Raw genomic sequence first — 237,617 nt, 5'->3', positions numbered from 1 at the left:
CTGCCGCTTCCCGCGTAGAGCGGCGCCCCGCGGACGCGTGCCCTGCCCGCAGCCGCGTCCTCTCAGCCTCCATCGCCGCCATGTGACGACCTGGGACTCGCTTTTGCCCCCAGCACGACTCTAAAACGTTCATTCGTTATTGACAAAAAATATAATATATTTTTATAAATGAATATAATCCATTCTATTATGTAAGGCTCACTTTATGTAGAGAAACTTACCCAGATAGGAAAATGAAATCACAGAGCAAAAGTCCTATCTTGTGCTGTCAGTTGACTTTCCCTGTAAACATATTTATCTGTGTTCTTGCCCAGGACACAGGGAGAAGAAAGGTGTTTGGTTTTATCTTGCTCCCAGGGAGCTGAATTCCAGCATCTTGCTGTTTAGCTAGCAAGAGGCTATGCTTTCATTTGCCACTTGTGCAGTGTGTTTCATCTTCACATATTGCTGTTACTTCAGGGACAAAGAAAGCTTTTCAGTAGAAAATTGGCACTTTCTGATACCCAGATAATGATCCATTAGTGTCCAGAATCTGCACTGATTTCTGTGCATTTCATCTTGTGTAACAGAAGAAATTTAGGAACACCCAGGGTTGATCCCTCAACCTGGATTTCCAAGCTCAGGTTTCAGTTTGTTCCTTATACAGCCTAGGAAATGCTTTCTGCCAGAAGCAGGATGCAAACAGTCAAAAGTCTATGTCACTTTCCTGCTTTATCTCTCTGCAGACATAATCTCATTTTAATTGAATGACCTTACCTCAAAACTGAATGAAAATACAAGCCACAGATCATACTCCACATTGAATTTTTCCACAGCTTATTTTCTTAAAATTTCTCTCTCTGCTGTTCAATGTCTTTTAGAAGGAACTCACACACTGTGTGAGCCTTATTTTAAATACTCTAAGGATTAATTGAAGAACACGATGGAAGGAATGAGAGAGTGTGAGTAAAATAGCTGGCTTATATTTGTATCCTCAAATGTCAATTCATTACCAAAGTTAGAAACCAGCTGATCTGGAAAATTCAGTATGTCCTCATTTAGACTACTTATTTCCTGAGAAACAAAAAAGAATTGCCTTGTGTGGCTTATTTTACAGCATGTTTTAGGATGGGAAGTAAAGAGGGTTTTCTTTAGTGTGCAGTATATTTAATAATTGTTTATCTGCATTTATTTAAAATCCAAAGCAGTGAAGACTCCCACTACTATCAGTTATCAGCACTCATATTCAATGCATGCTCAAATTGTATTATTTACATATTTCTGTGAGCTTTGGTTATTCATTTGCCAGCATGTAAGTTTGGCAAAATGAAATAATCGGGGAAGTCTTGTCAACAGTCCCCTTTGCACAAAACTACACTCTTCCTGTGATTTTAGTGCTTGTAACTTAAGAGTTTGAGTTAGGAGCTTGGTGACTTCAATCTCTGTTCACAAGACAGGCAGCAGTCACATAAACTCCTCTATCACCATGCAGCCAGGATGCACTACGCTGCTTCTAGCATGAGACAGATGTGCAGTGGTTGGGACAGTCCTGCGCCGCTTACTCCGCCTGCCCATGCCAGCTGTGGGAGCTGTTTCGTGGAGTCATGGCTCTTCTGCAGAAATGAGGCTGAGGTCACTAGCTCATTTGGTACGAATCCCCAAGTAGGTAGTAATGTCCCTCTGACATGGCTAACCTTGTCTCGCATTGAACAGTAAGGGTGTCATTTTGAGTGGTTTGTCTTAGAAAGCAATTCTGTAAGTAGCACATCCCACCAATTTGTACTCATCCAGGCTATTAAGGGTGCTCAAAAGGTGGTAGCATTACAGTCCCTCTGAGCTGTGGCTGACACACAGAAGGGAAGTTTGCAAAGCATTTGCGCAGAGAAACCAGGATGTGTTGTTACTGTTTAATTTTCCTACTGCTGATGGTGTCACCTACATAATGTTTTTGTACAATTAGAAAATGTCCTAAATCAAGGGAAATTTAGAAGTAGTAATTAAAAAAATGAGTTTAGTACAAAAAAAGGGGTGGCAGGAGAAATTGCTGGGGAGGATTGCCAAAATTTGTTTTAATCCACGTGGGCTAGATTTTATTCTCGGTTGGCCAGGCTTAGTTCTTTGTGGGCGCTGTGAGTTGTATCTCATTGTAAAAGACGACCCATGGATATCCATGAGTCTATTTGTGAAATAAGATACGATGCTTACGTGAGTAAGAGCGGTAACGTGTCCCGGGGAATCGCTGTCTCCATCTCCTCTTTGTGTGGTCCCTGCAGTGGCACAGCTCTGGTGCCCTTACTCAATCCTCCTTTCTACCATCCTGAACCTGAAAGGGTCCTGTTTCAGAGAAAGCCAAGTGTCATTGTAAGTTGATGAACTCATTTCAGAAATTAATTTGATGTGATTTTATCAATTCTTGCAGATGTGGTTGTTCCTATTTCTCACTTTGCTTAAAAGATTCCTCTGATAAGTTACTTTATACTTTGAAAGTGTCTGCCGTTCTTTTTGCCTTTTTTTTTTAACTCTTACTAAATACATCCCATTTGGTAGGAGGAGTAGAAATGTTTACAAGGAGGTCCCAAGAAACTCAGGTCATGAATCTTGCATTGAGCGCTACTCTCTTGCAGCACGATACGGGAGGATTTGCAGCTCTCCTTGCGGGCAGCCTTCCCAACAAAGAAGCGGCGAGCGCTGTGCCCTCCGGAGCTCTTCCCACAGGTAAACACTGCTGCAAGCAGCCCGAGCCTCCGGAGCGGCTTCTCCCTGCTCCCGCCACCCCCCGCCATTCCCAGCCCCAGCGAACTTGCCGGGGTGCCCTTCCCAACGGCTGCAGTGCGGGTGGGGGGACCCTCGCGCCGGGGCCCTGTCAGCGCGCAGGTGGCAAATGGCTCCCGCGCGGCAGCCACCGCGCCGCGGGCACCCGGCGGCAGCGAGGCGGCGCCGCGCTGCGCCTTTAAAACGGCCGCCATGACGCGGGCGGCGGTTGGTGCGGGCCGTGTGTGGCGCCCGCGTCACGCGGGCCGGGAGCCAGGCGGGGCTGCTGCCCGGTGTCAAACTGAGCCGCCTCGGAGCGCCCCGCTGCCGGCGGGGGGGGGGCGGGAGCCGGGGGCTCCGCCGCTCCGGAGCCGCGGGTAGCAATGCTTTGGTTTAGTTGCTCGTAGGTAGGTTTTTCTGTCTTACTTTCCCCCCCTCCAGCCAAAAAATGACAATGTGGTGTAATGCTGCCTGGCGGATGGTTTCCGAGATGCTTGTAAAATGGTGAACGTGTGTCACACAGCCCCCGAGGGAGCCGCTTCCTCGCCCGCTGGGGGAGAGGGGGAGCGCTGGGCGCCGGCACTGCCCCCCGAAGTTGGGGTGGCTGCGAGGGGCTGCGGGCTTTGCCGACAATACCCCGCACGCGAGCTCGGTGTCGCCTTCTCGTTGTGTTTCACTGTGTCGAGGAGAACATTTTGCAAATAGGTTGTGGCAGTTGTCATTTTGCAGTCACCTCAGGTGAACTGAGAAGTGGTTTGGAAGAATGCATTGAGTTATTTGGTCAACAGTGCTGGAAGAAACGCCTTTTTGATTAGTTTGTAACTGTTGGTTTTGGTGTTTTAAATGCTGCTAACTGTATAATAAATGGTCTTTTTTTTTAACAGCGGTATTATTTGGCATCATCTATTTCTGTAAACTTTTAGCTGAAGAGTATGATTGCCCTATTCTGTACTTCCCGGAGCTGTATGACATTTCTGGCGTCCATTAATGCTACAGCAAGAATGTCCTGAGTCCTTGGTCAGTTCCTTAGTGCTCTGTGAAATAGGAATGACTTATTTAAGAACAACAGCAACAAAAAGGCCTTGGTCGCCTCTGCGTGTTCCATGGAGTTGTAGAAAAAGCTGTGTGGTGGAAATACTCCAGCACACTACAAGGAGGGAAACAAATTGAATTCTTTTTTCCATGTGCATTGTACGGGCCTTTCCTCTACTGAATTCAGTATACCTATAGAAGAGGCTGTGCTCGTGCAGGGAGGACGGTCATATGGGTAAGGCACTAATTTAAGCCTCAGGAGTTTGGGGCTCAATTTGTGATTCTGCTTACCAGCTTTGTGTGTGACTTGTGCATAAATCATTTTGCTCATCTGTACCTCAGCTTCCCCATTTATGAAACAGGGATATGGATTTCAAAACCTCACTAGGGGTAAGATCATACATCTGTTTGGGATCCTTAGTATAACAGGGTGACTGGAGGTACAGTAAGCCCACTCTGTCTGTGCCTATATATTTGTAATAGGTCAGTCTTTCTCTTCTTCTCTCTGCCTGTGTAAATGTGAATATGCAATTTAGGTGTTTAAAAAAAAAAGAAAGAAAAATAAAAGAAAAGATTTTAGTTTACCGAAGGATCAAAATTAACTTTACCATCCTTGATTTTCAGGCATGAAGCACTTCTTGTGTTTGAAGCACAGTTCAGCGTTTCCTATTTTATTAGCTATTATTAGCCTTGCCAGGCTTCTGAGGAACGCAGTCTGTGATGGCACTTTTGCTCTCCGGTGGAAACATGCTTGTGTCTCTGTAGAATGCCTGTTTCTGTTACATTATGTTGCTGTTTTCATACTGCTGATAATTAAATGCAGCTTTTTTTTTTCCCTCCTTATTGAATAGTTGCTGAAATAAAAGAAACCTCTGTCCTCCCCATGCTAACTGTTGACATGGAAAACAAGGAAAATGGCTCTCTGGATGTCAAAAAGTAAGTGAATCCATAGTGTTTAGTTTTTGTAAACAGCACATGGAATTGGATTTTAGTTTTCCTTTGACTTAATGTGGTTGGCAAGAGTGGGCGCCTCTGTCTTTGCTTGTTTCAAAGTTTCCCGGTTCTCAATTACTTATATTGTATTTTGACTGTGAAATGGAAGAGTCCTGGACACTGAATTGATTAAAGGGGGGGTATGTGGGAGGGCTGTATAGCAATGGAGAGATGCAGAAGCTAGAAGCTTAAGTTGGAGTGTCTCCTTTGACTTGGCCTTTCAACCAGAGAGTAAAGTAAGTAGTATTGTGAGCAATACTCCACCTCCACTCAGCTGCCTGCTGATATGAGGGAAGCTCCTTTCACTATTCGGTTTGACTGAAGAGGTGAAACCCCTCAGGAAGGGCTTGCAAAGTGGAAACAGCAAAGCAAATAGTGCTGAGGAGTTTAAGGGTCTTTGTACTTCTAGCTAGTGGCTTTTACAGAAGCAGTGCCAGGTGGGAAGAAATATCTTATGTGGAAGTCCCCTTCTCTCTGTCTTTTTCAAAGAGAGACAGTTGCCTTTCCCTGGTGACTGCCCTGGCATCCAGAGCTAAGAAGTAGTAGCAGCAGCAGCGTACGTCTTTGGTGTCAGTTCTTCTCTGAAAGAGGTATTCTAAACAGTTTGCTGAAGAAGCCCTAAACTGCTGGGTTTTTACTTCAGATAGCTGGGGTGGAAATAAGACAAAGCTCCATGTGGTATGCACTGCCCTATGTGCTCATCAGTGTGATGGGCTGCTTGCTAAGGGGTAGAAGCTGTTTTTGGAGGAGTTTCTGTATCCCTGGAGATCTGCAGTTCTTAGATTAGGAGTAACAATCCTAAATTATCCTGAGACCCAAGAAGCAGGGCTCTGGTATTAAAAAAAAAAAAAAAGGTCATTACAGCTCTAAGGGTTATAGATGCTGTGCTGATGTATGACACAAAGAGAGGAACTGGAGAGTTCCTAGTATCTCCTCTTGGACTGCAACACTTCTGCAAAGCTGCATCTTGTTCTTCTCCTTCAGATCTCTTTGCCATGAGCCTTACCAGAAAACTTGGCAGTGCCTAGACCTCTGGGTAGTAGAGTAATATAAACAATAATACAAATAATGGTTGCTTTAGGATGCTGATGAAGCACCTGATTATGATACAGCATCAAAAGGTCTGATGACAGCCATTAAAATCAGTATGTTCCCCCTTCACTTGAGTCATTGGTTACACCACACCAAGATAAAATGCGTTTACCTATTCAGTGAATATATGTAGATTATACCGTATATGTCTCTCAGAAGCCACCTTCAATTAGCAGTCTTGCTTCTACAATGGGAACTCCATGGGAGGGAAGGAGGGAAATAGTCAAAGCAAGGACAGCTTATATTTAATTATTTTCCCCTGAGGCTTAGGTGATAAAGGCTCAATTACTAATTGTGAAGGTGGCTTTTTAAAGCTGATGGGGATTGTAATTAAACTGAACTGAAGCTGTGGTTTCAAAATAAATGCATGCAGTATGTATGTGCACATATCTACAAAGCAAGTATTTGGCACTTTCTTGAAGTGGTTATAAATAGCTTGGATAAAATCTGTTTGTTCACAGCTATATCCTACCAGGCCTTGCTGCTTCTGCCACATGATGGCAATAAAGGCACAGGGACAGTGGTGAAAAGCAGACAAGCCAAATCTATTAATAATCAGTGCATCTGCTATCCGGTTGTACAGTCTAAGATGCCAGCCCTCTTAAGGTTTTACAACATTCAGGATGTCTGGCATAAAGAGGTGCGTGGTTAAGCCATGGCTCTTATAAATTCAGTTTTTTTGTCTAAAGAGTAGAGCCATATGCAGCAACAAGGCAAGGAGGAGACTGTCAAAATCTAGAAGCCAAAAGGGCATCTGTGTGCATAGATGGGTTAAAATCCAGTCAGTTTCCAAAAGTCTGCCACATGTCCTTGAGTCTGCCCTTGCAGCTTTAGCTGTGGAAATTGGCTCCACTTGAGGTTCAGCGTGATGCTATTCCTTGAGGCAGCAACTTGCAGTTATTTCCTGGGATTAGTTTATGGCAGAGTCTGTGAAGTCATTGCAGTTGGGTTTGTGATGGGGCTGGACCAGTCTGTGTATTCCCTTGTACTAGGAGAAGAGCTACATGAAGAACCAATACACTTGAGGTAAAATACAAAATTGTGGAAGGTGGGGTTTGGGACCATAATTAGCTTGAGATTAAAATGCTTTGGGAATTAAGCAAAATAGAGTTTGGAGGGGTATTTTTTTTACAGATTGAGTCTTTTATTTGCTGTTTAGGAGAAATTAAATAAAATTCAACATCTTTAAGATTTATTATGCTTTTTTAATGCTGAGTTGTTGGGGTGTTTTTGTTTGTTTTTAATTTTAAGTAGGAGTTGAGGCATTCAAAGTGATAGTGTGTGTCTTAGGAATGCATATCTTATGCATATCTTATGCAAAGATTTAAACATAGTTCTTCAAACTCTACTGCAATAAGTATGTGTGGATTTTATGTGGTTCATAGCACATTGTACTTTTTAAGCCTCAGAATATGCACAACACCAAAAATTGAAAGGCATTTTTTTTATTTAAAAAGAAAAAAAAAAGAGTGCAGCTCTGATAAGGCCAGAGAGTCAGATATTCAGTTCTTCAGAGTGTTACCTCTTTCTGTAATTGCAATCAGTGAAGCAGTTCATGAAATAATGTATTGCTTGATGAGTAAGAGTAAGAAAACCTGGTCCCTAACTCATTGCTCTTGAATATGCGTGTATTCTAGGGATAAGTGGAAGTAACAGCTTTTAGAAGGCCAATTGCAGCATAAAGTGTGATATCTAGGTTGCCATGTGAGTCTGTAGGGCAAGAGTTTTGTTGCCATATTCAAAGGTACATTCCAAGAGTTAGAGGAGAAGTGAAAATCACTGTGTTCGTAAGTCCTCCATCACAGGCTCAGCTGGTCATAAAAGTTGGGATGTTGTAGAAATGAAGTGACTTGAGGCATCATCTGTGATTCTGTTCCCTTCTCATCATGGCTGGTTGAAAGTGATGGGCCCTTGATTCACTCAGATATTTTGCCGAAAAACGTACTTAATTAGGCTTTTCTAAATCATAGTGACCTGCCATTGTTGCTTTAGGGCAGCCATTTACTAAACCTAACCAACACAGAGGTGATGATAATTGGAAAAAAAAATTCGAAGGGCAGAAAGAAAGGTGCTGTCAGAAGAATATTGCCTGTGTTTGTCCTCCAGCTGTTGCTCCTGAAAATCAAGGTCCTACATCTAAACTTCAGGGCCCGAAATGGGCAGGACCCTGACATCTGCCCTGGTGTACACGTTTGTTATTTCATCATTAGCATTACGGTTAAGCATGCATGACAGTGGAAAATATCCAGGATGAACTTGAAGATGAAATGGGACTTCTAGTTGGAGAAGCATGTTCTAAAAGTTGTTTATTTTGAAAGATGTCTTGCTCTTCATGCCCTTGAATCGCTGCAGGAAAGGCAGTCAAGTTTCACTGAGTGTATTTCTCACCAAGAATTTGCAGAAACACAGAGGTTATCTGAAATAGCAAAATGGCAGGTTGAGGATAAGGAATGCAGGATGAGGATAAAGATAGCAATACAGATATGATTGGTTGTTTCTGCTACTGTGGAAAGCAGTTGCCTGAGGTCAATCACAGAAGGAACTCATTCTGATTGTGTTTAACAGCTGTTTTCTGGGATTAATAGCTGTTTTAAAAGTCCATAGATTTGTCCAAAGATGAGTCCAAAAGCAATTTAGGAAGATGTTTTATTTTGAGCTATTAGTGCAATCACTGGTGGTTCTGCTTTGCAAGGTAAAACTGGTTTCCAGTAGTTCTACCAATGTTATAAAGAAGTACTATGTCATCTGGGAAAAGACTAAGCCACACACTGCTATTCTTTATAAGTATTTGGTGGCTGAAAACAGAGGTCTCGAAAGGCTGGGATTTGGTATCTCAGACGTGGGTAGTCTTTGTTGTCCAGCTGCAAAAGCAGCCCCTCCACAGATAAAGATCATGACTCATTACGTTCGGCTGACGTGAAGATTCCTATGCTTTCCTCTTTTCTAAAGAGAGAGGTATCTCAGTTGTTCCATGTCAGGTCTTTGAAATGGAAGTGAACAGGAGTGACTGTTCTGCCCCTTGGAGGATCTTGAAGGATACTTTTCCTGGGGAAATGGAAAGGGAGAGGATGTACATGGATTGTGCACAAAGAAGCAACTGCACATAGTCTGCACATATTTAGTGATTACTCATCTGGATTTGCATTTTGCAGTTCAGTAGAGAATGGGAGACCTCCAGACCCTGCTGACTGGGCTGTTGTTGATGTTGTGAATTACTTCAGAACAGCAGGATTTGAAGAACAAGCCAACGCTTTTCAAGAACAGGTAAATCTGTTAGGAAACGTGCATTCACCCTTTAACTGCCACCACCTTCTCACACTGCACATTTTTGCAAGGGATCTGATTATTCAGTTAGTGGGTGGCAAGGTGTTGTGAAGGATCCTTGAAAATAACTGTTAGAGGGTGAAAATCCATGGGACTGCTGTGATCTGTTAGTAACGATATTGCTACACAAGACATGGACAGTGGGATGAAAATGGAGTATGTGTTTAAAGCACTCATCTGAAAGCTGAGAAATCTAAGCAAATTTTCTGGCTTGGTCTCAGACTATTCAAGCCATGCAGTTCCACTGTTTTGTTGTTTAAGATGGGGACGGTAATTCCCTTCTTCCTAAGCGCTCAGTGCAAATACGCTCATGAGTTTATAAAATCCTGGGATCCTAAAAAGCAATTTGCTTTTGAGGACCTAGGATGAAAAAGGGCTGCAATGTCCCATTGGCTTGATAGTGCAAGCAAACAGGGAAAGGGGAAGTTGACAATAAGGGAGAAAAATCTTTCCTTGCACAGGAGCAGCATGTTTGCAGGACTCTCAGTCTGAGAAGAAAGTCGGGTCTTCCTTTTTGGGGTTTGTGGAAGGGAGGCAAAAGACACTGTCAGTGCTTTTAAGCCTAAGTAAGATCTGGAGAGTCTGTTTCCTGCAGCATATCTATGAGCTGAGGAGAAATTGTGAACTGGAGAATGCAGCCCTGTCTTCTGTGAAAAATTTCCCCCATCTGCCTTTACATGACAAAGTTAAGTTACCAGAGAAAAGTCAATTAAAGGGGCAGCTGTGGACTACCTTCCGCAGAAAATGATCGCTCATATATAGCCTTTTTTTCACAAGTTGCTGCTTCAAGTGTAGCCTTTGTTGTGCTGACCCCAGGGATAGCTTTAACAGGCCACGTGCATGAGTGTGGTCTCTGTTTGTCTCAGTGTAACAAATGTGGTCTCCAATATAGCTGATGCTAATGAATGGCGTTTTCTGGCAGTTTTGGTCAGCAAGGAGCTTAACAATTGTATGGCTCCTTGTGACTGGCCTACCAGCCCATGGATAAGGTATGTTAGTGGGGCAGGATAGGCAAGTTTGCTTACTTGGCCACAGAGAAGTAGCTTACATCTGCAGCATCTTCTCTGATAAGTCCATAGGTTTGCGTGTGCGAACCAGGAAATTAGTTGCCAACACTTTTATTTTGTTACCAAAATAGGTGGCCTGACCTTTCAAGGTGCTGAGCCCGTGTAAGTTATTGGCAGCTCTGCAGGAAAACGGTGCATCTAAAGTGAAATAAAGTTAGCCCCTTGGTCAGGTTAATCTTGCTGACCTTCAGCACCTGGACAGTGAAACCAGATCTAATTTTAACTGATGAGTGTAACACAGTATCTAAATTTAGCTCTCTGTCTTAGGGGGACAAAAGAAGGGTGAAAAGGGGTGAAAAGCCTGTTGTTGGGTAATTCTCTGAAAGGCAGAGAAGAAGCTCTTCCTGCAGCTGCTGCTAATTTTTCAGAATTTGAAGATGGGTAAACAAACAAAAAATAGTCTAAGTGTATGCATTCCTTAATACCAGCATTCATGTCTCTTCAACAACACCGGAAGAGTGCCTTAAGAAAAACACAGGCCAAAAAACTGGGGACTCTGGGCTTTTTTTCCTTACGCTGACAGATACCTCTGACTTTCATCAAATATCTTAACCTCTCTACACCTCAGCTGGCTTGTCAGTAATACTGCAGTAATTACTACTGATATTGCATCAGAAAGGTGAGGCTAACCCATGAGTTTTGGCAATGCAATGCAACAGCCTGGTGGGAGGCAGCACAGAAGTGGAGTGTACAGGTTTTGTTAGTATTCTGCAGTGAGGGCTAGTGGCTTTGGGAGGGAAGCTGAAGTATGGTTCTTTTTAACAATGTGTTACTGGGGCTCTGCTAGGAAAGGTGGGCAGTAAACTGCCTTGGGCAGAAATGTGGCTGAGCTTCCACTGCCAATGTCACTTGATACAAAAGCTTTGGAGAGAGAGGCTGACAGTTGCCACCAAGATACAGCCAGGAGATGTGGGGCAGACACTCCTCACAGCAGAAGTTATTGTCGCTTCTTTCCCCCTCCATTCCCTCAGCAGCATTGGGAGCCGCTAGTGCCAGGTTCTCCACCCCAGCTCTGCCCAGTCCTTCCCAGTCTGCACCAGAAACAGGCCAAACTGAAACCCTGTCCCTAGTCTCTTACCAATCGTATTCTCTATTTCCTCTACACTGCTTAGAAGCCACTAGCTTTAACTCTGTGTACTTCTGATTGTTGTTATCGGGATCTCACAGAGCATCCGGACATGGCAATGCTGCCTGGTTCACTTTGAACCCCTAGCAACCCCCTGTGTATGGAGTCACAGAGCACGCAGCAGAAGCTGTGGCCCCCTCTGAATTTTCCTACCCTTTCTTCAGCAGCTTGCCTGGGCTTCAGAAACTTAAACTGATTTGATCTGCTACTCCCTCAATGTGCACTGGAAGGTGAATGAGTTTGTAAATAGTGAGGGGAAGTATCCCATTTCATTCACAACATGATGGGAAATTGTTTCCCACTGGACTGCTTCAGCAGGGGTAGCAGAATGGGTTTCTTGTTGTCCAGAATGCAGTCATGAGGTCTATTGTTACATTCAGCATTTGTGTAACAGTAACTAAATCCACACTTTCTTTTAATAAATTCTGAATAAATATGTACTCTTTCCTCCAAAGCAAATAGCTCAATGATCTTGTAAGACCTGAATATCTCTTACTTAGAGGAAACATTTTAAGGACTATAGAATGCTTTTTAAAACTGTATTGTAAATGCTGGTAGGTGATAATGATGATTATATTTCCTTCTTGGAGTTCCACTGATGTCAGCAAGACCAAAGATCTCTGTGATGAAAAAGATTCAGCTAAAAGAAGATGCCGCTCAGTTATGAAAACCAAAACATCAGCAAGCGACTTTTTCCAGCTGAGCCAAGGAGCTGAGGATACAGGACAACTGGAGAGAGAGGCAGGACAGATGAGGGTTGAGGGTGTGAACACCTTCAAAGAACTGTTGCCTGCCAAGTACATTGCCGAGGTTTCTGTAGCAGCCCTGGGAGCACGCAGGGCTGCGGCGCACTCCAAGACTGAAGCAGTTTGCTTTGCCTCGAGACATGCTAGCATTACTGCCGGCACAGCTTCTTAACCAGTAGTATTGCAGTATGCCAGTGAGCCAAAGGAACCCATTAGTGGTTCACTGGCCTCGCTGTCATGTCACAAAAGCTCCCTGCCAATGGTTACCCTCAGCGAACAGGAAAGCTGGGGTTGGACACCGGCTGGTGTCTGCTGCCGCCTTCTAGCAGAGCTGCAGCATAGTGGAGTGCAGGCATTGAGACCATCCTGGCACTATGGGGAATTAGTATAAGGCTTTAGGAGTGCCTTTGCCGATGAAATTGAAATGGCATACTGAAAGCTGTCATTGAAGTTGCTTCATGACAAAAATCTAGAAAACAGAGAAGTAGCAGAGAAGAAATTCACAGAAGTCACCAAAGCATATGAAGCCTTATCTGATGCCAAAAATATGGAATGACCATGATGAATATGTAGAAGCAGATTTAAGTGGAAGAGCAAAAAGATCTGGAAGTAAAGGTGGAAAAAAAAAGGTAGAGCTTATGATAGGCACAAAGATGTAACACACTTGAATTCTGAATTCATATTCAGCCATCCCCACCTAGGCGTGTTTCGAGGATCAGTCTTCTATTCAGTGAAAGCCTTAGATGACGTAGTTCCTAACACTTACAGAATACATGGGGAATCCTGTGGAGGAAGAAGAAAGGAAAGGAATAGATACTCTCTTTCTGGTTTTTGGAGTTTCTCCCATTCCAGGCACTGGATTTACTTTGGTTCCCACCAAGCTGGAGGCTGTTCTTCATCCTTCATTCCATCACTGAACAGCAGCAGAAAAGGCAACTTTAGATCAGTCATAAGAATGAGCAAAATAGTCAATGGTGTCAGAATTCCCACAAAAAGAATTGTGACAAATGGAAGAGAGAGAATAGAAACTGTTTCTAACTATTAACATTCTCAACAGTAATTGGAAGGAGGCACCTGCTCTAATTGGGTAAAACATTATTGAAAATATTTTTTTAGAAATGCTAAGTTATATTGTGCTCCACTTGAGGGATTAACAGTCATATCTGATAAGATTTTAAAGAAATTCCACTTTCAGTTGATCTTTGACTATATGATGTTTTTTTTCATGTACTTTGTATTTATAAATTTTATCAAATGATTGAGATCAGTCTGGGCAAATTAATGCTAAACTGTAATAAGTCTTCCTTGTATTAAGGTGATCTGGGACATTTGCAAGACAACATCTAATATTCATAAGGAAGATACTGCAGTGGGATAAATTGGTGTAGGATGTTTTATATAATGCTTATTAAAATAATGTAATTATAATAATATTATAATACTTATAAAATTACAAAATCTGGCAATATAGTTTGATAGTTAACTATGTTGCAATGGACAACAACCGTATGTGCAAGCAGCTGAACTGGTTGCTGGCTGTTGCCAATCAAATTCAAAATTGTGCTTGCATATTTTATTTTTTTATTAAAAAGTTAAAAAAAGAAAAAAAAGCAACAAGGTGAAGTCCAGTGAAGGAGAACACCATAAGGCTATGTACTTTTTTGGACTATGGTGACCTTGGGAGGTACGGCTGTGCTGTGACACACCAGTCATGCACTGTTCTGTAGGGGTAGCTCATGTTTTCTGGATAGTGTAGTGTGATTGAACTGCAGAACTGTGTAAAGAGAAGGACAGTCCCATGTCTTAAAATAGAGGTGGCAGCTGAGAAATGTGTATTTTTTCTCTTGCTTTTTGACCTTGGAAAAATCACTTACAGTTAATTTGCAACAGCATGACAAGGTTTTGAGGTGGAAAAACCCCCAATGCCGACAGGTTTTCTGATCTAAGTAGGTCAGAAAGACAGGGTCTGAGGAAAAAAAGTGAATTATCACTGATTTAAAGGTGGAAAATTTAAGCACAAACAGGTAGGGGGTGTTGAGACCTACTCTGGGAAGCTGCTTTTCTTATACTCTTTCATTGTCAGTGAAGGAAGAGGTGTTCCTCCAGAGGGTTGTTCCACAGTCAGGCTCTTAAAATTTCTGATTGCAGGAATCTCTTTTTTCCCCAAGGAGACATGTGAAAGGTAGCCTTTTAAAGTAGGCACCTAAAGTTAGCAGATAACGACAAGGCTAGTCCCAACTTTCATGTTGCTGTCAATGGTAATTCTGATATGCGGTGCTCTGCCTTCTCCCTAAGAACATCTTTCCCCTAATGATAGATAATTAGGCAATCTGTACATGTACCTGTTAATTTGAAACAGATTTAAAAGGAGAGAATTTTGAAGTGAAGCAGCTTCGGGTTTTGTGCTTGACTAAATAGTGTTTGTGCCTTAGTCAGCACAGATGAGCACTAGGAAAAGAGACTATTAGCAGAATTTAACAATTAAAACATTAAGTTTCAGAAAAATAAATGCTACTATTTTTTTCATTGTTCTTCTGTAGTAATCTTCCATTTGTTGCATTACTGTTCTCACCTGTTAATTTCTACATTGTCTTCATCAATTCTTTAATTCTTCTTATAGGAAATTGATGGCAAATCATTACTGTTGATGACAAGAAATGATGTACTGACTGGACTTTCATTAAAACTGGGGCCTGCGCTGAAAATCTATGAATATCACGTAAAACCTCTACAGACACAACATCTAAAGAACAACTCTTTATAGCGAATTGTCTAATTGGGGTCATGTTGTGCCTCAAACAATAAATAAGCAATTTGGTTTCATGTGATGGAACTTTGTAAAGAGAGAATTTATCTATTAAGAATTTAAACCAAATTACAATGATATATATCCTATTGGATAGAGTTGGCAATATACTATATACTAAGTCTGAATTGAGAGAGGTGGTGTGTATTTTTTACATGGTGCATAACAATTTTCTCTTTTAGGATTTGTCAGTGAGCGTGTTGAGATAGCTACATCACTGTATCCAGAACAAGAGGGAAGTGTGGTCATTCTCATTTTTGAGCCAGACATATTCTTGTTTTCATGAATTAGAATACCAAAAAGAGTAAAAAAGATAAAGTTTACATGCATCTTTGGAAGAGAGAAACGAATAAAAGTATGTTCTGGTGTGTACATTAAAGACCTACTGAAATTATTACTATTTATAATTTTGGGATGGGACTGAGACTTGCCAACTCACCCTTTTTTGCAGAGGGTCCTATTTTTGACCTTATTAAGGTTTACTTGTGGTATGCTGCAATGTTTAAAGCTGTACATACAACTAACATAACCCCTTCGATAGCAGAAGGTGTTGCTGACAGGTGAAACTGGGTTGTGTATTTTTTGCTGTCCTTTAAATTTTCAGCTTGTTTTCACCTGTTTTTAATAGTAGTTCTATGTAAAGTATAGTTGTTTTTTAAAAGTTTGTGTTGCTTTGCAAAACGAAAAACTTCATTTTATTCTTTTTTAATTTATAATAACTGTTTTCTAACATGCAGAAATTTGTAAAAAGAGTAAAATTCTGCACATTTTTAATATTATTGTCTGTCATGGTGTTGTAATGGTTGATTTTTTTGATGCTTTACTTACGGTTTGAATACTTGTTTTAAAAAACTGAAAGAAGCTGTCTTGTCACCATACATCTCTGTTAAAAGAGAGTCTTGTTCAGTCTGTTTGTACCAGTTCCCTATTTGATAGGTTGCTTGCTATATCCCAATAAAACATTGCTTATGTTTGGATTCGGTTTACTTTACAGCTTTTTTTACTTTCTCTGTTTCTTTGTTGCAGAGTATCAGGGGCTCCTTTTTTTTTTTTTTTTTTTTCTTCCTCCATTTACCCATTAAAAAGGTACCAAAAACTACTTAATATCCTGTGTTCCTGTGGTTACTTCTAATACCCTCTGCCAAGAATTTAAAGGTTCAGTTGTTTTTGCTTTTGCTTAGGCAGTGCTGAAGGTGAGACTCTGAAGCCCTGGTCACAGTTTGCCAGTAACACCTGTGCTTCTCTTATCCCGCTCTAGAGCTCCCAGTGCTGGAGAGGTCCTGTGCTGGCCCTGGTACAGCAGGGTGAATTATCCCGGAGCGCCTGGGAGGTATCCCACAGGTAGTGCTAAGCGCTGTCCAGGCTCACTGTCATCTCTGGCCCAGAGAGCTTTGTGATGACCCCTGAAACTGCGGCGTGGGGTTCCATCAGTGAAGCCGAGCAGAGGAACTGGGAAGTAGCAAACAAGCAGAAGAGTGTGGTGAATGTGGAAATGGGGTGGGAGGAGGCGGTGAGGGGATGTAGCTAAGAAAGGAGAAGAGAAGAGAGTGCAGCACTGTCAGCCAAGCAGGAACAAAGGGACATGATTCAGTGAGAGGAAGCAGAAGCACCTGTGATCCTGCCTGGGTGGTGCCTTCGCTGCTGGCTTGGCCAAGTGCAAGGAGGCTGCGGATGGCTACAGTGCTAGGGGAATTGCCTATGGTTTTTTGTGTTGAGATTTGAGAGGGGATAAAACCACATTAATAGCTGGGCTGTAGTAAAGCTCACAGTGAGCTGTGTAATACATAAACTATACATCAGTGTGCTTTCTTGTATAGTTTCTAAACTTTACACTACTGTATGCTGTTTTCTTGTATAGCTTCTAAACTTTACACTGTACACTGTATTTGGAATCTGAGACACATGGTAGGAGGCAGGGATGTGTTCACCGTTTTTCTCTCTGTCTCTTGTATTCATTTATAGGTATCAGTGTATTGGCTGCAGATTTGTATGTCATAGTCTGTATTCTGCTTACAACTTTTTTATTTCTAGTTCGGTTGTGTCCAGGGATACCTGCTGGGAGCAGGGATCTTCTGGAAGGCTTGATTCAAATAGCATCATCCTTGCCTGGGGAGTTTTCAGGTACAGTCTGTATCTGGCTAGTTACAGGCTGCAATTGAAAAATTGTACATGAAAATCCTAAATACTTTAATATAGAACTAGATCTATTTATGAAAAGGATTATATGAAGCAGCTGCCTGCAGCAGTCAGTAGATTCCTACCAGCCCTGTATTCCTGGCTTTGCTGGAGTAGATTGCTTAGTACTGCGTTACTGAAAGATGAATTGAATAGTTTGTTTTTCTCCGTTTGCGTTTGGGGTGTTAGAGACACATTTTGTAAATCTGTGAATGATACAGAATTATAAGTAAAATATATTTATTCCATCGGGAAGTAAAAACCTCCACTGTATAGCTGTAAGGGCTCGTTTGGTAATTACTGAGCACTGCACTTTCTTTTACCATGTTTTAATGAGCAAATGAATTGGATTCAAAAACGTCCAGATTGTATTCCTCTTTTGATCAACGCCGCTAACTGGTTCGTACAAGTAGAGGCATAACAGAAAGCTCAGTGTAAGCCTGAAAGGGAATTTGGAGGATGTTATGCAGACAGAAGCAATTTTTTTTTTTTTTTTTTTTTTTTGCTGTCTCTGATCTTCATTGTGGTTTCCTACTGTTATCTGAGCTTTCTAATGCTGCCATTCTCTTTGTGCAGGTGACCATCCTGGTTTTGTCTGTTACATTCTCCTTGCTGCTTCTGGGAGGAAAAAAAAAGTCCTTTTAAAACAGATTGAATGTTTTGAAAGACGAAGTCAAAGCCAGGTTATTTTTAGCTACCATTCCTCTTGCAGAAAACACAGCTGCTGTTGAGATGAGGAAGTGACTGATGGGCATTACTGGATACTATGTCAATGCTGCAGTTCTGATACGCACAGAGTCATACAGGACTCCAATTTAAAACATGCCCTTAGCACTGCAGCTGGGATACTGCCTTTTTCTTAAAAGCCATCCCTGTGCTTTAGGTGGTGTTTAAGCTGCCAGCTGTCCAACTGCCCAGCTGATACTGTGTGTGAAAGTGAGGACAGTGTCAGTACTGTAGGTCTTCTCATTTTCACACTGAGGGAGCACTTCAGGGAGTGGCCTCCCTTGTCCCGGAGCAATGTCTAGAGGCAGCTTTATGGAGCAAAGCAGCTATCAACTCTCCTGACCTGCTGCAGGTCAGCACAAGAGCAGAGATGTGCTGCAGCCAAGGTCCTCCTATTCCCCCTCCCCTCTCTTGCCCCTCTCCTAATACCACTCATGCTTGTCTATCTGAATCTGTGTAACATTTTTCAAATTGATTCAAAAGCACTATGGTATTCCTTTTTTGGTACAATAGGTGTGGAATATGCATTGGTGTTGCTCATCAGCTCTGATGGAAGTAGTTCACTGTCCTCTCCAATTGTGGATGCACAATGCGTAGCGTGTTCTCTTTGTGTCCAAATATAGCTCTAAGTACCACAAATTAAGCATATATAAGGCAACTGGCAGCAAGGCATGAAGGCTGTGGTTGTGCCTGTCCAGCAAGGTCACTCTCTCAACCCAGAGAAAACTGTTCTCTGCTTGCTGAACTTTTTCATGCCTGTTTTCGTAGTTGTTTTCTTTAAAACAGTTTACCTTAGCATGCTGCATATTGTTTTGTCAATTCGTAGAAAGTTCTCTGTTGTTATAATTACAGGACAAGACTTGGCAGCTGTAGTGAAGGGATTATCACCCACACATCACTCCTGGTTAGGAAGAGTCCAGGAAAATGTCACATTAGGCCCTCACTGTCAGTGATTGCTTGCTAAATTAACTCTTCTTTTGCTGCTTTTTTCAATATGTTCAGCTTCTACCAAATCCCTCACCTCCTCCTCTTTTTAAAAATCAGCATTTAACTGGGTCTTCAACACACTTTCCCTTTCTCTTAACATGCTCAAATTACAATTGTAGTTATTTGAAAAGCAGAAGGCCCTTTTTTATGTGAGCACGGGAGAAGCTACAAAGCTGGTTAATGTTTCCCATTTTTATGGCGATATTGTCTTATGTAGCCGTAGATGATCAAAAATGTGAAGGCTGCAATTGAGCAGGAACAGAAAAACGTTAGTTTGTGTCCATTCTAGTTCTTGACTTTCAAGTCAGAACAGCAGTTCCATCCCTTCCAGTAGTGGGTTTTGGCCCAAAAGACATGTGGAAAATACAGTGACTCTCACCATGTGAGTGAAAATTGTAGCCATCACTGGCTCAGTAGAAAGCAGGATGACCAGTAGAGCCTGCTCTGCTCTCTCACCTCCAGCTCAGGGGCAATTATTTGGGCAATGGATTGGCATTGCTTCATCTAGCAGAGAACTAGAGGACTCAGTGCTTGGAGATGTTAGTCAGGAGAGTCTATCCATCTCACTCCATCACACCGAAGCTTTCCCCTCTGCATCCGGCCTGTAGTTCAGTTGCAAGAGCAGCTTCCCACAAGGGTTTCAGAGAGCAACGGCTGATTAATCCACTGGCAGTCTACGAGGGCAGTCTCCATTGGAATAACGGGCAGACTGCTTTAGTAAGTAGTTTTCATTTCTGTTGGGAAAAGCTACATTTTGTTTAATATGCTAATATGAAAAGATCATTAAATTTTTTTTTCTTAACCCCTGTAATTAGGAAAATGTTGGACCTAGCGATGTTCCTTTGGATTCCAGCTGTGTGTTCAACTTAGCCCCAGAATAACATTAGCTGGTAGATACTGTAAACTTGGAGGACACGACCATAACATCAAATACCTGGAGAGCCCAGTGGGGCATCATGAAGACTGTAAATGGCCTCTGATCTCTGTGTGAGTGTTTCATCACTACCGAAGGCTGCTGGTGAGTGCTGGAGACTGCTGTTGTATTTATATGCTGCATTCATGAGAGTATTTGCTAAAGGAAAAAACAGCAGTTATAACTGCCTTATCAGCAGGTCAAATGATTTCTTGGTCCTGGCAGGCTTGCACTGATCTCAAGAAGTTTTCTTCCCCTTTACAGACAATTGCTATAAAACAGCTTCCTTTCTATAAACCCTGCACAGTGCATGGTATGTTGAGGCCAGCCCTGACTTTGCAATCGTTAAGGTATATCAGAAGAGGCAGGGAAGGCTCTCCAATCAAGTGCAGTGCTGTATCATCTTCTGCTGGTGGATTGCAGCAGGAGGAAGGGAGTAAAGATGAGGGAATGTGTAGCTGAATTTGCATCCCACTTGGTGGCCAAACCACAGGGAGAAACGTGGAAGTGGGTGTGCACCTAGATGTAGCAACACTGTTTTGTAAGGATACATCTCTTCAACTCCATCCTCCCTTGTGCATAAATGCTATGTGTCAGCTTGCCTAGGCTTCTCTATGCTGGAAATAACTGTAATCTAGAAGATTTCAAAACGTTGCAGGAGCACAAGGTCATTAAAACTTGAGCTCTTGTCTTTTTCCCATTGGGTGTGGATGTTAAAGTGTGGGAATTCATGCCTAATGAATGCCACTGTATGTTAGGTGGCAGAAGCCCGCAGTACTCTGGCACCCTGGGCTCTGCTGTTCAGTTTCCTTCTGCACCAAAAGTTTGTGTACCACCCTCTTTTTCTAGTTTTGAGTCCCTCAAATACTGTTTTGAGTTTGTTTTCAGTTCTGAAGTGCCCAGATACCAGAGAGATTTCTCCTCACTGGTTACTCTAGTTTTCTGTTCTCTTCCTTCCTTGATTTGCCTGATAATTTTTTTTCCTGTCGCTGTATTTCCCTCCCTCCCCCCTCCACCAGTCTTCTTGTTTCCTCCTTATCTGCTAGTCTCTCTTGCCTCTGTCATCTTACATTCCCATTCCAGGCTGGCACCACTGTGTGCCTTCACCCACCAGGGCCTGGACTGTAAATGCTTGTCCCACAGGCAAGCATTTACTTTCAGGAGAACTGCTGTCCTGGTGTGTAGTTTAGGCTGGAGCTCCATGGAGACATGGCAGGCTGTAACTCAACCCAGCAGAGAAAGCAAGCAAATGTTAACTGGCAGATCCAGAAAAACTTACTGGTATCCCAGCAGAGGGAATGCAGTGGCCAACACCAGTGCTGGAAGCTGAAATATGCTTTTACCTTGAGAGCATTTTGCAGCGTAGGCAAAGTCAAGAACAGAGTTGTTATCAGTTCTTGCTGAGATGCATATATATAAGCTTTCCTTTTTTTTTTTTGTCCCCCCCCCCCCCCCCGCTTCCACCCCCCAAAAGCCTGGATAGTGCTCTTGGGTGTATTCCCTACAAAACTGGGCTGTTGCCCTGCCTGCGCCACTATGAGATTATACCAATTTCTGCTCCAGCCTATGCCTTCAAGGTATGCAGGAGTAAACATCTTACCCTCCACCCACCTGCAGTGTCGTAGTGAGAAGTGAGCATACCTGTCCTCCCTGTGATCCCCGAGTTGGCAGTCACCCAGCAGGGGAGGGAAGGAGACCTTTGCTTTTTATTTGCAAAGTTATGTAAAGCAAACCGCAGTCCTGTCACATTCAAATTCAGCCTGTCTTAGAAATGTAGCCCAGCCACAAACGACAGGCTTAACCTTTTACTTTGATAACTGGTGTTAAAGAAGAACAATGGAGTCCTAGCTTGCCAGTCAAAAAGGGTAAATAAAAAGTGGATAACTGGAAAGAAAATTTTGCAAGTCTGCAGTAAATCTACATCACAGCTAACCCCTGTTCATTCTGTTTCTTACCTGATTGCCAAGGTTCAGTCACAGGCCAGCTGATTCAGTCAGTGCCATGAATACATATATGCCATGCATATGTGTGCGCATATGTATATATACACACATATAGATATGGGAGCAGGTATATATGCACACTCCTGAGCATGCATGTGTCCTTTCTAGGTCATCTTTGAATGGTTAGGTTCAGTCTTGCAATCTCAAAACAGTTTATATTCTGATTACAGCCGAGGCATGAGTGACATTTTTGTGCTAGAAATAGTTAATAGGTTTCCTTTCTAGATACAGCTGTGCACTTTCCAGGAAGAAGATGGTTGGCTGTTATATGTGGTAAAATAGCAGGATTCTATCTTCAAAAGCATTTATGTTGAGATATGGAGCCACTAAGGGTTTGGTTTTTTTTTTTTTTTTTTTTTTTTTTTAGTTCACCTTAGATCAGGTCAGTTAAGCTTAGAATCAGGGTTCTGCACTCCTGATAAATGCAAGATTGAAAAAAGCCTTTAAATAAGAAGAAAACAAAGTAGCTGAAATAGCTATTAAAAGCTGAGAGGTTTAAATGTGTTTTAGGAAGTAGGTAGACTGAATATATGTAGAATAATGTGGCAGTGAAGACAGATCACTTGTACCGACTAGTACATTTTGTCTTTACGTGATGTTGCTTGTACATGGAACATGATCAGCAGCAGAGGAGGATTGTGACTGGATTGTCCTGGGCAGCTATCGGAACTGAGCGGAAACAGGATGGGAAAGAATCAGACACTAAAATGGTAGTAAGATGTTTGCGCACATGAAATGCCCTGTTTCTTTTTCTCTGCAGGAGGCTCCAGGCATCATAGAAAAAACTACTGGGATATAGGCCAAGATTAGCAAGGTCCATGTTATCAGCAAGAAAATATATTTTGAATGGCAATTTTACAAACAATCTGGTAACTGCTGTTCATGTTCCCTATGTGTGACTTCATCAGCAAAGCATTACAGCCACCTCTGAGTAAAACACAGTAGGCAACTTCAGCAGCCCCTGAGGGTAAGAATCAAAAAAATTATTCTTCCAATTAAAACAATGCAAAGTCTATTGTGGAGGCAGAATCTAATGAAGCCAATGTGAATTCGGTCAGGGCTGAGGTCCAAGTAAGTTATGTGGCTAAGTCCCGTTCTCAAGAATGATTTATGCCGTCATTATCTGAATCTGATTGCCTTTTGAGAGATGTGGGCTTGTTCCAACTGCCTTAATCCTCTTTTTGGAGGGAATCTGCTCATGTAAGTAGTGACTCAGGCCTTGCAGAGCTGGCTGGAGCTATGCTGAGATGTCTTTAAAGATCTGCCAAATGTCCGCATGGCTGTGGAGGTCTAGAGAAACCACATTGCATGAGTATACATTTGTGCTTGTAGCCACAGGAAAGTCTAAATAAACAACTGGCTACTTCTTTGTGTCCTCATTCTGCCATGAACATTAATCCATTACTACTTTGCAAGCCCACAAATGAAACACAGATAGTAATGATAAGAAACCTTCCATCCATGGCAATACATTTTTCATAAGGTAGGAAGTGGGCAGTGAAGAGCAGAATGATTGATCTACTTTGTTTAGAAAGAGGTAAATATTGAAATGTTTAATAATACTTTTTTTTTCTTACTCCTTTTTTAATAACTGGTAGTGATCCATCTTTTGAAACAAGATCGGTTACTTTTTTAGATAAAATTGTCTGAACTAAAATTTATTTCTATTAATTACAATGTTTGCATCCATATATAGAAAGTAAATGGTTTCATTTCTTATTTGGTAAATAGTCATATACTGGTCTGTTTGTTTTTTGATGTTGCTCTTTATTTGCCCTTAAAAGATCCATTAATAAAATACAAGCTCCTAGAAAAAACAGAAATAGTAAGACATAAACCTGCAAATACAATACAACACAATTCTAACAAGGTAAGAAAGAGTGTCCCCAGACAAAGCAGAAAGTGTTATAAATCAAGCTTTTTGAATCAACACGTGACCAAGGAACAGTGTATCTGGGACAGATCATTTGTCCTTTTGTTTTTAAGGAGATACTTCAGGCTCATGAATAATAGCATCTTGTCTTCATGTTTGTTATGTCCTGCTGACCAAGGCAAGAAGAGTTCCTATCTTGCAAAGTGCAGGATGTGTTACTCATTTTCAGTGCCTGTGAATTTAACGATCATTCCCAGAGGAGTTTTGTAGGCCTGCCTAAACTGAGGAGTCACAAAGGAAACTGAGTTGCTGTTTTCAGAAGTAACTTTGAGCGCTTCCCATTGGATTTACACTCTTGTGTCACAAAGTTCTCCGAAAATGACATGCTCAGAAACTGAAAGTAGCAGTCAGAAGCTGTCAGAAGTTAAGCGGGATTTCTGTTGCAAATGCAGAAGCTACAGTTTGTGAGACAAGAGAATTGCTTGTATATTATAATAATAATTCAATATCTCTGCTCAAAGCTATCACCTGGGGTAACTAAACTCACTGAAAATAAGATAGACATCAACCATCTATCTTCCTGCCCCTCCCAAAAGTAGTGGGATTACTTAGGTTGATTCGTGCCTGCGCAGAAGTCATGACAAGATTATTAGACTAAAGAAAACTACTTCATTAAACTACAGAGATAGCCCAAAACCTCAAACACCTCAGAGGTTAACGTGAGGGTAGTTGTATGGTAACTGGATAATCTGATGAACAGCACCAACAGACATGTAATCAGAACACTTGCAGGAAAATTAGTCAACAGCTGTAACTATTCACACTGCAAAGGAAATATAATAATTTTCTTTATAATTCACAAAGCAAGAAGTGTCTGACTGAATCTCCATTCAGTTATTGCATCAGGACCTCAGCTCTGTAGATCAGCATGGCATCAAGGTATCATGACAGGGTACGTTAATGAAATGTCTGATCTTATGCCTGTATATTAATTTTAGTGAAGGAAGATTAATAAACAGAATACTCAGAATTGATCATTTTGCATGTCAAAAGCATGTTATAGACATTATGAAATTCATTGACTGTTTCATTAATATGGGAATAACTGGTTTAAAAATTAATTGACTAGAATGTTTCCAGCTGGGATTTTCAAAAGAGCCTAAGGGAGTTCCATCTGCAAATCACACTGAGATTCAGGGAGAGACTTTGATATTTGAATTCCTAAGACTTCTTTGGAAATCCCAGCCTCAGGAGTTCATAGAGGCAAAAGGAGTCAGCAGCTAAAGAGGCCAATACTGAGTATACGTTGATAGGAAAACTGTACGGTAAGTTTATCAGGAATATGTAAGTGGAGCCAAGAGATTTAATTTGTTCCCTGGGCAGCTGCCACTCCAAACTGACTTTACTTCTCATCTTCTAGCACTTAGCCTTGTGCTTCCAAGAACTTCTTTCTGCCAAGTGTGCAAGTGCAGGAGCCATAGGGAGTTTCCACTGGAACCAGAACCTGAGAAGAACAAGCAGAAACATGGATGTCATTCCTGAGGCAAGGATGTGCTAGCGCCATCGGAGGAGCGTGGTACTACAGTAGCTGTCCAGCAAAAACTGCAGCTATTCACTTCCTCTGAAAATCATTCACCTTTTCTTCCCTTATGGACATTAATGGTAGGTTTTGCTTTTTTCTCAAGTGAAAGCACATCTGTAATGTCCACCCAAAAGAGAACAAGGAGCATTGCAGGAGAATCACAAGCATTAGGGAGGGAGACTAGAGAATAAACAGACTATAGACAGTTGATCAATCAAAATTGCAATTGCGAAACTGAATAACCCAGTTTCCCTCTCAGATATTCACATGAGGATAACATTTGGACAGATTTTCAGCTGGACCTGGCCATCAGCTCGAGCAGCTGTGGAGGAAGGAGTAAATCTTTATGTCCCCTACATCTCTAACCTTCAATCCAAGGCTCGTGCCTTGTCCACTGTTGGGCCAATCTGCTCTGGCTCCTAATGGCTACAGGAACAGTCCGTCCCTTCACTACTCTAGGAGAGTGCTGCTCTTCTGTCAACTAGAGATTTAGCCTATGGACCTAGTTAACCTAGTTGTTACACTGCTGCAGCCAGGAGAAGTGACAGACCCTCACTGGCCTCGGTGGTACTGCCAAAGAAGAGGTATGTTAGAAAGAACAGCCATAATGGGGTAGCATTTCAAATTGTCTGGCTATGTGATTGGACAATCTGACATGTTCTATTTGAATACAAGTGCACAGGTTGATGTTATCACTAAAAGTCAAATTCAGTAGAGAAAACAGGAACGATTTCTCAGATGGCTTCTGTAACTGTAGTTACAGACCCTTTTGCTCTCCAAAGCGTTCTGCCCTGCTCCTTGAGCTTTTATCAATTACACAAGAAAGCAATTAGCTTTCACCTGAAATCAATGTAAATTTCTGTTAGTGTTCTCTTTGGCTGGGGTGGAAAGATTGCTCCCTTTAACTCTGTTCTATGGAGAACTGCTGCTATGGTTTTAAAGCTGAGTATTTTTTTCTGAAGAGTCCTGGCAAGTTGTGTTTTGAGCATTTACTTACTTCTTTGTCATTGGTCAAGCCTAGATTCTTCATGTCTTGAACATTGTAAAAGACGTTGTTCAAGATGACTTCAATGACTTGTACCTGAAACCATGCAAATAGGTGGGACAATGAATTAGTGCACCTTCTTAGCCAATGCCCTGGCAATATTTGCACTCACTGGAAAGAAAAACAATTGAAATCCCCAAAGGAAAATCTGTAATGTTGATAAAATCCAATCTATTGAACTTTTGAAAGATTTTTTTGTATCACCCCTTTCACTTTTAGTCTGGCCCTGCCAAGCATTGACTTTTTCTCCTGTTTTTTTCACAGCTAGTGTTTGATACCTCTCAGGTCTGAACTTCTGGGTGCATTCATATTTTTTCAGACCATTGAGCTGTACGACCAAACAGTTTCCAATCTGAGAACTGCCAGCAAAACAGGTTCATTCTGGTCTTCTGAGTCTGATTAGTATTCAATATCATTTAAGTAAAATGTTGACAGGAGGAAAGAAGATACCTGTGACACTTTAGAAAGGATGAGCATCTGGATACAGTTGACAGTCCTCTGGTAAGAGGCCGAATACTCCCCACAGTCAGGTGGGCCAGCGAACGCCTCAAGGACACACTCCCGGACTTTGTTCCTAGAGGTAACATAGGCCATTACAAAATCTTTTATCAGCTGTCTGTGTCTATACCCATAATATTTTACTGTGTTGTTTTATTTTTTAAAATTTTCTGTGTCTTTTCATACTAATACATAGCATGTGAAATTTCATGAAAGAACAATTTCTTTGTCCTGTCACCTCCAAATTACTCCCCAACTCCATAATTTGCAAATAAGTGTTTTGTATAAAGTATTTAATAAATCAGGTATAAGTGCATTCTCCTAAAGTGTTGTGTATTGAACTATAAGCTGCCCATTTTAATACTGCCCATTGATGCACCATCAGAGAGAGAAGCTGATTTACCCCCAGAGGTTTACTTTGGGCAGAGGGTTGCCTTACACCCACAAGCATCAGGTGGTTAGAACTTCCTCTGAGATCCATGAAGAGTGGCTGGTGCTCAGCAGATCTAGCTGTTATGCCTGCTGTGTTGTTTAAAGCGTCTTTGGGGTCATAAATTAGATGATAAATATATTCAGTTTGACATATACCATATGCAATCAAAGTCAAAATCTCTGCATTCGCCATATGACCATTTGCAGAAGAGCTCTGCACATAAAATCCTGTCGTTCCTTTCAGGAAGTGTGGTGTGTTCATTCTTATAGAAGCCTTCGAATCCGGACTGTGTTGTCTTCAAAAGTTTCAGATCTTTAATTCCAGCAAAAACAACCAGAGGACCTGTGATCCAAAAATACAAGACAGTATGAGCTCCTTGTCAGTCAGAGTGAAGGGAACTCTCTGGATGTGTGTGTTAACAATAGCAGCTCCAGAACCATTAAGGATCTCTGAGATACACTTGTGCTTCTGGTGCAAGCCTCATTACTTTTTTAAATTATTTTCTGGACTGATGTTAGTGGGAAGGTGAGAAACAAGGTAGAAACCTTTGAAACTAGACCTCAATCTAGAAAGCAGAGAATCCCATCAAATGACCTGTAATGTCAGTCAATGAGAGTGGAGAACATCCTGTATCTCACCTCCTTGGGACTGGGCCGTACAGCAGGGTTGGCTGTCACATCAATTCAGGGACTCCTATTTACACTAAAGGGAAATGAAATAGGCTACTAGTGCCGTGCTGTAGAGGAGTGGTGATGTGAACTTTTCTACAGTGATGTGGAAAAATTGTACAGAGACTTAGAGCTTGAGTCAGAAATTCACTTTATGTATCCATCCTGTTGTGAGTTTTGCATTCGTAAGAGCCAGAAGGTGAGCAGCCAATGCAAATGCTTGCAGTCCAGCTCCCTCACAGGTCCTGGCGCTGGTATTCACAGATGCCACCCACAGGTTTGAACTGACAGTGTTTCTGCTCTTAGCCATGATTTATAAAATGTGCTGTTGCAGATCACTGCTGCAGGGGTGGGTTATTGTTTTCTAAAGACCAACCAGTTGTGTCCTGAACTTTTTCTTCTAACAGACCTGTTAGAACCAGGATGGCTGCTAAAAAATTTCTGATCCTTTTATCACCTAATATAATGGCAAAATAATAAACCTATAATTACTGTTAAGTCTCACACCAAACTGGTAACTGAAAATTTCACTAACCAGAGCTGATAAAAAAACAGATTCAGAAAAGAAAACTTCTATGCCACACATGTCTGTGCGGAGCCTGAGTTAGTGGCTGAAGCCCATGCTGCTGTTTCTGTGCTGCTCTTGGTGCTCACTCTAGCTAGTTCAAAACTGATCCTCAAATATATCTGACACATGGTGATCATGCCTTTGACTTGACAAACTTTGTTATAATAAATTCTGTCTTTACAGGAATGTATACTGGAAATAATTTTACCGTCATGAATATTTTTAAATGATGCAATTGTTTAGAAATTTTTAAATCCTCTGTCACTGGAAATGATCAAAACTACATTTTGCGTAAGTATTTCTCTTCTTGTTTACATTCATTGTTGTTTTTGAATTGGGTCCAAAGAGGTGTATCTCTTTGAACCTAATTCAAAAAACAACAATGCTGTGCTCCCCCCTGTTATTTACTAGAGCTTTACAAAATCTAAAGAAGAGGCTGTCTTTGGACAGGATATTCCGGGTTTTATTCAGATCTTGATGAATTCCTTGCTCAGGTATAAGACAGGAATATGCAGGTATTAATGTAGTGCAGATACTATCAGTGATACTTGAGGTATATTTATCTCATCTTCAAATGCATAGCCTTGATTTAAGGAGTTCCTTGCAGCTAATGACTTACATAAATGCTGGCTGGCTGGCTCGCTGGCTATGTAGTTGTCTACCTGAAACTCACACTAAAGTGTCTAGCACCTAGACAGTCAGCCTTGTGCTTTCATTATGTTTTGTGGTTGTGCTGTCCTTTTGGTCTTCGAATTTTGACTCTGATAAATTACTTACGATGTTTACAGTTCAGAGAAAACTCTGAGCCTTTTATCACCTGATATAATGGCAAACTATTAATTACTGTTAAGTCTCACCAAGTTCCTTTTAATGACAGAATAAAGTGTTAAAACATAGGATTAATTGAGAAATAAATTTCAATGTCTGGTTGATAGATACATAGCAGGATGCTAAAGAGAGAGAAGGTTCTAAGAAAAAAAGAAGGGGGTTGAAAACCTTCTCTTTGATTATTGTTCACCCTAGCAGGGAATCCTCAAGAAACAACAAAAGGGCTACATGAAGGGAAGATTAAAAAGGAAAGGCAATTTCTTCAGTAAGCTTTGTTAAAGGCCTTCTGTTTGCAGAGAACTGAAGTTGCAAAATTTGGTGGTGAATTTTCAGGATGATTGATTTAAATCCTATCTATACCTTAAGAGCAGCAGCTTTTCAAGAAAATGTACAGTCTTGTTTTTCTTCTTCTTTCCTTTTTTTTTTTTTCTTCCATTCAGCTTTCTTTTTTAACATTTTCTAGAAACCAAAGTCAATACTATGGAGGCTGCCAAAAATATGGCAGTAGTTAATATTAGAAGGAACATTAAAAAAGAGTAGGCCAGGAGGAACTGGAAACTTGTACCGGATCTCTTTTTTCTTTCACTAGGAATACAGGGACAATGCTCAAATGAATCTTTCAGAACTGTGTCCTATCTGCAAGTGAAATTGGTCCCACCACAGGCTTAATGTTAGGAAAATAGGGAGAGAGGATAGGATGGGAAATATTTCTAAGTTACATATCTGATTTATCTTAGGTCAGTAATAAATACTGAAGTAACGCCTAAAACACAAAACCCATTGTATGAAACAGTGTAGTGATCTCAGCTCAGTTCCCAGTAGTCTGATACACCAATACAGTGAGACTGAGCTGACACTCTTGTTAAGAGTCATATCAATGAGAGAGAATTTTTACATTCACATTGGAATGGCAGGTCATCTAACTGCCTAATTTACAGACGGACATTTTAGTTTTAAAGCCTATGTCTTTCCAGGATCATGAAACTCTTAGTGAAGTCAAATGGAACTTTGTTTATGCATGGCATGCAAAAATAGTAAGCACACTCTGAAATGCTTATATGTGAAAAATGGTTTGCATGTAGGCTTTAGTGCTCATGATGTTCAAGTTAGCCTGATTTGCAGCAATGAAATTGCATCTTTCTTAGAAATAAAACCAAGGCATGCTGACAGGTAACTGCAAACTAGGCAACTGGCCTATGGCAGTAAGGATTTGTGGTATATTCTCTGTAGGGTAATGTCGATAGTGAAAATACAGGCTATAGTATAATGCAAAAATGTAAGCAAACTGTTTACAGCAGGCTATTAAATCCTGTGACAGTATATAACAATTATGTTGTATGTATAATTGTAACTAGTATGTGTTTAGGATACACATGTAAGGCTAGATTTCTTCTTCAGCCATGTCTAAGGGATCAAGGACTACAAAATTCAACCATAAATGTATTCTTTGTTTTAGACCTCTGGAGAAGCCCTTTAACACCTTTACCTATCTCTAAAGCCATCTTCATCTGTCATCAGTGGAAATATTTATAGAGAAGTAGGGAAAGTTAAAAATTCTCACCATTTCGACACTGCTCAGCTTCACAAAAGCGAATCCCATCAGGAACACATATAAATGAATGGATATGAGGAACGCCATTCTACAAATGTAGAGCAGATATGTAAGTAAAAGTGTGATGAATTGTATCCAAACTTGAAAAGAGGAACTAAAAAAGCAACAAATGGCTCAAGCATAAACAAAATCAGTGTATTAGTATTTTAGATACCTCGTGTAGACGTTGCCATGGTACTTCTTGAACATAGGTTTTGACATATGCCACTTGGGAAAATGTTGTCATGAAGTGTTTGCAGATATCAACAGCAAATTGTTCTATAGTTTGGATCTAAGACAACAAACAATTCAGTTAGAACTCAGCAATTACCTCATGCAGGAGTAGATTGTTCTAATTGTTCTAAATGTTTGGGAAGGATCAGTTTGGTTAAAATACAGATATTTTTCAATTACAGTTTTGCACACTGTGTGCCTAGTCATTTGATCAGCTTGCAGCATAAGCTGCAAATAGCAGCTACAGAATCACATCAAAAATCTCCCATTCCATGGTGTAGTGAGCTGAAATCTTTGGACTGAGAGAAATTGCTACACAAGCCTGATCCTTTGAGGATATAATGTTAAAAAAATCATAGTGATACTCTGGTTAAGCTGTGCAGGCTAAAGATGGGATTTCGTTACTGAGACTGAGAATTTGATCCACAGGTTGTCATTATGATATATGGAACTGAGGGAGTTAACATTGTGCATAATTAACAGAACTAAGAGGAGTCTTATAATGCAGTATTATGTGCTATTACATTAAAAAAAAAAAAAAATTGATCTTATACTAGAAAGCTACCCCAAAATACTTCTAGCTATGTGAGAAAAAAGGCTTTGAAAACTAAGGAGGTGTCCATGTTTCTGTGATCAAATACAGAGCTGGATACACAACATTTTCAAAACTGAGCTTACTCAGATTTGAAAGGTTTGTCTGTTCAAATGCAAAATAAATTATGAGAGGGCAAGTTACCCAACGTTGAAATTGTCAGAATAGGAAAGAGTGCTTCAGTTACCCTCTGTACTCAGGATAATCACTGGGGGGAGAAAAACCTCTTCCAAATCTTTGAAGGTGACTTAATGCCAATCTAACGCACAGATGCAGAGCAGAGAACATTCTTTTGATGCATTTTGGGGAAAAAAAGTATAACAAATGCTTCCAAATAAAGTCATAAGTAACAGTAAGGCTAGTTAAAAAAAAATTAAAAATACCCCATTTTTTTTGGCCAACACAAAGACAATATTCTTTATGGTGTCTGTGGGTATCACAGCAGAGTTGTCTGCCTCCAGGTACTCCCGGGCAGAGGTCAGCCGGAGATGTGTGCACACTTCTACTTCTTTAATGAAGTGCTTCTTCCCTTCTCTTTTAACACGAAGGAACTTAATGGTGTTCTTGCCATACTCACAGTTGAGGACTTCTACATCCTTAATCTGCAATGAAAGCACATGATGGTGATGGATGAACTGAATGGAAGTGTGAGTTATCCTGAATCAATCAAACATAAACGATGTTTATCATTTTATTTCTGTAGTTACCTGTGATAATGGAAATATTTCCATTATAAATCGCGAAGTCCTGATAGGAAGAAAAAATGCTTTAAGAAGATATTATTACTTGAGTAGCAGCTGTGATAGAATTTAAAACTTTGAGGGGGGACAGATGATTCAACATGAGTAAGAGTGAAGAATTCTCTCTGATTTGTCGTCTTTGGGTTAATCCTGACTAAATATACCTTATTAAGTCTTCCCTCTACCATTTCCTTTTGAAGCCAGAGGGCCCCAGCGCCGTCAGTCGCTGCAGTTACCTCCTTGCAGAGGGCAGGCAGTATTTATCCCGGCCCGCTGCGGTCGTTTCATCAGTGCGTGGCGCGGCTGGGCCCGGTGCAATTTCTGATTTTCCTTGGCAACGAGAGCAGACTTTCACCACTTCCTACTCCTCTGGCACCTAGCTGCGACAACGGCTGTAGAGCTTCGCATGTGCCAGGCGCCGAGCGCTCTCCGCGCCCGCTCCGAGGCTGGCCAAGTGCGTTTGCGCCTCCGGAGACGGAGCGCCGGGACGGCGAGTGGTGCTGGGCGAGCCCTGGCACGGCCGCCGGAGCTGCAGCCTCCGCGGGCCCCGGCGCTGCCTCTTCGCGCGCACGGGGCGGGCGCTGGCTTGCTGCTCAGAGGCCCAGGGGAAGCCGTGAGTATCAGAGCGATACTTCAGAAAGGGGCGGGCAGGTTGTTTTGTAAGTGGGCAGAGCTTTCCAACAGAAAATGAAAATAGCTGTTGTGTTCTTGGCAGTTTTTGTGTTTTATTACCCCATTTATGCGTGTTGTGATTCCCAAGGGAGAGAAGAAATTAAAAAAAGACCAAGCTGGACTCGTTGAAAATGTTTTGTCACAGTTTTTTTACAGTGCTGATCTCTCACAAAAGGAATCGAAAGTGAGCCTGAGCAGCAAAATTCAGGTCAGGATTTGCACCTCCAAAATTCTGGCTTTCTGGGATCACTGGTTTGGTTTGCAATAAGCCCTATTTCGTTTTATCCTGCTTCAGTCAAACACAGCCCGATTTATGCATTTGTTATAGCAGTGGGAAAGGAGACAAAAGTACTGTGAAAGTTGTGAGGATTTCTATTATGCTAAAACACCCAGAGCTTATCTCACTAAACTTTCTGTGAGGTTGAAATATCCCATACTTGATATCAACATCTTTTATTTTAAGCATAATGGAGAAGGAGAAAGAATTTTTCAACACTAAAAAATAAACTGAAGCTTTTTGTTTGTATGCTGCTGAAACCATCAGATGTAAAATTGCTCAATTCAGACATGTTTATTCCTAAGAGAAATGCTGCTGCATTTAAAAGAGAATTTTTAGAAATAATTAACTAATTGTAAGTAAATCACTGTGGTCAGAGAGTTTTCTCTTACTGTCTGTAGGCTCAGTCTCTGCAGACAAATTAAGGATCCCCTCACTGAGGAAGTCAGGATCTGGGAGAGTTCAACACTTCACAAGAAACCCTGTTCTCTTGCAGGAACGGCACCAATGCTGTGCTCAGTACAAAGGCTGGATGGAAAAGTAGTGAGATCAAAACAAACTGATTTTGTTTCACTTTTCTGAAAACTGAAGTTTCTTGGATAGTTGTAAAAAAATTCATACTTCATTCATATAGCAGTAAAAAGAAAAACAAGGATTTCAGTATCTACAGCTTCTTTGAAAGCAGAATACATTAAATATTTTAAATATTCAAAATAATAACTTCTAAAATGTAAAAGTACATTTCTCTGAAATATCATTTGTCAAATGTCATTTTGGCATTTCGTTGCCAAAAAGTCATGCAAAGTTTGCAGCCATTCTGCAGAGCACCTCAGCCCCTTTGCCGAGTGATGTCATGCTGACAAGAGTATGTTTTCTCAGATTCGCTCTGCAGTTTCAGGCAGCTGACTGTGGTATGTTTACTACGTCGTGGCAAAAGCTGACAGTTAATGAAACACAAATCAACTTCTCCTTTTAGAATCTGCCCTGTGCGCTCTCTGTGCAGTTGACACACCAAAATGACTGCAGGAGCTGTATGGTGTCACTTTGTTTTGCTATTACTTCTTTGCACCACAGCCCTGTGGACAGCTGAAATTTCCTGCAGAAATGAAGGTGGAGAGACAGTTGACTGGTAAGTAAATAAAAGAAATGTTGGAAGAGTAAAAAAAATGCTTAAGATTAAACTGCGTGAAGTTGGTGGACCACTGAGAAGTAATGCATAATAATCGCTGTTTTAATCCTGCCTGCCTGTGAGTAGTAGTTGAATTTTGCTTTTGGAAAATCTAAGATAAGTTATTGAAAGCTGATTTCATTACACTACAACTAACCACACTACTGCATCATGACTAACTGCAGAATAATCACTGGTTTACAAAGCGTTGATTTCTCATGATCAACTGAGTGTGACCTGTGCTCTAATGCCTAAGCTCCAGATCTCCTATTATAGTTCTCTCAGCACCCGGGTTATGGCAAGGGCAACAGCATGTGGCTTGTCTCGCTGAAGAAACTGATCTGAGTGGGGAAAATTGTCACTGTCTTGGCCATAACCTTGTTGCTCATACCCAAACAGCAGCTTGGGGTGATTTGTCCCTTTCCTGCAGTTGTTGCAGTGGCCAAGAGGTGATAGAAAAATGAAGCTGAACCATCTTCTGGATGGATCAGGGTGAGGCACAAGGAATGCAGACGGATGTGGCAGTGTGGGAAAACACTCTTTGTGGTTTGTGACTAAGAAGCAGATATCATTCTCCAGCCTCTGGAGCTGCCAGCACTTTAGAACTGCCAGCAGTCGCACAGGCAGCAGTGAGCATCAATTTGCGCATTAAAGAACTAATTAGATTAATGCACTTTGAAGACGAAAGATGCAAAGTATAAGTACTATACAAAATATCCACCCCAGGTTTAAAAAGTGAAATGAGTGCTCTTAGAAAAAACAATTGCAGCCTCCCAAAGATAAGCATTGACTAATTTAAAAAGTAAAGAGTTTCTCTCACAGAACAATGATTCATTTGCATACAAGAGATAAAGAAGTAGGCACTGTTCCTGTAATACTTAAACATGTCCCTTTTTTCATGCATAGAGCTAATTCCAGGGGAGACAGAGGACTAGTCACACTGTAGGTAGCATGGTGGGTCAAGCATGGGCCTGCTTTGCTCTGTACTGGCTTAAACGTAATGAGGGTCTGGTCCATCCCTATGACTTGTCACCCGTGCCCATGCACTTTGGGATAATGAAATTTTCAGGATCAGATTCTTGGGTATGCAGCCAGCCAAGAACTTAAAGGAAAGATTAAGTTCCTTTCCCTGCAAACTGCAATTATTACTGTTTATTGCAGAATGAATCTGCATGTGCTTTAGGATCAAGCCAAAAGAAAATACTTCACCATCCATTTCTTCAATAAACATGATTTTTATATCCAAATTCTCTGAGAAATTCTTTGAAAGCTGTAGCTAGGAGTAATTGACCTTTGCCTCTGTGTGAACACCACTGACGTCAGGCCAGTTGCAGGTGGGAAATAGGCTTATTCTGCACGGGGCTGTGGGTGGAACAGTGTTCCCATCTGACAAGTTTGAGGGGGAAGGGAGGAATTGTCTTTTAAATGTGCCATGAGCAAATGAAAGAGAAACTTATCTATTTCTAAGCCAATTATTATGAAATAGTCAACTTTTGCTGGATTCTGGATTCAGTTGCTGTGAAGCTGATAGGAGAAGCAGAAGTGAAACTGCTGAGAAAAGCTTCCTCTTACCCAGATGTTGATGCCCTTTCAAACAAATATAGCATTGCAGTTATTATATTCAGTTAGCAGGAGGTTTACATGCGTCCTTACTGTTCAGTGGTTTCATCCTGCAATATTCCATAATTGCTCATTATTAGTACTCATGCGCCCTTGCATTTGACACTGAACTGAAGGAATCACTTGCCTTATGTGATCTGATAACAGCTGTGTTCCCAAAATTTGCTTGAAAATTCTACCTAATGAAGTGTAGGGACTATCAAAATCCTCCAGGTGTTTTCATGTCATTTAGGAGCTCATCTCACAATCTTTACTGCACCTCATATAGGTATTGTCAGCACAAATGATCATAAGATCAGCTCTGTCTAAGGGGGACAGAGTGTCTTTATTCATCCAAAAGTCATTATATTCAGTGGGAATCTTCTCACACAAGTAAAAGCTAAAAATCTGCTTTCTGAGAAGTGCTGAGTCCATCATTAAAACCAGGGATACATTTTAATTCCACTTAGGGCAATGGAAGTTGTGTCCTTAGTGCACAGCATTTTGCAGTCTGGGAGCAAAATTAGATAACTACCTGATAATTTTGCAATAGAGCCACTGTCTGCATTTCATCTTCACTTCATAAGTTACTGGTTTTTAGTGAGAAAAGTAAAGAGGTGATTAGTTCTGGTAACTTAGTGTTCAGTCACAAGCAATACATGTGACAAGTCTCACCAGGCGTAAGCAGATTTCTTGCCATTTATGCCTTTGCTTTTCCTTGGTTATCAGGATAGTAACTGCTAGTCTGTTCCCGCAAATACTTAAGCTCTTGAGAAACTTCCTGTGCACAAATAGCAGTGAAGATATTTACGCAACTTAAATTGCTTATGCACGCAACTGGCTTTCTGTAAAGGGCCAAAACATGTATCACCTGGGAATTGGCAAGCAATTTATTCACAGCTCAACTACTAACATTTCCAAAGCCTATGTACAAACATTGTCATGCTTGCCTGATGCAAGGCTGTAAACACCAGAACATAAACCCTCCCATATGTTCCAAAGCAGCTTGGAAGGGCTTCATATACTAATTCTTGGATTAACTCTTACTATTATAACTACTACTATTCATCTCCTTTCCAAATCTTAATTTCAAATAAAGGGATTTTCATGACTCCTCATGCATCTAATGCTCTCATCAAGCTTATTATACAAATCACTTCCTTGTTCTTCCTTGTTATCTGTCATCATCAACAATTTCTCCTGAGATATTTAAAGAACATCACTCGGTGGCAATGCAGGTGGATTATCAAGAGCACTGAAATTTGATCAGTCTGTACATGTACGCTTCCCGTGTATTAAATGTTTCTCTATCAAATGCTTTCCCATCACTTTTTATCTGCTTTTCTGTTTCTCTAGGATGTATTTTATACCAACTTTAGACTGTATATTAACTGGGCAAGGCTTACTCCTTCTGATATACTTAAAGCATCAAGCACAGTCAGGATGCATTTTTGTTAGGTTACTCTAGGATTGAAAATAATGCCACTCAGTTCTTATTTTGACATACGTAACAAATTGCTTAAATGAACACTCAAAGAAAGTGGCTCAGTTAATTATGGTGCGATTAATCCCATGGACTTGTGTACTGGCAAAACTTGTTTACTTCATCACATACATTAGTGTGAACTGAGCCATTAACTGACAATACTGAGTGCTCTAAAATTTCAAAAAAAATATATTTATTTCTGGCTAATGGCTTGTAAATATGAAGCTTACAATAGTTCGGAAGAGAGTGGGTTTGTTATGAAGCGTGTAATAACATTATCACATAGTTTCATGTTTATTTACACACATACGTGTATGTATATATATGTATACACATATATAAATTTATTGGTAAAAGGTGTCCTTGTTGACCATGAGAATTTCAGACAGAGTTTGGGACCTGAGGTTCAGGCTCAATCTTTCATTCTCTTCCAGAATTAGGAGTAATAGTGGTTTGGTGGCTAAATGTGATTCCAGAGGATGACCCTGCAACCTCCGTCCCTGGGCAGGTCTGTGGGTGTAACTCTCTGAAGCTTAGCTGGTGATTAGGGTACTGAAGTACAAAGCAGAAGAGATTGAACCTTGTTCTTTCAGTGGTGCTGGTCCTCAAGGTTTGAAAAACATAATCATACAGCATAAAGGTGTGTGGAAAAAGGCACTTATCCACATTTTGACCCCAGCAAGGGCTTCAGTAGTGTGGCAAACCAGGACTAGATCAAAACAAGCTCTTTTGGGCTACCAACAGCAGCCTGGCTGCAGCAACAGGAGTTTGGTGCAGGATCAGCCTCCCTTGCCTGCTAAGAAGCAGAACAAATTTGGCTGCAGCAAGTACCATGGCACTAAACTGCTACTGGTTCCTGAGCTGGGTCATCTGCTCAGAGCTGAGATGTGGATGCCACATGCTGCTGACACTGGTACCCCTCCAACATAGACGTCCTTAGAGTCATCCTTGTCTTTAAATTCTCAGGTGGGAAGGACGTACTGATTCATGCATTGAAACAGGACAGCTTGTAAAAAGTATTGCTCTTTGCCGTTCCAGGTTTCTTCTTTACAAATTACCAAAACATACAGAAAGCGAGAATGCTGGGTTGGGACTGGAATACATGTACATGGACTCCCTGACTCATGCGTGGCAACTCAGTAAATATCTAGTCAATATGACACAGAGTGCTCTGGGGCAAACACTGAAACAACTTTATGAAACTTATGAATCCAAGGCAAGTGACATTTAATTATCATTTTGTTAGTATATTTATTTGATGCTACATGCAAATGAGATGAAATTGGCCAAAATAAGCATGTGGAAGCATGGCCAGACCTGACTGACTAGATCTAAAATTTGCTAATGTTGACAACTAGTCAGTTTCTTTTTTTTGTTTTATAATTTATTTATAATTTTAGTTAATAATAATATTGTTTATTATTTTTGTATTATTTGTTTTAGTTTTGGCTAGAATTAGAAATTATCCTAGAACTTCTGATTTCTAGTCAAGCCTTTCACACACTTAAGGTGTTGCCAATTAAAAGAATGAACATTAATACATAGTCCCTGTGGCTCCTTTTCTGCCGTTAATGCTGAGCAACATCTGTAGCTGTGAACTGACTAGGCACTCAGACCAGGGCCAGTAGTCACCATTACAGAAATTCACCCTAAATCCTCCCATGTGCATGTGTTTCCAGCATCACCTCACATCAACTTTGTGTTTCACTGTTCCCCCTGAAATCACTGTGACTTTTCAGCAATAACACACTGCTTGTTAGGCCTGTTTTCCTCCCCTCCCTGGACTGTCTAGCACCTAATTTATATTCGTGCAAAGTGATTATAAAATACCACAAGATCTACCTGTATTTTTTTTTTACTATCTACATAATATTCTTAGGAGTCTGGGTGTGTCTTTGCACTTTTGCCATAGGTTAGTGGTAGGTTGTCATTAAATTTGCATGTAGGAAAGGTTCTCAGACATCAGTCAAATGCTGGCAATCCAGTCAACTTTCCTGTCCCATGGCACACTGTAACTGTAATAAGGAGTTTACAAACTTGTATTGTTGAGCCTACGCTGGTGCCAATCTTCCTACGTTGTTAGCATTTGCAAACTCTACATCTGGAGAGGAAATATGTCCCAACTCTTTTGAAATGCTCTAATCAGGGAGAATAAGGTGTGACTGTAAGCAAATATTTTGCAAAATAGTATTAATTGCTCATCCTTCATAAAAATAGTTCTCATGTCTACATTTCCTGCACAAACATTTTCAGAGGACCTGGTAGCTAAATCAGAAACAGGCACTAAAAAAGGAGAAATTTATTTGCAAGTAATTGCCCAATAAAACCTTTGTAAGTTGTCTTAGTAAGCATATTTGACCTTGCTAGGGAAGGGCTCTTGAAACGCTCAAGAGAACTTCCACTTTATATTAACTCAGACCCTTGTGCTGAGTTCTCTTCAGGTTTCTTTTTCTGTAACTTCCATAGAGACTGTGCCAGATGAAGTGGGAGAAGAGTTAGGTTTGTGATATTCATATGCTGAAGTTCTGAATTCTTTCTTCTGCTCCCGATGAAAGATGTTCTTTTAGATTCCTTTCTTATTGAATGTTATGTCTCTTAATTACGTGTTTTCTTGCAGAACAACAGCATTGCCTATGCAATATATAATGATGAGATCCCTCATTCAAAGTCCTACAACTGGAAAAAAGGACATACCAAAGGTATGATGCAAAGGACAGGGAGAGTCCTGAGTTACAGTTTTCTCCTTTTTGAAGCTGTGGATAACAACTATTTGTCTGTTTGTAGGTCTGTCTATCTAAAATTCCCGCCCTAAGCAAAACTGGAGAATGATTTGCATGATACATGTTTTGATATAGTTACACATGCTGTAGCTTCTGTTTTGGTTTTGCTGTGCCTGTATTGTGTTGAAGAACTGTAAGGGTTTATGGACCTTTTGTCTTGTATCAGCTGAAACGTATACATCTTTTAGCAAGTACTGACCACATTGTCCTGAGCCTAATGGCAACAGCAATACCAAGTGTGAAGGGAAAAGGCATCCTAAATGACAGAATTAAGCATTAACCTCCAAACTCTCTCTGTCTCTCTCTGGCAAGAAACTGCTGCTAAGATCATGTGCCCTTGAGGAAGCAGACTGGGTTTGCCCAGCCTGACTCTGGAATCAACATATTTTGCAGGCCTGTATTTTCAGGCTGCAGAAATGGGGACAGCTTAGGGGCTGTGCTCCTTGCTGGAGCACTTAGCTGCAGTAGCAGGCATATTCTGTCGCTCTGCTGCTTTCCCCTGGAGAAGAATTTGCTCTGGGGAAAAAAGACACAGTGCTGACAGAGCCCATTTCCTCTTATGCAGTGAATCTAGGAGGGGGGAGGAAAAAGATCAGCAGAGAGACAGTCACAGCCGTTAAATCATCAGATTTTTCAAAGACAGCATTTGAGTACAGAAAGAAAAAAACAGTTTTGGAAAGGAATTTTTTGAAAAGAACAGAGGTGACAGTTTGAGTTAGGTTATGCAGGACAGAATTAATGCAATTTGAATAAAATATTACTGTTTAATATAATCCATTAATACGGTCTAGAACCAATTTACTGTAGAAATTAATGCTTTGAAGTGCGGCATCTGCAGTACTAAAACCAAAGTGAAACACTGCTGTATTGTCTCATAGCCCTTTTCCCCCCTTAATTCATCTACAGTAGCTTTCCTTTGACAGGATTTCTGCTCTTGGACAAATCACAAGGCTTCTGGGGAATTCACAGTGTGCCTCTGTTCCCTCCTTTTCTTGAGGACGGTTATGCGTATCCACCTACTGGGAAGCCATATGGACAGGTAGCCATCTGTATAACCTTCAAGTATGACCAGTTTACAGAAATAGGTATGAAAATCTTTTTCCTAAGAAAGCCTTTGAATCACTGCAACTTCTCTGATCCCTTTTCTTGAGGCTGTGCCTCAAAAATGGCTTGTTCTTGTCCTTAAGTTTCATTGTCAGATTAGTAAACCAAATGGGGCCTGGAAACAGCAGTCTTGGCTTTCAGTTATGTTTATGCAATGATTTCCTGTGTGAATGTGGGAAACTCACTCTCCCACTCTATGTCTCCATCTCCCCATGAGGACTATTGGGATAATAATAGTCGCAAGTGCATTTTGAGGGTAGAGTCAGTCCACGCATACAGAGAGCTTTGGAAATATAAAGTAGGATGATTAATCATTTTTAGCAGTAATAGCTCATTCAGCTGCAGTAGTCTACAGCTCTAAAAATGTAACGTAATCACTGCTTGAGCTGGAGTAGTCACCCTGATACATCAGAACTGAAATATAGAATAAATATTCCTCAGAATTTTCCCAGCTACTTTTTGCCTCATAAAATACCTATACTAGAAAATAAAAAAGTAAACCTATAGCCCTAAGATTCAACTATCTGATGCAGGAAAGGGACCATCAAAAGGTATTGTAACAAGTCATACTCATATATTTGTTAAAAATTTTCATGCTGTATTTGCTCAGTTACAAGACCATAATTATACTAATGAACTATGTAAGACTGTGAAAATGGCCAGGTTGGGCCATACCACAAAGCTATCTAAACAAGTGTCTTGTTTATGGAAGTGCATCCTAGCAGATGCTTAGGGAAAGAGGACAAGAAAATGAGAAGCATACAGTAATACTTCCTTCTCTGTCCTCCCAGCTTCCGGTAATCTGTGGTTTAGGGATTTCCTGAACTGGAAAGACTGGAAAGTTCCTGATGGACTGGTCTTCCATGAATTCATCTAATCACTTTTGAAACCCATTTGTTCTTTTACTCTTTACAGCATCCCATGGCAATGAGTTCCACAGTTAAACCAGCACTGTATAGAAAAGTACTCTTCCCCTCTGAATTCATTCTAGACTCTGAAAGTCAAGCTTTGTTCTTCCTAAAACCAAACGAGACCCTTTGTTAGCTCTGTGGTTTGGATTTGGCTTGACACGTGTAACTGACTGGTTATGGACAGGCTTGAATTTATACGTGCTACCTGAGTGACATGTGACTGTTTAGAAGCTTGAAGATAAGCATGGATGTAAGTGACAGTGGACTGAGACCATGGATTAACAGTTCTGCTAATAATAATAAGGTATAAGTGGAAAAAAATCCAGCATATTCTCCCAGCTAGTCTATATGATGCAGGGCCAATCAGAATACAAAGCAATTATACATATTTTTGGTTGCTAAAATAATCTAATTTGACACTGAACGCCTCCAGGAGACAGGATGTGAAGGTTAAAAAAGATTCAGGTTTCCTTTCCAAGACAGAACTACACTTAACCTTCGCGATTGCTTTGCTTAACTCATTTTAATTTTACATGTATTCATTTATTTGGTTTTGCTCAGACCAACAGTTGCTGAGTTATAATCCAAGCATCTACAACTGTTCCATCCCTAACATCTTCCAAGCTGACCTCCCAAATCTGCAAAAGCTCTGTGCAGGGTCTAAGCTGCCCTCAGCCCCACAGCGTCACCTCTCCAAACTCCAGTCAGCTCGTGGGGAAACCTTTCTTCACTTTGCTAAGTCACACTTGTTTGTGGATGGTAAGAGAAACTGTTGTTGTTTATCAAAAAGCAATTAATAAGCAATTAATATATTATTTGGCAATTAATATTTTCTATTCACAAAAAGAGAAAGTTTAGCTTCAGAAAAAAATGTAACAGGGTAGGGAATGGTATTTCATCATAATATTCTCTCAGCTCACAAAGTGAAAATCTGTCTGGTCCTTCAGATGTCCTAAGGTGTTTGCTAATGGGGTTTTTAGACAATTTCTTTCCTGTTACTCAAAAATGACAGCATGGGATCATGTGCTTTTGTTATGAAAAAGCCCTGAAAATTTTTTTTTCTTTCATTTTTTTCCCTACTGATTATTCGTAACAGGCTTTCCAGGAAGGAAGGATAAGTAGAAATGCACTTCTGAAATAAAAGTCAAAATAAGGGGAGAAATCCCTTTTTCAAACATTTCTGGCCTCCTTGGTGCATTGAGATGAAGCAAGCCCAGTTTATGTAATGCTTTTCAACCCACTCTGAAATGAAGTAAAAGAAGAGACTAATTTCTCACATCTTCTGTTATTCCATAGATATCTATGTGGCATGGGTAGCTCAAGAATTGAAAACAGATTTGTTGGCTGAATCCTGGCAGCATTCCGGTCACAGACTCCCCTCAAATTGCTCTCTCCAGTACCACGTCTACAACATACACTTAATAGGGACACCACTGAATTTAACTTTTTATTCCAGTAATGATCATTCCAAATGGTGTGTTTCAAGGATCTATGAAGATCAGTGGACCTGCATCGGAGACCTTAACCGCGCTGCTGAGCAAGCTTGGAGAAGTGGTGGGTTCATTTGTACGCAGAACCAATACATTTACAAAGCTTTCAGACACTTGGTAATCCACTATGAAAGTTGTAATGATTCTCCCACATGGATATGAATGAACCATTCCTCCCAAATAGCATAGCCCTTCATTACATAAAGGGTGCAGGAGATGTCTGCTTTAAACTAAGTTTTCACTCTGAAAAATGGCCCAGTGAGTTGCCAGATGGATTAGGCCTTTACCTTCTTAGCTACAAAAACAGTTGCATTGCAGGTAAAATATTGTTTCTCCCTCATTGCCAGATCAGCATGCTCTGCCTGAGCTCTGAGTCTCTGCTCTTTCCTTGTCTTCTCTCACCATCAGTAACTAAGATTGTGGTGCACAGACTGGGTCCTCAGTGACACTGTGACAAAGCACATTGCTTTAAATGATTGTGCACAGATGTCCTCAAGTGGAACTTGGTAAATGATGTTGGACATGGGATGTGAGGAAGAACAAAAATCTATCTTGTTAGTTAGGTTGTTTGAGGTTTACAGTTAACAGGAGAAAAATACCCCCCAAATGCCTTCAAAATTGCTACATGGCCCAGGTGCTACTGAGATCAGTCACTGCTTTTCTACTGAGTTTGGGGGGAAACTGGACTGAATCTCTTAAAGAACAGACGTAACTGAATATCAACAGGAAGACAAGCAGGTCTGTGGACAGAAAGGCTTAATTTTCACATGATTAATTTTTAGGGAAGAAATGAGCTTTAAACAATGTGTAACCAATAGCTTGGTGTATTTCTAGTGCTTTTATTCATGTATTGTAACCATATCAACAAATAAATATGTCCAAAATATGAGTGACCAAAATAAATTAAGAGGGAAATGGTCTGGTTTACAGTCTCTCTCTTCTATCTATAGTTATTTACGGTTGGTTAAAATGTCTTATAGCTGCCAAAGGAAAAAATTGGAGAAAATTAGAAAAAAATTAAAAAGAAAAAAGAAGAAAATATTTGAAGGAAGATGTTATTTCACGTACAATTTCACAGTACAACAAATGCAGCTGTTAATTTTCAGTACTTCCAATCTCAGGCTTAGGATTTGAGGTTTGGATGGACTGCCTATAAAGATAAAGCTGCAAAATGCTGATATACTTTTGAATTCAGATTTCAAAAGTGTATCTGTGCTTAAATATGTCCCTAAATATATTTATTTTTTTTCTCCTGTGTTGCTACTATAAATTCCTGTCTGAAGGGTCTGCTGCTCTTGCTAGTATTTCTGTTTTGCTATGTTTGTATTCCATACAACTGATTTTCTACCAGAATGTCTTAAAAGAGAAGTTAGATATAAAGAAATGTCCCCCAACCACAAGAAATTGTCAAAGATTTCCTTCTCTTTTCCTCCTCAAAAATCAACCAAGCAACAAAGCGTATGAAGTATCAAACAAAGCAGTTTCAGAAAAAACATTTGTGTGTACTTCTTGAAGAAATAAAACTAATGTACCTAGCCTGCTTAATGAGGAGAATTGTGAAGGAATGGGTTTTATTTAGTAAAGTGATCTGGATCATAGGTAGACCTTAGGCAAAACTAATTCAGTGGAAATAATATAGATTAGATATTCTGCATGAAATAGACCTTTTTTTTGGCCCTACACATGACTGAATAACCTTTGACAAATAATTTGGTTGATAATGTTTTTCCTCTGACGCTTGTCAAATTATTTTACATATATACTTTCCATTGTTTTACTAGCATGGTCAAGCAACAACTATTTGTGATAGTGAAAACTGCCAGTGATACAGAATGATGAGTAGTGGGATGGTACGACATCGCTCAGATAAGCCAAGATAAAATTCCTTTCTCTTGTCCACCTTTGCAAGGCAGACACTAACCTAACCTGTCTAAACTCTTATGTCTTGCCCACAACTTCGCACGTGCTTGACCTTAATATACAGGAATGGCAAGAAATCCATTCTTAGAGACAGCTTTGCTGAAGTTCATGTTGGTATATCAAAGATCTGGGCTTGTGGACCTACCTACACAACCCGTATTTCTTACATTAGATACTTGTACGTGGCATTTGGGTCACAGAGTTCAATAGCAAAGAAAGTCTCCATCCACAGGTTATCACAACAGTGTTGTCAGACAATCCTGCTCCCCGAGGTAAAAATCAGTTGCCTGTCACTTAACTTTGAAGTGCTGTTATTCTTAATTATTTGATCGTTAGATAATTGTCATAAATCTTCACAAGAAAATTTACAACATTCCTCTTCCATTAAATTGAAGATATATAGCCTCCATTTTAGCTATGTCTGGAGAGGCATAGACAGTAGTGAGAAAGTAGTGAGAAGATGGAGAGACACAGCTGTGTTTTACAGCAATACAGTCACCAAAATAGTCAAGTTGTGCGCACGCTCATTTCAGTGGTGTAGCAATAAAAAGGCTGCAGTTCTGGTTCTTTCTTTTCTTTTTCTTTTTTTTTTTTTTTTGACTGTAAACAGTTTTAATTCAGTTTTGCTTTCATTGTGTAACCTCCATATTTGCATATCCCAATATTTCTATTACGAACACACATGGGCAAGCTCTTTGCTTCCCAAAAGCAACTGATGATCAGCAAGATAAGCTTCTGGATTTTTAAACAGTTTGTAACTCTCGGGCTATCAGTGTAAAGTCAAGACCATATGTCACTTACTCACCTGGACATATGCCCTTATATCATGCACTGTGACCAATCATTGGTGTGAAATATTATTTTTTTACATATATATGTATTTATATATATTCACAGAGTTTTTAATTTTACAGTGTGCTGTTCTTTTGTCAAAATGTCAGACACTTAATAGATTGTACCAATGTGCTCTCTGTGCTCTCTTCGCTGCCCACGGCAACCCTTTTGACTGGACAGAGTTTCTCTTGCTGAAAGGGACAACCAGTGGCTGCCCCCCTCTGCGAGCTCAGGGGTGAAGCTGCTGAACAAAACCGATACTGCAAAAGGACAGGAGTCTTGAGCTGTGCATGGCGAGGGGAAAAAGCTGTTCTCTTTTGGGGAACTCAGGAGTCTTTGCTCCACAGCATGCAGGTATGGCTATTGTGACCCTTGGGCTCTGTTCCAGTTAAACAGAATGAGAACATTATAATAAATGAAAATTGTTTGCCGAGGGAGCAGGAGGGGCCAAAAGTACACATTATTAATCCACTAAACATTATTGTAATGCAGCCAAGTTTGCAACAAACACAACAGGAGAGATTGTTGTTTGGTATAAATTACCCTGTGATAATTTACACAAGCTGAGAATCTCTCCCAGCATGTCTAACAAACTTACAAATGACAGGAAATGCAAATATGGGCCCCTCAAAGCATCTGCTTGCCACTCAGTCACCCATCAGAACAGCCCCTACCCTAACCACAACTAATGTCATCTCAGAGCAAGCAGCATAACTCCATCTCCCTTTGACCTGTCAAAGAGAAACTTCGTTCCTGATGCTTTTTCCATAACACTGGTAATTGTGAATGTTTGGAGCAGTGGTCTGCTGTGTTCAAAAGGGCCATTTTACACAGACTTATATGCAAGAGGCCGTTTACAGGATTAGATACTAGCATCCTTAGGAGAAAAACTACAAAATATTTGAAGGCATGAAAATTTGAACTGTGAGATTTCACTCCAGTTGACCATCTACTATTATGGGAAACAGACACGTATGTTCCAGTCTGAGTCCATTTTACAATGTAGCTTTTCTGGTGGGATTGCTTGAGGTGTCTCCACAATGACTGAAAATATGCTGACATTTAAGTGCGAAAGTGAGGAGCAATATATTGGAGAATTTCTCAAGGACACCTGAGACTCCATGCTAGCATTCTGCTAGGAAGTGAAGGGAAGCTCTGGGAGAAATTTCTTTGCTTTAGCTGTCAGTAATGCCCATTCATCCACCTATCCTTGCAAAACTTTACCCCTCTCTCTCTTCCCCAACTGAATTCACATAAGCTGCTCTACTATCAACACACTTCATGTAGTTTTCAGCCCTCAAAACGAGAAATTACTGGTACGTACATCTAATGCAAGTTTGTCTTCAAACAGTACTTCCTCAGCTTGCCTGTGGTGCGGAGAGAGGGTTATTTTCGAGAAGACATATGGGCCTCTTTTGTCTCTCTTGTCTATTTAAATATATACACCCTGACTCCTGACAGTAATGAAAAGCTAAAGAACAACTTTGTGAGAGTTTTTTTTTTTTTTTAAATGTAGCAAGGCATCCTTTGAGTTATTAGCATAGTCACATAATTATCCCCAGAGAAACTTACTTACACCCATAGGTTAACACCCATAAATTATTGTGTGGATCTCTTTTATACCTTTATTTTCAGCTTCTGGGAAAGATACATCACTGGGTACTCAGTACAGTAATTGTTTTAAAACACGTAAGCTGCCTATGCCCTGGGTAAAATGTCAAGGAGAGAGTATTGCTGGTAGCCTCTTTGAAAAGCTCAGTGTAATCCAAAGCCTAACTGTGCTCAGAATATGATGCAAGAATAGGATGCACCTCTTTCATTTCCCAAGAGATTTCTGAAAAAGACAGGGATATTCAATTTGATAGAAAAGGAAAAGAATGGGAATGAAGAGAAATAGATATAACAAACGAGGCAAAAGATGGAAAAAATTTAGTAGCCGGTAGCAGGGAATAAATTCTTCACAGTACAAGGCACTAACAGCTGATCCATGATTTCAAGCTAGGATATCAATATCAGTGTTTTATGGATATCCTGATACCTTGAGTAGATTAGCTATAGCTGACACTTTTCTATTTAGATTGGAGATACCAGATGAAAGGCCTACTCGGCTGAATTTTCACAGAATCCTTCAGAAATTGGCATGAATACGTTATTAAAACATGCTACATACCAGCTCAGAAATCAGTTATAGCTATTTCAGATTTCGGCCTCAGACAAGAACTACCTTGTGTATATACTTCTTTATATAACTTTTTTTAAAAAAGAAGGTTCATCGTATTCTTATCTTCATGGTTTTTAATTTATTTATCTCAATATAAAGTGTATGCTATCCTATAACTAATTTTAATGTATGTTTGATATGTTAATAATTTTACTCCAACTTAAATACAAAACATAAGGATTTGAAATATAAAACATGAGGTTTTGAAATATACATTTTGAGTCTCATAGACAGCTGTGTTACATTTTTACTCAAGTGATTTTAGTAAATCCTCTTGATTTAATTTGATTTTTTTCAGTTAAGTGCATTTTAGATTTCTACAGAAAGTATCTGGTGACTGCTCTGAATCTCCTTTAAGGTGGCTGGAAGCACAGGTTACTTTTCCATTCCATTAATCACTTTGCAGCTTGGGAACTGCAAACTAGTATTCAAGTATTCAAACTGGCCAGCTTTACCAGAGCAGAGCACAGTATTTAGCATTGCCTGCTAGAGTGCCGGCTGTTGCTGCAAGTGGTTCACTGCAGTACACTCTCGTACCAGCACTGCTGAATTTATTAACCACAGAAATTGTGCATACCAATTAGCCACACAATTCTGCATCATAATACATTAACCCTCAAATCTGTCTTTACAGGTAGTAATGCTCTCTAATAAGTGTGTCACAATATAGCAATACATGTTTTATCCGTTACATTCCAAAAACTGCCAAAAGCTCACTAAAAGCCTTATCATCAAGTTATAAAATTAGTTCCTTTATTTCTGACTCTTCAAAGTTTGGGACTACTTAGCTCCAAGGTCTTTTTGTGTCTACCTCTTTGCAGGATTCCTTTTTGGGCTAAGGTTCTGTCAGCCAGAAGTCAGTTTTAGAAATGTTTCTCTACTGGTCTGATTACGCTTACCATTGCCGACCTCTACTTCATGTCGACGATTAAAAATGCCTAGCTCAGTACACATTTCAAGAACTGCTTCCTTGCTCACTCTGGAACCAGTTCCATTTCTCACAGTAGCCTCGTGAAGTCCAGGTGTTGTGCAAATGAAATCTGCATCTTTTCCTCTCTCACTTTCTAATTACTCCAAATACTTGTCTTGTGAAAGTAAGATCTGCAAGGTAAAAGTGAGGGAACCAACAATTTTGCAACACACATTTTGCAGGGAACGAACATGGAAGAAATGCTGCACAGCAAATGGAGACAATTACTATAGCTGTGTTCCTAGCTGCCCACCAACCTGCCTGCCTCTTCACTGTCAAAAGAAATGAAGGACCAGAGAAACAGGAGTAAAGAGGGATGGCAGGAGAAACAAAGAAGAAAACTCAGAAGAGAGAACAAGAGAACTGGAGGTGAACAGAAGAGAAAAAGCAAGGGAAAGCAGAATGAACGCTAGGATGGAAGACAATAGGTGAGGTCAATGACCGAGAACCATTCACAGTTAATTGTGCAGAAAAGCAGTTAATGGGCTGTTTCATTGACTATCTTGGTTACTTAATATTTATCCATTTTAGAGGTACGGAGGCTATGCCACAGAGAAATAAAAATAGGAGGCATAAACTGAAGTGACTTAGACAATTAAAAAAAAAAAAAAAACAACAAAACCCCACCAGAAAGTCCCTACCTGTCGCCAAACCTACAAGAGCTGGGGCAAACCAAAATCAAAAGTATTAAGTATGGAAAAGTTGGAGGGAGAAATTTATAAAGTAAACTAAAGAGTTTGAACCATATATATTTGAACTGCATGCTAAATCTCACTCGCGCACGCTCTCTCTCTCTCTCAAAAAAAGAAACTACTATTAAGATTAAAAGCCAGTATAAAAATACAATGAAAACAAGACATCTGAAATAAACTTTTACAAGAGTAACTGCAGATGATTCCAATATGGATCATTACACTAAAACTAGCTTCATTCATTTTTGTGGCGTTGAGAGAACTAGGGAAAAAAAAAAAAAGGAAATACAAATTACAAATACAAAAGTGCAAATAGTATTAAGCAAAATTATGCCTTTGCAATTTTGCTCTTGGCATTATTATTAAAGATATCTCTACAACATATGGACTCTTATTCTTGGATAAAAATCAAAGTTAGTTCAGAAAACTCCTCCATTTTATATTTTCATCGCTTTCATCTCCTTCTACATTCTGCTTTATTCTCAGGGACTAAATAAATCACCATCAGTCTGATACAGTTGTTTCTCCCTACACTGAGTCAAAATCAACAAGCATTCCTGGATATTACTTACTGTCACTTGGCTCATGGTGGCCCGTTTTTTTGTAACCTCCCAGTCTTGGATCCCGCAGAGGAATAATGGCAGTGTAGAAACTGTGGCTCTATAAAAACTGTCACCTTAATTTCGGGGAGGAGCTAAGCATAAGGGGTTGGCTTTACAAATGTAAATATTTCACAAATTATTTAGTAACATAGCTTTTTTTTTTTTTTTTTTTGCCTTAGGCAAAAGCTTTAATAAAGGAATAGGTCTATTGCAACAAAGGAAACAGCAGCGAACACTGAGAGAAGAACACATCGTAACCGCATTAATGTCAGTGGGAGTTTACCTTCATCTTCAATGGGAACAGGACTTCAAAGAGAGAGGAGTCACTCGTAAAAGCTGAAGGATAAAATCCGAACCTTCCGCGGTCTATGACACAAACTTTGTTCAGAGAGTGGTAGTGCAGTCCCAACACGGTGGAAATGTCCCCAGCAGCAGTTTCCCATCATGGTTTGACCACAGCCTCATCCACAGCGCTGCTAAGGTGGCTGTTAGGAGCGAGGTCAGAGAGGCCACGTGCACAGGTGGTTTCTTGGGCAGAGAAATCACTAGGCCATGCAGGAGCTTGGCAGAGATGTAACTGCTGCTGGTGAAGCATGTGTCTTTTGCTACTTATCTTTGATGGATTCAGCTACAGTGCTCCAACCTGGAAGCAGTAATACCCCATTTTTAGAGATACTCTTTTTAAACCTTAGTAATTTAAGGGCCTCATTCAAAGACTGTCTGTGACAGAATGAGGACCCAAACCTGTGTCACCTCAGTCCTACCTTCTGCTGTTAGCGCTGAGGAAGATGAGCAGTATGGGTAGAGAGAAGATATCTTTTCTTCTCCAGGGAGATTCAAAAATCTCCCTACAAGACCTAAGAACACATCTTGGATGCACTCTGCATGCCATGTGCTGTGAAAACCACCATGGTATAGCCAAGATGAGGGAACTCACGTTCCCAAGCGTCTCTGTAGGTACTGTTGTGCTACCAGCATTAAACAGCAGAGTAGGTATTAAAAGAACAGAGGTCTCATTCTTCTAACAGCAGAATTAAAGTTTCCCTCTCCTGCCTTTGGACTACTCATTCTTCTTCTTCTTCTTCTTCCTGAATTGCATAAAAAGACACAGCCTCACTTCACTATATGATAATGTGCAAAACGTACAACCTTGAGAGGTTGTTACACACTTGATGGGTGAGTTTCTCCCCACCCTACAAACACACAGTCCCATCTAGTCCAATTTTACTCTAAGAAAAAGTTCCCCTCTGTCCTTCATTGCTGGGCATCAAAATATGCCTGACAACATAGCCATATCCCTTTCAAATAAACCAAACTCCACAAAATGGCAGCTATTTTGGAGAAATGTTTCATAGGAGGATATACCCTAACTAAATCCTCATCACTATATTCAAATTATGTTTCATGCGGGATCTGTGCTACCAGTCCACTGCAGGGCACATCAAAAAAAAAAAAAAATTACAAACATTTTCAGAAAAGACCCTTTTTAAAAAGATACGTTTGCCAAATGCTAAACCTCTGGATATCATCTATTTGGCCATGATTTTCAGTCCCTAGGGGAAGAGAAGTCTATGGACCTTTAAGAAATCCACAAATATGACTACAGATTGCAAGTTCATGCCTGTTTTCTATACATGAAATATCTTAAGGAAGTCTGTACCTCCATTGGAAAATTATAGGGAACTGTGAATTTCAATACATGTGCTTGTTGCAAGTTGGACCTATATTTTATGTCAAAATATCCATTTTTTTTCTTTGAGAGAGAGAGCACTGCTAAAGATCCAGCAAGAACGGAGGGCTTGTTTCAGTATTTTTTCCAAGAGAGTGCAGTATTTCTTTAACGTTAAATTCTATTGGTTTCCAGTGCCCTCATTTTTAATGATCAGCATATATAAAATCATTCTAAATGAAGAATAAAGCATGTGGCTTTGGCTGCTTTAAACAGCATATAATAATACTGTTTGAGTTTGTGGGATTAGTTTGATATTACAGCTAAAATGGTGTCATCTGGATAGATTTTGCAATAAAGGTGAAACACACAGTATTGCTGATAAGGGACTAATCTTTATTTCATGGTCCTAGTCTTCTCTGTGTCACAGATATAGGAGCCCAGCACTTTGCAGGATCAAGTGGCACTCTCAAACATAATGCTACTGAGCACAACCAGTTTGAATAGATTAGTTAAACCAATGTGGTAAAGGCAAAGTGAAACTGAGCTGCTTCATGGCCCTTACCAGATAAAACATAAGCGCTTAATCTTCCCTAAGGAGAGTTTCAAGTGTGTTAGGACTAACAGCATTTGAAGTAAATTAGAAAAAAAACCTGTTGATGCTGTTTAGTTGTTGTGTTTGAAGCAATAATTAAAGTCTGGCGTCAAGTTCAAATGATAACTATTGCTTTCTTCACACGGACTTTCTAGCTTGAGACACCAGTTTTCACAAGCTCTCTAGCAAAGCTATTATGTTACAAGTATTACTCCAGCAGAAGAAACTGTTAAAGGATAATCAGAAATACTGAGGGTGAGGTCTGGTTTTCCAGTATCTTCTCAGGACTGGGCTTCAAAAATGAGAGTCAGCCTTTCTGAAAATAATCTCTTATTGTAAAGGCCAGATTTTTTTGCCAACTCAGATGTTCATAATTACATTACATAATTACATTGGAAAATGATGCAATTGGCAAATGCTCAACAGCCTTGGAAATTGGACCCAGTGCATTCAAAGTGAAAATACAGGCATAAGCTTTTCACATATTTCCTATAGACACACTATAAACACTGCTGAGACTCTCAACTGGAGATCATTTTTGTTCTTAAAAAAACCCACAATATTTCTTTCATCATTAATAGTTTCGTATCTGTTACTGTTTTAAATTTTCTGTTTTGAATATTCTCAGAAGGTGGTTGTCACTTCACAGAGCCTGCACGTGCCCCAGACTCTGCCAAATGATTAACCTCACACGCAGTTCAGCCATTTGCCTCCACTGCGTGTTAGATGCCTCTGCTTACTTTATTTGAACTCCAATGTTTTTTTCCCCCCTCTTTAGGTTTATTAAAAACAGCTTTTGGACTAGAAGAAAAGCACTTATATTGGAACAGATAATTGGATTCCTTTCACCCATAGTACCACATCCCAGATGGCTTAATACTGAAGAGCATTCTAAGAAGTCCTAAATATGGATGTAAGAACGTACCGTATATAAAAAAGAACCTTATATCTGAAGAGCTTTAGTACTGTAAAATAAAGCATTCAAAAGTTAGGAAATAAATAATTAAATTTGCTTGTGCAACTTTGATTTGGCCTGGGTATGGCTATCTTTCACAAAAATCTTTAATCCCACTGAATCCCGTATTATTTAGTGCATAAAAATCTAGAGCTAGCTCAGAGAATGGGTAGCATTTTACTATTTTTTTAATCTTCTTTATTAAGTGTATGGTCTCCTGGTATTTATTGCCCATTAGCCATCTCCTTCCCAGAACCTAATTTTGTCATGGATTTTTACAAGTTTAGCTCTCTGAAGTATTGTGGTGCTCACATTTGGTCTATGATACACAGTAGTGCTACAAGGAGGATGTATGCGTATGGGTGAAGGGATAAAAAAGTATTTACTATTAATGGACTCAAACTTTTCATTTCCTTCCTTTTGTGGGTTCACATCTGGCATGCCAATTCAAGTTCTGTTCCTAAACAGTTTTTCTTAGCTTAATGTATTATTATTCACAGAATTATCCTAGCATCATGCTAAATGTTTATCTACTAACACAGCTTTGCTTAAAGCTTGCTGAGATGCTTTTCACCCTATGTACATAATTTGGTTTCTGCCACATAGTACTCAGCCAGTCCTATATATATGTAATGTCTTTTCCAAATCAGAATAAGTGGAAGCTTGGTTTGAGAACATGCTGAGATGTCTTGTGACATTTAAGCATTAGGTAACAACTATTAAACAATTCTGGAAATGTAAATATAAAAAGTACTTGAAGGCCAGATGGTCAGGAAGCTAACAGGAGATTGATTGACATCACAGACGACAAAAAGAGTGAAGGAAGAGGGTTGCCTGCTGCAGCTTGCTTTTTGAAGACAGAGACAAATGGGAATGATTAATGAATGCAGACATGAAGGACACAGCAGCTTCTGCAGAGTTTTGAACTGCAGAGTTGTGGAGTGCCTACCTCTTCCTGAGGCAGGATCATACCTAGAGAAACAGCTAGTGGGGAAGGGGAAGGGTACCAGGTTGACATCTCGCCCAAAACAACACAATTATCTTGTTTCGTCTCTGCCAACAGCTATAATGGAATGAAAGATCCTGAGCCCAAAGCAAAGTAAATCACTGTCCCTTAAAAAAGACTGCTTCCTCATGAGGTGGTGTTATGGACTGGCTGCTCTCTACGTGCCGCTGGAGGAGCGCTCAGAGAAACAACAGAACAGCCAGTGGATGCAGTGATATTCATCCTTGTCAGGTGGCACTGTTCCCAGGAATACCGAGCAAAATTTTGCTGAATGAAGAAGTGAGAATAGAACTGTAAAACTCAGCCTCAGCCTGGATAAAAGTGCAGACTGGAAAATCATGCATTAAAAAGCATCTAGGAGAATGATGTGATAAAAATACTCAGCAGAGATCTGCAAAGAGACTACAATCAACTGAGCGGTATATTCTAGGCAATTTAAAAAAAGGTAAGCAGAATCTGGTCTTGATGAATAACTTGTGTGCAGGATCAAAGCTGCTTTGTTAGGACCTCCGGCAACATCATCATTCCATCTTTCAACATCTCTTTGGTTGGCATCATACCAACAATATCAGCCCTGCAGGTTGTGTAACAACGTAATGATGCAACCCTTAGGGATGAAGGTGGAGGTACTGGTAGGATGACAAAGTCCCACCACCCACATACAGGTAAGAAATAATTGGGAATAGGTGAGGCTGTAGTCAAGCATGAAACATTAAAAATACTGTTTATTAACAAGCAACAGAACCAATTAAACTAAATTTATATAAACTATTTAATTAACAGATTAGAAGGCCTAAAGCAACCTCTGTGATCTTGTAGTCTGACTTCCTGTATAATGGAGAACAGATTTCCCTGAATTAGTTCCTGTTTGAACTAGATTGTATCATTTTAAGGGGGAAACATCTCATCTTGAGATATACATCCTCATCAGAAAGCTACCATAATTCTTGGTAACATTCTTAATACTTAGTTAGGGTTAACAATAACTTTGTCTGTCTTAAGATTTCAGCTTTTGGATCTTACCCTGATGGTAGAATGAAGTCATCTGTTTTTAAATGGATGTTCCTTGCATAGAAAGATACTGAAAAGTCATTATCTTTCTCTTTGATAAGTTAAATAGATTGAACTCCTTGAGCCCCATATTAGAAGAAGAGTATTCTAATCCTTTAATTGTCTCATGACTCTTCTATTAAACCACTGTAATTTTCCATCATTCTTTCTGAATTTAGAACACAAAACCTGTATACAAGATTTCACTTTGCCAACAGTGCCAGATACAGAGGAAATATAAACCTCTCTATTCTGTCTTAATATTTTCTTGCTTGGGCAAACAAGGGTTAGACTAAAAAGGGGTACTCAAATTCTCTCATTTTAGTTGCTATGTCAGACAAGTAGCTATTGTGATCCACTACAGTTCCCAGCTCCTTTTCAGTGACTGCTTCCCAGAAGAGCACTCTCCATCAGATTTGCTGGACACGTGTTCTTCTTTCTAGAACATATGTTATGCTTATTAATCTGTACAAGGCAAAAATGTTTTCACACCCATTCTGTAGAAGAATAAGGCAAAATGGGATTTATCAGAGGTTACCTTGAAGTATTTGTAAGGAAGGGAACTGAGGACAGGACCAAACTCCTGAATCCCATACTGACACCAGTAATGCACATACACATTTGAAGTCGAACAGCAGAAGCCATGCCCAGATGCACTGTAAGCTGATGGATATAATCCTGGTATCAGACTGAATGCTGTCATTTCTTTTCAGATGCATTTAAAATTAATCTCATTCTGTTGGTGAAACAAAAGAATAAGGATGAACCATTTAGCCTAACCCTCTCCTGTCAAAAGTAACTGTGTCGTATCTTCTCTTTCATAAATAATCACACATTAACTTAGGAAATAAAACTACAGATTTCCAATTTCCCCAAGCAGGAGCTGAGGAAAATACAATAAAATTGGAAATACAGACAAAGGAAAATATTATCTTAGCTAATTCTTGTCAACTTATACAATGACTTTTCCTGTATCGAAATAGTGCTTTTGAGTCCTCTTTCTCTTACTGTAGGGAATACATATGTTCTTCTGAATCATTCTGTGAGTGTTGGGTTGAGCGCCCAACTTGCTGAACCATGTAGACCAAGCAAAAGATCAACTGTAATAAAAGGTCTAACCTAAGACCATGTAACATGATAAGATTAATTTCTTCATTCAGTGCATCCAGTTCATGCAGTGCATCAGACAGCTTTAGATCTGACAAGCTTCTACTGTAAAATGCTATAAAATAGGTGGAAATCTAGGGATAGTTCTTGGGGAGCTGTCTGCATTTCCTGGAGGGCAAGGTGTGGTTCTGTATGTGGGAGGTAAACGCCAATGATTTTCTGTTAGTAGTAATTAGGTGCAGCTTGAATTTCATTAACAAGAACTACATACGCATACTGAAAAAAAAAAAAAAAAAAAGAGAGATTATCTGACACTGGGATTATTACATGTTGCCAGCTAAATATCTTACAGTGTTTATTACCTTTGTTATTTTGTGATTAGCATGTATAAATGTCCAAAAGCGTGTTCACATTTTACCAACACATATGAAAAAAATTCCTGCCACTGAGAGTTTACAATCTAAAAGAGAAGGAAATCTCATGGTAAATCTCCAAATTAATTCACCAGGTTTGCTAGTATTTTGGAACTACTTCTTTTCACATTCTCATTTGTTTTTATTAGCCTTAGTCATTTTGCTTTTGATGGCCACTGTAGATAAACTGATAAGAAAAGGAAACAGAATCTTATCATGGGAAAGGAGCTGGACAGCCTTATATAAAATGTATGCTGCAATTCTAATGAACACTCATCAAAATCAAGTAATAAAAACAGAAAAAAAAATATGGTTAAAAATGACTGCTAACTTGAATTATTTAAAACCCATTCATTGCAGACTCTAACCAGGTACTATTTGAATATTATAGCAGATATTCTAAAATTCCTATAAAACATTTGCTCCCTTTTGAGGTTTCATAGCAGACAGCATTGTGACTCTCCAGCCTGACCTTTTGCACACTACAGGTGGTAGAATTACCTACATAATTTCTGGTGGAACTAGAGGACTTCTTTCAGAAAAAACATCCATCTTCTTGATTTAAAGATATCAGGTGACAATGAATGCCTCACAAGCCTATCTAAGTTGTTCCAAGGTTTAATTTTTCTAACTGTAAATTTTGTATTTTTTAAAATCCTAAAATGTCCCTAACTTCAGCTTTCAAACACTACATTAAAAAAAAAAAGTCTGCTAAGCTAAAGATTTCTATGATCACAACCATTCTTTTTACTTATGTACTTCCAGATAAGTTAGCTCTTACAAGATTCTTTGATGGACTAAAGAGATTAAGCTTTTAAAGTCTCTTCTGTAAGGGGGGTTTCTAGATCCCAAATCAACCATGCAGTTCTGTTTAACCACAGTCAGTTTGTCAATGCCTGTTTTCTTGTGTAGATAACAGAACAAGACATATTATTCCACCAATGGCATCCCTACCTCTACAGTGTGCTCCCCCCATTTATACACCCAAGGATAGCATTTGTCCTCTTTTAGGGTTTTTTTTTCCCCATGTCACTACTTTTCAAAATTTCCTATAAATATTAGCTTGCACTTAACTATATTAAAGTGCACTTTGTTCAAGCTAGCTCATCTTACCTAAGATTCTGGTAATACTGTAGAGTTTGTCATTCCTTATTATGTATCATTTCAGCAATTTCCGTTTCTTATGCAAATATTATCTTATCTTATATTATCTTATAATATTATCTTATAACAGGAAGTACTCCTGTTTTCTGCACTGGGCACTTAAAGCACCAGCAAGCTCCTTCTTTATCTTTTTTAGTTTACAAAAAAATAAAGTGCTATTAAAGTGGTTTTAATCTACTAATTAAGCACAAGTGCTGACAGACTTGTAGGAAATTAAACGCCCACTATTCATCAGGCTGATCTGCCCAGATTAAGGTAATGGCCAGCTCTGCCATCCTGATAGGTCTTGTGGGAAGGAGTTATTGTAATATCAGTTATAACTATGGGTTTAAGGTTGTGTTGAAATCCATACGTAAAGCAGTTTTAAAGTCTTTTTTTTAAACTCTAATGAGCTTTAGCATTGGACACTATCACATATAGCAGGCAATGAAATTTCCATTAAATTTTAAATAATACAATTGCAAGTTATTTGCAAGAATGCCAGTTAAAATGACTTACCTCTGAAATGCTTATTTGTCTCATTTTTCCTTAGATTTTTTAAGTTTTGCAATCTCAGTCCTCCAAATGCTTATTTCTCCTGCAAACATGCATACACATGCTGAGATGCTAGACACAGACCACTTAAATGCATAAGTAATCATTTCTCTTTGCACAGTATAGCAAGAAAATTGCACTAAATGTAATTGCTGCAATTTCAACAAGGGCAAGAATGAAGATCCAGGAAACTACAGGTCTGCCAGCCTAAGGGTGTCAGCCTGAGGGTGTCTGTGGAGCAAATACTCCTGGAAGCCATTTCAAGGTCCTGAGGGACACAACTGATTGAGAACAGCCAATGTGGCTTTACCAAGGGCAAAGAAGAGACAAGAAGACTAGCTTAGCGCATAAGGGGGGGCAATGGATGTTGTTTACTTCAGTTTTAACAAGGCCTTCAACAAAATCTCCCACAGTACCATTAAAGACAAATTGGTGAAATATAGAGTGGATAAATGGGCCATAAGGTGGGTGGATAACTGACTGGGCTGGAGGGCATAAAGGGAGGTGATCAGCCATGCAAAGTCCAACTGGTAGTTGGTTAGTAGTGGCGTTCCTTGGGGACTGATACAGGGGCCAAAATTGTTAATGTGTTTATTAATGACCAAGATGAGGGGACAGAGTGCGCTCTCAGCAAGCTGTTGACTGATACCTTTTGGGGGAGGGGGGGCGGTGTTCAATATTTTGGAAGGAAAACCTGCTATCCAGAGGAATCTTGAGAAAGGGGTTGACAGGAACCTCATGAAGTTCAACAAAGACAAATGCAGAGGCCTTGCACCTGAGCTGGAATAACCTCATGCAATATCACAGGTTGGGCAGAAAGTGGAGAAAAAGCAACTTTACAGAAAAGGGATGCTGCTAGACAACAAGTTGACCATAAGTCAGCTGTGTGCCTTTGCAGTGAAGGAGGCCAATCTCACAGGGCCTGTATTAGCAAGAGGGTAGCCAGCAGGTTAAAGGAAGTGATTATTTACCTCTATTCAGCACCTGTGAGACCACATCTGGAGTACAGCGTCCAGTTTGAGCTCCTCAGTACAAGACATTGACATATTGGACTGAGTCCAGTGGAGGGCCACCAAGATGATTAGGCACACAACGCATGAAGAGCAGCTGAGAGAACCGTGTTGAGCCTTAAGAAGAGGAGCTAAAGGGAGATCTCACTGATATCTTCAGTTACCTAAGGGGAGGGTATAGAGACTCTTCTTAGAGGTGCACATGGTGATAGACAAGAGGCAATAGACCCACTGAAAGACAAGAAATTCTGATTAGTTAGGAGGAGAATTTTTCACTATAAGAGCAGACAAACATGGGAGCAAGTTGTGCAGAGCAGTTGGAGAATTTTGATCCTTGGTGATGTTCAAAACTCAGCTGAACAAGACCCTGGACAACATAATGTAGTTGGACTCATTTTGAACAGCGGTTTGGACTAGACGATCTCTAGAGGTCCCTTCTAACCTAAATTATTCTGACCCTAGGAACTGTTAAGATGCTTGTTTTCCTTTCCTTCCAATGTGCTTATGGAAGGACTGTATATGGAATGTTGCATGGGGCTGTCAGTGACCCCTAAAGCTAAGCCTCTCTAACTTTTCTTCTACAGGAAAAGCAGTAGGTACAGCTAGCTACTGTCTTGAAATCCTGCTCTGCAGAGGCTTCTTTTGAATGGAGCCCATGAGCCTAAATATCTAAAATACACTGACAAAGCAGGTCAACTTTCAACAACTGGCCCTCATTAAGAAGCACCCTGCTATTTTGTTTTTTGGAGAATGTCTACACTGCACAATTGAGGATGAAGGAGATCCCTTAGCTCAGGCATTGTGCCTGAGTTAATTAGCTAAGAAGCAGGATTTACTGGTTCAAGTTCATCCCCACTGTTCTGAAGCAGGCTTGACCAGCCACTGCTTAGTGGTTTCTCCACCACACTCTTTTGTATGGTGACATTCTTAGCTCTGTTAATATCAATTGCAGAGGCTGTAAAGGATATTTGTTCTGGGATAGCCCGTTGAGAGGTTGGTATGTTTTTCCATGAGAATTGGTTTTTTTCCCTTGTTTGCTTTCTTACACTAAGGACTTTTTACACAAAAGCTCCAAAAAACATGAAGCTTGTAAAGAAACTCTCAAAAGCTAGAGCATTACAGAATGAAAACTGACAATGAAAATTTCACTTGGTCTTATGTATCTGCAGTATAAGATAGACTTTAATTTCATTTTTTCTAGGTCCTGTCCTCTTGGAAAGAACCAGGACTGATTTATGTACACAGTGTGTCTCAATAATATCCTTTCTTTTTTGTGAATTCAAAGACATTAGAATGGAAGAGGACTAATTCCACAGAGCGAACAGCTGTAAGTTATCCTTGGAGTTCTCTGCCACAGATGCTGAACATGTCACTAAAGCTTCTCAGCGAGAGAAACTAAGTCTGCATTCCTCATTTGTTGGATGCTTAATTTAATATATCCAGAATCTGATATCTAGAATGGTATTGAGCATGGGGAAGTTAACTGTGAACCTAATTGAACATGGTTGCAGTTTGAACACATGATGCTGAGCATCCTCAAAATATGCAGCTTTGGGTGTCTCACACTGAACTTTCCCAATTTTCCCACCTGTATAATGGAGTTAGTACCTTCTTTCCAATAAACGCCTTAAGACCTTTGGGATACAACCACATTATCCACACAGCACTGTGAAGGGATAGCAGAACTAACTTTGAATGAACCAGAATAAGAAGAGTATCATTGTCCACAGTTGTTCAGTACTCTGTCCATGATAATGAGCCTTCCGGGGTAGCTGAACAAACTATGCCTGTTACTGTAATGCAACTGTACTGTGTCTGGGGCTTGAATTAGTATTTCCACTCAGCATGGCTTTGTGCTGTTTAAATGCATTAGCCTATTTGACTTAGCTTGGGTACCACTTCAACAGTTTAGAAACGTTCTTCACCACCAGGGAAAGTAATGAGGGGCCAAGGATTTTGCAGAAGTGCAGGGGTTTTGAGGGCTGTAACTGTGGACCTCAGAAAAGCTGGCCCTGAAGGAACCTTGAGCCACCCCACTTTTTGGTGTTTTGTTGTGACCTTACATTCCTACTGTTTTCCCCCTCAGAACCAGTGTTAGATCCATGACAATACTCTGTTTCCAACTACATAACCTTAGGGGATTTTTTCCAGAGGAAAATCAATTACTTCTTCCTTATCCTCTACTCTACAAACACATGTCAAGAATCCTTAGAACTGAGACATTACTTTGCAGAAATTGTGCTCACTGAATCTTATGATGTTCAAAATACTATTACCAATTAGTGGTTATCTGCTTTAAGAACAACCACCAAGAATTTTGGTTACTTGATTCCAAGTGGGAATTGTTTTGCCATATTAATGAGGCAATGTAACTACAGTCAGAGTGAAACACTTTTAAAAATATATACAAGAGCTTTCTGCTTTATTTTCCAGGTAAAAATCGTTGTACCGTAGGATGAAACAAAGAAGTCTGTAGGTCATCTGTCTCTTCTCACATAGCCATTGGTTTGTTTGATTTAGAGCACCATGTTTTCTGGGGCACTTTGTTCAATATGGATCTTGAAGGCATGCAGTAAATCCTGTCTACCTTCAGGTAATGAAATTGAGAAAAATAAAAAAGAAAAATAGCAAAATATTGGTTCTTTATTACAATAAAAAAACAGTTATCCTTCCAATAAATTCTTGGAACCAGATACACCTCACCCTCTAGAAATCTTTTTTTTCCTTCTCCTTCCATAAATATTTTCTAACTTAATTTCCTTTCCTCAGCTGAATTGTTGTCCTTTCAACTTAATCATGAAATAGTTTTCAATTGTTTAAAATGATGGCAAAAATCCCAGAGCTCTATCGTACCACAACTTCAAATGATATTTCCATTACTGCAACTCAGTCAGTGGTAGCTTGCAGGATGGTTTTTAGCACTGACATGGAATAAATGTTTTCATTCATTACTGACTCTCTAGTGAAGAACTTACTTGAGAGTTTACACTAATCAAAGTTAGTGGTATTTTTTTGTTTTTTGGGTTTTTTTTGACCAGAGCAGTTTCTCCCAAAAGACAAAGTCAGTTTCCTGGCAATACTACGTTAGTTGTAAAAAAGTTTTAAAAAAGGAATATCCTGGTTAAAGTGTTGTTATTTACACAGCGTTCATAGCTAAGGTAAGCAAAAGACTCTGGGACTCATAGCATTTCTATTAAGAAATTAAATTAATGCTAAGCATGCATTTATTAGTTGGGCCTTCTATTAAAGTTATTTTATAATGTGCCTTATTAGTGATCTTGTTTTTACCAAATCCACAATGTGTTTCTGGTGTCTTTTTATTTCCCACCTGTGCCCTACGAAGTTTTTGTATTATTGTATATCATTATTTTGTTCCTGTGACTCCCTGGAAGAAAAGCCTATGCACAATATTAGGAGGCTGTCTTGCCTTTTGCTAGGGGAGAGAATGTGTTTTTTTCCACATGTAAGCACTGAGCTTCACAAAATCGTGCTGCACATCAGTTTGCAATGACAACAAAAACACTATTGCAAACTGAAAGTAGAAATAGCTCAGAGTTCCCTAATATCTCTGCTAATGGCACTGATCAGAATCTCTATTTTCGGAATCTCTCGACTTTTAGAGACACACTTGCAATCTCTCTATAACATTTGAGTTAGCTGGTTACTCAGTATAAGCATAAGTAGGATTATTGGTATTAGCAGGTCCTGTGGAGAATACAATGTGTACTTCACCCCTTTGTAACAACTTTGTGTAACAAAGAAAAAAGCTACCCTTCCACTAATGATCAGGTGACAACGTTTAAGGCTGAATGTAATTTGTTCTTCTATTATTCTTAATAGACTGCCACATTTCCTCTTTTGGTAGCAAAATTTAGAAATAGTTTTACAGCATCTTCAGGCTTGAATTAAGATCTGAATTAATTAACACTGTGTTGATCTAAGATCCAGTCTAGCGGAGGTGGAAAAAAAGCAAGCTCCATTTAAGATAAATAAAGTTACAGAAAATCTTCAGTCAACATATTCCAAACTAAATCCCCCAAATCTTAATTACCATAGAAACTGCTTATCTTTAAGGCACCAAGGATTGTTGAAATATTTTCTCTTGACAAAAATGGGAGCGGGGCCAGAAAATTATGGGACTGTGCATAATGGGGATTCTGCTTTTTCATTTACATCTCTATTAATTAGAAATAATCTCAATGAAGCAAGCTGAGTTACACAGTTAAATTAGCTTATAGGACAGGAAAGGTGGGTTTGAGATGTCTAGTTCAGCTGGTTTCTATGTCTATTTCCATTACCTTCCTGTGCTTATATTAACACATTTCCTTTTCCCTTTTCTAGTAAGAGAAACCTAGTAACACAAAATATTACTTGTACATAAAATTAGCAGTCATATTCCGGTTTTGAGGTACTTCTTGAGATGGAGAAATGGAACATATCAGTCCCGCTGATACTCAGAACTCTGCAATTTGAGATTAAAAAAACCTCTGATTCATCCCAAGCCTCTAATATCCTCCAATATACAGGGTATTCAAGTTCTGTGTAACAAAGTGTGCTATTTACAGCACACTTGTACATCCTTGAGCTGGAAAACCAGCTCGGGAAATAAATCCTTATTTCTAGCTTTACACAAATTAAAGCTATCTCATTCGTTCCAAGGGTTTTCTATTTCATTTTAATAATAATTGTAGCAATTTTTAGCAGAATAAGAATAGTTTGCAAGGAAGTTACCTTCAAAAAAATCCTATGATTCTTTTATTTAAAGAGACACTCCTCCAAACCTAACTCACTGTTGCTGTGTGAGCAAATACCTAAACGTGAAACATGTGTGTACGGGGCAAAACTAGGAGGTCGTGATGTTAACGTAACTTGTGTGTATCAACCAGCGTGCCACGTTTGTTCAAAGCTTTCCATTTTGATATTGTTAGGCCCAGTCACAAGTTACACTGCAGTCAGAACAGTGCCTTAAACACCTCTCATTTTATCTCAAGGCTTCTCGCATACTGAGCGCCTGGTTTACCCTCTTTGCAGGTATCTAACGTGAAGCCGCAGCCGACGCAGTAGCGTACAGGCGGGCACAAGCTCGCCTCCGCCCAACAGCGCTGCAGCCAAAGCCGGGGGGCCGGGCCGGGCCGGGCCGCCCGGCTGCGCACACCTGCGACTCGCTAGGCGACGGCTGCCGCCGGGGCCCGCCGCCCCCTCCGCGAGGCGCGGAGCCGCCGACCAGGAGCCGCGGCCGTCGTCCTGGCAACGGGCGGCCGTTGGCCCCGCTCCGCTGCCGCAGCGCCAGCCGCGCCCTGTCCAACGGCCGCGCGGAACCGCCCTCCGCGCCTGCGCGCGCCGCGCTGCCTCAGCGCCGGGGCGCCCCCTCTCCCCCCCCGCCCACGACCGCCTTCCGGCCGGCCTGGGCGCAGGCGCAGGCGCAGGCGCGGCCGCCCCGCCGGGGTTGGAGGTCAGGGGTGAGGGGCGGGTTCCTGCGGCGCGGCGGCGGCATGGCGGGCCGTGGCGATGGGCCGGGGGGCGACGCGGCCACGGCGGCCCCCGAGCGGGTGCTCTTCCCGCCCAACTTCAGCGTGTCCGAGATCAAGAACAAGCAGCGGCGGCACTTTATGTTCCTCCGCTGGAAGCAGCAGCAGCGCAAGGTGGGGCAGCGGCGCGGGGCTGCCGTGGCGTGCCCGGGGGCGGGCGGGGGCGGCGGCCGGGCTCGCGGCTAACGGCGCCCGTTGTCCCCGCTAGGCGAAGCTGGCCAGCAGGAAGAAGCGGCGAAAGGAGCGAGAAGCCCTCGGAGACCAGGTGAGGGCTCAGGCGGCGGCGTGCCTCGGGGCGACGGTACCTCGGTGGCCGAGCGGCAGCAGCGCTGCTCCGGTGGTGATCCTTCAGCTTGGTGAGGGAGGGGTTTCCCCACAGGCACCTCCGCGAAGAGCCAGCAGCGATCGCAGTGCTCCCTGCCCGTGGCAGGCTTCACAGACGCTGTGCTGTGTAGAGGATGTGCCGGACAGCTAAACTTGTAAACGGTGTTTGTGCTGTGTTAAGTTATGGTGTGACAAGGAGGGTGACTTCTCACTCGTTTTATCCTAATGCTGGCATAAAAGCAGGGCCTTCCTGAAAAACATTACCCGTCTGATGTAACTGCTACGGCATCGCGTAGATACTGTGTGGGGTTATACTCTCATAAGCCATTCCTATGTAAGCAAAAATAATCGGGTCTGACCAACTCCTGAGCAGACCGGTCATCTCCCAATTTCTCTGCCTAGCCATGAGCAAGGATGAAGTCCCGAACAACTTCAAATGCATATTGGCAATGTGCATTTGACAGTAAGTTGTGAATTCCTGTATTATTATAATATCACGAGGATACGCTGTATCAGTAGGGTGAATGTTATATGGTTTTAGTCATGAAATTGTAGGTGTTATGGTTAAGATGTGTTGCAGCAAGGAGTAGCGCTTTCTTTCTTCCACAGATAACAAAGCTCCACGTTTTGTTTTGGAATGATGTTTCTTTATTAGATTGAGACCAAACAGTTTCACTGTTTTAGCAATGTTTGTCTTTCATATGATGCTCTCTGGTGCCCCACTATCTCTGCATATTCCTAACCAAGGTGAGGTTATTATTGAAGTGTATGTGAGAAGTTGTAACTTCCTTTTTAAAAGCTGTCGTAAAATAATACCTTTAATTACATGCAGAAATAAACATGGTATTGTGATAGTATGAGTTTTTTTCACAATATACTTAAAAATAATGTGCGTGTTGTGTTAAAAAGCTTATATACATTATTCTAGGCACCTCCAAAAGCCGTACCGAAGACAATTGAAAATCAGAGAGTATATGATGAAACAACTGTAGATCCCAATGATGAAGAGGTAACTTTAATTTCTGCATTTTTTCTGCAAGAGGTGATTTAAAATGGATTGATGAAAGTTAATGTTCTTTACTCTCCTATTAAGGTGTTAATGGATTTTTTTTTTTTACATGTGGTGAATTCACTAGCAGGTGATGTCATTCTTTATTGTCTGCCTTAGATAATTGCCTTTTGCATTATTGTTGTTGACAGCAAAACTTGTCTACCATTTTTCATTATACTAGACTTGGATGCCTTGGGATGATTAATTATAGGACAGATTTTGTGAATTGAAATTTTTGCTATTAACTTTAATTTCATCAGAATTTAGATCAGATTGAACAATTGTTTTTTAATTATTCAGTATTAGTATGTGGTGGAGTAACAAGATTTCTGTTCTTCCAGGTTGCTTTTGATGAAGCAACTGATGAATTTGCACCCTATTTCAACAGACAGACGATTCCCAAGATTCTTATTACAACATCAGACAGACCTCGTGGGGTATGTATGCTTTACTTAGGGAGTGGTTATAGGATAGCCAAGATTTGTACTGTAATTAGTAAATTCAGTTTTGCAGTAGGAATGATTTAAAAATACAGCCTTGTGGTAGCCTCTACTCAGAGGCAAAATCAACTGATTTGGGGCGGGGGGGAGGGCTGCTTTTGGAATTTTTCTACGTGAGTATCATTGAGAAGAAAATATTCCTTCAAAAAAAAAAAAAAAAAGTCCCTGGAGTGCTGCAGCCTGGAGGGAGCTGCAGTCTTTACTACAAATATATCCTAAGTAAAAACGAAAAATACAGTTCTAACATGCAGTGCAGCAGAAATCAAAAGAGAAATTTTCCAGCGACTGAATAAAATAATTTGAAAGCTTGTCTTCAAATGATATTTTTTCTCCTAACATCTCTTAAAAAACAACAATAAGGGCAGTCGGAATGAGCAACCACCATCCCTCTTTGAATTTGGCTTTGTATTTAAGAAATTGCAACTTAGCCCACCTATTTTGCAGAGGACAGTAAGATTCTGTGAACAATTGTCTACTGTTATACCTAACTCACATGTCTACTATCGAAGAGGATTGGCTTTGAAAAGAATTATTCCACAGTGTATTGCAAGAGACTTCACAGATTTAATCGTCATTAATGAAGATCGCAAAATACCAAGTATCCTTTGTGTATTTATTAGAATAGATGTACTAGCTCTAGGCATATTAGGAAAAAATATTTTGAGTTTAGTAGGGCATCAAAGATGTATGATGTTGTTCTGGATTTTTTTCTCTTCACTGTGCAGCTTACGTTGTAATTGCAAAGTTAAAAAGTCACTGTGCCAACTTAGGTATGTGGTGGCTAATGGGACTTGAAATTACTAAAGAAACAGTGATTTTCTTCGTTTGCAGGGCATAGATAGATGCCCTGTTTCACTACTGTATTTACTGTTTCACTAAACTTTACAGTTGGATTAATTAACAGGTTTTTCTGACAAGAGAGTTTCGTTTAGTTTTGCTGACTAGATGAACCATTACTAATTAGTAAGATGGAAAGTGCTAGAATATACTTCTGTTCAGCTATTAAAGCAAACTTTCAATAGATACTTTTAATAGATACGCTTCAGAAAACTAGTTAATTAGCTTCTGAGTGTATTTGAGGAAAAATAATAAAACCTCGTAAATGAGGCATAGATCATGGATGTAATATTCTAATGTAACATTACATTTCACAGAATGTGTTCCTCTGTAAATTATATGTTGAATTTCATCGGCTTTTCTTTAACTCGGTGAACAGATGGTCTTGTTTTAAGTCATTTGCCTGATGGCCCAACTGCTCACTTCAGAATGAGCAGTGTCCGTTTGCGTAAAGAAATAAAGGTGAGACTCCACCAACAAAATTATAGAATGTGCAGTCTATTGTTTAATGATAAATACATTCTAACTGTCAAAACTGGTTGCAGTTCTGTGAGATTCAGTTGATCTTGTAAAGGTGGGGTTTTTTTGTATTTATAAACAATGTGTATGTATATGTGCATACATAATATGCATGTGTGTATATAATTATGTGTATGTATATGTGTACATATAATGCACACATATTGTGTGTGTGTGTATAAACCACACACTTAAAAAAAAAAAAAAAAAAAAAAAAAAAAGCCAAGGACCAGTATGTTCCAGTTCCATAAGCAGCATATTTTCAATTTCATAGTTATTGCTGAATTTCTTTGTCTGCCAAGGACTTTTGTAGTCATACCAATAAATACCAGCTGATACCAAAAACACTAGGGAATACATATACACAGTATATACTGTACATACAATAGGGTATATGTACAAAGTCTGGTATACAAGATTTCAATGGATGCAGTTCCTGGCCTTGAATAAAACCTAGCTTTACTTACTCTTACAGCATTGTAGTAAGTATTACTTGCTTAGCCTCAAATAACTTGCAGTAAAATACCTTTTTCCCCCCTCTTTTCTGAATTTGGTAATTCAGAAATTATATCTGTTCTCATTAAAGGCTAGCCCAGATACTCTTAGCTGGAAATAGTTCACAGAGATTTTCAGACTCCTGTGATAGCTAGACTGGTTCTTTGTTGTAATGGGTGTTGCTAGGCCTGGAAATGGGTGTAGGAGACAGGGAATGTAAAATTAATTATTTGCACTTTAAATTTATGTTGTTGAACCAAACATTCTTATATGAATACCTGCCGCATTACCTATATACAAACTTAATCATTTTTTAAAATGTAGCTTAAGGCATGTTATTAGCCTTGTTAAAATAAGTTGGCCCTGGTTGTTTTTGCTCTATTTTACTTCAAAATTCTCTTCGATAACATATTAAAATCATTCTGTATTCATTTCGTTATCCATTAATGACTTTCATTCCAGCGAAAAGGTAAAGAGCCCACAGAACATATACCTGAAGTAATCCTGAATAATTTTACAACACGACTGGGCCATTCTATTGGTCGTATGCTTGCTTCTCTCTTCCCACATGATCCTCAGTTCATTGGAAGACAAGTAGCTACATTTCACAATCAGCGAGACTACATCTTTTTCAGATTCCACAGGTGACTTCCCCCCCCTCCCCAAACTTGTAAATGAGAAATAATTCATAATAATTCTTGTAACTGCTTTCCTAATATTTTTTTCTTTTGAAGGTATATCTTCAAGAGTGAAAAGAAAGTGGGGATTCAAGAACTTGGGCCACGTTTTACCTTAAAGCTGAGGTCCCTTCAGAAAGGAACCTTTGATTCCAAATTTGGAGAATATGAATGGATTCATAAGGTATGTTTTAAAGTAATGATACTAGTTCTGTTTGGGAATGGAGAATAAATCTGACATTATGAAATGTAACCAGAAATCTCATCCTAAATAGCAATATTAAATAAAGTTCTCAGTAGGAAGTGTTCAACTGAAACACCATTTAAAGGTGCTTTTATAGAAATATGTAAAGTAGAAATGTTCTGCTATATTGCAAGTGAAAAATAAAAATAGCAAGGATGATGGATATCAATATACCATGGCTACTTATTTGCAGAACGTAATCTAACATATACAATTATAAGCAAGTGTGAAAAAGGCTCCCCTAGTATGAGCTACTATTGACTGCCTAGTAAGCTTGACTAGAGCTATTTTTGTGCAAAGTGAGTGCAAGAATCAAATGTAAAAATGGTTAGACCATTTGCCTAAATGTGACTTCTTAACAGTGAATGGAAGGTAACACTGACTTAAGCACAACTCCAAGTGAAATGGAAGTATAACTATAGGCAATGATAAATGACTTTTCCAGTCATTTTACCATGAAATTGCATTAGTTGATTGACAAAACTTAGAAGATGACTATCCAAAGCTATACCAGAAAAAAAAATAATACTCCTGATGTAGTTCATGAGGTGGATAATCTTATTTGTTTAAAGATACACTCTTGACTACTGTCTGTACGTATTCTTTAATTCTGAACCACTAATCTCCAATTTATCTTCTCCCTTGTTAATCTTGAAAAGTTGGCTCTAAAGACTTAACTACACTGTGTGACTCACTTCACTGCCTATCCTACAATACACTGGAGTTGTCCCTCTTGTTTGTATCCTCTTACATGAATTTGCCCATTAATAACTTTTCTTTTGAATTTCAGCGCCGAGAAATGGACACAAGTAGAAGAAAATTTCACTTGTAAGTGACAGCTGTCTGCTAACTGCTGATAATGACCATGGATTGTGTCATCTCAGACTCCTAAGCAGGGATGATGTTACTGAACAACTACCTTTCTGCAGAAAGACAAACTGCCAACATGTTCTACAGGAACAATTAGTTAGGATTGCATCTTCTTTCCTATGTTTTCAGCTAAACCAGATGTGACTAAGACAGTGACTTTTGTTCCAGTTTAGCAGAAAAAACTATGGCAATGTGAGAGCAGCCAGTAATTTAGCTATTACTGAAGCTTCACCATGACTGCTTCTGTGCCCTAGAGAGAAATTTCACTTTGAAACACCAAAGACAGTAAAAATTTTGGTTAAAGATATTCTCAAATAAAGTATTTTGCAATTACACGTTTTTTTTCCTTCTGTAAAGCAGCTCATCTCAGCTATCTTCCATTAATCAGGTAAGGTATAAATATTTAAAACCTCTTTTTAACTTACATCATGCTATCCTCTGAGAGGAATGGTGTTAGTTTTCCAAAAACTGTCTTTCAGCTAGAGAATATTAAGGCCATATGCAATTTAGGAAGTTGATGGTATTTGTTTTGCTTAACATTTTGCATAAAATGGCTATGTTCCTGACATTACAAAAGTAATATGCTAAACTCCTACAGGTATCTTTTCTCTAAATGATGTTATATTTAGGAGAGATATGTGCCTGAAACAGTCACTACTCTTGTATGTAAGAAATAATATCAATTGGAAAGAATTCATAAGGCCAGCTTACAGGAAGGATAGAAAGCTACCTCATCTTAAAAAAAAAAAAGCAGATGAACAGGTAAGGTCTCTGAGCAGGCCTTTTCCTATTAAAACTTAATATCAACTCACGTAAGCCAAAAGGCTTAAGAAGTATTTAAGAAGTATTTTTATGTGCAGAATGAACTACTGTTCTGCCTTAAGTTCACACATTCACTGGCACCTAAAAAGCTGAGTGTTCTTAAGTGCAGCCATTATAAGTGCTTTTTACTATTCATCTAAAGAGCTTACAGAGTAAGCCATCTACTCTTGTAGAATTGCTCTTTTCAGAAAAAATAAACTGTTTTATTACCTTTTATTACCTTTGCCTTTATTTAATAACTTTGATATGGGACAGCTGTATAGCTGCGTTGTAAAAACTAAGAGCCAAAGAATTACATTTTTTTTTCTATTCTAAGTATAGGCCTGATGAAGCCTCATTGTTCTGTGACAGCATCAACCCAAGACAAACTTGCAGCAGCATGTGGAGCATTTAAAGAGACAGACTCTGGTATATGTTCTCTTGCTGCTACAGAGTGATACAGTAACTGGTAAGGTATCAACACTTCCAAAAATGAATCAACTTGTTCCAGTAATTCCAAAACCAGACTAAGTCAAAACACTTTTATTTTTTGCTTGGTATATAAAACTGATTCCCTCATGAAACAGAAGTATTAATTAGCATACAGTTCATTTGGAGAGGTAGATGGTAAGAGGTTTGACAATAGTAGCAATTTTACCGTTAGATTTGGCACATTAAAGCTAAGCTTTTGTACAGACTTCAAACCAAGCCACTCCTTGAGGCACTTTGTCCCTACACACATCAGCAGCTAGGAAAAGATGCTAAAAGATCTGAAAGACAAAAACAAAAGAAGGTAGTTAGAGAAGTACCAGTCCTAAATGAAGCAACCCCTGTCTAAAAACATGCACTGTCAAAGTAGGCCATGGAGAGCTAGTTAGAAAAACTGGATCTTTTCCACAGCTGTTTTACAGAGCTATTGGATTGTAAAATAACTTTTTAAAAGCATGAAGCTATCCCCAAGGGTACAGGAAAATAATCAAAGCTGTTACAAGATAACTGAAGCACTTTGTCTACTGGAAGCCAGATCTTCAGAAAAACTTGTTCATGGTCACTTGACACCGACAGAAATATCAGGTATCTCTTCTGCCCTGAAAAGCAGGGGGAGTCTGGGTAGCTAACAATGAGCCCTTTAGACAGAATTTTATTTCCTTTTCACTCTACAGAGGTGGTGCTCACTGTGCAAACATGAACTCTATTGGCTCATAGTCAAAACACCAGGATTACAAATAAGAAATTGCCTATTTTGAGGAAGTGCTCACAAGAGAGAGAGCGAAGGAAAACAATTTCCATATAGGTAGTACGACTAAAATTGCTGTTCCAATGACTTTCACCGGTAACATTAGCAGAAGCAAGTGCTTGATTACAAAATCAGAAATGAAAGATAAGGCCTGTAATTGAGAAATAAAATGCTAAGCCTTTTTAAGCTTTGTATGTGCACACAATTGAGACAGACAGAACAAACGTACTTCCTGACATCCACACCCAGGAAATAGTAGTTATTGGCAAAGCTTAGTGGAGAATCATATGTGGCACTGATTCAACTATAGCTAATTTAACTTTTTACAGATATTTAGGTCATCAGTCTATAATGCTGACAGATTATATAATTTCCTCACTCTTGAACTATTGCTCCCATCTGAAGCCTGAATAATGTGAACATAAGTCAGTGTCCAAAATGTTTATCTTTGAAATAAGAATAGTTAACAAGGCTCACAGTAGAAATAACTTTAAAAACTACAGGAACTCTAAAACACATTTCAGTTACACTACCATAATGCATTGCTCAAGATAGTCTAGGAAGTGGGGGAGGGGGAACATTAATAGAGTTAAGCATCAACCTCTGTACTCTGCATTTTATTAGCATGAACTGCTTGTATTACACACAAACTTTCTGGAAGCTTTCTGCAATCTGCTTGGAGGTAGTGAATGGTTAAATTCTCACATGAGAGAACAATTTTAACAAATCTGATTGTGGTCATCTTTCTTTGAAGCTATATAAATAACGCAACTTACATCCAGCAAACTACAATTCTTTGGGTGATGCAGGTCTGCTACAAAAACAGAATCCCTCCAGGTTAAAACTCAGTATGAGGTTTCTAAGGGTTCTGAACGATTAAAGCACAGCAGGTGATTTGAAATAATGTTGTATACACTGTCACCCCCAACAGATGCAAGGTGAGGGACAGAGTAAAATTTTTATGCATTTGTTATATGCACAACAGCAAGTTACTGAGATTCAAACACTCTTGATTAGAATACTGTGGATTCTAACCAAGACCCCACCCAGCTTTCTATAGAGGTTAGTCTAAAACTTAATTAGCAGAATTTTCAAGCAATATCAGACTAGTAATTTAGCTTCATATAGATAGCAGCAGTGTTAATCGACCTATAAAAGTTTTGGAAAGTAAATCAAAATCAAGAGTGAGCTGTTTCTAGTTATTTGTACTGTCTATCCATGTAGTAGCTTATTTAAGTGGAATACAGGCCTTGATACGCTGTCGGGCAATAATTACAGGTGAGAAAATGGAAACAATACCCTTAAAAGGAGGGAAGATACAGCACAATTAATGTCAAGCCAGGTTAGTCAGAATAACAGCTCACTAGTAGCTGGCCCTGCTACTTCTGCTGTTGCAGCAACAGAAAGTGGTTAAGGCCCTGCAACAGCTAAATGCCACTCACAATGCTTACGAACAGCATCGGTACAGTCCAGTGTGGAGCTACCACCACAGTCTGGGAGGAGGGGCCCAAAATGGGGATCTAGACCAACAACAGCTGCAGAAGTCCGACATCCCTTCTCAACGCTTTTACCACAGACAGCCTCATTTAAAGCTATTTTTAATGACAAAACAAACAAGTTTAAGAATCATAATTCAAGAACTTACCACTGAAAGATACCAAGGTAGTTCACGTTAATTACAAAAATGAACAAACTTTCTGGGGTCTGAATGGATTTGTACTTGAAGATACTCCTGTCAGTAGGGGATCGTGTTGCGCATTTTGCAGGCAGAACTGCTTCAAGTCTGCTGCAGCCTGAGAAACCTAGTCGTAATAAAGTCTGCATTAGTATGCACCAAACATACTCTTTACAGAGGATATAACCTACATCACAAAGGATAAAGACTGCTGTTACATGATTCTGCATTATAGCTAAGTTGAATTTATATAGCAGTTTCATTTCACTTTTTGGTTTGACTAACAAGAAATTGTACAATACTGGAACGAGAATTAAATTTGGAAAAACTTTCGCACTGAAGACTTCCAAGCATGAAACTGTATGACAGATGAGCTACATCTTGAAGACTGCTTTGTTACACACACAAAGATCACTGTTCCAGCATCAATTGTCTTCAGAAGTACAGCCTATAGTTTAAAACACTCTACCCCAATTAACTGGCAGTTTGTTTTCCCTTGGAAAATTATCCTTACGATGAGACAGCGTATGAATTTTATTTTTTGGTAGGCTGTATCTACCTAAGAACAGTGAAATTGAATCTTTGTCTTTCTCTTCCCTGCTGTAACACTGAACTGCTCATAGAAAAGAATTATCAAACTTTAGGAAACCAGCATCTTCATTGATATTTTGTACTCGCGGTTTCCTCGTAGTTTGTCTAGTGTGACACAGGGCCTACTGTACACAGCAAATGCACACACCGAATGGATTTAGTATGTCTTGCAACTAAGTCTCCATTTTACAGGGCGATGTTCAGGCCAGGCGAGGCAACCTGTTGCCCGCCCCGATTCAAGCAGCCCTTTTCGACAGGCCTTTGAAGGAAGGAGACACTCCCTAGAACAAGGAAACGAAAGGGGAGATAAGGCGTGTCCCTCCCATCTAGGGGAGCGCTTCGGCCGCGGAAGGGCTCCCGCCGGCCGCGGGACACCCAAAGGCCGCAGGGAGCGACGGGCGCGGCCCCGACCCCGGCCCGGGGGAGCGGGGAGGGGCGCGCGGCCGCTCCGGGGTCCGGCGCGGCGGGGGAAGCCCGACGGCGTGGGGGAGCCCCGGGGCCGCCGCGGGGGGTCCGCGGGGTCGGCGAGAGCCGGCCTGGCGGCGCCGTTCCGGCCCGGCTCCTCCCCCGCCCCGCGGCCGCCGACGGGGAGCCCGGGGAGCCCGGGGCGCGGGCGGCGCCGCGGGCGGTAATGGCGGCGCGGCGCGGCCGCCCCGTCGCGGCTCGGCGGCTCACCTTCACGCGGCTCACGCTGGCCTCTAGACGCAGCTGCTGCACCACCTTCTTCATGGCCGCCACGTTGGAGGAGCCCGACATGGTGGGCGCGGGCAGGAGCGGCGGGCAGCGGCAGGCGGGCACACCCAGCCCCAACTTTCCGGCGCGTCCCAAACTCTCCCGCCCGGCGGCGCCTGCGCAACCGCCGCGCGCCCGGGGCCGCCAACGGCCGCCGCCGCGGGGGGCGCTGCCGGGAGCCTCAGCGGCAGCCGGCGCCGCGCTGGGGCGGTGCTGCGGGCGCGGAGAGGGGCGCGGAGGCGCGCGGTGCTCGCGGGCGGCCCGGGGGCGCCGGCCCGGCCCTGCCCTGCCCTGCCCCGCCCCCGCGGTTGCGCTGCCGGGCGCTGGCGGAGGCCGAGGCCGAGGCGCCCGTGTGAGACTCGCGCCGCCACACCTGACGAGGGCCCGCTGCGGGGGGTCCTCAGGAGGTTAACGGGCCCTGGCTCTCCCGTGGCCGAGCCCGTACTTCCGGGGAAGGTTGAATTACTGGGAAATGCGGTGCCTGATGCTGGGGCCCTGAATGCTCCCACGGTGCGTCCGATGGCACAATCTTACATTTCTGTGTTAGGTTTCCAATTGCTTCCTGAGAAAAGGCCCCTGAAACTGAGGAAACACAAAAATGGGTTTTTTTTTTTTTTCGTTATCTGTATGGCAGATTAGATGAAGAAACAATATTCAGTCCAAGCGGATGAAGCCTGGAATAATGAAATGGAGTGAAAGTTACTGATACAAAATGCAAGATCTTGCATCTCTATAGGCCTAATAAGAAGAATGTCTTCTACACCCTGGAATGTCTTTGGTTGACACTGAGGAGAAGTGACTGGATGTGCTAGCCAGGTCATTTGTGAATGCTCATTGCAGTGTAGTCATGAAAAGGACATAGACCCTTTTAAGTAGATTTTTCCTACGGACAGGAAGAAATCTTAATTGCACTGTACAGAACGTGGGTGAGACCTCATCTGGAAGGTCTGGTCACTTACATTGAAGGCAACCTGAATTAGAACTAGAAGGGGCGCAAGGAAGAGCCGTTAAGACGATAGGGAGAGCAGAGAGTTTGTTGAAACTAGCAAAATGGAAGTGGAGAGGAGGGGCAACTGCTCTCCAAATACAAGCACGGTAAACCCAAGGAAGAAGAGCTGCTCGTGTGAAAGGACACGTGCGACGGGTGAGTTTTTACCTGTGTAGGACATCCAGCTAGGCTGAAACCCAGCAGGTTTGTAAGTGATGGAATAGTGTGATTCTGGAACAGCCCTCAATGAGAGTGCTGAGAAAAATCCTAAAAACGCTGGGGTGGAGCCAGGGCAGCTTACGGAAGGATTTTTCCAACATGGTTGCCCGATACGGTCGAGCTGCTTTGAAATACTGTATTTGGCCAGTGTAATGTGAAATGTGAGGTATTATATGCATGCCTTGGCTTCGGTTCACTGTAATTGTCCTCTTACTAAAGATAAATCCAGACCTTGCAAGAATCCCATTTTGTGCCTTTAGATACATGATGCAGTTGTATAGAAAATTATATGCAACTGAAGTGTTTTTAGACAAGGACAAAGAATGTTAGAGGAAGTACTCCAGGGCAGATCCCGGCAGAGCTGCGTGGCTGTGATTGTGTTATTCACCGAGTTACTTAGGTGATCCTCGCTTCTGCAGGAGGTGTGGTGAGCCTGTTTGTCCACAGTTAGCTAGAAGCTTTCGGCCTCAGTCCAGAAAAAGCTTTTTTATTCTTAGAAGTGGAAGAGAAAAAAGGTAAATTAAAATAAAAGAAATTAATGGAATAGCCTCTCCCATAACAGATTTATCATGGAACTCATTCTTAAAGAATGCTTAGATCAAAAAGAAAATTAAAAAGTCCATCCGGCATCCACTGTGATCAAATGTGGGGATCAATATGTTGTTCAGTCGAATGAGACCTCCAACATCACAGGTGAGAGTTCTTACACTTTTTCTAAAAGTTTGTTTCTTAAATAAAAATAAAAAATAGAAAATAAGCAACATTTCTAGAAGACTTGAGAGAAAAAAATTTCTTTTAGCATAGTAACCATAAAAATCATTCTTTTCCTGTTTATATTTAGTAATTCAACAACTGCAGAAATATTTAATGTAGCTTATTTGCATGGCTTCTAGTTACAGGGAAACCTTTTCAGAAATTTATCATCCTTGCTAATACAATTTTAGTTTCACCAAAAATATCAAGACCCAGCTATTAATAGTCGCATGACTATCACAGGTTTGGGCACAATCTAAGTGAACCTTCTCAGAGCGGGCTGAATTATTCTTGTCACAGACACGACCGAGAGCACTTCTGTGCTTTCAAGATGGCTAATATTGTTAACAATTGTGAGAAATATTTTGAAAAATTTTTCTTGCTGGCAAGGTCTCATCATGAGGCTTTGTACTACATTTGGATCAGGCTTTTAGGGCTTTGCAGTTTTTATGAGTTGAACAAGGTTGGAATTTTAGCTGAAGTATTCAAGTAACCATGATGTACACTCTAGGGGATCAACTATTTTTGGTAAGCTCTATCCATTGCCGTCACAGTGACATGCAACAGGAGCATAGGCTGTCTTTTCTCTCATTTTTATTGTTGAGCTTGTTCTAATGTGAATTATTTTGATGCTGAGCCTATTGTCATTTGGAATTCAATCAAAATTTGTTCTGGTCATTTTCATCTAGAACACCATTGTCCTAGTCCATGTACTAACAGCAAAGAAACAATTCCTGCCTCCAGAAATTCAAAGTCCAACTAAGGAAAACAAAGCACAAAGGAAGAGGATTTAATAATATATCTGTAGTTAGGATAATCTCTTCTCACTTGATTTAGTTGGTGGAGCTTCATGTTTTTTATGTCCCGGAAGAAGTGTGGAACTTCAAGCTGAATACAGTTTCTGCAGCTCTTTCTAGTAAATTCATCTCAGCTGGATTTATAAGGTGAGTTTAGTCTTAGGCAAGAATCTGACAGCACCTATGAAACGTTTAACTTCACGTGCATGGCAGTTCCTCTACACCGTCCTTCAGTCATTTACTACCACCATTGCTCTACAGAGTAAAATTATATCTGTCAGAAGAGACGTGTTATCTCATCATCTCCAGAGGGTAGGTGGTGCCTATGGCTAGCATTATGCCTATTTGAACTACCTCAGGCTTAGCCCTGTTGCAGCTCATGGTCTAGACCACTGAAATGGGATTGCTGAAGAATAACTTTTCTTGTAAAATCACGGTCTTATGTTCTTACTCTTTCCTTGAGCCTGATTATCGGAATCTTGAATTCGTTTCTGCAGTGGGCCAGCTTCAAGAGGAGAGATGGAAAAGACTTGCTATCAGAGAAGAGCCAGTAGCTTTCCAGGAATAGGTATATGAAGTTTTGAAGGATGAAGAAAGAGCTTAGCTCGTATTTCTAAAAGGGAAGCATTACAGCCCATGCAACCAGCAGCATTTGTCTTTCTTCTTCAGTAATGTTTTTGAGCAGTTGCGTGCAACCACACATACTAACAATGTTTGAATGTTGTTGATAGCACTGTCCAGTCGTGAGCCTGATGAGTCTAGTACTGTGTGAGTCAGCTGAACAAAGGATTCCTAGATCTGAGTAGAGGTCACTTCCATTAATCATGAAATTAGAGGAAAATATTAAGCGTGCAATCACCTATGGCTCCAGTTTGTGCTGAGAATGGCATGTGCCATCCCCCAGACTATGTCTGCTCATTGCTTGGAGAGTGATAGCTGGCCTAGGCCAAAACCATGCTAGACAGTGTGCTAACACTTAAGCAGCATGGATGATAAAAAGTCCCAGGCTGCCTGAATTTTCTCCCTGGTTTATTTTATGTTGCAGCATAGAAGTCACCAGAATTGCTTATGTTCTGATGAAGAACTTGTGCTCTTGCACATTTTGTTTTATTTTGTGGAGATGCTTTTTATTCTATGGTGATTTTCATACTGAGCTCACACTTCAATATTTGCATGGTTTCCAGTAGTACATTAAATGATGTAATTCATATTTGCATCAGCTCTCTCTCATCCTCTAGCTATAGTAGAAATGTTTGCACCGAAGTGTCTGGTTTTGATTTAAAATACATATGCATGTGTACATACATGCACACACCCTGCTATAAATTGCAGAAGATAAAATCAAAGGACTATGTCTGGCATTTAAAGTGGACAGTGATGAAATCTCTTCTACTGCATAGTGCCTGAAAGAGTATGTTCCACAGTCTTGGACCAGCCCCCTCTAACTTTGCCACCTAGATGGAAATGCTTCATTGCGGTTTTAATTACTTTTGTTACTCATCTGCAGATGAGCAAAAGTATTATAAAGGGGGTCTTTTTCAAGTTTCAGCTCTTTCAATATTCTCTTTTTGTATGGGCTCCTAAAACATGAATATTGTCAGCTAATGTTATGACAGCCTTTGTAATACAGTCTGGCATAATTAGATGCAATATTCTGGCTCTACCACACCAAGACTGTCTTATCTGTATGTAATTAGATTCGGTTCCAGGAACATGGTTCCCATTTTTGGTCCTTCTCTTCATGCAAGCCAATATGTATATAGCATTATGTTCCCCCTCTTACTAACTAGCCATCGTTATTTGATCTTACAGATGTATTAATGAATAACAACATTCTAGGGTGTCTCCTCACATCACACTAAGAGTGCTGCGGGAGAAGCTTGGAGAGTACCTGGGTGGAGTTGCAGTTGCAGATAAATTTATATTTTTAAAATGCATTGGGAAAAAACTAGCAGTGGTAAGTTAATACTTTTTTTTTTTTTTCCTCTAGTGCTATTCCACTTTTTAATATAAACAAAGGATTTAGTTCCTGCAGATTCCCCACTGTGGTCATTATTATCAGTACATGGTTAGCAGTATGTTACTTGAAGAATTTTCAGTGAAAATTGAGTATGTCAGAATTCCTGTAAAGGTTCCTGCTGTGACCTTCGCAACGGCCTCTACAATCAGTCTGTAGCTGGACACTCCTCTATGTGTACATTTCTAGTTGGTCCAGTAATACAGCCCAAGATTTATGCTATCAAAAAGCTACATCTCTAAATCATAACTATTCCACACATTGATTCCCTACATAGTTATATTAAAAGTTATAGCTAAAGATTAAATAAACTTGAAAATCAGTCTAAATGTTTATTGTGTAATACTTAATGTCACTTAAATCTTTAAGTACAGAGTACTTCTTTCACCTCTTATTCACTTCTGCCTCTCACAGATCAGGAAATTAATTACAAGCTGTAAATTTGGTGCTGTTCTTTATCTCATTTGTAGTCATCACTAAAATTACCCTCATAGAAGACTAGAATAAATATTAATAATGTGCAAAAATTATTTAGAAAAACCTGAAGACAGACTGAAAGACTGTGACAGGATGTAAATCTAAAAATATGCAAATGTTTTCAAACAATTCAAGAGTTTTTAACTGGGCAATATTAAGTAAGATTGTATACTTGCTCCCCCACTGATAGTTCTGATGTAAATAGAAAAATTTTGCAGCTCCATTGAGAATGTTGGGAATATAATAAAAACTTTCTTTATTAATTAGAGAATTAAAGATATTAGTAGAAACAAGTGAAGATTTTTAGCAACGAATTAAAGATACAGTTTTAATTTGGGAGATTTACTATTGCTTGATATTTAACTTTGTAAGGAAGGATAAAGCAGTAAATCAACAAAGTGATTTATTTGTTGTTTAGGGTCATGGTAACCTCATGCAATTACATCTGCATGATCAAATATTTGTTGAGTTTTTTTTCTAGGCTTCTGTTTCACAACAGTAACAAGGTAAGCAGTACTAAGAGCTGTACCCTACTTGCAGGGTAAGGGCCTTCAAATGAAAAATAAACATAAACGAAAACCTTGTTCATTTTCTCTTCATTTTGTTTCATATAGTCTATGAATGTAACAGTGAATGAGTGGCATTGCCTGGCCATAAGTGAGAACAGAACGTGGCCCCAAACTTAGTTCAGTTTAATTATTTCATTATTTAAATGTAAGCTTAGATTTCTTTTTCTCTAATGGAGTGCATATATTATTTTAGATTTTGTTTTTTAGGAGAACTATTTTGAAATCAGAAAGTTCATATCACACAGTGGAAATTAAGATAAACAATAAATTCAAGAAACATATAGAAGTGTTCAGGAGAGTCGTACATTTTTCTATATACATTAAATATTTTGCAATGTCGTAGAAGATGAGTAGAGCATACAAACTCATCATTTCTATACAGGTTCAACTTGAAGCAACTTCCGGTGAAGACAGTCGAAGACTTTCTTTTGCTGTGATAATTGGATCAGGTCCTCTGAACCATAAGAGAAAGTGCAAGATAAAAATGTTTATTCAGATATCCATGCACTCTTGTGGATCTGATTTAAAGTTTGAAAACTAGACAAAATGTTTCAGTGCCATGTCAGAAAACAAAATAGTATTCTGTGTTGCTTTTCCCCCATCAGGCCATTCCAGAAGACAATATTGATTAAGAAAAATGTAACGTGTAAAGATGATGACAGGATATATAGATTAAGTGATATTCAACATTACTGTTAAAAAAAAAAAAAAGTATTTTATTGGTTACGCTTTCTTCATCTTCCAAGGTGAAAGCAAAGCAGGAAGCAGAACTGGAACTGAAGTCATTTGCTCCTCCTTATGTATGTATTATACGGCTTTTAAACTACCGTTTTCAAAAACTTTTTACACTGCACATTTCTTCTTTCATGTCTGATTAACGTACTGCATATTTTAGGCACTTTATCCTGAATTATATTTATTACCTGGAGTGGAATACTTTGAAGATGTTTATCCATTATCATCATCAACTCAGGAAAGACATCACTTTAATGCAGAAGCTAGTAGGTTTGGTCATGGATCAAGATTATCCTGTCTTCTCCCTCCAAAAAATGTAAAAAGTAAACAATTTTTAGAAAGCAGACGAAGCAGTCATCTGCTAGAAAATCAGGAAGTGCACAGTCCTGTGGAATGGGGTGAGAAAGAGTCTGTTCTGGTTTTGCACACAAACCATGAGCAAGACCAGAACAACAGGATTCAAGAAAAACAGATTCAGCTAAGAGAGAAAGGTAAGTTTATCCAGCATAGCGAAGGAGAAGAAGAGAAGAATAGCTACTATGGTTAACATTTGCAATAAAATAATATTTCTCTTTTTCGATGTCAATTATTATGCAGATCAAAATGGATCCAGTGGAGCTCTGTTTGTGCCAAGTAATTCAAATACTGCAGATGGGGAATCTAGGAAGAACTGTACGTTATTACAGAAATCTCAGCAAAATCGTCTCAGCCAGGATCAAAAAGAGCATAATGCTCCCGAATGGAATGACAAAGCCAAAAGAACTGCTCTTACTCTTCATGTAAACCAAAGTGATGAACAAAGCCAGAATAACCCACCCCCCTCAAATTACATTAAATATCAAAAGGGTACTGTTCTTGTCATCTTTGTGTGAAAGCATGCTTTTTAGAAAGTGGGCACAGCAAATGTAAGATTAAGAAAAATCTTTAGTCATAGCATAATTTGGAAAATTGCTATCAGAACAGTATTTTAATTTTTTTGTTAGAAAAATATCTTCCAAAGAGCTGTAGTTTTTACTTTTGATTAGCTGTTCCTTATCACTTTTACTGATATAGGAAGCACTTTAATATGATTGATGCATTTGTCTAATCTTTTTTATATGAAAACAAATTACTAAACTGCCACTTGTTATTTGTAAAGATAGGAAGATGATTTTGTATTTGTAATTCAAAAGGAATTTTAAATGAATAAATCCTGTTATCAGTATATCAGGGAAAGCAATTTACTCACTTCCACTTTCATTGTCATGTTACCCATGGCTACATTACTACTGGAGGGAAAGTTTTTCCTCCCCTCCCTCTGATATAATGTTGATCTATTTTTATACCATTGAACAGTGTGATTCTTAAGACTGAGGTGAGAGGACTCTTTGACTGGACTGCAGTGGAGAATAGTACAAAAGTATGGGAGGCTTGAAGCACAGATAAAGTAGCTAAGCTAACAGTTCTATGCCAAAACTGAAAATGTTTTTTGAAAGGGATCTATTAGCTACTACTTCTTTTGAGTTGGGGTGTCTTATGGATACTAGAGGCCATTAAGTCTCCGAACAGTTATCTAGTATTCTTAACATTCCTAAATTTTTAGTAATGGTAAAGAAAGAAATGGTAGAAATATTTAAATTGGATTTGAATGATCGTTGTTATAATATTAGCCACAAAATCATAACCTAAGTTGTTTTTGAAGAAATAGTTTTAAGAGACAAGTCTCAATATTTGAGTGAATTTTACTGCTAATGTACAAAGGTGGCCCATGTTCTATTATAAATTTCTAATGAGCAGTTACTGAATGAGGCAATATTCAAATTTTCATAGGTATGGGCACCTTGTAGAGCTTAACTAAAACAATCCTCAGCACTTTGAATTAGAGAACAAAATTTGGATATTGTGATTTTGGGGGTTTTCTGGAGGGCGTATTAGACAAGGCTTTCTCAGATGACTTTTCAGTAATTTTAGTTTCCAATCATAATCTGTCAAAAATAGCTCTGTCCTTCCATCACCATATTAACTGAAGTATGAATTAGGTAAATACACACGCACAGGCACACGCACACATACTTAAATACATATGTGTGTTTATGTGTATACATGTATAAATATGATTGACAAGTGATATATATATATAAGATATATATGATAAGTAAAGGTAAAGTCATTCAGCAATTTTCTTTCGAAATATTTGTTTATTTTGTGGATATTTTTAAGCAGATAACATTTATTCGTTAACATTAAATGCACAGCATTTTGCTGTCCGTTTCTTTGCTGGCTCCAGTTGGTAGGGGATCTTCAGTCGCTTAAAGGTAGAAAGTGTTAGATACGCAATTAATTTAGGGAAGGTGAAATAATTAAGTGGTTTCCTTATCTGTGTTATCGTTCCCTGTACTAGTTGCCAGCATTACTTGGATATAAATTCTCAAAACCAAAAGACCATTTTTCACCTTTGTTTCTTTCCTGTTATTCATACAACATTGCCATACCCCAGAGAAGTTTATTTATTGAATTGATTCACTGAATTGCTAATACAGGTTGGAAAGTCAAGGCATTGGCACTTAAAAGAGCTTGATTTTTTGTTTTTTTTTGAGTGTAATCTAAGCATTTTGATCATTTTCTTGTCACAGAACTAAACCCCAAATTGCTAGTCAGAAACATGGAAAATAACGACCATCAGGAAGATACCAAACTAAGAAGGAACAGAACACAGGATTCTGGAATTCCTAAAACGTGGGAAGACCAAACCATGGAATATATACATAATAACCAAAGGTTCGTAAATAATGATTCTGATAAAATAATGGATAATAGTAATTCATAACTAGGAAGTTATTTTAAAGACTACAAATAAATGAAAGAAAATGGAAAAGAAAAGCATTTGATTACATAAATCTTCACTTGCTTCTTTGTTTTATCTTTAGCTTGCAGCAATATAGAACTGGCAAGTCTGTAGCTGATCCTGGTGAAAAACGGGATAATCAGGTGTGTTTTCCCAGCTAACATGTATTAGTAGTGTGGAGCAATAAACACAATCCTCCACATAGAAATAGTCTAATTTTATGACAGCTAACTCATTAGAAAGACAAAATATTCAAATACAGGCTTGAGAATAAGTCAGAAAAGTTAACACATACTCTGCTACTTTGCAGATTTGCTGATGAAAAACCAACCATTTATGAAATAATGAAATCCTCAAAGGATGTTATTGCTGGGGTTATCATTTAATAGAAACTAGTTATACAATAATTATCTCAGTCTTATTAATGTTAGCTGGATTTTTTTTAGTTGCTTGACAGTAATGTTGTATTGGTTTTATTAGTGACATTTTATTTATAAATTCATATTTGTTATGGGATAAATCTTAAAAGCCTTTACTCAAGCAAAACTTCTGAAAAAAGACCTCTACAATTCTTTAAAACATATGTACAATAGAGCATAATCAGAACATATTTAGAAAGATACAGAGCACCCACATGCAATCATATATACACCATTAAAACACTGGTATTAGGGAATAGATAGATACAAATGTCCCATGTGAGCTCTTGCACAGATGTGATTTTTGTCTGGTAGTTAGAAGAGTGGAATGATAGTGGAGTCTTATGAAAATAATAATGAAATTGAAAGTCTGCTTTTATAAATTTTACTTTAGAAATGGGTAGTCCAGCCTTTGCTAAGCAATGAACCAGATGTCAGTTTTCAGGCCAGTTACTTCCAGTCTCTCATGGGAGTGTCAGTAACTTGTGGGGTTACAGACATGCACAAGAATATTTAGAGATAGTCTACATTTTTCTGGAGGAGAGAAGACAGGGAGAGCAGATGGAATCATCCTGTAGGCTGCCTTTCTGAAAGGAGAGGAGACTGAAAAGAAAGGACAGTTTTCAACTTCTTCACATACTGTTCTGCAAAGCTTTTAAGCAAAGAGGGATTTCAGGCACACTGACCTTTCTTCAGAGATGCCAGATTTGTCTGTTTTGCCTACTTCCATTTGGTCTAGTATTACTTCCCTCACCAAAAGCATATATTCTGCTACTAAGTTTTTCATCTGTGGGTTTGCCTTTGGAATTAATTATTGTTTCAATTTTCACCCTGCTTTGGCTATTGAAAAATACTTTTAAGATATTGTTTGTGCTCAGAAGGAACCTCATACCAATCATGTAAAGTACAGTTTCTAGTAAGAATTCTTTCCTTACCATAGAGAATTGGATATAGCAAGTGTTAATGGATGTATCTGTATAGTTTATGTACTGCTGTAGAATGTAAAAGTTAGCTGTAGATAAATGCCTTAATTTGTGAGTGAAAAGAAATTTACACAATACATGATTATAGAAAATCTTGGAATTTGGTAATTTTTCAGGGGTACTGAAAGATTCACCATTTAGTAAAATGTCTCTCTCAAATATATGCAAAATAGCCCATTGTAGTTATAAAATACTGACATTCTGTTTAACTGATACGTGGCAATGTGGAGGTCTGTATTTAACTATGTTTAACTATTTCTGTATCAGTGTTTATTAGTTGCTAAATAAAATATTCTTTTGTCAGTTCTACAAGCCAATGTGAATCTCAAAAAGAAGGTTTTTCTTCTAAGTTCTTTCTGTCTCATTTACCATCCCCAAGGATTAAAGTACTTTGGGCCAAATTTTGTCCACGTGTTCCCCTCTGCAATTTTGTTTGCAGAGCTCTAGCCGTTTGGCATTTAGTAATCATCTCTACTGATGACAGAATAAAAAAGCTTGCATTCAGAATTCAAATTCAGCTCTCCCATTCATTAAGGTCACTTACAGGCAGGGCATAGCTCTGTGGGATGACTGGTCATGGCCTATAGTTCATACTAACTCAGATAAAGACTTTTCTCATGTGCAATGTAACTATTTAGGATTAACAGTTATGTTCTTATTGTTGTTTCCTTTCACTCTCTAGGCAGATGAGGACAACCAAAATCATCTTACATGTCCAAAAGAATATCTTTCTCCTCCTTGCCCACCTTTTCTGGCACTTTCTGTGAACCCAGCTCAAGTTCCTGCAAGTCAGGCAGAAAGTAAGTATATGCATCCAGAAAATCAAAGAGAAGTGAACTGAATCAAAACTGAACAGTTAATGAAGATGGAAATATTTATTTTATAAAAGAACTTGTACGTATGTATGTACATCTGTTCACAGTCTTGTTACAAAGGTTAATTTGTGGTTGGAAAGTTCCAAGCCATTATCATTGCATAATTATCATTGCATTCATAGAACGTGGCAGAGGTTCCCAGTGCTTGAAAGCTCTCTTGTGGTCTGGTGGATAGAAGGCGGTAATGAGTGAGATTGGATAAAATACCATTGGCTCAAGTGAGAATGTGGGTAAGATGACTGCTACTAGTATGGCTAAGGATTGTCGCCCATGATCTAGAAGGATAGTTAAGAGGGTAGGTGACTGACCCATTGTTGCAGACTAGTGAAAGCTTGAAATACCTTATTCTGCCTATACTAGAGTTTAAGGAAAGATTTTGCTACATTTTATGTCACAAAGTATGTTGAGCAGGAAATAGTCCTCTAGAGGCTTTTCTGGCCTCATGGCAACAGCTTTGAACATATGCAATATATAGCTGAAAATGTTCTGAAAGTAGTTTTAGTGATACATAGTCTAGGCATTTAAAAGGGCATTTAGTTGTTCGTGTCCATATAAATCGCTGGATGCGTGCTGGATTTCTCTAATTTTTTGGGTGCGTTATGAAAATCTTGATTGATCCTTCCCACTCACAGTATCCAAACACTTGCTAAATATAGTTATATTTTTAGAAAACAAGGTGGCAGAACAACTGCAGCAGATGAAGAAAGACAGAAGATGCATGGAAAAAACTAGAGAAGACCTGATCAAAAAAGCCAAGGGGCTACTGGAACAAAATAAGCTGAGGAGATACCATGGTACACTTTTCATTTCTGTTGGAACTTGGAATGATTGAGAAGTGACACTAAAACCAATGTGAAAATGTTTGTCTCTTTGTGAGTGAGCTTAATTATAGATAGAGCAGTTGGCTAAGCAGTAGCTCTGAGAAGGCTCATTTGTATTAACAGTGCGCTAGAAAAATTCAAGGTGGAAATGTCTGCTTCCACTTCTTTGTGGCAGTGTTATAAATCTAAAAAAAAATCCTAGCTGTTATAAACCATTGAAGTTATGTCACATATGGACATAGGGTATCCAGAGAGCTACTTCAGATTGGTTCATTGTTTGAGGCCCAAGGCAATTCACATATTCTAAAACTACCTTTAACAATGGGGCTTACTCAGGTTTTGCTAGGACTTCCATTCAATCCACCAGCATAATACTTTTTATATCTCCTGTCAAATGGTATTCAGCATATGGCATGGAAATTATGAGCTGTCCTGACAAGCTTGACAGACCTCATTTTTTAACAAGGGTGGAATCTCACTGAAATCTTTCCCAAATTTTCTTGTTAAAATTTTCAAGTTTACACTTAAACTACTCTCCCTAAGTCACATTCCAGTTATACACATATGAGGTTTAATAACTTCAGTGTTCTTAGAGCACTGTCTTTGTACTTAAGTACAGCTGACTTGCTAGAAGTCTCAGCTAGATCACCTGTAGCTTTATTGAAAGGACAAGCCATTTCTTCCAGCTGTTCTCTGAGGGCATGGCTACACTGCACTCTGCAGCATGGCGAAGTCATATTTTAAAAAAGCAAGCATGGGTACTAGAAGCAGAGAATCTGTGGTAGCGTGGGGCTGCAGGTAAGCTAATTTACCCTGCTGAGATAAGTCTTGAATTGCATTGTCTTAAATTATGTTATCCAGTTAGGTAAATTAAAGGTTGTTTCACAAGGATTCAAACAGCTTCTGCAGGTTCTTACAGAAGCGCCTCTACCTTCCAATTATTTTAGTCAGATCTGTAGAGTTTCATAAGTAAGTGCTTTCACAAACATGTTTCTTCACAAGGCGCGAAGGGCACATCGTAAGCTGCAATACAGTCTATATTTAATTTCCTCCTAAGATTGCCACAGTGACAGTCACTTTTAAGTTATATGTTCTGTAGTCCTCCAAAACCTGGATTCTTTTTGGTAAGTAGCTGAGAAGTTGTTTCCTGCTTTCCTGAAGTAAGCCTTGGAAGAAAGAAGCGTTTAAGACATGTTGCAGGCTGGCAGATGTATTTTGTCCATAGGACTGCCACATCAAATATGGGGGGTAAATATGTGCCAGTCACTGATAATATAATAACAGTGTAGCCCAAGGAATCATAGTTAAATGTAAAGGTAAATAACTATTTCCCATAAATCATCCGAGTTCTACATAAACTAGCTGTTCAAAATCTCTGGCCCTGCAAAGCTCAAATTCTACATAAAGCTCCTAATTCTGTTACTGTGAAGCTGCGGACTTCAGATGGTGTTGGGCATACCAGTTGTCACAGGTCTGGAGCTCTTTTTCAGCCAAAAAATGCAGAATTGCCAGGCTGAATGAAATTTAGGTTCTGAGCTTCTGTCTGTCTGGAGATCTGGAGCTTCTGTCATGTCTCAGAGGACAGATAGAACCTTTTGTTTAGGTGATTGCTCGTTCAGAAAATTCTGTTGCAACTTGTAACAAATGTCACTTTAGCAAAGGCTTTCACTAATGAAATCTACTGCTGTATTTTAATATGCATATTAGCCAGCTGAATCTTGTAAGATCAGTTGGTTGTTACTGGGTTTTTACTGTCTTCAAAACATCTTATGATAAGGTAAACAAGACTAAATAGTACTATGGTTTTCCTGTGCAGTTCGTGAGGAATGGAAAAAGAAGTACTTCGAAACAAAGAAAGCTACAGTTTCACTGGAGGGTATTTTAAACAAACTACGACAAGATTTAGAGCTTTACTACCAGAAATTACTTTTGCAACTGGAAGCCAGAGATACCCGAAAACGACCAACTAATACAACAAATTCCAAGGTATTTGTGCGTGTTATTTACTCTTTTTTACATAACCTGTTTTTTATATAAAATATAAATGCAAGTAACCGATTCATCATTAGCCAACGACTTACAAACCAGCTCCAGCAACCAAACGTCTTTCAGTGATCTGAGGTGGGGCCAATACAGAGTTACTGCATCCCATTCTTAGTAAGACTAAAGAAATGCTTAAGTCTGACCATTTGAGTGTCTCTGCTTTGTGTTTGTATGACAGCCTCTCATAGCAAAAATCCATTTGTTCAGTGCAATTAATGAATTGTTCAGTTCCACATGGTTCTCATCATCCCCAATTTCAAGTACAGAGGTAATGAATTCTAGTTGTGTTTGGAAGAAAAAAAAAAAGTCCCTGAGGCATTTGGAGTGGTTGCAACTGTGAGTTCTGTGTTAATGGAAATACACTGTTGGTGTCAAATCATGGGAAGCTCAGAGAGGAATAAATAAAAAGATAAAAGAAATGGGGAAAACACCTCTCCCACTAGTTAAATCTGCCAGTTTTCTAAATGTATTCATAGAAGCAAGTCTGCCAGCAAATCTGAAACTAGAGTAGGAAAAATAAACTGTAGGAAGCATATGTAGTGTCTTATGCTTGCATCTAAGAGCTGGGATACAATCTAAAATATACAGAGAATATATATTGTTGGAACTGTCTTAATATAAATATCTAAAATGTAAAAGTATTAATAGCGTTGATACAATGTATTATTAGCTATGTTGGGGTTCAGATATGTTATTGCCTCTTTTTTGGGGGGGTCAGAATGTTGGGGCATCAGTTTTTTGGGACATCTTTAGCTAGGCACAAAGAAGGATATGCACAGCTTAAATGCATAAAGCAATTATTTATGGGCCAACACACACAGAAGCTAGCTAGGATTTAACAAGCTGTTAGGCTAAGCACTAGTCTGCTCTCCACCCCTGGTAAGTCACCTGAGGAGTCTCTGCTGGTGAGGCAGGCATCTGGCGGACGGGGAGGGGATGGCCTCTGGGGCACAGATCCTCAGTACTGCTGAGCTGGCACCTTCCATCAGCTCTTTCAGCATCGGTGACGCTCATGACTCAACCCAATGATCCAGTAATGCCTGAGCAGCCCCCAAGGAGGCTGATTGCCCTCCCTGTTGTTCTCCTTTGCAGTTGTGCATCTTTCATGTTTGCTCAGCCATCTGAGCCAGGGTTACACAGCTGTGCTGTGTCAGAGGTAGGCCTTGGACCCTTGAACACAGACAGCTGAACCCGGGGGGGCTTACAGCAGGGGTTAACAGAGGGCTACAGTTACTACCTAATGACTGTCTGTATGAGCAACCTGATCACATCATTTGCTTCAGCTGACACTTTAATAGTACTTCTTTAAAGGCTTGGAACATCAAGAGAATATTACCACATGCACACCCATTCCTCAGGGTTACAGACTTCCAGGGACCAAGGGTGACATACACTAGCTAAGTATCAGAATGTCCATTTTGAAAATATGAATTTTAGTTTTACAGGTTAATTCAAACAAAGTTAGGACCACCCACAGCTACTGCTGAAAAGATGGGTTTATCATCTGCACTAGACATTCACATGGGTGTAGCAGTCCCATCAATAAAGGTGCCATCTATGGGATAAAGTGATGCTAAGCCTGTAAGGGGGGGAAAAAAAAAAAGACTATTTGAACTTGAAGTGTGCCTCTTTATTATATGTGGGAAGTAGCCATAAAAACTAATGGCAAAATGCTGTGCTATTACTCAAGAGCAATTTGATCTGGATCTTAACTTCCCAAAGCAACAGGGAATGGAAGAACTTTCACACTTAGCTGAAGGACTCACTGTTGAAGAGAGCTCCCTTCTATGGAAGAGCAGAGTGTTTAAGACTAAGGCATTTAAAACAAGCTGGCCACGCATGTATTAGAAACTAGAAGAAGGCAGAAGAGTTGGAAAAAAGAGTTTAGGGGAATTACTTCTGAGAGGGGAATTCATACCCTATGACTGAAAAGATACATTATCTAATAACGCAGAAATACATTAACGCTTTTACGTTGTTGTTTCACACAGAATAACACAATCATCCGGATTATTACAGTACAGCGTGATATTGATCAACTGAGGAGGCAGGTGGATGACACAAAAATGAAACTTGTAATAGAAATCAAGGTACTCTGCCTTTATTCTAGGGAGCCTTTTAATTAAAACAGTGGAAATGTTATTCTGTATAAAAATGCAGATTCTCCCCAGACAGTGGAAGACATAAATATTAGCTGAACAGTTCTTATTTTGAATATTTATAGTATTGGTTGTCATTGTAGCTTTATCACTTGAGCCAAATTACTCCAGAACATCAGGTTATTAGATGATTTTGAATGCACAACACTCAAGCACTTACTTAAATTTTAAAGGTACTGTGTAAGCTGAGCTTCACAGTCTCTCATAAAATTCCTGTTTCATTGTAAAGGTAATTTAATGGAACATATTAGGTCAGGTGCAGATCAGTGGTACACCATGGTTGGGGGAAAAAAAAATCCTGGTACAAGCAACAAAACGGAAATGGCGGTCCAGCCTGAGAGCAGCCTGCTTCACCTTCCATCATGGTGCTGCCTATGGCTTCCTCAGGAAGGTGGAGCACAGTAGAGGCATTTACATGAGATGGTGTTTCAGCTTTGAATTCTTGAAATCTGTCTCTTCTATGTGGCAGAGAATACCCATACAACTTATTTAGTCTGGAGTGGCTGTACTCATCATACTTCCTAAAAGTGGGCCATTGTATAACAAGGAGTGGAATAAGGACTGAATTCCAGGGTTGACTCTTGAAAACACCAAGGCAAACTACAGAAGGCAGCAGTGCTAGAACTAGGCTATCTAGTTAGACATGCAAGAGTTTAAAGATGAAAAGATACAGTCTATATGCAGCCATCCCACATGACATTCAATCTTAAATGCATATGCATGTCAACTCCAAAAACTTCTGTAAATTACAATTCCTTAAATTACTGGTTCTTCTGTAGATGAGAAAACAGGCAGCATCTGATTTACGAGCACTGAGAGCAGAGCTGACGCAGAAGAAGATTCATTCAGCTTTTATTCTCCAGTCTGGAAAATCAGGAATTTAAGGAGATGACATAACTTTGCAGCTGTAAGGTCTACTGAAGCTCTGTAATGTATATAGAAGCTCAAAATTTCAAAGCTTTTGTTTTTATATTCTTAAAGTTCTGTTGTAAAAAAGACATCAAATATGTAAATGCTGTGGAATTTGTATACTAAGCTACTGAGATACTGCAACTCACTTCTCTTTAAATCTCACTCTTATTGTAACACTACCCAGCTAATTAAACATGCAGTTTAACATAGTAATGTGTCTAAAACAAAACCAAATTATTTTAAAAGTGCAAATCAGTGAATTGTGTAATATCACACAAGTATGTTGATAGTCTTTTGTAAACAAAATATTTGCTAAGCAAGTATTCCTATAAACAAAAGTCTCCTGTTCTGATTTTGGGGCATACATATTTAATTCTTGAATAAAATACATTTTCTGTAGGACTAGAACAATAGTAAGTTTTCTTCAGCTGTTGACTAGTATTTTTCTGTCATTGATAATAAATAGATAGATATATTTCTAATATGTTGTGCAGTATGAACAAAATCCCAGATAAGATTATTTCATAGCTAGCCGTTTTTGTTCCTTTTACAGGAAACCTGCATGGAGAATAGTCAATTCTATAATTAGTGGAAGATGCAAGCTTTGTCTTGGACAACAGTAATGATGATCTTGGTCAGATTTACTTGCAGTATTGTATACTATTTTCCTTCAAGTTCAAGTTTGTACATGTGCTCCAAGAACAAATCTCTGAAAGAATAATCAGAAGCCTCCTCTTGCTATTAATTTTTTCCAACCCTCATGTTTGCTTCCCTGCAGTTCAAGACATTAACTTCCAGCATGTTATTGTTCTGCTTAATGTAATAATGTCAGCTAAAAACCTGACTGGACTGTGTTTATTACTGCAAGTGAAACATGATAGGAAATCAGTAATAGAGGAAGAAAATTGTGCAACTCTCGAAAGGAGGAACTTGCAATGTCTTGAGCCAAACCACCCTTTTTCCAATTTTTTTTTAAGAAAAGATTTAACAAAAGTTTTAAGTATTAAAGTATTGAAACAACAAGCACATTTGCGCAATTCAAGATTGAACTGTCTTATTTAAAAAACAGGCAGTTCTTCAGGTTCTTGGTTTTTTAATGTATGAAAAAACAGCTTAAGCCATCCTGATTCTGCTTCTTGAAGTAGGTATTACAAAAACTAATATTATCAGTAGCAGCAGAACTAAACTAGTAAACTAAAAAGCCTAAGCGTAATATTAAAAGCAAAACAGGTCAGTGCGCCTTCAAAAGTTCTCTCTGTCCTCACCTGTATCAACATTCTCCAGGGCCTCTGCTACTCTTTAAAAAGAAAAAAAAAATCAAGTTATGGATATAGGATTTCAAGATGGGCAATGAGCTAGAAACCACAAACTGTGACTGGTTTTTGCCTTAGAGCAGGCAACAGTCTACTGGAAAATCTGACACCCCCCCCCAAAATCAACTCATGTTCCTTGACTGCTACAGGAAGGAGAGTTTTGTAATAGTCATCTTGCATTCAGTCAGCATTTTGTATCCCTGCTCTTGCACTTCAGAAAACATCTTAATTTGATCATAAATATCTCATGTTATTGTAGCATAGGAACATAAATGATTAACATAAAATACTTAAGAATTTATATGTCAAATGAATTAATCTTTTTGTGCAAAGTTCTTGCATTCAGCTTTTAAAGCCAGAAGAAGCAGAGGTCTACTGAAGAGGCCTCCCATCTGCCACCCAGGGGAAAAGTGTTATATGTGAGAGCAGTAGGTTTCACATTCGGTATTCCATTATGTGTAGAATCACAGCAGTCAGATAGTCATATAACAAAATCATCTTCCATAGTCATAGGGCTTTTGGTTCTGTGCTATTCTATGGTGGTCTCCCATTCACTATTTAGCCCCCCTGCCCCTTCCCCCAAAACAAACAACCACCCCCCCCCAACTGACCACACATACCTAATTTAATTGTTTAAGTAACAGAGTCACTTCAGCAGGGCACAGCTGCACTTTAATCCAGTTGTGAAACAGTTCTGAAAAAGTGTGGGATGTAAATCGTGGAGCAAGTAAAGCCTAAACTGAGAATACTATTCATCAACCTTAGCGAAGACAGCATTTTATTTAACAAAAAAAAAATCATGTACGCACCAGTCAACCTCTCCATAACTAGAGATATTTTAACAAGTTATACAGTTACCTTATGAAAAATATTATCTCAAATGAAAATATAATCCCCTATTCTCTTAGAAGCAACACTGGATTAAAAAAAAAAAAAGGGCTACTGCATGAAATTTAGAAAGTGTGGAAAAATATATTCACAGTTCATTAAGTAGGCTCCTGTCTTCTAGTATTCAGTAAATAGAGAAGTTTGAAATGGAAAAAATGCCAAAGTCCTCTTCCTTTTTTAAGATAAATTCCTAGATTTTTGGAATTTGAAACTAAGAAATTCATACATGATGCATAAACACCACAAAACAGAAGTTTACTGCATATTCTTTTCTAACAAAAAGTCTGATAAAACTTCTTAGTGTTACATAATTTAATCAGTCTATAAAAGTGTTTTAATTTCTAGAGCAGTAATCAAGTTCAAGCACAAGTTTCACCAAGTTGCATGTAAGCAGCCATCTGTTTCTCCAATACTCTGCGCTTAATCTTATTCCAGGTTGACTTACCTACAATGTAGACTGGGATGGGATGAACAGAATGAATGAATACCTCCAGCACCAGGCAGTGTTAGTGAAGATCGTCCCCATTATTAGATTGCCCCTGTAAATTCACACCTGGTCCTACTTACTACTGCATACTCACTGGGTTCAGGCTCTGACTGAACTTATGGCAGTTGTGAAAAGTGAGAAAGATAAGTAGTCTTCTAAAAAGCAGTGATAAAGCAATACTGAAACTTTATGAAGTACGAAAATACTGCTTTGCATACAAAAATAACAAAATGACTTTGGCTAGTTCTCAAAGCTTTGACTGCAATCATGGTATATTTACAGAAAGTCAAAAATCTATGGTATTAAATGCCATCATCAAAATTACCAGTTTTCATCATTCTAGATCAAGTGGTTCATGATTTCATATAGTTCTTACGGTGTCAAGGCTTTCCACATTGCTTCAGTTTGTTGTTCTGCTACAGATTCCCTCGAGTAGTCAAGACTATTTCCATTCCACATGCCAATGCCCTTTAAACCTCGATTCTTTGCATATGCTGCTTTTAAAGAGATGCTGCGAGGGTCATCATACCATACCTGGTGGAAGTGACCAAGAGAGTCCTAAACAAAAAACAAAACAAAAAACCCCCCACATTTAAACACTAGTGTCAACATCTAGCTATGCAAGTAATCAAAACTTTATGAACTCTAAAATATCATGTTTGTGCTTTCCATTGAATGAAGTGAAAAGTACAATTAAAAACTCAGATATACAAGCTATCTATATTAAGATACTTTCCTGATTTACAATTATTTCTCACATCTAAAAATTTTAAGAGTCAAATACTTGGCAATTTTTTTATTTTTAAAATCTCAGTTTTTAAGTTATAAACAGTGATACATTTTAACTGAAGTTAGGTAAGAAGACTTAGCTAGATTGTATTTTAGGGTTTTTTTTCCTAATACAGCCTAAGGTATCAGGCATGCTGTCTAATCAACTCGCAAATTTAGTTAGAGATTTAAGTGTTTTTTTCAGCAATAAACAGTTTCAGAAAGAGTTATGAAATTTTGTCAAAGCTCTATTGCTTTGAGATGATCATTGCTTACTAAAGCTTTTAATCATTTACACATGAAACAAAATTATGTCTAAAGAAACAAGAAGTGCATACACTGTGTTGTTTGTGTAAGCATAATCATTCATGGCCTCATTCACTATGTCTACACAGAAAGTGAATGTGCAAGAGTACATGCAGGTAAGCCACTCGTGGCAATTTTGTGGTATTTGTTATCCTCCAGAAAAACTTAAGAAACACTCAGAATTGCTTTAAAAATCAGTTAAAAATCAGTTTAAATCAGTCATTAATATCATAAAAGTAACTATAATGATGAAGGGCAAAATCTAGCATTTCTTTGTACCAAAACATCCTTTCTCACATGGTACATTTCCTCTCAAGAAAACTGAGGAGCAATGGAAAAACCTCATTACTCTTAGTATTACTCTTATTTTTTTATATTTTTTATTTTCATTTTTTAATTTTCATATTTTATGTTCATGTTTTATTTTCATATTTTTTTATTTTCACATTTTTTTACATTTTTAAAAATCTTCATATTTTACTCGTATTACTCCTAGTAGTGTTTAGTCACTGAACCCCCTTTCCAGACTAAAAATTTAAGATATGCGATCCAGCCACCCTTTACTACATGAAAAAGCCAAGTAGAAAACACTATGGAAGAATCTAATCCTGAAAGCTTTATAATCAAAGAACTATTGTTCATGAACGTTTAATCTACAACCTGCATGGTGTCTTATAAAAGAGACATTTACCTTATATTCATAAAATGGAGACTTCTGCACCTTATCCCACAGGATCCCTGAAATAGAACTATTCACCTTCTTCATTATTGCTCCATAGGGGACCTGACGCCCTGCAGCATCACTGCACGGAGCCCCTCGGAAAGGTACTTTGGAAAGGGAACAAACATGATCCTGAAAAACAAAACAAAACAAAAAGTGGGAGAGATGAGTTTCACATTACATAGATTTACTGAACTCCAGAACAGCAGTACAGCCAAGAAGAAAGTCACAAAATGCCACAAAAGGTGGGAGAGGGCACAAAACCACCAAATCTTCAAATATCCATGCCAGACATACTATTTCTACCCAGAACTAAATTAAAACAGACTTTTAAAAAATTCTTCAAGTGAATAGTTCTAATTCCTCACGCTAATTTAATGTTGGGAAAAAATGGCATTGCTACTGAATTTATTTTACCAGTATCACCATAATTAACAGAATACTCAGCCACCACACGAAATTTCAGGGCTTCAAAAACAGTAATGTGCAACTGAGACTAAAACTGAAGTTGAACTAGAATTAAAGTAAAACTGAAACAATAAGGCTTAAAGAATACCTATCTGTGAAAGCTTTTTGGGAACCCTGCTGCCAGGTGTGGGCAGCAAATTACATGCTGGCCACAGTAATCCTGCATATAGCTCAGGCATGTGAAATGAGCCTGGAAGAAACCAAGTGAGAGACAGAGCTGGATATAAGAGAAAGAATAACTAAAAGGAAAACGGCCATCTTGACTCCTACCTGTGGAGGATGTGGGCATCTCCTCCTCTTTCATTCACAAGGGGAGAGACTGACCCTCAAGTTCCCATACCTAGTGACACCGAATACCAGCAGAGCCAGCACAGCTCCCTGACATGGTGAGCTGGGTCTCACATCTGCCGGAGTACTCTATCCCGCTGCGAGTAAGTGATAGGCTTCACAGAAAAGGAAACCAGCCCTTCGGATAATGCCCCAGCTCTGTCACCACTGGAAGGACACTGGGGAAATTTAGGGAATGGGTCTTTCATTTTGTTTACTCTGTGATACTGGAGGATTCAATGGACCTTATTTAACTTACATGATCTCTTATCTCTTCCCCTTCCACTTTTAATTCATGCCTACATTTTTTTGTAAATATAATGATCTTTGAGACTCCATGATTTATCCATAAACTGCAATACTTTAACAGTCATAGGTTTGCTATTTGTTGCACCTTGTCTTTAAGCAGTGAGCCTAATATTGGCAAGACAGATAGAAGTGTTATAGTTGCCGTGGACATCATCTCTTTTCATACAGATAACATCTATATTTCCTTAATCAAATCCTTGATTTGACTAATCCTTGGGTATCGTAGGCTTCACCTTGCCTAGGAATAGATAAAAAACGCTTTGTTTGGTAACACACTCCTATCAATTATCAGTCAAGCAAAGGCTATCTCATATCCCAGTTATTACCCATCAAACCACTGTATTTTGTATTTCCTAATCTAAAAACAAGGTCAGGAAAATCTAGCTGGCTCTTTCCAAGGAAAGAAAGATTAACAATACAATTGCAAATGAACAATCTTTATCTTACCTTATGAACAATCTTTACCTTACCTTATCTAAGTCTAGGCAGACATAATCATAGCCATACCAGGGAACACCCATCACAAGCTTCTTAGGATCAATGCCCATAGTAATGTACTCCTCATATCCTAGTTTTGAAGGAAATAAAAATTAAAATGCGTTATTGTCCTTTCCTATGTTGTATATTCTTACAACTAATCTATAGCCAGAGCCCACGTAAGAATTACACAATCCCTAGATAGAGGATAAGGTATAATCTCCTCTTTCCTCCTAGCTGCACACTCCTGGGCTTGCTCTCTTCAGTAGTAATTGTTCTAATTACTCACAGTTAAAATGAGTTGCCCATAGCAGCTTTCTCAACAGTGCTGATAAGCTGTAACATATTTCTCATTTTATTTGAACTGTCAGCACTAGGTATCTCTCAGCCTTTTTTTTTTTTTTTAAAAAAAAAAAGAAAGTGTGCTGGTTTGAGCAGCCTTCATTCTCATTTGTCTCATTCAGGTCACCTGTGCTGATACAGTCCCTTGTGGGTCTGCGTGAGGAACCAAATCAGAGAACTGACCCAAATTTAAAATAACCACTTTCTCTTGTTGCATTATTTTTAAACCACATCAGTTCCCTAATCCAGTTCACAGTGCACCTGCATGAACACGTGTACCAGCAGAAGTAGAAAAAGATGGGAATACACAAAGGAGTGTGGACACTGTTTAAACCTGCTCTGTTGCCAAAGGAAACATTTCTTAAACTACAACTTCAAAGGAAGCAGCACGTTTCACAAGTTCTAGAGACAAACAGGTCATAGTGTCAGGCTCTTTGCAAGTCCAGGCAGACACCATTGTTTGGCTGCCTGTTGTCGTTCTAGAAGTGTTTTTCACAATAGAGAGAGCTAGATACTTATTTGACAAGTAACAACAAACAACTGCTAAAGGCCTACCTGTAGTGTCTTAAGAATGTGGGATATTATTTTCTCATTAGGACAAAACCTGTTTGAGTCTCCTAAAAAACACTAATACAATCAAAAGTGTATTTAAGAAAAGGCAATCTAACTACTCGTGTGAAAAAATGAAATGCTCCAACTTTTGGGGAGGAGGTCCGTGCTCACCAGCTAAAGTCTGAAGGTAAGGAGCATTGGCTTTCGCAACACATTCTGTCCAGATCTGGCTCTGCTCATCATAAGACATCACAAATAAGAAATCACAGGCATCTGCAATCCCAGTGTAGTTGTAGCACCTTTTATCTATGCATGCTGGAGACCAAGCCACATCGAACGTTACCTGAAGGAAAAATACTCAAATTAATACTGTATATAGTATTTAGGAATTCTTTTGTCTTCTGTTTAAAAAAGCTTAAACTTTTAAGGACGTTTCCAAAATGTTGCAGAGTGTCTAGCACTGCAATACCCATTAACTGTAAGAGAACCTCATCAGCAGATAAAATAAACATCAGATCATGAACAGTTCACACAGGTTAAGAGAGTGGTTCTTATGAAAGAATATCGTAGCTAACGTTCGCAATTAACCATTCATGACAATATCACGCTTTAGATCTGCATAAAGATGTTCATATTCATATGTTAAACAACATTCTCAAAATTTCTTGCATTTCATAAAGTTAAATTTAATGTTTTTATAAAGTACATTTTTATTACCTGTGATCCTGGAATTTCTCTGTGAAAAGCAGCTGCAGTTTCTCTAACAAGCTCTGTTAATGCATAATACTCGGGGGAAGTTTCATTAACTTCCTGCTCTATGTCTATATTAATTCCATCCATATACTGTTTTTTTGCAAGATCCACTTGTTGGGATATCCAGGCTGCTCTTTTAGCAGGGTCAACAATTTCCTTAAGAGACACATCACCTAAACAAGAAGTCTTCAAGAGTTAAAATGCATTTGCATCACAGTAGTAATACCAAGGAAAGGTTTGCCTTTATTAAATCAACTAATATAACCCAAAGAGAAAAAAATCACTATACCTGTACTGACATCTACTTCATCCTTATGCCTACATGGAAAATACACAGAAGCTTCTCCCCCCTCCCCAAACATAATTTTGAGAACCCACATCAGAAGAGAATATTAAGTTTCTCTGAGACAGCGCTGTTTAAAATGAAGATCCTCTGGGAGTTTTTTCCTACAATTTTGTTTCCCCATTTCTGCTTAACGCTCTTTTAGCCGTTGTAAACTCCCTTTCTGGAAGACAATTTACCTCCAATATTTCCACAGAGCCACAGGGACTGTGTCTTGCCACCTTGACAACACACTTTTTCATGTAACCTTTATTGTTTTCCACATTGTGGTCTTTTATTCCTTTTTTGCCTTGACAGACTCAAAACAGCATAGACATGATTACACAGAAATATGATTACAGTGCAGGCAGTCACGATGGACTTTGTCTTTGTAATCAGTATCTGGACCTACACAGAGTTCCCAAGTATTCATGTTTTAAAACTCAATCATTTCCTAGTGTACAAGAATTGATTTAAGTGAAAAATACTCAAAATTGCTTATAATCCCTTTGGTATTTGTCTTTTGGGTACTGTGTGTAACATCCAGAATGCAGAGGCAAATAAGCCTCCTCTACAGGCTTTTGCTCTCCTCACTTCCTCCCTACTCTCCTGCAGCTGGAATATTCCCTGCTAGAGGAGGCCTTTTATTTAGGTGCCAGACATTCTGGTATTACTGTGGCAGACGCCACAGCTGGTATTCTTTTTAATACTCTGCACAGCAGCGTATGTAAAATGTCAAGGTACTACAGTCCTCTGTGCATTGTCCTCTTATTAATCCTCTTACTGATTTTTTAATACTTTGTATACTGTTGAATGTAAAATGTCAAGGTATTAAAGCCCTACATACGTTATGCTCTTCTTAAGTTATCGCATAAATATCCACTTTTTCACAATACAGCCAACCTTTTAGTACTATCCTGGCACCCTTTGAGTGAGCGTGGCACATGAGCTCCGAATCATATCTCCCGAAGGCTGCCACAGTGGTAATTTTTGACCAATCGTAAGATTTCCACGTTTTCTGTCCGACATCAAACACAAAGACCTAGAAAGGCAGTAAAAAGCAAACGTGTTAGTTACAAACACCCCTCCACAGTACAATTTTTAAGGAGTGCTCTTTTTACACGTTCTTCTGGAAACTCATCTGCGACCTTGACCGCCATGACACCCTTCCCCGACATGGGGGCGACGGCCCAGGCCGCGCGTGGCACCCGGCAGCGCTGCTGCACTGCGCCGTCCGCTACCTGGACAAATCAAACCAACCCGCGCACTGGAACAACAGGGTTTCCCAGTAAATCACATCTACCTACTTTTTAAATTTGCTGAACTGTAACGCAGTCAATTTAAATAAGCCTAAAGCCCCTGGTGTGTTTTGACACGTCCTGGGCAAATCAGCGCAGGCACCGACAGCCTCTGCCGGGCACCGAGGGCAGCGCGGTTCCCTCTGAGGAGAGCTCCGAAGCGAGCGACGCGAACCCACAGCACCGGAGAGCTGCTGGCGGACCGCGGCCGTCCCGCGAGCCGCCCCGCTCCGGAGGCTGCGTGAACACGAAAAGCTGCCCCAAACGGCCAAAGCGCCGGGACACGTCGCGGCCACGGCGCATGCCGGCTCCCTCGGCGCGGCCCGGCCCCGCGGGGCGACCGGGCGCCGCCCCGGGGACGGCGCAGCGCAGCACGGCGCAGCGCGGCTCCCAAACGCGGCCGGGGGCGGCGCGGGGGTCGCGGGGCGGCGGACGCGCACCTCGAAGCCGCCGGTGCCCGTGACGGGGTCGCAGAGCCGCGGGTCCCCGCAGGGGCAGGCGCCGCCCAGCAGCGGCAGCAGCTGCAGCGGCAGCAGCCAGCGCCGCGCGCCGCCGCCCAACGGCCGCCTCATGGCGAGGAGCCGCCGCCGCCGCCGCGCCACAGCAGCGCTCGCCGCTTCCGCGCCGCGCCCCTTCCGCGGCCCCGGCAGCGCCCGCGGCCGCCGCTTGCGACAGGCCCCGGGCCGCGCGGGCGCTGGCGGCGCCGCCCTGCCCGCGGTGTCGCGCCTCGCCCGCCGAGGAGGCGGCGGCCGCCTGCTGAGCGCCGCTGCGTCGCCGCCGAGCGGGGGGGGCGAGCGCGGCCGGGCCGGCGGCGGCTGCCCGCGGGCGTGGGCGGGGGCGGCTCGGCGGCCGGGGCAGGCGGCCCCGCGGCCTGGGGTTGCGCCGCCGCCGCGGCCTCGTCACGGCGCGGTGCCAGGTCGGGGCAGAGCTGCGGGCGCGGCCACAAAAAACGGGTCTTACTAACCGCTTTATTAAGCGCTTTATTAAGAGATGGGGCCTCCCGAGGGGACCCAGAATTATTTTCAAGATCTCCAAGTAGCTACAGAGAGAAACAGTCTCCCAAGGCGGCTCGGTGTTACCCTTGCTGTCCACAGCAATTAGCCCCCTATGTCCGCAGTTTCCCAGGAGGGAAGCACTGCTGCGGGAAACGAGACAGACAAATGGATCCCGTGTGAGGGAGCGTCATGCTGGGCAGGACTGCTGTTTGCAAGAACATGCTGTATGGGCGTAAACTGTGCTCACTAAGTCCTCGGATTTCTGGTCTAACTTAGTCTGTTCTTCCACGTTGAGAGCCGAGTCTGTAAATAAGAAGAAAAAAGAAGTTACAGGAGGGGTTTTTTTATACACCGAGGGGCTCATGTTAATACGAGCACCCTCACGGTGTTACGGTTTTTCACATCAGCCTCTGTGTGCCATGGTGTTACCCAAAGCTGTACAAAAATGGGTCATGAAACCAGTATGTATTGTTTTCCCACTGAAAACAGTAGATACTCTGAATGCAGGAGTACACGGATCATGCTTATAGTGTGTACAGCTGCTGAAATTGTCTTGGTTTTATGAGTTAAATTCCAGTTAGATGGTGCTAATATTGGTTATGATAGTTGGTAATGAGACATTTTCTGATGTGCAAAGATTTTAAAATACTTCTTCCCCAAACAGGGGAAGAACAGGGAATACTGCCCTTAATTAGAGCATTTTTCCCCTGCTAAAAATTCCCAACAAACTGAATAACTTAAATAGGAAGATCACATGAGCCCTCAGCTGGACTGTAGCTCTCTTTCTCACCACGGAGAGGATGAGGAATAGGGAACTGTAAGGGAGTAAGAATCACATTCAGATATTCCAGTTGTGCCGTGCGCACATACACATTTTACAGACTTACCAGCTGGTACACAGTGGAAACCAACAGACACAGGAACAATTTTGGTTGCTAAACAGCCTTCTGTGCAGTGTAAAACTGGCTCAACAGAGTAGCATTTTGAGGCCTTGTTTTCAAATCCAACAGGCTTCTCAATTTTCACAAGTTTGCGCTGCAGCTTGCAAGCTATAAAACATGAATTCTTTTAAAGCATCTATAGAATTGTAATAAATGAGTTTTCTGTACTCGGTAAATTAGCAACAACTAAGAACAATGGATAGATATATCAAGTGATAGAAGATATGTGAAATCTGATCTCATTGAAGTGAGAGTTTCCATCAATGACTTAGTTTGTAAGAGAATCAGGGCAAAATCCCAAGGTCAGGGGCATGTACAGTAGGAGTTAGGTAAGACATAGGTGTCCAAATCTGAAAAGACACTTGTGAGAACCGTAGATCAATTGATATGCAACTTCACCTAAACTCTGACGGAATTGCATTTTTGGTCAGTAGTGGCTCTTAGTCATCCACATTTCAACTTCTGCAGTGGGTCTAGCATCACACCTGTCTTGCTAGAGCTGAGCAGCTTCATCTTCAAGCATCCATGATCCAGGTTTTCTTAGACCTACCTCCTCAAAGGAGCTTGATCTAAGAGCATATTCAAAAAAGCCACTGCGTGCCCACGGGGTTGGGTTCCTCACAAAGTGCAGTATGCCCTACTGCTGTCAGCTATGTTCATGTTGTCATTTTTATACAGAAGCCAAGTGGTACAAACAGTCATTCCAGGGCTGAAGCTTTTGGATTAAGTTCATCTTCAGCCTGAAGTAATTATAATAGCTATTTCTCACCTCAGATTTCCTTATATTTTGATAGCTAGATCTAGAATATTTTTTTTCCTGACAAGAAGGGAAAAGCCTGAAAATAACAATGGAAATAAGGAATGAAACTGTAAAGAATTAGATAAGATGTCTTTTGTCATCAGTCAACTACCTACTTTTCATACTAATATATCAGCTTTTACCTGCCTAATATGGCTTAGGGAATTTTGTTTATAATTTTTTCTGGAACACACATACTTCATGTAGTTACATAATACAAAATAAATTGATGTAAGAATGCAACAAAAACAGACCTTGCAGTGAACTACTGACTTCAGGAAAAAACAGACTTTTTAGCCTGTGGACACTAACCACAAGGTAATCACGCTACAATTAATATAAATTGACTATATAAATCTTATGGCTATTCATGTGATTGATTAATTAGTCAAAGGCAATGATATTGATATGTGTTAGAATCTTAATACCTCCAGCACAAGGGTCTTCTGAGACAATCCAAGACTGAGCAAAACTCGCTGCATCTTTAGCTAAATATCCACTAGGCATTTGATATTCCCTTTCCTTCTCACCATCATATTTTCCACAAATACCACATGTTTTTCCAGCCATCCAGAAAGCAATGTGAATCTTTGTGAAAATAAAGGAAATATGCATTTAAATGTCTATCTTATGAAAATAAAAGCATCAAAAATAAATAAAAAAATACCTCAAGTATATGGCCATCATAATATAGCTTATCTATGCCATAGTCGGGGGCTTTTAATGACAGGCCTTTCTTTTCACTGCTGATCAGCAAGCTTGCATCTGCAATAAAAAAGCAGAATGAGATTTCTTTAAAAAGGAAGTTATTGTTTGGAGCCTGGTCTGAACCTCCTGTTAACTTTATGAGGAATGAATGTAGGCTCTGATATATCTCGAAAGAGATGGGGGAAATAAGGTGCGTTCCCCATCCTACCTTCGAATAAACAAGCTCAGTGACTAGGTCAGCTGTGGCTGGAGTAGCTCTTAGTTGCCTGTGCTGTGAGAGCCTTAGTGGACAGCCCAAGATACTAGAGCACTGCTTTAAGTACTTATGCACTGTGCATAAGTACAAAAAATTGACATTCTCTTTCTTTGCTCATCTTTCCTGTCATCCTCCATAAAAGCCAGCATGAAGTTATGATCAAATCACCTAATTTTCATATATTAGGGTGAACTTTATCTTGAGAGAGTGTTGCAGGATCACATTCTTTCCTTCTTCAAGAAAGCAGAAAAGATTAAATGAAAAATAAAACTGTTTTCCTACCAGAATTAGACGTGTATGGAACATCCATTGGAGCTTGAACACCATTTATCTTCAACTGGATAAGTCCATTGGAAACATACATGTCAATCTCACTTTAATTAAAGGAAATGATTATAAACAAATGCTTCTCCTTCGTGCTACTCAACTCACAATTTCTAATCCTGGCAGAACCAATACTCCAACATGTTCATACCATTCTGGCTTGAATACCTGCTACCCTTTGGGATGAAAATAGAGGGAGTCCAGGAAAGCGTGCCGAGAAGAGTGCTCACAAAACACACTTCCCTGATTCTACTCATCTCTGAGCGTCTGCTTGTGGCCACAGTTCGGGAGGGGAGGTACCAGGCTAGACAGATCCTTGGTACCAAACAATATAGCTGCTCTGACGTTCATATAAGCTGAAGGTGCTTTACATTTCAAAGGCAGACTGGATTCCCTACTGCAGTTATGATCTCTTATAGCCCAAATATTCTGTGCATCTTCCTGAGAGCAGTATTTGCTCTTATAAAGAAACATGAAGCACAGGCACTTAAAAAACAGTACGGTTGTATGAAATGATCACAAATGACACAGTGACAAGGAATCTCTTTATCACAAAAGGTACTGTTTATAAAAAAGAGCATCCTTCTGCTTATCCACAGAACAGGTCCAGGGCATACTAGTTTCTCTCTGTTCTCTAACATAATGGCAGAGATAGGCACACAAAAAAATAAATAATTACTTATAATGAAAATGTGCAGATCAAAGCCTATTTATTCCCTTTGAAGAATACTCTCTACAATGATTCTGGTATGCATAATCTCATACAATTTAAGAGTAGCAGACCCTACATTTATAGTAGAGCCTATGATTGCGGAGGTGATTGTTCCAAGATGAAACAATGTGTATCTTAATTTCAAATAGATTTAGAACATTATGCACCAACTGAGGGATAACCTAAGAGAATATCTCTAATATGGGAGAAGTAATTCCCTTTTTAGCTATGTGCACTTCTTACCTGCTCTGCTGAGATGACTGTGTAGGTGCTAATTAGTCTAATTATTAGTTTAGTATAGGAGGTCAGACTGAATTATTACAACAGTCCCTTTTGGCTTTATGTGTCTACCTAATTACTAAGAACTAAAATGAGATGGTTAAATGCTAAGAAATTAATCAAGAATTTCAGGTGGTAAAGACTTCAGGTTCCTATGAACCTCAAATGTATTTCAAAAACAAAGGACTTTTCAAAGACAAAGCAAAGTCCTAAACCCCAGGGACATTACTAGAGCTCTTTCCATTGACATCAGTAATTTTTGCATGAGTCTTGTGCTGGTACCAATCTGCTCTAACAATCTGGTCTTCACATTTATAGCATCATCAGCTGGACATCTATTTGTCATGAAGTCTGCAATTACTTACTGACTGGCAAGTCTGACATTTATTGCTATAAGGTCAGCAGACTCTTCAGGTCTCTTCATCATCACCAGGAATTTCAGTTCTGGACTACAATCCTGAGCCAAGACATGGTAGCAATTTGCAGACATTGAATAGTTAAATTCAACTCCATTGAAGGTTGTGATCATATTTTGGGAAACTGAACAACGAGCTGAAAAAAATCAATTAGAAGTAAGGCTATTATACTTTATATAAAGCAATTATTCTACTTTAGATTTTTGACCATGCTCTGGCCTTACTTATTCCCACATAAAAGTAAAATAATTCCTTCAGATGAAATTATTCTGGATTTGCAGCAATACAAAAGCAAAACTTTGCTAGTCCAGAAACAACAAAGCAACCCATTCACAGTTCAGTCATTGTGTGAGATAAATTCTGCTCACAGTTGTGCTGGTGCAACTCTCTCTGTGTGGCCTTTTGACCTTAGTAACTGTTGTAGTAAACAGAATTTCTTAATTAATATATTACTAACACCAGAGGAAATTCACTGAAAAGGGCTGCTATTTGGCAGTGTATTTGTCAGATAAATGGCTTTAACTGTACTGAGTGATACCAGGATTAGAAATAGTGATAGGGAGGAAAAAAACCTGCACCGTAGTAAAAGTCTCCCATTTTCACTGTAGTACTCTTTTGCTGAAAATCTTACCAGCTCTGATTATTTTACAGCAATTTGAATTAACACAGGCTGGTTTTGGTATCTACTAAAGATGGGTATGATGTGAGCCCACGGATTTCAAGCAAACTGTGATCTCTTATCCTAGAATTATGCAAAGCCTTTTCATTTAAAATTTAACCTGAGTAACACGATTACCTCTTAATAGAGCATTAATGAAATGATAATTCCTTCAAAGTAAAGTACAGGAGGTGAAATTAAGGAGTAATTTTTTTGAAGTTGTTTTGACTTCTATGTAAGAGCACTAATCGAGTGGAGCACCCCAAAACTGATATCACTTGAATGTCCTTGTCATAAATTTTATGGCTTATTTTCCCCAGGAACAATTTCCACAATGAAGTTCAAGCAGACAAGTTTGGGGAAACTGTACTTCTTGATCACTAAAATCATCAATAAATGTCAATAAAATCCCAATTTGAATATTTTATCTTTAATATAATTTTCCTTTTCTTTATATCTTTGTAACCTCACAGATTTTCATTACAAACATGTTTATTTTTATCTGAAGTCCAACTGATTTTTTAAGTGAGCGTAAAATAATTTCAAGTTTCATCAAAAGGTCAGAATCATATTTACAACATCTACAAAGTAAATGCTTTTGTGTATAGTTAATTGCTAACCTTTAAGATTTTCAATGATTGAAAATGCTGCTTGGGAAATGAAGTTCCAGTCAGAGGATGGTAGTGTTGAAGCTAGTGTACTTGGACTTGAAGGGAATGGCAGGGGAAGCCTTATGGCTCTGTCATATATTGTGAGCTGCAAATCAATCAGAAAACAAACATTAATGTAGATTTAAAATATAGTATGGTGATGAAACAACATTTTCCTGTAACATTTAAAGAGAACTGTGTTATGTACTGACTGAAACCTAATTTAGAATCAAGATCTAGGTCAGCACTAAATATAAGTCAGGTCCTCTGTCTACAGCACAAGACAGCTCTGCAGTTTGAAATCTATAGAATAACAGTGTTTTAAATGAAATTTGATGTTCACCAGCACAGCCTTGTGAGGAGTTGCGCATCAAACTTATTCACAGTCTAAGCAGTTTGCTTACCTGAGGTGCATAGTCTTTCCTTACCTATACTTTGGGAGCTACTTTTTGGCCATCAGGACTCTCTAGAGTTTTATTTTATTGTTTTCCAAGACACAACAAAACCTAGCATTTTCCTGAAAATCAGGGGAGGAGTGGTGTTTTAATCAATTATTGTTAATCCATTATTGATTACGATTGTCATGTTATAACAGCTTTCTGTTTTCACATTTCACAATGTCTTTCACATTTGTTGTGTTTGCATGCTACATGACAAAGAGAAATGTGTTATGAGGTTCTTTCATAATAGAACCAACTATCTGAATATAATACCATTGTAATGGGGGAGCTTCTTTATAGTTTAATAAATTTAAAAAAATAAGTGTGTTAAACCAAAGCTATTAACCTTTGATTTCATAAGTACTACATGCTCAGGGATAAAAGACTGTGGAAATAGTTACATCAGGTAGCTTGAGAACCACATCACAGGTTCTTGGAGACGTCAGAGCTATAACCATAGTTGCCTGTCGAGAAGGACTGCGCTGTTGCCTTTGGGAGTACCCAAGCATATATGCAGCTCCTGGAACAAATGTGTAGAACCTAGAAAAGGATGCAAGTGATTTAACTGATCCATCTTTGAAAATTTTGTTTACTATTTATTCAGACTAGAAACACTCATAAAGCAATGTGCATTCTGTGTTAGACATGTCATATAGCAGGGTTTGGTATCACATGGTGTTGTATATGGGAAGAGGGAGAGGCCGATTAGAACAGTGTTAATGGGTAAAACAGTCTTGAAACTGGATGGCAGCTATGAGGAGGAAAGAATAGCCAACCTGTTTTAAAGACATTCAATGTTAAAAAGAAGGCACCAAATACATTCAAATAACTAAAAATTAGATTAGATAGTATCTTTTAGTGAGGATCCTTTGCTTACTAAGGTTGTCAATGAGTAGACAGAGGGATTTATATCATCAGGTTCCCTTACAAGCTTGGGACTCAAATAGAGAAATACAGAAAATATGCCTTTAAAAAGGCTTAGTCTCAAAGCAGAACAAGGATGAGTTCTGTGGCTTTGCTCCAGGATATTCAATTGGATGGTTTCATCCACTGTAGTAAGGGCAGATAACAGCTCATCAAGGTAACCGCTAATATAAAAATTATCCTCTTCAGTATAAATTTGTTAACCAAATCACCCTTGTCTTTTTAACGTTTATGTTGCATGCATGTTTATGTAACTGAAGTTCTTATTTGTATCTATATTTGGCAGCGCTATTAAAAAAAAGATTGGGCTTGGATATGGATCTGTAACAGTGATATTATTGGGAGGAAATACATGTATGAATACAATGAATGAATAGTTTTCTTACACTCAGTGTCATATAACATTTGCTATTTAGTGTGCAGTTAGCCTTATGGGAAATATTTACATCACATTCTTCAGAAACTGGATATAAGGTGCTTAGGTCAAGAAATTACTCTCTTAAGGCTCCCTCTACTGTCGAGACTGGCTCCCTCAAAGAACCAAGGTTCTGCTCTGAGTGGCCCTCTGAAGCTCCACTGATCAGGAAACCAGGTTCTTAATTCAGGCACTTTAAATTAAAAGCCTATGATAGATTATGTAAAGCTCATCATCCCTGTTTGTTTCAAGTGGTTTTACTGCAAACAAAAATGCACTAAGTTTTGAGAGAATGACTACACAAAAAGACAGATGTGTAATCTGATCTTATAAAATCATATTGATTAAGGATATTTTTCTGCTCAGAAATTGCAGAATTGAATCTGTAATTATGTGGAGCATTGTCATACGTGGATTTTTCAAAAATTAAAGTAAAATCTCACCATCTTGCAGCTCTTCGGATTCGTGAAGGTACTTTTGGCCACTTTAGCTTCATCTGCACAGCTGGATGAGAAGCAAATTGCCCTGTTGCAATCTTAGTAGCAATCTTGTACTCCCGGCAATCTTGACCCCATTTCAGAGACCCCTAGTAGAGGTAAATATATATTTTTTGTATAAAACATAGTAAGACCATTATTTTTCATTTACATTTGAGCTGATCAAATTTGAATCTTACCAATGCTTTTTGGGAATTTATTACTGAAGCATCAGCACAGAGTTTCCATCTGCTTGATCCTGCGATGCTTGAAACAAACATCTGTATCCTAGATCTCATGGGCTGTATATCAGTGTATAGCACAAGCTGGAATCCTGCCTGGTGCTCATCTTTTTGGATGGCACGAAGAACTACAGCCAGTGTTGGTGGTTTAATGTCTCCCAAGAATTTAGGCTTAAGTCAGAAGAGAAGAAATAGAGAGCATATAGGTAAACAAAGCATTAAAATGGCTGTATTAAAATCTTAAATACAAACTATTTATAAAGGAAAAGTTTCATTTAGAAAGTCTTTTATGACATCATCATAGATCATTGTTTGATCTATTCAATTCCAGTGTAGTTTTGCCTCAGTCTTTCAAGGGAGAGCTGTCAAGACCTATGTGAGTAAAACAGTAATATCATGAATCTTAGGGTAGAGTAATTTCAGTTTAACAAAAGGAAGTATGGAATAGGAACCTGCTGTATAAAGAATCAAGATTACCTAACTCAGGATTGCCCTTGCATTCTCTTTTCAGCTAAAACTCCTTCTAAAATTACTCTCATACTGACTTGCAGTTTAGCTAATAGCCTTCTTGAATAAAATGCGCTTAGCTATCTGTTTAAAACTGTGATAATTTGTGTTGATAGAGGGATCTGTTCTGCACAGTCCGAACTGTGGTACTTGCACATTTGTGGTATGTGAAGTGATTCGAAGTTGGAGACTTGTGCCAGGTGACAGCAGTTGCTGCCGGCTCTGCCTGTGCCTGACCTGGGCAATGGGGCGGGTGCGCTCCTGGCCCAGTGAGTGCTGGAGATTTGCTGCCATGTGCGGCAGGATTTCCCACACAGGCTAGTGCTAGGACCTGCACTTCCAGGTCCAAGTGACAGGAGACCAAAAAGAAGTAATTTAGGTAACATGGAGCTGGTGAGGGCTTAGATGGAAATGGGAAAAGAGTGAGGCTCTGGCAGTGAGGAAGGTGTACGTGGCAAGAACGTCAGGGCTCGTGACCGTGAGGAGCTCAGGGAAGCAGTAAGTAAGTGTGGTAAAAGGGTGGATGAGGGAGATGAATTCAAGATACATGGAAATGGGTGGGGAGAAGGTAGAACAGGTAGAGTTTTTTCTGCAAGCTGCTTAAACTTACAACAGGGAGCTACTGGTGTGGTACAGAGGGGGTACCTGATCAAAGTAAAACTCAGTATTCTGTAAGTGTGTTCTCATTTTTATAATGAATTGTTTACTGAGCAATACACATTCCAGCATGTACAGCAGTATATTCCAATTTCATTAAAACATATAGCCTGTATTAAGCATATTCTAAAAAATATTCAATGGTTATCCAAGGTTCTCATCTTTATAAAAGCAGGAAATAATTCAACACAGAGGCTTTTAGTTTTCTCTATATATATTATAATATGCTAAATCACCATATTTCTATTCTGTCACTGTGAGTTTACATTAACTGGAAATCCAAAGTAAATGTTTTTACTTCTTGTAGGTTAAGGTGCTCACCTGAGATATGGCTCTAGAGATGCCTTCATCACTAGCTGAAGAAGAAGAGGAGCTGCTGCTGCTGTTTAGGACTTTCCTTTCTGGATCCTGCAACAACAGAAGAATCACTCTGAAGCAAGCTGTTTACCACTGGAAGTTGTTGCAGAAGTATTTTTTCACATTTTATTCTCAGTGATCTAAGTTCTAATTGCAGTGAAGCTAGTGAAAGCAATTGTAGGTCATACTCACAATATAAGCAGAAAATATACCTGTTCGTCAGTTGGCTTGAACCAAAACTGGTAAATAGCTAGATTTGCCTGTGAAAATAAACAGTACGTAAGAAGAATTTCAAGAGAAGACAAGCAACTAACTTTTGACAACTGCATTAAAAAGTTCAGTATCAAGTATGGAAAAGGGCAAAACAAGATCATATCTTAAAACATTTTAAAATGAAACTTTCTGAAATGTGACACTTCCAAACTGAAATGCTTCAGAGAACCAGAGCGGTTAAAAATGGGAAACAGGTAACCTCTGCTAGGTTACCTCATCCATGCTGCAGCAAACAGCCACCTTCAGTCTGTTTTCTCTTCCTCTGATCCATGCCCTATGTGCATGTACACTTAAGAGTCTTCACATAACGAGCAGGGACATACTAACCATATCATCACCACTGGGTTCTCTGGAACTACTGTGCTTTTAATTATTAAAACACACTTTCCTGATTTGTGATACAAAAACATTCACTCCAAGAGATATACTGACAAAAGTCTGACCTAGGTGAATTACCTGTAGGTTGGAATATGCACTGTCCCTGCTGCAGTGCTTATCTGCAGAATGATCCTCTCCGCTGCGGCTGCTGCTGCTGCTGCTGCTGCTGCTGCTGCAGATTTTAGTGCTAGCAGAGCCAGAGGTGCTCCTGCTGCTATCATTGCCCTTGCTGCTGCTCCTGCTGCCATGTTTCCTTCCAGATTGTCTTGCTGCATTTTTCTCCTGTTCATTTCTGGGCTCTTTACCATCAACAGAGGAAGCAGTGGAAGAAGAGGATGAACTGGAGAAGGGGGCTGCACTGGGCTCTATCCAGAGATGTGTAACTTCAGTCTTGTCTTTACTATGAACCCGTTTCTTATGGTGCCGTGTTTTATTTGCGACCTGCAAAAAACAGTTCAAAGAGTGACGGAGTTATAGCTTGCTCTGTAAAATTTCTCTGGGTGCCAGACAAGCTTCCCAGTGCAGCCTTGCAAAGAAACACAACTTCCTTGCCCCACTCACTGCAGAAGCTGCACCAGAACTCATTAAGGCCCACTCCTCCCAGCCAAAAGCCACTCCAGTGCAGAGGACCAGCCTCTGCTGGACACATCCCATGGGTCCAGGCCTGGCACTGGCCAACAGGCCTTTCACAGGCAGGTTTCTAACAAGCCCCATCCTTGCTGTCCATTGCCAGTTCTCCACATTGGACTTCACGCTCTTGGCTTCATTTGTTGGAAAATATTCCCCTCTCCCAGGCTCAAAGTCTCTTACCTTGAACACTTTTTCAATGCCTAGAATCTTCTTTAGTTTAGCTTGAATGTCCTCATATGGAGATGATGCATCCTCTTCCTTAGACCCTGAGCTTACCACGTCAATTATTTTGGAAGCTGCTGTGGATCCTGCCTGAATCTCCAGCTGTATTTTGTCAATATCAGCATCTGTATGAACTAGAGTCAAGATACTTACTTTCCAGAGTTACAGTACTTGAGCGGCATTCACAGAAATTGACAGACAAGCTTGTTTTCATTACCTGGTTTCAAAACTATTTTGGCTTCATGTTCTCCAACTAATTTGTGCAGGTACGTATTTCTTAAGAAAGCAGAATCTCGTGATTTTAGGCTGAGACAAGCATAGCATCCCAAACTAGCTAATTTGCTACAGAAAGTGCGTGCATAAAATCTTCCTCCTACACTGCGGTGATGTTCCTCTTCTGAACCTTGCTGGTATCCCTTTGATATCACACTAGGAATATTTCTTTGCTGCATTAAACAAAAAACACAGTAAATAAAAATATTTCGCACAAAAAAAATTAATGCAGCTCCTAAATTCTTTCCTTTATTCCTGTTAATGACAAGAATGACAATAGTTTTGCCCACATAAGGAAGCACTGCCTAAAAATAGAAACCCAAGCACTGGAAGCAGTGGGATTTCCTCCAAAGTGCTCTGTAGAAGAGGACAGTTCTCCTGCCCAGTGTTACCCAGGCAGTTTTTCACAAACTTCCTATCAAGAACCTGAAAGGCTCTGTGGAAGAGCTATGTCTTTGCACCAGTTTTGGGCTACTAGCCCTCCTGTTCCAGTTCAGTATATTCTTCCTATGTTAGCAGCAGGCCTCAGCAGCTGAAGAGCACATAAGAGAAGGGGATTCTGCAATCTACTACAGGGATTCCCTCCGGACTTGGGAATAAAAATGTACAACCTGCCAGAAACTCATCCTTTCCACATTTCTCTGGCTCTGAGAACAGGGATATTGTACAAAGGACGCAGCCTCCACACCCTCTACCCTTGACTGTAAAGAAACAGCAAGACATGCTATCAAAGCAGTCCTATTTGCATAAGATGGCAGGAGTGAGCAGACCCTGAATTAAGTGGCTTGAACCCACTGGGACTTATATTAGGTCTGTTTTTGGCTATGCCAGGCACCCGTTGAATCTCACAGTTTAATGTTTGTGATTTTGTTAGCCAGTTGCTGGGTTGTAGATGCTCAGCCTCTGTGAGAAGTTGTCTGTTCTCTACCTGCTTGCTATAGTGGTGGGCAGAGGCATCATTACCTTCTCACATCTGTCTGTCGCAGATATTTCTGATGACTGAAACCTCTGCTCAGGGATACTTGGTACTTCTCCTTTAGGGAGAATATGGGTTCTCTTTTCTGAATCTGCTGCTTCTACATTTCTTGAAATAGCATAAACTTCGCTCCTGTTGAGACAATAAATGGTAATAAATGGCACACAAGTAACATCTAATTTTGCTCACCCCTGCTGTCTTTAATTCTGAAGAGATATGGGCAATACTGTGCTTTTCTGTATTTTAATCAGCATTAAGCCACCAAGGCAGTATTGACCTCATCAACTGACTTCATGTCCTTCTCACGCACTTCAGAGACACAGAACTTATCAGTATAGTTATATTAAAAAAAAAAAAATCTTTGCTTATGCACAAAAGAGAATATCATTATGTGGCTGCCAAAATACAGCAGGGCCTAACAAGGAGTTCCGTGTTCATGATTTTATAACAAGGAACTGACAATCAGTTATACATAACAAGCAAAATGCAACAAATCCTTCCGTACCTTGCAGCTGCTAGCTCAACCTCCTGATGGCAGGGAGTGGTTTCCAGCTTAAAACTTTTCTCTTTCAAGTTTATCCTGGCATCAAATTTCATTGTAGTGTTGGCACTGAACTCTGCATGAAATTCAAGACCATTCTGAAAATATTGTGTATTAATCCCCATCATTGCAATCACATGAAAATATACTCTGAAAGAATGGAAATAATTACATATTAACATGCACATATTTAACTTTGAAATGCAAAATTGCATTTTCATACTGTTCTTTTTATCGTAAGAACTATTACTGATGGATAAAGAGATGTATCATGTAAGGAGATAAAAACATGTTGAAGTGTCACTGAAAAAAGTGAAGGATACAAGGCGCTAACATGGATCTTTTCACTGTTTTGTCACTGATATATTGCCTGAGGACCATCTAATACCAGAATCTTCTATCAGCTTCAGACTGTATGTAGATTATTAGTAGTAGTATTAATTATTACTATTATTATTGCAGTTGTTTTTGCTAATCCAGAAACACACCTTCCTTTTCCCGCTGAAATTCTCCCCTTGTGATGACAAGATGACATTGAACTTGTAAAACTTTTTCATACATATGCAAATATATCTTCACAGCTTAGTATCCATAGTCACTAAACAGTACAAATGGGAGCTTTTTAGCAACGGCAGAGCACTGCAGCAGGGTACAGTGCCCACTGCCAGGCTCACAGGATCATGAGATAACACATGACTGTGTTGCTTCTTCACAGCTTCACTGCTCGTGAATAATACAGCCACCCCAAATCTGTGACAAATAAAGCCCTTATATAACAACATGCTATCACATATCTATTTCAAATATAAATGAATATGCATGCATGTATGCATGTGTATATGTGAAAATATATGTCATCATTACTTTGGCTTGATATCAGCATGAACCTCCATGTTGGCTTCCAGCAACTGGGAAGGTCTAAAATTGCCAGATAATGGTGGTGACATCTGCGTATCAACTGCAAGAGACAGAAAGGAGTTATATGAACAGACCAGTAATTAATGCTGGTGATGAAATTTTTTTCAGTAAACATAGTAGTTAACACCTGGGTAGTGCTTTTACATTTTGAAATACTCTACACAATTATTTAAAGCTTGTTACTCTGAAACAGAGTTACACAAATATGTCCCAGACAAAACACGTTAATTACTTGTCAAACTCTTTGGAGGTAGCTGAACACTAATATTTCCACATACAAGAGTATTTGTCAGGATTACAGAGGGATTTAATTTCAGTGGAGGGATTGGGCCACAATTATTCCAAGGTAGGCTTGTGAGGAAAGTGCTCCATGAGGTGTTGCAAGCTCACCAGTGGCCGCAGTCTGGGCCAGGGTGACACCGCACAGGCTGAACTCCAGAGGTAGGCCCACGGCTGTGGGGATGATGTGCCGCAGCTCAGCCACCATCCCTGGGAGGATCCATCGTCCGGAAACTCCTCGTCGGGCCTCATCCATCACTTTTGTTACCACTGGCTGCCAGTTTGATGATTCGGTTAGGCTCTGCAAACAGAGAAGTGGGGTAGATAGGTAGGTAAAAAGAGAGAGAGAGGAGGTGAAATTATCCAGCACCTCAGACAAAAAAAGACAATAGTGGTTGTCAGTACCGTCACAGCCTGCTGAATAACATCTTTACCAATGTCAACAAAGGCAATCTCCTGGCCAAGTATTTTCACATAAGCAGATACCAGAGGGTCTTCAGGAGGCAATTCTTTCCACCCCAGAAGCTGTGGTATTAAGGAGAGATGGGGGAGAAAGGGAAGAAGCAGATTATGTTATTTGAAATATAATGTTGCATCAACAAAGACTGGATCAAATCTAAAGGATGCTAACTGCAGTTCCTCAGTCAGAAATCCAATAGACTTCACACAGCTCTGAACTAAAATGGCCTTTCTTATGTTGCATAACTGACTTCAGTGGGACTTTCCCCAAATAAGGATAAGTTTTTACTGCAGTAAGTAGTAGATGACACCCAAGAAAAAGCTCATGAAAAAAACTTTTATCCAATAATCATTGTAAAAGAGAAGAGCCATCCTTACTGCATTTTAATATACACTGCAAAACACATTAATTTTTGCTACCATCATCATTATCCTTTGTAGTGTACACTAAGGGCACATTTGTGTGGTGTGCTGACACGTTGAATGAAAAACTGGCGTCCACTGATACCATAAGTGCAATACAAGTACATCTTCCTGCAATCAAACACGGCAACTTACTCCTTTCTCACTGAAATATCAAAGGGACTGCTAGGTGGGTAGGCAATGCAACTCCAGCAGTGGTGCAAGCTGCATATTTCAAACACATCAGAAGGATGAGTATGTACATACCGTTTTACCAAGTTCTTTCAGTGTCTTGTATGTATCATATTCAGTAAAGGGAATATTATGTTTCCTAATAATATTGGTTAGGCTTTGTGATCGGAGAGCCACCTGTAGGAAACAGAGTTAGGCATCACAGCCCAAGCACAAGAGAGCTCAGGAATACCTTTGTATGTAGTAATACTCTTACTGAGGCCACTCTAAATACATACTTCATGAAACCATTACGCTTATAAGGGTATGTCTGCTTGGCAGATGACTGCAGGCTATGACTACAGATGGTGAGGACATGCTGAGATAGCTTTGAATTAGTCAGTGGGGATAATTTCAGGGTAGCACAAAGCTCAGCGCAGGCTACAAAGCCTGCCCAAGAAGCTGAGTAAATGGCTGCATGCTGTTACATGGAGCTTCATGCTACCCTGGCTGCACTGCTAGCCAAAATGTAATTTCAGCTGCTCGTTGCCTGTACTTATGCAAAAGGCCCAAAATGTCATGTGACTTTAGGTAAGCAGAAGAAAGCTCAGCTGCCTAAGCTTTGCTTTGCTCTCCTAGATTTTCATGTCTATACTTAACATGTTTGTAGCTGAATCTATGTGCCAAGATGCCCAATACATGTGAAATCATAACCATGATCCATATTTTCCCTTCCACATCAGTCCTCACAGCCACGGATGGAGTTAAATGCTACATCACAATCCAAATGGCTTAATGAGTAATATTATCTGTAGCTGAGATGGTTGTTCTAATGAAATATTTACCTCAACAATATCCGTTGCAGTATTTGCATAATATCCTCTTACTTTTGTGATTATATCAGATGGAAACACAGTGCCAGGACTGTTCATTAGATAGACCCTCCAAATTGCACCTGCCTCATATTGACCTGTAACAAGAATAAAATGCAGCAGAGATTTTCATTAGGGTCTCCAAGATACCTAGTTTGTGTCAGACATTATGTACATGCTGTATTAGATGACAAATGATTCTGCCAGTAGTCAGTTCCACAGGTCTTCAAGTTTGTAACCCCAAGAGGAGAACTTCGTTCTAGGACAGAGTCAACAGAACCACAGTGACTAAAGAAGGAGGCCTAAATCCATGTTCAGATATCTTTTTCCTCAGTAGATACCCAAAGAGTAATAAAATGCCTTTAGGGCATTCTGCATTTTAGGAGGTTCTTGTACTTTTTCCATTTCAAGAATGCACTAAACCCACTGCCCATGGTAGGATTTTGGATGAAAATCGTGGAACATGATAGAGGCATTTCTGCATAAGCCAAAGTAGTTCAACAGGGTTGCTGGTACTCACTGGAATAACCGCCGACATGAATGACCTTGCTGTAACGATAGCTCAGCCTGTCAAGTCTGGGGCTTAGTAGCTTAATGGCAATGTTGCAAGCAGCAGATCTAAGTAATAAAGAGTTAAAAGCATATGAAGGTAGCTGACTGTAACCAAATTCTTGGAAAACTGTAAGAAAAAAATCACTATTTGCAACTGGAAAGTTCACTCTTTCCTCTACTTACAGATTATAGAGCTGTGGGATCCTGCCTACTGCCAAAGCCTTCATGTGTGAGTATGTGAAACTGGCTACCTGTAAGCTGGTCTCCTTTAGTAGTGAGCTGGCCATAGCTGTTACAGTTGGAAGAGCAGGCTTAGTTTCTAAGAGGACAACACAAGCCACCATTCGGACATTAGGAGCAAGTGAATTGTCCATAAAGATCTGGAGCAAGCTTTCTCTTACCTAGAGAAAGAAGATACAGCCTGTGAGTACCTTGTAACTTCTTAGTAAGAAATTCTTCCTAAACAACGCATGTCTGATCTGCACTGAATGGAGAACAAAAGGCTATGCAGAGACTTGAGCATAGAAACTGTCACTGAAAACAAAGATACTGTTAGGTACACGGTAAACAGGATTGGAAGAAACAGCCATTAGTAATGGGCTCAACGTGACAGCGACTAGAGCAACCTTGTTCCCAGAGACATCAACAAGGACAGGGGTGATGTCAGGAAGTTTGCAGTATGGGCAAGAGAAAAGTCACTAACTGAGGAATCTGCCCCAGGTTGCTAACATTCCTGATGTTTTTATTATCACAGCATCGCTAAGTTAACCCAAACCACATCTGCTAACACAATTGTTTAAATAATAATTTCAGTTACTTTTGCAGGGTCTTTTCTGGCAATTTTTCTCAAGGCCAACACAGCATCAGCATGAATTCTGTTTGGGAATGCAGCTGCAGCAGGCGAAAATGTTGGCAAAAACTTCAGGATGCGTTTGATACTGGCTGGCTCTCCTGCATTGCCTATGGCTTTCAGAGCCAAGGCCATATCTTCAGCATGGCCCTTGCTGGCAGCTTCAGTAGCAAGGTCATGGAGCGGCTGAAAACAAAGCAGAAAGTGTTAATCACTTCAAGTAATGATCTTACAATGATACATAAAAATGTGCATTGCCATAGCAAACATAACAGCTACTGGTGCAAAACCTTGAAGGAAGCTATTCTTGTTCTTCTCCCAGGAAAAATCTCACCATCATGATCAGGATGCCAAATATGAAATATGCAAGCAAACTTTATTTTTTCCTTACACAATGTCGTAACTGATTTTAAATGATAACTGAGCCTGAGCTTTGGGGATGTTCCCAGCTAGATGCCTGCCCCAGGGAGTCTATTGCAAGTTTGAGAGCGGCACCAGACTGATGCAGGGATCCCTTAAGGGGGCCTGGCGCCACTCCATCAGCCCTGGCAGCCTGCATGGGCCTGCCACAGCCTCAGAATTACACTTGCATAGTTTCCGCTTCTTATGTCAATAGCTGATTTACCTAAAGGTCTTTACTGTTCTGAGAAGACTTGCCATTGCCATCAGCTTGCCATTCATTCTGTCTTTGCAATTTTGCCGGCAATCACAGCTAAGAGTGAGGCATGTAAACAACTAGTTACCTAATTATCAACATTGTGAGAACTAAATTAGAGGCATTTTTAAAATGTCTTCACTCCTTATAAAATATGAAATGAGGGCCACGTACCTGAAGAAGTTCATTAGGCAAAAATGAAGCCTGAGCACTGTATTTATTTACCATGCAGCCATACCCCAGGTAAACAAGTATTCGAAGCATTGGTGCTTTCTGGATTTGGGGACATGTCAGAAAAGTCTGCAGAAGCAAGAAGTATCATTCCTTAGTGTTCCTATTTACTAGAGCTGGAATTTAGTGAACATTTCCCTTGCATTTGAGAAATAAATAGATAAAATTATTTTGGATATTTCCTAGATGTTTAAGTTAAATCAAATGCCAGTCTTTTGGATATAATAATAGCCAATTATAAAGTATATACTTTACTTTTGGTTACATGATATTAATTGCTTCAGTTTGTCTTTTTTTTTCCAAATTAATATTTTGGCAAAAAAGAAATCAGTGGCAATTTTCCTAGGATTTGTGGGTTTTAACAGCATCAAATAACAAAGCCATTAAAACATTTTGTTAACAAGTATTTGGAAACATTTTCTAAAACACAGTCTCAATTTTTCTTAATACCTTGCATTTTACCGTATTAGAAGGAAATATGTTGCATCTTCCACTTACAATCCTGTGAATTCACCATTAAAAATGAATGACTGGGAAACAGAATGAAGAATAATTTGTACTCACTGATGCGATTTCTAGGGTTTGCTCGTTGGGTGTAACGAAATGGAAGGCAAGCGGGAGAGTCACAGCTGCTTCCCAGATGTTCAGCTTCTCATGATGAATTTTTTGTTTAAGGAATTTGAATGTGTCAGTAGCTCCAGCAGCACAGATTGCACTCAGAAACCAGTGCCTGCCAAGAAGGGGAAGATTCATTATCTTCATTGCCCAATATTTGTCTGATCAGGAATTGTGGCTGAAAGCAATGCAGTTACCTGTAAGGAGGTTCATTTGCAAACTGAGCCCACAAAGACTCAATTTGATCAAGGGTCACTAGGCGAAAAAGCTGGATCATCTGTAAGAATTTGGTTGAAGCTTCTTTACTGGATCCTTCTTCATTATATTGAACTAATTGTCGCAGTATTTCTGTTAACTATGGAAAAAAACCCAGAAAGTATAAAAGATTATGTATAAAATTATTTTACGATAATCTGTTAACCTTATAAATAATGAAAGAGTATGAAAAATAAGCATCTAATACCTGCAATTCTGGGTTTTTTATCTTTATTAGATGGATTGGCATCTGGACTAGTTCTCCAGAGAAATGGTAATGGAGATTCCCATGGTTGTGCAGTTGAGCTTCTGGTGGACTTATGGGAGTGCTTTTAATGTCAACCAAAGCCAATTCTTGTCTTCAAGGGAAAGAAAGAAATACATCACTAACGTCTTACGGACCTGTGCGAGCAGTGGATATATAAAGCTGTTGGAGCAGATTGTGTGGTGCCCAACAAGATAGTTATATTGACTGCAAATGGATCAGACACTTCTCAAGCTTGTTCATTACTCAGGTTGTCTGGAAATAGCATGGGAATGGTGGGAGCTTTCATTAAAGTTTGCAAAAGTCACTGAGAGGCTGGATAAATTGACAGATTTAAAATAAAGGGAATATCTGACAGGAATACTTTTACAATAGCTTCAGGTTTAAATTTTGCAGCATTTCTTGCCGTGGCAGATGGAGGGCTGGATTTCACCAGCCAATGCAGCTTTCCTGCCCAAGGAGGGTGGCTCTGCTCCCCTGCACACCCTGAGCGGTGTGCACAACACAGGACCAGAACCGGGTGTGGGGAGCACAGCCCTGCGGTGCTCTGGGTGCTTCACACCAGCTCCTCTAAACTGAAGATGCAAAGGGCTGGATCCAACCTGTTGTAAAACACTACCAATTTTCCCAGGAGAGGCTTGGCTTCAGGAAAATTGGCTGCTACCATGCAGCGACTTCATCTCTAATTACAAAAATTTGTTTACAAAGGTGCAGAGATCACTCGTCTGACACAAGAAACCAACTCCAAAGAGCTTAGGACTTAAAAAAGCCTTCCAGTTGCAGTGAAATAAGATACTTGTTTAACTCATGCATCCTGAGTGAATATGTTTTAGGCATCTCATCCTGGCTCTGATAAATTACAGATGCACTTACAGACACACACTGTAACTAATCCTACCTTGCTTCCATGACAGCAACACCATCAGGTTCATTGAACGGAGCAATCTGATACATTTGTTCAGACACAGCAGATGTCATCAAGGCCCCGCTGTCATCATACTTCATCTTGTAAGTGAACATCACTGTACTTCTAATATTTCTGACTTTCTAAAAGTGCAGAGAAACTCACTTATGAATAGGAACAGTCAGTAGTTAATTTATCAGAGATCAGCTAAATTCCTTATTAGCATCAGTGCAATGGATGTGTATTTAACAATTGCTTATGCCAACAATGAGTTTGGCAGTATATACTTGCACTGTTCATACCAAGGGGCAGGTAGGACAAGGGCGGATGTAAGCCATTCCTATGTTCTTCACTGCTTTATCCTGGCAGTCAGTTAGATCCTTACTTTTGGATACGGTGGCACGATTATTCTTGCTGTCATCCTGGATAACATATCTGGTTTGGCAGATGCCTTCAATCCCAGCCTGTGAGTATTGATTAAACACAATGAACTTGTGAACTTGAACACTTGAAACAGGCCTTCGTTACAGACATAAATAGATAAATGAAAACTGCCTGGGAAGTGTATGTACAGACATGTTATTATGTAACAGTAAAATGAGAGTAACAATAAAGGAATGGAAAAAACAAACCTCTTGTGATTCATACACATTTTGTGACTTTTTGATGGTTATCTGCATCATGTTCAGAATTCCTCTCACTATGTTAATACACATGATGGGACAGCCTTCAGGGGCATAAATACTTCCAACCCTTCCCTCACTATATTCAAACTTAAAGGCTTGGGTGAAACATGAAGCAATGGTCTCTGTGAGCTTTGAAGCTGGGGTGAATGGGTCCCTGGGCCAGAATCCATTGTATTCTTCCAGCTTTGGTGATTGAATCTGCAAACAAAATTAAGAAAACATAATCATCATTTTTGCCATCAGTTTAAAACAGTGCAATAACAACAAAACTGACCACTTCAGTCCATGGCCAGACACAAGCCACTTGTCCAACATTGCAGGAAGTGCTTTCCTTCTTAACCCCTTGTGCTGGTCCTAGGAAAAGGTCTTGAAAAGACGATTTCCATAAAGGATTTCTGCTAAAAGAATAAGAACATGCAAGCAGTCTTCAAAAGTTCTGCAAATCTGGTAGAGCTTACTGGGCATTGACGTGAGTAAAACATTGGCTGTTAGCAATCTGGGTGTAAGGGAAATTCTCTGCTTTTCCCAGATTTTCAGTAAGATTTTCCTTCAGTCTAAAAAGCACAGACAAGCCATCACTCAGGCTGCCTACCTAAACACACAGTAACTCCTGTGGCTGCTGCTCACTGCCCAGCATGTCTCAGAGCAGCAAAACCAAAGCATCTCTGATGGAGAAGCTGAGCTGACCACAGGTCCTCAGAAGGGAGATGGCCCAGCAGGAGCTGACATCCTTTCATTTGGAAGTGGGTTTGATAATTTCAAGCTTACCAGGCTGTAGAGCTTGCTTGCAAGTCCTTGGCTGCTACCTAGTGGGAAATGTGTGCCTACGTGCACCTGCGCATACATATAAACATAGATGCACCTCCCACCCTCATACATGAGAATACACGTTCCTGTTCAGAGGGAAAAGGTGTGGTGCTCGATTTTATTCTAGGCATTTATAATTACTGCTGGCAAGTGTGATTTGCCCCTTTGTCACATGAAGTTCTCAAAGTAAATCCTACTCAAGACTTGTGCCTGTAACTGCTAAAGTTATAGCAACTATAACTGAGTTGTGGAGAGCCTGTAGCTGCGGAAGTGTGTTATATTCGATAATAGGAATTTCCTCGTGCTGTTTGAGTAATATACGCACGGAAATCAAGATACTGTTAGGATAAATTTTAAGTGTTCTCTTACAGCTTTCTCCCCACATTTTCTTCTAAATCCTGTTTTTATGGTCTTCTGCTCCATGCCAGTATTTTAAGATGTTCATTACAATTTTTTCGATCAGAAACAGCCCTCCCAGATCTGACATCATTATACCAAGTGCAAAAATTACCACTATAATCCTTCACATTGGAATTAACACCCTTGCGAACAACCCTAGAAGCAAGGCGATGGAGATGGAAGGGGAATTCTAACGTGAGGTTTCAGTCCCAGCCCTGGGCTCTTCTCAGCCTACGGACCAGGCTGGCAAACACGGGGAGCTCACGCTTAGTTCCTCATCCATTTCCATACACGGGTGTAGTAGTGTTTCCTCAGCTAAACTAGGGTGGGGACATCTTTTTAAACCATATTTTTGCCTGCCGCATTTTTGTGTGGAGGTGAACCCAAGGCTGTCATGCGGCGTTGGCATCTGTTCCCTGTGTGTGCTCCCGGCCGGCAGGCGTTGAGCCGCCTGCGGTGGCTACGCGACGCCGGTGGCCCGACGCAGCCGCGGTTACCCTGAGCGCGTGGTCGGCGCGGGCCAGGCGCCCGACCTCCAGCCGGCAGCGGAGCCGCACGCCGGCCACCGCCGCCCCGCCGCCCCGCAGCCCCTGCAGCACCAGGCCCTCGTAGCTGTAGTGGTAGGTCTGGCCAGCACGGAAGACGGGCTCTGTTGAGAAAACAACCAAAACACCTCCGTGACCATGACTGTCGTGGCGTTATGTGCGAGAAACAGAAAAAAAAGAAAAAAAAAAGAAAGAAAGAGAGAGAGGAAAAGAAAAGGGAGAGGCTGTCTACGGCAGACAGCCGGGTGCGAACGGGGGGACGTGCCATCTCGTGGGAGCCACGAGGGTGCACTTACCGAGGTCCCGCTTCTGCCCGCCTGTGTGGGAGGAAAGAGACGGATGTGAGCGAAACCCCGCGTCTCCACGGCGGCTTTACATCCGTCGCTCGCTCCCTCGGCGTGGCCCTGGCGAGCGGGCGCCAGCGGTGGGGCCAGCCGGACCGAAGGGCGAGTGGGGGCAGCGGCAGGCGGCCGGAGTCCTGTCAGCCCCCCTGGCGCCTCCGCCGCCCCAGCCACCCCCTGATCTGCACCCCGGCTGCGCAGAACATTGGACAGGTTTCAGCCAAGGCTCCAGCAGAGGAGGCAGCAAACGCCCCGACGGGGCACTTTCCTCGAGACCGTCCCATTTCCCTCGAGACCGTGACAACCACCTCAGCTCAGCCGTACCGGCAACGCTTAAACTTACCTGCCAGGACGACCAGCAGCGCCAGCACCAGCCCCTTCATGCTGCGGGGGACTGAGCACCGCCGGGGACTGTGCAGCTTTTATAGAAGAATTATTAACAGGCGCAGTGAATTTTGTTGAGTTATCAACTTTTTATCAATGCCGCCAAGCCTCCGCGGTGGGCGGGGGGGCTGGGGACAGGGCCGCCAGCTGCGGCTGCTGCTGGCCCCAAGCCGCCGCGAGCAGCTTCCTTCTCGCCTCACCACCTAAACGCGCTGCGAGGAACTGTGGAAATGGAGGTGCCTGAAAGTATGAAAATATAAATATTAACTGTGCAAGAAAAACTGCTAATTACCTTTATTTATTGGAAGCGGCCGGTGCTGTTACAGCCCGCGCTAACTTTGCCCAGGTTATTCTGACCTGACCACAAGGCACCCCTTATCTAACTGATAGTGGCTTGGCAGGATTGTGCAAAGCCCCCGATAGCCTTCTTGGGACAGCAGATTGTCACCCTCCTGGCACCTGTGCGCTGCCACCCTCGGCACCGCTCCGCGGAGACAGCGAATTAACCCGCAACGCAAACCTCCTGCCGCCGTTACAAAGGCCACGGCTAGAAATCACTGACTTTCTTATTTCACTGATCTGCCATTTCTCTCAGGGATAATTAGCGCCAGCCCGTTTGGCCTGTATGATTACCCAAAACTGGACATCAGTGAGGGCTGTTCCTGCGAGGTGGAAATGGGTGAGGCTGCCGGGTGTTACGGTTGCAATCCTATTTATTCACAAAGATGAACAAAGTCCTGTTTGCTCGAACTCGCTTCACTTCGAGCAATACGGGGCAGCATCTTCACTCCGAGGTCCAGACCCAGCTCCTCGCCGGCTCCCCTCAGCGCTGCCATGTCCGCCGCGGCCCTCGGCCCCACTTGGCCCCAGGTTAATCCTGTTCTGTTAGTAGGAAATTGAGGTGACTGCTTCACAGGAAGGACCAGGCCATTCGCTGACTAAATTCATTTAGTTTTTCATGAACAGCAGTGAATCTTATCCAAGACAATTTAGTTTTCCTAGTGTTATTTCGTTTTGGGGGGGGTGGGTTTGCAATCGAGCACTCAAGATATGTTTTATAACATCTGACAAACTGTGGATTTTGTTCCTACACCACAGATTGCATCTGTAGGGTAAAAGATTTCGTTTCTTACCTTTAAAGTATTTTGAAGTGAAGCAAATACTTCACCATATTTTTACTGGCATTATATTCTGGTCCTGTTTGTTTTAGCCTCTTCCCCAATAAAATTGACAAAAAGTGGTAGAAAAGCTAAGCTACTCACTCTATATAGAGCACTAATGAGTTGTATCATGTCTCTTGATTTGGTAAATGATAAATATAGCTAAGGACTTTCTGAGTAGCTAACTACTGGCAACCAGCAATTGACGTTCAAAAGCTAGTATATCATAGCTATATGCAACTGCACAAGCTTTTAAAAAACTTACTTCTGCAAAATAGCTACCTTTGGACTTCGCACCACTGCAATTTAAATTGCTATGCAGAATATGACTCTCAAAATGTCTCCCAGCTCCAGACCCAATCTGCAGATCCTACACTGAAACCTGCCAGTGGCAAAGCGGCCTCCAGCCCTGCCTCGCTACTAGCTGAGTCCTTTCCTCACTGGGGCAGCAGGGCTGTGCTCTCTGGGGAAATCCCGCTGGAAATCCTCTCAAATCCAGAGCTAGGGGCCAGGGCCAGAGCTTTACAGCTGTCCCCATGCTCAGTGACCCAGGCCCCGTGGCGGTGGCTTCCTCAACCCCCTGTGCTGGGAAGACCACAGGACGAGTGGCGATGCACAGCACTGACCTGCAGCACCTCCCGTGGGGATGGCCTCTGTCAAACAGCTGCTTGAGGCATCGGAAACGCTTGTGCTGGTGCACAGGGCATTGGCTTGGGCCTAGCAGTGCCAAGGACCTTTCCTTGGGTGCACTGGACTCATCCATAAAACTCCCGGTCTCTTTGATCTGCAAGACTGAATCTGAAATAATCTGGTGTGGTGGCTTTTCCTGCTATCGGGCTTTGAAATAGTCGAAAGACAAAGTTGTGGCCAGGCCAGCTGCTAGCCAATTAATTCCTGACATTGTGGCTTGCTCCTCACCGTTAAGCATAGGAGCATGCTTGTAGCTAATGAGTTTGATTACGGCAAAAGAGGGAGCTGAGAGCCCATAGCCTAGTCTCAATGAGCAGTTTTGCAGAGGCCTGTACGCATGCGAGTAAAATGGGGAGATGCAAGGCGGGTGCGTTGGTGTGTATGTGGGGCTCTCACTCCTTCTCCCTCCCTCTCTTTGCAGCGTATTATTTTTGCTGCCAGACATCTCCCAGCACATGCATCGTTTAGGAGCTGAGGACAGACAGGATTCAGAGGCAGTAAAAGCAGAAGAGCACTACTGTGATGGCATCTGTGGGCTGATTAAATGCAACAGTGTTCAGTGTCTGTAACTGTAGACTATGACACTAAAACACTATACTATAACACTATAAACTATAATACTCCCCCAAAATAAGAGGCTTTTCCCGAGGGGCTGTGCTGAGCACAGGCAGCAGGGGCGTGCTGTACTCCCATGCCGAAGCTGCAGGGGCAGGGAGTCCCCAAAACCTCTGTCCACTCAGCCATGGCCCCAGGGGATCTCTCTCCATCCCACCCCATGCTGCCACAGCTTTGGGCAGCAAAGTGTATGTGCACTTGCCACCCCAGCCATCCCACTGCCACAGGGCAGCATCATCTATGCTTCTGCTGCAAGCAGTGCCAAACCCTGTCCGTAAGGTTTCACAGATGTGCTTTCTCACCTGTTTCACATCCTCCCCAGGCAGCCACATAGGGTAGTCCAGTGCTCCACCATCCGTTCTGATAACATCTTTGCTTTACTTTCATCTTCACCCTATTGCTGAGCTCTTCCAGATCTTAGGGTCCCTTGCTGTAATTTAAGCCCATTGCACTGTGATTTCCACACACACAGGATATGGGGAAGGGTTTATTCCAGTCCTCTTTAAAGCTTCCTGTCAACACTTTAACAACATTTTCACATTGCCTTCAGTCCCTCGCCCTCTAGATTAACCCTGTTCCTGCAGCCTTTCCTTGGTGTTCATGGGCAGCCATGCCGCTTTCTTTGGGGCTCTCTCCAGGTGAGCCAGGCCACAGTGTCTACACAGTGACACGAGACTCCAGCCAAGGGCTGAATAGAGCCAAACTGAGCAGAAGAATGACTTTTGGCTGTCCAACAGGCAATTCTGTCTGATCTAAGACTACAAAAAAAAAAAAAAAAAAAAAAAAAAAAAAAAAAGACCATAGTGGCATCAGCCTTTATCTGAACAGCGAGAGGTTGTTGATGCGTGTTCAGTTTGTAACCCCAGCTGCAGTAGCTATTCCTAGGCTGCAGAGTCCATTACATCTATCTCCATACACACCTTCATATTTTTCTCTATTGAACTGAAGCTTTTTATTTTTCTAGACCATTTTCCAATACTTGAAGAACAATTTGAACTCCCATCCTGTGCCCCAATATACTTGCAGCCCTTCACAGTTCATATTTCTCCAGAGCATATTGCCTGTAATAAAAAGAAAAAGAAAAACCAAAGAAAATTGTGAGGTAAGGATTAACTTTGCCAGGTCTCTGCCAATGGCTGGCCCTAGACTACATTTGCCTCCGTTGGAGCCTCTCTCCGTAATGGCAGAGGAGGGACTGGAGCACCTGGGAGAGATGTTCCCACAGTGCAAGGTGGGCACCAGCAGCCTCTTCCTCTCTGCAAGCCTACGGGTACTTTGAGCAAGCAGGCCCAAGACATGGCCAACTGGTGTGCCACTTCCATGGTCCTAAGGTGACACTCACCCACACATCTCTTGCTCAGCTTGTCTGTCCCTACCCCCTCTGGCGCCTTAGTAACATACTTATTAAATCCCATATGTCTGAGAATAGAAGCCGGAAGACAAGAGTCTCCCAAAAGCTATGCTCCAGCCTTGTCAGGCTGGACAGGGAGCAGCTCTGCAGGCCAGGCCACGCTGAGGTGGAGGCTCGAGTAAGGGGGCTCTGAGGTGGGACCAGGTCTGGGATCCATGCAAAGCCCCAGATTCTGCTGGGTCCTGCCTTGGGGCTCGCCTGGGAGATCTCTGCTTCCTGCACTGCTCCATTTGATGTCCAAACCAACAGCAAACCCACCAGTTCAGATAGATGGTACTTCACTACTTTACTCTTACTGCCAGGTAGTGCTGAAGTACTGGCTACTGTTCATTACATATTGCTTTGTAACGCAAGGCACTATGACATAATTTAAACTATATTCAACTTTTATGCCTTTCTATCAAATTATTTTTAGCACTAAGGATGTTACCTTGCTAAACTGTGAAACTCATACACCAAAACTGTGGGGAAAGCAATACGGCACAATTTTTACAGAATTTTCTCAAATGTTTTCAAAAATTAACTAATTATTACTTCTCCACTTCACATGGTCATAGTTAAGTGCTATTTTGGCTTCATTGGTTTCTATTGATTTTAAGACCCCAACCAGCTGTTTATCCTTTAAGTAATTTACTGAAGACCCACATTTTTAACAACTCAGTAAGATAACATTCTGCTTTGCACTAGCAGATCTTAATATAAAAATAAATGTGTGATTAGTAATAAAAATGGCTGGATGTGCCTGTATTACCTGGGAGAATGCTGATGAATCAAGGCAGATGAAGGATAAAATGCTATTTCTGTTGAAATTTGTGCAAAACTCCTTATGGCTTAATCTACCTTGATGAAAACAATCACATTGACCTCAATGGTTACGTCTGCACAGTCTCCTAAGGCAGTTCTCTTAAAAACAAACCCATTTGGCATGCACACTTAGCCTGCAAGCACGGCCTCAGGGGCAGGCAGAAAGCGTCTTCCAGAGCAGGTGGAATCCTGTGGGCTCCAGCACCCACAGCAGACCAGCACATCCCTCATCGTGCCCATGCAGACCCGTGGTCGGCTGGCAGAAGGCAGAGCCCACCTGCCTAGGGATGCTGCGGAGAGGGCTCATTCTGGGCATGGTGGCTGGGGTATCACTGAAAGTACAGCAGTCTTTGGACTCTTGTTCTGACAGGTCTTGTAGTTAGGTAACTCCACTACGTTATATTCAAATACCTCTTATTCGCACTAACTTCTGTGAGAGCTTGGTATATGGTATATCAGGAATATGATCTTGACTCCCTTAGAGCAGCCTTGTCCAGTGGCATGTTGGAAGTATGAGAGTCAGATTTATATCCCTGACCTTAGTGTTCCCTATGACAGCACTGGCATGTCACGCAGTGACTGCTCTGCTGCTCCAGAGTATGCTGCATCACACAGAAGTGATCAGTTCCCACTCCCAGTCCACAGGATCCCAGTATGAGGGAAAAAAACACTGGAAGAAACATGGGGAAGTCTGTTACTGCAGCTTCTTCCACATTACATAACCCATATCCCCAGTGGGGCCCAACACAGACAATTGTCAGCAGGCTGCCACAGACTTGAGAAGTCTACAAAATAGGGGATGAGGAGAAGTAACACAGGCCTCCTTGTTTCTATAACCACTGAAATAAGGAAGCCTCCATCAATTTTTCCATGCATGGATTTATTATGAAATCAGATACTTATGGGCAGAACTCTTTCTACAATAATAAGGTTTAATATTTTAAATTACTTAGGAAGATTTAACAGGACTTCAGGCACCTAATTTAGTATCTCTGTCATTGCTGAAGATGAGTCTTCTTATACCACGCAATAAAAACAGTAAAATGTTTCTGTTTTCTCCTGGGCTGCAAGGTACAGCTTCATGAACTACAGTCTTCATCCTCACAAGAACAAGCTATGTGTGCATCAACAGTGTCCTGCATATCCTCTGACTTCTGGTCAAACTTCGTCTGTTTGTCAGCCACGGTGGTAGCTGAGTCTGAAGGTGAACAAAAAATGAAAGGTAAACAGTGTATTTCAGAAGTAGTTTTGCAAGGTACAGCATTTATCACGCACTAGTCATTAATTACACCAGGCTCGGCTTCTCCTTGTCATACATATTTATATCTGACTAAGTCAAGCAGAGATATTCCAGGAAACCCTGCTAATTAGAAAGTCAGTTCTACATTGGAAACTACTACTTCCATGTAGAATTTTATTAATAATACATTTTTAAAGGGATATTGTGGCTTTAAAGGAAAAACCAACTTTGAAAACAGACACAACCTATCATTTATATAATCTCTATCTAATCTATTATAATCTACAGCATACCTATATAAAAGACTGCCCACTGGTGGGCAGGAATCCTGTCCACACTTGCCCTTCTGTTGACTAAATCAGCTTTGGGCTTGGGCCCAAAGGCACTGAGATACAAAAATACACATGATGGCGGTCCCAATTCAGGTGCTGCGCATGATTGAATGTGGCTGAACTACCACATCCTACAGTACATAGTTTTTCGGATGAATTACAAAGTTGTTACTCTGCCCTTGCCCTGCTAGTTCAAAGCACCATGAAGGTGAGTTCAGTTTAGATTTTAAATGTCACTATCATGAAAAGCATAGAAAAATTTCAATAGAAGAAAACACCTCTCTTCCACTAAAGAAAGATTTATATATTAATGAAAAGATGGAAAGGTCTTCAGTCCATACAATAATGTGGATACATCAGTTTACTCAAATGTTTCAAGTGGAATAACTGAGTCAATGCACAAGCTGTTTTGACTTTTGTCAGCTCCTGTTCAGTAAGATTTCTTTTGACTTACCAGCTGGGAGACAGTGGAAACCAACAGTTACTGGAGTAGTCTTGGTGGCGGAACATCCTTTCATACAACGTAGCACAGGCTCAGTAGAATAGCATTTTGACTCTACGCCTGCAAGCTGAACTGTCTTCTCAAGCTTCACAAATGAATGTTGCAGTTTACAAGCTGTAATAGAACCATTGATGATATTTTAAATTCTTTTGTACAAAATCTTTGGATCTCCTCAGACTACTCCCTCTGCCAACCATGTTCCACACTTGCAAACAATCCGTCTCTACTAAAAACTATACTGTGATCGTAAGTAAAATAGTATCACTGACTGATAAGCTTTTCGAATCAGCTAATTAGATATGGAGCTACAGGAAGTTCATTTTAAATGCAACTGGTTTATTTCTAGATGAATATGTAGAAACATAGTCTGATATACTTTCTAATAAACATTTTGCAAAGTAAACTGGCTCACTCAATAGCTGCAAAATCACATTTAAAAGCTTTGAATATCCAGTAGTGGAGTGCATGTGTGTGCGGGGGGATGGTTCTGAACAGATAAAGTAATCACTAAGGAGTTACACCATTACCACTGTCATTTTGACTCAAAATTTTTGCAGGGATCTGGAGACCTAAAAGTCATTGCTGCCAGCCAGTAATATTGGTCTCATTTTGGATGCCAGGACTAGCAGCTACAGGTCTGTGAGAAGATAAATGGACCCCAGTTCATTCCTGACTATAAGCTTTAATCCCTAACATTGTGTGTTAAATGGAAATAAAATGTATGGTCACTGTCAATCATGTGAATTTTGTTGTGCACATGAACGTGTACTACATATCCATCTAAAGCAAGTTTGATGCCAAGTATTTTTACAATGACACATAAAAGAATTAAGGCTCATGTACAGCTAAACATGTGGAAGTTATCTCCAGGTAACGAGCATGTCCTTCCCATCAGAACAAGTCTTCTTTATAAAGGCAATGTGCTTGTTCTCCTCCCTCCACTATGGCATGCTGCTGCATCATAATCTCAGCTGACAGAACTGAGTATACTGTAAGATCCCAATTTACTGAAACACTTAAAATGTATCATTTTTACACTGAGCATGTAAGTATTTCCCCTAATAACCCTGGGACTGCTCATGTGTTTGAATGCTTTGCTTGGCAGGTTGCACTCGTTCAAAAATCAGGTAATAATCATGTCATGGTACTAATTACTTATCACTGTCTGATTTTTTGATGGATTAAATATTGGCTGGAAAATGCTGTTTTGCTTAAATCAGGACATTCCATGTGCATTTATTCACTTACATTTTTTTTCTGACCTTCTTCTGAAACACTTAAAAACTGAAACAAAGATTTGTTTCAGCTTACTTATTTCATTTTAACTGACTTGTTTTTTTCTGGCTTGTTTTACTTGACTTGTAATTTCTCATTCCATTCTAAAATGACAAATGATTTTTACAGTCAATGTAATTTAATATTGAAGCTTCATTTAAAATTTTTTTTCAAAACTTCTACAAATTTTACATTTTCTAAGCAGATGCTACATTTGCTACATTTTCTAAACAACTGTAGAGTAATAGCATATTAATTTTATTAGAGCTTATATACCTCCTGTACAAGGCTTTTCTTCCAAAATCCAAGAATGAGCAAAGCTCACTGCATCTTTAGCTAGATATCCGTTGGGCATCCGATATTCCTGTTCACGTTCTGCATCATATTTTCCACATATGCCGCATGTTTTCCCTGCCATCCATAAAGCAACTTGAATCTTTGAAACAAAAAGTCAAAGTCATTTCAAGTTAAAAAGAAAAAAAGACCAATGGAGCACATTTTTTCTATAGAGGAGTCTTCCAGTATAACATACAATTAATGCACAAACATTTAAATTTGTTTGCTTTCTTTGCTGAGAATTCAAAAGGGTCTCAGAGTCAGATGCCAAACTCCCATGGTGCTGCAGTGTGTTTAACTTTCTTACGGCCTTTAAAACCTACTCTGCCTGCCTAGTCTATTAAGTTATTGATGCTGAAGCTTTTGTCTGGCTGATGTTTTCACAGTAGGTGATGGAGAATTTATCACACAATGCTATTTCCTGATTTCTTACATTTCTACTGCACATCATTCCTAGTACAGCTTTTAAAACATTTGCTCATCTGAAAAGAAAGGCTGCATCTTTGCTGGTTTTAAAATTATACAGCAATAAGAACAGGGGACAGGAGCTGAGAAGCCTGGTTCTGCTTGCAAATGTGCCACTGATTCAGTCTCTGTGTGCTCACAGGCCCATTCTCCTATACACCTATACTGTAAGGCTGAGATATTATCAGCTGTGATGGATTCTGACATCTTCTATTCAGAAATAGAGGGGACGCTGCAATTCTGGCTGTAGTGTCTTCATCCCTTTTGTTTTTTGGGTCCAGGACAGACTTGACTTTGCCACTGTGTACTCTTGAACTCATGCATACAGATTTAAGGGAATCCTATGGAGATTTCTCAACATGCAAGCTTATGTACAGGAGGAACTATACCTGGAACGTGTGTCCATTGAAGTACAATTTATCAATGCCATAGGCTGGGGCAACAAGTACAAGCCCTTGTTTTTCACTGTGGATCTCCAGAGAAGCACCTAGAATGGAAACAAAAAAGAAAAAAGAAAACAAAACAAACAGACCCAAGATAGCATTCTTCAGAAAGAGAAAAGCAACTTTCATGTTTTTTTGAATGCTCTTTTTCCTTAAATTCTTCATTTGTTCTATTGAAGAAGCAAAGCATACTGCGAAACAATGTAAATGTGTATATATAGAAAATAGGTGTTTGTAAAACTTGGAAAACAAAATTTCAATGATCACAGCTTTATTCATTTTTCTTTGGATTGTATCTCTAGAAAGGACTACAAAGCTGCCTATAACATCTGTACAGTTTTGCAGAACTACAAGACCCTGACTACAGTATATTGTAGTAAGAAAATACAAAGAACAATATGATTGTCATTAGAGTCACTTCTAGCACAGTTAACACTAACTAAGTACATTATAAATAGGACAAAGCTCAGCACTGGCAGATGCTAACCCAATTTCAGTAAGATTTAGCCTGATTTGTATGCTACAGCTATGCAGTCAGGAAACACCTGCATTATATATTGCCCTTGACTGGGTAGCACAGAATGAAACAAAGTCTGACTGTGCCCTTTTACAGAAAAAAATATTCCTGCTTTGAGAGAACAAAGCAGGCTGATTTTATCTGTATACATCCAGTTCTCCTTATTTATTCTTAGCAGATTTCAGAATGCTAACCAAATTTTAAACCTACAAATCAATTTTTGACCAGGGAAAACTGATATATAGGAGTAGAGGATTTTGAAAAAGTTCTACTTGGAACTCATATTTGGAACTCCAGTGGGAACTGCAGTAATCTGCAAAAATGAGGGAACTTTATGTTAGTTATATCTTGCCTAGTTTGGCCATTTCAAGAGCTTCATGCTCTAATCAGTCTTTATAAATGCTCATACGCAAATAAGTAAAATGCATGTTCTTAAATATTAACCTTACAACTAAAGGTAAAAATATTTATTGAGTACAAACTGATGAAATCTGCTTGATAGATTTTTTTTTTCTCTCTTTCTTTCTCCTAACCTGTATATGAAAATGGAACAAAATAGACGCTGCATCACTTACCAGCAGTAGATGAGTATGAAACATTTGTGGTGGGGCTCTCCACCCCATCTATTGCCAGTTTCACAAGCCCCTTGGCAGGATACATATCAATTTCGCTGTTGAAGGAGAAGAGAGCTTGTTCGTACCCAGGCTGTATCACAGTCATAAGCACGCGCTGACAAAATGACTGTCCTGCTCACTAAGTATCACTGGCTGTAGCATTAGCTCGTTTCAGCTACTTGAAGTACATCAGGGGTATTCCTGTCACCTAAGATGCAGGATAACATCATATGCACCATATTCAATATGTATGGAAAGTAAATAAGGGAAACACTGAAATTCCTGGGGTTGCTGAACCACTTTAGTAAAGCTTAAATCTAAGTTCCTCTCATGTTAAATTGGGATGATGCAGTCCCTCACACTCCCAGCGTCTGGCTAAGAATTACTTACTGACTGCCAAGCTTGATGTTGATTGCTTTAAGGCTTATAGCTTCTTCAGCATTCTTCATCATCACCAGGAACTTAAGGTCAGAGCTACAATCCTGGGCCAAGATGTGGTAGCAGTTTGCAGGCAATGTGTAGTTAAACTGAACTTCATTAAAGGTTGTGATCTTGTCACGGGAAACTGAGCAGCGAGCTGGTTAAATAGAATGCCAATGAATATTTGTCTCTCCATAAAAGAAATTCACAAGTGGCATGTTTTATTTTTAGTGCTACATTATTTTTAGCACTGTATTTTTATCACTATGTGATATTTTTGTATAGAATTACAGGGGCTTTTGGCTACCAAGCACCCATGATTTGTAAGAAAGGCATGAAAAACATATTACTCTATCTAACCAAAAATGATTGCCAGAAAGTTTAAATGTTTCCAATTGAGACTTCTTTTCCCTGAAATACTGATGATTTCTGTACTATCTGCTCAATATTCTCTCTCATCTGAACCATCTTAGCATTACTACAGAACAATTCTTTGTTAACTGGAGACAAATAATCCCAGATAAATTCAGAAGATACTCAAGTAATTCCAGAGACCGAGGATGTCAAGCTTCTGAATCAGATTAAATCCTGACCTTTCAAATTCTCTAGTACTGCAGAGGGGCCTTCAGCAAAGACATTCCAGATCGGAGGCTGCAGCTCTGAAGCCGATATCCTTGGACCTACAGGGAGTGACAGGGGAAGCCTCATGGCTTTTTCATAGAGGATCATCTGAAAAGGAATTCAAAAGCACATTGAAAACACGCTTTTGCCAGGTATTCTGAGCAAACAGCTCAAATCAGCCTTTTCTCCTATTTGGAAACTGATTTCAACCAATTGTTTGTTTGACAAAGAATTTATATCATTCAGAACAGAATTCATCTGACTGTCCATGAGCTTTTTCCTTTTGCTTACAGTGTACTCTCATGGTGTGGGTCATCATTCAGATATTTTTTGGGAGAGAATTAATTATTCCCTTTCAATGGTAGCTAGGTGAACACTTACGAATCAACTACAAAGGAAAACACATCTCATTATGAGTACCCATGGCGCTCTCTTCTCCTATGAACAAAATCACTCTATGAATATTCTTGGATGAAACATAAAAAGGCTGAAAACAAACAAACATTGTTTTCATCATTTGCAGCCAAACTGATTTTTACTTAACTTTTCTTTCTCAGGATTGATCCAGTGTAATTAAAAAGCAACTGTCTGATTTTTATATCAGGAGAAAATAGGAGAGTGATGATAATATTTCATATTTACATCAGGAAGCTTGACAACAACATCACACGTCCTTGGAGAAGTTAGAGCCACGATCACCCTGGCTTGTCGAGAAGGATTCTTGTCTATTCTTTCAGAGAACCCCAGCATAAATGCAGCCCCAGGGACAAACTTGTAAAACCTTAAAAAAATCGTAACGGAAGGATCTGGTGAAACAGAGAAGCAAAAAAAAGCGTACATCCAAAACAGGCTGTCTCACACCTATGTTTAAGTAGCACACAGTTTCTTCAGAATCACTGTTATCAAAGTAAAAAGTTGGGGTACCATGCCCACTCTTTGCTTTACTGATCAAGCGTTCAGCGAAAGGAAGAATCTGTTCCTCGGTTTTCAGTAGTTATATCCAGTATAAAGAATTACTGTACATTACTATAGGATGGTTATGATCTCCCACTCAGCTTTTATATGCAAAGACAGTACTGAAACTTAAACATATGAGAATAAAAAATAACTAGTACTTTAATCCAAGAATCTCATGGGTGGATGTGGATTTTCCCAGGTGACCAACATCATGAATGAGTGAAACTGAGGACTAGAATCTCACCATTCTGCTACTGATCTGACACTTGAAGGAACTTTAGGCCACTCCAATTTCACTTGTGCAGCAGGGTGAGCAGCAAACTGGCCAGTTACCAGCTCAGTAGAAATTTTGTAGTCTTGGCAATTCCGGCCCCATTTCAGATAAGCCTATTTTGGAGAGAGAAGTGGTCCATTTTCAAACATATGGAACATGAGTTTCCTGTGATGCCTATAGCTGTATATAACTATCTCTGAGCCTTACCGCTGCCTTGTGAGCGTTGAGGACTGAAGCATCAGCACAGAGCTTCCACTTGCTTGAATCTGTGAGGTTTGACACAAATACCTGCATCCGGGGCCTGATGGAGTAGATATCAGCGTATACCACAAGCTGGAGGCCCCCCATCTTCTTATTGCTCTGAATGCCATGCAGAAAAACGGCTAATACTGGTGTTTTTACATCTCCCAAAAACTTAGGCTAAGAACAAGGGGAGGGAAAGTATGCAAAGAATGTCAATATGAAGGAGTTACTATGGAACATTTTACATGCAGAATCTGGATGGATGAACTGCAAATATATACCAGCATGCATACCACAAATACATACATCCACAAACTCTCATGCACATCTTAGGTGCATGAGTTTGTACACCCACAGATGGATCTTATATGTCTATCATCATGTTTGATACAAGCAAAAATTTGTGACATTTACTCAGCTACAGCTGATACCACGGAAATATTTGTATCATTAGGACAGAGCAAGGGTTATAGGATTTAGGTTACATTATTATTACTAATATATCTGCTTGGGAATGAAAGAAAGTGGTTATATTTAACATATCATAAGCTGTCAGTTATACTCATCACTCATTCTCACAACAATACCATCCCTCAACCAGTGTCTTTTTGTTTTTCTGTCTCTATCTTAGTCTATTGCCTGTCATTTCACACTCCAGCTGTAAGCTCTGTGAGGCGGGCATGAGCTTCAATGTCCGTATGGCACTCTAGCACAAAATATAATCCAGGACCATCTCTTTGCAAGAACTTCCCCCTTTGACAGAAGGGCCCCAAGTGTGCTGTAATTCACAATTCCTTCTCTTCGTTGTTACACCTCTCCCCAGACAGAAAGTCCTCGTGCACCAGGGTTTGTGCTGGTGAGGAGCCAGGGTGCTACATGTCATCTCTGGAGATGGAGTCTTCTGCTGAGGCTACTCTCAGCCTTGGCCTCCACTGCTGGTGTCCTTGCACTGGCCATGCAATACCTCAGCTTCCCTCTGGTTGCAGGGGTCACAAGATGAGTCTACGCAGGCATCTGTCAGGCAGGGTGGCCCAGTGAGGGAAGGGTTGTGGTGCTGAACTCCAGGCAAGAGGGATCCTTGCCTCACTGCAGGGGAAAGTGTATTGGGGACCCATAGTGTCTCACTCTCAATATCTAAGACATGAAAGGTTGTTTTTCCTCTCTTACCATTATCCTAGCTGTACAATCACTGCAAATGCACAGCCACCCTGCCATTCTTCCAAGCTCTCAGAAACCCCTAAAGATTATGCAACTAACCTGGGAAGCGGCTCGGGATGTGGCATAACTGGATCTCGTGGATGAGTACATGCTGCTATGTTGGTCAGCTGGGACTTTCTTTTTTGGGAACTGCAAGAAGAAAACACATCATGCTCAAGACGGTAACTTAAAAGTTTGTTTGAAGAAATTGTTCTAGACAGCACTGCAAAATATTCTCTGTCACAGCACTTATGGTTGATAAATATGCATTCCAGCACTGAGCTGCTCAATGATTTGCAATACAATATGCTTTGTCCTGCTTACTACATGCAGTCTAGTGCTATCAAATCTCATTTACCCATATATATCTGACTCCCCGGAACAGACAGTTAAGGAACAAACCTAGATGAGAATTCCCTCTTTGCAAAGACTCTGGAGCAGGGCAAGCCAAATAGAACCAGTCTCCTGGTTCAGTATAAAAGACCGGACCTGATTCATTTTATTTCTGGAAGGGCCTGATCTACTGAAGGGATGGACACATGCAGCTGAGCATTTTACTTTCTAAGAAGCACTGATCACAACTATTGATCACTGCTCCTAGCTGGATTAGACCAAGTAAGAATTTTCTGGTGAACTAAAGTAACATAAAATAAGATCCTCCCATATTTGTCAGTATAGCTATTCCAATGTATATCAACAGTGTTTCCAACCAAAGATGCCAAAGTACTCAAGCTCTTGATGATAGGACTGCTGTTCCTTGAAAGTGTGCATCCCCAGTTCCTTGTGCTGCTTTGGTAGAGCTTTGCATCTACTTTGCAGAGTCACAAATGGCATCATGAGCACAACACAAAGGAGTACGTTGCTTTCTGTCTTTACACATCTCAGAAGAACTGCCACAATCAATTTGGTGTTCTAAATATTATCAACATTGTAATTTTCTTCAACAAAGACAGTAACGGGTCCTTAAGGTTTTCATTTAACTTCTGGTAGATTCCAAACTTCATCTACTGAGGAAAGAAAACTCACCTCTTGCCTGTGTGCTGATCTAAAACGATAGTGATAAATTTCATGATCTCCCTTTGGAAATAATAAAAATAAGATGAAAAGCCTCAGAAGAAATGCCACAATTGCATTGAAATCTGAGAAGTGGGAATTAAGCAGGGATTTCACTAATTAACATTCATACACAGCTCTGTATGCTCAGTCACAGACACACAGTGCAAGCCTTGAAATAGCTTCTATAGAAACATTAATGTTCTTACCCCAAAATTAAGACAGTAACATGCAACATCTATTGAGAGAATGTATTAAGTCAGCAAAAATTGGCTGCTTGTCTATAACAAAAGTTTCAACAAAGTTGTGGAAACTTCTGAGATGTTTTAAAGTAGACATCTGAGCCAAGTGATTGCAGGTGTGATTGCAGAATAATTTTGCAATTTTATATTGCTATCATAATTTCCTGATTTAAGATGCAAAGCCAGCTGACTTCAGGAATGTGATTCACAAACATTAGCAGCATCAATCAGTTTACTGACAAACATGAGTTACCCTTATTTTGGAATACATGCTGCTGCTGCTGCTACTGCTGCTGCTGTCGTCTTTCAGATGTCTTGAATGATGCCCATGGCTATGGTGACTCACTGACTTGCTGCTGCTGCTACTGCTGCTACTGCTGCCATTCAGATGTCCCGAGTGATAGCCATGGCTATGGTGGCTCACTGATCTCCTGCTGCTGCTCCTACTACTGCTACCACTGCTACTACTTTTGCTGCTGCTGCTGCTACTACTACTGCTACCACTGCTGCTGCTGCTGCTGCCGCTCCTACTACTGCTACCACTGCTGCTGCCGCTCCTACTACTGCTACTACTGCTGCTGCTTTTGCTGCTGCTGCTGCTGCTCCTACTACTGCTACCACTGCTACTACTTTTGCTGCTGCTGCTCCTACTACTGCTACCACTGCTACTGCTTTTGCTGCTGCTGCTGTGGCTCTTGCTCTTGCTGCTGCTGCTGCTGCTGCTTTTGCTGCTTGTATCTTTGTTTCTAGCTTGCTTTATTTCACCATTCTCATCTCCATCCACAGGCTTTTTATGATCAGGAGAGGAAGCAGATGATGAGGAAGAAGAGGAGACAGCAGAGGAGGAAGAAGATGAGTCAGAGGGAGTTTTTGCACTGGGGTCTGTCCTGAGATCTGTTAACATGGTGTTTTCTTTCTTAGAAGGCCTCTTCTGGTGTCGTGTTTTATTTGTGACCTGCAAAACGGTTCAAAGGGAAAAGCAAGAGCAGGGATACATCTGATTCTGTATTTACAAAGTACATTATCTCTGGGTATCAGACAAGCTTCCCAGTGCAGCCTTGCAAAGAAACACAACTTCCTTGCCCCACTCACTGCAGAAGCTGCGCCAGAACTCATTAAGGCCCACTCGTCTCAGCCAAAAGCCACCCCAGCACAGAGGACCAGCCTCTGCTGGATGCATCCCATGGGTCCCCTCCAGGCCTAGCACTGGCGAACCAGTCTTTCACTGGCAGGTGAAAGCACTTTTTTTTGACAGGCCTTTCATTGGCAGCCCAGCCTTGCTGTCCCATGTCAGTTCTCTGCTTCAAGCCCCTGAGTTCATTTGTTGGAAAATATTCTCCCCGCCCCCCCCCCCCCGCCCCCCGCTCCAGTCTCTTACCTTGAACACTTTTTCAATGCCTAGAATCTTCTTTAGTTTAGCTTGAATGTCCTCATATGGAGAGGATGCATCCTCTTCCTCAGACCCTGAGCTTACCACGTCAATTATTTTGGAAGCTGCTGTGGATCCTGCCTGAATCTCCAGCTGTATTTTGTCAATATCAGCATCTGTTTGAACTACACACCAATCACATGCATTAGAAGGTTATACTATTTCAGGCTGCACTGACAAACATAAGCAGAAAGGGCTTGTGCTCAATATTGTACCTGGCATCAAAACTATTTTGGTCTCATGTTCTCCAATTAATCTGTGCAAATACGTATTTTTTATGAAACTGGCATCTCGTGATCTTCCATAAAAGCAGAGCTGACAACCAAGACGATGTAGTTTGATGCAAATGTCTCGTTTATGTGTTTTTCTTCCTGTGCCATGGTGAAGATCCTCTTGAGAGCTATAGGAATGTTTCCTTGGCATGCTGTCAGCCCCTTGCTGCATTGGAGATAAGCATGTGAATAACACTGGGAACACATCATAGGTAAAACTGCAGATGTGTACAGCATGGATGGGGTAATTATTACTATACAAGCAAAAAAAGGTTACCATTGTGACACCTTCCCTGGAAGTTCTCTCTGATGGTTTGAAAGGTTCTTCCACAATATTTGATGAAGCATCTGCTGGGAGAATTGAGGTCCTCTTTTCTACACCTAGTTCTCCTATATTTCTTGATACAGCAAAAGCCTTATGTCTGTGGAGATAGGTACAAAAAATGCTAAATGGTATCAGCCCCATGTCTTTGGATTAAATGAGTCATGTCCCTGTCGGTGGATTGTCACATCATAAAATCATGTTTGAATATAGGAAATGTATAGGTAACTATATTTATAAATACCTACGAGAGACAAATAAGAGGTCATAAGGGACATCAGTTCCTTATATCACAGGAAGTTTTCAAAGTCTAGGTAAATTTAAACAAATTTCCAATATCTGAGAGGCATTTGTTTAAAACAAAATTAAAATAAAAATTAAGCTAAGTTAACCTAAAGGTTATGCTATATACCTGAAAAGTCACACTGCACATCTAGAAACTTTTGTAAGATAGCAGTAAAGAGTGAACTTCATAAGGCTTCAGAAAAAGAAAAGAGAACCAGGACATATTCTGAAGCAATACTACTGTACCTTCCAATCACTATCTCAGTTTCCTCACGGCATGGAGCTGTTTCAATCTTAACATTTTTTGATTTCATGTCTATCTTGGCATCAAACTTCACTGGAGCTCTTGTCTGGACCTTGTCTTGAATTTCAATAGCATGTTGAAAGTATTCAGTATTGACACCCATTGTTGCCACTGTATGTATGTATAAGCTGAAACAGAGTGAAGTGGTCGTATGTAATAATATGTATTTTGTATGCATATGTATTTGTGTATATTGTATATGTAAGAATATGTGGTTTTTTTAACATGGAGTACTCTCTTTCTATGGATGACCTCCATCAATACCTAAAGTCTTAGAAACCTGCCATACCTTGGGCTTATGTCAGACCGAATCTGCATGGTGGATTCAAGCAACTGGGAAGGTCTGAAATCTCCACTTAAAGGGGGGGTCATCTTTCCATCAACTGCAAAAGACAGAACAACATTTAAAAATAGTAAAAGTGAAAGCAAAGACTTGAACGTAAGGAAAGCACTGTTTTCAGGAAGAGCTTATATTTTTTATTGGTCCAAAGAATATGGCTGTAAAATAAGACAAACTTTTGGGTACATGAGCTCTTCTTCAAATATGAAAAATGTTGAATACAATATATGAAAATTGTATTCTGTAGGTAAAGGTTCTGGTGTAACATACTGAAAATGGGCATAAAAGTATGGTAAGTAAAGTGTTGTCCCAAATTGAAAACTTGTTAATTAGCATAACATAAACATTTTAGAAACATCTGGCTCCAGAAGACAGAATTGAATAGTGGGCAACCTCACTACTATATTCTAGAACTTTGGGTAATAATTTTCTTTCCTTATGACTTGGAAGAAAAATGATGAAAAAGCTGTTGGCCTTGGGTAAATAGTTTCTTTTGTAGAAGTAATAATAGATAGGAAAAAATTACAAAGAGCCTGGAAATCTTCTACGATTTCTGTGGAAACAATGTGCCAACAAATGACATGCAACAGACTCAAAAAGCAGAGTTGGTGCATACTGGCAAAATGCATTCTGGCATGAACCTGAAAAACTGCTGCATCCAGTGGACTTGTCAGCAAGTGAAGCAGACTCAGAATCAAAGTTGGAGTCTGAACGTCTTACATATATTGATGGACTCTGAACATCCAAGACTATCAGAGTGAAAGGAGGGAAGCATGTAGCAAATGAGAAGAGAGTGAAACAGTCAGAGAAAGAGACAACAAAAAGAATATGTGGTAACACTAAAAGGGATGACAACTGCAAAAGGCAACAGAGTGACATTTTACTGAGCAACAGTATGCTGTCTTTGGGGACTATACATTCCGTTCTGACAGCTTATTGAGAGAGACTGAAAATACTAAGAAAAAGGCAAAGAAAAATGCTAATGAGATAGCAGGACTTGTATACAACAGAAGACCTAAAACAACTTTCAGCACCAAAAAGCAGGGAACTTAACAGCACATTTACTGTGCTCAAGGATATGGTCTGTCCTTGCTAAGAACATAAGAATGGCCATCGAGGGTTGGTCCAAGGTCCTTCTCTCCCAGTGTCTTGTCTGCAATAGTGGCCATGACAGCAAGATTGATCTGGCTTTGGAAAATGCAAGAGGAAAGTGTCATTGGAATATGGATATGAGAAACCTGACCTGGAGAGCTGGAAAAATATCAGAGGATCTCATCCATGGGAAGAATCCGTCTGTTCAAGAGCAAGAGTGGGATATTCTGTGCTCTAATCCAGTGTGACTGAGCAAGCTCACTTCAGTGCCTCTGCAAAGTCACATCACAGACTAGACTATCTTCCTTTTAATGGAGGAAGGAAGAAATCAGCACTGAACCATCTATATCAATGGATATCTGATCAGTTCTGAGACTGATCATATTGCTGTTTTGAATATCACCAATGATGAAAATTTCACAACTTGCCTGGATCTCTGTCCCAGGTCTTAGCCACTCTCATTGTGGCATTTTTTTTCCTTACACCAGCTGGAGTTTCCCTTGTTGCAACTTCTGTCTATTGCCTCTTGCCCTTTCACTGCGTACCTCCAAGAAGAGTCTGGCTCTGTCTTCTCTGTAGCCTCCCATTAGGTAGTTAAAGACAGCAAGTAGATCTCCCCATGCCTTCTCTTTCTGAGGCTAAACAAACTCTGCTCTCTCAATCTTCCCTCATATGTCAAGTGTTTCAGCCCCCAACCGTTTTGGTGGTCTGCTGCTGGATTGCTCCAGTCTGTCAATGTCTTTCTCAAACTGGGGACCCGAAACTGCACACACTACTCTAGATGCGGCCTCAAATGTGTCACATAGATGGGAATAATCACTTCCTTGCTGCCTCTGCTCTTGCTCTTGCAACCCAGGATGCAGTTGGCCTTCATCGCCACAAGGGCACACTGCTACTTCACAATCAGCTTGTCCACTGGGAAACTCCCAAGGCCCTTTTCTGCAAAGCCGTTTTCTGTCTGGGTGATGCCCAGCCTATACAGTTGCATGGGTTATTCCATCCCAGCTAAAGGACTTTGCATGTGACTTTGTTGAATTCCAGCATGCTTTTGTCAGGCCATTTCTCCATCTCGTCAAAGTCTCCCGAAACGGCAGCCCAACCCTCCAGCGCATTGACTATTTCCACCAAACTGGTGTCATCCACAGATTTGCTGGGGGTGCCTTCTTTTCCAAATTTCGGATTATTAACAAAGACATTGCACAGTGCTGACAACAGAGTAATGTCACTCATAACAACCCACCAATTAGTCTTAATTGTTGACTACTCTTTGAGTTCAGCAGTCCAGCCAGCTTTTCATCCACTTCATAGCCTGTCTGCCCAGTCCCTATCTCCCCAATTTGGCTACAGGGAGGCTATTCCCCCCTAAAAAAAAAGAAAAAAGAAAAGGAGGGTGGGGGGGAGGAGGCAGGTACAAATATGCTATTAAAACAAAATAACAACAACAACAACAAAAGAGCAGCCAAGAGTAAATTCATGAAGAATTGTAAAAAGTGGGCATGTTTATATACTTCATCCTTACACTCTTCCAGCCTCCAACCATTTTTCAGCTCCAAGATTTCCTGAGCCACATATGGTCTATTTAGTAACCCTCTCTCTCATGTTTCTCTTTCATGACCTTTTTCAATCTCCTCTTTAACCCATATAAACTTTAACATTCACAACTGCCTGTGGTAGGGAACTTCACCATCTGGAATAAAAATGGCCACTCAGTGAAGCTAACATGAAGCAAACCAAAAGCAAAATAAAATTCCTTCTCACCTGTAGTACAGTCAACTTGAGAAGCTCATTGTGTCAGCATAAGGAAGAGTCAAAGAATGTTGCCCAAGGTAAAAGTCCGCTGCAAAACTGTACAATCACTGAAATAACCTCTTGCTAATTCATATTTGCATATTCATTCCATCTAAAGTAGAACACTGTCTCTTCTCACAAGCCCTCTTCCTGCCTTCTCTAATGTTACTGATAGTTCTTCTAGGTTGTCTTGCATTTTCTCTGTCACCATTGAATTGTAGTTAGTCTATGTGTACATTTTGCTTGGGAGCCACCCCCTCCTTCCTATTTCTGTAGCCAACTCCCCATACAGCTTTCATTATTTCTGGCCTTGAATGTCGTAACCTTTCTCTCTTTGGTTTCCCAGATATCCTTATATCCTCTGTCTTCAATCCATTCAAATATGATGCAGAAATCACTTGACACATCTGCTACTTCAGCTGTGTTCAGCTTCTCTTGAAATATCTTTACTACCTCACCTCCTGTATTTTAAGGCACCACAAAAATTAGCTCGTCTTCTAACTTTTTGTTTCCCACTTCTTTCTCCAGCCTCTCTTAGTCTGTCCTTCTCATCTGGTACTCAGAGCTAGTACAACAGATCTTGTACTTCCCAACTCACCATTCACTGCAGCACGTGCCAGAGCAGTAGTGTATGATCCATATTCCAGTGGCAGACCAATGCAGCTAGGGACAATATATCGAAGCTCTCCAAGCCATACTGGCTGTGTCCATTGTCCTGCAATGCCATTGCGTATTTGACTGGTGATTCTCTTCAACACTGTGTTTCTATCAGCAGGTTCTACTATAGTCTACAGTAAAATAGAGAGCCAAGAAGTTAGGTTAGGTTAGATAATGGTGTCAAATCTTGCAAAGGAAAGTAGGGGTCCTTGGTACCTTCACAGCCTGTTGCAGGACTTCCTTGTTGATGTTGACATAGGCCAACTCTTGGCCAAGTATTTTCAAGTAGGCTGATATCAAGGGGGTTTCTGTCGGCAGCTCTTTCCACCCTAGCAGCTAGGAAACAGATAAAGAAGCAAAGTTCCTTAACAGGGCAACAAAGACTGTTGCTGACGAATTGTTGCTAAATGTTGCTGTAATTTTGCTTTGCCACTTGGGTTTCTTTGCTGCTTTGTTAATAATACAGTGTCACTATTTCAGACTTACTCCCTGTCACTGAGATTTTCACAAATGTCCACCTGTCTAGTGTTTTGTATTCTGATGAAATACCATTTATTCCAATACAGAGGGTCTGGGCCATTTGTACCACTAAATCCAGTTTAAAAACACAGCAACAAATCACTTTTTCTCTTGAAGATAAAGAGATCTGCTTGTAAACTAAGTTAGGTAAATGGAAGGGAGGAAGGGGGAAACCTGCCAGACATGAAACACACATCCTGCACTGCAATGTCTGGCTTCCCTGTCTCCTCCCTTGCTTCTTCTGTAGTCACATATAAGGTGGTGAGGAAATAAGTCCAAAGTCGGAATTTGAAGGAGCTATTGCAGACATTACACAAATAATGTCTCCTACAGCCCCCCATCAATCCCTCTTTCTCAGAGATATTCAGGCTATCAGATGGGTAATTTGTCTTTCGAACAGGACTTAATTGAGACCACAGGCCTCACTAAATACCCCTTCATATAACCCACATATTACATGACTGAAAACACCTACAGTTTTTCCAAGCTCCTTTATCTTTTGGTATGTGGGATATTCAGCAAATGGGATATTTCGTTTCATTATGGCATCTGTGAGGCCTTCCACTCGAACGCCAACCTACCAAAACAGCATGAGAAAAAAGAGTCTGAAAGACGCTTACAGGGAGGAAACTTAGTAGTCAAATTTCATTTTAATTTGCTCTATTATTGCTTTAAGTAAAATATTTACCTCCAACAAATCAGCCACTGAACCTGCATAGTTTGCCATCAACTTGGAAATTATTGCTGATGGGAACATTGTTCCTGGGCTGTTCATAACAAAGACATCTCCAGCAATACCAACTTTATAGTTATCTAGGGTTGAAATAAACAAAAGACATTTTCTTCTAACCACTCTGCTTATCATCCAAGGTTTATTTCTGCAGCTTTTTACCATTACCATTACATCATTATAGAGGTTTTGACTGTCTAGGCCCAGATTAATAAACGGTCACTCATGGACTTTTTAACATATACTATCACGTTTAACTCAATTTGTTATTTAAATGCAGAATCTTCTACAGGATTACAGAAGGTTGGGATAGCAAGGAAATGAAATCGGAAACCAATGAACACAAAGAGACCACTCAGCCAACCTAAAGCATGCCAGGTACACATTACTGTAGCAAAGGGATTTTTGGGAGACGTGAGTAAGCTTCTCAAGTAATTTGTAAAAAGAAATAGATTCATTTTTCAGAAAGAAGAAATAAACTAGACATTACAGAAATCAATCTTAGCAAATGTCTTGTCTTATTAAAAATAATCTCTTTTTACAACCAGCCAGTCATTCTAAATGACCTTTCTAGACATAATCCAGGCTGGGATTCACAATGTCTTGTATTATTTTTCCAAAGGACTTGTTATTTCTCTAGAATGTGTTTCTGAAGTGAAAACTTCCCAGTCACTGAAGTGCTTTTACTCACCAAAGTAACCACCAACACGAACGACCTTGCTATATCGATAGCTTAGTCTGTCCAATTTGGGGGCCAGCAGCTTAAGGGCAATATTGCAAGCAGAAGATCTAAACAAAATAAGAACAGGTAACAGCATCCAGATATAAGATGCACCCCACAAGAATACAAATGGGATTCAGTTTGTCAGCATATGCAGTCCTTATTAATAAGAATGTAACAGAATTTATTATTTGCAGAAAATAACCCATTTCACTCCTGTCTCTACTTACATGTTGTACATATATGGTAATCTACTCTTTGACAAAGCCTTCATGTGGGAATATACAAAACTGGCCACTTGCAAACTGCTCTCCTTCATTGCCACACTAGCTATGGTTGTTATTAAAGGAAGGGCAGGCCTCGTCTCAAAGATAACAGCACAAGCCATCATTCGTACTTCAGGGGGAAGTGACTGGTCTGCAAGGATCTGGATGAGATATCCCTGCACCTGTGGAGAGAAAAGAGTATGTGGAATTACCAATAATTTAGAGCTTCTGTTTTGCAGACTGGATCCACATGTAACCTGCAAGAAAAATAGGAGAGGGGGTCATTATCCCTGTGGAAAAGAAGTCCCCTGATCTTGTTTACCGTGTGGTTCCACAATCTTTTATTAACACAACTGAAGGGACATTCAAGAATAGGAGCAAGCAGCCAGTAAGAGGGGCTGGCACTGAATTGGAAAGAAATATCCGTGTATCAAAGGTATCAGCATAGCTTTTTGCATTACAGGAGCTGACACTCAAAGGTCAGTGAATAATTTTCAAGAAAACAACTGTAGCTAACGAGAGATTCATTTTTGAAGTAACCCCACTGACTTGGTGAGCATGCTTTACCATTTTAGACCACTTTTGCAAGAGGACCTTCAGCTCACAAAAGACAGTCTGAGTGGGTGCTGTTGCACAGAACACCTTTAGATATCTAAATCATCTGAAAGGCAGAAGTCGTGCCTGCCCTTGCCACACTGGCACCCTCAGTGGTAAACAGGAGGTTAGTGGTGACTTATCTGACCTTAAGGAAAGGGCCTAAAAGAAACAAGCAGAAGAACAACGTTGAGATTTTGCCTAGTAAAACAATAGAACATATCTCTTTCCTCTTGACTATAGAGGCAGTTTAAATTATATGTCTTTTAGATAGCTATATTTCCACCCTATATAACTGGCACAGGAATTGATTGATTATGCCAGGTGACTAAAGAAACTCTGTTGATATGCTTCTGAAAGCTTCCTACTGACTAACAATTATTAGAGCTTAGCAGAAAACTTTAGCTGGAATCTAAGCTTGTATTGTGCTGTTCTTAAAAATAAACAGACATGTTGAAACTGCAAACATGGAGCCTTTAAATTCTTTAGCCTTATATATTAGTATATATTCTCTATCTCTAATGCATTAAGTAAAGAAGTCCCTGGCATTTCCTACTTACTGTTTTGGGGTCCTTCCAAGCTATTTTTCTCAAGGACATTATGGCATCAATCTGAATATGGACTGGGATATCAGAAGCACTCGATGAAAATACTGGAAGGAACTTCAGGATGCGCTTTATGCTGGCTGGTTCTCCCACATTGCCAATGCACTTCAGAGCTAACTTCATTTTGTCTTCACGGCCCCTGCTGATTGCTTCATCTGCCAGGTCATGCAGGGGCTATAGACAAAGCACAGTTCAGTCTTTTCTACCTGATGTACAAGTTGTCCAAAGTGTTTCCCTTGCCCACTGAAAAATCCTATCACAATAAAGCAACTGGTTTTAATAAAATTATTTAGTGATAACTTCTTTCAAGATTTTAGCTTAGGTGTTTTCAATGATAAAGCAAATATCTACATTAGTAAAATGATTCATTCCCTTTGTTCTGAAGACCTATGAAATATGTATTTGTAACTGCAATTACTATTTTTACACTGCATCTTATTAACATTTACTACATGGGCTTATTAAAAACAATCTGAGAAAAGGCCACCAACCTGAAGAGCTTCTTTAGGACAAGTTGAGGTCTGAGAACAATATCTATTAATGACAGAACTGTATCCCAAACAGGCAACCTGCTGAAGCATGGGACTTTTCTGAATTCGAGAACTGGTCACTAAATCCTGTCAAAAGAAGAGGAATTCTTGACATAGCTTCTGGACCAGGAAAATTATCAGAGTTTATCTAAGGGGAGCAATTTCAGACTGAGTATTGTTCACAGCCAAGCAAATTAGATTGCCTTGCAGAACATTTTACATGCAAGCTTCATTTAGGAGCTTCATTCCCCATTAGTTATAATATTAAAAAAGCATATTTAAATTAGTTTATATAGCACAGTTTTGATTTTCCTCAACTGAACATCAGGCTGAAAATACAAAGATTATGGGCAAATGTCAATCTAGAAATAGAATACCCCTAGAACAATGTGTAACTCAGTTACATTAATCATGCACGCTCGCATCAATTTTTTTTTCTATTTAAGAAGAGGAAAACTGACTAGAGATGGGAAAAACCCTGTTCACAATAAGTGTGAAAAGAGTTGATGTGTAATACTTCTACTTGCAGCACTTTATTCCAGTTTACAGGAATATTTTTCAATTAAAAGAGCTATTCAAATGACAAAACACAAAAATCACCCTTTATGTTTCAGAAGTAAGATATAAAAGTGGACCAAGATTTGTGTGCAGAAGCCATGACACAGTCCCAGCAAACTAAAATGGGAATAACTATCAGAAGATGTTATAGGAGAGGGGGTTTCATATCAATATAGCAAAATGAAGACACTGGACTTAACTCTCCTCTCACACAAGTAATACCAAAAGAAATTCATGGAGTAGCATTTATACAAAATTAGTACATATGAGAGGAGAACCCATGCTCTAAAATACTTTATAATCAAAAAATATTATCAGTTATCACTTCTATTGTTATCTGATAGGAAAGATTCACATGGATTTACTCACTGCTGCTATTGGAAGAGTGTCTTCATCAGCTTTCATTAAATGGAGAGCAAAAGAAACAGTCAGAAGAGTCTGAATATAGTTCAGGTCATCACTGCGAATTCTGTTCTTTATGAATTTGAGTGCTTCTGTTGTGCCTGTTGCAGAAATTGCACTCAGCAGCCAACGCCTGCAATCAGGGTTAAAAAAAAAACCACGATCCTTAATTTTAGCTCTCATTTCTCCAAATACGAAAAGTTTCTTCGAAGGCTATACAACCAAATACCTGTAACGAGGTTTTTCTGAAAATTGTTTCCAGAAAGACTCAAGAGTATCAGTGCTAACTATCCGACAGAGCTGGACAAGCTCTAAGAATTTGTATGGGACATCGTCATGGAAATCTTGCTGGTTATTCAGGACTATGTGTTGCAGTGTTTCTGCTATCTGTTACAAAACACCAAGAGAGAGATAATCCATAATTAAATCATTTCTGATTATACATTGCTTTTTATTAAAATTTTGATTAGCAAACCAATTTGAAGACTTAAGAATTCTATACCCGTTGCTCGGGGTTTTTTGTCTTGATTAGCTGAAGTGGCATCTGTGGCAGTACTGATGGGAAACGGTAACGAAGGCTTCCATGGCTCTTCATGGGAACATCTTGGGGGCTTCCTCGTTCACTTTTCACTTCAACCAAGATAAGCTGTTGTCTGTCAGCAGTCAGAGAGAAATCAGCAAGTGTTATGTGCGGAATAAATTCATTATGTTTCTCCATCTGCTTTGGCTGTTTATTGATTCAGTAACACTGTGAAGATAATGGTTTTGGCCTTTACTCATTTTTCTTATCACAGTAAAATTGTACAGTTTATGAATAGGTAGAATCTTATTATTGGAACAAAACAATGTTTGAGTTATCCACAGTGAAATCAGTTCTGAGGATGAGCTAAACTGCTGTCTCCTGAAGACGAGCTACTGATTCTGTGTGATCAATGATTTTATTTCTATCTGCACAATCTTCCTCCTGACAGCATAAATTAGCCCTTTTTCAGGCCAGTCATGGTAGAAAAATTGCATTCTGATAGCATAAGGGAGTGAAAGAGTTTTCCTTCTTCCACACAATTGCAGTGCAAAGTTCAGTTCAGGGATACAAATAAAGAATGGTTCACGCAATTTTTAAGGGTGGGGAAATCCTGTAATGAGTACATGTAGCTTTACCCAACCACTACTGAGCTTATTTCTCACTTCATTTCAATTGGGGGTTAAAAATATTGCTAGAGTTTATAATTATTCTAATTTTTTGATGCAATCTCATCCCAGGCCTACCTTGCTTCCATGACAGCAACACCAGTAGGTTCACTGAATGGTGAGATCTGATACACCTGCTGCGATGCAACTTCTGTTATGAGGGTACCACTGTCTGATTGTTTTAGTTTGTAGGAGAAAGCTGCAGTCCCTTTTATGGGCCTTCTTTTCTAAACGAGGACAAAGAAATCCACAGAATGAATGGGAATAGAATGGCTGTGCTTGACATTAGGAAGATCTGTTCAGGTCTTACATACCATCAGGTCCACAGGACAAGGACGGATGTAAGCCATTCCAATACTTGTCATCACGTTTTCCTGGCAATTGTTTTGGTCTATGGTTTTGGTAACAGACACTCGGCTATTCTTCCTGTCTTCCTGGATAACATACCTTGTATGGCAAACACCTCCAATTCCAGCCTGCATAGATCAATAGAGATAATTAGACTTCCTAATTACATCAGGATCTCATTACAGGAGAAGATTTACTGAATGAAGATTCTGACAGAACAGTATGATGGTAAGGATATTTTGAGCAGTCTTAATTGTGTATTGAAATCTGCTACGATTACTCATGCTTAATCCTATTGAACTAAAAAAATAGACGTGAACAAACGTCAACTGCATTTCAAATGAAAAAGTAATCAATATGAGCAGTGAACAGATAAAATGGATGAAGCAGCTGTATCAGGGAAGTTATATAACAAATAATTAATAGCTAATAATTCTTTTTTCTTGAAGGTATTGCATTTTAAGTAAAGCAATTATATTGACATCTTAAAAAAATTGCAGTAGAAGCAATTGATTCAACACATATGTGTACATTTTCTCTTCTATGAATGAAAATGGACTTTCTGTTTGATGATGAATGTTTGAAAGTAGATGCAAATAAACATGAACTTGAATGAAGCGCACCCAAAAAGAATATATCCTTTCAGTAAAGTAGTTTTAGAAAAGAAAAAACCAACCTCTTGCAATTCGTACACATTCGCTGATTTTTTAATGGTCATCTGCATCATGTTCAGCATTCCCCTCACTATGTTAATACACATATCAGGGCAGTCTTCTTGGCCATAAATGTTTCCAACCCTTCCACTACTGTATTCAAACTTGAAGGGTCGGGTAAAACATGAAGACACGATTTGGGTAATTTTGGAAGATCGAGTGAATGGATCCTTGGGCCAGATTCCATTGTATTCTTCCACTTGTGGAGAGCGGATCTGAGAGGAAATGTTAGAAAATATATTTATTTCTATTTGTGAATAACATTACTTTGGTACTAACTATGCAAACAGATTGGAAAAAAAAATCATCATCATTAGTTATATACTCTTTCTTCCAAATATAGGCTTAGATATGCATACAGCAGTTCATTTTCTCCTCTCTTACATGACTATTTTAAAACAAGGATAAACTCTGCAGGCTCAGTAGCGTTATGTTACAAAACAGTTAACACATCATCATTATCTGGTAGTAAGATTTTAAACGTCTTACTTGCATTAACTATATGGGGGAAAGGCTGATTGAAAAAATAATAAAAAAGATTCAAATAAAATTCTTCATAGTTTTAGTCTTAAAGTAAATATTAATCTGCTTTAGGTGAAAGTTAACATTTAAAAAGTGTATTTCATTCTAAATTTCAAAAAAATATAGTTTAAAATGTTGCATTCTAATTCTCCTCCTCCCAAAATGTTTACTGGCAATTTGTTTTGACTAAAAAACGTTGCCAAATTTCACCCATAGCTGTGAATTACTTATATCAACTTTATTTTTTAATTACCTTGCAGTGAATTATGTATTTATAAAAAATATTTTCCCCGTACAGAGGCACAATGTATATCAGAAGCAATTTTATTTTGGTGAAGTAACTGCTAGTTTACACTGGCGTCTCTGAGAGACAGTCTGGTGGATTACACACAATATAACAATTTCAGGATGAAAACTATCACAGTCTCTAGCTCATAACTTTGAATTCTTGCCTTCATTAATGAAGGAAGATCTACAGTTCCACTAAAATCACTGAGAGCTCTGTTATTGAACTCAGGGTATGAAAAGCTCTCATTTGTAAATAACTTACATAGACAATTAAAAATACTTGTCTGAAATGTATTTATTTAGGATGGGTCAGGCCCTATCTCTACCAGTGTTAATGGAGGTATGATTTCATACGTATAGACCTTCTACTGCATTATTCAAATATTAAACTTTGTTAAACATTCCTTTTTGATGATTTTCACTTTTTTCAGGTGTGTAAATATAACCTACATCTATTAATTGCCTGCATGACAATAGTTTTACACACCTAAGTCTTGGCTTCCCACAGGAGTTGGAAATGTGTGATAAGAAAAGAATCAAATCTTAAAATCAGAGTAGGCTTGAGTCCCTTGTGTTGAAAATCAAAATTTCCTAAAATGACTGATTTATGCACCTCCGTTTCTGATATGAAGTTCTGAGAAGCACACACTACCAACAATTTGCAAAACAAACATCCATAGATGGCTGGATGCCAAATCACTACTCACTTTTGAAACCTCAGCTTGCAGATCATTTTCTAAAATCTGCAGAGCTCTAAGTCTTCAGTATTGTTTCCTACAGCTTTCTTACAACACAGATTAGTTATTTAAATGTGATTTATAACTCAGGATTGTTTGGTGCGTTTTCTTTGGAACAAGACACTGTACCTTGAGGAGATAGGTATTCTCCGATACCCCACTGATCTCTAGTTTGCTGCTCAAGCGCAAGCCAGCTCTGGCTAAACTTCTTTCTTGAAGCCCATTTAACATAGAGCCTTCGTAGCTGTAAATGTAACTCTTTCTGCTACTAAATCCAGGGTCTGTGGGAAATAATAGCCATTTTCACAATAGTTGTAAGCATATTCTAATAAATAGTTGTCAAAACAAAGTCACTGAAGAAGCTTGTAAATTTACTTACCGATGTCAAACTTCTGGCTACCTGCAGAAAGAGATGAGAAAGACACATGAGTAACATTCAGTCCGAATCTAATTGTTTTCACCAAACTCCAGGAAATTCCAGGAAAGACAAATGAAGAAGGGAAAAGTAAGCTTACCCACAAGGGTGAATGCAAGGGCTAATATGATTCCCCTCATGGCGAAGATGAATGAGGAGCTGCTAGATATGGTGAGACTTTTATGGAAGAATGCTCAGGAGCACGTGGCTGCATTCTGCTGAATTCTCAAGTTTTTTATCAGTTTATGTAAACACCTCCCTTTTTGCAATCAGACATTCTCTTCACAAAGAATGAAGGAAATCAAGTCAAATCTTGGCATCCGGGTGATTTTATTGTTTAAAACCTTTGCTGGGTTGTCTAAGAGTTTCCACTTTTCTTAGTAAAACATTTTTACTAGGCTGTTTACAATAAATTTACAATAAACACGTTACTTAATTTCCTAGATTAAGTCATGGCTGGCTGCTGGTATTTGGTTCTTCCACAGATTAGGTTGATTTTGCCCAGGTTATGTTGACCTGGCATCTGACCCTAACTGTTATCTAACTGATAGCGGCCCAATTAACAAAACAGGCTTCCTGTTTTCTTTCTCTTTCCTCCGCGTTGGATTATGGTCACCCCTGAAGAGAAGGGACTAGGATACAGACCCTTGCTATTCTTATACGTGCACCAAAGCACATCAAACATTGTACTGAGGAACTGTATCTATATAGACATATCAATATATAGATAGATATAATTTATTTATTTTCATCAGAGGACCAGGATGTCCTTTCAGCTCAGGTCACACTGACCAGGAATATTTTTTAAATGAACAAAGATTTCAAAAGCAATCTGTAAATATTGCATCTTCCAAGGTAAATGACAGTTCAAATGTGAACAATTAAAACAGAGCTTCTTAGCAGCAGAGGGGAGAATGGAAGTGCAAGTTAGCTAGAACTTTTGTATTTCCTAAGGAGCCAAATAGCAAATGGAGCCAAGCACCTGAACCGAAGTAGGCTTGCAGCCAACTTCATTAGTAATACTGATTTACATTGACATCACAGGAGCACGTTCACAAAAGGGCTCTGTTCTGGAAATGTCGGGGCATGGAGGCAATGGGTCAGCTGTCTTCAGAAATTGGAGAGGCACAAAAACGTGCTTGACTTCCTTGAGCATGGTGATAGATTGATAATCATGAAAGAGGACGAATGATTTCTTGTCAACACAGAAAAAAAAGTTACAGTCTTCTGAAGTGAGCTGGATGGCACATGGATCAACAAAAAGAAGGTGTAAGCAAAATGGACAGGGGCTACTGAGTTAAAGGCTATTTCTGGAGGAGTAACTTCAAGAAGCGCAGTAAACTGCAGGTTTCAAGCCACAAACATTGTGACTTCTACTCTAACTTAAAATCTATGACATACTGGTTATTTAATCATTTTATCTCTGTTCACACAGTGCCTACTGTTATATAGGAAGATTAATCACAACAGTATGAATTCTGGTAAAGACTGTTCTAATGACCAAAAATGAATCTTTTTATTTCAGCAGTTTCTACAGTTTCACACTAACAACCACTCTTCCTAGCTTGTCAGCCCAGCAAATCTTAGCTTTTTCAAACAGATTTCATCAAGACTCTAAGTCAGCCTGGGGTTGTGCAACCTCTATTTTGGGAACTGCCATCCAGCTCACTTCAGAAGACTGAATTTTTTTTCCTCCATAATTATCAATCTATTATTATGCTAAAGGGGGGCAAACAAATTTTGTGCCTCAGATGATAAACTTTTTATAATGATGCTGGCAAGCTCTTCCATACAACTGTAATTGAACACTTAACACAAACTTACAGCTAACTGCAGTTGCATGAAAGGTATGTCTTGTACAACTCAAAAAAGACTTGAACAACACTAGTTCAGTCTCAATGTGAAAACTGAAACACAGTATTTATCATAGGATTTTTTTATTACAGTGTAACTTTGCTGGGGCTAGTGAACTTTAGAGATCAGATGTACTGTCTGAAAGTAAATAATGAACCATCATCATATAATTTGAGCACTGGAGGGGGGGGGATTATTTGGTTCCAATTATATCACCCTTTCTTACATTGTTATTATTTCCCTCCCAAATTAGATGGGGAGGGGAGGGGAAAGAAGGTAAAACCAAGACACATTGCATGTCTTCACACCTAAAACAATTGTGCTAGCAGCAAATTCCAAACAGTTGAAGCACAAGTGGTAGTTAATTCTACATACACTGACTGATATCCTTACAACATCTGAGCCTTACCCTATTTAGCATTCTGATTATACTGTAAGTATTTTTTAGGTATTCAGGTATTATCTGTGGGTTAAAGAATTACCTTGGCCCAGTTAAAGTGTACATACAATACCTGAGAAGAACTAGGATAGTCTGAATTTTTTCATACACATGGAAATATTTTTGACCTGCTGCAACTGAGTAAAGCAATGGTCAGCAGAAGCTGTGGGAATTAGTCCTTCAAATTAGGTAGAGGGCTGCTTTGAGGGGAGGCAAAAAAGAAAAGCATGTGCCAGAGTTTGTTTCCTTCAAAATTCCATGGTAACTTTCAACAGGAAGAAGTTTTTTCTTAAGTAAAACTTTCATGTATTGATTTTTTTTTTTTATCATACAGTCTGTTTTGCAAAAGCCATACTGTATCACCTTCAACCACTGCAACTGAAAGAAGGGGGAAAAAAAAAAGAGAGAAGTTTAAGAACTGTAAATGAATTCTGGAAAGTAAGTTCTCATACCTAATCTGATTAACATTCTTGGTAAGTGCTCTCTCTTTTCATTTAGACTGAAAAAGAAACCTAGATAGCAGCAAGCAATGCAAATTATAGTTAAAAGATTTTGTGAAATAAAGCAGCACAGGGTGTAAGAGAACCACTAGTCTTTCCAATATTATGCATATGTAGCTAACAATAACAGCATACCAATCACGGTTGCTGGTAGCCAGGACTTCTCGTTCCTTCTAAAGCAGGCCACTTCTATCATCTCAGATATGGACCCGTATCTAGTGACACTCACCTTTATCAAGTTCCTGCGAGTTGTCTCCCCTTTGCTCTTCAACAGTCTCTGAAGAAGATCCATGAAGTTCTAATACTTTACTGTGTTGAAAGTGTCACTATACTACCAGCCAGGCCATTTACAATATTCATTATTAGCAGTAGCTACAGATTGAGAAGCTTCTTGACCACTGCATAGAGCAATCCAAAAACTGTACACCCATTTTCTTTCTTCACAGTTATAGGACTGAATCTATACTCAAAACCTCCATGAGGTCTATGAGGTCAGCTCAGGACTCAGCTGCATACTCACTTCTGGCACAGCTGGTTCTTCCATGGAGGCATTCAAATGAATTACCACTTCTGTAACATTGGATATATAATCTTAAAGCAAAAAATTAGTACAAAATGGTTCCTAGTTGCTAATTATTCAATAAGCACAATGGACTAAATGGATAGCAAATTATTTTGCTCTTTAGAGGCATTACTACCCTAAAATTGCTGCCATGAAGAAAAACTGTCTAGTAAGAAAGTCCGACTAAATTATCCATTAAGAATGTGTTTAAGTGGCCCAGTAAACCCTCAGAAAACACAACTTAATTACTTTAAAACAACAGCAGCCCCTACTGGCATGTTGATACCACCATGACTATGTATTTAAAGAGCTGGAGTAATCTATTAGTTTGAAAATAGGAGTCCTACATACCAGTCACTGTCCTCTTACTAAATTGCCAACACATTCCATTTTTCACTTTGCATCTCTAGATAATTTAGAATATATACTTTTATTCTTCCCTAACTAAAAACCAGGCAAAAGCTGTCCAATGTGTTGTAGGGAAGATATAAGCCAAACAGTACCTGTACACTGTTAAGCCATTTCAGCAGATATCACTAATGATCACCTATTCATTGGGAGGGAACAGGAGGGGGTGGTGGTGGGGATCAGGACTACTTCAGAAAAGCTATGATGCTGCTGCTGTAAGGCTGTAAGTCTTGCTTATGCAGCAGAAAACCTGACCAACAAGATTAATACACACAACTCTGTTTCCTTAAAGAAGCTCTGTCAAGAACCATACAAGTATATTCAGAAGTTTGCACTGGTTACTAATTCTTATTCAGTTGCAATTCTAGGTATTGATACAACCAGCAAAAACTCCAAAGTTTTCTGTCTTAGCTCCTTGAAGAGTTCCATGTTCCTTTCTTCCCTACGTTATTCTACTGCTATTTTTTCAGGGAGTCCTATCGGTACATTACATCCAATTCTGAAGATAAGGGGCACAGCAGCAATGCATTTTCAATACAGGACTCTAAGCTTTGGAGTTAATTTCCTTTCTATTACCCTGAGGAGGGCAAGAGTTTCTTAGGCACCTTCCAAAAGGTTAGGTAGACTAGGGCAGGAGCTATATGCAAATTTTCACAAAGGCATGAAGAACCAAAGAAGAGATGAATTTGTAATGGGCAAGGAAAGGAAAAGTGCATAGGTGAGGGAGACTTTGAAACATCTCATCTTTACTTGGCTACTTTCATTAGGTTATGAACAAAGTGGATTTCCCTAAGGCTACACCAAACAAATTCTGGAGCCCACTAAAAGGAAAAAACAAACAAAATACAAAAATAGCATCAGACAGATTTGTTGATGTAGTGAACCTTGGCCATAAAACCAGGATAGCTTAAAAATTTAATGCACATAAAACACATAACCAGAGTTTCTTAGAATAGATTTACACATTTATTGTTCAGATATGTTTGAAATAATTTGTTTCCTGACTGAAACACTGAAGTCCTAATGTGCATCTGTAAACTGAGTATCACTATAAAACAATTTAAATTACCATGTAAAATAATATTATGGATGCATGTGTTTCATTCATGGCATCTTAGCATAATCACTTACTTTGTCTATTTACAAATATATAAAGATCTTGCACTTTAGGTCATCTGAAATATCAAAGAGGTATTTTCAAATCACGCAACTTAATAAATATAGAACCTGTTTTGTTAAAAATCTACAGTATACTGTACATTCAAGTTGAGGCAAAAGAATTTTTGATGCCAGTTACACTTGAGACATAAATGAATGTTTCCAATAATTAAACAATTTCTAAAAGTGCTATCTCTGTCTGCGATGAAAGGAAACACTAGGATCGAGTGTTTCATTACAGTTAAAGTTTCAAACCATTGCTTCATTCACAGAATCAGAGTTTCTGTTACTAGAAAAATATCAAAGCTTTTATATATTTTTAAATAAACATCTTTCAAGAGCTGCAAGAAAAAGAGGCAAGAAATGGTCTAAAAAATAAAAGCCATGTGCACGCACATACATACATACATACACACACACACACACACACACAACACAATTCAGATCACCACATAATCCTCTAAAAGGATAATCAAACTCACAGCATTCCATTTCACTTTAGAGATGTGTTCATATACTTATTCTAACAAAAAACAACAGGCAACCCTAGGAAATCTAAGGCAGTTGTTCTATGTGCAAGTTTCTACATAGCAAAGAGTGCCAACTCTGGAAGTCTTCCTGTGACTTTGTGCATTATTCAGTTTCTTCTTTGTCACTTTCCTCCCACTGATTTGGCTTCTTGTCTCCAGCAGGTTTCTTTGATGCAGCATCGGAACTGGTAAAGAGGGAATGTTACAAGGTAAATAGCAATATATTCCTTTACAAATTAAAGTTCAGATAGAATCACAACACTAAGGTTTTATGATTAGTATGATGTTTAGCATGCTTTGCTGCATCTCAGTCATAAAACTTAAGAGTTTTTGTAAGTTATGACCACCTAGTCTCTACACTTTACATGAATAGTTTATCAAAATAATGATCTGCAACATCATTTCAGATACCTGTTATGTGAAATACACTGAGATGTCTGGCAAGGTTCTGCTGGAATAGGTATGCTCAACGTACAGTGAGGTTTTCTCTGTTGAGATGTGGAGTTCATTAACCGATTGTCTTGGTCAGAACCTAAAAGGAGAATGTATCATCAGTCAAAGAACTTAGAAGGAATATATATCATCAAACTACAGTGCAGTTGAAAATATCTGAAGGACTGGATTCTTTATGACTTTTGCTATATTATTTTTAGGAAGAAAATAAAAAACAAACAACTCCCCAAAACATATAGTCTATCTATAATGATAAATCTTACAAAATTTTGTAGTGTATCTGCAACAGGATGCTGTTAATGCTACTGAAATTAAAATTTGGATTTATAAATTTGAAAATGAAGCATTTACATACACAAACATTACTGCAAGTAGTCATATTGAAGTCAAGTTTATAGTCAGTCAAATATGAAGCTTCTTGCTTCACAATCTATACAGCTTTTTACTCAGTTTAAAAACAAACAAACTTCAGTATGCATGCAAAGAAACTAACATCAGCATAAGAACTTACAAAATGCCTGAATACAGAAAAAAAAATTAAAAGCAATAAATTAGATTCCTTAGTAATGGTTAAGTTAGGTCATATAAATGCTAAAGACAATAGAAAGACTTGGCCAAACGTGGTATGGCCAGATCAATTCCTGCCAACTTTTGTTCACATTTAATTTCAAATTCTTCATATAAATTGGGAGAAAATAGAATTATTCTATATTATAAAGTATTTACTGTAGCACTAAAGAACTAAGAGTTTTTAGAAAAATGTTGTAAAAATGAAAATTCAATTTTAAAACAATTCTAATGATAACTTGTGGAGTAATATCCAAATGGTAGTGTGAGTCTGTGTGGGTTTGTTTTTTTGTTTTTTTTTTTTTAAACTTACTATTATCCAGTAGCTTAAAAATTGGGATTCATAAGATTCAAGAATGCAATTTAGAAAAGAAAACACGGCATTAAATGCATCTAGAAACACTCAACATTGGAAAAAGGGAAATTACGAATCAAAAGCTTTGGCATACAACCTTACATAGATCTCTCAAGTTACTCACAGATCATTAAATCAAGTCATTCTTCATGAGCAGTATCCCAACAATCTCAATTCTGTTCCTAAATATAAACATTTTCCTACTATGGAGGATCATTTCACACTTACAGAAAGCATACAGAGGGCTACAGGAATTGCAGATTAAAATGAGAAACAAGGAGGAGCCAGAACACAAGAGGCAGGCTACTTTATCTACCAAGAATACCAACTCAAGCATCTATGTTTACTTGCCAGCTGTTTCACACATTTATCTTTAAATGTTGGCTCCCACAAGAAGAATCCATTTAACAGAGACTGTTGTTACTTTTTCTCTCTTTTTTTTTTCCTCCTTAAAAGTAACCAAAGCTCAGTGGTGAAGACCAAAACATCGTACATTCTTATACAAGCATTTGGAGGGGGGTGGGGGGAAGTCAACTTATCAGTTCAAAAGAAAAAAGTTGTGAAAAAGAAGTTAAAAATATTTAAAATAAAAATTATAGCCCAAACTATAAACGTTATAAAACACTCATATAGCCATATTTTCATTATCTTTTTGAGAAGAAATTATTCCCGTATTAAGATTTGAATCTTGAAATTCAACTATCACTCACATTTTTTCATTATCATTATGTCCTTTCACTACTCCTTTTTCCAAGTCATTATTTTCTACCAAATATGTATGTACATATGTTTACATGTTTAGTGTTATATCATCTCAAATACTGAATGCCTTCTTCCCCCCCCCCCCATTACAATGTTTTTGTTTCCAGAACTTGCTTCTAATCTATTTAGGTATCTGTAGGTCATCATTTTTATCACCGCATTGACAATTACAATGCCCACATTTAATTTAACTCAGTAATTCCAAGTGTTCTCTGTTCTTAACAGCTCTGCTGTCATGTACTTGACTTTTACAAAATCCCTTTTCAAATATAAGTTCATTGTAGAGATATGAATGGGTTATTGGGATCCCCTTTCTAAGGAGCTTTTGAATCATCAGTTGCCCTGAGAGATATAAACATATAGGTATACGGTGAAATTTGTCTTGGGAAGGTGTCTCCTTCCCCCCCGGCCCCCAAGAATAATTTCATTTTTGTTTATATTTGCATCCTCCAGTTACAAGGAAGAAAAGACATTACAGTAACATAATGTAAACTGAATACTTGCTTCCTAAGAAGGCACTTGCGGTTGTCATGTTTTCAGAGTGCTTGTAATCAGTAGTCATACTTAAGAACTGTTGTTTCAACCATGCTCCTCTATCTTCTTCAAAAGCCTTTCTCTAGGAAAAGAAATGCCACTTAAATTTATGACAACAGCAACAAGCTTAATCCACATTAAATTGATGCTATTTCATCTAAAAATTAAAGCATAACATGTCTCTTCTTAATTTTATGTACAGCAGTTTAACAAAGAATTACAACTGTGTGAGCAAGCTGTTGAATCCCACAAGGATTAGCTGAAGAGGTGTTAACAGGCCAAACTGTATGGTTTGTTTCACAGAGGTCTGACTAATCCTTTCATTTCATTGTTCTTGAGGCTACTGACACACAATCTCCTATCACTGCCTCCTGCACTTTTCTTGCAGTGTAGCACTACCTCTTGGAGGTACCCCCCATTTCTGGGCAGCTGCCAATAAGGATTACCTCAATTCTGAGCTCTCTTAGACAAAAAACAACACTGAAAATAGCACTGATTACTTCCATCCAAAACTGGGCAGAAGGGGATGTTTCCTTTTCCAATAGCTTTGTGAGCAAGGAAGAGGAAAATAATGGCTACAGACGACCTTCAGAAGATCCAATGGCTGTAGGAACAAGAAACAACTATTCTTCCTCCAAAAACGTCAGTGAAACCGGATGTCACCATGATGCAAAATTCTTCCTTCTATACCAGTAGAAAACAGAGCAAGCTCAACTCCAATGCTAAGTTTTCCACAAACATCTTCAGAGTGTACAATCCTACTTCTCCTTTCCCTTAAGCATTTTAACAAGTAGAAGTACAAGCAATTACGCTTATGCTGCAATGTAGCCTTCAACATTTCTGGACAAACTCTTACCATTTATTGCTACTCATGACTTTTAAAGCTGAATTCAAGGTTCATCATGAAATTCATAAACTCATTCAAATGAAAATGAAATGGGAAAGGTGGAGAATATGTATTTATACATGTACAGTCAATATTTTTCACTATGTGAACCAGTGTTGCAGTGGTACCTCAAGTAAAACCCAAAGTATTTTATGTTTTCTACAATAAATTTCATAGCACAGGAACTTGGGGGGGAAAAAAAAAAAAAAAAAAAAAAAGCTGCCCTCAGTCAGACAAGTTGTCCACCCTGCTCAGCATTCTGTCTCCAAGAGCAACCACAGGAGAGGCCATTTAGGCAGATCATATGAGCCTGGCCACTTGCTGTCCATTCCTTTCAGAGTTCCTCCAAAGTCACTTGATTATAGATGTTAGAGGGTACCTCCCTGGCTCCTCCCTTTAGTATCCATTTGTGCATGTGTTGTTCAGGAGTTTAGCCAACTGCTTTTTGAACCTGATATTGATGGCATCCACAATTTCCTGTGGCAGCAAAATCCAGAAGCCCACTAACTGATGAGTAAAAAAGTATCCTCTTTTATGTGTTTTGGACCAATTTCCAGCCAGTTTCAATGAGTGCCCTCTAGTGCTAATCTTGAGGGGTTTGGTGAATAACAGTAGTGCTTTCACCTGACCAACTGAATCTACAGTGTTGTAAATTTCAGTCACATCCCACCTCAACCTTTTCATGTCAAAGCAAGTAATTCTGTAAGCAAAAAATTTGTAAGAAGTTCCTTTTTTTCTTTTCTTTTTTCCCCTCTTCAATATACTTTTGTCCTGTCATATCTGTACCATCACAGCTTCAGGACCACATCACCATAACCTCCCCTCCCCACTAAACTTGTAATCCCCTTCATGCTTTTGGCCCTAACTCCTGGCTGGACAAAAGGACACACATGCTACGGCTAGTTTAGAGACCACATCTACCCTGACTGCTTTCCAGCATGTGTGTGTTTATTGGCAGCTTAACTTCAAGAACAGAATAGGTAATGTCCCTACTGAGGAAAAGGCAGCGGTTAATTTGAGTTTCTGCATAGCCACCAATTTTCACAAAAGTTTAGGAATTTGGTATCTTTGAGAACTCAGTCCCTCAGCCAAATCTGACAAATTTGCACAGGCCTTTCTTTCTTAGGAAACGAAGCTAAAACAGCATCCAATTTCAAGTAAAAATAAGTGGATCATTTTTTGAAAATATCTGGACGTTTTAAAAGCCAAGACTGATAATAGAAGAATGGGTTATTCCAGTTGAAGTAACTGTATTTTCAAATCCACATTTGAAACACTCATTTTTTTAAAATGCCAACAGAATGATCTGCTATAATGTCCAAAGATATGTTTTGCATAGTAAAATGAAAAGAGTGAGCTTTCTGTACGAAGATGTTAGCAAACAGATATTGTTGGATGGCTGCACTTTACTGTGTGTTATGTAGTTTTACTGCTACAACAGTAACTCATCTTCCATATGAGTTCCCTCTTCTAATACCTTTCCACTTTTCTAATACCTCAAGTCCTAATCTAATAGCAGCTTCTGTAAAATTTCTTCGTTCCTTCTCAAAATTCTTTTTTTGTTCCCGAAATAGTCTCCATTCTTCCTGAAGACGCTCTCTTTCTTCCAACAAATAACAGTCTTGTAGTAACAGAGTGGTATCATCATCACATGGAGACATAAGCTGCTGCTGCAGATATAAAGCAACAAAAGACAAAAACATGAATTTAGGAATTACTATTAGGATATGCAGTATTTCCATAGATTCAGTTTTATTCAAAGTTTTCTCAAAAAATCACTAAGTTTAACAAAGAAACAATGCCATAAATGCCAGTTTGGGGGGGAGGGCAGAGTTTGCAGACAGCAAGCAAAATGACCCTGTTCAGGCATCAGCCTTCCTAACCTTTGTTTGTTTCCCAGATTCTTCCTACCAGGTTCACAAGCTCATCAAAGTTACAAACCTACAAACCAACCCACTAACACCCCTATAACTCAGGCCAAACACCAAAATATTTTATTTAAAAAACATTATCAGTGAATAGAGAAATGCTCAGAGATGAAAGAAGTGACCCATTAAAGAAAGGCTTAGATTCCTAGAAGAAAGATAACATAAATTAAAGTCTGTTACCTGTAAGAGTTGTTGCTGAGTTTTGATCATTTCCTTACATTGCTGAATTTCTAACTCTAGCTTTTCAGTTTCGAGTTCATGGTCTTCTCTTGAAATTACATCTTTGTCATTCAAAGCCCCTGAATGTACACGTGAGACTAGTGTGGGGGGTGGGAGGAGAGAAAAAAAAAGAAGCTACTTACAAACAAGTAAGAAACCCCTCACATCACTGGGAATAATAGTAAAAATTTTAAGCTGTATTTGTTTTTCTAGAAACACAGAAGACACTACTTACATAGAGTTGATTCAGAATTACTTCTAACAGAGACAGAGATCCAGGTTTAGTACTATACGTGTAAATCAGGCACAAAATCCAGTTTAGAAAAATGGCAATACAACATCTTATAGCTGTTTTACATTCCCTGAGGTATCATGAATAATCATGAGTCTGCATTGCAAGAGAGTCATATATTAAAAAAAACCCTCACTTCACCAGTTATTTAAAAGAAGTTGGGATAACTGAAGACTTTTCACTCACATGCTATTAACTCTATTCTTCTGAGCCCACTTTTGAAGAGCATGTGTGTTCATAAAAATATGATACCAACTATATAAATATATATATACACACACACATAGATATATACATGTATCTTTGCAGATAAAAAAAGCCTCTGCATTCTTCATGTTCTGTGAAGGAGAAACAGGGCTAACAGAATATCACACGTTTTTATCCCACCAAGCAAACATTTTAGAGAAATAAATTTATTTCGTATAATTATGTACTGCATTATTTTAATTTCATGCAGATGTGGCAACACATTGCTATCAAGGTTATCATTATAAGTCAAATTTTGATCCTCTGATGTCAATGTTTGAACATTAACCAAATCCTATAGGACTAAAAATTGGTCATCTGCATAAATTCAGAAAACGAAAGGTGACCACAAGAAAACAACTGCAAGTACTTGAAGCACTTTTCCACTGCTACTTACAGCTGTTTCAGTTAGTTACACCAAATCAAGTATTACTCAGAACTTCTGTTCTTAAAATCTTTTCCACAATGTAAACATTTTAAGAAAGAAATTTTCTCATAGACCATCTGCTCTTTCATTTGTAATTGCATGCACAACCTTCTCAGTCTTATTCTTGACTGCAAATATCCCTGTGGTAACAGTAGCATATGCTTACATGGAAAAATAATACTAGGAAAGAATTTTATATATTTTTAGCTGTCTTTTAATGCTGTTCAACAGCTGGAAATAAGCAGAGTCCAGCACCATACCATCAACCAGTTCGCTCTAGAATGCCAGCATGAGCCTTAGCAGTATGGCCATGACAAACCTGAGCTCTTAGAAGGATTTGGATTTGTTTTGCTACCAATTATTTCTAATTGTTATATCTGCATTACCTGAACAGCTCAAAGAGCTGGGGTAAGACGACAACTGTGTTTATTACAGAACATGCATCTTCAAGAGAAAAATAATTATTTCTTGAGAAAGTTGTTGTTTCCTACATCAAACTATAACTGTTACCTTTCCAAGGATAACAGACATGCCAGACAATTGTTTCCCTAACTTCTCTCAGTTTAAACTCACACAGAAAATGCTAGTCACAAGTCCTTTCAGAAAGTCTACTAAATCACAATCCTTCCATTTCAGCTTCCTTTTAGCTTAGACTGATACTCAGTTGAGTAAAGCCTAAACAGATAGTATCAAAATGGAATTATCAGTAACAATTTGTATGTATGTGTAATACAATTGAGCATCACCTTGGTTATCCAGCTTTTCAACATGATTTTTCAACATTCTCCATTGTTTTCTAATGCTGTTGGTAAGCTGCTCTCGCACAGTTTCACAAGACAGTTCCCACATATTCTCTTTATTTAATTCTCCAGTATCCTCCTCCAAGTCTGACAGTACCTGTAAAAGCAGAAAAGAGTCTGCTGCAAACCACCCTACAACTCTAAATATTTACTTATTTATGTATATGGATTTATTTAATTGAAGAAAATGAGAACCTTTAGAGATAGCAAAGAGATTCTTCCATTCAGGGAAATTTGGCTGTCAGGGAGCTTAGTTCCCTGATTGCATAATGCCTAAGAGACAGAAACAGGCAGTCCCCAAACCTCCAACAGAGAGACAGTGCATCAGCTAACAAGACTCAAATACATCTCACTCAAACACATCTTCAAGTCACAGAACTTCAGATTACTGAGAAGTTCTACTGTGAGACTCATGTGGTGGTTGCCCATAAGACAATCAGATGCAGAAGCCTGGGCTCACTATGCAGCACGGACAAGATTTAAGACAAAGATGGTGTTTGTGTTATCTGTAACGACCTCTCCCTCACTCCGGTTGGGGATCAAGTAATTTCTTCCTGTGTTGTTCTTCTCCATGATAAAAAAAAAAGCCACAACACACTGAAGATACAGTAGAACTAGAACTTTGCTCTCCCACTTCCATTTTACTTTGCTGTTTGAGCATCAAACTTGAACGTGCTCTATAAGAACTAAGATAGAAAAATCTCTAAATGGTCAAGACAAAAAGACTAGCTCAGAGCAGTTTAGATACAAGTTAAAAAGCTGCTTAAGTACCTGGCATAAATACTCCACTCCTCCCAAGTATCTACAAGGCCTTCGATCCATAAGTAGGTAAGAAAAATGGGATGGGAAATACAAAAATGGTAAGTTCAAAGGGACCATAATAATTCATCTACAGATGCAGTAACTCTCTCTTAAAGCTGGAGTTTAGAAAAAATCTCATGGAGCAAAACAACAGCTAAAAAAAGAAAGCAGTATTTTTAGTATTTTGTATCACTACATAAAGGAACGTTTTCTTGCTTCGCTTACACATATATATGCTAACACAATGAAAGTCCAATCCGGACTAGGCCTCTGGATACCACTGTGGTAACGTTACCATTTTTATTGTGAGCTTAAAAATATCTTAGTCCCAAACTCTGCATTCCAATAATCTCACTTTACTCAGCATAAGTAATGAGGACCCAACCACAGGTTTGAAAAAGGACTGCAAAGTATGTCCAAGGTCATTTGTTTTAAACCACTATTAAATTATTCAGGTTTGTATTATCCACGTTTTGACTTCAAAATAGCAAAATAACACACAGGTAAAAATCCTCCTACACATAATTTGAAATACTTTACTTCCCTTTAATGTGAGCAAGCTTCTATGATCACTGTATTACTGTAAATCAGTCAAAACAAGACTCAAACTTCCATCATCAAAAAATTGCAGCTCATCAAAAACAAATGCTCTAATGGAAACATGCTGCTTCTGACAGAACTTGTGGTAGAAGGAAGGTTCTTGAACACCAGCCTCTTCACCAGACCCACCATGTAGATGCTTTTGAGGAACACAGACCCCTAAAAAATCCTGCCAGACCGACTCCCTTTCAGCCATGATTTCTGGGGCTCTGTGGTGTTCTGGGACTTTTTTCCCACAGTACCCAGGGTTCCTACTCTAGGGACAGTAGCCCAGCAGCTTAGCTAGAAGCAGGCTTTTAAAGCTTTAACTTTGGGAACCAAGAGCTGACTAACCCAAACAAGACAGTTTCCAAGGCTACTTGGTTCCTAGCTGCACAACCAGTCTAGTTGATTTTATGGTTGTTATTTTGTGATGGGAAGCAAAATAATGACTAATGTGACTACATCAGCACCTGCCACACTCCAAGGTATAAGTCTCCTTTTAAGAAGAATTTAGCATTTCCAAATAAAAATATTATGGATTTTTTTTTTGTGCAAGAAATTGAACACGAGTTCAGATTTCATAACAAAATGTCAAAAAAGCCACAAACAAGCATGAACTATCAGGAGCAATGTTTTAAATAGAACTTTACTTTCAGACATTCACAAAGCGAATCAGTACTTCTAAGCAAAAGACTAATCAATGTAAGATCATTGTGGGATAGACTGTAAATCTAATTAATTTCTAAAATTTATCCAAAATTCATTTCTCTTGCAAGATGATCATTTTTGGCATTTTTTTTCCTCTTTATAAGAAATTGACAAAGAGGGGGAAAAATGAGTAATTTGTCACGATAATGGCAAAACCCAGTCCTAGTTCAACACTGGAGTATTTTTAAATATATTAAATTTGAGAAGGCATGAAACAGACTAAACAGCAAATGCCCTTACAACCCTGCTGAAATAACTACACTTCAGACTTGCATCTAATAATTACTCCTTTTATTACTCTACTATTATAAATTACTGTTGTCTAGTCAGTAGTTCTCCTTCTAACTTTGGTTAATTAGTACTATTACAAGATGACTAATTGGAAGTGAGTTTCAATGCAGGCTTTTGTTACTGTTTTTTAGTAGACTATCAATGCTGCAACAATGCTGCAACAGTTAACATTTTACAATCACTTGTCTTAATCACTCAAGAGTGGTGTGCTCCACAGTGCTAAGTCCCAGTTTTTCCCCAAGTTCGCCTCAATGTGCCAAAATCTGCTGGCTTCCCTATAGTCATAACTAGCAAAAGGACCATTTACAGAACTGGAATCTGAGTATGTTTTATACCGTATGCTGCACCCAAGACCTGCTACAGATGATCACTCCATGTTGCCGAGTTGTAGTAACAGATTAAATCTACTGATTTCCAACACAAATTTTTAAGGCAAAGGTGAGTACACTGCACATTACTAACTACTTCACTAAATACACATGGGCGTCACTCTGGGTGGTTTAAGATAAGTCATCTAGTGAAGTTAAGAAGAGTTTATTCATGACTTGCAAAAAAACCCCAAAAAACAAAAAAAGCACTAGACTGCTTAATTCTACACAGCACATTCTGGAGCTGGACAGATTCACCTGAGGTAGCTCAGAAATAAAGGAAGCAGTACAGCAACTCCATCTGGACAGAAGGGCTTTTGAAATAGCAAATACTAAACTCTGTGGAAACAGCACTCTATGTCAGGGTGCATCCATACATATTCTTACATACTGACGTGCAATATTTTCTGTAATAGAAATAGCTTCATATCCTATTTTGTAGAGCATGCATATTCTCTTGCATAATATTCTATTCCTACTACACCATCAGTCTTGAATGATTCCTAGAATCTAACTGTGGGCTTGTTTTCTATGTTTCAACTCTTGCTAATGTCTGAGGACCCTCTTTCTTACATTCCTGAGAGGAAGCTCAGTTAGCATTTTAGATTATTCCCCACTTAACTCTGACATCAAAACAGAACTGTGACTTCTAGCAGGGAATTAGCAAAAGGAGTAAGTAAGCTCTCTGCTAAACTATGAAGGTGCTGCTTTCATATAAATGAAGCATCCTACAAAGTAATACTTAGAACCAGGGGAAAAAAAAAAACACAAAAAACAAAAAAAAAAAAAAAAACAAGAAACCCAAGCCATTTTACTTGAAAGTCAAACATTTTCCTAGAACATATCTGCACCTCCATTAAAAGGACTAACTCATCTAATCTGGGACTGTAGAAGCCCACCCTAATTATGCCTTGCAACCTCACAGTTTCTATGGGAAGCCTGGTTTCCTTCCATAAGCAACTTGAAAGCTCATTTCAACATCTTAGTGTGGAAGGCAGACAACAACCCAAATGCATTGCTATTATAGAATTAAATATAGCTAACTACTACATCTAAAATCCATTTAAAATAAGCTTGCAAGCTTTCCATAGACTGACTGGGCAGAATAGACTGGAAATTGTCCAAAGGCAAAGGCAGGACATCTTAATAGGGATGAATGTCAAGCACTACACATGATGTGCAATCCACTGCAGGTCTGGCAACATGGAGTTTATCATTTGTCTATGATCAAATGACTCTAGCACTTTACCAAGCTAGCACACAAGTTTAATTTTGACTGAAGAATACTTACCGGCCCATCTTCAGACCTTTCTTTAGGTTTCTGTTTCTGTGGTGGGAGAAGTGAAATAATCTCTTTCTTCATTTGCTGAAGAACTTTTTTCAGCTCAGCATTTTCCATTAAGAGCTGTTTTTGGCGTTGTTCATAATCATTTAACAGAGCTTTGTACATTTCTTCTTCATTTCTGGAAGCAGAAATTTTACAATAACAACATGTCAGCCATGAGATATGCTTCAATTAACATTGCTATAAATCAACTGTGAGCTCACCTGGCTTCTGTTTTATCAGTCCTCCATGCGCCTCTCTTCCCATCAGCTCTACCAACATAATTTAGAACATCCATAGCTACAAACAAAAAGGATGTTTCAAAGTGTGAATCAACATGAAAATATGTAAATATTCAAATGATACTGCATTTACCTATTTGCCTTTACATGTAATTATTGTCAAGTGACTATGTTATCCAAATATCCCCCTCAGTCTTCAGACCCAGAGGAGACCACATTGCCCTGCTTAACAAAATTGGAGTGAGAAAAGAGAAGAAGAAAAATTTTTCTGGTTGGAAACCAGAAGAGGAAAAAAAAAAAGCCATCTTGTCTTATGTTTTTTATACATTTCTTAATGACACCTTCATCTCTATTTTAGCTGTCTATAACAAATGTGTATCGACTCTGACTGCTCTGCTGGCAATGATACCAGCTTTTATCTACAGTTAAGAATATGCAACTTCCGGATGTCCCACAAGCTGTTCCTTGAAACAAAGAGACTTCTCTGTACACATCCGCAAAAATCCCATCACATCAGTGGCCTAAATTCAATTCCAGTTAGCTATCAAGGAAACACAAGCTAGATTTAAAACACAGTTAATTTGTCCTCGCTGATTCCTGAACTAGTTTTAGTCAACTGGAGTCAAGAACCTGCCCCAAATAAATGTTGTTGCGCTCAGGGTGAGGCTTCAAGAAATTATTTAACTGATATCTAATGATTTGCTATTGCCAAAATGGGTGTTCCTGCTTCAGTGCCCTAGACTGCCTCACCTTGTTCACATGCAATTTCAGGAAACTAAAGTAGCAGAAAATCATTTCAGCAACAACAGGAATAGTCATCTTCTAGGTTAGTGAACTAAACCAGCTCACTAAAATGCCATGTGTGCCACAGTTAGCAAACAGCTGAGAGAGTTGCTGGAGTGGGGTGGGGAGGAAGGAAGAGCAGGACTTCCCCTTCCAATGGCAGCAAGTCCCCATATTTTGTCTGACAATGAGATTTCATGTCACATTTACTGACCCACGATAATTATAGAAACACTGGAGAATAATGATCTAACTACTCCAAAGCCAGATATATGAGCCAAGAAGTGCAAGAAGAGCAAGAATGCTTTTACAGTTACATACTGGTGATGCACATTTCCAGCAAAACAATGCCATCCCCCCCCCAAAAAAAACCTGCACTCACACTAAACAGCACTGGTGAAAGTCTTGAAAACAATTTTTCGGGGTGCAGCATAATGTAAGAGTGCTAAAATGATCAAGATTTCTTTTCCCCTCATTTCACATGCTATGTCTGTATTATCTTACTTCCTCTCTAAAATGTCTCCTATCTTTAACACGAGTAGAACTGTAGTAATTGCAAGGAAAAACAACCTCATGCAGTGTTGCTTCCTGATCATAACTGGTGAGCCTAATATAGTATTTAGGACACTATCTGTGATGGTAGCAATAGCAAGAAAGCAGAGGAGAAATAGCTGTAGTTTAGGAATTGATTTCAAGTAATTCTCACTAGTAAAATGTGTTTTTGTAAAGATCTCCACATTGGTTTGTGCTTAGCAAATAATCTCGTGGAATACAACATAAAAGTCCATTAGCCTTATATAGTCAGCTGAAATGAAATATTGCATCTTCTAGATAACATTTTCTTAGCACCTCATCTACAAAAGGAGGGCTGGTATTCACTTTAAAGATAGCAAGAAAGAAGATAGCAAGAAACAAAACTGAGTATTTTTAACACACAGAATATGCTATTTTGCTGCAGTAAAGTTCACCAATTTACTTACCTATCTTTTTGTCCTTTTTGTTCATGACTAACTGATGTAAGCGTTCCTTTAATTTGTTATATTCTCTCTCTTTCCTCTTCATATCATGATTGTACTGTGTAGCTCTACTTGAAATTATGTTCTGTAACTTCTGTACCTGAAACAGCCCCATGAAAAAACATACTTGTCTTCAACTAAAGCACAAACACAAACACTTCTTCAAAAAAAAAAAAAAAAAAAAGGTGAAATAACATTTATATTAATAAACTATAATTCTGGTCAAAGGAAGTGACAAAAGGAATCAAGAGAACTCTCCCAACCCATAGATTCCAATCTCAGATGTATTTAATTCAGGGATTTTAGTTGCTTTTCTGCAGAAACCAACATCATAAGCAACATATTACAATGCTATAGTTCCTCTGAAGTACTACTAAACTCATCATCTGGTGGTTCACATAAGCTTCTTTAACACCTTTATTGAAGAGAGCTGAGAAAGACATATTTTCTGCTTAAGTCAGTAATTAATGTTCAGGATCTAATTTTACTCTAACTCCAGAGCATACTGGTAAGGTTTACACTAGAAAAAATAGACTCTTTGTTCCTTTTGGAGGGCAGGATGGGAGAAGGGAGAATAAGAGAATATTTTATTTAGTCTTAAAGAACTCTAAAACATACTGTAAAGCATATCCTTGACCCATACTATCAAAATCTATTCTTTTAAAGCATCAGTTTAAATCTTACCAATATACAGCACATTTAGTATTTTTAGCAGAAACATTAAGATGTTAATTATATACAGCTAGTACTGTGATTGCTAACTGTATGAATATGTATATGAACACAGAAAACACTTGCATAACTCTCTCCTAGGTTTCAGTAAGTATAGTATGGGGGGCACTGGAAACAAATCCCAAGCTAAGCAAAGTTTTAGATTTTAGAGTGATTTCTGACCTCGGCTCTTCCAAGACTCCCAAAGTCAATGAGGCTGTGCTTCTGTGCTTTTGGGTTGGGCTGGTCATTTCCCCTCCCCCCCCCCCGCCTTTTTTTTTTTGCCTTTTGTTCTCCCACACCATAGAACAAAAATAAATGCTCTTACATGTGTAGGTTTGAGCAAATGACAGATTTCTGTTACCCTCTTCCACATTTTGATAGTTTTAAACCTTCTAAGATAAAACTACATTCAAAAGCATAGAAAGCATGAGGAAATTGCACACATGCTTTCCTCCAATACCCCCTACAATTTTTGTAACTTGGACCTATCCCTTGTAGAACCTATTTAATTCAAGTTAAGTCTGTAACATGTCAATTTCACTTTGATGAAAGACAACATTTGCCAACTGTCTATATTAATAGAAAACACAAAAAGCACTCAAAGTGAACTATTATGTGATGCCTTGCAAGAATCATCCTATTACTGAAAATCTATTTAACGATCTGTATTGATGTACGAGGTAACTCACTTCATCCTTTTCATTTTTCAGTAATTGGTGGAGACTTCTGTTCTTGCTTTGCAGTTGTCTGTCTCTTTCCTGAAGTCCAACTATTTCCCTTTTAGATAATTCCAACTGTTCCTAGAAAAAGTGTTGATAGTTCAGTATCAATAAAATTAATATCAAAAGACTAAAAAAAAAAAATCCCAAAGCACCTCACTTAAGACAAAGTTGCCTATAGATTTGACCTCCAATGTTTCTTTCTTTCACTCTCAATGGCAAGTTAGTTCTGTTTTCTGGAGCAAGAAATACGACTCTTCAATACAAGAAATATTCCTGCTCATAAGAAACAAAGTTTAGTTTGATATTTAACATGGATTATCTCATATATTTACTGTATTTTTAGTAAGTTAGGATTCTGTAAGCATACCCATATTGTGAAAGTGAGGGGGAAGCTAGCGACCTGTATTATATGGACTATATATATCTTGTACTGGAATGTTTCTGCTAAATGATCAAAGGAATAATTAACACAGATATATGTTTAATATTTTCACCTGTAGCATGCATTAACACCTTCAGTCTAAGTGGTGTTCCCTCTTCCTTGATCAAAGAGATTATAATTCTAAAAAGAAGTTAAGTCCTCTCATTAATTCATACTTCATTAAGTTAAAGGAATTTCCAATTGCAAAAACTTCAAAACAACAAAATGGACATAGAAAATACAATTTCAGATTAGCACTGAGGAGAAAAACAAGAAAATAAGCACATTAAGAATGTACAGTATCAGCTAAAAATAAGTGCTGCAAAATATTGGCAGAAATAGCCTGTTTTCTACCTTTAATTTAGCATAGCAGTTCTGCAAATGATCCATATCACTACCCAGTTTCAGATGCTGCATTTCTACTTCTTCCTGAGCTCGAAGGTTCTTGTGCTGCAGTACAAGCAATTCATTCATACAATTTATGACAGATATTAAATTTAACTCTTTTCCTTTGGACTCTGCATAAATAGAAGGAAAGCCCAACGTTGTCAATTCCTGGTAAAAGACAAAGGGGGGGAAGGGAAAAAAAAAATCACTGAATCAATCCCTCATGGTTCTCTAGAGGAGAGAAACAAGATACCAGACGGAATCCTATACGCAGGGCAGGGCACACAACCCACTATCCCCCACCAACTTTGGCTTTGAGAAACAAGCCTTCCTAATCCAATGAATATTCACTCCCACAACTGATATAATGTTATCTTCAAATGACCTCCAATAAATGAGAAGATCTGACTTACCCTATTGAGATAGGATATACTCTGTTCAATATTCTCTTCTGTGCAGAAGGCACTGAAAAAGGTGTGCATGCTTTTGGATGAAGGCAGTGGCAAGCGTAGCACTTGTGTGTTTAAGCTTGGGGGAGACATCTTTTTTTCTGAGGTATACTGAAAAATATTTTTGCTATCTAAAAGTTAAAAATATTAAGGAACAAGTCAGGGCTACTAGTTTAAGACACCACTCACACACACACACACGCACACACACACACGCTCTCAAATTCCTAACTGCTAGAATTATTATTTACAGAAATTTACAAGTCGAGAGCTTAGAATTTCATCCAGAATGATTCCGATATTAAGCAGTTAAACTAGATAGCTGAACTTTCACTGAAAACTAAAGACTCAACATCATTTTAAGATACTGTATCTTTCAAATTTTACTCCTCCTCCAAGAAAAAGCTCCAACTTTCCTTCCTAATTGGCTTACTAAAAGCGCAACTTCTTATACAGGTGAAAAAGCTGTAAATTTAGTAAGAATTCTTACAGAATGTATGTATATTCTTATTCATATTAAGTGTGTGCTACAATCTACTCTTTTATTTGGTAGAAACAGCCAAAAATATTTTACTTCTTTAATACATTTTTAATCAATTTACTAGGCAAGATAATATAGAACAAATAAGGAAATCTCTGAAAGTGCAAGATATCCTGAGAAGCATGAATTCTTAGAACCTTCATATATATGAAGGAATAGTATTTTACAGTAGCAATTCTGTAAGGATTCAGTCCAAAACAAAGCACTGTACATACTATTCATTATTTAACATTCCACTTAAATAGTCAAGTATGTCCTGCATGAAAAAGACAATCTCTCTTTAACACCTGTAATACCACTGGTAAAGTTATCAAATCCTTTAAATTCAAAATATTAGCAATTTACCTGATGACAACACTGGCACAGTAACAGTCTTCCAATCTCCCATAGCAACAAAGACAGGCAGGGTACCTGAGCAACTGGTTCAGCAGTGAAGTATTTAGTACAATTGCTGGCAATATTTGTTACGTAGGCATATCCTAAAATAGCAGGAGCGTTTTAGATTAACAATAGCATCTAATACAGCTAGAAGATTAAAGCAGGCATAAGGGAGACACTACTGGATTTAAACCATTCGAACTTTTACTACCTCCTTTATACAAGTCTTCACAAAACATTTAGAACACAGTAAGCACAACAAATATGTTGTAAAAAATGATGCACGTGTCCATATTTAATTAGCCTTAAACTTAAGGAAGTCTTGTAAGCCATTAATTCAAGCTAAAATGTCATGTGCACACAAAGGGAATAAAGACTTACAATGCAGATAACTTAGACCAGTTGTCTCTGTTGATGCACATTACAGAAAATGCAGCAAGCCAAATATTCTAAATTTTTCTGCCACATAACCAGGAATTAAAATAATCTTAAGTGAAATTTTATAAATCCATGTTAGTGGGCTTGTTATCTAAAGAGAAGGATAATTCAGGCTCTAGAAAAGATTTATCGGCAGAGAAAGGGCAAAGGACCTTATAGTAAACATTTAACTACTTACATTTAACTCAATCTGTACATTTAGCTACACTGGCTTCCCCTAGCAAGCTGTTTGTTTTCATCAGCAAATTTAGAGATTCATCAAAGGAGCAAACAGGAGAAGCCTTACCCCATTGGCACAGCCACTCAGTACAGCATTGGCCCTCTAGAAATCAAAGAAAACTCACTCATGAGAGAGAATAAACTGATTGCCCCCTCACCCCACCTCCACCTTTTTTTTTTTTTTTGACTTTGGCTATTTGTCTCTTTGGCTTCTATTTGTCTTTATGACACTAGGCAGTTGTGGGTGGTCTGTTATTCATAAGGTCTCCTGAGAATACAGAGACAGTAAAAATCCTTAGTGAAATGCCAATGCACAACCACACAATACAATGCCCGAACTAACACCAACTTATTAAGAGATCATATTGGTGCACAGACATATAACAGAGGGTCCAGTGCTAGACAATAAAATATTCAGCTGGAAGAATATTTCTCTAGGTTCACACATTTACTTGGATAAAAGGTAAACAATTATTCCTCAGATGATTTGAAAGCTTGTGGCAACTACTAGATTGCATGTCAGAAAGTACATGTAGACAACAGCAAGCAACAAGGACACACAGTAAATTTTTTAAGGATCTGATGGCTGTTCTTGTTTAAGAAATTGGGTTTTTTGCTTTCTTTCTGCTCATTGAATTGTTCACATTTTTCAGGTTTTTTTTCTGTAAAACCAGATGGCCAGAAACGCACTAAAGACAATTACTGATTTCATGGCAGGAATCCATAAGGCAATTGTTCCTTTCATTCACCCATCCAAAATAACTTTTTAAAAGGTAATTCTAATTGAAACTAAGGATGAAGAGGACACACTATTTACATATTAGCTTGGCTTCTGTTGGATCCATCAGACACAGTCCTGCAAATGAAAGAGAAAAAAATGCAAATTACACTGCAAGTATATTCTCATTACTGCCACTGCAAGCCTGCATTCCAATAAGGTATTTCAAAAGGTTCTTAAGAAACTCAAGATACACAAATTCCATTAAAGACTGCTAGAAATTCCACAAAAATACTACTCACCTTTCAGATATCCAATTACTTCTAAATAAGCTGGCTTTTATTCTTTACGAGGTCACACACCCATTGTGAGATCTTATCATCCAAATTCCCTCAAAGCACAAGTTTACCGACCCATAGGTCTTTCTACACTGACAATACTATTCTGACACAGCATATAATCAACTCAAACAATGTTCGATTGAAAGCAGAAACAGGACTAGCGCAGGTGTGCGGCATCCAATAATTCTCTTGTTCTGCAACTCTCATACCATGTTTTTGAGTGTTAATGTTTTGTCAAGAGCGTTCTCCGGTTTCACACTGTTTCTAGGTACACTAACGAGAGGGTATAAAGAAAATTAATGCAGAACCTCAGGTTCAGAAGGATGTCCAGGGAAGCAAGAACGGATGGGCAGTACAATAAAGTCCAGAGAATGCAACTATATTCTTCTCACATCAATCAGCCTTGAAGGGTTGAGATCCTTTTGTCTTGAGAAGGCCACCAGCAGCACACTGCATGCTGTTTAAGATATCAGATTAAAAACACTGCCAGCTGTTTCAAGATTTGGTGAGTGCTAAGAACGGATGGGCAGTACAATAAAGTCCAGAGAATGCAACTATATTCTTCTCACATCAATCAGCCTTGAAGGGTTGAGATCCTTTTGTCTTGAGAAGGCCACCAGCAGCACACTGCATGCTGTTTAAGATATCAGATTAAAAACACTGCCAGCTGTTTCAAGATTTGGTGAGTGCTAAACTCAGAAACTTCACCACTGGCCAAAAGTATCTTAAATTGTTATGTGGCATCAGGAGAGTGCACTAGCTTTGAAGTAGTAATCATTTCAGAGAGTGGTCAGCATTTTGTACTTAAATTCTAAATACAATGTGTAAGGATGATTCAACTCAGACGTGTGGAACAAGACAATGCCCACGTTAGCTGCAACAGGAAATGCCAGAAGTCTGATAATCCCATGCTAAGATCATCTCATCAGTTCCATGTGGCTTCTTCTGCTAGTGCAGGACCTTAGCCATGACCTTTAAAGCTGTCCACTGATTAAGATCCATCAGATAAATCTTCTTCACAAGCTAGGCAGTTCCACTGGAACAACACAGCTCAAAATAGCCTGAGTGATGTATGTGAGAGTTAAAGATGAGCATTACTGATCAAGACAGTGGGGATGCAAAATTAATTTAGAGGCACCGTATTCAGAAAGGACTCTTCACCTTTAGTATGCTACAAAACTCCTCCTTTTAACCACCATAACATATGAAGGAACACACTAAAGAAGAGATGGAAAATGTGGACTGCTGAAGCAATATTTTTTATTATTATGCAATAATAACAAAATACTATATAACATTTAAAAGTGCTTTAGAGATCCCACTAGGCTATCCTAGCTAACACAGTAATAACGAGAGAGAGAGAGAGAGAGATAAGGGGTGTGTGTGTGTACGTGTATGTACATGTGCATTAATTTTCTAAACCCTGGTTGGGAAAATATGCGGTAAGAAGCTAAATCAATGTTTGTTGTTTCCCAGCATCTGATAATAAAAATCTGGCTAACCAGGGCTGGGAGGGGAGAGGAAAGAACAAGCCACTGAACAGCCAAAGCTGCTGTAACTACTCAATGATTTTCTTTCTAGGCCCATTCTCTGTATACAGGGATTTGCTGCAGTTATTTCACCAACAGGTTTGATGACTTGTCCAAAAAGCTGTAGCGACCCAGTGCTTGCCAGATGTAATTCTGCCAATTGGCAGTGTCACTTCCTGTTTCAATCAAGAGACTCCTGAGGTGAACAAGACCTAGGTGGATTGCCCCAAAAAAAACCCCAAAAACCCAAAAAACCCCCCCCCAAAAAAAAACCCAAAAAAACCAAACAAAAAAAAAAGAAAAAAACAACACACACCCCAAAAACCCCAAGCCTCTAGAGCCCAACTTTACATGCGTGAACCTGACAGCAGAGCTACCTCGCTGCAACTAAAAATCTAAAAAAGAAACATTCCAATAAGCTATTTAGGCTAAAATCACAGAGGGCTTGACCAATGATCAAACCAAGGAATTCAAGTGCTAGTGAAACACAAAAATGCAAGAACTTAAAAAGCAATTATGGAAATAACATAACAGAACTTGATTCTTAGAAAAGCGCCTGAGAAATTACTTTTCTTATGAAAATTTACAGAAATAGTCCCACAAACTCCTAGATGATTCATTGGCAAATACATCTTTCTTTTCAAGAACAAACTTACAGTAAATTTCAAAATTTCACAAATCCAGACACCCAAAAGGAGCTGTTCCTAAAATAATTTTGTTTCTGTGTTTTGGGGGGTGGGGGTGGAGGGGAATTGATAATAAGAATGCCAGGATTTGCAATGGAAATCTGATTAAATAAGTCTAGAGTTCAGACTGTGTCACAATTCAAAAATCATGAGCAGCAGTAGGATTACAAGCTTTAAAAACAACAGCATATTAGAGATTCTAAATATGAAGTTTAAACTTGAGGAAGAGAAGCTGTAACTGGAGCTTATAAAACTAGTTCAGACAAACTTGTATCAGAAGATAATACCTTTTCATAGCATTGTACTGTGATTGTATTACGCCATCTGGTCATTTCTACCCTGCACAGAGTGTGACACAGATGAGAAGTGAAGTATATGGTAACCAGAAAACTTTTTTCCAAGGTAGAGATGGTAGGGAAAGACAATTTTGGAGAGTTTATTTTTTTCCTGATGTCACAATGTCTTGGAAAAAAGTGGGAAGAAAAAAAAGTCAACATCAGTCAGACACTGACAATCACAAACATAAACATCTCTTCTTCGAGTTGCAATATTCAGTTAAGTTTCAACTTGTAAAGTTGAAAAAGAAAATCCAAAAAAACAGTTAGCATTTATTTAAAGGGCAACATGATTCCTTCTGTTAAGATTATATTCCAAAAGGAGCTGTGAATCTGCTCAAAGCTTTTACATTTTTTTTAGTAATCCACAAATGCCATGCAGATGGCTTTTATCCAGATAAAACAAAGACACATCAGTCTATGTAAATTTAGGGTACACTCTAGTCATCATGCTGTAGGTTTAAAAATATATCCTTGACGATAACATAAAAAACACAGCTGCTTTCTTCATGCAGTAGCCATGAAAGTCTATGCATTTCCTCCCCGGAATTTTGGTACTTATTCTCTATATAGAGCTGTTTTAATAACACAGTCTACAACAACTAGCATTAAAAACCTAGCTTATATTTAGAGGTAACTGTGTATTTAAAGTAACTCCTTCTAAAATCTATTACGGTTTTAGTGACAATACTTTAATACTACAGTTTTAATGATAGGTCGTGTAATCAAAACAGGCCCCAGACCTTTTCCCGAGTGCAAGACTGTGGCGCTTTATTCTATTAACTGCAAAATGGGGGAGGGAGGATGAATTAATTTTTCCCTTCAGTTATCCACATTCTAAGAGAATTTTTCTTTAAGTGGTATCAAATTTTCAACTAAACTTCTCAGTATTGTCAAAAATAACCTGAAAAGGCAAATCAAACTGCTCAGCCTGCAGGTACTGCCGAGTCTTCAGTTTGCTATGACCATACCAACCAGAAAACCCCAACTGCATTTCTCAATTCCATTTTACTTACAAAATGTAAAGAGTTCTAAGAAAATAAATGTTTATTTGATCTGCTAAACATGTATAATCATACAAAAAAAAAATATACCCTTACATCTGATAAAATCTAATGTTCGATGACAGTCTGTCATAGTCCTTGCCCCAAGCACTCAGGTTTCAAGGAATAGCCTCTACTTGCTTAAAAATATTAGAAACTAAACTACCTCTCATAATCATCTCCACTAGCTATCTCTTTTCACACAATCTGATCTACTACCTCAAGAGTCAGCTCTATCTTTGATATACACAGAGGACTGATAATGTTCTCTTAATGCAGTCACTGGAAGAATTGAGATGCATGGACATGTTTCATCCAGCTTCCAAATTCCTAACCAACCTTGAACTCACACTATGGATCTCCATATTAACATCTGCCTCTTAGCAAAGAATGGCACTATTTCTGCTGATCTTCAATAGTTTACTCTTGTGTTCAAAAATACTTACTGCATGTAGGTGGAACAGAACATTCTCCTTCTACCAAACCTCCTCATATCACTGATACTCAAGAAGCAAACCCCAAGAACTCTCCATTTATCTTCTGTAGTTCCTCCTCCTTTTCCTGAATTCAACTTTAGCCAAACTTTATAGCTTTTCTGTCTCTGCAAGTAGAAAACTTCTAAAAAAGCCAGAACTAGAAAGCGTTCCAGAGATTCAGAGATGAAGAAACTCACAAGTTATTAACAGTAGCATGTTACCTCTAAGTTAAATTGGTCACCATGTAGGAGGAACAGAAGGTAACTTATTTTTAAATGTAACTTTAAAAAAAAAAAAAAAAGAAAGAAAAAAAGAATGCCAGGGGATTCAAGGAACGGATATCCTGTAAATGTGAGGTATGTACTGAGCAAAATAGAAGAACAGTGTCACAGGACGATTTGGTAAATGCCAATAAATGAGACTGACAGATGAAAGGTCAGTGTAGCTTCTGTAGAAGAAAGGAACACCAACAAGTTCACCACAGTGCTCTGAAAGAAGGAATGAGCCAACGATACCTGGGCAAGACAGCAAAACTGGATTTCCAAATAGCTTTTCACAATGTTTCTGACCAAAAGCTCTTAAACTGAGATGTCAGGGGATTTACTAATCACTAATTATAGATGGGGAAGGGGAAACAGTAGGAATAAATTAAAGAGGGGGCAGGAAAGTGGAAATAAGAGAGTCCCAAAGAAAGAAAAATCAGAGTCCCAAAGGGACTGCATGCTGGAACCTCTGCTTTCAGCAAACTTAAAAAGGTGATGAGCAGGGAAGTGAGAAAGCTAACTTATGATACAGAGTTATTCAGAAAAATAAATACTAAGACTGAATGAGAAGAACTGCAGAAGGTTGTCCTCATACTATGCAAACGGATGATAAAACTTGGCAGCTGAAATTCAATGTTCATAAATGCAAACTAAGACATAATGAAAATACCAAAGTCAGCCATATACTTAAAGTAACAGGCTCTACATTAGGTATTATCACGCAGGATGAGATCTCAGGATCACTATGACTACTCCTCTGAAAGTAACAGCTCATAGGCAGCCAACAGAACAGTGGAGCAGAGCACAGAAAAAGAGAACACCATTACGTCACTGTATAAACATAAAGCTTCACCAGCATAAATATCATATGTAGTTATATATTTCCCCCTACAAAAAAGGAGAACAGAACTGCAAATGGCGCAAAGGTGGTCAGCCAGTCCTTCCATTCAAGGAGTTAATAAGCTGTGACTTTTTCAGGTAGGAGAAGAAACAACTGGAGAAACAGAACATGAAAAACATGTACAGAAAATAAGTATTTATTGCTTCTCTTAGCACAACTATGCTGAATTAAATTAAACAATCAAGGTAAAATTTGGAAAATAAATGAGCATTATTTTCCCCTACAGAAAGCATAAATTGTGGACTCACATTGTCAAGAGATTTGTGGATGTTACAAATATAACCTGGCTCCAAAAACAAAGAGACAAATTTATGGAAAAATATTCATCAACAGCTATTAACTTAAAAGAAAAGAGAGAGCAAGCGAGATACCTATGCTCAAAAATCCCTCTGTTGCAGACTGCAGTAAACTGGGAGGATACACTGATAAAATCATCACAGTACAACCAGCCTATAGTTTTACAGTCTTTCGCTTAGCATCTGCTGCTGGCCACGTTCAAGACAAGGCATTGAATCCAACTGGCCTGGTACTGTCCTCTCCTATGCTCTCTGTAGTCCAAATGATGACCAACTTTAATACTGTGTGGTTTTTGTTCCCCAAAGCAGAAAATTATGCTTTTTTTCCCCAACTACTTATCATCTGAAATTGCCAGTGACATCAACTTACTTTTCTATGTCTTTTTTCTAAGTTTACTATTAAAATTTAGTTGATATGTTTAGATTTTACTTCACATGCCTCCTATTCTAAGTCGTTCCCCTGAAATTCCTATCATACCATCACAGCATACGGAGCCCCACATAGCTACTATTTCCTGACAGCACAGTAAGCAGCGAAGTGCTCTACATAAATAGGTGATGCGGTAATACTATGAAATGATCTTACATTACTATTTGATCTTCAAATTAAACTGGGTTTTGCTGCAAATAAGGGGGGGGGGTTCAAATCTTATTTTTAAACCAAAATAAGGCCAAGGTAACGCAGCCAGAATCTCTTTTAGAGATCCTCTTTCATTGCGTCACACCGAACTACCAACTAAACCCAAATACTATCAGAAATTCACTGACTCAGTAGAAAGCTTTACGGCTCTCACCTCTTCGAGCGCCTGCTGCTTGCAGCCTTACAGAGAGCAACAAAACGCTGGGCCTGACACGGGGGGGGCAGCGCAAACTGCAGGCGGACTAGCTAATCTAGCCCTCCCTCGCCCTGCGGATTAGCCTGAGCCTGACAAAACGGGGCACATGTCAAGATCCGCCACATCACAGCGCACCGCGGCCAGAGAGGCTCCCACAGCGCCGACAAAACGCTGCCCGCGACAGCGCCGCGTAGTCCCACCCCCGCGGCCCAGGCCGCGGCAGCGCCGCTTCCCTCAGCGGACCCCCACCGCGCTCCCTCACGCGCCGCGCCGCGCCGCTGCCTCAGCGATGCGGTGCGGTGCGGTGCAGCGCGCCCCCCCCCCCCCCCGCCCCGCGCGCGCCTCACCAACGTCCGCACAGCGACCGTTACCGCTGCGCCTCACAGGAGGGGGCGCCCCTCCCCCCGCGGGCTCTCCGCAGGAGCCTCCTGCCCCGCCGGCGCGGAGGAGCAGGGCGAGCAGCCGCCCCGCGCACTCACCCCGCGTAGCACCACCTGCTGCGGCTGCAGCGGGGAGCGAAGGGAAGGAGCGGGGGGAGGGAGCCGGCTCCCGAGCGAGCTCCGCTCCGCGCCCCACAGCTGCCGCCGCCGCCGCCGCTCCGACCCCTCGCCGGGCCCCGCAGGGTTAACCCCCCCGTCCCCCCGCCCCCCCGCCTGAGCGCCGCTCCAATTGGCCGAGCAGTTGCTAGGAGACCTTCAACAAGGGCCTGCGCCGCCCTGGCGGGCCGCGCCCGCGCCGCGCGGACACCTGCTCCTGCTGCTCCCCCCCCCCACACCCCGCGGTGACATGGCGGGGGCCGCCGGAGCGAGCGGCCGCGGGGCAGAGCCACGGCGGGAGGGCGCTGGGGGCCCCGCGCAGCCTGCGCCGCCCGCGGCACCTGTTGGCAGGCGCGGCCAAGGGCAGGTGGCTGCGGTGCGACGCGGAGGCCGAGGGCGGCCGCGCGAGGGATGGGAAGGGGCCGCTGGTCGGGGGTGGGAGCCCGGCCGGCGCCGCCCTGCGGGGCCCCGCGTTTCGGCGCTCACCCCGTGTTGGGCCCGGGCTGTCGTCTCGTTTTACCAGGGGATGGAATGGGCACCAGCTCTGAAACATCTATCGTAAAAATTAACCCCCAGCTTTAACTATAGGAATATGGTGCTGCTTTTCTTTCCCACATACTGTTCAGCACTATGCACACTATTCCGGCTATTTGAGCAGCTGTACACAAAAACATAGGAAGCGCTTCCTTATATCATGCTGTTACACACTAGTCCCAACTCAGATTTCCCTGATAATACACTCCTAAAGAAGTTAGGAAACTTCACAGTTGATCTTGTCCGTTGTTTAGTGCTCCCTGAAGCAACGGCATTCCCAGCCCAAGCCATCCGCGTCCACCAGGAATTCCCGGCACGCACCGAGAGCAAGGTCCGTCCAGGCGCCACTGAGACCTCTCCCGGGGCAGATGTCGCGTGTGTGTCCGCTCCTGTGTCCAGCACCACCACAGCCTCCGGGCTGGCTCCCTGCCCGGGGAGCAGCAGCGGCCTCACCCCGCATACCTCACCGCGTACTTGGGAATCTTAATAAAATTACCCAACAGAACTCAGGAAAACTAGTTGAATAGTCATGCTACGCAAGACGTGACTGCCTTCATTACCTGTGCGCGCGAGACGACGGCCTTTACTGACTCAGTGACATCCTCGCTGATTTTTCCAGATTCCTACCCTTTTCCCGACCAAGCACATTAAATTCTGCGAGTCACACATGCGTATACCTGTAATATTTAATTCCCAGTTTTGGGTGTTCGTATAAGTTTGCTGATGTCTCATTTCACCTCACGTCTCTTTGTTCTCATATTTTTGAGCAGAAAGATGTCATCCATTTCTGTTTTGCCCTCTGTAACACGAAATTTTCATCCTGATTTCTTTCCAGGTTAATTAACAATAATTTTCAAAATTATGACCTTAATTCTATTTTTATGACCTTAATTCTGTTTTTGTTTTTAAAGATAAGATGATCAGAACAGGTTCAACTGAATAAAATAATATCTTTAAAGAGCAAACATTTTAATTTCTAGCGACCTTGAGTCTTCAAAAATAGCTCCATTCTCTGTAAACTTACCTTTATTAGTTCAAAATTCTCTTCAAATTTAGCTGTTATATCAGAGAACTCAGTGCAAATAATCACAAAGATCTAAAAAAAGCAAAGTGAAGAGATTGAGAATTATTTTTTATCAACTTGTCAAAAGCAAGGGCATTATAGCCTAGATCAAAAAATACAAATTGATTATTGACAGAAAAAAGGCAGCTTAATATACAGTAGACAGAATGGCTGTTAGGCCTGGAAAGCTACCGTCAAAGAGAGCACAAACTGGGACATAAATTACTCTTTTTAATAGATTATATAGTTCTGTACATTTCTATAAGTTCAAATTTACTCACCCAAGTTGTCAAATACTATTTTTCTGCTTTCAGTGCAAGCAGGTGGTAATGTAGCGTATTGGCTGTGCAGGAGCTTTTCATCGGAGGGTGCCCAAAGTGGACAGGATGATGCTCTGTGACATGGCACAAGGGAGGAATCCCAGAAGCACATGCGTCCCATAGGATTTCCTGCCACAAACATAGCTGCGTTAAACCTCATAACAGCTCTTGTACACCATTTCTCCTCCTTCTGGATTCTTTTTCATTCAACATTTCATTGTTTTCAAAGATGATCTTGAGAATGGAAAAACACTGCATAGGGTCAAAACCAACCTTATAAAATTTTCACCAAAATTTAACTACTATGAAATATATGAAATATATAGCATGAAATATACTTGTCATCTGAATTGGAAGTAAGGCTACTTCCTCCAGGGAGATGGCAAGAAATCATATAGGGCTGGTAAACTGGCTGGTTCTTGCTGTGTAGGTAGCACACTCCTGAAGCTTACAGAAATACTGATCATTGTTTTGGCCTTTAGTACCTTTGCAGTTTTTAATAACACATTCTTTTTGGAATTATTTAGGCCATAGGAAATAATTCTTAACAATGCAAAAGAAGTATGTTATGACCTGGGAAGATTGTAGAGACTTTGAACTTTTATACTGCAGAGTAGCTTTCATACAGGCAGGTGCATTCTTATGATGAAGCAGACTTACACAGAATGTTAGTGGTAATGGCAAGTGGAACAACAGACTTTGTTCATGGGAAGGATTAAGCTCCTGTAGCTTTAATAGATAATACATGGGGTGGGTGGTGCTGAATTCTCTTTGTCCATTTGATCTTAGCAGCAGTTCCTGAAGTTGATGTTATTCAAAAGAGAACTCCCCAAGCACTTTGCTGTGCATCATGGGTTGATTTTTTTAACTTTTTTTTTAAAGGGCTGTCCAGAAAAGAAGTCTTTGAGGGATGAGGCAAGAGAATCAGAGAATCGGAGCAAATTCTACCTTATGAGAAATTGTAGCCCAACACACTTACTTATATATGAGGCACTAATTCTGTCCACAGTGAGAACAATTAAAATACACTTTTTAAAACTGGTTTATACCAAGATAGGATGTACATAGGAGTTTGCTGAGGAAAAAGAGTGGTCCTATTGGAAATTTTGGTTTTCACAGGATACAGTAGAGGGCAACATCAGGTATTTATTGTGCTCTCTTGAGTAACTTTATCGTTCATATCCCAGAATGGATTCCAGGTTTTTGACAGTAACCCAAGTTTTAAGAGTAAGAGAAACAACTCCTTAAAGAGCTTTTTTCCATACTTGCAATTTATTTACTTGTGATTGCGTGAACAAACACAAGGAAATAAATGGAATTATTTGCAGACTCATTTTATTTTACTTTATAATTTAGCTGTTTAAAAAAGCCCTTTTTTAATCTCGTAGCTTTTCCTCTCTGTGATATAGACCATTATCCTTAAAATTCATTTTTATGAATTCCCATTTCTTTTATAAACATAGTTTATACAATAAATTATTAGAGAAGTTCAGAAAATGTGTTTATCTTTTCTTATTTGCAATCCTTTGCTAAAAAGTGGGATTAAGAATTATAATGGGAAAAATATAACCAGGGGTTATATTATAACTCTGGTTGCTTTGGGAAGTGGAATACAAAAAGTACCTCTACAAACTTAAATCCAAGCTGGATTAAACTGTAACATGGACAAGGGGGCAAAGATGGTCCTACAATACACAAAGAGATGGACTGATCCACAGTTTGTTTGCATTTCAATTCAAACTCATTTTCTTAAGTACATTCAAAAATGCTGTTTGCTGGGGTGGTTTCTATAGCAGTGTCCTGCTTCATTATGAATCAGCAGAGCTGATGAACCATGGACTAGCAGAAGCTCATTAAAATGTCTGATCCTGTTATGCAACAGGCTAGTGGCAGTCTGCAACTCCTTTTTTGTCTCTTAATATAAGAACTGTACGTCTCAACAAAGCCAAACTCATAGGGCTTTTATGTCTTTTTTATGGAGATGCATAGAAATAACCTCATCAGCCACCCTATGGGTTTTGCTATGCACTGGTAAGTGTATTAAGTTCTGTTCTTGGTGCTATCTTACATATTAAAAGCTCCAGTCATGCAACAAGCTTTAGCAGATAAATCTGCCTGTGCAGGACTCACTGGAGGCAGAGTGCTCGCAGCCATCTCCAAGGATGCAGACATCCACAGCAGGATTTAGGTGGGTTTTACACACTTACGTCCACCTGTGTGATCCAGTCCCTCCTCTCTCTTCCTGCCCCACTATGTGACAGTCACTTGGCCCAGTATCTGAAAGTCATTCAAATTTTATCTGAAATTTCCTTCCGCTCCTGCGCGTGGACTGCAAGATTTCAGGCTAATCTCTGTTAGATTATAAAAAGTAGATAAAAAGGTGCCTAACCTCTCTCCCCAGGGGTTTGACCAACTTAGCACACACCAACATTCACAAAAATATCCACGGGATGAAATGGTGTTGCTGCCTGATCAGAGCGTCCTTGTGCTGAGGCAGGGCCACCGTGCAGAAAGCAAACTCAGCATCAGGGTGCCAAGGAGACAGAACACAAGAGTGATGCCAACTCTGCAGCAAAGAAACAACAACCTGCTGTGCTGAACAAGAGCACCTCTGGGTGAGTGGCAAGATACCCTCTCCCCAAACTTGCCTACACTGTTGTGCTTTTGCACTAGCCCTGGTTTTCCTTGGATCCTAAGCCAAATCAGTACAGCTCACTAATTCTGCAGAAAAATTCTATTTTGGGGGGTGGGGGGCTAGTTTTCCAAAAGCTTAGCAAGTGAATTGGCTGATGGAGGTTCCAATATATGCTAGAGCCAGTACAAGAGAATCCAGAGGGAGGAGAAAGTGAAAAGAAATGTAGGGAGAGGAATAGGACCTCTCGGTTTTGGTGGCAATGAGGTGCTCATCCCTCTCATATAACTACATTCTCGAATTTCTGTCTCTGCAGCATTACTGCTAGTTTCTATTCAGTGACACTTCAGGTAAATCTATAAACAAATGTAGCAGATATCCACCTCATCTAACTATCTTCATACATGTAAATGGGCACCTGACTTGTTTTCCATTCTGGGAAGCAGGCACCAGATTAGCTGAGGTACCACCTTGCTTGCAGTCACCAAAGTCTTTTATTGGATTTATCCCAAAGTCCTTTGGAGGAGGATAAAACATCAGCTGACTACAATACCTGCAGCTACTCTGGCTCACTTCTGAAATCTTTCAGACTATTTCTAGTTCAAGGGACTATTCCCATGAGGTAGGGAGCAGCACAATGCCATTGAATCCAACTGTATTGAAGGGTTTCAATGACACAGAGATATTTCATGAAAAATCTTGATCCTAGTAGCTATAGCAACTTGTGCCATGAAACAGTTGTTGTTCTTCCCGCCCGTTCCTGTCCTACACATACAGCATCCTCAGAGGATATGTGCAATATTTTGCATTTCTGCTTCAATCTCTATCTGAAAAAGCTTTACAAACATTTTTTCAACCTCTTGACACTCATGAAATATCACTGTAGGCTAGGCTAAGTGTCACTGAATCTGGCACATTTAACTGCTGTCCTCCATTAGGATAGCTGCTGAGATAGTTAAGCAAATGCCATTATCAAACGCTAAGGCTGCTCGGAAATTCTTGTAATTTGGGATGAGGATCTTTGTCTCAAAGAAACCACTTTACTTGATAGTGTTTTGGGAAAGCATGTGTTTGTAAAGAGGAAGAGCAAAAAGCAGCATCAGGGAAACAAAGAGAAGCTCCCGCACAGCCTGCAAAAAGCAGCAAAGTAGCAATTCAGGGGAAAGTGGTGTATGAAGAGCATAGGTGTGGTACCCACAGAAACAAGCCGATTTATCTGACTCTTCCTGTGGTCACAAAAACAAGACTTCATGTATTGTCAGCAAATGAACAAGTTGTGTCAAAGAAATACCTGACTTTTCACTAATTTATTTGCCTTCTCCTCCTTGTCCAGCTCCCAAAATAACATACAGAACCACAGACTCTGATGGGTTATCAGATAAAGAAGGAGTAAGAGTGTTAAGATAATTTTAAGCATATTGGAACTGAGGCACCAGAGTATTAAGGGTATTTTCAAGGGAGTCCATTCTACAGCCAAGAGCTGAAATTTCTCTTCTTGGCTCCAGTTTCAGATTATGAAGACTACATACTTTAAAAAAATAAATGTCAATAGAAATATACCCTGACTCTTTCACATGTGTTTACCATTCATTTTTCACTCCTATGGAGCAGCATAGAACTAGTAATTATTAGGAATGAAGCTGCTACCAGTAGCAGCACATGAGTATGAATGTTCTGTTTCCATGAGAAAATTTACTGCAGCGTCATTTCTTGAATATAAAGAGAATTATACAAGTATCAGAAGAGAAGAATTAAAGGTTTTACCTAGTGCCACTCTTAACCATACAGGAAAAAAAGATTTAGGAAAACAAAATTTCTAGAAACATATTTTACTACAGTACAACATGAGACCCACAAAGCAATATTAAATGTCAGAAAAACATCATAACATACTGATTTCAATCCGGTGTCTGCTTAGCTGATCTGTGACTAGCTCACAAAGCAATTAAACTGCAGTAATCCACTGTGAACACAGCTGATACTCCAGTTTTTAAAGCATTCTCAGCTGCAACTAGTTTCAAATGGTGCCTCTCCCCAGAGATGTGCTTCATGTCACAACACTGAAGTATAGCCTGAGCTAGGGTGAGTTTGTTGCTTCAAGACACTTAAATAAGAACCCTTTTTTCATTTTAGGGTTAGCTCAGCAAGAGCATAAGTAAGCAATTGTATCTATAATTCTATATTCCACCTCAGTCTGGTGAATATTGATGCACACAAATGCCTACATGCAACTTAAACTTCACATGCACACATACTGCTTTCCTGTTAGAGGAAAAATAAATGTCAAAACAAATCGCCAGCTGAAAGAAAACTATTCTGAAAAAATGTCATATTCAGATTAATATCTGAAAAATAAAATAATTTACTGTTTAAAAAACATTTTAAGTGAAACAATATGGAAATGAGCAATATCTCTCAGCTCTGCCAAGACATATGCTCTCTGCAGAAAGGAAATTGCGTGCCTGCAATAGAGAAGCAAAGACAAAACCAAAAAAGAAGCAAAATATTTAAAATCCTAAATGTTTAAAGATAGCAGACAAAATCTTTGTAATGTGAGTTCTTCTCTCTCTGGTTCTTAACTGTGAAACCTGCTCAAAGAAGCTCCTCAATCACTCATACCCACACATTTTAAATACCGCAAATATTTCTAGGATAATAGCTCTCTGTCTGTAGTTTGAAAGACAGTTGTGAGTAATATTCTTACTGGCCTCTTGGGGAACAATTTAAGAAAGGTTTTCTGTTTTCTGAAGATTGAAGCTGAACTGCTTTAAAAACAGAGTGAGACAAACAAATAGACCTTTAAAAACACCCTTAAAAACAGCCTTAAGCAAAATCATTCTTATAAAGCTGTTACAATTGTTATGCATTCTAGCAAACACCTGTATGCCCTCCTCCTAAACACGGGTATGTCTTTGGGTGTCTGCAGAAGCAGTGTCTGACGTTGTATGCCATGGTATGGTGACAAATGTGTTACGCACTCCTATCAGTCACTGTCTAGGCTGTAACATGCTACTAGGACACCTAGATTATTATATCACATCTCTTTTAAATGAAAACTGGTATTCTATACTGTGAGCTTTGATTTACAAGAAGTTGGAGAAGATGACTAAGAGATTTGTTCTAAAATGAAGCCCAATCAATCTTTTCAAAAGTCTTTGGTTGAGCATAAAAGGATCCCACAGTAAAAAAGAAAAGGTTTTTTACAGAGAAATTATGTCAGCAAACATGGTAGAAAAGGTTTGCTGTCAAAGTGAAATCACTGAAACTACTGAAAATTGCAAAAGGGAAAATATGAGCCATTGGAGAAGATTTCTCTCAGCCTCTCTCAGAAATTATGCTGTCATTTTTGTCTCCGTATTCCTGTAAATGACACAGCCACCTTTCCTCGGTGACTAAGGTACACTTCCCAGATTTTGAAAGGCAGTTATAAAATGAGGTTAGAGACCCCTCAGCTAGAATAAAGCAATCTTGATTTTAATTTCAAACATCTAGTAATTTTTTTCTTTTTTGTGAAATTGCCACTAGAAGAAGGAAGGAATAGACATGTATGCATTTTATAAGAGAAGGATAAAACCTTGTATTTCCTTTTTTTGCTCTCAATAGGAAAGGGAAAAACTTATTTTTAGAGTGCTACAGTTTGATGTCAGTGTGTGATATAATTATCTGATTTTGCGCAAAGTTTTAGAGCAGGGGATGTAAGATATTACCACCTGCAGTTGTCATTTTCATCCCTTGCCAGAGGTGACTGCCTTTGGAATATCAACTAGAGAGGCTACAAGGGGAACATTTATCCCTTTCTGACAACGCCGTTAGGAGAGCCGTCTCTAGGAAAGGGAAAAAACCAGCATGGCAGCACGGCGCAGGCAGCTAGGGATGAAAGGTGTTGCTGCATAGAGAGCTCGCACGGGAGAATTCCTGAAGTAAGCCTGGGAGCAGAGAGTGCCACAGGCAGCATCTCTGTTGCAGAAAGCACCAGGGTGAAATTATATTTACACAGATCCAGTGTCAGAGAGCGCAAGTGAGCGGAAGCTTGTTGGGCTGCACTGTGCTCCTGTGGTTTATCATGAAGATGAAAGAAAAGCCCTTCCCTTCCAGGCAGAGGACTGCAGAGGCACAGTGCAGCCCTTGGAATAGCTCAGCACTGTGCCGTGTCCTGAGAGCTGCAGTATTTTCCTGCGGGCTTGGAGAAGTCATAGATCTTGAGGAGTCGCACAGCCCTCTGGCTGGTGAGAAATACGACGATCTGTGTCCTGTGTTGGAATGATTCTGCAGAGACAGGGAGAATTAACCTGGTTTCAAACACATATATCCACTTTAAATGTTAAAAACAAGAAAAGTCTTTAAAAAGCAAGATAGCAAAAAAACACACTCCTTTAAAGAAAATTCTGCATTTTTTCCAATATCGTTTTCTGACAGTATTAAGGTATCTCTCACCTGCAACTCCAAGCTTACTGCCCAAAGAGGCTCTGAGCTCTGCTGTGGCCTCTCATCAGCTCTCAGCCGGGGACCTCTGTTCCCAGTTTGGGTCCCCAGTTTGTTGGGGGCTAGTGTTAGCTTGTTGGTCTCTTCAAATAGTGTACTTCCTCTTTTCCTAAATAACACCAGAGTATCCTGCATGAGCATAATGTGGATTTGAAACTGCTTCTCTTGAGTCCAAAGAAGGAGGTAGCCTGCCAGGGCCTTCAACGGGAGAGACTGGTGCTGTGATACCTGCTGAGAAAGGGCCGTGAGCAGGCAGGAAAGTCAAATGTCTAAGGCACAGTAAAAAACATTAATAATGTTTTTTTAACTATCTAAACTCTTTCTGCAGAAAATTGCAAATACTGGTGCTATTTAAACTCCTCTGTTTAGGGCCAAGCCAGTCAGAAGATGATAACACAGAGCTTTATTTCAGTGGAACAACAGTGGCATCCAGTGGTCAGTTAGCAAAATTCAAAGCACCCATTCCCCAGGGTTCCACAGAAAAACTGTCGTCAGCTCTGCACCTCGTAGTCGTGACGTTGGTTCTGTACTTTATCACCTTTGGGCAATGGGAAATCATACTTCTTCTTGAAAACGGTGTTTATTTGTAGGTCAGTGAAAAGAATAAAGTACATTCTCTAAGGTCCAATAATTAAAAGGTTAATTCTCTGAGGCCTTATTTCACTTGGCCTAAAGTAATTGTAGGAAGGGCAGGGTCAGCCCTGGTGCAAAGACGTTTGATCTAAGGGCTCTGTTCTTGTGATGAGGTTAGACAAACTGTAATACATCTTCACAGCTATGTTCTGTTTGTTTCTCTGCCTGTCTAGGATCTGTGGGCTGTTTTGTAAGCCAGCAGAAGTACTACTTTGGCTGCTATAAACCCGTGGAAACTTATTTTTGCTATGCCACTGAAGTGAGTTGCATCCTGGCTCCTTAATATCCAGCATTTCATCGCTGGATGTTGGATATGGATGTATCACTGGATTGTGTAGCTTTACACTATTTCTTCTTAGTCTAAATGTAACTGTATTAAATGTAATTACTAAATGTAACTTTTAAGAGGAGAATATGGTGTTTCACATCTGGTTTAAGAGTCTCACCTCCACATTGTACACAGAGCGCTTCTATTCACAACAGGCTGACCAGCGTAACATCCATCCCCTCCCCTTCCACATTGCTAGCACAGCATGAATTCCCCGTGGAAGAATGATCCTGTACTGCCTCCTTTTTCTGGCTAATCAACCTCGACTGAATTGAAGAACACAGTAAAAAACAAGGGAAAAGAGAGGGTGTGCTTATACCACCAGGCCTCCGAATGGCTCATTTAAATCCATCTTCTTCTGTTCTATTTAGATTTCACCTAAAGCGATGAACCTAACCCTGACTTGGTAATGACAAAGGCCTCTGCTACAGTCTCATTTCTTCAGGAAACAAAATGTTGTAAACTAGATGCTGCTATACCTTAGGAAAAAATGCAGTAAAATTACACTAAGCAGATCTAGTATGAGGCGTAAGTATATCTGAGTGGAAAATAATTTATCAAATCCACTTCAAAGTTTAAAGATTCATGCAGGATACTTGGTTTTGCATTGTACATCTTCACATTCATTATGTATTTTCAGGTTAACCAAAGGGAAAACTAAATATTATAATCCTGGACCTAGATCTCTGCAGTGTAGATTTTGATACGTCATCCATGATTCTTGCAAGTAATTGTGAATGCCCTGAATGGTTTTATCTTTCCAATTTCCACCTTAAAAACTAAATCCAGATATTATTTTCCATCAAAGTAAGATCAGAAAACATATATCAAAGCTTTACATCTGCCTAATATGCTAGACCATGTCTGGTCTGAATCTAATGCAAGGTCTACAGAGTTTAACCAGTTAAAGGTTTATACATTGCCTTAAAGACAAAGTTTGTGCTACTTGTCAGCCACAGACATACAATGGATTAAAATTATGTGTCATGACATTTGGCAGAGAGAAACTGAGTGAACTCCTTTCAGAAGTTCAGAAAAGTTTACTGCCCCTGAATTTAATTATTTGGCTGTCAAGTGACAGAATAGGCATAACATGGAGGAGGGGAAAATCTCCTTCTGCTGTGGTTAGTAGATGCTTTCTTCCTAATAAAAGATTTCTGCTGTCTCAAATGTTGTGTGTATATTTTGTAAAGGTCTAGGATTTCACTTTTTTTATGTGAGCTTATGATTTTGCACAGATTTGCCCCCTTCTTTTTCCCTCCCGCTCTTCAAAGGATAGAGCTGTAAACGTGTAAGGTCCCAAGTCAGTCCCTATTGAAGTAAATGTAAAGACTCCCACTGACTGCTGTGGGAAATGGATTAACTCTCTAAAACAACGATTACATGCCTAATTGCTTTTTACTGCTCACTTAAAAATGCATTCTTTGAAACACTACCAATATTTGTAAAGGCTGAGAGTTTAATGTGCCAAACTATTTAGGTTATTTGGAGACCTATTTTCCACCAGTGCCTGGGGATTTAAATAAATGCTATAAAAGAGTGTTACTTACATTCTGCATTTATAACAGAAGTGTTTATATTGCATCATTATTCTTAACAGCATTTTTCCTCTAAATGGCAAAACTTTGCTTCTTTGAAGTCAGTGGAAGATTTACCATTGACTTTATTCTGACTCTGAACAACTGGGAGCTAATTTAAGACTTCTGGAAGTAAGTAGCAGGTAATGCAGTTTTCAGATCTTTCCAAACATAGACAAATGTTGTGAAAGACTCTTCCTAGAGCTCTGTTACTGGCTTTCATGGACAAATGCTGTGAAAGACCCTTCTCAGAGCTCTAATACTGACTTTCACCCCTGAAAACCATTCTTACCCTGTCTACTCTAGTCCTGAGTGTCTCTTGAACAGCAAAAAATTGTGTTATTTTGGCAGAACCTGTAAACATTACCTGAAATGATTTGTTAGATCGACAGTGGCTTGGAGAACTTGAACCCTGTTCTGCAATCTGCACCAGCTCAGTTCTTAAAATTGCAATCCTGACTCTAAAATGAGTACGTACAAAAACCGTAGGAAAGTGGTATGAGAAGACTCTGCAGATATTAACCAACCATCAGTGATCTTTTATTTGGCCTCCAAGAATGGAAGAAGTAGTCACTGAAGGAAAACAGTGCAATCCTGTTCCTGTAAAAATCTACTTGAAAGAAACAACATAATTAAAATAACCCTAAGTCTTACAAGCATGGCCTGGAGGAAGACTACAAAATCTGAATTTGGCTACACGCCTAATGGCTTTCACTACAAAAGCTATAACTTCTTTCATTCCCAGGATCCCCTTTGAATACAAAAAAACAATCTCTGTGACAGAGCTCCTTCTAAGTATGAATGGCAAAGTTTAGGCATCTTTTTAAACAAATATAACAGGAACCCTCTGTGTATACTTGGGAATAATTCTGAATAATGCTGCTAGGCACCATGAGGACACCAGTCAGATTTTGGGAAATAGATTAAAATGATTACAGAATTTGGTCATTAACTGTATAGAGGATTCATGAAAAATGTGCTGAAAGTAAATGGCCTTGAAAAAAACATTTATCTACTCACAAAACAGCTCATCAGCAAATAAAAGAGAGCTCTCAATGAGTATAAAAGCGAAACTGGAGAGTATCTACACGTTGTTAATTTCAGCATTACTTCAGTGCAAGATGTTTGCAGGACCTCTGAGAGGAACGGATTTTTCCAGGAATTAAAGCACACATATCATTTTGCTATACGTCAGTCTATACACTATTCAAATTTCAAAGCATTTAAAGATCATATCTTAATGTGTTGCAGTAATAAAAAAATCAGTCATTTCTGATGTATAATACCGTTGCCCAAGAGCTGAGATGAGAGCAAAAATCAAAATCTCTGAGTTTGAAAGTGCTCTTCTGCTAATTTGATAAAGGTAAATAATTTAAACAGCAACTCAGTAAAATATCCCAAAGTTAAGACTGGCATATGAAGACTTTGTTTTCCAGGAACCTCCACATAAGCCTAGAAGATATTTCCACAAAACCATGGGCTGAGAAGATGGCTTCTAGCTCTCATTTTACTTGTTTGCAGCCCTGCATTTCACCCTTTGACTGCAGCCAAAGTTTGTCCCTAAATGCTTTAATTTTTATACAGCTTAATTCTCATGGTCGAGTTTATCTCATACCATAATTCTCCTTGCCAGTATGGTCTTACTGCTAAGATGCTACTGTGTTGCTACAGGCAAACATTTCCAGAAGCCTGTGAAACTAGGGCAAAGCACGGCATTGCTGAACACAGCAAAATAAAAGGATGTTAATGTGGAACATAATTATATTTAACTTTACTATATATTGTAATGGCACTAGATTAAGGAAAAACTTCTAGACTAATGGAAAGTGGTTGTGCAACAGAACAGCTGAGATAAAAGAAATGGTCAGATGTGCCCATATGCTTGGTTAGTCACAGCAAACAAACCTCTTAGTCAAACCTGTTATTTTAGTGATGCTCTCTCCATAGCTGGGTTTGGGCGTCATGCAACCCCCTGCCCACCCCAGCAATGCTGTGGTTAGAAGCGCAATACAAATGTGATGGTTGCATTTGGCTAGAAAATTGAAAGACAAATGTGGACACAAAGCAACACAGCTATAAACTAAAACCAACAAAGACTGGGCACTGAATCACATGAGCGCTGACACTGTTATCATTACTATTATATTTACCTAATGTAGCCCCAACAGGTTTTTTTATAAAAAGAGCGATGATTTTAGAGCCCATTAGCCAGCTCTCACTGCTCGCAGGTGCATTGCCATGGCAACGGGAAGCGCAGGCATCCGCGGCGCTGTCAAGGCATGTTGCCTTCCGTTTCTGCAGCCCGGCTTGGCTCCCGCCAATACAACAGCAGCAATCCCACAGATTTTTTAGGAACTGATTTTTACTGCACTCTTTCGAACTCTAAATGAAACACAGAAATAAATATGCAATTACTGGGCTGTGGGGTTTTTTTGTTGTGGGACTTCTCTTTTTAAAATTATTTCCTAGGAAGGGTCCTCTTAAGAAATGTTTGTTGACCAGGAAATCCCAGCATTTGCAGTTCAACTACAGTACAAACCTCTGCAGTCAGAAACTTCACCAGCTCTTTTTTCTTGTTTTAAATGAAGTTCTTTCTCACTGATGGCTCTTCGGCTATGACTTGCTCCCATCCTCTGTGGGGGAAACAGCCCATGCAATGGTGGGCACACACACTGCACAGGGTGACTGCTTGGCCAGGTTTATACACTGGGGTGTGATGACTGTGACATTAGTTTGAATGAATTAAGGGTCAGATAGTCTTGGGGAGAATTTGTTCAATTTAATAGTTTTCCTGAGAAAAGTACTCAAACCTCTAGCAGATTTGTAAGTATTTAACTAATCAAATAGTCAGTGCAGCCCCCTTATGGTATGCACTCTGCATATACCAGTTTACAGGCTAAATGGACAAGAGCTTTGGAGGGAGCTGTGATTTTAAGACATGCTGGATGCTCAGCGATCTGTTGGTGCGTGACAGTCCCTGAAAATCAGAGCCCTTTTGGGTGTCAGAAATTCAGCTTCAGCACCCACCTCTGTGTTTTTTAATCTCTTAGATTTGTCGCCTTTCACAGCTCAAGAGTTGTGATGGAAATATATTTTTGGATGCATTATCAGCTTTGGTTAGCTAAAAGCACCAGTTAAACAAAAAAGCTGACTAAATCCCATTGATCAAAAGTCATCTCCATTTTGCTGATAAACTGACTTGTAGCCCCCAGCACCTGGCCGCTAGGGCAACTTCCAGCAGCCACTGGCAAGAGTTGGGAGTGCCCTGCAACTCTGCAAACCCAGCAGCTGCAGACAGGAGGAACTTGAGTCTGATAGCTGAGTTAAAACGATATGAAACAGCAACCCGACTCTGCCTGCTTGCCATAAAAACAGGCCCATGAAAAAATTCGAGTGTTCATTTCACTGTTAAAAGCAGCACGATGTGGCAGGGTATCACTCTAAGCAACGGCAGCAGTAGTGCCCATGAAGCAGCCTCTGTGCAAACGTGAGGCTCGCGGGCCCGTATGCACAAGGGGCAGCTCTTGGTTTTGAGACCATTCAGCATTTGTGTAGCTCCCTTTGATTTCGGTTCAGAGCTTGGTGGATTCATCAGGGGCAAGCGCCACATTACTAGCCAGGGGCGCTGAGCTCCTCCTTGCCCTGGCAGAGCTGGGGCAGCCTGAGCAGCAGCAGTTTGTTAGGAAGTGCCAACCCCACTTGGGAACAGCCCCAGCCTCCCAAACAGGGGGGAGCCCCCACTTCCCGCACGGCAGCCCTGACCCACGGATGGGCTGGAATGTAGCTGCACTCCTCAGAGCCACGGCTGCTCCCAGGGGCCTGGCCCATCCCTGCACCGACAGCCCTGGGGAGGTGGCAACCAAACAGCAGCCACAGCTCATGGTCCTGCATATTAACCCAAGCAGAAACCCTTCAAGATCTAGGTTAATATGCCAGACTGTAAAATGCGGCGGCTGGAATGGAGCTGTACATCCCCCTTAGCCATTTCTCCCACAGAGACATTTATCTGTGGCAGCGGGCAAGGCAGTCACCCGGGGAAGGTTACTGTTTAAACTGCTAGGGTAAAATCCACCCCAAATAGTGGCTGAGAGCCCCAACAGGAGCACTCTTGGCCAGCACGCTTTGGCACACCTAGCACATTCCCTCGCTGCGGTGACACGGGAGTGACTGATCACGGAGAGTGTGCAACGAGCAGTCAGGCAGCTTTATACTCCTAACAGGATTTTCTTCTTGCACAAATGCCAGAAACATGGCACAGTCTGCCCCTACTTTGTGCATATTGAATTATAAAGAACTAACTAGGAAAGTACATGGAGAATGTGGCATAATACCATGCAGCATATGGATATTTTGATTTTCGGTGCCCAAATTCTGTCTGGAATAAGTAGGCTCATTTTCCACTGACATCAAGAAATAATGTCTTCTATTATTCCATATTCGAATCTAGAAGAGGATCATGGTTGTCTTGCACATTATCGAGCAAAAACTAGTTGTCCAAAGCCAGACAACATTCCCTTAATAGTGTTAGTATATGCCATCAATCGTTGCCTGAAAAGTGAATTTCTTCTCAAAGCACTGACTCTCCTCAGATTCAGCAGGTGTCCATGTAAGCAGGACAGTGTGGAGAACTTGCCTCTTCCAAATCCTGGCAGCAAGTAATAACTCATCTCTGGTTCGCAGTATGGTCCCAGCTGCCCCACAGCTTCTATGCACTGTTACCAACTCCCCTCAAGGCAAGAAAAATGAAAACTAATGTTTAAGGGAGACTGAAACCTATCCCCTAAGAAAAGCACTCGCGTGCATCTTGCCCTCCAAGGACAACCACGGTTAGGCTCCAGCTCGTGGTAGAGATCCCCAGGTCTTCAGCAGACAGTTGCGTGTGATGCCTCTGGTCCTGCAGGCACACGTTAGTGACAGGGAGATCACACCTCAGTCCTTGCTCAGTCAGGCCATACCTCTGTTCCTCTGGTTATTGGTGCTCTGCTCCCAGACAAGAGATCACACTTGCTCCCCTGGCACAGATGGCTTCCCAATGATGCAAGGGCTCAGCCTGATGCTGCGGGGAGACTCAGCAGCTTTCAGGGGTGGCAAGCAGGGAAGCAGAGAAACGTGGCCTTTCCAGCCAGGCACACCCTGTCTTCTCCCCAGCTGCAGCTCCTCCATCATTTTCATCGTTCATTTCCACTCACCTCTTCAGTGCATGCTCTGCCACCTCAGAGCCTTCCCTAAGCCAAGCACACTGTTTACATAGGGCTTGAACCTGCAGGTGTTTATTAATTACGCTCCAAGCTCAACCTTGCGCTGCTGGCCCCACGGACACAGGTGACAATGTCATGCTGCCATGGCAGGCACCGCTGACCAAGCAAGGGGCTAAGCTCTTGCTACTCCAGTCACAGGCAGATAAAACAGTGGCCCCGGAGGAGGGCCCTGCAGCACATCACACCTACAACGGCAAAGGCCCAAAGCATTGGCCTAAGCTCTTGCTACTCCAGTCACAGGCAGATAAAACAGTGGCCCCGGAGGAGGGCCCTGCAGCACATCACACCTACAACGGCAAAGGCCCAAAGCATTGGCCAAAGATGGTCTTCTACAAAATCTGTCTTGCTCTGCCAAGCAGAGGTAGGCACTAGGGCACCTCTAGGCTTTGCTGCTAACAGCAGCTGGGAATCTGTGAGATTCCCAAAGGTGTGAGGCTGGCAAAGGGATCAGTCCCTCCCTACCAAGAAGTGAGATCAGCCTTAAAATGCCACCCAGCTTCTTCCCACCTCCTCCCACCTCATTAAACATGTCTGAGTCAGCCTTCAGCCAACCTTCAGCCTTCAGCACAGGCAGCCTGGCCCCAGCTGAGTCTCCTGGCAGTGCTTGGCATAGCACCACACAAAGGCAAAAGCCAACGAGCTGCCCAGATTCCCTCTGACAACACCCGAAGGAGAAAGCATGGCTCTTCAGCTCTTTCTAAGTAAGCTCAGCGAAGAGGAACAGCCTCCCGCCTCCCACCTCCCACCCCTGCAATAGCAGTAACCGAAGTCACCGATGCACTCCCGACCATCAAGAGCACCTAGATGGGACATCACCACCATAGACCCTTGGCCTCCCTCGTACCAGCAGCTCCAGCACCAGTGCACTTCCATCCCACTTGATGCTATAGCAGAGGTGGTACTCCCTTAACCACTGCCAGATGCCAGGGGGACAGTCTGGCTTGCAGACGCGTATCACTGCCCCTGCTCAGCCGCCCCAGCTGTCAGCAGCACAGGGCTTTCACGGCCACCCCGTCACACACACTTACCGCTTTTGGATGAGAGCATTCCCCAGTGGCCTTTTGGCTTGACACCAAAGTCTTTTCTGATCTGAAAGCTGAAGCACAATCCTATCAGCTGCTGCTAAGATGAGAGTGCTTCAGAGAGGCCACGCTTCTCCTTGCCACGTTTGTACAAAAGGAGCCCACGCAAGCCGTGCCCGTCCCTGCCTCACTGCAGGGCTGTGTGCACGGCTTTGCCCTTGGGGCTCCCCTCCTTCTCTCCCACACACCTGAGCTTTAGCACACCTTCTGCCAAGCCCAGCGAAGCTCTGCTGTGTTACTCCTCTCTAACGCAGCCCTTCGCAGCTCTGTTTGTCAAAGTTATTTCTCATTGTCAGACCACAGTGCCATATTAACATCTACGTTTTTTCCTGGCAGAAGGAAGTTTCTTCAGGATCTGCTGCATTTTCAGGCATTCATATTTTGCTCACACCACTTTCCCAGTGGAATTTGCAAGTAACAGAGAAGCCACATCAGCTGTCAGCTAAATGCCCTTTGGACTAATGTTTTTCAAGTGGCCTGCTGTGTTGAATCCCTAATTGCACTAATGGACCTAATGAACCAAGCCTCCCAGGGGAAGTAGTGGAAACCACATCGACAGAGTTATTTAAAATTAAACTGAACAAAGTGCTTGGGAATAAACTGCTGGGAGCAGTTCTGCATCAGAAGGGGAAGTCTGTTGGACCTATTAGTTCACTGCCAATTACAATTTCCAAGTGCTCTTGCATTCCCCCTTGGTGGACAAAAGCAGATCCACATCATTCCACCGCACCACGCTCTAACCCTTGTGTTACCAACCTGAGATGGTGAAGGAGCTTGGGTCAGGGCTACGAAAATGAGCAAGGAGACAGATCTGCACAGCAGAAGTCAGAACGACCTGTAAAACCCTGAGTGGACACAGAAAGAGTTGTGTCCACTCATACCACCCTACATAGCCCCGATGGACTGTGGTCTCATTTGCGGGTCCATCAGTGAAGGTGAATCGACAGGGAGCTGGCATGGTGCTGGGCCGAAATCCACTTTAGATGGTGGGGATGCTTCTCCGGGAGCCATGCCCTAGGCCAGACCACACAGTCTCCTGGGAAGGGACAAGGCAGCCCCACTAGAGGAGGAATTTCCTGCATTATCACCCTCTCGTTCTGCAATGTTTCTTATGGTTTCTTCCAACCTCACTCATCCCTATTAGGCACTGTTGAAAAAGCAGAGGGACTATGAAACTCACCACTCCATCAAGTCTCAGTTCTGAAGAGATGAACGTTAAGAATTCTGACTTTGCATTTATACTGGATTTGCTACTGGCAATCATGAATCTGCAGGTTTTTTAGCAAGGCTTTGTGCTAACTGTGCTGTCAGCCCCAAAGAGTACAGGCTTATGAACAGTATCTCTTCTTTATGCCAAAAAAAACTGTGCAAATAGACAGGCCTCTTATTTCCTAGTGTGCCCAAGTCTGATGGTTGCTAACTAATGTCCCCTATTTTTAAAATATATTTTAAGCTTTTTTTGTAATGGTTGCACTGCCTGAAATGGGAGTATGCAGCACACAGCTTCCAATATGTTCTTGAAGTGATTTTTAATTGATGAGTGGCCTAGCACTGGCTGGATGCTCACAGCTACGTTTTAATAATAAAACAGATTATTTCTGTATCTCCTGTGCTATAGCTGCCTCGCATTCATTTCCATAGCAATTTTTACTTGGACAAAGAAACAACTGGGATCCAGCTCCTGGAAACCTGTGCTCTGGCTAGAACGTCTGCGGCAAGTGAGAATCAGTGACCAACCTGTTTGCTGTGCTACAGTTGCCACAGGAATGATTTAAGAGGAATTTTGTCCCACTAAAGCAAACTTTAAAAGACAGCAGAAATTCATGAATCTTTTGCATTTTTTTTCTCCAGTTATTCCTGCTTCTGATTGTAACTGCAAATATTTATATTTGAGCCAGGATAGTTTATCCCTCATGTAGCCTTCTTAATAACAATGTAATATTACTTGCAGATCTTAGCACTATTCACACAGAGCCCTCGGCCAGCTTCAAGAAAGATAGTTTAGCTGTTAACCCTTTCAAGAAGAAGAGGAGTTATAACCTTCTTACATGCAGATAACACTGCTCAGGGTTGGCAGCAAAACTGGAACTGGAGTTTGGAAATGGTGATTCTGAAGGCTTGTGCCAATGCTGCCAGACTGGCTTCCTCCCGCATGATCCTGCAAAACAACAAGGGTGAAAGGTTTGTAGCCCTAATTGGGTATCCGCAGTAACACAGAAAATTCCCAGAACACAGGACTGGAAGAAACCTAAGATTATGCTGTCTAAATCAATGTACTAACTACATGTGGAGGCTACCACATACACGCTGCCTACTCTCTCCTTAAAACTCCCAGTAATGGAATTTCTATAACCTCCCTAATCAGATGGCTCTACTGTCAAACTTTTCAATAGTTGGCAAATTTTTCTTGACAGCTATCTCAATCATATTTACTGCACATTAAATTAATTCCCATCAGTCTGGGGACATGGAGAGTAGCTGATCAATGTCCCCATTATAACAACGACATGATAGCAGGCCTACCCTGTCTAACCTGTCATCTCTTGATTAGGCTGAACACAGTCAATTCCTTCAGTCTTTCCTCTGAAGTCATATTTTTCTACAACTGTCAGCTGTGTCGCTGTCCTTTGGACACCTCCCAATTTGTCCAGAAAGTTCAATGTGGTATCTGAGATGCAGCTTCCCACCGTGAAGCTAAGGAAGTTGACTGCCTCCCATGCTGCTTGTGCAATAGTCCCCTTAACATATCTCAGATTCAGACGTGCCTTTCTTTCCTTTGCAACAGCCCAGTGCTACTATTTCATATCCGGTTTGTGACTCAATATTTCACAGTGGTTCCTTTTTTTGTGAAAGTCACTTCTATTTTTGCATTTGATTCTCCTTTCAAAGGTAAGGCTTTCCTCATCTTTTCACTGGGCTCATCTAAACCACATCATGTTCAAAGAAATTGATTTGAATTCTGATCCTTTCCTCCAAAATGCTTTTACCCCTCTCTAAGATGATGCTCACAACTGTAAGTGGTTTATCTACTTCAGCTGGCAACACATTAATGAAAATACTGGTGGGAGGTAAGCCCAGGACAACCTCTTGTACAGCACACCTAAAACATCACAGGGCTTGAAGTGACTTTGGTCCACCCAGGACCTGACGGGAGCCTTTATTTCTTCATGGATCAGCCAAACAACCAGACCCAGGGCTGCCTGGACAGCCTTCAATGCAGAAGACACCTGGGTCCTTGCCACCAGGTGGTGGCAGATGGGGCACAGCTAAGGGAGGAGGAAGGTAGGGGAAGTGCAGGAAGGAGGAGAAGGGTGTTGCCACAGAAGCCAGATGTGTCAAATGTTGGCACACTGGGGCCCTTAAGACCTCACCCCCTTTTTAAGCTGGGAAGCCCCATCTAGAGCACATTTCCACAGGCTGCTTGTGAAGATATTTTGCTGTGTGGGGCAGTGTCAAAAGTCTAGTTAATGTCAAATGTATCATGAAACATAGAAGAGTTCAAACAAAGCAAATGATTTGTGCCACAGATTTTTGCCTTCCCATTCGTGGTCATTATTAGATGAATATTAAACTACAAATTCTATCAGTAATTTTATCAGAAGGCATGACAGGCTGATGGTGACATTTGAAAGTCCGGCCTTGGCAGCCTCCAAACCAGAAGCTTACACCACCTGCACAGTGGGCAGGTGTCCTCCCAGCTTTCAAACTACCCCGAGCAAGCACTCTCCCTCCAGGGACTTTCCTTGCCACTCCGCAAGTTGGAAGCCAAGCTGTGCACTCAAGTAGCAGGAACCCTTCTGTATGGCATCCTGCTGTCCCAGGTTCACCAAAGTGGTAGTCACTATTAATAGCTTAAAAATACCAACAAAGCAAAGATGCCTGAAGCCGTTTGGGCAGTTGAGCATGGCAGTGGCTGTCCAGCGGGCAGGAGTGTGAGGTGGGCAGAGAAACATATGTGTTGGGGAAGAAAAGGGCTGTGTTAAAAAAGGAAGACAAGAACAGAAGAAGTAAGTTTGATGAAAAGAAGCCAGGAAAGAAAAGAGAAAGCATATAGAAGAGATGAAAAACATTATGGGAAAGAAAAGAAGAGGGAGAAGGAAATGAATAAAAGAAAAAGAGGTAAGACAAAGAAAGACTAAAAATAATGCAGAAAAATTACACAGGGAACTTTGAGAGTGAGGTGCAGGGAAGAAAGTAAATGAAGTCTTACAGAAACAAGAAACTTGTCCAGTTTTAAGCTGTCATCAATCAATTCCAAGCTGAATAAGTGTTTATACCCCATTAAAAAGCTGCTAGCTAGGTATTGCCTGCCCTAGGTAGTAGAACGGGCTCTAACAGTAAGAGATATTTAACACTTTTCAACCCTCCACGACAGAAGACAACTTAGGCTGGATAAATTAACTGTGAATCATGGCTCAGCATATAATATTTTAATTCTTGCAAAAGAGGGCATAGAAAATAGCCTGAAAATGTGCTTTACCATCAGCCTTGATACTCTAAACTTGAAAAAAACTAAACTCAGCTCCTCTCCGATTGCCACAAGGTACTGGAGAATACTGTTCCCCGAGACCAAAGCTCAGGCAGTCCTTGCTTTTCTTTATTAAAAGAACAATTTTTATGGGGCTGTTTTCTCTAGAAAAATAAAGCAAAATTCCTGAGAGCAAAGGCTCAAAGAAAAGACTTCCATATAAAGGCAAATGGAAAGATTTCTTTGTGCAAATCAGGACTCAGGACTAGCAGGAACCTATAGTCTTCAGAAGCAGGGATTTTCTAAGCAGTGCAGCGGAGGTGGCTAAGAGAAGTGCAGGAAGCTAGCAGGGCAGATGGGGTGCTAACATGCTGGATAGATACTGTTCAGCATAAACACTGGAGAGGCCAAGAATTTCTCAAAATTATTTCTCTGGGTTTTTTGGCCTTTTTTTCCCCTATAAACTGAATGGCAACCGTGCTTTCTACAGGGAAAGCAGGAGAGGACTGCAACACCAGCAGTGCTTAGAAGCTGTGGCGATAATTTCATATAGCAGGGAAGACAAATAGCTACTCTGAGGCTTGTGTGCGTTGCAGATGGCTTTAAATGAGTTTCCTGAGTTTTCTGGAATGTCAAACGCATTCTGTCCACTGCACAGACGCTGTCCCCCCTGTGCAGATATACACCCCGCAGTTGCCCAAAGGAGGAGCTCTCTGAGGCTCGTTGTGTGGAGCAGAGGTGAATGCTGTTCCTTGCTGCAAATAAACACCTTCTAGATTTGCCTATTTTTTTGACATTTTGAAGCTGTTTTTTGGTTTTGGATAGTCCCTCCAAGCTTGGACTTCCCCACTAAAGGATGATCTCAAATCACTGTTTGCAGGAGGCAATTCACCTGTCTGGCTAGTTTACAACAGCTTTGACAGTGCTAAGCACTGGCTAGACTTGCTCTGATGCTGTTGATTGATGCACCCTTCACTTCTGCTCCCACGTGCAGACAAAGGAAGGGACAGGTAACCATCAGCCTTTCCCCAATTCTGCTCTAATGGATTCTTTTCACCCTTGATTTGCAATTGGTACTCCATCAGGCAGCACTTTCTTCCCCATGCGTAGCAAACCTCTGCCTTGCTCACCATCCCAAACTTCACCTTGGCCCTATGATTACCACTACCAAAGCGCTACGCTCCATCACTTCTTGCTGTAAGGGATTAACCAGGGAGACGCCTCCGCAAGCTTTGCAGCAAAAGCATTTTAAAAGCAGCAGCACAGCCAATGAGGGGGCTGGCAAAGGGCTGCTCAATGAAATGGGGACTTATGGAAAAAAAACATCTGTAAGACAGAAAAGAAAAATGAGTTTTCCTAAGCCAGCACTTCGTGCCACAACACTCCACTCAGGATGAGAGGAGCCAGGGGACATTTCAACTCCAGCAGTGAAGGACTAAGTGACCTTCAGCAGTCAGAGGCAAGGTGCATGTAGGAAACACTGGTGGCTTCATTCCCCTCTGTTTCAGCCTCCCGCTTCTGGGATTCAGGCTATGAGAGACCATGTTAACAGTACCAAGAGATAGCTCCTGTGGACTGAAGGCAGGACCCATGGACACCCTTAGCTCAAAGCATACAGTCTCAAAGAAGTCCACATTTCCATGCCTACGATGGTATCCTCAGGACTGCCTATCCAGCTCAAGCCCTCTGCAGTAACTACCATGCCCTTTTCTGTATTTCAAGGACGTGTTAGCTTGTCGGCACACGTGGCACCTCACGAGCACTGAAGTAGTATGTAAAATTAGATAACGTAATCCTGATAAGAGATATTTTAATATAGATTACAGTTTTCTAATCAGAAAACAAACTCTTTTATTTTCACTTGCCACTTTGCTAAAGTTATAAAAACACCCTGCTCTTAGTTATTTAATTTTAGTTAAACATATCTGCTATTTTCAAATCTTCTGTAATTTCAAATACAAAGCAAAAGCCTTCAAAAGGGAGATTAGTCCATAAGCACCCCTAAAAACGCGTGCCCGTGGCCTACGACGCGGCTCGGCGGAGTGGGGCTTGGTGCACCCGCTGGGAGCCGACGATACCCAGCAGCCGTCGCCTGCGCCGGCCTTACGCCCCCTCCCCTTGACAGCCCTCCAGGGCAAGCGCCTGCGGTGGCTTTAGCTCAGGGAAACGCGCGGCGGGAGAGGACGGGCCCCACCACGGGCCCGGTCCGGCACTGGCGTCACGCGCCGCTCTTGCTCGGGACCAGCCCGCGGGGCGGATGTGGCGCGAGCATCGTGCCCGGCAGGGCACACGTCAGCCACAGCGCGCCGTCCTTCGGTCCCCCCGCGGGACATCAGGGCCTCGTTAACCACCGTCAGGGATGCCAGGGCGGCGTGAACCTGCAGCCGCCTGCCCTGACTGAAAGCTGAATCGCCTTTAAATTGGGAGAATAAATGCCACGACCCGCCATTTGTCATCTTTTGTGTTGCCAGATGCAGTAACCGGCTTTGCCAAATCGCACGGCTCCAGACCGGTTTGGCAGCCAGAGCCTTATCAATGGCCACATCTCCCCCCTCCGCTGCCTCCCCTCGCGGGAAGCTCCCCATTGCCTTCGCCGCTGACGCGCACCCATCGAGGGGCTGCGAGGGGCCGGGGTGGCGAGGGCACCCCAGGGCGCAGGGGCAGCCGACGAGGTGGGGCCGCGCAAGCGCCACGGACCGTGAAGGGAACGCACCGCACCGCCGCCCCAGAGCGGCTCCCGCCGGCCTCCCGCGCGCACCTCCTCCCAGCCGAGGGGGAGGAAGGAGGAAAAGAAAAAAAGCAAAAGGCACCGAAAAGCCCTTCCCCAGCAGCCATTGGACCGCTTTGCTGCAGGCATGAGTGTCCAGGATGGAGGGGCCTCGCCAGGGCCCTCACGGCCAGGTGTCTGGAGTGGCGGGGCCCTGCCTGCGCCACCGCGCGTCCCAGCCCCGGCCACCCCGACGGCGTCGCCCACACACGCCCTGGACATGTTTTGCCTCCCTGGTCACCAGCACGGAGCCAGCAGGGCTGCTGGCGGTGGAGGGGGGTGGCCCGAGCGACACCTTTCCCTGCTGTGCCGCAGCCTGGTCACAGGTGCTGCGTCCCGGTCCGGGAGCTGAGCTCTGCGGCCAGACTTACTCAGAGGAGTATATATTTGGGTCTGGGTTATAAACAGTAGCTTAGCCTTGTTTAAACCAGGAATAAACAATAATTGTATTTACAGACACGTACAGTGGTAAAAATCCAGAGCGGCTATAAATAGTAACGTTCTTAAAACCACATCCAAGGAAAGTTTTATTCTAACAAAACTTGGCTTATCTTTACTGGTATCGGGTTTTACTACTTGTTTTCAAGAACACTAAAGACACTTCACAGCTGCTACTGTCAGCCAGTGGTATTTTTGCTCCTGGAACCATGGCATTTAACTGATGGAAAAGCAGATAACACGGTAATACAGCATTCACAAATAACATTTCAAAAGCGGTAGCCACAGCCTTTAAACAAAACTGGACATGGGCGAGCTGAGTCAACCTCAGCTCCTGGGTCAAAGAAAGCTCCAGTTGCCTCAACTGTGACAATGTCAGAAGCATCCCTTAAAAACTGCTGGAACAAAGATGTAAACCCCGTGTTCGGCAGGATGCGTGAGTGTCTGCAAACCCTGCAGAGGAACGACGGTGCAGACCTCGCAACGTCCCCCCACGCAGGCGGACACCAGCTATCACACACTGACTGACCGGGACCACCGAGGCTCCGCCAGCAAGGCTACCCACCAGCTGTCTGTAGTCAATTCTGAAAAATGATAAGAATTTGAAGCAGCTTGTAGCGCAGGTGGCCTCGACCACTGTAACATCTCGGGAACCCTGAGGTCCGTATCCTCACCGTGACGTCTCCCACTTTAACCTATGAAGGAGAGGGGCAAGGAAGATGAGTGCACAGACCACAGCAGTGCCACCTCCTCACAGAGCCTATTTTTAGTTTACTGTTCACAAACATAACAAATCACAAGAACGCTGCTTGTCTCCCAGCCAAACATACGGAGATCCAATAAGCATTAGCACAAAAAAACAATTTGCTGGGGCGGGTGAGGCACGGGTTTGTCATCTTCAGCATGTTGATGCAAATACATGCTGGATCCAGCCTGCCTTTTGAAATAATAGCTCACTCAATCTTCATTGTAGGACTAAATGAATCAACAGCCCTTCAGGGCAGTTCCTGATAGAGCCTGTTGCTACCATTTGTATCAAATCAGTGGGTATCAGCCCACGGAAAATTATTGAATATTTTGACTTGCTAGAATGTGAATGCTGCAGAGGAGGAAGGATTGCTCATACCAAATCCAGGTGTTATCTCACCCCAGCACCTCTTCTAATCTACATTTGGCTTTACATGCTGAAAGCTATTTGCACTTCAAATCTGAAGCTCACACTACTGCTGCAAAGGGTGGTGGAGGGACAGGCTACTAGAGAAAAAGGGAACTGAGTGAGAAGTGACTTCTCAGTTATCAGAGACGTCTTAGTGGCAATCTTCAGCAAGTCCTCTGAGATATTGAGGTGTCTTCTACCGCTCCTTTGAGCTTGAGATTGAAGGGGATGGCTGCCTCAATACCTTGGTCAAGGAAGATTAAGCTTCAGTCTCCCTTCTATGTAAAAAGAAATGGAGCTGAAATTAATTCATGTCTGACAGTTATTGACCGGATTATAAAGTGCTTGGATAACTCTGTAATGAAGATGACCATCGGTGTCCCTAAGACAGATGGCCCTCTGTTTGGATAAATATTCATAATATTTCTATCATGCTTATTACTCTAATATCTGGGCACTGTGACTGAATGCAGGTGCCTGATCCTGCTGCCTCTAAATGTCTCATCTGAGGTTGCGAAAGCCCACAGAGCCACTGGGATGGCCAATTCCTATGCAGTGTAAATAGCCTTAAAAATATAGCTGCCAGTTGTACAGCTTAACAGCAGAACCCGATGAAAAGTCAACAGCGTCAGATTTAGTTAACAAGACTAGTAGTCCTATGCACTGGAAACCTCCTGTGACTGACTATAATCCCCAAGAGTCTCCCTCACGTCAATCAAGCCGTAATCTCAGGCTCATTCAAACCACTCCTACCAGACACAAAGGTCTCAGAACTTGCACACACAAGCAAATTCCCAAACTGATTTGCAAAACCTCTGAAATGCAACCATCAAGAAGTGAACTGATAGCACGCAAGTTGAGCAAACATGGGAGTCTGATTTTCCCTCATTTATAACAATGAGGTTAAAATTGGACTTCCAGCTCTTTGCACTGTTGCCTTTTGGAGAACCACAAGGCATGTTCATGCTAATGCAAAGAGAAGCTGTTAAAGCTGCTTTGCATCAATGATTCCTTAACAATTCTATTTGCTATAAAATGGGATAAAGACAGCCAATTCTGGTATTTTCCTGGCAGTGACTGGATGAGAATGTGATGAGCAGAGGTTCACGGGTGCTAAGGACTTGCTGGGGATCAGCTCCTGGGATTGCGTTCATCCTTCCCCAAGAAGCCTTTTCCTATGCACAAGCAAACATAAAATTGCGTCCATGACTTACATAGGTTGGACCAGAAAATAGTCTTAATCTGATTTCTTAAGGAAATGAGGCATATGCACTTGTATTGCTTTTCGCCTAATTTCTCATAATTTCTGAAATCATCAGTGCCTTCCAATAAAATTTGATTGAGAGGAAAAGATCTAAAGGCATTGCCTTTCCAACAGGTTTGGGGAAAACAGGCAGCTGGGTAGAGGAGAGTCTATTAATGCTTCCACAGAAGGAAAGACTGCTGTGCAACCTGAGCTGTCACCTGGGGAAAGTAGTCCTGAACACCTAGTTGCAAGAAAGTCTGCAATCAGAGCTCACGCCCTGTTCATTACTCCAGCCTCGGGCATGGTTTCATTTCTGTGACTCAGCAAAGTTTCTTGGTGTCCAGGGAGACAGGAGCTCAGACTGAAGCTTTGCTGGGGTTAAGGCATTCAGAATACCACTTTCCTTTATTGATTCTCTGATGCTGAAAAAGAACTGAATTCATGCTGCAGCATTACTTTAATTCAGAGAAGTCGTCAATCAGAAAATAGATTTCTTCAATTCTGATGTTCAGAAAACTCATTGGTTAACAATCTAGCACTCCTGACCTCCAGTCTGATTGCACAAACCTGTCATAAGTTTGGGGTCTACTTTTATTTTACCAAAGTATTCTTCTCCAATATCTTTAATTATTATATGTATATATACATATTTTTGTAATTGTCAGTATTCTAACCTTGCAAAAACCCAAGACTAAAATGTTTACTCAACCATTTTTATTTCTTTTTGTGGCTCTTTGGTCTGTAAAATTGGAGGGTTGCTCTAGAATCCTATACTGCTGGAATTTATCTGTTTAGAGAAAAGTATGGTTTAATCTATGCTTTGAAGAACAAAGCAGAACACAAAAAATTATATGGACTGTGCAAAGAGATTATAAAGGAGAAAATAGAACAAAACAAAGTAGGTCAAATTTTGGACATAATCCAACATTGCAAATTTCTGTTTTATGGGCCCAAATGTTTTCTCTTTAAAATCAAGAATTGTGTCTGCTAGGGATTTCTATGTGAATAAAGTCCAGCCTTCCATGGCTGCTACTTTGCTGTTCCAGTTGGTAACTATTTAAAGGGAAAGTTTCTCATATAGCAGAAACATACAATCTGAAGCTAGACATTAAATGTCTTAATCTCACAAATGCTGACACACGCTTGAGTCCTTTCTCAGAAAAAGGTCTACTAAAAGCAATACAGCTACAGAGAAAGTTAAAGTAAAGCATGTGTATGAGCAATTGCAAGTTCACAGTCTACATGCCATCTAGCCTTATAGGCACAAAAGCTGTACATTTCTAAGTTAACTCATTTATACCTGTGGGAAAATCACAGCCTAATATCACAGAGTGCACTGTGCAAACAAATACACTGACATTCATAACAACCGATGCGTTAACCAGAATTTGAATAGAATCATTTAAGCATTAATAACCTTTCCATCTCCAGAGGTCAAGCCTTCTCACTCCCATGCACTTTGACATCCACTAGTAACTGAATGTATTTCTAATAGAAAGCTTATTAAAGCCAACATACCAAACATATGTTTGCACAAATATAAATGAAAGCTGGATATAAAATCAGCTCAACAGTACTGCAAGAGTTTAGCACATGGGGGAGAATTTTAACATTTACCGCCAAGACAGTAGATACATACTCTTCACTGTTACATATATGAAATGCAATACTGGGTAAGACCAACAATTCTTCTAGGCCAGTATCCTATCTCCTTCTACAGCTACCAGTTAGGTTTATGAGGAAAGTGAAAGAATGTCTCTAGATGAATAACATATCCCTAGGAGATCTTCTGTCTAAACTCCAAGCAATTTCTTGTTAACTTTTGCTCAGAACCATGACTTCTTTATTTTCATGTATATCAAAGAAAACAAGGTAAACTGAAAAGGTCAGGGAAGATGTTACGCTTACTTACTCCTGGCCTACAGATGTGCAGAGGAGTTTTTTTTAGAAAAATTAGACCATGTCTATAGTTTTAAGGAAATTAACATTTAAATTAAAATACAGCAATTAGTGAGAACAGGTAAGTGATCTGTGCTTATCTTACTGTGAGTGTTGATTTTCTTACAAGGTTGTGCATCAGAGCCCTGAGTGCACAAATGTGGAAATTAGTGGAGGCTAGTTCTGAATAAAGCAGTTCCTGTGGTAAACATGGCAGAGGTTAGTTTGAAAATTAATTTACTTCAATACATACAGGACAAGTCCACTGAAATGCATATAGGAGACTATGAAAAATAGTGTACTTAAGGGCTGCAGAATAGAACTTCTGAATAGGTTGGAAAAAAACAGATGTGTTTGCTTCAGTGAAAGAAACCCTCGACATTATAAAAAGAGGTGTAAGACAAACCCAGGGACCAATTACTACATGAAAGATAAGCAGGGTGTTTTGAAGAGCGGCTCAGAGCACAGAAGTGTCTAAATTCCTTATCTTTCAGAAGACCTTGGGGGAAAAAAAGCCTAGCATGACCTAATTCCTTGTTCCAAGAATGATTTTTTCCTTTTTTTTGGTTGATAGAAGCGTGTCTACTCACTGCAAAGTGTAGCATTTGAGGAGGACTGTATTTTACAGAGAATTCTGGAAACCAAATCATCTATGTGACTCTGTATAGCACACTGAGGAAATAATTCAGCTGCTGGTTCATGGCAAGTGGAATATCTTCTCTAGGTAGTAGCGACATATTCCATCCAAGGCTATTTTTCATCTAGGTTGGTCACCCACTACAATTCACCATATGGTCTCACAAATGGCTGTACCAGCATAAGGAAGGAGTGGGTGGCAAGAGGAAAAGTGGAATCACTTCTATCAAGTGATTTAAAACATTTGTTTGAATTATAGGCTAGGGATAAATAATGAAGTTTGCCTGCCTTCTTTGTTTCAGCATTTCTAGGTATTTTCACTTTTGGGGTCTAATCTTGCAAGCAGCAAGTGCTTTGAGCCAGACAAAAGGATCACCCCACACTGTATCTTCTCTAGGATATTAGACAATAACCAAAACTATAGGTAAGGAGCATAAGAAACATGTCAAGTTTAAAATGACACTTCACCATCAGCTTCAAATAACCAGCAGTTTAGAAATCTTCATGCAGAGGTCACTGCAACTGTAAAAGAATCATAATAGAAGTATTTCTCCTACAGCTATCTGCTACTAGGAAGAGAGTTTTAAGTTAACAAAAGTAATAATACATATATATGTATATAATATCTATAATCTGACCAGAGAAAGGCAGCATGATTTCACGTAACTGTACAGGAAATACTGCAGTTGAAACGCATGTACATGCTATCATATACATAGCTGTTTTCACCTGTTGGTAGTAACCTGACCACGAAAAAACACTGAGGAGGGGAAAAAAAAAAGAAAAAGTCATGGCAAAACAGTCCCAGAAGTAGTGAAGAAACCACGCTACAAAGCTGCTCAAGCTGTAGTGACTTGGCTCTTCTCCCAGAAGGACTCCTCACCCACTCTACCCAGGTCAGACTGACAGCACATGTATTAGAGAAATTTTTCTCCCCCACACACAGACAGTTATTAAATAACAATCATTCTAGCTGCTTATTCAGAAAGATTCAAATGATCTGCCGTGTAAAATAAAACCCCATTGTTCTGGGCTTTTAATAATAATTCTTTGAAAAGCATCTCTAATGATCATGACCACACAGACTTCACAGGAACCTAACCATGGAGGACAGCACATGCATCTTTGGCCTGGGAAAGGCTGTCGAGCATTTCTTCCTGCATGCACTGATCAGCTGGAAGACTTTGGTTTGGAAGACACGCAACTGGAGAGGGAAAAGGGAGGGAGAAGTTGACTAAGGTCTTTGAGCCGTAATTGTTGTGAAGATGTTGAATTAGAAATACTTAATCCAATACAATACATGAAGTAGGAGACACCCAAAGTAATTAGGTAGCCAATTTAAAACCAAACCAAAAAAAATGTTTTTCTTCACACAATCAGATTGTAGAGTGGATAGGATATTTTGAAGACACATGCGACAAGAAAAGGTCTCAGAAGACAAGATCCCAAGGAGATGGACCTTTGGCCTGAAGTAGTACCACCAGTACCACACAAGGGCTCTGCTCTTCTGCCTCTGGCATGGAAATACACGGGAGCTCTCAAGGCTCTCCCAGATGAGGAAGGGCCTCTGGAGACATCGGGAACATGCCGAGCTTTATAACCCTCCAATATAATGGTTAACTCTACCCTTATCATCCTCCGTCTCCCAAGAATGAAAGACCCAGAGTTTCTAAGGACATCCAGCCTAAAGCTTTCCCCAGAAGGATGAATTTCATCTCATACATCAGTAGAACATGGCTGGCCATACTTAAATAGGAGTGGACACATGCCAAGTCAACTGATATTAGGGCCTCTTTTGGAACAGCACTGAAAAAACAATAGGAAAACCCCACAGAACTAACTTACTCCAACCGTTTTACTCAAATGCAAACAGCACTGGAATATGCTTTTCTTGGAACAAACTATTCTGACAGTCTGTAGAATTAAAAAGAAATTCCCTGCTGGGTGAATAACTGAATGTTTGGACAGTTTGACACAGGAAACATTACACAGCCTCTGCTGTAGCAGTTTGTAGGAAAGTGAGATGCAAGGCCAGTTCCCTGTTTCAAGTGTGTCATGTAGTAATTCTGAGTAACAGAGAATAAGGTAGCAGCTCTGGGAGGCAAACATCATGCCAAAATAGAGGGCATGACACACTGAAGTATGCCCTTCACAGAGCGCCAGTTCGCAGGCTACTCATCTTTTCTGTTGCCTGACAAAAAGTAGAGCTCTGTGACTCCTTCCACATATTTGTGCCAGAATTATTGCTTATACATGTGATAGCTCTGAGACCACAATCCAGACCAAGAGTCCACTGTATCAGGCACTCTACAAAAGACACCATCCTTTGTCTTTAGAGTTCACCTTTTCCTGCTCACCTGAAAAAACACCCACACGTGGTTGTTTTGCAGCGCAAATCCCAAGTTCTCAGGGGAAAGCTCTGCAGGGGAATTCTGGGGTTTCTTCCACTGCTGCAGATGTCCCAGGACCTTCATCTGAAGTCCTCCTCGGGTCCTAATCCAACCAACCATAACACTGGCCACTATTGTTAATAAACAGAGCAATTTCATTAAAACAAGAACCGCTTTGTAGTAATATGAAACAAAGTTTCCTCATCTTCATTTTTATCTGCAGTTTGACCAGCCTTAGCTTAGGCAGATCCTTGGAAGAAATAACAGTAACAGCAGTCATTTACTGCTGACTATAGTGCCAGGTAACGTTCAGTCACCATCCAAACAGGAAACAAAACAAGTATTTTATTTTGAAGGAGCATTTTATTCTGTTAGCTTCGTATATTGAGTTTCAGCCTAGTTAACACAAGCTGCACTGCAAGTAGTTATAGGGACATGAATGCTCGCATGATGTGTCTTTGTAATGCCACTGGCTGTAGAAAGCACCACTTAAACCTTTCAAAACACCAAAATAAGGAAGTAGTATTTGCACAAGAACATTGCATTATAATGGCAAAAAAACACATGTAAACCTTTTCAGCATTACTCATAAGTACAGCGGCTATCTTGAAATGTTAGGCCACATCCCTGCAAGCTAGCTGATACTACAGAAGAGTTCTGAGTAAGGACTTAACCCTGTTTGTCAGCTAAGGCCCTGCTACAAAATCCCCAGGTGCCTTCTACAAAACTGTAGCTCAGCCTTTAAGACAAGTGCTAGCTCCACTTTTGAGCAACATAACTCAGATATCTGTATGCAGGTGGCACCAAAAGAAGAATTTGGCCAAACCACAGCTTATTATTCAGCCTTATACAGCACACACTGGACACTGTTCTCTGACCGTTCCAAATGGCCAAAACTCCCAAAACTTTCCAAAGTCACCTCTGGTTTTGGCCACCTGGTTTAATACCGCGAATCAGATTTTCTCTAGGACACACAGGTAACTCCTATTGAGATAAAAAGGGGTAGTGGGGAGCTTGCTACTTCTGAGGTCAGAGAGACAGAAGCTAGGTTCTCAGAGTACTGAGACATCTACCTTCCAGTTTTAATTTAAAAGCTTAAATTCAAGAACATTACCCTAGAGCTTTAAATAGGTAGATACTTCATTAGAGCATAGTTCATAGGTCAAACTGCAGCTTTTGGGACTGTGGCTGCATTCCACACTAAACCTGATCAGTCGCAACACTGAAAGCCCTTCATTGCTTGGTATTTCATGCCCTCTTCCTCAAGTATCTTCTAGTAAGATCTTCTTCCAAATCACGGGTTAAATATGGTCCAGCCACAGCAGGGTGAAAAACTTATTCAGACTGTATCCTAATAGGGGTTTTTTTGTAAATTAATTTCTAATTTCAAATAGCTTAACTGAACCTATATATTTGGTATACATAAAAATATACATTATATATGTATTTAAACACCCCTTAGAAGTTTGTCCTTTATAACAGGGTTTCAGATATCATTTCTCTCAGTCTCATAGTTTAAGAGGGGTGAGCACACCCATTTCATATTCCTTGCAGAAGAGAGAAATGAGTCTAGCCCATTTTGCCCCACAGTCACACTGGTTTTCTATCCATTCAGCCTCAGTGCCTGCCTCTAAGACAGCAGCAAAGTGTGCAATGTATCTCCTTGCAGTGATTCACCCCCCCATGAAAGTAGTAACAGCTTTTGTGCTTTTGGTACTGTCACATCCTGAACCATTTGTGGTGGGCTTTGATATACTCACACACGCTGGTATCTACTTTGGGCTTCCCATCAAAGCCAAGTTTCTGGCATTGTTTAAATAAGCCATCAAACTACTTATTTTGAAAGCAGGCGAAGGAGGAGGAAGAGAGAAGGTAAGTATGGACTCTTTCACGAACTTCATAAACAGAAAAAGCAAATGGGTCACAATCCTGTCCAACCCGGTCTACAATCCTCCTCAAAATGCACCAAACCTGTTCAATGCATAAACACTCAACGAATGCCAAAACTGCACTGCAAGGCAGGTTTATTCTTTCTGCAGGAGCTTAAGGAGGGTCTCACTGTGCTGTTTACATTTTGTTTCCATGCACAAAAAGTATCCCAGACACATTTATTCCACAGACATGAACAATTTCATGTACTTAAAAGGAGAAAAAAAAAAAAAAAAAGAGAGAGAGAGAAAGACAGCAGCACAGAAAGTTTTCTTCCATACAATGTGCTTTCCCACCAGGCAATTATTTATAAGAACTTTTGTTAACACTGGAGTTTGGGCTCTGGGAACAAAGTGGATACATTGTTTACTAGCTTTGCCAGTCAATCTCCTCCTACAAAACTTCTCCCTTCCCCCATCTTTTCCCAGCCAGGTCAGTCCTTGAACAGCTCAGGAGTTTCCTTTGTCGCCAAGATCTCCTTTTCCACAGACAGTCCCCTGAATAATGCCGTCTTCAATGTACTGCCCCGTGGTATCTGTGCTCCTGCAGAGCACTGTCGAGGGAATCCGCGACGAGCGTCTGTCCTGACTCTTGTCCTCAGAAGAGCAGCAAATCATCCTTCTCATGGTGCCCCACATCTCGTCATCTTTGTACGAATAAATTATTGGATTCATGACAGAGTTCAGCAAGGCCAGAAGAAGAAACCACCTTTTAACATGCTGAATCCCACAGTGGGTGCAATTCAGACCATCAAGGAGTAAAACAACCAGGCCAGGAGTCCAGCAGACAACAAAGGCACCTAAAAAAGAAAGAGGAAAAAAAGACTTCAAACTGCAGGGGGATTTTTTTGTTTGTTTGTCTGCAAGGAATATTGGGTTCATCAAGAATCTATGGAAAATCATAAAAGCAGGAGAGGACAAAATACTAATCACAGTAGCCAAGTTAAATCTATTAGCAGCTTCTCTGACCACGTAGCAGGCCAGCTTTCAGGAATTCATGGGGAGCGAGAATCCAGCTGCAAGCAGCCATCAGCTCACATGGAAGTGGGGAAAGGTCATCACAACAGTGATCTGACCACTGATAAACAAACAAGAACAGAACTAGTGTGTTGAAAGTAGAAAATTCCTCTCCTTCACCTCTCTTGTATGCTGGAGGGGAAGATAACTGCTGGCCCATCTTCACCACTGCCACAGTACGAACCAAAGAAAGGACAAGTCTTCCGTCACACTACAGCTGACTCTGCAAAGCCATGGGCATACTGCCAAGTTCATAAAATGAGAGTTACATAACTTAAATATGCCCTGGTTGAAAATAGCACAGCTAATGCAGGACGCACGCTGTTATCAGCAGCCCAGCCACTGCCTGGCTCTCCAGCCCTGCCTCCACAGCGTGCTCTCGGGCCAGCTCTCCTGGGCACTTGAGACCCAGCAAGTTGGGCCGCCAGCGTCAGGAAAGGGTCACCTGGCTCCGGCAGCAGACAGGGAAAGGGCACGTCACTACGGAGGAGAAAACACGGGAAATGCCTCCAAATCTGAGATTTTGAAAGGGCGTTCAGGACACAGAAATTAAGATGTAAGAGAAAAGAGAAAGAAACAAATAGATGAGTTAGTGAAGATGAACTGAAAGAGCTAGCAGTCAGGAAAAAAATACAACAAAGCAGAATAAAAAGCAAACGAGGCAAAAGGACAAGGATGTATGAGAGTAGTGATGGGGGAACAGGAAAGGTCTGCGAAAGAGGCATTCCCACATGACAAAGCAAGAAACCAAAGGAGAAGACCAGGAGCAGCAGGGCTCTCCTTGCATTTCAGCTGCAAAGCAGGAACTACGCAGCCCCTGAGAGGAAGAAGTGACACACATGGTGATAGCAAAAGGTAACAGAGGCAACATGTCCCACCACCTGCCTCAAAAAAAAAAAACAAAAAAACAAAAAAACAACAAAAAATACCACAACACTGGGGGCAGAAGTGACATTAGACAGCATGAAGACAGCACAAAGAAAGCACAGAAGTCACAGTTCAGAAGAAAAAAGATTAGTCTTGTTTGCATCTTTACATGCACATCCTCATCAAAAGGCAAGGGTGCGGGCAAGCCTGGCGGGGAAGGGGAATGTCCCGACTGAAGGCAGCCCTCGGCCACGAGCTTGGGAGGGGCCCCTGCCCAGCCCCATCTGCCCTTCGGCCTCCCCACGGCACTGCCAGACTGTCATTCTTCGCCTTTGAGCCTAAGGAAAAAGTAGCCATATGCATGATAATACTAACTTAGCACAAGCCACAATTGCTGTCTGACATACAGAAATAGAAAATTACAACTCTGCACAATAGTCATGTTGTGAATGACATACCGAGGAAATTCCAATCATTTATAAAGGCACAGTTTCCCTTTTTCAGGCTTAAAAGATAATCAAACAAATAGGGATGTTAGCAGCTACATAATGAAAGAGTTCTCCTGAGGGTCTTGGTATCCCTTCAACAATTTTGATAGGGAAAGCAAGTTCTGCTCGTTTTCATAACACCACTGATCTTCCAATATCTGATCCGTATAAACATATATTAGAGGCATAGCCTGGGTAAAGTCAGGAACCAGGCAAGGCAGGAGCCAGGACCACAGCAGCACCTCACACATCTTCATCAGCTGTGCTGTGCATGCCCTGGTTTCATTTCTCTTTTTCAAGGACTTTAATGCAAATGGTGACTGCTCAGGCCATCTGATGAGCAGGCCATAGCAGTATATAAAAATGAGTTCAAGTGACACAGTGAGCATTACAATTGCTGGGGGGGGGGGAGGAAGGGGGGAGTATCCAAGGCAAAGTACCATAGATCTCACTGCAAAACAATACTGAGTTATCCATCTGTTATAAAAACAGCTTCACAAGGAGGCCAAATAAAGTTCAACCAATAGACTGACAGTCTTCCAGGAAACATTGTACAGAATGGAAATGTAGGAGGCCATCTTCTTCAGAGGTTACATTTTCTACTCTGCTGTACCAAGATTTTTGTGACAGTAAGTACCAATTTCATGGTGTTAGTTATGTCAATGGTTAGCATCAGTAACAATCCTCCCATAACCCACTGGCACCAGGAGCTGCAAGCTGCTACCACAACTGGAGCTCAAGACATCCATTTTCTCTGGGCAGTCTCTATACTACACACTGGTTTGGCTACAACATGCTGAACAAGCAGTTGTGACACCAACTCTCTCTTACAGTCTACAACGGAGAAAACACGGTACAGATTCATTGCACCAGGATTCAACAGCAAATCCCATCCACTTGAACAGGCACGAGAACAAGGCCAACTACACAACAAGGCTATGTCTACCTGAACGTCACACTAAGCATTCAAAGTGCTCTCGCTAGGCATCAAGGGTCACTGGCAAAGTAGCCAACACGCCAGCTCCTTGCAAAAATTAATATGGGAGACCAACCCTTCCTAGAATAAGCACAGAAAGCATTTTAACCACTTGTATTTCTTTTACCCTACAACAAGACATGTAGAGTGCTTTCGTGGAAGTCAACAGGAGAAGAAAAAGCCCCAAAACTGCATTTAACAAAAACCAGACAAACAACTCCTACAAAGAAAACCCCGATCTCACAAACTTTGTGCAGGACTGGTCTGTGAGCTCCCAGGATGTATTGTGATAGCCTTATCTGCTTGTGCAGGCAAAACTGTAAAAGGTTTCAACAGCAAAAGTAGGGGGAGATAAGTGACATCTGCAGACATCTCTGGTATCCACGGAAGTGCGCACAAACCTGTAACTTCGCCTTCAGGGAGGCTGCATCTGCCCACAGCTAAAGACAATCACAGCTGTACATCTGCTGGCAGTTCAAAGGCTGCACAGTGCTGTTACTTTAACTCCATCAAAAATATATTTAATTGCACATGGATACAACGCAAGTGATTCACACCCTACTCTTAACATGGCACAGATGAAAGAAGCACGTCTCAAACTTGCTGCCTTTCTAGGATTTTACTATTTTTACCACAGAATTTCCAGAGGGAATCATAGTTAAACAAATATAAATCTTTGCCTTGGCCCTTCAGTGATTTTCTTGTTTGCAGGCTTTCTACCCTGTGGGAGCTCCTCTCCCTGACAAAGTGCCACATTTCAGAAGAACTTCATTTTTAAAGGAATTCAAGTGACCTGATATAGCTTGCTTGGCTGCAGCATGAACCAGAGAACAGCTCTGGTCTTGCACACCACATTACAGGAGATCAGGAATCACAATGCTTCAAGGTCAGTTTGAGTATTTTCCACTAAATCTAAACATGAATTTTCTTGTAGATTAAATCATTTCTGCTTGAAAATGAATTCCGGTGTATCTGGAAGCAGTACTGATGCTTTGACAGCATCACACCATAAAACCCTCCACATAATCAAACTCTCTCTCAGGATGTCAATACTGAGAAAAGACAAAAAAAAAAAAAAAAAAAAAAAAAAAAAAAAAAAAAAAAGAAAGTGTGGTAGCTTCCCGTTGCCTTTACCACATGTGCGCCTGAATTAAAATAGCAAGTTACCAATTAAGCTATAAATTCACAAAAACTGAAAATCATCTGCCTCAAAGCTGCTATTTCAGCAGGAATCTAACTGCCAAGTTCAGATGAGCTACCACATGCACTCCACCTGAAATCACATACTTGCATACCTGCCAACCAGGCTTCTTCATAGTTAGTTATATGCTTAGCTAGGACTATGCTACAAGATAAATCCAAGAGAGTTTGAGTCCCTTTTGCTAGGCTTCCCATCTTCTCGTTTCAACCAGATGAATTCCTACAAGTTAGCATGCCAGAAGGAAAAGTCGTGTCAGCTGTTACTCTCCTGTGACGGATCTTCTTAGGGGTTATGGTAGAAAGAGGGAGAAGAGGTGTCAGTTATAGTTACTACCTCTCTCCTCTTGTAGGTTTTACCTCTTGCAAAGGCCCCCAGAGGTCCATCACACAGGTCTTTGCAGGTCCTTCAAAACACCTTTATTCCCCCCTTAAAGAGGGTTTTTCTTGCAAGCCTGTCTGTGGCCATCATCTGCTGCACAGCCCTTCCCGCTCCCATCAACCCATGCCAACAAGCTTCCACCATGCTGGTTTCTTCTCCAGCGAGGGAAAAGGTGGAAAATATGCCTGGTACAGTCAAACAGAAACCCCACTTCCTCCAGCTCTAACGGAAGGATCGCAGGAGAACTCCACCCTGAGAGGACAGCAATGTCTCACTGGAGGGACAGACAGCCACGGGCCAAGCCAAGACAGGAGGCAGGAGGTAGAAGCAGAAGGGAACAGCATGCCAACAGCACACAACTGCAAGCCAGCTTCCTTCTGCACACCAGAGGCACCAGCAGAGTTTTGTTCTAAACCTCCTATGATACCAATACCAGCACGTTTCATGAAAACTCTGGTTCTCAGATGCTTCATCCAGCAACAGAGCTTCTTGGAATCACTTTTAGTTAAGACCATATCAGGCACTTGTTCCAAAGCATCTTCAGAGGTTTAAAAACAAACCATTAAAAACAACTGTGTTGGGCTAAAAAACCCCTTAAAACTCACATGCTGCATGGGTATAGGCTGTTTCATCAGTGGATGTAGAGACAATCTTAAAAGTATCAGCTGGGTCACTTAGCAACTCCTTTGGTAATTAAAAAGCTGGAAAATATGGCTATAAATCAAGTTTTAATACTTTTTGCATAATGTGTTTGAACAGCTTGGCTAGGAATACACATTTCAAACTGTTCTAAGAAATAAATTCTCATTCCTAGAAATAAACATTTATAAGAAGTGTGTTCAAGTCAAAATTTGGAGAACTGGTACGAAGGAACGTGCTAAGATGCAATTCCTCTGACATGAGTTTAGGGTAGGTCTTGCACCCCGTGACACAGGAAGAAACTCGCCTTCTGTGGAAGCAGGATCTGTTTTAGCTTTGTTTCTGCCTGGCAAAGTCAGTATAAAAAATTATGATCTCTAAAGTAATACTCAGGCTTCCTAAGTAAATTTGCCTGGCCCAGCACACATCATCATCAAATGCTTTGCTTGAATTACACTTTAAAATGGTGGCTAAAAAGGCACGTTCTGCAAGTAAGAAAAAGCTAACACTGATCTTTAAATTAATTCATACTCCCAACACTTTAAGAACAGCCCCTCTCCCCAGTAAAAGAAACAAGAATTTGAAAGGAAGAACATAAAGGTAGAAGCAGGGTTTATTTGTGTATGTGTGCGTGTGTATGTGGGTGGGTGTTTGTTTTGTGTTCTTTTGTAATGTCTAAGAAAAAGTAGGAATGGATGCATCCTGCTCCAAGAAACAAGTGTAAATAATTATTCTTGGAAGGATTTGTTCTGGTCCTTGGACTTAATCCTACAGATGCTCATAATACATCACACTCTCCCTGTTTATACAGACTCAATGATACAGTCATTAACAGATTTACAGCCTCTTGGTACATCTGGATGCAGTGGATCACTGTTCTCTGCTGACTGAGCCGAGGGTAAGTGAGGTGACTTGCACAGATCACCTACAAATCGAATGCCCATCTCCTGAGCTCCCATCCTCTAAAACATCTTCCTTCCTAATAACTCTGAAGCACAGATCACATCTGGAGAAATTCGGAATTTTATTGCAGGGATTTTCTCCTTCCAAATGGATGGGTTTCACGCTCCATGGCACGAGAGCTTCAGGGGAAGCAAAAGATTGAATCTGGTCCTGCAAATCAAGGAAGGCAGAGGAACCAGCACTGCACTGTCTCTATGTGCTGTACAAGCAGGGCAGCTGGGGAGGGACTTGGAGGGGCAAGGCTCTAGCAGTGAGTGGACAAGCTGCTTCAGGAGGTACAGCGGCATAAACGAGAACCTCACAACTTGCTTGAACCTTCAGTTCACTTTCCTTTCCAAGGTCAGGCACTGCAAGGTTTAACCGATCATGAGCTTCTCAGGCATTTTAAGTATCTTTTGGTAGAAGCTGCTGTACACTATAGCACTTTTACTTTGCCTTTTTGCAAGGATCACATAGTGATTGTCCAAACAAAAAAAAACACAAGAAAAAAAACTTACCAACCAGAGCCAGTGTGAGCACAGCTCGCTAAGAGGAGGGCTGGTGTTTCACAGAAAATTGAAGCCTCCCTTGGGCTTTCAGTAAATGACTCTGAATGAGGAAAGATGCCTTACTAAGGAGCTGGATTTTTTTTAAACTGCAGACTCCAAACTCATCCAGAGAACAATTTGGATTGTTCTTTACTCAGAAATTTACAGGGAGTTAGAGGAAAATCTTTGTCTGATATAGTCAGACTTTTAAACCTAAACTATTAAGTCTGCACTTCTTTTCAACTCTAACTCTGTTTTAGAAGTTAAATGAGGTCTGATTTCTGGTTAAAGATTAAACAAACATAAATATGTGCCAAAGACCACATGGATCAGACTGACTGAAAAAAAATCATTCATTAAAAGAAAAAAATTTAAACTTTCCTTTTCCATTTGTCTTAAAGGCTTCTTGTCCACCCATCTACCCTCAAAAAGGGAGCAGGTTGTATTTGCAACTTGCAGTCATGCCACTCTCTACCAGCCAAAGAAAAGATGGCAAAGCAGCCAGCTGCTTGCAGCACAGTGCACAGCAAAAAAGCTTAGTGCTCCTCTCTCCTGCTGGACAAGAAAAAACAGTTCAAGATAGTCTGGAGCTTCACTGAGACATTAATACAGTCCCCTCCCCATCACCTCTAAAATTAGTGATTTATTCATTGTAGACCTGAATTTTTTTTTAAAAAACAATAATGACTTTTTTTAAAAAAAATAATGTTATTCAGCTGAATAAGTAAAGAAATAAACTTTCTTCATACAGATTAAAAAGCAGCCCTGAGCCTGAACTAAAGCTTTGGCTCGTGTTCGGTAGCGTTATCATCTGTGCGTGACAGTTGGGACTGAAAGCTTTGTCACCATGCCATTTATAGCACAGGACTATCTCAGAGGGACATTTTTTTCCCTTTCTCCCAGACCTCAAACAAACAGTTAGCGTATCTTTGCGAAGGCAAGAGCATGCGTGCAACGCACTGCTGCCGTTATAATCACTTCGTTATTAACATAAATTAGCAAGGGATTCTATAAGGAGGGTCAGAAGTGCTGCACCCCAGAGATGACTCTGAAGTCCCAGACCTATCACTGGAAGGCCAGTGCTAACTAGGTTTAATTCCACTTAAGCCTAAATCACCATATTTACAAACATTACCGTGCCTCCTGCTTGTGGGAGGGTGAGAAACCCCAGAGACCATGGGGTGGGATAAAAAAAGATACTCGACTGTGCAAACAACACGCATAGACTCTGCAAGAAGAAAATGCTCTCAGTCTCAACTTCTTGCCCTGGCAACTACTGCCTCCAAAAAAATATAACAGTTTTCTCCCAGAGTTCTTCCTTCTCTTAATAACTCCCAGAAGTACCACATTAAATACCAGTGGAAAGAAAGGATGGCTATAAAGGCAAGTATTAGTTATGGCACAGAGAAATCTCCACCACCTGCTAAAGCACAATGGTCGGGGCAATAGGATCTCAGTGTTTTGAAAAATCCATTGCAAAACCAAGGTATGAAACTTTCAGTCCCAGGAACACCTTCATTCTCGTCCCTGGAGGAGTCCGGTTACATGAGACACGGATCAGATCTCCACGCTGTAGGACCTACAGCCACCTCCCACATGCACACACGCACCCTTCCCAAGAACATCAGCTCTCATAAGCCGGCCCACGCATCACTGGAGCAATTCTCATCTCAGAATGGGAAAGTCATATTCACAGTTTGAAAGTCCAAAAGGGCTTTTCCACCATCTGAACCCTGCTTTGCAATTGTCCCAGAGCTCCACTCAGTTACACCTGCAGCCAGGTGAACTAACCATGTTTCAGTGAAGCCTGTCTTCCAGGAAACATCTTGTTCAGTTTCAAATCCTCCTGGGGAAGAATTCACCATTACGTTTTTTTCCCTCCAGTGATCATCATCCACTCTGTGCACCCTACCTTTAAGTTGAAGTTTCTCCTGTTTTAATGTCTAGTTTATCTTACATTAATAAGCAGCCAAATCGCGACTAGCTGATAAAGTGATCTGAGTTGCTCAAGTATCAAGAGTGTATCTAGGATGGTATGTAGGTCAGGTCTCATTTTATCATCTGAGAGCATTTTGCACTGTGCAGTCTTCGTAAAATGAAGGTAAATTCTCCCTTTGCAAAGCAAATCTCTGTCAGGACAGAGTCACAGATCCACCAGGCCACCTCTGCTTTCCCCAGAAGAAGCATGTTGGTAGGGGAAGAAGTTAGTACATACAGAAACAGCCAAGAAGAGAAAGTGGAGTAGAACCTATCCATGGAGAGCCACAGGACCCAGGGCCTTGTGCAGATATTAAAGAACGTTAGTTTGAGTATGTCCTGCTAAGCAGTTATGAGCCTTTACAAGCCTTTTTCCTCCAAATACATTCTGTAATTCTTTCCCCTCCCACAAAATACAGATAATTTGTGTTTTGTAATAAGCATCCTACGACCAAGCAGTCTGAGCATTACTGAATGGAGACACCTTTCTTCTAAATGTCTACTAGTCCTTTACTTTGTATTTCTTTTGGGCATAACACTAGCTACATCAGACAGAAAGCTAAACAACTCCAGCACTATGAAGTTTGGGGTTGTCTGGTTGGGGTTTTTTTAAGCATTGATTGGCACTGCCAGCCTTGCACAGCATGGTTCGTAGTCTCTTACCTAAGAGAGTCATGACTGTCTTCATGAGCTTCACTGGGGTCCTCCTACGGCTAATGGATCCACTAGTGTGCGACGACAAGACATTTGTTTTCCTCTGGACGTACATGTAGATTCTTATGTAAACCACCACCATAATGAAGAAAACTACAAGGTTTAAGACACTCCAGAACACCAAGTAGCTTCTGCTGTAAATAGGGGCCAGGGATGAGCAGGCTGTAATGTCACAGAGGCAGTTCCAACCCAGGGTAGGAACAGCACCCATAAAAATAGCAATGGCCCAAATTGATACAATTAAAAAGGTGACTCTCTTCTTCGTGAGATTACTGTGGATCTTCATCCGCATTATTGACATGTGCCGCTCAACAGCTATGACGAGGAGATTCACCAGGGAAGCTGTCAGGCTGGTATCCAGAAGACCCTGACGCAAAAACCAGCGGTTAACGGTTAATGTCTTAGACACTGGGCCAGTGTTGAACATCAAGAAGACATAGGCAATTCCAGCAAAAAAGTCTGCAGCAGCTAAATTGGCCAGGAGATAGTAAAAAGGAAAATGAAACCTCTTGTTTTTGACCACAGCTGCTATGACCAATGAGTTTGAAACGAAAATGAAGAGGCAGAAAAATGTCCCAAAACACAGAACAACAATAAGTTTTGGCCCTGTCCACTCATCTACCGTGTCAGTGTTTGTCTTGTTATAGAAAAAGTCCATGCGTCTATCATAGTAGCATTCGTTCATCCTGGATTAAAGCCCCTGCATCCTAGGAAGGGGCAAAGGGTAGGGGGAAGAAGGGGTCGGGGGGAAGAAAGAGAGAGAAGGATTAAAATTAACTAATGGTCCTTGCTTGAATCACTACACCTAACATCTTTTTTTGGGAGGTGGGGAGGAAGGGGAGGGTCATGAGAAGGGATATATTTGGAGGCCTCAAGGAAAAATTCCTATTGTACAGGGTTAACGCAGAAGGAAATATCCTGTCTACGTAAGGACTGCAACACGCAATGCCTTGATGACCTTGGAATCGTCAGAAGATTTACCCGCTCACAGACCCCCACACCCTTTGCACCAGCAGTTGTATTGTACAGGCAACAAAGCTGGAATTAAGAGGTTAAGGGTGACTTTCTGGAGGTCACAGGGAAAGTCTGAATAACAGCCAGGCCCTTCTTACTCTGAAATCCCATGTTTGAGCCACAGCTCCATTATTTTTTCCATTTCCCCATGTATCCAGTCAAGACAGTGAGGCATAAATCACAACTCTTCCATTTTACTGACTAAGCAATTTTTTTTTTCAGTAATAGGCTCTTTTTTTTAGTACTATATTAACGAATGTAATAATGCATGTATGTATAATACCCAAGGCACACGCATTCTAAACACATGCCTGTTATTTACTGCTACAGAATCAAGTGTGTTAAAAAGGGAAAAATATATTCTACATATTTGACTACACTAAAGCCACAGATTATTTTATTGGGCTGTCAACCCTGAGCCCTGTGAGCAACACACACAAAAATTATCTTCAAAAACCAAAATGCAGTTCCCTACTAACCACAGTATAAAGAAAGTCCCAGCAACAGCAGTAGTGTGGGGTATTTTTCTTACACCCACTCAGCACTATTTTGGACAGATGGCTATTAAACATGATGGAAAGGAAGCCTGTTTTCCCAATTACATCACACTTTAACTTCCCTGGTAAGATCAGTGTCAGCTGCCCTGGCAATTTTACTGTGTTTATTAGGAACCGAAAGAAGTTCAAACTAATTTACACTGGCAGCTCTGACAGTAATTACTTGTGGTAACCAGACACTGTGCAGGGTCTCACAGCCTGGTAGTAAGTTTGTGTCTGATCATAACTAACCTCTGAATTCTCTGTCAGTATTTGAATAAATGTGTTTTAACATCAGGCTCTCACAGCTGTGAATAACATCATTAATAGTTACTGTAAAATTATAGCAAAACCTAGGAACCCAACTTTGGCATGAGATCTTCATCACCTTAGATACTATGCAGAATAGCAAGCTTGTGGCTACCTTGGAGGACAGACAGGGGGAAGCATCTGCATATGATGCTACTGGAGAGGCAGCAATGCTAATAAAAACTTCTGTAAACCTCCTTGTAAGTCTCACTGTGCTACGAGTGTCAGAGCAGTAGACTAAGTGAGGCAGAAAAAAGATATGGAAAAAAGAACTGGAAAAATGGTCACAAGCTTAAAATTATAGCAAGGCATAAGCTTTTCACCTCTGCAGCTAAAACTGATCTCAGAAGATGATCAGATTTGTTTAGGTAATAATAGGCTAACAGTTAGCTCTAGTTTCTCCAAAGATTGGGAAGCAAACTAAGCACATTCCCAGCAGGCTGGCTAACAATCCACATTTATTTTCTTAAAACTCAGAAAGAATCTTTAATAAAAAAGATTCCTTTTATATTAATGTTTTAAAAATATTCTACTGTGTATTTCTTTCATGCAATATTTATATTATCTGATTTTAATTATTTTGCATTATTCC

General features: G+C 40.4%; 10 protein-coding genes and 3 long non-coding RNA genes across 34 annotated transcripts; 6 read left to right on the top strand and 7 right to left on the bottom strand.

Moving 5' to 3' along the window:
- The first annotated feature begins 2,253 nt into the window (after positions 1 to 2,253).
- Positions 2,254 to 15,893, top strand: SAMD13 (sterile alpha motif domain containing 13). 5 transcript variants are annotated; one of them, XM_026116489.2, is made up of 5 exons: positions 2,254 to 2,340; positions 2,604 to 2,694; positions 4,614 to 4,698; positions 9,000 to 9,111; positions 14,731 to 15,893. In XM_026116489.2, exons 3-5 carry the CDS (start codon positions 4,646 to 4,648, stop codon positions 14,872 to 14,874), a joined length of 309 nt encoding a protein of 102 aa, XP_025972274.1. In that variant the 5' UTR covers positions 2,254 to 2,340; positions 2,604 to 2,694; positions 4,614 to 4,645; the 3' UTR covers positions 14,875 to 15,893. The 5 variants fall into 5 exon arrangements, with proteins under 5 accessions (XP_025972274.1, XP_064372072.1, XP_064372071.1 ...); XM_064516002.1 differs by lacking the exon at positions 2,604 to 2,694 and having other exon boundaries at positions 2,307 to 2,340; XM_064516001.1 differs by lacking the exon at positions 2,254 to 2,340 and having other exon boundaries at positions 2,544 to 2,694.
- A 7,573-nt stretch (positions 15,894 to 23,466) lies between these two features.
- Positions 23,467 to 32,672, bottom strand: LOC112993126 (uricase-like). The gene is made up of 9 exons (XM_026116484.2): positions 32,537 to 32,672; positions 32,340 to 32,379; positions 32,016 to 32,267; positions 30,982 to 31,098; positions 30,777 to 30,855; positions 27,307 to 27,493; positions 26,671 to 26,794; positions 26,173 to 26,256; positions 23,467 to 25,097 (listed from the first exon to the last, which is right to left on the bottom strand). The coding sequence occupies exons 2-9, from the start codon at positions 32,361 to 32,363 to the stop codon at positions 25,017 to 25,019; spliced, it is 948 nt and encodes a 315-aa protein (XP_025972269.1). The 5' UTR covers positions 32,364 to 32,379; positions 32,537 to 32,672; the 3' UTR covers positions 23,467 to 25,016.
- LOC135329045 (uncharacterized) lies at positions 25,091 to 30,785 on the top strand. The gene is made up of 4 exons (XR_010390232.1): positions 25,091 to 25,255; positions 26,485 to 26,800; positions 28,571 to 28,678; positions 30,672 to 30,785. It is a non-coding gene; the product is annotated as an uncharacterized LOC135329045 (long non-coding RNA).
- Positions 32,215 to 44,788, top strand: DNASE2B (deoxyribonuclease 2 beta). Of its 6 annotated transcripts, none has more exons than XM_064515999.1 (7): positions 32,215 to 32,279; positions 34,298 to 34,450; positions 38,613 to 38,790; positions 40,192 to 40,273; positions 41,278 to 41,439; positions 42,931 to 43,128; positions 43,666 to 44,788. In XM_064515999.1, the coding sequence occupies exons 2-7, from the start codon at positions 34,338 to 34,340 to the stop codon at positions 44,019 to 44,021; spliced, it is 1,089 nt and encodes a 362-aa protein (XP_064372069.1). In that variant the 5' UTR covers positions 32,215 to 32,279; positions 34,298 to 34,337; the 3' UTR covers positions 44,022 to 44,788. The 6 variants fall into 6 exon arrangements, with proteins under 6 accessions (XP_064372069.1, XP_025972268.1, XP_025972263.1 ...); XM_026116483.2 differs by lacking the exon at positions 32,215 to 32,279 and adding an exon at positions 32,848 to 32,985 and having other exon boundaries at positions 43,826 to 44,788; XM_026116478.2 differs by lacking the exon at positions 32,215 to 32,279 and adding an exon at positions 32,848 to 32,985.
- Positions 44,789 to 54,069: 9,281 nt separating this feature from the next.
- Positions 54,070 to 63,216, top strand: LOC112993175 (uncharacterized). The gene is made up of 4 exons (XR_003261672.2): positions 54,070 to 54,275; positions 55,381 to 55,768; positions 61,803 to 61,928; positions 63,035 to 63,216. It is a non-coding gene; the product is annotated as an uncharacterized LOC112993175 (long non-coding RNA).
- Positions 63,217 to 66,020: 2,804 nt separating this feature from the next.
- RPF1 (ribosome production factor 1 homolog) lies at positions 66,021 to 71,981 on the top strand. The gene is made up of 9 exons (XM_026116550.2): positions 66,021 to 66,243; positions 66,338 to 66,394; positions 67,382 to 67,462; positions 67,846 to 67,941; positions 68,449 to 68,602; positions 69,221 to 69,303; positions 70,318 to 70,499; positions 70,590 to 70,716; positions 71,567 to 71,981. The coding sequence occupies exons 1-9, from the start codon at positions 66,094 to 66,096 to the stop codon at positions 71,606 to 71,608; spliced, it is 972 nt and encodes a 323-aa protein (XP_025972335.2). The 5' UTR covers positions 66,021 to 66,093; the 3' UTR covers positions 71,609 to 71,981.
- A 4,548-nt stretch (positions 71,982 to 76,529) lies between these two features.
- SPATA1 (spermatogenesis associated 1) lies at positions 76,530 to 94,482 on the top strand. 2 transcript variants are annotated; one of them, XM_026116511.2, is made up of 14 exons: positions 76,530 to 77,826; positions 78,452 to 78,582; positions 79,480 to 79,586; positions 81,279 to 81,396; positions 83,249 to 83,302; positions 83,398 to 83,728; positions 83,835 to 84,083; positions 85,850 to 85,994; positions 86,144 to 86,204; positions 88,146 to 88,263; positions 89,007 to 89,132; positions 90,976 to 91,145; positions 93,194 to 93,292; positions 94,141 to 94,482. In XM_026116511.2, exons 2-14 carry the CDS (start codon positions 78,547 to 78,549, stop codon positions 94,243 to 94,245), a joined length of 1,719 nt encoding a protein of 572 aa, XP_025972296.1. In that variant the 5' UTR covers positions 76,530 to 77,826; positions 78,452 to 78,546; the 3' UTR covers positions 94,246 to 94,482. The 2 variants fall into 2 exon arrangements, with proteins under 2 accessions (XP_025972296.1, XP_025972295.1); XM_026116510.2 differs by having other exon boundaries at positions 76,530 to 78,582.
- On the bottom strand, positions 93,282 to 104,409 carry CTBS (chitobiase). 9 transcript variants are annotated; one of them, XR_010390229.1, is made up of 10 exons: positions 104,045 to 104,408; positions 103,210 to 103,348; positions 101,949 to 102,157; positions 101,403 to 101,574; positions 100,331 to 100,428; positions 98,727 to 98,888; positions 97,338 to 97,519; positions 96,207 to 96,320; positions 95,539 to 95,570; positions 93,282 to 94,344 (listed from the first exon to the last, which is right to left on the bottom strand). XR_010390229.1 is itself a non-coding variant. In XM_064515993.1 (9 exons), the coding sequence occupies exons 1-8, from the start codon at positions 104,174 to 104,176 to the stop codon at positions 96,233 to 96,235; spliced, it is 1,158 nt and encodes a 385-aa protein (XP_064372063.1). In that variant the 5' UTR covers positions 104,177 to 104,409; the 3' UTR covers positions 93,282 to 95,570; positions 96,207 to 96,232. The 9 variants fall into 9 exon arrangements, 5 of the variants coding, with proteins under 5 accessions (XP_064372063.1, XP_064372062.1, XP_064372065.1 ...); XR_010390230.1 differs by having other exon boundaries at positions 93,282 to 94,225; positions 95,539 to 95,565; XR_010390228.1 differs by having other exon boundaries at positions 93,282 to 94,225; positions 104,045 to 104,407.
- A 348-nt stretch (positions 104,410 to 104,757) lies between these two features.
- Positions 104,758 to 128,242, bottom strand: LOC112993106 (vitellogenin-2-like). Its single transcript, XM_026116452.2, has 35 exons — positions 128,203 to 128,242; positions 127,815 to 127,835; positions 127,471 to 127,622; positions 125,714 to 125,965; positions 125,384 to 125,545; positions 125,076 to 125,224; positions 124,121 to 124,271; positions 123,855 to 124,012; positions 123,607 to 123,772; positions 122,986 to 123,111; positions 122,124 to 122,342; positions 121,490 to 121,707; positions 121,275 to 121,372; positions 120,728 to 120,852; positions 119,979 to 120,080; positions 119,256 to 119,375; positions 118,962 to 119,151; positions 118,518 to 118,611; positions 117,618 to 117,803; positions 117,100 to 117,244; positions 116,081 to 116,309; positions 115,822 to 115,997; positions 115,090 to 115,452; positions 114,573 to 114,620; positions 114,325 to 114,411; positions 112,798 to 113,010; positions 112,565 to 112,707; positions 111,184 to 111,322; positions 110,313 to 110,448; positions 108,984 to 109,170; positions 107,586 to 107,677; positions 107,007 to 107,104; positions 106,768 to 106,927; positions 105,487 to 105,648; positions 104,758 to 104,902 (listed from the first exon to the last, which is right to left on the bottom strand). Exons 1-35 carry the CDS (start codon positions 128,240 to 128,242, stop codon positions 104,787 to 104,789), a joined length of 5,223 nt encoding a protein of 1,740 aa, XP_025972237.2. The 3' UTR covers positions 104,758 to 104,786.
- Positions 128,243 to 133,782: 5,540 nt separating this feature from the next.
- LOC112993149 (vitellogenin-2) lies at positions 133,783 to 159,419 on the bottom strand. The gene is made up of 35 exons (XM_026116521.2): positions 159,380 to 159,419; positions 159,244 to 159,264; positions 158,994 to 159,145; positions 157,281 to 157,532; positions 156,571 to 156,732; positions 156,335 to 156,483; positions 155,571 to 155,721; positions 155,298 to 155,455; positions 155,036 to 155,201; positions 154,070 to 154,195; positions 153,534 to 153,752; positions 152,344 to 152,561; positions 152,084 to 152,181; positions 151,351 to 151,475; positions 151,138 to 151,239; positions 150,360 to 150,479; positions 150,085 to 150,274; positions 146,556 to 146,649; positions 146,209 to 146,394; positions 145,633 to 145,777; positions 145,299 to 145,521; positions 145,033 to 145,208; positions 143,908 to 144,609; positions 143,386 to 143,436; positions 142,420 to 142,509; positions 141,127 to 141,339; positions 140,890 to 141,032; positions 140,331 to 140,469; positions 139,661 to 139,796; positions 139,038 to 139,224; positions 138,609 to 138,703; positions 137,463 to 137,560; positions 136,549 to 136,708; positions 134,950 to 135,111; positions 133,783 to 134,121 (listed from the first exon to the last, which is right to left on the bottom strand). The coding sequence occupies exons 1-35, from the start codon at positions 159,417 to 159,419 to the stop codon at positions 134,003 to 134,005; spliced, it is 5,568 nt and encodes a 1,855-aa protein (XP_025972306.2). The 3' UTR covers positions 133,783 to 134,002.
- Positions 159,420 to 163,980: 4,561 nt separating this feature from the next.
- On the bottom strand, positions 163,981 to 190,623 carry SSX2IP (SSX family member 2 interacting protein). 4 transcript variants are annotated; one of them, XM_026116548.2, is made up of 16 exons: positions 190,487 to 190,623; positions 183,287 to 183,439; positions 182,651 to 182,686; positions 181,894 to 182,027; positions 180,972 to 181,138; positions 180,526 to 180,726; positions 179,718 to 179,828; positions 178,279 to 178,414; positions 176,498 to 176,573; positions 176,241 to 176,412; positions 172,146 to 172,296; positions 170,396 to 170,532; positions 169,784 to 169,957; positions 167,372 to 167,483; positions 165,142 to 165,262; positions 163,981 to 164,915 (listed from the first exon to the last, which is right to left on the bottom strand). In XM_026116548.2, the coding sequence occupies exons 4-16, from the start codon at positions 181,934 to 181,936 to the stop codon at positions 164,834 to 164,836; spliced, it is 1,683 nt and encodes a 560-aa protein (XP_025972333.1). In that variant the 5' UTR covers positions 181,937 to 182,027; positions 182,651 to 182,686; positions 183,287 to 183,439; positions 190,487 to 190,623; the 3' UTR covers positions 163,981 to 164,833. The 4 variants fall into 4 exon arrangements, with proteins under 4 accessions (XP_025972333.1, XP_025972334.1, XP_025972332.1 ...); XM_026116549.2 differs by having other exon boundaries at positions 183,394 to 183,439; XM_026116547.2 differs by having other exon boundaries at positions 183,401 to 183,439.
- Positions 190,624 to 191,782: 1,159 nt separating this feature from the next.
- Positions 191,783 to 193,798, bottom strand: LOC135329115 (uncharacterized). The gene is made up of 3 exons (XR_010390332.1): positions 192,422 to 193,798; positions 192,102 to 192,173; positions 191,783 to 191,876 (listed from the first exon to the last, which is right to left on the bottom strand). It is a non-coding gene; the product is annotated as an uncharacterized LOC135329115 (long non-coding RNA).
- A 32,071-nt stretch (positions 193,799 to 225,869) lies between these two features.
- On the bottom strand, positions 225,870 to 235,851 carry LPAR3 (lysophosphatidic acid receptor 3). Its single transcript, XM_026116537.2, has 2 exons — positions 235,116 to 235,851; positions 225,870 to 226,219 (listed from the first exon to the last, which is right to left on the bottom strand). Exons 1-2 carry the CDS (start codon positions 235,849 to 235,851, stop codon positions 225,870 to 225,872), a joined length of 1,086 nt encoding a protein of 361 aa, XP_025972322.1.
- Between the last annotated feature and the right edge of the window lie 1,766 nt (positions 235,852 to 237,617).

This window comes from Dromaius novaehollandiae, chromosome 8 (genome assembly GCF_036370855.1).
Source record: "Dromaius novaehollandiae isolate bDroNov1 chromosome 8, bDroNov1.hap1, whole genome shotgun sequence".
Classification (NCBI taxonomy): domain Eukaryota; kingdom Metazoa; phylum Chordata; class Aves; order Casuariiformes; family Dromaiidae; genus Dromaius; species Dromaius novaehollandiae.
This window is presented reverse-complemented; position numbering and strand designations above follow the sequence as displayed.

Excerpts from the sequence above, each read along its gene's own strand:
- SAMD13 (XM_064516001.1), top strand. The coding sequence starts at position 2,571 with ATGAATCTTGCATTGAGCGCTACTCTCTTGCAGCACGATACGGGAGGA. Across the intron at positions 4,699-8,999 it reads GGCTCTCTGGATGTCAAAAA|TTCAGTAGAGAATGGGAGAC; the intron begins GTAAGTGAATCC and ends TGCATTTTGCAG. Across the intron at positions 9,112-14,730 it reads CCAACGCTTTTCAAGAACAG|GAAATTGATGGCAAATCATT; the intron begins GTAAATCTGTTA and ends TTCTTCTTATAG.
- LOC112993126 (XM_026116484.2), bottom strand. The coding sequence starts at position 32,363 with ATGGAAATATTTCCATTATCACAG. Across the intron at positions 32,268-32,339 it reads AAATATTTCCATTATCACAG|TTCATCCATCACCATCATGT; the intron begins GTAACTACAGAA and ends ACTTCCATTCAG. Across the intron at positions 26,257-26,670 it reads TCCTTTCTAAAGTGTCACAG|GTACAAGTCATTGAAGTCAT; the intron begins GTATCTTCTTTC and ends GCATGGTTTCAG.
- DNASE2B (XM_064515999.1), top strand. The coding sequence starts at position 34,338 with ATGACTGCAGGAGCTGTATGGTGTCACTTTGTTTTGCTATTACTTCTT. Across the intron at positions 34,451-38,612 it reads GGTGGAGAGACAGTTGACTG|GTTTCTTCTTTACAAATTAC; the intron begins GTAAGTAAATAA and ends TTGCCGTTCCAG. Across the intron at positions 38,791-40,191 it reads ATGAAACTTATGAATCCAAG|AACAACAGCATTGCCTATGC; the intron begins GCAAGTGACATT and ends GTTTTCTTGCAG.
- RPF1 (XM_026116550.2), top strand. The coding sequence starts at position 66,094 with ATGGCGGGCCGTGGCGATGGGCCGGGGGGCGACGCGGCCACGGCGGCC. Across the intron at positions 66,244-66,337 it reads GGAAGCAGCAGCAGCGCAAG|GCGAAGCTGGCCAGCAGGAA; the intron begins GTGGGGCAGCGG and ends TGTCCCCGCTAG. Across the intron at positions 70,717-71,566 it reads AATATGAATGGATTCATAAG|CGCCGAGAAATGGACACAAG; the intron begins GTATGTTTTAAA and ends TTTGAATTTCAG.
- SPATA1 (XM_026116511.2), top strand. The coding sequence starts at position 78,547 with ATGTTGTTCAGTCGAATGAGACCTCCAACATCACAG. Across the intron at positions 78,583-79,479 it reads TGAGACCTCCAACATCACAG|TTGGTGGAGCTTCATGTTTT; the intron begins GTGAGAGTTCTT and ends CACTTGATTTAG. Across the intron at positions 89,133-90,975 it reads TAAGCTGAGGAGATACCATG|TTCGTGAGGAATGGAAAAAG; the intron begins GTACACTTTTCA and ends TTTCCTGTGCAG.
- CTBS (XM_064515992.1), bottom strand. The coding sequence starts at position 104,176 with ATGAGGCGGCCGTTGGGCGGCGGCGCGCGGCGCTGGCTGCTGCCGCTG. Across the intron at positions 97,520-98,726 it reads CTCCATTTTATGAATATAAG|GACTCTCTTGGTCACTTCCA; the intron begins GTAAATGTCTCT and ends TTTTTTGTTTAG. Across the intron at positions 96,321-97,337 it reads ATGTGGAAAGCCTTGACACC|GCTTTACTTGCTCCACGATT; the intron begins GTAAGAACTATA and ends TTCTCAGTTTAG.
- LOC112993106 (XM_026116452.2), bottom strand. The coding sequence starts at position 128,242 with ATGAAGGGGCTGGTGCTGGCGCTGCTGGTCGTCCTGGCAG. Across the intron at positions 122,343-122,985 it reads TGCCTAATGAACTTCTTCAG|CCGCTCCATGACCTTGCTAC; the intron begins GTACGTGGCCCT and ends CTTTGTTTTCAG. Across the intron at positions 120,853-121,274 it reads TCATGTCGGCGGTTATTCCA|GTCAATATGAGGCAGGTGCA; the intron begins GTGAGTACCAGC and ends TTCTTGTTACAG.
- LOC112993149 (XM_026116521.2), bottom strand. The coding sequence starts at position 159,419 with ATGAGGGGAATCATATTAGCCCTTGCATTCACCCTTGTGG. Across the intron at positions 142,510-143,385 it reads GATCAGCACACAGGCAAGAG|TTCCCAAAAAAGAAAGTCCC; the intron begins GTGAGTTTTCTT and ends TTCTTCTTGCAG. Across the intron at positions 139,225-139,660 it reads AGTACTAGAGAATTTGAAAG|CTCGCTGCTCAGTTTCCCGT; the intron begins GTCAGGATTTAA and ends CTATTTAACCAG.
- SSX2IP (XM_026116548.2), bottom strand. The coding sequence starts at position 181,936 with ATGGGAGATTGGAAGACTGTTACTGTGCCAGTGTTGTCATCAG. Across the intron at positions 167,484-169,783 it reads CTATTAGATTAGGACTTGAG|AGAAAGGCTTTTGAAGAAGA; the intron begins GTATTAGAAAAG and ends TTCTTTTCCTAG. Across the intron at positions 165,263-167,371 it reads CGCAAGTGCCTTCTTAGGAA|GTTCTGACCAAGACAATCGG; the intron begins GCAAGTATTCAG and ends TTCTCCTTTTAG.
- LPAR3 (XM_026116537.2), bottom strand. The coding sequence starts at position 235,851 with ATGAACGAATGCTACTATGATAGACGCATGGACTTTTTCTATAACAAG. Across the intron at positions 226,220-235,115 it reads GACAGTCATGACTCTCTTAG|GTGCCTTTGTTGTCTGCTGG; the intron begins GTAAGAGACTAC and ends TTTCTTTTTTAG.